Source organism: Chaetodon auriga, chromosome 19 (assembly GCF_051107435.1).
Source record: "Chaetodon auriga isolate fChaAug3 chromosome 19, fChaAug3.hap1, whole genome shotgun sequence".
In the NCBI taxonomy this organism is placed as follows: domain Eukaryota; kingdom Metazoa; phylum Chordata; class Actinopteri; order Chaetodontiformes; family Chaetodontidae; genus Chaetodon; species Chaetodon auriga.
In genome coordinates, this window is record NC_135092.1 from 15,660,894 (window position 1) to 15,927,167 (window position 266,274).

The window sequence follows — 266,274 nt, forward strand, 5'->3', positions numbered from 1 at the left end:
GGCTGTCCTGCAGAGAGTCCTGACCTCTACCCTATTGCAGACTTTTGGAATGACTTGAAATTCCACATTGGCGTCCAACCTGAAGGATGCTCTACTGGCTGGACGGGAGCAAACCTCTGCAGCCAGGTTCCACAGTCTTGTGGAACGTCTTGGAGATTGGAGCACATTAACGTTTTTGAAGGAGATCTTCAGCAATTACGTAATATTTTGGTGTCCCTATACTTCTGGCCATGCTGTGTAGTTGTGGTTCTTCTCATTGTGTATTATTTGTATAGTACCACATGATCAGTCTCTATGTATTTGCAGCCCAGCATCGAGGCAGTTCGTGAAGCAGTCATGAAATTTTTTCGTGACACTCGATGGGGACAAATGTAGTTTAAAGAGGAGTGATGGGTCAAACACAGGAGACACAATTTTGTGGCCATTTCACAAGCTCTTGTGATGCTGTGTTGGTATTTGTAACATCTGTCTTCAATGAAGAGCACATTCCTCACATTTCTCCACACGAGAAGAATCACATCGTCTCTGAATCCTCTGAAGAACCTGCGTGCCTCCTATCACCTCTTTCTCCTCTCCTGAGAGAGAGAGAGCACGACACACAGTGGGAGGGACAGAGAGAGAGCAAGCTTAGTTACATCCTGGTAGGACAACCTCACCCAGAGGGCTGGGGAGAAGACGAAAGGGGAGGGCAGCAGACAGAAAGGAGGAGAGGAAAGCAGAAGAAAGGAGAGATGGGAACACAGCATATTAGGGAATATGAGGAGAGCCAAACAGAGCAGAGTCAAGCTTAGGAGAGGCATCAAGTGACCTCCTCCGTCTCCATTGTTAAAGAACAGAAGAGCGAGGCTGGCTAGAGGCCACCAAAGGGGTAGAATACATTAGAAACCAGCCGAGAGAGAAAAGAAAGAAGAGCGGCGCAGAGGTAGAGAGAGCTCGTGCTTTTCATGTCGTAGTAACGGCAAACATCAACACTCGCTGAACTAATAGTGCTTTTTAAACAGGCATTCAGGACGAGCTGTGGAGCCATTGCACAGGTCAAGTTGAATGTAAACTGGGACAAGTGTGTCTGTGTGTGTGTGTGTGTGTGTGTCTGTGGAAATGTTCAGACATGTGGCGTCTTCAAAGGGAAGAGCTTGCAGGAGGAGGTGATGGATAGTGATGAGAAGCAAGGGCTGGATTTGGAGGGATGATGAGGACAGGAAGAGGAAGTACAACATGGCACAAAGGAAGTGTCTGGAGAGGACGGGGAAACAGGTGGTGGAGATCCGACTCTGAGGAATCCAGCTTTTAGGAAGTGCAGCCAGGAACCAGGAGATGGTAACAATCCAAATAGTTGTGGCTGTTGGATCTTCTTAATCGGTGCTTCTGGTCATTAACCCTTGATCATTGGCGGCTGAACCCTGAATAACTTGAATAACTTAAAGACCATCGTCTGTGTCCTGTCACAGATTTGCATGCACCTTCTTCATCTTTTTATTAGCTGTAACTACAATTTTTCAGTTTCCTAAAACTAATCATGCCCTACTCATAGTTTGTTGGCCATAATAATGATCTTTTCCTAACGTTAACCACACTAGTTGCTGACACTGGACATGAATTTTAATGACTCTCACCGTAACCTTAACCTTCACCAAGTGTTTCAGTTCACCTTTAACAAAACCGGCAGTGGATGTAATCCGGGATTTTGCTGAATTGTCCAATATCAACAGGCTCGTCTGGGGTTGCAGCACTATAACCAAAATCTCCTGCCAAATCAAAAAGATTAAAAAAAAAAGCATGTGGGAGTGTCCAGCATTTTCCTCTCCTGCTCCATTTTTTTTTTTTTTTTTACAAATCAATGATTGAAAACATCCTCAAATCCTCCACCACAATCTGGTTCTAATCTGCTTCCTCCTCCTCCACCAGGACAAGCTCCAGCATGGTGTCTGTGCTGATGAGTGGGTGAATGGCTGTCAGCTGCCCTCCACGAAGGAGGCGCATGATGCCAGGGTGATACACAAAAAAAAAAAAAAAAAAAAAAAAAAAAGGCAGGAAGGATAGCCACCGCGCCTGCACACCCAGGCAACCATCTGCTCCGAAACCCTTCCTGTGGGAGACGGCACCTCCTCTTCACAGTCCCCTATGGAACTGTCTGTACACCTACCACGGTTACTGTGAACATGCTCCTTACTGTACACCGGAGCTTTATTTGTGCAGTCTCACAGAGTCTGCAGTGGCGAAAAGCCGCTGCAGTTTGTTCATGTTCTGCTACACTTAGTTTTGCATTTTTTCCACATATTCCAGTTTTATCAGGTGCTCACAGCTGCACTAAATAGAGAAAGGTGAATGTTTGTTGAGTGGTCCCTCCAGACATGTTTAAACACGTATAAATACACATCGCTGGGAATGATTTCATTGCGTCTGATGTGATTTTTATACAAAAAACTTCAATCGGCCAGTTAAAAATGCTTAAAACTACATCCACATCCATCCACTCTCAGTGTGTGCGCACTGAGGTTTAAAGCTCCACATCGCAGTTGAGCTCTAAACTCGTGCTGTCACAATCATCTGTGCAGATTCAAAGTGGGCACAGGCAGACTTTCCCCCGAACGTGAAAACAGTCTTCACTCTGCACATAGATGATTTTGCACAATGTCGGTCAGACATCCAAGTGAAGTAACAATAAGCAAAATTCTTTTTTGTGTAGACAAGGACTTTCACTATTTGGGTTTTTCATGTCCGATCATTGATTCAGCTGTTCGAGTATATTTTCCACAAGTTTTATTTAAACAGAGAAGCTCTTTCAAGGAATTTTACTGTATATAAACCCAACTACCCTCTGACAAACAATAATAAATCTTTATAATAATCTTTGTTTTCCCTTGAATCAGCACATAGTTCTCACCAGAAAACCTCCACAGACCTCTTAAACAAAGCGCTTGTATTTTATTTCTGAACATAGAGGTCCAACGCTGTTCAAAGCATCGCCATGCACCACGAATAAACTCTGGGTGGAGACTATCGAATACTTTGTTGATGTATTTTGTTCGCCTTAAAATAGGGAAATTCCCAGAAAGAAATACAATGAACATGAGCTCAGCGCTCTCAATGGCAGCTACGGCTGTCACTGTTTTTTATATGTTTTGCATCATTTTGTATGCAGGATGCTGCTGATCGGACGTGTTCCAGTGTGCACCACAGAAGAAGAGAAACAGACAGATGCATGTACAATAAGACAAAGAGAAACAGCATTTTAAAACCGACTTTCACAGCGTCTCAAATTACTATCATTCCCCGGCAATCTCCTCTGAAACGCCGTTCAATTCCCAAAACATAATCTGTCACATCTGTGACATACCGACCATCTTGCCCATCATAGCTCGGCGCTCCCACTGTGTTTTTTCATCACACCAGAGGGAGCCCCTGTCACTGCCCTGCAATGTCCCGTCCCTCTGCACTTTCTAATGCCTCATCCCTTATGATAAATTAATGCTGGATGATGATGACGGATATCACCGTGCCAAGGTAACTGCTATTATGGAGCAGCGGCTGAGGACCGGTCAACCGAGGCTGTTGTTTATACTGTCTCCCTGGTGTAAAGTGCTGGTGTGGAGCCCGTGTGATAACAAGGGTCATTAGCTAGGGGAAGGTCAGCGGTGTTAAGCTTATGCACTCAAACTTGATGAAGACTGATACCAAGCGAAAAAGGTGACTCTTCTGAGCCAGCACACAAAAAAAGCTTTAGCAGAGCTATTACCAATTACATAAAAACTGGAATATGGGAGTACATAAAGACTTCATATATTATTCATAACACACTGTAATGTAGCTGTAAGCAGATATGAGGACAGTTAAGTGAAAGTTGTCATCATATTTAATGATTTTTCATTTTACCCACATGTAAAGATATTTATAGTGCACTATAAAACACTCATTAAGAGTATATGTGCACGGACAAACTGTCTTAAAATCTCATTGAGACATGGTGAATCCTTGAATCCAGCGCGGGAACGGCGGACTCCGCCACAAACAATGAAAACCAGCAAATTGTGAGGTAACTACTAAATGTAGATTCACTGGCTGTTGCAGAAACAAATACAGTCATATATAGTATAAAAACTGGGTTCTATAACTTTAGTCCTGTTACTAAATTTCTTCTGGAGCTTCCAGTCACATGTTGTGACTTTCCTCATCAGCTCAGTTGTCATGAGTGTACTATTTAGTAATTTCTAGATAAAAAAGAATGAATAAATAAATCCTGAATACTGATTTAAATACATTTTAAGACTCTTCAAAATGTCCTGATATCTGTCTACGTCTACAAAAGTTTCTCATAAATCCTCTATTCATCTTTCAGTAGTGCTTATGAATGAACTGAGTTGGCTTTCAGTTCTTCTTTCTTGCTGTGAACTCTGTGGACCTCGTAACCTCTCCAGGAAACGTAGCTCTGGCTCTGTGTTTCATACCTCAAGATTAACTGGAAAGGAAGTGCTGCGAACACGGCAGGAGGCCAACGTGTGAAAACGATATCAATCAAACTTGAGAATGTGTAAGCGTGAGTGTTTTGGAAACAGAAAGCTCGGGGTAAGTGTGTCACCCACACACACACACACACACACACACAGGGTTTGTTCAACCACTATAACATGACTTTGTTATTGCCCTCTACAACGGTGACAAGCAGTAGAACAAGATTTGAGATTTAAGTAATTCATCTGAATTTGACCATCAGCCAAGAGTATTTGTTGACTCCTTGAACCCGAGGCCGTTTTTCCACTCGCTTTATTTGGAGGCTCGTGGTATTGTCACTACATGTTCCAGCCAGGCGTGCCACATGTTATTTTCAGAACAGGTTATACCGCTCAGTGGCATCGGCTGCACGTTGTGAACAGAGCTGGGCCAACATGCATTTCTGAGTGATGTTATACATTGCTAAGTTTTTTCTTTTGTCAGTAAAGGTGTACAGTTGCAAATCCTTCAACCAAAAAGAGGAGAAAGGCGACTCCCAGTACCTCCAAAGGAGTCTCATTTGCATGTAGGTGGCTAAGAAGACATTCAGCAATCATCAGGGTGATTTACAGTGACTCAGTCGTGTAATGTTCCCTGTGAAAACTTCAGGAGGAATAGTCTAAATATTTTTTTTTCTACCTCTTATCCAGCAACAGTTGTATCTTCAAAGGAATTTTTTTTAAATCCCCAGATGTCGTCTGTTTGCCCGGAAAGATAAAGGTTTGCCCGGGGTGAAACCAACATTTACATCCTATACTTTCACAGACTGCGGCGGCCATTGCACTGTCAGATTTAACAGTCTGTCTCAGTGAAGAAGAGCAGAGTCGCAGCACAGTCTGTGGAAATATTGGATTTTAAATGTTGGTTCGCCCCCCAGCGAATGTTTTATCATTCCAGAGAGAAAGCAGACATCAGTGAGATCACGAAGAAACTCTTGAAGACTGAACCTGCTGCTGAAAAACAGGTTAAGCACAAAAGTTTGGAAGGAGTGCTGAGGTCTAAAATGGGGCTAAAAACGGCAGCCTTAAGATAGCACCAAGGCTGGGTGCTGAACCGTAATGCTTTGTTTCGTATTTCTATAAGTCAAAAAAGCAAATACAAAGAGCGTCAACCTGTTACAGCTTCCTGAAACCGAGATAAATCCAGTACAGGTGTCCAAAGTCCCAGTTCTCATCAGCCGTCGACTGACTCCACCAAACTCCCTGCTCATCCAAAAATGGGCAGAGGTGGAGCTGAGGCGGGCAGAATGAAAGCTGGTTGCTGGAACCTAGAGGCGAGCTGTCACTCAAAGCAGCCATGCTCATAATTATGCACTTTAACTTTAAGCCTTAATATGATTTAAAGCAGTGAGTGATATAAAGTTGTCACAAACAGGATAAACCATTTTTTGTACCGGACTGTGACACGTTTATTTCTGGCGAAAAGGCATTTTAATATGGGGGTCTATGGGGATTGAGTCGCATTTGGAGCCGGCCTCAAGTGGCCGTTTGAGGAACTGCAGGTTTCATGTCAGCTCTGAAGGCTGCTGCTTGGCCTACACCAATGAGCATGACTAATTAAATGCACACATTAGCTTGAATATTTCCATTACGACAGAAAGCCGTTCGGTTGCACTCCTTCAGCTCAGTGTCAGCACGGTTCTCTGACGTCCTACTGACTTCACGACAGGAGTCAGCTGCACGGCGCACTGCTAATTCCTCTGTAAATATGGTGGTAAATATTAGCAGCTAAAGCTATTTGAAAGCCTTACTCCTGCTGCAGCTTCAGCCTTTATGCTGCTTTGAGTAATGTGGAGGAGCTGCTGCAGCAGGAAAACAGACCGCCAGCAGACCTGGGACCAGCTGACCACCTGCCTCTTGACAGACTGTGCATGAATGCATGAAATAATAAATAAAAGTAACGTGACGATGGTATCCAAAGGTAGTAAAAGTGATGATTTTTCTCTAAAGATCTACTCAGGTAAGAGTAAGAAATATGGTGAATTAAAACTACTCAAGTAGTCCAAGTACAATTTATTCAAAAAAGTGACTTAGATAAATATAACGGATAAAATGCAACCCACCTCCGCTTAGTGGTGATTAAATCCTCTACAGCTACAAATCATTTTTCCAGTGTTACCTGTGCTGTGACAGCTGAGTAATTACCAATGTAATGTAATTATTTTTTAAGTAACTTTCCTAACACTGTCAGTCTGGTAATTACAAAAAAGGTATTTTGATGCAAACTGCCACACTAAAATTAAACACAATGAAAGAGGCAGAAATGGGATGGAGAGAATTAAAAAAGCAGGTAGTAAAAAGGGAAGTATGGTAAGGAAGTAAAAACCTTCAAGGTGTGAGGTTCAGGGTCGTGTACTGCAACAGTAAACAACTGTTGCGTGATACATTTTCCCTTTCTTTGCTCTTCAATCATTAAGCTCGATATTCAGCTCACAATTCTCAACGCCTCCATCTCTCCATCTCCTTACAGCATTTCTCCTGTCTGTCATTTCCTCCCTTTTGCCTTTGCACCTCGTCGCTCAATTATATTTATTCATGCATGCCTTGGTGTACAGTATGAATATTCTTATGAGATGCTGCTGTTGAGACCCATTTCTTTATGGGGCACTGAATTTATATTCATGACCGTGGATGCGCATTCTGAGGGGTGTAATGATGGAGGAGTCATGTCCTGCCGCACGAGGCTATGGAAGAAATAATATTTGTTATGTTTGCATCAGCTGGAATGAGCCTGTTGCAGACACAGGATGACACCTTGACTCAGATGAAGGGAAAAAAAGAAATATATTGGATCTGTGTGTGACTCACGGTGGGTTTTGATCATCTAGTCTCACAAGTGACGCAGATCTAACGTAGGAGTGTTGTTTGTTGTTCGGTGATGAATATTGGATGCAGAAGGTGCAGCGGTTGAGAGGGAACAAAACCTGTTGCAGCATTTTAAGGATCTTAAAGTTCTGAATACGTTCGTGTCTACATGAATGTCATGTATGAATTCAATTAGGGACACTTGTTAGCTGAGAGGTGGGGTTAATGTGCAAAGAGGGGTAGTGAACTATACAACGATTGTCTTGTTTATGAAAGCCAGGAAATAAATCAGAGAATACTAATAATCCTCTAACGTTACATCATTTTCCACAATTGCTAACACACCAACACCGGTTACATGAACAAAACATCAAAAGCATGATCTCATGTTCAGTCATTCAACATGCGAAACACCAGTCATTACAACGCAACATTAAGTCCTCACACTAAAAGCTTTTTTGTGCAATCGCCAATTTGGGTGTGTAAAAAGAAAAAAAAAAATAGAACGGGTCATGTTTTATAGCAACGAATAGATACCACCAGCAGAGAGAGCACAAATGAGACAATAACACAGCAGTTGTTCTAATTTTGTAGAAATGAGGGGAGAAATAGCTGATGGTGGTAGACTCAAGAGTAAAAAGAAAAAGGCCGTAAACATACATCTGTTCTTTGCGGTGATGTTCACACAGTAGAATTGTAGTAGCTGAAGGCATTTTCTAAGAATGAAGTGCATATTTTAACCATAAATCACAAGTTTTCAAGGAGTGTAAAATCCTCTATTTCAGGCAAACTCAAACAAAACACCAATTAATCGACCAGGTGGTGAAATCCCAACATTTTCTCATGTCCCTCAACCTCTCATACAGACAAACAGACTTCCCTTTAGAAGGGGTGATGCATACGTTGTGGCGGCACCCCTGGCCACACCAAACTATTTAACACTAACCTCAGTGATGGCTGCTTCTCTTTGGTGAGGCGTCCGATGTCAGATGGTAGTGATGATGATGATGATGATGATGATGATGATGATGATGGGGGTTTCCAGGCCCAGGTCAGTCAGTGTGTCCGAGTGGTCTGTGAAAGCTGCTTGTTGGGCCTCCAAACTCCACCGAAGCGTTAACTCCGTCCAGGCGCACTGCTCCTTGTAGCTCGTCCAGTTTAGCATGTTTGTACCTGTAATCGCGCTCAGGATTCGCCTTCTTCATCACTGTCCTCACAAACTAACTTAGACTCACTGGTTTACCTTCTACAACAAAAAATGAATCGTTTCTTCCTCCCCTCGACTTTGGTTTTGTTGACAGACGCCATGTTGAATTGACGTAAAATCAACGCGACGTGAGTGTTGCATTCAGGGACCACTCGGGAAAACGGTCAAAGCTCATATTTTATATTGTTTTCCTTATGGCTGAGACAAAAAAAAAAAAAAGAAAGTAATCGGTTTTTGTATGTATGAATTGGCTGGCCGGCCTTGATTTTTTTTCTCCATATACTACATCACCTTGCTCTGAGCGTCTTACTCCTGCATTACTACCCATGACTAATATATTAACCTTAACATATAATACTGGTGCAGCGCCCCTTTAAGAAATGCAAGCCTATTCCAGAATCATCTGTTGTAGGCTGCATGATGGCCTACTTATTCTGATCTGTTTTGCAGTACTTTACAATAATGTTTTGACAGCAGTAATGTTTTTCTGATGTGTGTTTTTCAAGCAGCAGAGAGCGCGCTGCATCATCGTGGATGTCCTTGGTTGCAGCGGAGACAGTGTCACTCTTTGTCAGCCATCATGGGACGACTGAGCCAGATTGGGCGTATGTACAGTAATGCTAAACATCTGCTTGCATTCCTCAGTTGTCTCTTGGTGCTTTAATCCAGAAGCAGAGGGAGGTAATACTGGCCAGAGGTGTCCTGCCGCAACATCTGGGACAATGTCAGTTTCCAGTGGTCTGTATCAGCTGAAATCCTGAGCTTCCCCAGACTGTTTCCTCAAACCTTTAATTCTTTAATGCCATGATGGAGTTTTCTTCTCCATGAGAGTGGAACGTGTTGGACTGAAATCTATGTAAGTGCAGCTTCTCCAGGCTGTGGAGGAGGCTTGTAGACACAAAGCTTTGGACTCGTGCCAGGGGTATTTCTTTTCTACTGCTGGCTGGCCAACATTGTGTCTGATGTGGACACAAACCTCTGGTGTGACCCAGCCCAGAGGTGGAATGCAGGGAACAAGTAAATGACCTTTTTTTAATCTACTAATTCTCTTCTGTATTTATAGTTTGGGGAAAATGCTGTATCATTCCAGGGAATGTGTAAAAATAACTTGTCTATTTTTCCAATCTGAGACAGAAAGAATGAATAACAGATGGAGGGACAGATGGACAGATGAACAGACATGCAACAAGTCAAAGTAGGTAGACAGACAGATGGATAAACAGAGGAAAGATGGAAAATTTCTGTATTTATCATAAAGAAGAAAAAAAATGAGTGTGCTGTGTGGGAGTAAAAACACAATATTCCTCTTCGGTTGGGAAAACTGGGGGAAAAACAGCTCTTCACTTCCTGAAGAATAGATTGTCATTATGACTACCAGCTGCCGCACAGCGACACCATGGTGACAGGTCTGAGATTGGAAATATGATTGGCTAATCCTGCAGGATGAGATGAAATACTGCGCCTTTCTGAAGACCAAGGTAAACTTTGTTGAGGACGGGGAGTTAATTGAAGTGTCACTCCATCCCCGATTTGAATGACATCTCGGACAAATGAGAATCACTGTTCCCTCCCCCCTCACTCCCCTGCTCTGCATAAATCTCTGTTTGGAGGTCACTGACTCTGAAAACAGCATCCGGTCAGTTAGTTCACACCAATATCTTAGTCACTCTCAGGCATAAAATGGTTGCTCTGCTTTATCTGCTGCCACTGGGCTTGACTGACATGCATATTAGCTCCTTTCTCCCAAGGCTCTGAAAACACATCATATTTTCCACAACTTTCATTTTCTCCATTCAGATTGCGGCCACATTGAGGCTTCTTTGTTGCATACTAATTGCGCGCTGTTCACCTCTGAGAACAAGCCAGACGTCTATGCAAGGCACCAACTATTTTTCACTGTCTCTGTCGCAATAAAAAGTGTCATCCAAGACAGGCTGCCGAATAGCTAAGATTCGGCTTCATCCGTGGAGAACCAGTGCAGATCAAAACACGGACAAAATGTGATTGTTTGGGGACAAAAAGTCTACATGGTAATATAAACATAGGCTTTCTTCATCTGCAAACCCTGCAAACCCACTTTTCCTTCCTCTCGACCTCCTGTGATATCCCGCATTCCCAGCTGCTGTTCCTCCCCTTTCCCAGTCCGAATTCTGCAGCAATCACCTTTGCTTTTGTTTCTCAATTAAATAACAAAAATAAGCCTCTTGCTTTCTCCCCTGAAGGATATCTGACGATTCCTCTGATGCATCTCTCAACCTTCACGCTCCCATTGCTGCGCTGTGAGATATGTTATTTCCTGCCCGGGAGAAAAGATGATCACAAATAATGAAATGCCGGAGTGTCGTGTAAAAACATTACAGTTCTGCGGAGAGAGGCTCGCCCAGGTATCCAGATGTCTCTCTACCACAAGCGTGCTCGGTTTTACCACTTGAATAAAGGGGTTTGGTGGAGGGACATAAATTTGTAATAACTGAGACAAACACCGCATTTGAATGCATGAAACAGATTTTGTTTTATCAATAAGACTTCTGCAGGGTGGGACCTGCTTATTCACCGCATCTCATGTCTCTATTACATCTACAGGCCTTTTCATTATATGTATGCGGAAAATTCTCAAGGAAAATGGGCCTGCTCACGGAAAAGGAAAAAAAGCAATGAAGGGCTTCAGTAACCCTGTGTAGATGCCCATTTCATAGATGGCATGTGTGTGATGAAATACGGTCTAAGCAGGCCTTGTATTTGGGATGAAATGAGTAAGATGTTGTGTGTGTGTGTGTGTGTGTGTGTGGTTTAGGATGGTATGAGTAACATGATGATGTGTGTCAGTGCCAGAGGATGCATGAGTCGCACTGGAGGACAGAGGAAATGGCAGCTGCTGCAGCTCAATCACAGACTTGCATACAGAGAAACCTCAAGAAGTGAAGCACAGGCCAGCGAACAAGCTTTCTCTTTCTCTAACAGAACACCTGCCTCAGTTTTTCTCCTCAGCTCAACATGCTTCTATATTTTTTTTTTTTCATTTCATTTGACTGATGGATTTAAGCTTCTTGCTCAGCCAGTATGGGCTGACAAGACTCTAAACAACAACATCCAAGATGGCCACGTACCAGTCCATAATGTACCATTCCATGAATTTAATCCAATTTACCAGAAAACACTTCGACATTATCGTACCTTCAAATAATAAACCAAAATTCTTTAGCTGGAATTTTTTAATGCGGTCATTGTACATGAGGTGGATCCGCCAAAGACAGAATTAAATAAATGCCTGCTAAGCAGCAGTTTAGTCCATTATTTTGCTTGTGTTTTAATTGAAGGCAGTGCTGAACTTAATGACTGTAATTGGCTGTAATCCATTATTTAAAATCCATTGTAAGGTTTGCCAACACACATGAAATGATCAGCGGGCTTCTAAGTCCATCATATTATGCAGAAATAGACCTTGTGTCAACAGGTTTGAAATACTTTGTTTAATGTATTTTTTCAATAAATAGCTAATGAGGTGTTCTATTCATGAGTGGATTTTCACAGTGACGAGTGTTTCTCCCTTCAGGGTTGAGGCCCAGACCTCAAAGAGATTGCAGTTAGATACTTGTTCACATCAGAATCTCTCTATGAGTTGACTGTCAAGTGACTACAGTGGTGCGAAATGACTACAAAAAGATGCTAAGTGGCCGCAAACTGAAGCAAAACATGCACAAGCGTAACAACGTGTCTATGTCCACTGACTCGTCTCATCATCTGTCCATGGCTGCAGGACATCTGAAGTTAATAAAAGCTATTTATTGCAATAAAACTATTTTCAGTGTACAATTATTTATTGCACAGACCCAGAGCTTTAAATCTTGATGGAACAATAACAGGTAAATGAAAGCAGGTAATGAAAAGATTTGGGTAAATTTGGTGGAACATGGTGACTTGGGGAATGCACTAATACGACGACAGTCCTGAAATGATTTAGGACAGATCGTGAGGCTTGTCTGAGCTTGTGAAATACTCTTGGATTTATTGTCAGCATGTTTTTTCTACTCTATTATATATTTGTGATTGTTATGTACATGTACACAGTATTGTATTTATATTCATAGCATGTAACCTTTCCTACCTGTAGGCTTTACGGAAAGGTTTCATGCTACTGTTGATGTTGTGCAGTTATTGTATGTGTTCAGTGTGAAAATAATATACTAGTAAATGTGAGACTTGACACATTTTTACTCAGTTTGCTCATTTTAGCTTATTTCCAAAGCCGCCCGCCTGTCTCTCAAGAGCTTCAGATGTGTGTTCCGGAGCCATTAAATCAGTCACACATCTAAATTTTCCAGGCAACAGATGGATGCATAGTTAGAATATGATGAAGGTGGGTGAATAAAAAAATGCAACAGCATCAGTAAAACGTTTTAACTTATCTCATTTTAACATAACCTCCTGATCCAAATAAACATTCCTGTTCAAAAGGAGATGAAACCGTGTCCTCATTCTGCAGCACACTTGTGTTTCAGGTAAAGTAACAGGAGAGAAACGGCCATTTTATCTCTGAACCAATGTGCATATGTGCAAAGACACACTGAGACACAGATGTCTGGCAGGTGCAAGAGGGGCCAAGTTGTCAGAGCAGCAGCAGAGTCTGTAAATATGAATATTAATGTACAGTACAGAAGCTACATTGTTATGCTAAAACCTCTCTGTCCTTCTGGCTCAGGCAGATTTACCTCCAAAATGTGATGATGTACATTTCACTGTCAGTTCAAACCATCAACTTAGTTCTTTTAATCACAGAGGAAGACGAGAAAAAGAAAGCAGACATGAGAAAACTGAATATTGGATCACGTTACAGAGCGTTTCAGACATCACATTATCATTTCTTTATGTTCTGGCCTGTTGCACAAAGTCTCCCGCCCCTGCTGGCATCATCTGACACATGGCATATGTGTGTGTTGCGAGAGACAGAAAGTGAGGGTGAGGGGTCTGACAAAGGAATGTCTGAGTGAAATGAATGCCTAAATCTGCCCATCAATAAGCAGCTTGGGCCTGCGCCATGAGGGCCGCATGCCTCCCTGCAGATGCAGCTCCACTTAAAAAAAAAAAAAAGATACATCTGGATCTCAAACTGTGAGTGCGAGTGTGTGAATGTGTGTGTGAATGTGTGTGTGTGAGTGTGTGTGTGCGTGCGTGTGTGTGTGCATGCCACATGCAGTGTGGTGTTCCTTCCAACAAGGATTAAACTCTCAGACATAGACTCATCTAATCACTGGTGGCCCAAATGGAGAGAGAAAATCCAATCCCCTCCCAACAAAGTGTGATCACAAATACACACAGAAGCAAATGTGCACCACAGAGCATGACTGGATGAAGAGCTTCGCCTCTTTCAGGCCAGCAATTTGTGCTATTTAAAGGATCCGCTCAGCCAAATTGCTAAAAAAAATATATATATCATATTTTCTCACTACCTCTACAACGTTGTGGAAGAAGTTTTCATATCATTTACTGAAGAAAAAGCATGTAAAAAATAGCCCATTACAGTAGAAATCCCGCATTGAAGATCCTACTTAGTGCTGAAAAGTGAGGTGAAAGTACTTGTTCTGCATTAAATAGGGGCCTATGTGACTGATATTACATCGTTAGATTGTTACCACTGATGCATCAGTGTGTATGTAGTTGCAGCAGGTTGAGGTGGAGCTAGTTTTAACTGCGTATTACAACTGGATTGATCTTCAACAATTAAACATATTTCAGAAGCTTATATCAGGCTTAATGCGGTGGAGCAAAAAAGGAGCAAAAACCTGAAAATTGTACTTATGTCCACTGTTTCTGTACAACATGCAGTCGTGCAAATAAAATGAGTTCTCAGTCTCCACTTCAATATTATGGATGTGATTGAAATTTTGTTGTTGGTGCTCGAAAACAGGGGCAAATAAAACCAACACTATCATGCACGCATGCATGGCAGTGGAAGTGAGAAAATATGTTTTAACGAACAAACAAAAATAACAATTCAAACTAAATCCTGATAACCTGTCAATCGTTTTGTTACCTGAGAGCAGAAGATATGGAAATGGAGATAAAGGTGCAGCAAAGGGCTCTGACTGTTGAATTCATCAATATACAGCACATGTATAGTAAACACATGTACAAATGGCTCAAAAAAGACAAATGTTTGTTGCTAGATGCTGTGGCAATACAGCTCATCTATCATTCATGCCAATAGAGCACTGTGAATTGAAGTGAAATTAAGAGAAATAGTGATGGGGGAAAGGCAGAGGGAGATGGAGCAGATCTGGCTTGGCTTTGATTGAATTCTGCACAGACAGTGGTCAGATACACCTGGGTTCCTCTGTTCATCTGAATCCGGATATTACCCCTGAATATAAAACATCAGAAGCCTGCAAAGCTGTCTCCAGTGTTTCTGAGATAAGGTGGAGCTCATTCGGACGCAGTTTGTTTTTTGTTTTTTTTCCACAAAGATGCCGCCTTTTGCGAGTTGCAGTGCCCTCCCATGTGATTATGCGCAGAGGAGAGATGAGCGTGAACAGCAACAAGCAAAAGTCAGATACCTGGGGGTTTCGCTCAGTTAAAAACATTTTGAAAACTATCATGCAAAAGAAGTGTTTTCCTCTCTGAAGCTGAAACATGATTGTTAATGCATGTAAAGTGGTTTTGTGCACACTTAGGAAGAATATGTGTCCATCAACGGCAGGAAAATGAATGTTAACAAATGCAGACGCATACTTCCCACTGAGGCGTACCCACCTACACAACTGAAGCCTTTGCTTATTTAAAAGCAGATATGATTACCTCCCGGCTCAAAAACCTCACAGTTCTCCAGAGCTACTCAGAGCTGTCATTGTTGATTTATACAAAACCAACTAGATCATTAAGACGTTGTTCTCATTCCTGCTGCCCTGTGCCTGACATCGCTCACATCCGAATTGCATTCCACTCAACAAAAAGCTAATTACTGTATGCTTCAAATATCATTTTCTATACGCTAACCGTGGACAAAGACACAGCGGTGGGAGAATATTGACTTTCGGGTTTTTAAAGTGCTTATAAGTTTTACTGCAGACATTTTATAAAACAGATCATTAAGGAGAGCCGAAGCTTAAGCCGTTTCCAAGCAGGCCTTTAAAATCAGAAGCACAGCCGCACTGCAACACATATGATCGCACTTTATCTTCATAAAATTGGAAACACACTGTTCACTGTGGCAATGCTCCATGTGTCTGTTAAAAAGTAACTATACTAAAATCAGAATAGCTAGTGCACACTGTGAACTTACTTTTCATGCATGCAGCCATCCAAGATCAAGTGCGTACAACTGTGACATGCAGAAATAATTATCATTTAGCAGCTGATGCATTTATGTGTCTTCTGTTAATCTGGTTTTTTCCTGTAAAGGGAGAAGCAAATATGTGGCCTTTCTAGGTGTATCTCATATAAGCTAGCGTTATCTTTCCCCAAATGCGTGCTCATGTAAACAAACAAAAACAAACAAGGAATGGAAAGGATTTTGATCCTAAATTAGGTGTCTCTGGAGTCATTTTCTATTGAATTAAATGGAAATTAATTCTAATAATGATGCTCTTTGGCCGCTCCATTTATTGCTAGAAAAAATAGATTTCAGAATTGTGTTATTCCTAAAATACACAGAGCATTTCTCTCATGCAAAGGTGAGGCTTTAACATAAAATATGGACTTTTCTTGCAGTCATTCAAAACATTGGTGACCTGCAGTAATCATAAGAGATAAGCACTGCCTTTTGAAGACAAACAATGATAAACATTGATTACTTCTCATGGATTTTGCCCTTGCTATGACCTCCTCTCACAGGAAATGTCACTTCCTCTATAGTATCACTTCCCACAATTACATCTCATTATACACTTCCTGGCTGATCTTTCTTGCTGCAACACTACAGTATAATTTGGATAACTGCAAATACCAAGAAAATTACATCTATCTTTGCTGTGACATTCAGCCCGGCCAGCCCTCAGATCAATAACTTCATAATGACGCCCTGTGAGGATTTTGATAGAACTGGCGAGGATTAGACTTTTGCAGACCTGTGCTTCGGCTCCATCTCACTGATTCAGAAGCCACAGAAAAAACACCGCAGCCATAATCCCGATTCAGGTGCTGCAACATTTCAGCCATTCCCACAGTTTTCCCAGATAAAAATCTCAACCTATATACCTGCTGCAACCCTGCTGTCATTTCCACCGAGTTACATCAGCAGCTCTATGTGTAAAACCTGAAAGAGAGGCTCCTGCCATTTGGTCATGCAAAATTAATGAACGTAAACTTTTTGTAATGGATTGAGCTGGGTGTTTGTTTCTCTGTGTGCACTGTATATAGGCCTGTGTGTGTGTGTGCTGTGAGGGAGGATGTGGATTATAGCTCTGCTACCTCTGGCTAATGAGCAACAAGCTTAATCCACACCTACCAGCTACTAATTCCTAACCTGACTCACCTCACGCTCGCTCACAGGCTAGCGCCGACTATGAGCATGTGGATACCAGCATGACACAGGTTCATGAAGGATGTTCTCACCTTATATTAAGGTCAACCTGAAATTCATTTTTGTGAAGAAATCAGTATATACAGCATGCATACTGTATATATGGTGGTTGTTTTTTAGAGGAAATTTCAATCACATTAATTCACTACATTATTGTTCTTCTGAAGGATTGATTGATGTGATTGGGATTGTGGGTCGCCACTTAAAATAGTAATATCAACAGATGCACAGACAGTTCAGCCAAGGGGCTAACGTTGTTAGCTGTTGCTTGTTATTTCTCCTTGCCTTACTAATGCCAAAGCAATACTGGATTTTTAAGGCAGATAATGATATATTAACATGATATACCATAGGTGATACTGACCAAAATACTGAGCAGGATATTTTACACTTAAAAAAAATCAATTTGTCTAACCAATCAAACATCCATCACTGTTTGAGGTCTGACTGGCACTCATGTAATTGCATCCTCTTCTTCTGCCATTGTTTTAGCAGCACCTGACTGGAGAATTAATGCCACCACTGTCTATACCTGCTCTCTGTACTGAAAATCAAATCTCAGAGGAACATAATGTGCTGTGGTCCTGCTGCTTTGATGGTGGTTGGGTAATGCTAGCTAGAGCCCCCTCCTTTATGATGTCAAGAGAACTCAGCACTGAGCAGGTTTTGAAATATCATGAGTGAAAAAACAGCACATGGCAGTTAGCTAATTTTGCCAAGCTAGGCTAACAATCTTCCACTTTCTAAATGGAGCATCTATTTTCCAAGCTAGTTAGCCTAGCATGCTAGCTTCCATTTTGCAACTGGAATACAAACAGAACAGATCAAAATAAACAGAAAACGCAACATGGGCTTGTTGAAAAAGGCGGGAAAAACATCTTATATCAACATTAGTAAGCTAAGTGTGACGCGCTCCAGTCAGCAGTGCACAGATGTTGATGTGTATCTCTTAGAGCAAACCCAGAGGCTTGCAGCTAAGATGCTGTTTCTAATACGTATATCCAAAAACAGATTGATCATCTTGTGAAAAAATGGAAAAACACGCACAACAGCTACAGTATCATTACAATTTATATTTCTGCATGCACAAACTGAGGAGACTTCAGTTCAACTTCAGGGTGTAACCTAAATAACAAGGGTTATCTTTACGGAGAAATCATAGAAATGGCTGCACGCTATGAGAACAAACCAGCATGCACACACAAAAACACACACACACACACACACACACACACACACACACACACACACACGCACACACACACACAGGAGCGCTACAGGATCCGTCGGCTCATGTGAGAAGCCTATACAAGTTATCATATCATTCAGCCAAAAGGACATCCTCTTTGTAAAACCCTGCTCACAGACACACCATTTTATTTGTCCTTATAATTTCGGCTTACCGCAGCTGACAAGTGTGATGTCCTTTTATACACCGGCTGAGGGGGGAGAAAGTGCTGACATGGACACTTGTCCCATGAATTTCGTGCCAGCGGCGAGAATCTGCTGACGCCGCCAACTGTCTCAGGAAGAAATCTCAACAAAGAAGTGAAATTAAATGCCGACAACTTCTTCTGTACTTCCTGGAGTTACGCCCTGGCTTTAATATTTCATACCTTCATGCCTTCTTTATATCGAGAACTATGACCTCACCAGAACCCGGTTCAAGGAATGAAGGAAAAGCACAACATAAAGTGTCCTTTCATGGACTGTGATTTTGCCACTGCTTACTCCTCATCAGTATAGAGAGCCCTTTACTTATCCTGGAGTTAAAGTGAGTAAATTGGATTATTCAAATATCCACTCAGGCTGTTTACCTCAATTAACACCAGTTAATTGTTACTATAAAGTACATGTTTACAAATTATATTGAAACATTTTTTCCTCTTTTTCTTTTATCAAGGAAACAAATTATATTCTTGGAATGGAATCCTTACTCCACAACTGCTGAGAATAGTAATTCTGTATCTTCTATATAAAAGCTGGCTAGAAAATCTGCATATAAAACAAATTTATATGGGGGGGTCTTTTTTTCTCGGGTCCTGGGAGTTTGAGGGTTCTTCATATTATCTTAGCTGCTCCTTGGACTGTGCTCTCAGATGTTGTTCCTGGAATCTGCCCCCAGTGCACCGATTACCACTGGTACCACTGTTGCCTTTACTCCCCACATCCTCTCTAGCTCCTCTTCCACCCCTTGGTATTTTTTGAGCTTCTCGTGTTCCTTCTCCTTGATGTTGCTCTCACTACTGCCTTCTTCTGCTGTTTGTCTATCAGCATGATGTCTGATTGGTTAGCCACCACCACCTTGTCAGTCTGGATCTGGAGGTCCCACAGGATCTTGGCTCAGTCATTCTCCACCACGTTAGGAGGTGTCTTCCATTTTGACCTTGGGGCTTTCAGTAAGCTATGCCTGTCACTTGGTTATGATGCTTTTCCTGCCAGCATCTTACACCCTGCTACTATGTACTGAGCTGTCTCAGGAGCACCTTTGCACAGCCTGCACCTGGGGTCCTGTCTGGCATGGTGGACCTCTGCCTCTATTGATCTTGTACTGAGGGCCTGTTGTTGTGAAGCCATGATTAGTGCTTCTGTGCTGTCACACACACACACACACACACACACACACACACACACACACACACACATATATACATTATATACACATATATATGTCTTATAATTCAGCACAATTCAACTTGCACTGTGTATTTTATTACTGAAATGTTGTAACAACATGGACAGCAGGGAAAAAAAAGAGCACTACGCAGAACTGGGTGAAGTGAAACAAGCAAGTCGTGTGAGGGAACTAGCCACGCAAAGAAATATGGGTCACTATGATGCCCGGAGTCTTGGATTTGATTCCAGAGATTTGACCTAAAGGAAAAATTCCCCCAAAATGAGATTCACAAATATTGGGGCTGTCACAGGCATACCCATTTCTACGAATGATTCACAGTTTGGAGCTATTAATATAAATGATATACAATCAAAATAATAGGTAAAACAATATTATGATTCATGAAACCTAATGGACAGGTTTTCAAAATCTCCTTTGTGGGATTTCAGAGGACCACAGCGCAGTGTTTGTTGTGGTTTCCCCCTCAGGATGCTGCATGCTTTTCATTTATTTCTCGTGATTGCATGACAGCTTTGGTGGAGAGATGAAGTGTGACCTTGGAGAGACTGTGGCACCTTGTAGTGCAGCGGGTGCGTAACAGATATCCTCTTTACGCTCTCTGTTCCCTCAGTGTTACAACGTCCTGATTTTAAAGTGAAATGTACAATGTTACTCCCATGTACCTTATGTTTACCAAGAGCTCACAAGGCTGTTAGCAAATAGAGCTCGATGAAAGAACTCAGTTCAGATCTCACCCAGACAAAACCCTCACAGATTCACACAGAGCCTGGTGAGGACAGGATTAATCCTGATCAATACGCTGAATATACCTTTCTTGCTTGGATCCTGTGCTGGTAAGATAAATGAGTAGTGGCCACACAACTGGTCAACACAGTAACTGACAAGGAGAAAAATACAGCAGTGGAAATACAAGTCATGGTGCCAAGTGGCACCAACATCAAGAAGAAGGAATATGAGACGCTGAAGGAATACCAGAACCTGACACAGGAACTAGAGAGGAAATGGAAAGACAAAAGTAGACTCACTGACAATGGAAGCATTTGCACTCTGGTAGAAAACCAGAAAAACACCTAGAATTCAAACCAAAAATATAATCTTTTGGGTTTTTTCTATTTGTATGCAGAGGCGGTTGAGCTGAGTTTCACTAGATGTTCATTAAGTGAACAGCAGGAGGCAGGTCAACATTTTCAAGTATGTTCCCAAAGTCAAGCACATCCATTTGAAACCTGGGCTTTAGTTGCCAAAAGCATTTTAGTCAAAATTGTAACTCTGTAATTAGTCAGTGGAGATGTGAATGCTTAGATGCTCTCGGGAAAGTCAGCCCTTAATACACAAGCTTGAATCTCTGAAAGACAAAAATAGCAAGAGAGCGATTTGAGGAGAACTGATCAAGAGAAGCAAAGCGAAAATGTCAAATGTTTCTCAGGTGTGATTGTTAGCTATGCATGTTGCTGTCTTGTTTGTCTCTCTCCTGCACTCTCAACTCTCCCAGTATTAGTCGAGATGCTTTTAAGGGGGGCTGACAGCAAAATGGATTAAATGGGGTTTGCTGACGGAATACATATCAAATCTGCGGGCATGCAATTGTGGGCTGCGGCATTTGCAAAGCTTATGACTTCTGCTGAGGCTGTGGATCCATCATGTCTTGCCTGCTCTCCTCTTCTCCTTGCCTTTCAGACGTGGAGGAGAGAGAAGGAGAAAAGCGAGAGGGAAAAGGAAAGAGCTCTTGATCACCTGCTTTGTCTGAAGTGAGTCACCTTGCAAATATATGAATAGCAAATGCAGGAAAAGTAATCTGGTGGCGCACTGGTACGTCCTCCTATTTGCATACCTGCCATCCCCTGTAGTTAGCTCCTGCATTTCAGGACTTGGCACCTCAAATACGCAACGGTTTGCATATATTTTCTTCCTTTTTTCTATAACTGTGTCTTTTCTTCCTATCTTGCCTCCCTTTGTCTCCTTCTCACTCCTGTCCATCTCTTCCCCTCCTCTATTTGCTTATTCCCCCCCTCCGCCGCCCCACCTCACTCATCCTTTTCCCTCTGTCTCCCTCAGACATCAGGGTGTATTTCCCCCCCGGCAGGATGCATGACAGGGGAGCAGGTGGAACGGAGAGCAAATGACAAATCTCTCTCTCTCTCTCTCTCTGTCCCTCCCTGCATCTCTCCCTCTCTCCATCTCACCCACTGTCCTGCCACAGGCCCTCCTCAGTCTTCTTTCCTCCCTCCTTTCAGCACCTTCCCATCCTATCTGACCACATTGATATTCAAATCTGCTCAGGCTGCATTCCACCTTCTCTCGCTGTGAAGGTCTCACCAAACCACCAAGGGAGAAAGAAGGTGGGCTAATGTCCCCACCCTGATTCTTAATCCACAGCTAGACATATAAAAATGACAGAGCGTGTGCTGTAGGTGGTGCTCTGCAGCACTCACATCCAGCTCACTGGCCTAAAATCTGTGATGAAATAAGCTGAAGGTGGTTCATAAAAGACTGTGAGACTGCTTAGGTAAGAAAATGGTCCACCCTGGGGGTGAATCAACTCATGTCCCAAACTTGTGTGCACATTTATGTGTTCATGTGTCTGCAGCTACTTCTGCAAGATACAATCCCCAAAGAGCAATGGCAGAAGAAAGTGAGAAAAGACTGTTTGTCTGTCTGTCTGTTGTTGTTATTGACATGGTCCCACATGACATGCGAGTGGAGCCAACGGCTCACATCTGGCCATGAGCTATCATTATCTTTGCCTTCTTCTCTCTGATGAATCTGCCCCAGCTCCTTGCTGAGGAGCTGGGCTTTATTTAATGGGCTCTTTCAGCCGTGGTTTGCTAGGCGGAAGCCTCTTACAAACCCATTTAAAGAAGGGTCTATGGATTTCATGGCTCCCCGGGCGCTCTCTCCTTCTTTCAATAAGGTGAAGTCCAAGGCTTTATCCATCCGTCAATGGGCCAGGGGAACAGTGGATGCAGCAGTTTTTAATCCCAGAGATGCCACTGTCCACTGTATGCTTGGCTGTTCCCTGATAGGAGGGCCTCCTTGCACAGCTCTCACCTGGGGACTTTTTAGTTCCTATGGCAGAGCTGATTTATTGTTACATAGATGGGGATAAAGACTGGGCACCTTGGACACCGCCTGCAGACAGAAACATAGATAGAGGGATGAAGGGATGGACAGAGAAAGAGTATGCAAGCAGATTCAGATGGTTCTGATGTAGAAACTATGAGATACAAATTCAAATACATCATCTAGACACGCAGAGCGTCTTTCATGCACAGGATACAGCACAAAGTGCTTCACATAAAACCGAATTTAACAGGAGTAAGAGTCTACAGCCATGCTAGAGGCTTTGTGAGGCTCTACTTATGAACATTAGTGCTTTGAGGCGAATGAAATGCTAATGTCATCATGCTAACATGTTGATGATAATCTTCCTTTTATGTGCTAGCATGCTAACATTTGCTAATTAACACTGAATACAAAGTACAGTTGAGGCTGATGGGAATGTCTTCAGTTATCAAATTTTGACCTGATGGTGCCAGATGAAACATCAGGTGATCGCCAAAGTTATGGCAGTTCATCCTGAGCGGGGCATGAATGTGTGTACCAAATTTCATGCATGTTTGGACCAAAGTGGTGGACCAAAAAACTGACCAACACTGTCACAGAGCCATGACACTTAAACTGGATAAATGGTTGCAAACAATGTTGCCACTTTGTGTGCAAGTGGTAACATAAAGTCACAAAATCATATAATAGAGAAGAAACAATCAAAGAACAAATGCAGTTCTAGAAAGCTTGCATCTTAACATAATCTCCTCTCTCTATTTCACTCAACACAAAATGCTCAGATGATTGTTATGCCCCAATTCTATTGCTGTTTACAGCAATAAACACAGAAAAGACGGCCTTAATGCTTTTAGCATTAGAGTGCCATTAGTTGCTGCCCATTCATTTGACCATCTCTCTCTGCCTCAGCCACTGGCATACAAATGAAAGGCTTAGTAGGTGAGAACCGATCGATGTATGATCCAGTTAGTTAGAAGCAAATAAAATGTGGCCAGTTTTTGCCCTTTGATAAATCAGGAGTGAGAAACAACCACACCTCTCTCAGAAATAAAAGTATTTTCTATTCTCAGTCTCTTGACTGCACCCTGGAGAATTGCAGGGCAGTGGTTAATGGCATTATCAGTGGCAATCACTTCACTGAGGTCAGAGAATGAGGACTTGAAAGCAATAAAATTCCCCACAATGAGAAATTATCCACTAGCACACACACGGTTCACACACATGCGCACATGCAGTAGTATTTTCAATGCAAAAATATATGCCAGAGCACTTTATTATGAATTAAACATATGATGCAGAGAGCAGTGTCATTACATGTTGCCTCACATATATTTTTCAGCTGTAGAAATTCAATACATTAGATAAAAGACATGACTAGTAAGTGCTACTCAGTTTTAGCCCAGTTTGCAGCATGACTCCATTGATGGCAATGTTGGGTCAGTGGGTCAGTCCACCACATTGATTGAGACTGAAACATCTCAACATGTGCACTACTTACTACCATCATTTGATGGATTGCCATCAAATTTGGTACAGGCATTCATGCTTCAAAGATGATTCATCCTAATGAGTTTGGTGATCCCCTGAATTTTCCTCGAGCGCCACCATGAGGTTGACATTTGTGGTTGTGTGTGAAATACCTCAACAGCTATATGTATCAGATCTTTTTAAATGTAATTTGTCGAGTATTTTGGTTTATAAATAACTGCAAAACTAACGACATTCCAATAAGTCTCGACTGCACTTTGTTTTTAGCACTAATTAGCAAATGTTAGCATGCTAACATGCAAGATGGTGAACATTTTAGCATAGTCATTGTGAGCATGTTAGCAATTAGCTCACTGTGCCAAAGTGCAGCCTTACAGAGCTGCTAGTGTTTCTATAGTTGCTTTCCTGGAACACTGTTAGCTCTCCTGTTGCTTACAAAACTCATTGTGACAGATATCAAAGTCACATCAAATGACAAAGTCAAAGTTAGGCCTATTTTAAGGCTAACACATTCCACAATACAACCAGACTAATATGATGTGCCGAAGCAGCTGCTGAATCCTGCCAAATGCACTTGACAGAGTCAAGACAGTGGGGCTTAAAATAGCATATCTTGGACCCTTCATCCTGCCTCTGGGTGAATTGTAAGAAGTTTTGCATCTAGCGCCACCACTGGGTCAAAATTTTTATTTGCCCAATACGATTTGGGTTTGTGATGAAATACCTGCAAAACTAATAAAATTCCCAACAGCCTCATCTGTACTTTGTGTGTAGTGCTGCATTGCAAATGTTAGCATGCTAATACATTAAGATTGTTCACATTACATCTATATAATATTAGTCTACAACCTCGCTGGCAGCTTTTATACAGAGCTAAACATCAACATTTTAGCATTGCCATTGTAGGCATGTTACCATGCTAGCATTAGCATTTAGCTCAATTTTAGGTTCAAATAAATTTTAGCGAATTCCAACATGATGGAGAAGATAATGCCTTAAGTGATTTAATTATAAGATTCAGAGATAGCACAAACATTTGCTATTTGCTATCTTTTATTTGACCCTAAATATGTAATATCAGAGCTGATTTGTTGATGATCTTAGAAAAACACAGATCAGTGCTTCCAGACATATCCATTTATCTGCATACAGTCCAAGTGTAGAGATCACTCGTGCACACCATCAACACCATCAGCTTCACTGCCAGTCAGCCATGAGGGAGGCGATGGATAAACAGGAGTGATAGATCAATCCCTCAGCCTTTTAGAAAGGTGATACATCCAGTGACACCATCTACAGATTAGAATATGATAATCAAATGATCTGCGAAAAGGTTATGCAAATTGCCGGGCAGCCACCTTGCTGGCAGCGTAAAGCCACGCTGACTCTGTCATGTTCAGGCCTTTCCTTTCACATCAGGGAGTTTCTTACAAACTGTATCTGCATGACTGTGTGAAAGGTTTAAATGCTCTAATTTCTTTTAAGTTAACATTTGTTTGGTGCTGATTGATGTAAGTAAAAATACATGTTTTCCCTAGTTCACTTTTATAATGGATTTTCAGCTGAAGGTCAGCGGGAAAGAACTATAACGTCATGAAATGTTTTTTAGTTGTCTTCTGTTAAAACAGCATATAACAATTTTGCTCTTAATAACTAAAGATGCTCTATAAATATGAAGATTAGGAACATTTTGAGTGTTCGTATTTGAACGGGAACAGCACGGTTTTTAAATCCTGAAAGTAAACATGAAACGCTCTCTCTCAGTCCCTTTGGTTTGTCTGCTGTCACAAATTGTTGAGTTCCACAAAATATATAAAGTGCTCTCATTGAAAAGAAAGTTTAGACTGCTGAAAATTGCATTCATATTACACAGCAGGCATATGTATTGTTTGTTGTGGTATTTTTATATGTACTGGAAGTGCACTGTAATGATTGTACTGTCTGTTTTCTCTAGACTGGAGGTTATTTCACTTGAAACTACATGAGGTACAAAAATCAAAGTAAATAAAGGCTTGGAGAAACTTGAATAACTGAATGGATTTTTTCTCGAAACCTCACATCCTGTTCAAAAGACTTGTTAATTTTGTAGAACATGTGGAGCTGGACCCAGCATGCATTGAGAAGACGACAAGGAGACATGCTTTGCAGGTCGCCAGTCTGCAGGGTAAACACAGAAAAACATACACGACTCTGGGCAACTTAGGGCCTCAAATTCACCTGATTTGCATCTTTGAACTGTTGGAAGACAGTTGAACACACAGAGAAGAGCCATGTGAACACAAGGAAAATGTAAGGCAAGTATGCAAATATCACACACAACAGACCAGATCCAAGACTGTCTGCAACCATTTCTGGTAATCCTGAAAACACGAAGGCATTTATGAAACATTTCTGAGTTAAAGGGCTTATCTAAATGAAATAATAATTGAAGCATTAATAATTCATGATCATTTCTCCATTTAGACACATGCCATGACAATTTGCTGGATGGAACGTCTCAGTCTAGAACTCCTCGCAGGCAACAGCGACTGATTTTATTTCCATTTTACACACATTGTTATGCTTTTGTTTTGTAATTCAAGTGATTCCTCATGCAGTAGCTGCAGTGCTTTTTTTTTTTTTTTTGAGAAAAAGCTGCTCTGTAGGAGATGGTGCAGATACTGATCAAAGAAACAATAAAATGCATTGCCATTTATTTCATCATAATCTCATAGAAAAACCCATTTCAATTAAGTTGACATGTCATAATCCATCTTGGAAGAATCCCTTCGTTCTGCTGACTGTCTTACTAGAGACTATAAAATCAGAATTGATCTGGCACATACGGTTCATATGTATGTTTATGGGTTCATTGTGTGCTTATGGGGATGTCTGTGCTTCGTGAGAGAGGAGAGACGACAAAGAGATAAAAACAACAGGCACAATCAGACTCGTAGTTGGAGATACTGTACTTTCAGGGTGACAATCATTTTATCTGCTCTGCAGCCTCTCCTCTGGCACACATTCGACCTCTCATAATGTTTGCTGACCCATACGGGACTCCACTGTGTCTCAATTCCAGTCTTGGGAACTTTTCAAGGAGGTGCATTTGAGTTCTCAGCATCAGGGAGAGTATGCACAATAAGAAGGTCAAACCTTTAATTCACCTGTCAGATTCCACCCATTTAAACATCTTTATTTGCAAAAACCTAAAAAAAATACCTCACTGAAGATGCTTGTTTCTAATTAGCAAATAACATTTTCCTACTGAAATGGTGGCACATTAATATTAATGTAGCCAAAAAATCATTGGCCACCTTCTAAATCTGTACTGCAACACCCCACTCCTCCCGCTCCCCCACTGCTTAGACCATCTGAATCCCTGACGACTGGTCTGTTTTTAGCCGTGCTGGATGGAGGCCTGGCACGGTGTGAGGGGGAGGCCGGACCAGTGGGGATGTCCTGGTGCAGTCTGTCCTCTGCTGTACGCTGGACTCCTGGCCATCCCATATTAATCAGATTTGCCGCAGCAGCCATATGTCCAAGCAGCATGATAAACCCCGGCTGCTACCTGGCACCCACAGGACGCACTGTCAACACAGTGTGTGCGTGTCTGCATGGGTGTGTGTATTTCACACATCGTTCCTCCGGAGACTTCAAAGATCTGTTGAGACGTCAAAAATGTCATTGGCGTGAATATTACAGGTATTTTTTGGTGTGTTTTTAATTTTTTGTAAAGATGCTTGGAGTAAAAAAAAAAAGACATGAATGGACAAAAGGGCATCAGAGGTAACCCTGAAGGAGGAGGAAGTCGTTTTTGGGCCAAGTGATCTTTTGCCACAGCGTTTGGGAAATACATGGGGCTACGTACGTCACTGCAACAGGAGAACTGGCACTATGGACCCACATTTAAAAAAGGCTCATTCCTGTTTCCATCTGCCACCTTATGCTTAACAGCACATTATATATTTCATATTCTCACTTGATTCAGATCCCAAGGTGTCACATATTTTAGACACTGTTTGTATCACACTGTTTAACAGCACTGTGCAGAGTGGAGCCCTGTATTAACACTGGTGACACAGAGAGCAGCTTGGTGATACAAAGACTATCATTTCTTATCTGAAGCTTTCTATTAAATTGCACAAAAAAATGCATCCCACAATCCATAATTCATAACCGAACCCTCGCAAGAGGCAACACCAACACTTGTCAAACATGATTAACTACGTCTGTATCTTACACAAATTTAATTCCTCTCTGTGTCTCTGCCTGTAAATCAGCGAACAATCACGAGCGAGCGAGCTCATGAGATTTGTGGCGGAGGATTCTCAGGTGTTTGAATGTCACAGGCAGGATTATGGAGTGAAAAAGTTTGTGCCATGCAAACAACTTTGCTGTCGAATATGAAAAAAAAAAAAAAAAAAAACCAGTTCACGTGCTTTTGTTCTAATCGGGGCAGATGTTGTTATTGCCATCTACTGTCTGTAAAGGACAGAAGAAAAACACAAAGCAGCTCCCTCACACACACACACACGCACACACACACACACACACACACACACACACAGCACAGTCATTACTATGAGCAGCTACTAAAAATAAACATGTTGTAACTTAGATAAATATCATGTATTTAATACTAATAATAGTTTCCCATAATTCTGCAGGAGGACTAAAATCATCCCTGACCCATGGGTGGATAACTTTCAACATAGATGTAGAAAAAAGTGACTTTTCCTTCATGCAGTGTGTCTTAACGTAAGAACTCTGGGGTCTTCGTTCCTCGTGAGAGTGTCATCGTGTCAAAAATATCTAAATATTCTCAATATATTTCAGCCACCAACACAGTCTTTTCAGCCAAAGCCATCAAGGCAGATTAATGTTCTCACATGACATTATGGAGTCGCTCAATCATGCAAGGTAGACCCCTCTCCTCACTACCCACCCGCCCATGCGTGCCCCTTCTTGCCGCTCAGCCCCCACCAACACCAACCCACCCACCCACCCTTACACTGACATACATCTGAGCAGGACCCTGCACCTTTTGTCTTGGGCTGCCTCTTTGTTAGCAGCTGGTGGACAGAGCAGCAGCCTGCAGCGGCACCATCACGTCTACTTTCCATTAACAGTGTCGTAATGACAACACACAGCAGAACATCAGCCATTGTTTCATTTTATTTTTTTTTCTGAATGAAGGACAGAATGAATTAACACTCTTCATGTTTATTGTTTTGATTTTATTAGAATATGGATGATCAACCTGTGAGGGAGTGGGCATTAGATGGAAGGGGAGATTTTTTTTTTTAAAATAAATATATTTTATTTTTTAATGTATTTTTTATGTACATATTTATTTCAGAAAATTGAGGTGTTTCAACTCTGTATTAACAAATCTATGTATCTCTGTCTGTGTGTAGTCTGGTTGAAGTGTGAAGCAGCATCATCACCACCAAAGTGAACTGCAGATAACCCCATGACGTGGCAGACACAGTATGGAAAGCCTATATAAAATTCACACAGCCCGCATGTGGTGGTGGTCTGAGCCGCTGATAAGGCTTTGCAGGCTTTCTGACTTCAGTCTAGATGAAGGATGAGCTTCTCAGACATAGACGTTGTCCATCCTGCTGATGCTCCCTCGTCTCATCGTAAACTCTTGTGCACCCTCTGGTGCTTGCTAGTCTCCCAAACTTCTTTGTGTAGCCTGCTTTGCAGATTGTCTTCCTTGTCTGTGTGGTTGCTCATTATTCAGAGACAGACGGATCTCAGGTCATCTGCAGCTGCAGCAAAGGAGAAGCAGGAAAGATGGCGATCATCCATTAGACCGACCGGGCGCACGCATGAAATACGAGGACAACTTTTGGGAGGATCGCTTGAGGAGAAGACTGTACCAGTGAGTTTTTTCCCCCCCTCTTGCACTATATTTCCAGTTTCGCCAAGATTTCGGCTGGGCTTTCAAGGTCTGCGAGAACGTCGGTATGGTAGATCATGGGATATAATTTGGAGAGCGCCTCGTGAATGACCTGGAAAGAGCTCACCCCCCCTGCTCCGCTTCTCCTTTTTAGTCCAGGTCCAGCCGACTTGGGAGAGGAAGCCGGGGCGAGATTTTAGTCGGGTGGGCGCTCCGGCTGGCAACCATGCAGCCAAAGTCAAGTGGGTCTTCTCGCTTCCCAGTTAATATCCTAACCAGCCTTCCTCGCTATGTCGCCTGTCGGTTTGTTGTCAAAGTGACACAAGGAAATGGACGCGGCGCCGCACATAAAGCGGGGTCGCCTGCGTGTTCGAGCGGCTCCGGAGCGGAGTGGTTTGTTATTCTGACATGTCTGGTCAGGGGAATCGCTGGCCCCCCGGCCGTGCGTCCCCTCTCCGGCCGTGCGTGTTGTTGCGCGTTAGCTTCGTGGAGAAGCCATTGCACGGATTGCTCTCCTCTCTCCCCAACCAGCCTCCATTAGCGTCACAGAGGAGCTGGCATAGCCGCCGGGTCCAGTCACATACACACTGTGAGAGCCATGTCCAGCGTGAGGAGGCTATATGTGCACCCCCTCCCCTCTCCCCTGATCCTTTTTTTTAATAAGAAACCCTATCTGGTGGCGATTTGGAGTCGGTTCTCCACAGGGTTGGAGCTAGATATCTCTTGATGGTGGTGAAATGAATGTAAGCGCAGTGTGGACTTGATCTGCGTTTATTCTCATGGTTTTGTTTTTCTTCTTTGGTGCTTTTTTTTTTTTTTTTTTGGCTAAACGCTTGTCCCCTGCACTGTTTGGATGCCTTGTTTGCTGTCACTGGTCTCAAGTCAGGTATGTCAGCCACTAGTAGGGCTTCACCATAAAATGGAGGAAAGCAGATGAGTCTCCAAGGAGAGCCCTGGAGTCAGACAGGCAGGATCCCTCACGCCAGAACAAAGGTTGTGTTCAAGAAAATAGTCGGCCACAACCTCCTCCTCCTCCTCCTCCTCCTCCCTCTTCTTCTGCTTCTGCTGCTTCCTCTTCTTCTGCTGCTTTTTCTGCGTTTTCAGCTCGGAAGTTCAGTCAGCCAGAGGAAGCAGAAGAACTCTGCAAAGTGAGGTTAGATCCTTTCGGCGGGGCTTTCAAGGTTAACTCCAGCGTTTTAACTCCATGAACTCGTTGCCTCTTCGTTTGCACCATTAAAACATCACCTGGCTGCTGAGTGTGTGCTGATTTGGGGGTTGGATTTTGTCGTTGTGTTGGGCAGATGTTGCAGGTGACACTGTGTGTTTCTGTGTTTGTGATGGCTGAGGGACACGTGAATGAGAGGAATGTTAATGCTGAATAATGCAGTGGGGTTTTTTTTCTGTTTTTTTTTTTTTTTGGCCATGCAGGTAGTTAATGTTCAACCAAGTGCTCTCAACACACACACACACACACACACACACACACATACACTCTCATCTGTGTGTGTGTGTGGGAGAAAGAGTGAAGTAATGGCTGTTGCAGACAGTTTCTTTAAGGAAGTTCTCAAGATGATTCTCTGCTTCTGTTTTGGACACGTTTGTGTTTCTTACATGCGTCTGTCATCTGCACACTGTGTGATGGCTTCAAGTGCAACATGGTTTGGACCCCCCTTTTTCTCTTTATTTGGCTGCACACGTGCCTGCTGTTGCAACATTGTCCTTATTCATTTCAAGCGTATTAAATGGTTTTAAAAGTTATTTAAGACATTGTGGTGTTGGTCATCTGCTGACTGGCTCTGTGCTGTAATGCACTGAATGTTAGCCGTGCAGCCTGAGGTGACTTTTCACACATTATATCCTAAAGGTGTCTGTTGACCAGCCTGTGAGGAGAGTGAAGGAGGTGTGTTTGCAGGCTGTAGTGTGTTCCCGTGTGTGTGTTCCTGTGTGCGTGTGTGTGTGTGGCTGTGCTACGCTCTGCAGTTCCCCTGGCCACTGTGTGAAATCTTGCTGACAAGGAGACTGTGAGCTTGACACACTGTGCTGCGACAATGCTGGGGCTGAGAAGAGCAATCAAAATGGTGGCGATGCTCCTTCTCCCTGGCGTGGCAGGGCAAACAGGTTCTCGAGGAGGGAGCCGACGGAGGACGGGCCGGGCAGGAATCTGCTGCGGTCGACACATTTGCCTCGCAGGCGGGCGCGGTGGATGTAGTCTGGTGGATGTTCTGCAAATGAGCCCAGTGATTTAACTCTGGAGGCGATTTTGTGGAGGGAGCTCACAGATTGTCTTTGTGCCTCCTGTAGCAACTTTGCTCCTCAGCACATGCAGGAGTGCCTCCTCAATGGTGAAGCTCATTCATGCTACGCTACGAGCTAATCTGTGTGCGCAGGTTTTCACTTCAGCTCAACCCTGAGGTCATGTGGGTCAGGGCTGTTTGCTTTGGCTGTGGCACAGATGACTTTTCCAGTAGTTTGTGTTAGAGTGAAGCATGGCTGGATTACTAACACGGCAAAATGAGCCTTTGCCCCAGGGGCCCCGGGCTCTCGGAGGCCCCCGACGCTCTCGGTGTGGCAATTACTTTGTTGTAATTCAATTAATTAGAATTTTGTCTGGTGATATACGCCACTAAAGTAAATTAAAACCAGAGACGCACAGGGCACCAAGGTGGCTCCTGCGTTTTCACCTGATCTCGGGGCCTTGTCTCATAGAAACTTCTGTTAAATTGTAAAACTGAAGCAATTAGTGAATTCATCAGTTGTTCCAGTGACAGAAAATTACATAAAATTTTGACAATTACTTAGAAGTGTAAGCAAGTGCAGTACAAGTTAAACTTAATTGCTTGCCAAACATTGTCATGGCTCTGGTTTCTCCACTGTGAGGGTTTGCTGCTTTTCCTGTTTTATATGGCTGTAAGCTGATGCAATTATAAACCGTCGCCTCTCTTTGTCACATTGTATGTTAGCCAATCGAATATCTTTGGATTTTAGACTGTTAATCAGACAAAACAAGGCGTATGAAGATGTCGCCTTGGACAGTTCTCTCGTTTTTCACATGTTTTTGAGGCGGAAAGATGAATGTAGAGAATGATCATTGGATTAATTGATGGTGGAGATAATCACTAGCGAAATTGGATTTAATATCTGAAGTTACTCCAGTTGATATTCTGCTTACATGGTGCATATCTTTACACAATTTTGTGTTAAATCAGTTTATCACAAACTAACTGATCTGGGGCACGAGGAGGCATTAGGAGAACATGTGTGAGTGATGGTGGTGATGATGGGCCCACAGCTCATTTTGGCCCCAGAGCCCCTCACTGGCTTTCCTTTAACACATTTCTGAAGTTGCTGCAATTTGTTAAACATACTCCATTTATAATATATTTACACAGCATTGATTTATTAAACAGATAATGCAGGATCCTGCAAAACAAGGCTCGTAGCTTTAATTGTAATTTCGTGGACTGACTAAGTGCTACAAAGACCGTCCGAATCAAGCTGAATTTTCACCTCCGCATGAAATATTTAACACACATTGTTGCTGCAGTTCAGCGCTGAGGTGACAGAACTGAACTATGGTAGATACTTTTAGAAAAAAAAAAAATTACATAACTGGATTTTTGCGAGGTATTTCAGGATTACACTTAAAAAACTCGAAAGAGAGGACAGAGGATTAAACAAGAGAGACTCCTGTGATGGTTTGAATGCTGGAAGGAAGTGGTTGTGAAGCTCATCACTCACTCCGATACTCTCTTGCTGTGTCTCTTGCAGACACACACACACACACACACACACACACACAGAGCAGCCCTCCCTCCCTCTCTCATTCACTCGCTCACATTGGGTGATGCACTCCTCCATTCTTCTCTACCTGGGGCAGTGAAGAAGGCCAGGGAGACGCACAAAAGCAAATTGAAATGCTCCAGTGAGTGCTTTCTTGACATGATGCATGGCTCATGAGACGCAGCTCGGCCCTGCTGCTACGCTTGTAAGTGTGCTGAAACACACACACACACACACACAGGCCCCCAGATCCAAAAACACCTCAGTCATTAAAGTGCAGCAAAAACCCCTCCACTTTCCCTCGCATTTTTACCGACCTTCCTCACTCCATAAACCTGTTTTCTGCCTCGATTTAGGTTTGATTTAAACGCGAAAGCTTTGTCACAGTTGAATAATTCACTGCTGTGTGATGAGGCTGATTTGAAGAACTAAAAAGCAACATCATGTCTGGGTTTAAATGCAACAAGGAAGTGGCTTGCTGGAGGTGTCATTCCAGTTTCTGTTGTCAGTTGCCACGTCACATCTCTGCAAAACTGGTTCCTCCTCTCTGCTTTCCATCGAGCATCAACAGTTCACTTCTCCCCCTCCTGGGACAAGAAAATGCCTGTAACTCAATATAGCTCACAGTTGTATCTTTGACAGTGTTTTCAGCACACATGTTACCCATATGGGGGGGCTAGTTTTCTGGAAAATGAAGACTTCAGGTATAAAGTGGCCGTGCCGATGAGACAGTTTGTCCAGCGAGATAAATGAAGCCATCACGGCACGCTCAGGTTTCCAGCCTAGATTCAGGATTTATGCCCTTCTCTAACAAGACACAGTGAACCAGCTCTGTCAGCCTCGAGCTGCCTGTGGTGGAAAAAATCCTGAATTCTTTGGAGACGCCCGTTCCTTGGGCAGTGTGGTGCCACCGGACAAGGCCTTCATTGAGCAGGAACAGGAGTGGTCTTGTAGAAGGGATCCACACTGGCTCGGCCTACGAAGCAACAGAGCTGTCCAAGGACGATTAAATATTTAAAGGCTTGGAAAGGAGGTCTCAGTGGTAAGTTAATATTGATGGGTCTCTCATCTTTCCCTTCTCAAACTTGTTGCCTCAAGAGGTCGGTTTGGTGAACCTGGAGAGGAACCTCAATCCTCCTCCTCTTAGATAAACTCAGCTTTAAAAAAGATTAAAAAAAAAAAAGTCTTTGCTCCAAAGATTGTGCGAGCGAACCAGACTTGAGTTTGACTTTTCAGCTCTTTTTTAATGCTTCCTGTGCCCTCCGTTGGTCACTCTGAAATACTCCATCCTGACGAGCTTGTAACCTCACCCACTCCCTGTAACTGTAGTAACTGCCATGTCAGGCTTACGAGGAAGTCAGCATTGCAGTGTTTTCTGGCAGTTGTCCACTGAGCACCACTTAGAAGAATCCCTTCAGTGCATCTCGCAGCCTTTTCTTGTCTCTTTCTTTGTTGTTCTTTTTTTTTTTTTTGGTGAATTGGTGGAATTAGATGCTGCTGAAGGCATTTTAATAGATAAAAAGAAAACGGGAATGAAATCAAGGTTGTAGGCTGTTGAATGAGGTAAGAGCCTTCAGTGGAGGATGATGGTGTCCCATCATACGAGTAATACACTTCACTCAGTGACTGGACTGGGGTTTAGCACCTTGAGAGCTGACCTTCGTGTGTGTGTGTGGTTTGTTCCCAGTTGTCCATACATGTTGCCTGAGATAATACAGGATTTATTGGAGACGGCGGCAGATTGATTTACATCAGGAAATGGTTTCCAAGGAGAGATGGACTACAAGGCGGCGTGGAATGTAAGGTTTCCTGGAGTAATTGTCTTTGTGGAAAAACACTTCCTGGTTTCTCTCCAAGATCTGTCCTTGGATATCCTTCACTTGCCCCCGACTCCTCAGCGGTGTTTATTTAGCCCATGAACCCAGTTTTAGGACATCTGAGCACACATGGTTCAGACTTGTGTGTTGTGTGTGTGTTTTTTCCTGTAGCCTACTTGTGTACAGTACTTGATAGAATTCTTCTTCTGAGAATTTCTCTCCTCGAGCTCGAGGGAAGAGACCTCTTGAGAAAACCAAATATATCTACCTATTCCTTCCCATATAAAATTGTAAAAATAATCGCGCCTAAGGCGATTAATTAAATTGTGCACTTAATCATTTTTGGATGGAAATATTTAATCATGTTGCTGAGGGTTGCCCCAAGTTTTATCTTTTATGCTTTTCAGTCTAGAAAATGAATTTACCTCTCTCATTGAAGCACTGAAGCAAGAATCTTTTTGGGTCACCTGTGTTTGATCATATTATCTGCAGAACATTTCACATATCTTCTCACAGCTCTGCATGGCAGGGTGACTGAAAGCTCCATATTTAGAGGCACAGTCCTCAGATCTGTTTTGGATGTCGCCTTCAGCTTGTGAGGAACGGCCGAGCGACGCTCTCGGTGGCCATCTTTGCAAAACCGCACATCTCACTTCTGCTTTTGCTGACTGCCATGACGGTCTGCAGAGGAACAGACAGGAGGGGAAGCTGCTCGCTCAGGTCTGTGCTCTTAAAGTTAAACACTTCCATCTGTGTAACAAGATAGCGAGCAGAGGCAGCTCCACACAGCTGAGCTGAGGACAGTCAAAGACCTTGAGGAGCACAAAATGGTGGATGGCCGTGCCACTGATACTCCAGCATGATTGGCTGTGTCTCCTTGGCCACAGTGGGGCCGGCTGTGTGAAATGGAGTCCTCTGTGTGGAGCGTTGGCCCAGCCTCAGCTCTGATGCAGAAGATAATTCTGTCAGCCCCGTGAGAGAGAGAGAGAGAGAGAGAGAGAGGAGAGAGCAGCCAAGTGAGGTGACTACACCAAGGGGAGGTTGAGCTGTAGACATCCAGAGAATTCAGACTCATGCATGTCTGCGTGCTCCCGACGTCTCCTCCTCACTCAGCTACTTGATTTCCCGGGTTCTGACTCCTGTTATCACCTGCGTTTTTTCCTTTCGCGTTGAGCAGATCAGCTTAGATGAAAAGATTCATTTTTTTGGTCTTGTTAACAGGAGTGAAGAGAGCGACTTTGTGAGGGTATTCATTTTCTAACCTTCACACCCAGCAGGCTTTAGCTGAGGGATTTACCAGCCCCCTGTTTTGTTGCTTTGTGAAATTTCAGGCTTGAAGGTCACATAAATATCTCCCGTGATTAAAGCATAAATGCAGAAGATGTAAAAGACTGTCAGCGCTAACATTTTGAATGGAGTTGTAGTTTATTTTATTTATTTTTTTCGGGGATGGGGGGGTTGAGTTTTCACCATGACAACCTGAAGACAGTAGCCACATGGAAGATGGCCATTAATGCTTGTCTCCTCCTAATCTGCTTGGTCATTATCTTCTGTGCAAAAGAGGTCAAATGTTGCTAGCGAGTGCTCTGTGCTGCAGCCGTCCTCCTTTTCAGAAGGAACAATCTGAGCCCTTTGCTGAGCACAAAGGCTACCCTTGGAGCAAGGTTACTTGTACCACGATGGCCAGATTCTTTCTTTCTTTCTCTCTCTCTTTTTTTGGTGCAGCTTCAGAGAAACATGCAATTAGCAAGTTGGATGTCTTTTGATTGAGAGAAGAAATGTCTTGGTTTGCAAAGAAAGAATATAAATAGGAGAGCGAGTGCAGTGATATTAAGTATTAAAGGCCGTCTGACTGGATGGGTGATGTCAGGTAACCATCTGTCAGAGAGAGACAGGCTGACACAAGCACTGTCTGACCTTGCGGTATGGACGACACACGCGTGAAATAGAAAATGATCTTCTCTTCCCAGGATTAGCGTAGCGTTGCAACTGTGAGCCATGCTAATGGCATTCCTCGCTCCCCCTTTCAGCTTCTCTGTGTCTCTTTTTGATGTGAGGACTTGCTTGAAGGCCTCAGTCAGCAGAATACTTTGAGGTCCAACGATCAAACTCCTTCAGGTCTGCAGACGCCGCTCGTTGTCCTTTAATACCGAGGTGGCACATGTCTATATCGTGTATCGTGCATTAGATTTGATGTCCAAGCAGATGATATCCCAAGCAGGGTATTGATAAGTAAACCAGGTTTAAGGGCAATAATATTGTGTAAACACTCATACTTCATTTCGTTTGATTAAACCTGCATTCAATCACCTTAATTGAACGGTGGTAAGCCTACACGATCTTCTCCCTTACCCAGAATCCTTAAGGGTCGCCTGGGCCTGCAGCCGTGAGGTGTTTCTTTTTAGCGTCCTCTGAATGTGACACCAGTGAAGGTCAGGCTGCAGACAGATCAGCAAAGCTCGCTGGATTGCAGCGTCTGAAAGTCTCTGCACCTGTATTTACCCGTCCTCTGAGACAATGTGGGATTACTGAGCTGGTTTCCTGAATGTTCACCCGAAATCCAGACTTTCCTTTGTCTCATTCATTCAGTTAAAGTTACCACCACAAGAAAGTTAAGCACAAAGGCGACTGTTTGAAGTCCCTCTGTGCTCAGAATATTTAGGTAATGTAAGTATGCTTATACGTCATAAACTCAGGGTTGTTATTGTGTAAAGATACAGTTTTCTGCAACAAAAATCAAGAAGGGAAATAATTTTTCTTAAATTAAGTGACTTCTAATTAGAGCAAATAAAACTAGATTTTGAGCAAATTCCCAAGTGAGATGAGCGGTGACAGCAAGAAGCTCGCATATTCAGATTAGGAAACATCTAAAATCAGATTTAAGACCTGCGGTCCAAAATCAAAACAAACTTGGAGGAATTACGGCTCCATCACGACCTTATCTAGATCAGGTCATCTTTCTGTGATGGATGGTCGTGCAAAGAGGAAGCTCTGAAGAAAAAGCTACCAAGAGGCCAACAGCAAGCTAAAAATAACTGAAGGGCTGTATAGCAGAGTCTACGCACAACATGCACCGAGCGAGAGTTTTATGTGTTCTGAACACTTCTGAGCTGAGGGGCAACAAGATGAAGACTTCTCTCCAAAGAGCACATGTTCATTTTGCAAGCATGTGGTTCATTCCCATGACAGGAAGTGGAACTTGTGATCTAGTGAAACCAAGGTAGAATGTTTTGATCTTAATTCCTAAATATAGAGCTGTGGCACATGGAGTACAGGTCATTACCTTAAGGACAATGCTTACTGTAATGCACAGCCCATAATACTGCACAGCTGTTGTGTTGGCTAGACGGAGAGGTGTTGAAGACTCTTTGAGAATACGTTTCCTCTGCAAAGTTAAAAAGGAGTTTCATATTTTATTGCGGCTGAAAATATCCCACATGCACGTATGCAGAAAAGCCAAAATCTATCAAATGAAAACAAAATATTGAATAAAAAAAAAAAAACTTCTAGCAAGTTAATACCTTTGGGGGGAAAACCACTTCCTGTCTCCAAAAGTGAGTGCAGTCAAACAGAGCAGAGGAACATCACAGGCAGACCGTCCTTAAGCTCCATTTAAAGCCAGCCTGTGTAACCTTTGCTGAACAGCAGAAAATGAGGCAATTAGCGGATGATGGTAAATGCTAAAATGTTGTTTTAACAGTAGCACAAGCAACTCAGTAAATCTGCTATCCTCAGCTAACATTAGCCACCATAAGCCACTGGTCATACCAGAGCAAGTCAGGCTGCAGCAGCAAAGCCTCAGAGTGCACTGAAGCGAGCAAGGCCGTGTTTTGTTCATTATCTATTTTAATTTTTAAAGCGTGTTTTTTCTCTTTGCTTTTTGCTCTACATGTGATATGTCAGATGGACATGTGGCTCAAGATGAAGGCGTGCTAGAAGAATGTTTCTGGTCAAGGCCGAGCAGGCTGGTTAATGGTTGACCTACTTTTTTTGAATGCCATATGCTTCCTGAAACAGATTTGTTGCCAGATTAACGCCAGCGTTTTTAGTCAGGTGGCTGATAATGTCTTATGATAATGTTGATGATCTTGGCCACTCGCACATCGTTGCTGACTTTTTGGTTCATCCACAGTTGGTTGATTCTTATTAACGTGGGATGGTCTCAGCGTTAGGGTCCAGTTTGGTCGCTGCAGCTCAACCTGCTGTATTTATTCAGCATATTGACCTCAGAGAATAAAAACAGAATCTATAAAACGCTCACTAAAGCTTAGATTACAATAATTAAAATCAAAATATTGTACTTTAAAATGTAAGCCAGCATTTTACAGAGAGGTGTGTGATGGTATTACTCTTGTATTTCCAGCTCCGTTCTGTCTTTTTTCTGCTGTTTCATGCCGTTCTCATCCCTTTCATCCCATTCCAGCAGATGTCTGATGAATGTTATGACAAAACGCTCATACCGAACATTATTGATTCCTCACATCTCCTCTGAAAAGGCCTGGTCCATTGATCGGCCAGGTGGGATCGATGTCTCATCTCTGTGTATTCAGACTTCCTCAAATGAGCAGCACCATGTGATCACATCATTTAAGGAAGCTCTCTGCTCTGATCACAGTCAGAGACGAGTGGGGTCACTGTCCAGCTCACTGTTGTTCTTATCACCCGAGAGCTGAGGCGCTGTCGTAATGAGACAGATAGGCTCATCAAGACTACAGTAACAAGATATCTATCTGTCAGATTCAGGTGGTTAGATTGTGGTGCTGTAAATTAATTCCAATGTCAAAGACTATTAGACTAAAGTGAATTATTATTACATGTTTATACACATAGGATAAAATATTTGCAGGCCTAAGTAACACTATTACTAAGTCACGTGGGGATCCAGCCATGTGAATTTGGTGCCATACTTTAATTTTTTGCTTCTACTTTAATTGGAAATCTGGTTTTAAAAACATCATGGTGAAAATGATGATAAAAAAACCTTACAGTCATTTATATATTTGTGAATTTATGTTGCTTTTATATTATTATTATTATTATTATTATTATTATTATTATATGTAACATTTCTGCATTAAAAGCCCTGAAAATGACTAGACTTATGTCATATATGCTAACATGCTGATTTTAGCTTGTATAATGTTAAGCATGTTGTGTATTTGCTAAGTATCACTAAACATGAAGTACAGCTGAGGCTGACGGGAATGTCATTAGTTTGAAGGTAACAGAAGTCATAATTTTCTGCACCAAATTTCACGGCAATCCATCCAACCATTGTTGAGATATTTCTGTCTGGACCAAAGTGTTGGACCACAGCTTAAAATACCAAACATTTACTGGTTCCAGCACTTTAAACATGAGGATTTGCTGCTTTTCTCTGTTTTATGTAGTTGTAAATTCCAATCTTTGGGTTTTGGATTATTTGTCAGTCAAAAAAATGCATTCTGAAGTCATCACATTGGGTTTTTGAAAACTAAGCTTGACACTTATAGAAATAATAAGCAGACTACTCCTGAAACTCTTGGTGGCGGCCCTATTCTTGTCCTAAATCAGCACCTTTTTTGTTCCTCTTCACTCCTCATTGTCTGAGCTGTCCTGTATGCGTGAGGACTGCGTTTACTGTAAACTTTGGTGTCTTCTTCTAGTGGGAAACCCAACACTTTAGGGCGCAAGTGGACACAACAACAGTGTGAAAATCAGTTTAGATTGATCTGCTTTTCATGAAAATTGGTAAAACCAGAACTCAGTAACCATTAATGATACACAGTACTTATCCACTTAACATGCTTACTAATGCAATAATGTTGTGGTTGTATCTGTCAATATGTTATTCTTCTGCAGAGGGATTACTGGCACATGAAGGCCATTCAGGTCGAACCAGCTTTTCTTTTTTGAACCAGTGTTGTTATCTGCCACAGCGCCGACAGATAAAAGCCTAACCATGAGCCAACAAGAGTGTAAGCCTTGTGCAAGCCAAAGAATTGCCACAGACCAGGCGATGCTATTTTGGCCGGCTTGCATTTGAGGGCACCGTTCCTAATCTGGGCCAAAATAACTTCCAAAGTGTGTATTTAGAAATTCTTGGGAGATCCTTTTTAGGGAATAATGCTCTGTGACATATCCTGAACCGACTGGTTTAATACGTGTTTTGAGACCTTCAGGTGAGGCAAAGCTATGAAGAATCCAAAACAAGTTGACACTGGAATTCAGACCTTTGTGTGTGTCTGAGGTGGTGATGGTGCCGAGTAGCTGTGTACAGTATTTATGCTCTTTCATGCATGCCTGGCTAAGAGAGTGTAGGCACATGCACATATGGTTGCATGTTAGCCCACAGTCTAACCGTCCAAACGTTAATTATGCTTCCTGGTTACCCTTTGGCTGTGGATTAAGCGCCTGTAGCAGCCCTGTGTCTGTTCCGCATAAATAATGCAGCAGGAATGTGCCGAAAATTATGACAAGAATGTGTCTGGCCCCGCAACACGGTTAACATTATCATGTTGTTGTTATTGTTGTCTTTTAAACACTTCGGTGCACTCAAAACAAGTTGTGAACATGCTGGCGTATCATCACCTTTTAAACTGATATGGCGATCTTGTTAGCTTAGCAGCTAGCAGCAGCTAAATATTTCTGACCACCTGGTGAATGTAAGTCCAGTATTCACTCTCTTTTAACTCTGTTTTGGTCTCCACTGACTCCTGAGGGAAACTTTCCGCTATGTTGACTTGCTAGTTGCTAACAGTGAAGCTGCCATACAACTAAACAATGAACTGAAACTATACTACAACTATACTATGCAGTGAAACTATATAGCTCTGTAAAGGAGCATTGCTACAACTGACCCCTTTTCACATTGTCATATTGTTTTCACATTTGCCAGTTTAAAAATATTGATTATAGCTAAACAGTCATGAAGTCAACAAACTGACAGTGTGCTAACAGTGGCTAACATTAGCCGCCGTGAGTTACCGGTCACACCAGTCCAAATACCTCTGTGGCAGTGTTTTCTTCTGTTACTGATGGATTCACCTTTTCATTTATATTGAGAAGACTGTTATTTCTTCCTTAAAGTGTAAAGTTTGGGTTAGAGTTATTTGAACTGAGGATTAGCTGTTTTTTAGCCACATATGAAGCTAAACTGTTGATCTTTGGGTTTTGGATCAATGATCAGACAAAACCAAGAATTTTAAGAAGCCACCTCCGGCTCTGGAAAATAACAATAGGCTCCAGATTTGAACATTTTGTCAAAATCAATCATCGTTTTATGCTTTAGCTTCAGTGAGACACTGTCATTTCCACAGATCGAATAGAAACTGTTTTCTATACAGAGCTGGCGACAGAACTGAATGTGCTGTCGTTCAACTTTATTTGTGGTTAAAAAGGATGTGAAGGTTATGTGAGTTCGCTGCAGCTCAAACAGAAATGGTGTGTTAAGATTTCCCACAGATGTGGAAGGAGTGACTCAGTTGTCCTGACCCTGCAGTCAGTGTCTGTGATGCTCTATGTGCAATTCAGGTCAGCTTGGATGGTAGTGGCAGTCACCAAGTCTGTACTGCTTCGGTGCTCCATTCAGCGTAAGCATGTTTTCAGCCTTTTTTTAGGTGTCAGGCCGAGTATTGTTCGCCCCACATGTCCCTCAAGCATGCTGGAATTGTCAGACTTTGCTTGGGGTGTGAAGATTTCACATTTTTTACGTTGAAATGCAAGTTGCACATTGTTTACGTTCCTTTTACAGTCAAAGTGGAAAACTCGCAGTGGAAAGTGATGCTGAGATACACACACAACCACACACACACAAATATCAGTCATCTGGTGTAGAGCTGCAACAACTAGTTCTTTGTCATCTTTGTCATCAATTCGTCTAGCAATTATAATCTCAATTATTTGCTCGGGCAAAGGTCAGGAAATAGTGAAAAATGTCTGTCACGATTTACCAAAGCGGTGTTGTTTGGCTCAACAAGCAGTGTGAAACCCAAAAATATTCGTTTTACCGTCACAAAAGACACGATTGAGAAGCCGAAACTGGAGACTGTTTGCCATATTCGACTCCACTGATTATTCTGTTATCAGAATAGTAAATGCATCTGAGCCAGACAGCCGCTGTCAGTCTACTAACATCATAATGCTGCAACCCTGTTGAGTGTAATACTAAAAATGCAAGTTAAACATTTACGCGAACCAGCGCAGGTGTAGATAATCTCATCAACAGACTCCAATCGTCACTTTAAATCTAACGATGCAGTCGCCAGGTGGAGGATGAGCAACAGAAAAACCTTTGACTTTGAAACTAAAGCTATAACTCAGTGTTTCTGGTTTCAAGGTCCCTCGGTTGGATCTGGTAAAGAGAATGACTAAAGGTTTGATGCCAAAATAAATATTTCTTGCTGCTGCTTGACTTGGCCCATACTTGCATCAGCAGATGTTGGATTTCAGGACGATGACTTGAGCCTTCGGATTTAAAAGGCTTCTGAAAGGCTGCACAGAGATTTGTCGCTCTGTGATAGAAAGGTACTGTTGAAAACCTTTTATGTAAATGCGTTTGAAATGAAAACAAGGTTAAATCAGCGGCTGTGTAAAAAGTTTGACCCATGCTTCATGTCAGCTGACCTTTGGGAACTTCTAACTACCTCTTAAAATATGGTGCATGATCCCAAATGTAATAATACAACTGGTGTGATGGCGGTACTTGTACAAAATTACGAATAGATTAAAAAAGATGTTACTTTATTTAGAAGTTTGCGTCACAGATACCTTTCTACAATCCCATTGTTTTGACTGAATGTTACTTGAAAGGAACGCTGCGGCGGTTCAGAGGTGACGCATTCAGGAAAAGCAGGTTGTGCCGTTGAATTTTTACCAAACTTCAATAGTGTGAGAACAACAGGGTGGGTGGGCAGGCGACAGGCGTGCACACAGCATGAGAAGACAGTGTCCCAGTAGGTGATCTAATGAAAATAAATATGCGGTGACAGTTTGATATGAAGTGATGAACTGACCAGAATTCATCCACAAATTAACACTAGATTGAGTGTCTATGGTTGTTAGTACCACATCTGGTCCAAAGCGAACTTTGCACTGGTTTTACTGTCAAAATGTCTCCCTTGTCTCTTTGCATAAACTAGAATTTAAAGGAGTTCAAAGCATTGAAAGCGATAAGGAAGGGCGAAAACTATACAGTGACATATAAGCATAACTTCACTGCATGCGTCAGTGTAGAGCCGAAAGGACGAGCTGATTAATTGATGACATGATGGACAGAAACTTCCGTGGCAATTAAGTTCATAATTGGTGGTTTTAGTCATTTTACAAGCACGAAAGCCAAACATCTGACAGTCTCACCTTCTCACATGCAAGGAGTTGAAAGTGAGCTGAACATCTTTGAGTTCTGGACAAAACGAGCTAAAACATCTCCTTCAGAGACTTAAAACAGACAAAAAGGTGAATCGATTCAATGAAGAAACGATCCACAGATTAACGGAGAAAGAGACCATTTGCGAGGTGCAGCTCTGCTTCAGTGTGTGTCACGTTCATGCACCTGCTTCAGTTTCACTGCTGCTGGTGTTTCACCTCTTTAAATGAGATCTTTATACAAATGCAGCACTTGATGCTTTAAGCTCTTCAAGAGCTACTTTCTACATGGCATCAATAGTCATACTCAGTATCATTATTAGTGATACACATATATATCCAGCTTTTATTAGACAGCACAGTACAAAGTGAAAGGACACAGCTTTAGTAGGTGGTGCACGCTCTACAGGTGAGCTACCTGGTCGCCCCTGTAATACCTTTTATGATGAAAGTCATGCGTTTAACTGCTCATTGTTAAATTCCCCCGTCTTGACCGGATGTATTACAGCCTTATTGCAGCATCCTGTCACACATTTAATGGCAAAAAGTGCTTCAAAGCGGAACAATGAGCCCAAAGACAGGTGCTTATTATTACTGTGAGGAAACCGTCGGGGTGGGAAATACTGAGAAAAGGGTTTTGGCATTGATGAGATTATCAGAGAATATTGAATGTCAGTTGTGTACACAGAGTCAGAGTGCCAGCATGCAGAAGCTGCTGTTATGAACCCGTTTGCTTTGCGCCACAGTGGCGTGCAGCAGACTCCTTGTCTCCTGTGCCTGTGATAAATTTCTGATAAAATAATAACATGGAAGAGCTGCAGGAGCTGAATTCATGTAAACAAATCTCCCTCGCACCAGCCTTGTAGCAGTGAGGTGCCCTGCGCTCGAGATCCAGTCCTTGATTTTGAAGCCAAGTTTTTAGACATTTGAAGCCAGGTTTTGCTGTTTTGCATATTATGCTGTGATGTTTACGCTTGTAATGAGGTCTGATACATGTTTCTATTGAAGAGAGATGGCGACAGTCTGGCGTGGTGTCCTGCACCGTTCATTCTTGATGAACATGAACGTCACGTGAGCTTAATGTTTACAACGCGGTGTGAAACGTGAGTCTAGTTTCACCATGAATTTGCAGCTTTGTAACACATTTATTTGCGATACTTTTAATATGTTTGAGCTTCACATTCGTCCGCGTAGGGCAGGTGAGCACGAGAACACCTGCACATCCTGGCTTGGCCACAGTTTGTGGTGTGTCGTCTTGTGTTTCAGCATGTTTTGCAGTTTGTTGTTATGAGCAACTGTTAAGCTCACTATCAGATCCGGTGTGTGGAGCTCTCCAGGGCTCAGGACATCGGAGGATGGGAGCAGCCATCTTGATCTCTTTCTCCTGTTTGTGCGAGAGGCCGAATTCTCGCTGGTCCTGCGGACGCCATCAGACCGATCGGCTGCTGTCTTTGTGTTCTCCTCTGAGAAATCCTGGAGCAGACTGTGGACTTCTTTGAAGCAGTTTTCCCCAAAACTAAACATGTATTCATTTTCCTCTGACGTTGTCATCTCTGCAAAGACAAAAATCAATTTCCGAGGCTGTGGTTGCCTGCTGTTGATGCCACGGTACTTTTCCTTTAAAAAGCAGGCTGTCACTTTCAATCGATGGGTCATTAATTATTGAGGCAGGTTGACAAGATGCACGTTCTGTCTTGCTTGCCAGATGAATTGTCTGCAGCTCGCCTTATAATGACAACACATCAGTGGATTTTCCTCTCCTGGACGGCATGAGATGGTAGCACTAACCAACAGTTAAGGACAAAACCTCTGTACTCCTAATCAGCTTAATGCTGGCTTATTCAAAGGCCCTCTTTCAGACAGAGCAGCTGCTGTCAGCCAGTTTGAGTAGAGGGTGTGACTGCTGGCAGAGCTTGCCGATGCAGAGAGACCGGTTGGTGATTAACAAATGTCAGTAGACTTTGGAATCTGGGGAGCCCAGTCTGATGGCTTTGTCCTCTGTTGCTCTCCACTGAAGGTCTTCCAGGTGGCTCCGTCATGCTCTCTCGCCGCCTCCCTTCTCCTCCCACCCTTCCCCTCCAGGGCCCTGCTCTCCCCTTCTGCTTCTCTCTGCCCTCTCCTCGTCTTCTCCTCGGGGCTCAGGGTTTACCGAGCTCTGAGATAAAGAAGTTCAGACATGCCTCACATTTTTAGACCCCCCTTGTGGAAACATAGTTGGCAGCTTCTCCGCAGAGTGTTGGTGCGTGCCGCTCGTGCTGACCTATTCCGTCTTTCTCTGGAACGGGGGTTGTAGCGTTTCTCTCAAAATCTCTCGATGCGAGAGATAATGTCCCTGAGAAATGAAAGGACGAGGCAAAGTCAGCCTAGCGAGAGTGTGAGATGTTTTCTGCTGAGCTGTGTGGGCAGAGGGCCTGGGTACAGCACTGTACATCTGGCAGATAGATTTCTGTCAGCAGCTCTCCAGTGTCAGGCTGCCTGCCTTTGAGGAAGAGGATCAGATCTGTGGGTCCATGTTGTGTGCTGGCTGAACACCTAAGCGCACATAGTCAGCTCCTAAAATGGCTGCCCTTGAAGCTCGGCTCAGAGGAGGATCTGAGCAGCTCAGTCGCTGCCTGTTAGAGCCCCAGCTGACGAGATGAAAGCAGTTACACAATCTCACCCATTAACTTGGTGTGGCGCAGGGACCGAGTGGCTGAAAAGACACAGCCAACTCTAAGGCAGATGGTGGTTGTGTAGGAGGCTTTTTTTCCCCCCTACCCGGGCATTCCTCTCCCCTTCTCTCGCTTGATATCCATGTCAAGGAACCTGGCATTAGGAGGCAACTTTGTTCAAAACAACAGTGGACTGCCAAGAGAGCAGGGTGGGGCCCCGTGGTGAGGCTGTAACCTGACCCCGGACAACAATGGATCCCCTGGTTGCTCAGGGACATACTGGCTGCTTGGCCGGCTCTCCACTGGCCGGCCAGTTGGGTGTGGGAAGCAGGGTGGGATTCCCAACTGTCTCTGGCTTGATCTCACTGGAAATTTCTTGGTTTCTGTATCAAGATCAGTGGGCTGAATTTGATCGTGGTGCTGAAGCTGCGTTTCATTATATCTCGGCTGAAATCAAAGGTGACTTTGTAACATGGTACCCAGTTTCTATTTTTTTCAGTATTACGCAATTTCTTCTTTTTTTTTGGGAAATAAATGACACTGGAGCTGTGAAATGATCACTTTAACATGTTAAAACAAGCATTTGTTGCCTTAAAATTCAACAAAAGGCTGAAATAATCAGTAAATTCATTAGTTAGATCAACTACTGTGCAATATCTTTCCATGAAGTCGTATCAAGTTTCCTTTGCAAATATTACGTGCTAACATCTTCTCTAACTTTTTTTGTCAAACACAGCAGCGTTTCAGCTCCACATGGTGTGTTCAAAGTCTGTTTTTAAGTTGGCACTCTTAAGAAATAAGCCTGCGCCAGCTCAAAAACTGTATTACAAGACACTCTGACTTGTGTGGGCACAGTTATTTCACTGTCTCCTCTCTTGAGCCTGCCCACTATAGGACCAGAATTGAATACATTAAAAGAGTACTGCACCGATTAGCTTTACACTCCTAAAACTATCAGACTAACAGAGGACAAAAAGATCAAAATAGATGCAGCAGAACCTGAGATATCATTTTTTATCCCATGTATTTTTCGTCCTTTTCAAAATCCGGCCCTCTGGATCCACTGTATACAACTTTCTTCCACATATTTCACATATGCAGTCGAGCTCCTCAAGACCTGTAAACAGACTCTAAATTCGGCACAGTTCTATAAAAAATCTAGAGGACCAAAAGAAAGACAAACCAGACACAAAAGGCCTGTTGGTTTTGCTGTGTTTCCTATTAAATCACATCTTTTTGCTCATTTGCATACTTCATGGACCTGCTCACTGACTTGTTTTGTCTGTGTGTGTTAAATGCAACATCAGGCTGAATGAAATAAATGAGTGTTCTCTGTGACGCCTAACGTTCAAGTGAAAAACACATAGTGTTGCTGTGCTGATGCCACTTCTGCTCTGAAGTAGCTTAATGAAGCTGCTTTTGTACGAATGTAACCTAATTAGGACGTTTGTCTTCATATAATTAAGAGGTGTTGATTATGGTAGTGTTTTGGGATGATAGTAGTTATTTACTATTTACCATGGGCTGAGTGAATACTTGATTCTGATTGGCTGCAGAGTGTCCGTTAATTCCTGATAATGGACACCAACAAAGAATCTGACAACTTTAATGACCAGGATGCAGCCGACAAGTCATATCAAAGGTTTGTCCTATTTACTGGAGCAGTGAACGACATTTCCATTGCATAAGAACCTTATTGGATGATAACAGTCGTTCCAGGTATTAGTCAGACCCTCAGGTGTTACCACAGAAACTGAGTTATGGCTTGTGAATTTTGATTTTTGATAGCAGAACGTTTGAAAATATAAATTGATGGTCCTAATTTTCCCGCCGGAGAGGTCAAGTGTTGAAAATATTCTAAAAACAGAGTACACTTAAACTGATAGTGGCCTTTTTTAAGTATCTGACCCCGTCTACAGCAGCAAATCCTCCCTCCTGCTGCTTCTCTCAATCTGAGGCCATGCCCACCACCACTTCCTGTAGGAAATACACTGACCTCATACAAACCTCCTTCAAAAAACCCTAACTGTCCCTTTAAGTTTGGGTATTATTATCACAGCCATTGATAAAACATCCTCATCATCTGGCATTTCAGCAGGAATATAAGGAGAACTGATGGTTCTAATTTTCCATTTTACGAGTGTTTTAGTTGGATTGTGCACATGAGCCAGAGCATGTTGCGATGTCGACTTTTATCATTAAGATCAATGGGTCAACAAAGGGTCGTGTCTGCTTTGTGAGCCTCTAATCCTCTTTGAATACATGCACAACATTTCTGTCTTTGTCTAAAAGAATACACAAATGAATACTTGTTATAAAGAAGTAGTACTTAGAAAAGTGTCTCAGCTTTCAACAACATGTGTGGAACGTAACGTGACGTAATCAGTAGTTTGAGTCGAGCCATGTCATCCCTCTCTGCTCTCTCTACCCCCGTCGAGCTGTACAGTAAAGGTAAAAAATACCAGAAGAGATACCTTAAAATACCAAAAGCTTTATCACATTGTCGGCACACAAAGGCATTTGGCACAAAAGAGAAACACATAAAAGTGTTGTTGCACACTCGGGCCTCTGTCCTGGTCATTTCTAACAAACAGAGCTGACATGCAGTGTACACAGTGTGTCTATGTGTGTGTGTGTGTGTGTGCGCACCTTTGTGTACATACCCCAGTGTGTGCACAACTTTCCATGTGTAAACTGCATTGTTGTTTTAGTCTTGTATTTCAAGTTTTTTTTCCCCTCCATCTGGCATTGATATGAAGGGGAAACACCTGGCTTCATATCAAGGAGTTAATGAGGAGAATGGCCACCTGTGCACTCAAAAGAGCTTCAATCCGTCATGAAACGCTGTCCTAGAAGGCATCGCTGTGCGCAGGTTCACGTGTGCTCAGACCTGGACGGTGTTCATGGAGCTGCTCTTAAGCTCACTCGGTGGTTTGGGGAAGTAATCGTCCTGAAATATGATGAGGAACCAATGCTTGTACCACAGGGTGCACCTGGCCCTGTGACGTGCTCTCATACTGTAAGGCTATTGGCCATTATGCATCTCTGGAGACCTCATGAATCCTGGAACATAGACGCATCCATACCAGTACAGATCCTCTATGTTAGCTGCATCTTTGTGCACAAGCTTTGAATATGAGCAGCTTGGATGTGAATGGGAGCCTTGTTGTGAATATCTTCTTTGTGGACTCACATGTACAGTTCTTGTACAAACTGGGTCAGAGAGGTGCTGATTCATTTCCTGTTCCAGCATCCATTTGCTGACTTTCTTGGGCTAAGTTGCTTTTTGTTTCAGTGCAGTTTGGCTATTTGATCTCTTTGGTTTATGTTTATGTTAGAGTCCTACCACAGTAGTATGATTCACCTTTGTTACTGCGTTAAGGTCCAGGTGATACAGCAGGTGGAGAGTATCTACTTCCTGCTTCCACATTGTGACGTATTTCCGAGTGAAACAGGAATAGACAGGAGAGGAATTTGAGTTGCACCTTGCGCTGAGGCCAGTAACCACAGTATTTTGGGGAAATGGAACAAGATTTGACTTGACAAACACCTGAAGACACACCAACGTACCACGCTGTTGCGAGCTAGCTAAGCAATGAATCTTAACTGTGCTGCTAAAAGTTGAAGATTGATTGATTTCTTTCAATTTAGCACAAATATTCACTTTGACTCAAGGGTGAACAGATTAGATTTTGTTGGTCAAGGTCACTGTGACCAAAGACAACACATTTTTGGCCATAACTCAAGAATTCGTACTCTAATTATGAGCAAATTTGGCACAAATGTCTCATAGGATGAAATAATGAACTGAAATTACATTGTATGACCAAAAGGTCAAAGGTCAACATCTGGCCATTATTCAGTGTCATAACTCAGATACTGAATTGGTGACACTAATCTTGGGTGTCTCACCTTGAAACTGTGCTGATTGTTCAGATCATCTCTCTGCTGCTGTGATGTGTGTGAAGCATCCACAGTTTACAATTTGTGGCTTCTTTGCAGCAACAACCATATTTGAAGCATTGTAGTCCATCAGACGCTCATTGGTTCTGCTGACATTGAGCTTCAGCTGATCGTCGTTGCACCATGTGATCAAGCTCTCTATCAGTCTTCTGTACTCCTCTGGAAAAAAAGTCCCTAAATGAAGACAGCATGTTTCTCACTGGAAATTATTCTCTGGAATCTATATTTCACCAAAAAATACACTTAATATCTTTTATTAAATCCCTTCAAAGTCTTCACTATAAATATTATGCTTCTGGACAGACATGGATGTAAACTGCATCTTGACTGTTAGAGGGATACGACCATGAGGCAGTGATTCTAATTCAGGCACATCTTGTTAAACAGGTGCGCAGTATGACGGGGAAGTGATCTGAAAGAGTTAAAAAGGCGTTTTTCATTTCATCTGACTTAAAAGTTAAACTCGGTTGCCATGTGGCGCAATTTATTGAGAAAGCTCAATAATTTTAAACTTCCTCTAAAACATCTCCAACACAACGTGTTTGATTTTTCCTCCTGAAGAATGGCAGCGTGCACCTCTTGTCTCGAGCAAACATGATGTGTTCACAGACCCAAGTGACTTTGTATTTTTTGGCTTTGATTTTCTCGGTATTGTGTTCAAAAGAAAGCGTGAAAAAAATCGTATTGATTGGGTTTTGATTTGAGAGTCAAGGTTGTAAACTGCGCCCTTTAACTACCTCAGATCTCAGATCCGGTGTGAGCTACAAATCCTGTTTGTGACATTATATGGTTTTCGAGACAAAATGACAGTTGATTAGAAAGCCATGATGAAAGAGCTGTGAAATAATGGCCACATCATCCACATCCATTTTCCTGACCAAGTCCAAACTGCAAAGCAGCCCAAAGACATAAAGCCTTCATCTCTGGGTTGATTCATTCAATCTTATTTCAGAGCAGTTGATACAATCTGATGGAATAGTCTGCTCTAAATACTGAGCTGTGGAGCTGCTCTCCAGCTGTTGCTTATCCCAAGGTAATAAAAATGGGACAAATCAGCCCATAATCCCTCCTCAGTCCCTCCATTGTTCTTGGAATGATGCTATGCTAAAAAATGGGACCTTCTTAGTATTCATCAGTATTCTTCTTAGTAACATCAGCATCTGCTGAATTCTCCTCTTTGTTACGTTTTGTGAGGCTTTCTATCAGTTTGTGGACAGCCGCGGGCGCTTTGGTGATTGAAAATAGTCCCGTTTTTGATTGAATTTGTTGCTCTTTTGTCCATCTGCTTTTGTCTTCATGATGAGAGAAATTTGTTGCAGTTTTACTCAAATGAACAAATGAGTCTTTATTTGATTTTTGAGAATATGACTTTTTGTAGTGAGGAAACTCAGTGATTTAAATTTGCATGGTGTGTTTTCAGTGACGCATTAGATTTAGAGCTGACTTTATAATGGTTTGGATTTATCTTGTCCTAAAAGATTTTGGAAACTTCAGATTTTATTCTACCATCTCATGACTCTGATATTATTAAAAATCAAAGCAGTCATGAAGAAATAAATGCACATTTATGCCGAATCTTGATTTGTACTGATTCAAATTACAGTCACACTGCCAACTTTACATCAGTGTACTTCATTTAGTTGTAAATTATTGTAAATGCAGTTTGCAGAGTCTCTGTAGTGCTAGAAAATGAGGCTCTGCTTCAGAGCGTATGAAAGCATAATGTCTTTTGCTGGTCATTGTCTTGTTATATGGAAAAGGTGTCACATCCTGCACTTGATTATTCTTTGTTCACAGCAGGAATTGCCATTAGTAATCATGCTAGATCACCTCAAAGCTTATTTTTATGGAAGGGCTTGTTCACTGCACTGAAAATGAGGCATTACATGATAATATTAGTCCCGAAGTCTTGAACTGACTTCAGTCTTAAAGCTTTGTAATGGATGTAAATGGAGGCTCCTATGAATCGTTTAACCTGATTCTCATAAATTACTTTTCTTTTCAATCACAACCACTTAATTAGACATTTCTTCTAGCATGTACTCTGTGGAAAATCCTGCATGTCCTCATGATTTTTTTCCCCTCTCTCTTTTCCCTGTAGGTTTCCCTGATTTTCCAGGGAGTGCTCCCTCTTTTCAGTGATGGAGGTATTGCAGTGTGATGGCTGTGACTTCCGTGCCGAGTCATACGATGACTTGAAGACCCACATTCAGGAAGTGCACACTGTTTTCCTACAGCCTGCAGATGCAGATGAGTCTGACTCTCTGAAAGATGAGGATGAAGACGAGGAGGAAGAGGAGGAATATGAGGATAAGGATGACAAGGATGACAAGGATTATACGCCTCCCAAAGCTGGAATGAGTATGCCTACCACATTAATTCAGATGTCACAGTTAATTTGTTGAGGATTAGGAAACACTTCTTTTTCTGTTTCAAAGAACTCTTCTTAGTAGGATGATTGTATATTTTATTAAGGAGCATAAAATTTACTGAGCAGTTACTGCTTTTAATGAAAGTCTAAATGATAACAGCAAAATGTCAGTGATTAACTTTTTTCAGCTGACATCTCACGCACTTCTTTCTCTTTTTTCAGGCCCCAACTCTACTGACAATTCCAACCAAACATCACAAAAACTGACCGCTGAAACCCTTCTGCCATTTTACCAGTGCAAGTTCTGTGTCCGTTACTTCAGATCAAAATCATTCTTAAGAAACCACACCAAAAAAGTGCATAATGTTGTGGAGGAAGATTCAGATGCAAGTATGTCCTCTGAGACAGCTAAGCAGCCCAGCTACACCGTTATAATGCACAATGACCATTCAAAAGTCTATTCCTGTCAGTATTGCACATACAAGTCTCCGCGCAAAGCAAGGATAATGAAACATCAACTGATGTATCATAACAAAGTTTCTTCAGACAGCGCTGGAGATCCTTCTGCTGAGACCGGAGAGGAGTGTGACTCAGCCAGCGCACTCATGAAGGGAACGTTTGCCTGCGAATGGTGCAATTATGAGACTGACCAGAAGGAGAACTGGACGAATCACGTGGTGAAAGAACACAGCGACAAGGTCAAGATAGTCTCCTGCATTGCGGATCTGGAAGAGGAGGCAAGCGCAAGCTCCCCCAAACCAGATTCTCCCTCCGCTTCTCAAAGCCCAACTAGATCAAAGATGAGTATCACTGGAAAGGAAGAGGCAGCAGGAAAAACGGCAGAAGACACATCGGAGAAGTCAGTCCCAGAGATCTCGTCCTTTCAGTATGCACAGATTAGTGCAGCAACACCCAACAGCACAGGTTCCTCCATTTTGTCCAAGAGGTTTGCTTCATCTGATGTCTCCAACAGTGTCATAGAGATGGATGCTAACTTACTCAATGAGGAAGACTCTAGAAGCAGCCTAGAAGATGATGATGAGGAAGAGCTAGGTGATATAGATGATCCTAGCTATACTGGAACCTTGTCAGCAGATGCAAAGCAGCTTTTAACTGATGATGACAATAAATTATTGGAGACTAAAGGAATACCATTTAGAAAATACATGAACCGGTTTCAGTGCCCCTTCTGCTCCTTCCTCACCATGCACAGGCGGAGCATCTCCCGCCACATTGAAAACATTCACCTTTCTGGTAAAACCACAGTGTACAAATGTGATGAATGCCCGTTTATTTGCACCAGCCCTCTGAAACTTGGCACGCACAAACAGAGCCACAATTCCTCAGATTTAGAGACCATGGACCTAACAAGTGACAGCCCAGATCCTCAGAATGACAACGCTGCAGAGCCAGTTAATGGGGGTAATGTAAGTTCCAAAGTCAATGGAAAAAGGATAACCAGCACATCGAACGACCAGCAGAACCCTCATCGCTGCACACTCTGCAGCTTCTCTACCACCACTCTGAAAGGTCTGAGGGTTCACCAGCAGCATAAGCATTCCTACTGTGATGACCTAGATCCCACTGTCTTTGAAAGCCAGCTGACTGACCAGCCGGACTCTGAAGTGGACGCTTCTCCAATCTTTCTTCAAAAAACCCAGACCTCGATTTTAGGACTTGCCACCAAAAAGCCCTTAGTAACAGGGAAAAGAGCCAGGAAGTCCATTAACGACTTACCTTTGGATTTGTCTTCGGTTAAGAAGAGAACAAGAATTGATGAAATTGCCAGTAACCTTCAAAGTAAGATAAGCCAAAGCCAACAGGACATGATCATAAACCTGGATGACATGGATGATGAAGATGCAGGGGAAAATCACGCCAGTGCTGATAAAGAGGATAGAGACCATGACAATAAGAACCCGGTCTTCACTTATAACACACAACAGCTTCATGCAAGAGAACCACTGACCTCTCACGAGGGAGGCAGAATAGGGAAAAGAAAAAGCAACCCTAAGTCAAAACCTAGAAACATTCCTATATCCCTGACTCTCTCAGATGATAGTGAAAACATCTCTGCCGACCCCAGTGAGAGTACTATCCAAGAGAACGCTGATTATTCAGAGGAACCAGGAACTACACGTTTCTACTGTAAACACTGTGATTACCACAACAAATCAGCACGTAGCGTCAGCACCCATTACCAGAGGATGCACCCTTACATCAAGTTCAGCTTCAAGTACATCCTGGACCCTGAGGACCAGAGCGCGGTCTTCCGGTGCTTAGAGTGCTACATTGAATACACAAATTACAATGATCTACACCAACACTATATGGATCACCACCCTGAAGCAAGCAATGTGCTCAACTTCAACCAACCAAATCTGGTATACATGTGCCGCTTTTGCTCGTACACAAGCCCCAACGTCAGGAGCCTGATGCCCCATTACCAAAGAATGCATCCGACAGTGAAAATTAACAATGCTATGATCTTCTCCAGCTATGTAGTGGAGCAGTCCCAAAAGACAGGAGAGTCACAAACCTTGAGGGAAATATTAAACTCTGGCCCCAAGAATTTTAACTCCACCACGTCAACCCCCAGGTCCTCCTCCAGCCCAGTGCTGAAAACCATCTCCAAGACCCCTGAAGCCAGTGCTGAGACAGACCCTCTCAAGGAATCTATGAGTGGCAGTGTTGTTGTCTATGATTGTGATATGTGTTCTTTTGCTAGCCCCAACATGCACTCTGTTTTGGTCCACTATCAGAAGAAACACCCAGAGCAAAAGGCGTCTTATTTCCGTATACAGAAAACCATGAAGGTCATCTCAGTGGATCAATCACAGTCTGCTGCAAACTCGTCGTATAATCTCAGCATGGCCACGCCTCCAAAACAACAAAGCGCAGCACTGTATGGGTCAGATGAAGAAATGTACTACTGTAAACATTGTGTGTACAGCAACAGATCTGTTGTTGGTGTGTTGGTCCATTACCAAAAGAGACACCCAGAAGTAAAAGTGACAGCAAAATATATCAAACATGGCGCCCCCACCCCTGGTTTGATGAAATTAATGGATGAATTGCAAATTGTGGCTCCCAAACAGTTTTTGAAGCAGTTTCAAAACAACGGTCATGATGGAACTAACAACTCAAGCCCTAAACCAGGAAGTGGTGAGAAAGGGGAGGACGAGCTGTTCTTTTGTCAGCACTGTGATTATGGCAATCGCACTGTAAAAGGAGTGCTTATTCACTACCAGAAGAAGCACAAGGAAACCAAGGCCAATGCTGACCTTGTACGTCGTCACACTGCTGTTGTCCGGAGTCAGCGTGAGCGTGCACAGATTGTTCAGTCGAGCAGTGTGTCTTCTGCCATGATCCCAGCCTCCACAGACCCGGAAAATGCTACGTCCCTGCGTTCCCTTAAGTGCAGAAACTGTTCCTACACATCCCCCTATGTGTATGCCCTAAAGAAGCACCTGAAGAAAGAACACCCCACTGTGAAGGCCACAGCTATGACCATTTTACACTGGGCTTACCAAGATGGCATTCTGGAGGCTGGCTACCACTGTGAGTGGTGCATTTACTCCCACGCTGAACCCCAAGGCCTGCTGCTCCATTACCAAAGACGCCATCCTGAGCACAACGTCGACTACACATACATGGCCAGCAAGCTATGGGCTGGTCCAGAGACCACCCAACAAGGGGGCAATATGGAAACTAAACATTACAAATGCAGAGACTGTGCCTTTGAGGCCTGCACAATATGGGACATCACCAGTCACTATCAGGCAGTCCACCCATGGGCCATTAAAGGGGATGAATCTGTGCTTTTGGATATCATCAAAGGAAATGGCTCAATGGAAAAGATCCACCAGCAGGTTGCCAAAGAACACGTGTCTTTCAATTGCCAGTCTGTTGAAGATGATGGAGCACTGGCCATTGCTACCCCACCTCAAGAAAGCAATCCCCATCCACAACACCCACGTCTTTCCATCTCTAACAATCCTTATCAGTGTACTGTATGTTTGTCAGAGTACAACAGTCTGCATGGCCTCCTCACTCACTATGGAAAGAAGCACCCAGGCATGAAAGTAAAAGCTGCAGATTTTGCACAGGAGGCAGACATCAACCCCAGTTCTGTATATAAATGCCGCCACTGTCCGTATGTCAATTCTCGAATCCACGGTGTCCTGACTCACTATCAGAAAAGACACCCGTTAGTGAAAGTCACTGCAGAAGACTTTGCAGATGATATAGAGCAAATCACTGACTTAAATGAGACAGATGACAAGTGCAAAACTCAAAGGCAGGGCTACGGCGCATACAGATGCAAAATGTGCCCGTACACACATGGGACACTGGAAAAGCTCAAAATCCACTATGAGAAATATCACAATCAGTCGGCCTCTGATATGTTCACTCCCTCTATGACAAATTTCACTCCCGGTAAAGACACAGAGCCAGTAGCTGAATGCAGTGCTAGTAATATATCAAGTGCAGCGAAAGTCCAGGAGGTCAGTGAATTGGACCTTGCTCTTTCCCAGTTACCCATCAGTAAGACAGAGAAACATGCTATATTCAAGTGTCAACTCTGCAAATACTTCTGCTCTACCAGGAAAGGCATCGCTCGCCACTACCGTATCAAGCACAACAATGTCCGTGCTCAGCCAGAAGGTAAAAACAATGTCTTCAAATGTGCTCTGTGTTCATACACGAACCCTATACGCAAAGGCCTGGCAGCACACTACCAGAAGCGGCATGATATCGATGCCTATTATACCCATTGTCTGGCTGCTTCCAAGACTATCAGCGAAAAGCCTAACAAAGTGGTGGCACCCGTGCCATCAGAAGGGGACAATTCAGAAATGAGTGAAGACTTGCGTTTGGCTGTGGAGAGACGAAGGTGCTCTCTTTGCACCTTCCAAGCCTTCAGCAGGAAGAGCATTGTCTCACACTATATTAAACGTCACCCAGGTGTCTTCCCCAAGAAGCAGCATGCTAGCAAGCTTGGTCGCTACTTTACCGTTATCTATGCCAAAGAACCAGAGAAGATTGTTGTCAGTGCAATGGCAGAGGAAGACAAGGAAGTGCTGGAGGTTCCGCTTGAACCTGAGCCGGACAGAGAGGTTGAATGGCTGCCCTTCAAGTGTCTAAAATGCTTCCGTTTGTCCTTCAGCTCAGGCGAGTTGCTCTCTATGCACTACAATGACCACCACAGCAATGACTTGAAGAGGGACTTTTTGGTATCGCCAGGTCCTGGGGATGAAGATTCTGAGTTGTACCAGTGTTCTCACTGTGAGCTGAAGTTCCTGGCTCTCCCAATTCTGGCCAAACATCTGCTGAACCACAATGAGGAGTTTCAGAAGAGGGCCATGAGGCAGGAGAGGAGGAGGCAGCTTCTCAGCAAACAGAAGGCCGCCGAACTACCTGAGGCCAAACCTGAGAAGGTGAGCAGAGATGCAAGTCTTATGAATAAAATAATGAAAAATGGCATAATTTAAATCTCTTTTTATTTATTCATATCTTAGAACACACTCTAAATCTTCTGATGCTGTAGTCACAAAGCTGCCACTGGCTTTCATCCAACAGGTTAACTCCTGAAAGTTTTAAAAATCCATGGAAAACAGCTTGTAGAGACATAATGTATCGCCGAGAGTATTGTTAATTTATCATAACATGACTTTATGAATCCACAATCATGGAAGCCAAAGTAGTCCTGTTCTGCCAAACAGAGTTAAAGAGATAATTAGGTGTTTTGAATTGCCACTTCATTGTAACCAGGAATATATAACAGCACATGATAATGAGTTGTGATAATTAGTTTCGGAATAGTTAATTAAAAATCCCATTGATCTCATTTAATGTATATTTGTCTCCAAGTTCAAGGAGAAAAGGTGAATCTCATAAAGAGGAAATAATAGTATTTACTGTCACAAATGCATCAGCTGGTTTAGATTCACAGGTACCCTTGTTGTCCTTAAAAGGTTCAATAATGTAACATGAAATAATTTTAAACCAACCTCTTTTTTTACAAATCATTGTCAAATAAATTAAAACAAAACAACTGAAGCAGGTCCTTTTTGTCATTCTGTGTCTGTTAGCAGGAAAGCCCTGTAAATAACACTCCCATAGGATTCAGGTGTAACTTCTGCAGAGAGGTGCATCCCACCCTCCGAGCCATCTGCAACCACCTTCGGAAGCATGTCCAGTACGGAGAGGTCAAAGAGGGACACGTCAAGGTAAATGGAGTAGGATTTATTCTTTAATTTCTCTAATGCTGTTACAGTGTTTGTCTTATTCACCTGGGGATTTGTTACATCAATAATAATAATAATTAGTTAATAGTTGCCAAGAGTTAGATGACAAGATTGATTTCACTATGATATTTATCCAGTAAATATAAAGCTACAGCCAGCAGATGTTAGCTTAGCTCAGCATAAAGCCTAAAAACTGGGGAAAATGGTTTCCCCCTAAGCTCAGCTAATGTGCTGCTAGCTGTAGCTTCATATTTAGCGTATGGATTTTGGAGTGCTATCAGCCTTTGTATCTCTCAGACAGAAATCAAATAAGTGCATTTCCCAAAACGTCTCCTTTAACAAATTGTGCAGCTAACGTACAGCATCCATTATTTACTCTTATTTTGCTTAAACGACATCAACACTATGATTTCTTAAACAATAGTAGAAAGACCCACTTCGTCTGTCCCCAGTGTTTCTGTCTTGTAATCTAACTCTCATCCTCCTTGCTCTGCAGTGATCTGTTTTACTGAACTTGGGTTCTGTTTCCCATTTTGTTTATTACTGACGGAGGCTTCTGGGTAGACAATCTGTCAGCTTCCCCCAGAGAAAACAAGCAAGGCTGTCCCATTGCAGAGGAGGTGGGGGAGGAGTAGGGGCACAGAGTGGTGAGCCATAACTTTTAGGGCAGTGGCGGGTAACCATTCGAACATTAGTATTCCACTGAGGCTGCCAGTGAGGGGAACAGGCCTTAGGATCCAACGCCTCACCCAGACGGAGGCCTGGTTCTTCCGTCAGACACTCAGTCTGTCGTATTTAAGATGAGATGGTCTGGGGCCACAGAGAGCGATCCGGTGAAGTATTCCCTTTCTACTAAAATAAAGGGAGTATTTCTGTCGCAACTTTGACTTTTAGATATATTCATTATGTGGGCTAAAATGCAAAGTTGTGTAGCTACTGGCACTTACCCTGCCAGGGTTATGGGTTAGCTGCAACCATTCATGGCCTAAAACAGAATGACTGCGATGATGCACAACCATGAGAAGACGTTCTGAGGCGGCTGTGAAATGCCTGCTTCCGTGTAATCAAGACCTGTGGAGAAGCAGAAAGATTCTGTTGAGAGAGAGAGATACCAGACGAAGAGTCCTTTTAGAACTTTTTATCATTATTCTGCTCTATTTTTACCTAGATTTTAATATTTCATTATGTGGTTTTATGCATTGTCTTTATTTTTATTTTCATCCTTATTTCAGTCTTATTTCATGTTTTTATGTCCATTCTGTCTTTTTTAATGTAAAGCACTCACTTGGTGAATGTGATTTCTTTCTTGTAAAGCACTTTGAGCTGCAATTCATATATGAAAAGTGCTAAGGTAAGGTTATTAGAATTATTATTATTATTATTTTTATGAGCTCTACCAGATGGAACATAGTGCATGTTTCACATTTTGAAGAGGGTAAAACATTAAGTCCAACTCTGATTCTCAAAAAGTTGTGATGCTATGTGTATACTCAATTGAAAACACTTTGAAGACAACATATTTAATATTTTACTTCATCAGCTTCATTGATTTTTGTAAATATCTGTTTATTCTGAATTTGATGTCAGCAACATGTTTCAAACAAGTTGGGACAGGAGCAACTAAACACTGGGAAAGTTGTGGAATGCTCTAAAAACACCTGTTTGGATCATTCCACAGGTAAACAGGTTCATTGGTAACAGGTGATAGCATCATGATTGGGTATGAAAGGGGCATCCTGGAAAGGCTCAGTCATTCACAGGCGAGGATGGAGCGAGGTTCACCACTTTGTGAACACATGATTGGATAAAGGAAATTACCACATGGACCCAGTAACACTTTGTAAAAGATTTGTCAGTAAATACAGTTTGTTTGCAAACGATTGCTTTCTGTTTCTGTACATTGTACACAGTGTCCCAACTTGATTGGAATCAGGGTTGCATCATGAATACAGTGTGAGCGGTGGAGCTGCACTGGTCTCTAATACAGTTGGATGAAGAACAGGCTGACAGTGCAGTCGGGGCAGACTGGACGGCAAGGTTGGGTCTGTGGATGCCACATCTTATTTATGGCTGCATGAAGTGCAGGGTCAGGTCCTTCCACAGAAAGAATGAGCTTCCTCGGGGCAATAAAGAAGTCATGGTGATTGTCTGTCCACTTGTGACGACGGAAAGCCTGCAGAAGGAGGAAGGAGGAATGGATGGAGGAGTTCTATTCTGCAGTTGTGTTATTTTTGGTAGATTTGCGAATGTGCGAGGTATTCTGTTTTAGCCCTTCATCTGTTTTGTTGAATGCCTCGTATTGGTATCGTCCCATTTCTTCTCTGGGTGATTGAGCACCAACAGCAGCAGCTAGTAATGAAACGAGAAGAATGAATGCTTGTGGTTTGGTATAAAGATAGGACTTAGTGCAGCTTGTGATTGATCTTGTTAAGAAGAATTTTATTGTATTTGTTTTGCTTCCACGAGCGAGAGATGTATAAAAAAGAGGGAGCAGAATTGGTAATGATATGTTACAAAGCTTCTGGACAGATTGAAGAGGTTGGGCTCAATTTTCATGTCACATTCAATTTAAATGATTATATGGATGATGAAGTCAATACATCAACCACGAGTGGTGATTCAGTAAGTACAGGCCGGAGTTGGCCTAAGGTAACTGTTGAAGCTTGTCTATACTGGTCTGCACTCAGTCATATTTTTCAGTCATTTGTCCTTGGACCCAGGGCTGGAGATAAAAGCCGTCCCGTTGTTTCAGGGGACAATAGAAAATGTGTGTGGGACAAACAGAGATCTTCTCTGAGATGCCTCGTGGACAAAAGGGATTTTTGTATGTATGTATAATCATCCCTGAGCAAAAGACAGACTGAATCGAGTGATAAGGACAACAGAGTGCGCCTCATGCTGTCATTAATGTCACAACACAACAAGTTTTCAGTACTCGGGTATACTGAAGTACTTCAGCTGAGTACAGTTTGGAGGTAAAACTACTTTGAATGCTAATACTTTTAACTAAGAGCTGTAGATGATAAAGAAACAACGTGTACACTCACTTCAAGATGGTTAAAATAGTTTCTTGGGCTGGTTCCCGAACGAGTCCAACTATGGTGAAGGCATGACCCGCCCTAACCAATCATCACTAATAACTAACCCAACCAATGAAGACAAGTACTAGCCAATCAGAGCCAGAGCAGGATTCGTAGTTTAGCTTCTGTGTTGGTGTAAAAAATGAGTGGATTCCTGCCCGGAGCAGAAATATTTTCGTTTTGCCCTCAAGCAGGCCGGCACTGCAACTTTAAGTATTTTGGACAAGTGTTTTGACTGTTATTGACGAGTATGTCAGGACAATAGAAAGGCTCTCAGGTCAATGATATACCCACATGTTGATCTGACAGTACAGCGAGCGGTGAGTGAGAGAGCTGTGACTGAAAATGATTTGAGCAGGCTCAGAAAGCGTACTGAACATCTGAGACTCGTCCTCTTTGTTTTGCAGCAGGAAGTCAGCGAGGTCCCTCTGACGCTGCCGTCAGAGAGCCTCACTAACGGCGACCTGGAGGGGGACGAAGCAGCTGAAGTGGATGACCTCGAGACACCGGCGGCTACAATTATGGGCCCACCTTTGGTTTCCACGGCTTCTGGTGGTGTTGCTGTCATATCGGAGACACTGGAACCAGAAACGGATGCCGTCGAGGGAAGGGCAGCCGCCCTCGTAGCTGCAGCGAGGGCCGTGGTGTCAGAGGACCAACTGAAGCGGCGATTAGCATCAGGGGGGTACCCATGTGCCCAGTGCGACCGAGTCTTCATGTCCATGCAGGGACTGAGGTCCCATGAGAGGAGCCACTCAGCCATGGCGCTGTTCAGCAGAGAAGACAAATACAGCTGCCAGTACTGCCAGTTCGTCTCACCCTTCAGACACAAGTAAGTATGGAGGATACAGCCCCCAGCACATAGGATGGAACTTTATACCATCCTTTTTTGCACAATGGCTAAAAGTTTGCCATTTATAAACAGCCATGAATTAATTGTGTCATTCGACAGATCAGTTGAGCCGCTCCTTCACAACATGTGCAGTATGTAGCTGATATACCTTACCAGTCGTACACCAGCTGTTCTGCAAATCGACTGGATGTTAAACTCATTTTGTACTGCACAGTTTTACACCTTCCTCTGTTTACCCTACACAAGCCCTTTGAATCTTCAATCTTCTCTAAGATTTCCTGCCTCCTAGGAGAGTAAGACAAACATTACAGCGAGACAGACATTTTGGTAGTGTGATTTGTTTTATCCATCACAGAGACACCGAGCGAGAGGGAAAGAGAGAGTCCTCATCTCCTCTGAGCTCCCAGGTGTAATCCCTCTGTACTGTATGTGCCCTGACCCAGAAAGAAGCCGCATTCCCATGCCACCTAGAAGGCTGGCATTAAAAACACAGCCACCGTCCCCACAGGCACTCACGCACTCATTCCCACCAGGGGATTGTGGGTAGATGAGTTCACCCCACGGCTCCTTGTTCTGTAGTCATTGGAAATGTGCGGCTGTTGTTTGTGAGGTAAACAGAATCGAGCGCTTTAGATGCTGCTGAAAAACCCTGCTGTTAAAATCATCAAAGTGGATGCTGTAGAGTAGAGCGCTCTCGCTTTCTTTCCTCCACTCTATTCTTGCCACTTTCTCTCTTTATCTGCTTTCCTTTTGTCCTCATTTCATCTATTTTTTTTTTTTACATCTTTTATCCTCTTATCTCATATCCCCCCGTCTTGTTTTTTTTTTTTTTTTTTTTATTTGTATGCTGTATTTTGTCTCATCTTCCAGCCTGGACAGACATGTGCAGTCTCACCACGGGCACCACAAGCCCTTCAAGTGCAAACTCTGCCCCTTTAAATCTGCCTACGTGAGTCGCTTGAAGAGCCACCTGCATAAGGCACACACAGGTAAAACACACACACACACACACACACACACACACTCACTCAGTACATTAAATCACATCTTACAGCTGAATCCATGACTAACAAGGTATTCCTGGGCCAGAACAGCAGCTTCCTGTTTATCATTTTCCACATAACGATGCAGAGCTTGATTTAGCTTATCCAGCACATTGCAACCTGTAGATTAGCTGGAGGAGCAGCTTCGCCATTAACTGTATATATTAGATGCACCTAATGATACAGCCACAGAGTCATATTTGGATTCAGATTTTGGCACAAATGGCCCAGATGAATGTATTGTTAATATATTATTTGACATGGGGAGACACCCTCAGCGTGCTACAAAGGTGACGGCGTGCAGGTGTGAGACGCCTGTGATCGTTTTCTGTTTTTGAAGGAGCCAGATGGCAGACAAAGGCGGAGACATTGAAGCAAATGCAAAAAAAATATATAAATAAATCAATGAAAGCTCCACCTGAGCGATCAATACATGAGCAAAAGAAACAATCTTAAGACTAGAAAGGCCCATTTTCAAAAGGCTTTCGAGTGCTCTCAGCTGTCTGATTGGAGGGAACAAGAAACAGCGGTAAGAGTTAACAACTGCTGCGGATAATTGACACAAACCAATTTTGATTTGTGATTGCGTTTGGAAAAGCAGCGTTTGGTTGTTTTGTACTTCTTGTGAGCACAATCAGCATTAAATTTCATTGTTCTGGCTCACGCCTTTACCTTTGTGTCCCAGCTCGCAGTCCGACACGACAAAGATACTGTGGATTGATTGTCGTATTATAAACATGCTCCTGTCAGCAACAGTTCAATCAGGAGGTGGCTTCCTTATTAAACCACTGCTGGTAAAAACTATGTAACACTGAGATCAGGTTTGATTGTGATGGCGCCACTCCAAAGGATTGTAGTAGGTGTTTAAGCAAACATATTCAACAGCTACAGGAAGCACGATGCCACCATGGGAACGTTTAAAACTCTACCACAGTGTTTGCCAACACACAGTCGCCAAAACAGCTTCAGCACAGTCATGCTCGACTCACCAGCCTGCAGAAAACTTTGTCTAATGTTGGTTCCTGTGCCAGTCGGAATCAACAGATGTGGACGGCTGAAATCAGCCCGCGCTGGCCAATTTTTGCAATCTGCTCCAATCAGGTTTTCACTGTAAAGCAACAACAAGCAGTCGAGCTAGCTAACAAGCCTCATGCTAAATATGGAAAAAGTTGCTCAATTTGGCTACAAGGAAAGTGTATTATGAGGAGTTTAACTGTGGATCCAACTTAATATGTTATTTCGTGAGCTCATGTTTATATGTGATACCTCAAGACATTTCTGTTTGAATTTTAATGGAACTTTAATCAACGTTGCAGCTCAACATCTTTTCTATCAGAATTATGCTAATTAGTCCAAGGGGAGCGCTAAGTGAGTACAAGATGACATATTTGTTACAGACTGGCTCAGAGGGGAATAGCTTTGTTTGGATGTGTTTATTATCATTATGTTTTTATTTATCAAGAATCTTCGAGTGTTTCCAGCCCTCTGTAAACCCTCATCTGACGCTGCCTCCGCACGGTAAACTTCATTAGATCAGTCAGTTTGCTGACTTGTGATTCTTGATTTCTTGCAGGTGAGCAGCACACGTACAAGTGCTTGTCGTGCCCCTTCTCCTCCATGACCATCAGCCAGCTGAAGGAGCACTCTCTGAGAGACCATGGTGAGGCCCTGACCCTCCACAAACTACGGGCCGCTACCCAGGCTGCTCATGCCGCCCTCAGGCCCTCCCGGCTGGCCAGTAACACAGAGCAGACTCCCTTGACCACGGATGGTAATAATGTCATCTTAACAGATTTAAGATCGTGTGATAGGCTTGTCAGGCCAGATTTGGAAATTCTCAATTGAGCATTAAACCAGAATCTTTTTTTAGATATGAAGAAATCCTTGAAACAGAGTTACTTAGCTTTAGAGAAAAGACCTCATGTGGGGTTTAATTAAAAAAAAAAAAATCTGTATTTTTAGAAATAAGCCTTTTATCATGTCTGTATCATCCATAAAATATGTGTATGTATGACTATATATATATATTTAGATATAATAAGGACTGCCACTGATGATCATTCTCAAAATGTATTAATCTTATGTATATTATAGATATTGTTTTCTCTCAGTCTATAAGATAATGTGATCTATAAAATATCAGAAAAGTGAAAAATGTGCATTATAATCCTCCACAGCCGAGCAGATGTTCTCATAGCTCAAAGAGTTTCACTTAACTGTTATTATAAGACAAAGGAGAGCATCCAAGAGGCCGGGACCAGCCAACGTTTCGGCCTTTTTGCTTGAAAAATGCAGTTTATTCTGGAAAATCTGTTAATTTCCTGTAATTAACTAATTGATTAATCAGCTAATCATTGCAGCTGAAGCATTATGTATAATGCTCAACGAAAATAGTATAGTGTAGGAACATTTTAAACTTGAAAAGCAACATTTGGACTACAAATGTGAAAATTTTCTTGTGGTTTTAGTTTCATACCATTGATGTCACACATTAGATTTATTACAAATATGGAAAATCAGCACTTGGTCTCAATAACTCTGCGTCCTAGCCTTTGGGAAAAGGGCCGTGCGGCCAGATCGAATAAATCCTGTGAGCGTTTAGGAGTTTGACAGGTCTGATTTGACGGCCTTCTGTGCTGAATCTCTTCTATCAAAGGCACCGTCGCTGCAGGTAGGCGCAGCAGCGGGCTCCTTGATGCGAGGCCGTGTTGTAGGTGTTTTGGTGGCTGTGCAGCCGCGGCTTTAGCTTGCAGACTGTTCTTGGCAGCAGCTGTCACCTTGCTGCTGGAGCTGTGGAATCTTCCCCGGAGCTGAAGCAGGGCAGCATTCCTCAGTGCACCAACCACCACTGTCAGCTGTGCCCCACCAAGACAAGTGAAGCATTGAGACAGAGCGGAGCTGACATATTGAATGTCTCTCTGCCGTGCCAAACGAGCTACCTTCAGTTGAATGTCTAAAATTGTGGTGTTTGGAACAGAGGGCTCACATTTGATTGGCTCTAATGTTTACTTGGATTTCTTGGTTTGAATGTAGCGTCTTCTGAAGCAGCTACACCTGCGCAAAGCTGCGGAATGAAGAAAACGCCCGAGCTCTTTGAACTCCAACCACATCCTCCCTTTTTTCATGCTGCTTTAAAGTGTTCTCCTCCTCCCCTTTCTTCTCCAGCTCCTCACAAAAGTATTCCACCTCATTTATGCAACGTAATAGACAGTTCTGACCGGTAATCCATTAAAGAAGACACATCACCACCTTATGACAGCGTTTGCTCTCCACCTGCTATCTCATCTCCATACATCTCCACAATGCAGAGAGGATATTAAAAGCATGAATCAACGGTGGCATTGTTTGATTCGTATGAATTCCTCTGCCTCCTCTGCACAAGTGAGAAATTGGATCTCAAGCATTTTATAAAGTTAAAGTTTAAAAGAAGTTTTTCTTTTTCTTCTTCTTCCATGCTTCCTCACACTGTGAGTGCTGAATGAAGCATTTTTCACATGGATAGATATTCTATTAGTGTCACTGTGGTTTATTTATTGATGTGTTGGAAGCCCAAAGTAGGACGAGAAGATGAGCTTGCTCACTGATATTATAGACTCTGGAGAAAGGGAATGAGGAGGGAGAGAGGTAGCGGACGAATGATGACAGTCACTGTTATACTTCTGTATGGGGAGGGGGGGCACAGCCGAATTCCAGATCGTCTCCTTTAGAGAGGAAGAATCAACTGCAATACTCCACATATTTACAGAATATATGCGTTTTCTCTTTTTGAGAAAAAAATCAGACATCTCTCAGAATAGAAGAGGCAGATGAATCGATCTGGGGAAGATGCATAAAGTGCAACCCCGATTCTTAAAAGTTGTGAGTAAAACGTAAATAAAAACATTTTCCATGTTCCTGAGTCCATGTAGTAATATCCTTTACTACAATCATGTGTTGACAAAGTTGTCCGTCCTCGCTTGTGAGCGACTGAGCTTTCAGAGCAGAGGCGGATGAAGTGCACAGATCCTTTACTAAAGCAAAACTACCAGTACAACAATGTAAAAATATCCCATTACAAATAAAAGTCCTGCATTCAAAATCCTACTCAGAGTGCAGAAATGTATCAGCATGATGTAATTAAAGTATCAAAGTACTCATTCTACAGGGAAATATCCCCTGTGACTGCCATATTATTATCTATGGCATTATTAGATTGTGAGGACAGATGCATTGATGTTGAAGTAGTATTTCATTGTTGCAGCTGATGGAAGTGGAGCTGGTTTAGTACAGTGCTTTTCTCACGGGGGTCGAGCCCCTCCAAAGGGTGACGAGATAAAACTGAGGGGCCGCGAGATGATTCATGGGGAGCAAAACCAAAGCTCTTCTACGCACATGTGCATTCATGTTTTGGACTTTTCTCTAAATAAACAGCAAGTTTCTGTGAATTTCTCTGCCTGCCTCAGACCCATCGTACCTGGAGCCAGCAGATGTTCGTCAGCAGCTTAGTCATTACCAGCTGGCGTCCCGCAGTCAAATGTCTTCCGGCTCAACACCTGGTGGCTCAACAGTGGCTGACAATCGACCGGACGGCGTCCTCACTTGTGAGTTCTGCGAGTTCAGCTCTGGATACATGCAGAGCCTGCGTCGGCACTACAGGGACCGCCACGGAGGGAAGAAGCTCTTCAAGTGCAAAGACTGTTCCTTTTTCACCTGCTACAAGTAAGGAGAGGCGAGAAGCACAGGGAAATTGTTGAAAATGTTGTATAATAAATGCTGGTAATGTGAGTACAGATGCTGCAAGGATTTTTCAGCTGTGCGGACAGGAGACAGACGAGCACAGGATACGCTCCTCAGTCGTTTAACCATCCTTCTCTCTGTCTGTGAATCTGTCTCAGGAATACCTTCACCATGCACGTGGAGGCCGGCCACAACAACAGCGCACCTGACGACATCCCGAAAGACCTGCGCTGCCCTCTCTGCCTCTATCACACCAAACACAAGAGCAATATGATTGACCATATTGTCCTGCACAGAGGTACACAGCATGCTGAAAGGCAGCAGGGACATATCTGACTTCACTTTTGAAGAAATTGTTGAACATTTTGAGAAATGTGCTTGATATTAACCTAAAGCCAAACCAAATGTGATTGCCTTTTTCTTCACCACCGTGTGTGTGTGTGAGAGATAAACGTCATTTCATATCTCGCCCGCTCGTCCACATCTCTTCCCATTCTGTCGTTAGCTCGCTCCCTCTCCTCTGCTCTACCTCTTCTTCCCTCCCCTCTCACCAGCCTAATAATCCACCTCGCTCTCTCCTCTTCTTCCACCAGAGGAGCGCGTGGGTCCGCTGGAGGTCAGCCGCTCCAAGCTGTCGCGCCACCTTCAGGGCCTGGTGTTCCGTTGCCACAAATGCACCTTCACATGCTCCAGCGACCAGGCCTTGCAGCTGCACCTGCAGAAGCACGCTGAGATAAAACCCTACCAGTGCCAGCTCTGTTATTATGACAGCAGTCGGCGGAGCCAGCTAGAGGAGCATCTACGCCTTGAGCACAAGGTCAGTTGGAGTCCACTTTGGATGCACGTGAAGTGTTGCGCAGCTAAATTGAAATTGACATACCTCACGGAGCTGGTTTCTACACTATGATTTAAAATATGGCCATGAACCTCATTTGGCAGATGAGAGACTTTCTGGCTTATCACCGGTGGAGAGTCTTGTTGAAAGTGGTTTATTATAAGAGCAGGTTTTAATAATCAGCCTGCTTAATGGTTGTAACATGAAGTGTTTACAGCTTATGAGCTCTGTAATTTCAGACTGTTCAATTAATTCTATATGGCCTTTGCTGGTTTTATGGAAGGTAATCATGAGGCCTGTGCCAATCATCTGTCTTCATTCCCACAGTTATTATGCCAACAACTCCAGTCCAAAAAACAAAACAAAAACATATCAAATATTCTCCCAAATCCCTGATGCTGATGTCATGTTTTTTTTATTTCTTTTTTTTATCATTTCTTTGTCTGTTGGTGCAAAACCAGAACAGTGGTGACTTTACAGGTATCACGACACGAGGACAGACAGGAACAACAACAGTGTCCAGATAGTAATAATAATAATAAATCAGTTGCTGTGATTTAATTTAGCATAATAAATGAGTGGTTTAGGGGAAACCTGTAAAAATTGTATGTGGGTGATTGTACGTGTATGGAAGAGGAGGAAGAGAGAAAATAATATTGGTAATAATAATATTACAATGTTGTCTTTTTATAGTACACGCCCAATTCCAAACATGCCGGGACGCAGAATGTGATAATTTATGTATTTAATGCTTGACCTCATCAGCTGTTGATTTTTGTAAATATCTGTTTATTCTGAATTTGATGGCATCAACATGTTTCAAACCAGTTTGGACAGAAGCAACTACAGACTGGGAAAAATGTGGAATGCTCTAAAAACACCTGTTTGGAACATTCCACAGGTAAACAGGTTGATTGGTAACAGGTGATAGTATCATGATTGGGTATGAAAGGGGCATCCTGGAACGGCTCAGTCGCTCACAAGCGAGTATGGAGCGAGGTTCACTACTTTGTGAACACATGATTGTATGAAGGATATTACTACATGGGCTCAGAGACACTTTGCGAGGCCGTCAGTAAACACAGTTCCCTGCAGCAGTTTCACATTAAGATCTGCCTTTAATTTCGGCAGGGAGAACCTGTATAATAAGGATTCATTTATTGTGTGTGCTGTCGTGTTTTTGAATAATAATTTTATTTGATGAGAAATTACTTCAAGTGTCCAATTCCAGTTGAACCATAAATTCAGTCAGGATTAGGAAAGTATGTAAGCTGTCGAATATGTTTGGTCCACTACTCCTCCCTGTCTTATTTTTCCAGCCTCCTTTAAAAGTCCTTAAAAGTGAACATCACCGCATGGAGGGGATTTATTAAAACAACAAGATAATATAGCTACACAAACTTATGGAGCCAAAAAGAAACTCTGTACTGCACCTTGACAGATGAGGAGATAAAAATATAAAAATCCAGTGGACTAAGATGACGCAGTATCAGACTGCTGGAGCTTCAGTGTATTCTCCCCACATCCAGGAGGGAACAGGTTCCAGCTCTCGGTCCCTCTTCAGGGGGATAATTCATGAGATAATGTGAGAAAGCACGTCGTATTTTAGAAGTTCAGAGTGCGTTAAACTGGAAAGGGCGCAGGGTTATCATTTCTCATTCTTTGCATGACTAGATGTCTGATTTTACCCAATGCATGCTGGGAGAAGGTCCAGTCCTCCTGTTATGTAAAACAGGAGTAAGTGGGTATAGATAATAAATGAAGAGAGTTTAGCAGCAGACATGAGATGGATTGCAGACACTATATATATGTTTGTGTGTGTGGGTGGAAAGGAGCACCATACAAGTGTTTGGGCACCCCGAGAGATTTGAGCTGTCAGATAACTTTTACCAAGGTCTCAGAGCTTAATTAGCTTGTTAGGGCTGTGGCTTATTCTCAATCATTGTTAGCAAAGGCCAGGAGATGAAAATTTCAAAGCTTTATAAATACTCTGACTCAAACCTGTCCCAACAATCAGCAGCCGTGGGCTCCTCTAAGCAGCTGCCTAGCACTCTGAAAATTAAAATAATTGACGCTCACAAGCAGGAGAAGGCTATAATAAGATAGCAAAGCACTTTCATGTAGCTGTTCCCTCATTTTGTAATGTAATTAAGGAATGGCAGTTAACGGGAGCAGTGGAGGTCAAGCTGAGGTTTGTCTGGAAGACCGAGAAAACTTTTAGAGAGAGCTGCTCGTGGGACAAATCAAACCCTTGTCTTGATGGAAAAGACCTTCAGGTAGATTTAGCAGACACTATATGACCTTCATGGAGGAGTCATCAGAGGAAAACCTTTCTGTGTCCTCACCACAAAATTCATCTGAACGTCTAAACAAGCCTGATGCAAGTCCTGAGCAAAGGTATGTTTTGGAGAATTTCATGCAGTGGCCCTCACAGTCCCCCGACCCAAACATCGTTGAAAATCTGTAGACAGGCCTCAGAAGAGCAGATCATGAAAGACGGCCCAAGAATCTCTCAGAGCCAGAAGAAGTGTGCCTTTAATTTTATGTCTTTTGGACGTCAAATCGTCTTTTACCCGCTTAGCTTTTCACAATGAAAGACGTTTTGACCAGGGGTGCCCAAACTTTTGCATATCTTGAGATTTGCGTGTGTGTGTTCATGTATAAACCATCGTCTGATGTTATCTTCTCTGTTGTATAAAATGTTAGTTCGTAAATTAGTTTCGTCATTTGACCCAGAATTTGAGGTATTTGTATGTTTCCGATCAGATTACATGAGTCTGTGTAGATCATCTTTTCAGATTTGTAAACGACTCTTGTTTACAGTCAGATGAGTTCACTGACCTTAATTTGTATACTGAGAGGTGCTGCTGGCGTCCTCTGGTGGGTTTTTCCCAGCTATGTTTACATAATGGTACCAGTGCTGTTTGTCTTTATGATTTTTATTTGATGGAGGTTTGAGGACCAAAACATGAGAAATAAAGTCACTGGCTGTGTGCGGGAGTTTTTGCTCCTTTCATGTGTTGCTGAAGTTCAAAAAAAGGTCCAGAAAGCAAATAAAAGCAACCCGGAAATATCTCTCAGACTGGATGAATTTTATTTTTGGGTGAGACAGAGAGCGAAAGCGTATTCGTGGTATGAAGAGTGGAAGAGCAGGCGTTGTCACTGAGGTTGCAGGGCTTCGGCTCTGAGTCTCCAGGGAGTATGCGAGGAGGGAAAGGCTCAGAGAGAGCGACATCATTCGTGACAAGATAAATTAGCCATGAGATGATCTGGTTCTGCCATCAAGATCTTCCATCCTCCTTGCTTAAATACCTCCATTTTTGTTGACTTATGATCTTACGCTGCATCGTACAGTAAAGAAAACACACCTCTGGCTCGAGACACGGCAGGTCGTCCCCTTCAAAAGAAAGTCGGATGTTGTATTTTGAGCTAATATAAGTTTCAGTGTAAATAAAAAACAAAGGTAATGCCCGCACACTTACTTTATACCACAAAATATTCATAGTGACAATGTTTTGAGCAAGACATTCAACCCCGTTAAATTTGGAAAAGAGGTATTTAAATGCATTCTGTTTACCGTAATTTGACAAGAAAGGGACGATCTTTGAGCCTTTGTGGTGAATGTCGAGTAAAAAGATGGAAAACAGTCGGCATAAAATTCATGTGTTAACATTTTAGTCTATCAAAAAATTAGAAACGGAGGCGTAAACACACATAAATATAATGCTTTGTGCAAATATAGTTTCTACCTTTTCACACATGTTTTCGAAGAACTCGACTAGCAGAAGAGAAAAAGATAGAAAAAGGAGTTCTGGGAGGCAAAAATTGATTAACACCTCCTGTTTCTGGTCAGGTCATCCGGAACTTTGAGCTGATGGGCCGGGTCAACCTGGACCAGCTGGAGATGATAAAGGAACATGGGAGCAGCGCAGAGGACGAGGACGACGAAGCAGAAATGATGGAGATGGTTGCTGGTGTAAAGGTAGCGGCCGCAGAGGACGAGGAGGAGGACGACGAAGGGATGGAAATGATAGAGAACATGGTGCGGGAGCAGAGGGAGATGGATGAGGAAGAGATGGAGGGCAACATCAAAGAGGAAGAGGAGGAGGAGGAGGAAGACAAAGAGGAAGAGGATGTCAAGGAGGTGGAGGAGGAGAGGCCTGCCCTACAAGGTAAATACAGATGAACACTGATCTTTACTCTGTTGATAGACCGTGTTAGCACAAACATAAAACAGCACGTTACTTTAATGTGTTTTCAAACGGACAGGATGCTCATTATCACATGACAACAAACCAGGAAGTGTCTGAGTGAAGAAGAAACCGTATCAGAAAGTTTGGATCCTCCACGGTGTCAGATAGAACCACTGATGTTTGCTGAAATCACACTTCACACCCAGCCAGTTCAGACCAGAGCGCTCCTGAACCGTATTTGACTGCTGTACAGTCACACAGCAGATTTCTGTCCATGACCTTTTGGGATTACACTATAAATGGGTTTCTGCTCAAAAGCCATTTTCTGTCTTTTTCTATTCTCAGTTATTTCATATCACATTGTGACCTGTGTGAAAAATCTCCCGTGTCTCCTTTTAAGCCAAATAGATGGACCCATAAGTAAGATGTGATGTGTAATGAGCAATGTGCTTTAGCTATCCTTCATGACCAGTGTTTGTCTTCCAAAAGTCTCATTGTAATTCTGAATTGATTTTCTCATTTCGTTCTTCTTGCTCGTAATGCACTGGTATTGGTTGCCCACTGAAGGAGAAAGTAGATCTCAAAGCAGAGTATTACTGATCATCCCTGTACTACAAATGCCCATCATTCATTTCTTACACATTAAGAATTTCTACTCTGTGATTGATGCATAAATATGTATAAAACACTGATTGTCTGATAATTAACTACAGCAATAAATACTTCCATTCTTCTCAGATATGAAACTTGTAAAATCACTGTGAGACTGACCAGTCATTGGAACTCTATTTCCCAGAGGTCCTTGCATCCCCCACCAGCAGCACCAGCAGCAGCTCTGGGCCGAGCGGCGTCGAGAAGCGTCTCCCCTGCGAGTTCTGCGGCCGCTGCTTCACCAACAGTCTCGAGTGGGAACGACACGTCCTGCGTCACGGCATGTTAGTGTGTTTTTCTCTCTTTTATTTTTCTGCTTCACTCTCTCTTTGTGTGTGAGCTTGTGTACTTTCTGTGCACACAAAGTCATCACGGTCCTCTTTACCTGCCTTTCTGGTCTTTGTACAAACAGCGAGGACCTTTAGCTGGGTCTTCATTTGGTAAGGCATTCACACATCAGGGTTGTACGTGCCGAGGAAGCTCTCTGTCTTAATGCTGTCGAACTAGGTAGGAGGTAAAGAGGTAGAAGTCCAAAAGGCAAGCAGGGGTCCAAACAGGCAGGTAGAGAAAAAGCCTGGACCACATGAGGTGGTCTGACTGAGTGTGAGAGGGAATGAACAGGTATATTAACTGCAGAAGTTTGAACAGGTGTGCAGGTGGGCGAGGTCGAGGACAGGTGATATGAATGGTGGGAACACAGGGGTTACTGCAGGGCAGCGGGGAGTGGTAGGATGAGAAATGACAGAGGGGTTAATGTATGGCAGGAGCACAAAGCAGATAGTGAATGTGGCGCAAGGCTGACCTGACACGTAGTCCACAGAGGATGAATCCTATTGATCACCTGGCTTTTCATCGAGCGCCACCATGAGGTCCGTTTGTGGTCTCGACAGCCTTTGGATTGTCCTGAAATTTGATTCAGACATTCATGTTCCCCAGAGGATGAATTCTAATACTTGATTCATGATCAAATACCTGCAAACCCAAAGACATGACCATCAGCCTCAGCTGTGCTTTGTATTAAATGCTAAAAGCAAATGTTAGCATGCTAACAGGCTAAATTGCGATGGTGAAAATAGGAAACACACCTGCTAAACATCGGCTTGTTCACATTGTCATTGTGTGCATGTTAGCATTTAGCTCAAAGCACAGCTGTGTACTAATATGTATTTTCCTAGGATGGCGAAGGCATGACCCTCCAGTTTTAGTCTTTAGTGTTTTATCACTGTATATCTGCATTTTCATAATCATCTCCACTCTATCATTACCTCTATGTTGGTTCATACTGTTCCACATGTTAAAAAAGCTTATTTTTTGTTCCCTCCTTCATCGTTAGGATGGTTAACAACAGCAGAATGGACACCAGCACCTCCTCCGCAATAGAGGCCTCAGCTTCATCTTCCACTGGCTCCTCTGTCCTAATGGACACAGGATTGGACCTGTCCGGCAACAGACAAGAGGAAGCTGATCTAACACTGAGAAGTCAAAGCCAGTATGTGGAAGACAAAGAAATGCTTGACACCAAAAAGGATCAACAGTTTGGTTGAACTGATTGTGGCCTCTTGGGATATTGTGCTAGAAACTGATAACGTTGGGTAGGATCAGCACTGAGTTGGATCTTAAAATAGGACGTCAAAGGAAGAAAAAAGATTGAAACTGAAAAAAAGTGACTTCTTACTAGATTTTAGGCGTTACATATTTAAGTATTAGGTTGTGCTGCATAAATCGGCTGAGCTCTTTAAATGGGCAGTCCCCTAGGACAGATCTTATATATTGGTAACCAATAGTGAACAGAACTCTTTATTGCTGACATTCTGGTCAAATCTACAACGAAAGATCCCACCTAGAGAAAACTAAGCTATTTATAAAGAATGTTGTCCAAAATGATAAACTAAATTTAGCATTTTATTATTTGAAGCACCTTTTACAATCCCCCCCCACCCCCCACCCCCCCCACCCCCGCTCATCCAAAACAGGGTTACTGTAAATTTACCTAAAAGGAACAAACAAGACATGAAAGCATTTACAACAGTAACCCACCGCAGAGCTACCTTCTCCTGTTGAAATCTGAGATTCTTTTTTCATCTCGTGTTAAATGTGTAGAAGTATTCCTTGAGGAAGAGTCGCACCTTATCTATTGTAGTGAAATCACAAATCACGTCTTCGTCATTCGTAGAGATACTGACAATTTACCCAATGTTTGTAGCAAATTGCTATATTTTAGGCCCCTTAATATTATACTACGTATAAGCCTTCAGCCCGTGGCACCCTTCGCAATTTGACTGTACGATTTTATTGTCCAGTATTGTCCACTGATGTGATGAAACCATGGAAGTAATGGGATTAGTTGGAATCTCCCTCCCCTGCGGGATATGATGTTGTTTGTATTCCAGGTTGAACAACATCACAGTTAATGTCCGCAGATCCATGTAACACAGATATGTTTAATGTGTCATGACTGTAACTATATGATATAGGTATCTGTTAAGCTGAGCGTAGCGAGCATTAGCCTGGAATATAACGACGGGTTTTAACAACAGTGGTGTAATGTCATCATCTCATCATGATCGTGACAGAGGTTACATTTGTCTTTTCAGTGCAAAATTTGTAGCTGGATGTGACCGAATGCAGCTCTGTCCTCCTGCCGTAGGCGCATCCACAAATGACTAATAAATAATAGATTAAATGGCATATTACAGATGTGTTGCTGAAGCAGAGCCAGGTCTCCTCTGGGTGTGGGCTGGCTGACACTGTGCACAAACCAAGTGTTGACCACCAAGGCTGAGTGTTGAGGCCCAAGTGCCTTAATGCAGTTCCTCCAACAGCCACTATAAGGTTTTATTTCCTTAAAAAAAACACTCCAACTGGCTTAAAGTAACCACGAAAACACCAAACTCTCAAAATCAAGTTTTTTTCCACAAGAATTTGGCTAATTTCACTTCTTCTAATCAGGTTCAATTAGATTTGACTTCACTGTAATTGCATTTTAAGTACCAGCACAAAGAAATGTGGTTTAGCATATAACCAGCTGTGCAAACAGTCACCAAGGCTTAAAGTGTACGTTCAGGTACATTATAAACCATATACAGTATAATTTGTATATTCTTAGCAACATCTGGTGGTACAGCATCCCGGGTTGTATTTAGCCGTGCAAACAGGTTTGGTTCATCTGCCAAAGTTTAGAGAAATCTGGCTCTGAGATTTGTGCGCATGTGATGGAAGTGAAGGGAATTTCATTTGTTCTTCTCACAGCATTGAAACATTTCAGCGGTTTTTCATCAAACTGTTTTCTCCCAAACAAATAGTCAAAATGAAAACTGCTGATAGTGTGCTCGGCGTGTTGTGAAGATGCTGTTTATGGAAAGAAATGCTGCTAGTGATTTTTATAAGTGTGTTTGTTTAAAGAAAAAAAAACTGTGAGCACCACAAATGAAACTCCATGAAACGGGTATGTTTGGAGCCATGTTTGCTTGATTGACAGATGTCTCTGCCTTTCACAGTCAGCCCTGGTGATTACCTCCACTCCATCCAGGTTCCTCCACATCACCCAGATTCGTATTTCTAGGCTCCAAATGACTGACAGGCAGGCATCAAGGATTAAACCCAAACCTAGTGCTTCACAGAGCCCCTTCAGAAACTCATGGCTGATGCCACAGAAACCGCAAACATGTTATTCTACAGTTTGTGATCCGGTTTTGACGTGATGGGATATGCTGAAAAGACAAGTGTTACCAGGTCAGAAAGCGCTAAAACCATTTGTTTTACACGTACACAGAGTCTATTTGCCACCGGGACTACATGTTGAAGATTGACTTTTTTAAAGGTGTCAAATTCCCCAACTTTAACCCCTTTAAATTCTCACGCTGTGTGCTTCTTTTTAGACAAAGTTGTCACGTTATTGTTGATACTGACAAAAGGCAGAGATTGTATTTGTTGGAAGTTGCTGCTTGAATGCCCTAAAGCCTTATGAGATGATAAATAGCAATTAAGTCAAACTTATGTCCAATTCCACTAAGACCAATAAGCAACGTTATACAGTCCGAAGTGAACTGGCTGATAACGAGAATATCAAATTAGCAGAGGAGCACAATTAATGTTGTGTTCTTGGTACCAAAATATTTCCCAAGCCTGCTGTGTTTGCTGCTGTGATTGTCCTTCCTGAGCATTGAACCATTGATAGAAATGGGAAATCTGGGTTTGGACCATAGAATTTTGGAATTAGAGTTCTATGGGTGGAACCCAGGTGAACTACATGTTCGCAGCCATGTATAGAAAACAAAACTACTCGTTAAGTGTTTGAACTGTGGTGTTTCAGAAAGGATACTTTAACCCTTTTTTCCTTTAGGTGTTCTCATTTAAAAAAAAAAGAAGAAAAAAAAAGAAATCTAAAGATGATAGCTAACCCTTAGGGGCTTTTTGAGTCCCCAATCCAACATTATTACACTGTCGTACAATGTCTGGTTACAATGAAAAATATCTCTTTTTTTTGTACTGTAATGGGAATGAGCAGATAGGAAGAGCAGTGTCGTTGTACAATATTTAAACATGTGAAGGAAAATGATGCAGTTCTCTACTAATTCATGGCCAGGGCTTTTATTGTGAAGGAGAAAAACATGGCAGAGTAAGAGACAAGAAAAAAAAACCTGTTCCTTTGGGGGCATTTACCTAAACTGCTTGGTCCTTTTCTGGGTTTGACCACCATTTGGGTTCCCAGTCAACCTACAGACCCCACAGAGATCTCGATCCACGTCCAATCTGACACTCCAGTATCTTCTATCCACGACCAGTAAGGGCAGCAGCTCACTTGCTCCTAGTAGACCTGCCCGTAGTCTACCAAGTCAACAGTAGGTGGGAATGTAGCAGCCCCACTATGCTCCTCAGTCCTTGTAATACCTGAAAAACCATTTGAGTTGGTGCTGTATCTCAAAGCCCTTTTTCTGGTTTTCAGGACCAGCTTGTAGCTTTTTGAAAGTGAAACTGTTTGAAAACTGTTGTTGTAGAAATAAGCTTTGTACGGCAGCTTGTTGCCCAGCTTGAAAGCCCAGTGTAAAACCGACGAGAAACTGGGACGATCTGGGAAATGAAACTGTCGACCCAAAACTGTTTGTTGGTCTGTGATCATTTTAATAGAAAATGACTATGAATCCCTCACTGTGTGCAGTCACTAGACTGTAATATTCCCAGTTTTCCCAAAGTTACGCCCCTGCTGACAACACACTGGATACTTGTATATATGTTTAGTTTGTTTCCGATGCATTTCTCTTTTTAGACTGTTGTCTCCATAGTTTGACACTAGAATCTCTCCTTCTTGCCTTTCTTCCCATATAAATCTGATTACCTGATGGTGGGTTGTGATGTTGCCTAGAATGATTGTTTACAATTTTATTCCATTTATCTCTGGATATTCTGTAAATATTGTAATTCATTGTCTTTTTTTAACTTGATAATAAAGTTATCAGATAATGGTTAATCCTGTTTATCTCCTCTTTGTTCAGACGTATTAATTCAGTTAAGGTTACAAAATGTGACTTTTCCATGCATAGCACCAAGATATTAATTTAGATATAGAATTGTGGGAACCTGCTGCACTTGCACCTTGTAAAATAGCTTTTTTTAATATATTTTCTCCCAACTTGATACACTTCATATCACACATAATATCACATCCTTATATACAGTATGATATATATATATATATAACATCTGCTGCTCTCTGAATCAGTTAATTATGCATATCAGAACAGATGTCAAAGTATTAAAATTCCCTGAGAAACAAGCTTCCAGAATAGCAAACTGAGAATAAGGCATAAAAGAAACTCAGCGTCACTGTCAAAGGCAAAGTGAAGCCAAAGGAAGGAGTCAAGGATTTGCTTTAGCGCCTTCTTTTATTATCAGATTTGATCAAATTGGGAATATTTTGTGTCATTGCTTGCAGTTTAATGTTGGATGTGATGCTCAAAAGGAGAAGCCACCATTTTTATTTGTATTTATTTGAATACTCAGGCAAATGTCTGTCTCCAGGTGGCAGAGCACTGAAGACGATGTGGCATAGCTGATTCATCTTGATCATAAATTAAAAGAAACAGATAAGACAGGCTGAAGGGCTAAAACTCAGCTACATTTGCATCTGAGAGCTCCTCAAAAGGCCACGAGGAAGTGACCAGTGAGAGGAACAAAAACACAGCTTCCACCACTGGAGCCAATCTTATCTCACTGAAATGACATCCTAAATCTGAAACACCTTAACTACTGATTTAATTGCCATTCATACTGTTAATGATTTTTCCTGATACCTGATGACACAGACAAAAGCATCAGCCACACTTTGTGTTTAGTGCTAACTGGCAAATGTTAGCATGCTAACACGACAAAATAGGATGATGAACATGGTAAAAATTACACCTGCCAAACATCTGCATGAATGTATGTATATACACATATATGTTTGTCATGTATGTCATATCAATCATTTTTCGGATGGTTAACAACAGCTGGATGGACAGCAGCACCACTTCAGCCTGAGTGAAATATTAGTTGGTGACACTGGAAACACTCCAATAATGCAGCAGTTCACACATTTAATTACTCCTCCGCTTAAGTTAATTATGTGCGTTCTAAAATATCTTTCCAGTCCAGCTTTTGTGCAACATGTTTCCCATTTTCAGGGTCACATAGGATTTCCTTTGTAACATGTCCACAGAGCCTTTGGAACGACCAATAATAGTCCCGCCGCTTGTCCACAGGAAATAGCTTCGGGCTGAGAAGGCATCTCAGTGGCCTTCACTTTGTGTTCCACCCTTCCACCCTTCTGTTGCTCTCTCTCTCTCTCTCTCTCTCTCTCTCTCTCTCTCTCTCTCTCTCTCTCTCTCTCTCTCTCTCCTCCACACCCTGCAAGAGCTCTGCTGACCAAAACCGCAAACCCTGCAAATGCCAGTCCCGAGTGTGTGCTGTGTACGTCTTTGTGAGCCATTGCGACGTACGAGCATGAAACGCTGCAGCTCTTGCACCATGAATACCACAAGTCATTGAGATCAGCAAGTTCAATCATCTGCCTTTCCACTGTGTTTTTCTCTGCTGGCCTTTTCATTTTGTCAACATCTCCCCTGCATCACTGAAAAACAGACCGTGGAGTAGTCTGTCTCTGGTGCTTTTCTACTGAAGGTCTCAATTTCACACATGTCCTCAGCATTTCCTCTCCTGCCTATTTTGGAAGGGACCAAGTCTTTATTTCACATGTCTAACATCATCTCTTAAAAATATCTCCAAGTCACCAGGGATCAGGCTGTAATCTCTGCGGCTCACCACTTCAGAGGGGGCCCGATGGCAGACTGACGACCCCTGGAGACAGGAGCAAGAGGCACAGCCACAGTAGGGAGAGGGGAAAGGAGGACACCACTGCTGCTGCCTCTGAGTGGAGCAACATGAGGAATGCCTGATGAGAGCGAGCTCAGGCCGAGGCAGACGAGGGCACTGCTCCTGTCGTGATCGCTGGATGGGGGCAGGATAGAGTAGAGAGAAAGAAGGGAAAGTCGGGATAGAAGAAGAGAAGTGGCGGAAAGACAGTTGAGAGGAGTGGCAGACAAAGATAAACAGGCTCGCACGTACAGTCACAGAAAGAGAGTCGGAGTGATATGAGAGTGAGGGAGAAGTGGCTTGGGGAGGAGACCCCATTGAGCTCTAGCACATTATCTCTTGTCTTTAACAGTCCTCTCAAAGTCAGAGCTGGGCTTCATGGCAGCGTACAAGACACAAGTCAATAAAGCCGCTGAATACTGACTGCTGGATATTGAAACTCCTCCATGCTTGAAGGACTTGGGATTTGTTGAAAGTTGTGATAACGGCATTAAACACTCCCTGATGTTCAGTAAGGGCGGCATTTCTATTCCATCAATGTCAGCCTTGAGAGGAGCTTGATGAAGAAGCTCCAAAAACATTCAACCTATGTGTCCAAAAGTGCAAATAAAGGTTTTATTGCATGTCAGTTATGAGCTGACATCAGATGATAAATCTGTCAAGGATTCCTGAAACAGAAATTCATTAATAATGTATTTGCTAGAGTGATTGAGTTATTGCTCTGGGATAACAGCAGCAGTATGTTCGCTGTTACACCCTCAATCAGCCATGTGAATGTGCATGTGTGTGCCACTTTAATTTATTTTTCTCCTCTTATACTAATATTTTAAATCTCCAGCCATTACATGATGAGAAAACTTATTTTTTTAATGATATGATACTTACATAATGCACACAGTATTTGTAATATTGGAGGTGTTCGTCTTTATTTTTATTTACCTTTAATTTTTATTCCTTTTTTAAGAGGCGGTGTTGTAGAGAAATTATACTGCAGAGTGCATATATTTCAAAATATATATTTCAGAAATATAAAGAGCCTTTCTGCATAATGAATTAATGAATGCAGGACTATTTCCTAGATTAGAGCATTTTTAAATTGAGCTTTTACTTTTATTTAGCAAAGGATGTGATAAATACTTCTTCCACGAGTGAATTAAATGAAATCCAAAATGAGCCATTTCCGCTGCAATTTCAAGGCTGGCAGTAGGGGCGCTGTCGCCTACACGCCGTCCGTAGAAGAAGAAAGGCGAAAAGTCAATGGCGGCTGACAGTTTGTGATGAGCCAACGAAAACAGCCAAGATTCTTGCAAGTTGGACGTACAACGTTTAAACCAGGCTCGGCGATAAAAACTCTGACGACAAAATGCAGATAACTTTGAAAACCTTGCAGCAGCAGACGTTTAAAATCGACATCGACGAAGAGGAAACGGTGAGAATAGAAACCATGCATTTGTGAAGGGGGTGCAGAGGGAGTTCGGTAACGTTATGTCCTGGAACAGAGTACTTTGCGCTTTACCCATTCCGTATTTGACGATCGATAGAGAGGTCTGACGAAACCCGACAGATATATTTTATCTGTGTACCTGTTCTGGTTAAACTGGTTTGGGTTGAGGCGGGACTTGAAACCAGTTAACGTCATTTATCAAATACCGGTCAGGAAAGTGGTTTTTAGTGTCAGCATTTAGCCGTAGCCCGCTTCAGGCTCCAGATGGGAAGTGGGTGACAAGTTAGCACTAACCTTGATTACTGTTTGTAAACATGGACGTTCAATTTCCTAATTCTAATTCTACATTTATTTCTGTGAATGAAATAAAAAATGATTAAGCAGTTAATTAACGTTGTGTAAAATAATGTGAAAGTTAGCGAAAGTAGTAGTAGTAGTTTAACTAAGCTAACGCTAGTTTAAGTTTAAGCTAGTTAGCAAGTATAAATCAACACTAAACAACATTAACTAACTATTTATTTTAATGTTAACCTCCTACATTTTAATAAAAGTGTATGTTCTTTAACCTTTATCTTTCACTTTTTGATAAGCCTGCATATAGCTACATTAGTACATAATACAGCCAACCATAGTTAATGTTAGTTACACTCTATTTAAGCACACATGAAAACAACACTTTATGACCTTAGCTCGGTGTAAACTTGAGCTCCAGTTTTATGATGGTGTTAGCAGTTAGCTGGTTAATACTTTGGACTTTATTTTTTACTGGTGTTATAGGCAGGGCTGGGCGAAGTGGTGGTGGAAGGGCCGATTGATTTTATTTAATTGTGTTCTACAAAGATCAAGAAAAATAAAAATCCTGCTTTTCACAGGTGAAGACATTAAAAGAGAAGATTGAAGAGGAGAAAGGAAAGGACCATTTTTCAGTTTCTGGACTGAAACTGATATATGCTGGTATGTTACTGGCTTTAGTTAACCCTTCATAAATCCTCACATTCATCTTGATAAGAGTTTCTCTTCTCACTTCAACGCAGTCAAAATCTGCACTGCCTTGATTTTTCGCTGTCCCCTGTCACTATCAACATCTCTGACAGCACATTACAGATGCTGACAGTGGCAGGGGAAGGTATGTTAATAATGTACACAAGACTCACTGTGGTCCAGATGGAAGCACCTTGTTTATCCAGTATTTTTATTGTTGAGATGGACGTTTATTCTCACTCTCCTTCACTAGCTGTAACATTGATGAGTGGATGTAGATATGTGTTACCGAGGTGTCTTTGACAGTTTGCCTTCATGCAAGTGATTTCTCCTGATTCATATTGGGATCCATGCTTACCTTGCCTGTATGTTGTTTCCTGTACAGTCACAGGGAGCTAAAATTTGTCATGAAAGCTAATATGGATCATCCAAGTGAGAAGTGGGCCTTCATTGAAATTATTAGAATATTTTAAATGTTCAACAGCTGCGTAGTTCTGTGTAAGGAAGATATCATGTGCATCTGTTATCCTTTTAATGGCTGATGTATACTCTAAGTGGAAAGAGAGGAGAATGACTGTTGAACCATTGTGATTGCAAAAAGTTGAACAATGTTTGATAGCTTCTATCTTCATAGTCCAGCATGAAAATATACTGCCATTCAAATGCTGTTTTCAACCATCAGTACCACTTTAAAGGTGGGGTACACCATCAGAGTATTGTAGAAATCATGGCTAAGGGACTTTTTTTTTTTTAACCCTAGATCAGCTCACACCTCTTGCTGCTGCATGCTGATAAATAATTTAAACTGCTTGATGCTGTTTAGTCCCTCAGTGGTTCAGTCATGGTTACCTTGCTCACACTGCTGTGCAGTGTTTTAATGGAGCAAAGTGTGGCAGCTAGTATACCCTGAGCTGACAAATTATCATATTATAATAATAATAATAAAAATAGATCAGGCATTATAATGACACAAATCCTGCCTGGATCCCCATCAGTCCTCATCCTGCAGGTTGGTTCAGAACATCCCTGTTGATATTGGAAATTTAATTTTCATAGAGTTGTTCTGCTGTGTTGTCTTTATTAACAAAGCTGATGGAAACAAGCCTTAAACAAGCGTGGAAAACATAATTATTAGATTTAGCTTTGGTTGTCATTGTCTATCTCAATTTGTGAGCCATAGCGATGGGCCTTTTCTCTGTCATTCAAATTTTCACATAGACTACTTCCGCATTGAGAAGCCTAAAAGAATTCATTTTGTCCACGTCATTTTAGACTGTCCGTGATAATGTACAGATGGAAGAATGCCATGTTGTCGAGCAGGTTAACACTTGCTAATGTCCTGAAATGTCTTTTTTCTTTAGCAGGTAGAACAGATGCATTAAAGCTACAGTGAGAGCTGGTTTTAATCTCTTGTTACTTATAGCTAGAAACCTGCCAAAGAACACATCTGTCTGTCTCAGACAAGCGAAAGCGTTAGCCAGATAGCTGCAAAGGTTGCAGCTTGGGTAGTCTTGCATGAACCCTATCGCCACACTTCCTTTTTGTGCTGTGCCAGCTCTGAAGTAAGGTCCGGCAGAATCCATTATCGTTATGGCATCAGGGAAAAAGCACTCTGGCTTGTTTGTATTTCTTTAAACCAATCACAATCACATGTCACTAAGCCTAGGATGCAGTGTGGCAATAAGATGGCTGAACCCCTGCGAAAGAAAAGGTAGCTAGCTTATTTACATTTGTACCATTAGCGGCTACGGTACGTTGTTAGCTAGGAGGTTGATGATGTTTCACACAGCAATGAGGACTTTGAAAACGGTAAAACGCAAATAATGGAAAGGAAGGAGAGTGAAAAGGAGACTGAAATAGTGGGCTGGTGGCTTATACCGCCAGCCTACTTACTGTGAGTCAGACTGCACCTTGGGTAAGTGTTTCCCGACATGCCCACCTTAATTTGTTTAAGTAAGCTTTACAGTTCTCGTCTTTTGAGAGATAGATAACATTTTGGGAGAAAAACTGATACTAAATAGGATTTATGTCAGTCTCAAAAACTCCTGTTTACCCTGCTGTACTTTGGGTTTTAAAGCAATTGAATGTGGTATGGCTGTATACGTGTAAGCAATCTAGACGGGTTTTGTGTAATTTGTTTAAAGCAGCTTCTCCAACACATACTGTATACTGTTTAACACAAAAACAGTGCTTTACCGTGTAACAAAAAGAACCAGATGTGGTGAAAAAAGCAGGCGATTTATCAGTGGTGAAACCCTGTATTCACTGATAAACATGATTCCATCTGCTGTTACATCCCTGCATGTTCATGACAGGTGAAGCCAGTAGAGTTGTGACTCATTTTTCTCTGTCTTCCCAGGTAAAATCCTCAACGATGACACGGCCCTCAAAGAATACAAAATCAATGAGAAGAACTTTGTGGTCGTCATGGTGACAAAGGTTTGGGAATTGCAAATGCTTTTAATATTCGGCAAGATTAGTTAGTTCAACAGATTTTATGTTTTTTTTTTTTTTTGTGGAAGGTTGTACCCCTGAAAGTTACAGGTACGAGCTAACAGTCAAACAGCGATTAGGTGTTGCAGCCTTCTCTTTCCACAGCTCATGGCTTTCTGTTGGAGCTGTTGAAGAGGCTCTTTTGGTGCGCTTGAACAACTAGCTCACAGTAGAGGGGGTCAGTGTTGTCAGTGGAATATTGAGTGGAATCTGTATCTGTTGAAGCACATTATTAAAAGACTCAGATTTAGGGCCAGAAAACATGATTTGGGTCCTCTAATTGGGAGAAAACTCAGTTTGCCAGTCACAGTCTGGAAAAGCTCAGTCTAGCTCTATCATAGGAGTTTAAGTCCATGATGGCCTTATTTAGTGTAATTGTCACTATCAAGGGATATCGGAGAAATAAAATGTTTTCATATTTCCAAAATTGTCTCGCAGGCTAAAACAGCCTCAGCAGCCCCGCAGCCTTCACCTGCCGCCTCAGCCCCCAGCACGACAGCCCCCGCCGCAGCAGCTCCTGCCACGTCGTCCGGCTCAGACAACGCCACGGAGCGTGTCTCCACAGACGACAAACCACAGGAGAGACCGTCTCCGACTGCCGAGCCAGCCACCACCCCTGTCGGGTAAAGATGGGTAGATGTTTGTCTTTAACTATCTTTCTGGTTTCGGCGCGTCTCGCTTTGAGAAATGACGTGCAGGTCACGCCTCACCCGAGGTCTGTTTTCTCTTGCAGAAGCTCCGAGGCTTCGACAAACACAAACCTAATTGATGAGGCTGTTTCAACTCTAGGTAAGGCTGCATTTGTAAACATAATTTGTCATCCATTATTTTATGGCATTTGTGCAAATATTACTTTTTGCCTCAATGCCTTCAAGCTGCATCTCATATGCAATACATCTGTGGGCCCACGTCTGAATCGAGGTGCTGTCATTTTGGCTCACCCGGTTTCTTGTGGATGTCCTTAGCATACTGGCTTTGATGTAACTTAATCAATAAGCAGCCAATACTGCAGCTCAGCCAAAACATAATCCCACAGTTCCCCATGGCTACATGCTCTGTGATTTGCAAATATTGCCCTGCTCAGAGCAAATCCTGCAGCTCTTAATTATTAGGATTTGTGTAGCTGTCGATGTGAATTTGCAGCGATGGAGGCAGATGTTTATTTTTATGCGACACAGCAGAGAAACTGAAACTGATCTAAAGTTCTCCTCACCTGTCATGTATTAAAGCTTTGCTCAAATGATACATCATTTGCAGTGCAGCATGTCTTCTGCTTCATTACATTCTAAGTTAATGTACATGTAAAGATTATTAGTTTCCTGATGGTCGAGACAGTTTGAAACCCATGTGAAGTAAACGACTAATGAATCTGACAAAACAGAAGTTGACCCACAGTGAAGCTCCTCAGTCCCACCACTGATTATGCGCTCTGTGTTTCCGTTAGTGACAGGCCCATCGTATGACGCCATGGTCAATGAGATGATGCTCATGGGCTACGACAGGGAGCAGGTGGTGGCAGCCCTGAGAGCGAGCTTCAACAACCCAGACAGAGCCGTGGAGTACCTGCTCACAGTAAGTACAGTCTGATGTCTGTGGCCACGGCGAATGTGTCTCAGAGCTAATCGCTGCATTGGTGCATAACACATGATGGGTTACACCTCAGTGTGGTTTTGGGATATCATAGAGCTTAGTATCGCTGCTTAGTGCAGGATCTTGAATAGGTGTTGTTAATAAGCTGGAATTTGTAGTTTTCTAGCTGTTTCATTTGTGACTTGACAAATTTTCCACCTGTAGCCACTGAAAACTCCCTCACTCCCCAAAGTGACATGATGTAACCCACAAACTGCTGAAGTGGCCTGCAAGTAATCCTCATAGTCAAAGTGAGACACTAGCTTGTTTATTATAGTTTTTTTTTTTTTTTTAAATGGTTGTATATTTCGTGGCTTTTCTTTCAGGGTATTCCGGGCAGAGATCAGAGCCATGCCACAGGACCTGATGCGGTGGCACCTCCAGTGAGTGGAGCTGTCACTCCTGCTGCAGCCGCGAGCGGTATTAGCATCCCCGCCAGCACTGGCTCTTCACCGAGTGCCGGGGGAGGTAAGTGGTCCATACCAGTCTGCATATTCCAGCAGCATCAATGAGCAAATTAACATTTTTTTAAGTTGTTATGTCTCTGCGACTTTCTGACTCACACTTAACCCTTTCAGGCAACCCCTTGAGCTTCCTCCGAAATCAGCCGCAGTTCCAGGTGATGCGACAGCTGATCCAGCAGAACGCCGCCCTGCTTCCTGCCTTACTGCAGGAGATCGGCAGGGAAAACCCCGAGCTGCTGCAGGTGAAGTACTGACAGAGCTCGATGTGTTTCTAAATGAGGAGAATGGTGCAGTAAGCGTGGATGTGTTTGGGGGCCCTCGAAACAGTTTGGATTCTGTTTTAAGTGTAGGATTCAAAGTTCGCCTCAAGGGGCACTCCACTGAATTTACACATGAAGTTTAGGAGGCGTGATGCTCAGCCTTTGAAAACTGTGTAATCCAGTTTTCTTCTCAAGTTTAAAAAATGCAACCTCTGTTTGGACTTGAGACTTTTTAACAAGCCGGTGTTTCAAGCTAGAGGTGTGGGGGTTTGAATGACAAGGGGATTTAAGAGACAGGGTGTCCAATGAAAGACATGTTTGAGGGATGATGGGACTTGTAGGATCCAGTGTTTGCATCCATACTACAGAATAAAAGCCGTGTTCTGACCATTCTCTTCCAAATGTATTGAAAAAAAGAACGCAAGTATTATTTGCCTTAATTGTTCATTTACTGCTGTAGGAGATTAGCAACCACCAAGAGCAGTTCATCCAGATGCTGAATGAACCCAATCCAGAGGCCGTACCAGGAAGTGGAGGCGGAGGTGGAGCCGGTGGAGCCGGAGGAGCCGGAGGGATGGCAGGTGACGCGCCTGGCGGGAGTCACATGAGCTACATCCAGGTCACGCCGCAGGAGAAGGAGGCCATTGAGCGGGTGAGGAGGAGCACAGCTCTGTCGCTAACCTTTTGCCTCAGCCCAAAGTTCACAAGTGCTGGAGTGTGACACACAGCTCTGCTGATGTTGCCCAAATCCTCAGTTTAGTGTTGAACTTTAACTATAGAGAGCGGTAAACATGAAGTACAATGTGTCATTTGCTCATTAAAGTATTGTTTGGCTAATTTGCAACTCTTCTCGCTCTAATTCCAGCTAAAAGCCTTAGGATTTCCAGAGGGACTTGTTATACAAGCCTACTTTGCTTGTGAGAAGAACGAAAACTTGGCCGCCAACTTCCTTTTACAACAGAACTTTGACGATGATTAAAAGAGTCATGTTCGCTTTGACTGTTTTTTTTTTTTTTTCTTATTTCTTCCTCTACTTTTTGATTGCTGATACTGAAATATGTGTACAACAAGCCTTTTTCATTCCTCCTCCACGAAAAAGAAGTTTTATTCACTACTTCCACATTCACCTTTCTTAATAACACTGGATCATTATCAGCTGGTGTGCGGGCTGGAGGACAGGCTGTTAGTTGTGATCAGTTTGAAATGGAGGAACAATTAAAGTACAAAAACTTCGCATCAGAAATCACGTGTGCTATTCTTTTTAAACCTTAGTTCAGATCAGTATGATTTTTTTAAATCAGGGAAATCAGTATGGTTATGGGATTGTGTGTCACATTATAAGTTATGACAGGAATCATGAGCTCATATCGTTCTGTTTTTTAAGGTGGCAGGTTACAGAGATTTAAACAATAAAAGTTGTGCATAATAAAGAAGCAACATGTATGGCACTGGTTCTCTTTCCATTTAACATCCCTCATCTGCATGTAAATCAACAGGATTGTAGGCAGGAACCTGAACTGCAATGCATATACGAAGAACATGTATATAGTTTATATACATGTGGTAGGTTTAGTTGCAATGGCTGTCATTTTTACAAAAAAATAAAGTTTTCAAAATAAAACCAAAGCTGTGCCTATTCTGTGTTTGCATGGAGTGTGACTGCACTGATCTGAATGTAGACTGACTAACATGACACTAAACTTTTTGTGTGTGTGTGTGTGTGTGTGTGTGTGCAAGCAAATTATAATCCTCGTCCTAATTTATTGGTTATTTTTTTTTTGCCTTTTTTCAGAGACAGTAATTCAGTCCAGTCAACCACAAACATAAGAAAAACCTGAAGTTGCCTGACACACCACACCCCTGGAATAAAGGGCAAATATGTATCACAATGAACATGACGCTGTGACCAGGAACAGTTCACAATGTAAGTGACCAGAAATGTAATCAACCAACACAAAAATGAATTTGAAAAATGTGATTTTGAGGTTAAGATGCGAGCTTCAGCAGTGTCTTCTAACCCACTTCTGTATTTTGCAGGTCAGAATGTAGAATTACTGTGTTAAAGGGCTGAAAGGTACTTCCCACAATGCTCCATGGAATCAAAGCTGAATGAGTGAGTCCTGAGTGTGCCCAAAGTAACCTATAGGGGGCAACATAGACCACAACATGTTTCCAAAAGTCACTCAAACACTATTTATCAGCCTAAACGTGTGACAAATACCACAAAATGAGTAAAAATCAGTGATGTGCTTTTATTTTTTATAAACTTGTTTATATTATTAAGCATTTAGAATGTATTGCCTTTACTCAGCAGCTTTAAACACAGCTGAAATACATATTTTAAGGCTTAGTGAGTACAAATGTTTCACTTAAAGTCAAACTCTCTTATTTGTCACAATTAATAGAACCTAAACCCTTGTTTTTGTCGCTTATTTGTACTATTTATAAATTATAAGAGGCGTTTTCATGTTGCCACACTGTGAAGTAGAACTGTACGGATATAAAATGAACATTTAAATGAACAGAGAGCTGATTATTTCGAGGTCATCCACTCAGTTTAAAAGTTTTTCAACTTATTCAACTTAAGATTTCACGTGTGTAATTTTAGTTCTATAATCTCGATATAATAATTCTTTGTGAAAATACCCATACAGCTGCACACATTACACCACAGAGAAGGACGCCTCGTCGTATAGCAGAAGCATATCAGGACACTGTCTCATGGCTTGGATTCACACTGTGCACCTGAGAGCTCCAGCTCAGAGTGGCAGTCAGATTTGGTGTCACCCTTGAATGTCAGCCAGTAACTCGGTTGTCCTCCCCATTCTTCCCAGTGACAGGTGGAAAGAGAACCCCATGGAAACAGGACATTGTAGGAGCATATTTTTTTGGGAAATCTTTTTAACCGTAACATTGTGTTAGCTTGCCTGCGGCGATCGCACTATTATCGGGGGGGATATTGTGTGCGAGCTGACTGTGAGCTATCGCCACCATTTAAATGTGCTTCTCCATTACGCTGCCAGGGAAATCTACAATTACTCTGATGTTCAAGGAAACTCTGCATGTCATTCTTGGATGCGACTAGTGTTGTTTATTTCAAGGTGAAAGCACGTTTTCTTGTTTTCTTCGAAATGAGATGATGATGCAGATGCGGTACAAGAGTATGACGGTCGTTAGGGTTTTCTTACTTCAAATACATTTTATTATACTGTAAAATACAAAACAATAACAAAGCATTTTTATTCACAAATGTACAAAATTCAAGATTATATTACATATTTTGGCTATAAACAAAAAAAATCTTTGTTCAGAGTTCACTCATTCAATACAAAAATATGAATGTCTCATATAAATTATTGCACTTCGCAGCTGCAGTGCATTGAAGATTGCCATCACCGTTTATAAGTGAAGTGTTCACCTGATTTAAGTCCGATTGTGGAAGAGAGGTTTCTAAGAAACACACAAACAACCATATGGCACTTTTTCATAGTTTTCACCCTTTTTTATATTTTCCTTAATCTTTGGTACCTTCTTCGGAGTCACTGAGCACCATTCTGTATAAATTAACATTGTACCTGAAATTAATGGCATTGCAGGTGAAATGTGTATATAAATATAGATGTATTAATACAGTATTTTGAACAGTGTGAAGTTGTTAACAGAGCCTATATTGGCATGTTGCTGGTAGAAGGCCTCTGGAGATGTTTGTCTGTTGCTCCTGGTTTCCCTGACAGAAATACATTTCCAGTTAAAAGCTGTTGGCACCTGGTCCTCCAAGTTTTGTCGGTTAAATAAGACAAATTCCAGTTTGGTCCCTTTCATAAAAGTTTACAACCCTGACTGAGAGGTCTTGTCAAGTCACCTGCACAATGTGCAAAGACGGGATCGGCCTCGAGAGAAATTCTAGGCTCTTGAGGGAGTCGTGCTCTTTTTGCCGTGAATACCACAGCTTGTCTTGTTGCTTGACAACGGCCGGAAGGCAAATTATGGTTTTTAAAAAGTGTAGGTCACAACTTTGTTCAGGGTTCTGCAAACATATCTTTTTCCTGGAGCCTTCATTCCATCCCCAAGTCTCATAAGTGTCTCTTCATGTGGAGAGCAAGGTGGTCTGACCTCGAGAAGGCCCGGTCACATTTCTGACACTGAAATGGTCGGTGGCCTGTGTGTTTCCTGTAGTGGCGTGTGAGCTCGTCCGAACGTGCAAACTTCCAACCACAGCCCTCCCAGTCGCAGTGGTAAGGCTTCTCCCCTTTGATGGAAACACAATACACACATGGAGCAGTTAGTGCCAGCCCGGAGGTTAAACTGGTCCAACCTTCCCCACCTAGACGAGAAAAGAGGTTCGTCCTGTCCTGCAGCTAGTTTATAAAGGCCGAGCTAATCAGCCTGGGGTTTGTATTTGAACAGGGATCAGTATCAACCTGTTTCACTGCACCTGCCGAACAACTCCCCTACCCCACCCCCCAACCCATCTAACCCCCATTCATGACTCGATAATTCAGTGTGTTGGTACATCATGTGCAAGAGACATTTGGATTGTAATTTGCTCTGAACAGTGAACGCAGCATGAAAGACCTGTTAAGCAGCGTTTTATAGCTCCCAAAAACATGCCTCCTGCTACCTGCGAGGACCATCTAAGATACACTTACATACCTGTGTGTGTGCGGTGATGTGCTTTGAGGTGAGAGCTCTTTGTGTACGTTTTCCCACAGCCAACATAGTCACACGTGTGTGTGGCAACTCTCTTCCTCGGCCAGGAGCGCCGACCGCGTTTGGGCTTTGGTTCCTCCGGCAAGCAGTCGCCACTGGAGATCATGAGGGGCTCTGCGGGGTCAAAGGATCGCGGTCATCATCGCATGTACGGAGAAAATATTCAGTGTAGAAATATATCAGATAGGAGCTCTGCTAAGGAGAGCACTTGACCACTTCGAACATGCAGGTCAGTATACAGCAGAGAGCTGCAGAATGTCCCTAATCTTTGAGAAATATGTGCTTTTATGTCATCAACTTCATGATGCAATAGAAAATATCAGCCTTCTTCTTAAAAAAAAAAAGCCAATTTTTCAAAGAACTTCAAAGCACTGTAGTGCAGAAAGCAAAGGGGCACACCACTGAACACTGATCCTATGAAAACAACATAATAACTGCACATTTCATCAAACATCTGGTGGTGCCTTAGATCTATTTTGGCTGGTTAAAGAACTTCATGAAGAAAAGAAGGTTTGCTGTCCAAGGCCATTGGATGTAGGTTTCAGTCCCTTTGAACTGCTGGTTTTGGGGTATAATTAAAGCCCTTAAGGTTGTATAATATGTATTTAAACAGAGTCTTTGTAATCCTGAAGTCCAATCTGTTCCGCGTCAGTCTCTTTATCATGTATGTACACATTTTCTTTGACTAACAGGCAAAATCTCAATAGAAGTTAAATCCAACTTTTTTAAAGTAGCTCTGAATAATGAGGAAAAGAACTGTGTGCTAACCTTGGTACTGCATGGAGGATGGCTGAGGGTAGGAGGTGTAGCCCGGGGAGCTATGGTGGTATCCCTGGGGAGGTAGACTGATCTGAGAGTGGGGATGCCCCAGGACCTGGTGCTCCCGGCTCAGAGGATGGTCTGGGGAGAGGGAGGAGGATGACGATAACCTGCCGCCTGTCATGGATCTCCCTCCGCCAGGGAAGCCATGTAGTTCTAAGTGGCCGGGGCGCTGCTGCTGGCCGCCTCGGCCCTGGGAGTTTACCCCACCCAGGTGTAGGTCGATGGGCTGCGAGATGGTGCAGTTACTGGGGTTCTCCTGCTTTATCCTGTGGCAACCAAAGGATGGTGATGCGCGTGAAGGAGTTGGGTCTGACGCTGCATTAACGCAGGCCTTGCTTACGCTCACGCCTTGGCTGTATTCCCCCATGTCCATCGTTGTCTTGACCACAAACTTGCCTTGGAGGCTGGGTGGGTGGAGGTATGCCGGGTCCAACTCAGGTCTCATGAGCTCTGCCACAAAGCCTCCAGAGGGCGAGACATCACTGATATCTGGGATGGTATAGAGCAGCTCACTGGCGGTGCCCTGAGGGGAGGGGAGAGGGTAAGATGAGGAGAAAGAGCCAGGGGAGGGAGACAGGGCCTGGGCAGAGCTGCATGCCATGGCCTCCTCCTGCTGCTGCTGCTGCTGTTGCTGCTGCTGCAGTATGGAGTTAGACAGAATGAAGTCGTAGTCCAAGTCCGGGTCGGGATCGGTGTGCTTTTTGGACATGCTGGGGCTTGTTGTGCTGGTGGCTATGGGATGGTCTGGGTCAGAGCAGCTGCTTCCGGTCGGCACGCTGGGTCTCTTAAGAAGGGACAACTCCTCCTTCCATCTCTAGAGGAAAGTTACAGAGGCATTAACGACTGCACCCGAACAAGCTGAGTACGTGCTACTGTTCATCGGATACAGACAGTAGCCGAGAAAATCACATGTGAATTTGTCTATTTAGAAATAGTATAATGTAATTTATATAGTATAAGTCAGTGCACGGAGGAGGAAAGGCCCTGGCTCTGTGATGGAAAGTGATTATTATGCCAGCTCAGCTACAGAGCTAAGTCTGGTGTAGCAAGTGTCCTTGGCACAGAGCACTCCCTAGAATACAGATTAGTCTCATTCACAAAGAAAGTGCACCGTGAAGCACTGGTAAGTGATATTTGATCAAATGATCAGGCTCAGACTGCCATCACAGGATTCTTGCAATCAATTTGTAGCCTATTAATGACTAAAAAGAAAAAAAAAACAAAACAATAATCATAATGCTGGGGATCTGGATGTTTTCTGCAGTTTCCCATGCGCTCTCTCACGGTCTCCATGCTTGCTGGAAACCTACTGGAGTAGTCAGTGTAAACTGGTGCACGCCCCGGTGGAGTGTGGTGTCAAACCCTGGCTGAAGCCATAATAACACATCGGAAAACAGCTCCAGTCTAAATAAACTACACAGGCTACATATGTCCCCCCACACACCCGTGGCTATATGGCATGCGCATGCAACAAGAAGTGACCACAGGCTACTCACTAAATTGGCACTTCCTATGGATTTACTCTTGACAGTGGGGCCGCTGGCAAACGTGGAAATTGACGGCAGAAGTGTCCCACCTAAAGCCATCTCGACATCATTTGGAGGCTGCCTGAAATTAAAGAGAAAATATCGTAAATCCCCGTGGAGTGATCCCGGAGCAGCGAGCGCAGCCTGTTATAGTCCAAGACGTTCATCAGTCAGATGTTATTAAAAGTTTCTCAAGGTCCACACCTCATCAGTGAGAAGCTATGCGCGGTCCTCGCGGCCGTTCTTCGGTGTGGCTGCAGCACTGGCTTTTCGTTAAATATCCCCGGGTTGAAAGTTTCTGCTCCGCGTCGCGCGTTATGCTATATTCCAGTACATGCTGCCGCTGATGGGCGCGCCGGGTTGAAGCAGCCACACAGATTGCTTTTCGACGCTAACGCAATTTTGAAGGGGAAGACAGAGAGGCGACATACGGGGAGAATCCCTCGCGCCTGTTGCCATGCAGCAGACCGGCAGGCTGGACTGAGGAACCCGCGTGAGAGGTATCCTTAAATCACTGGAGCTGGACACGCCTTCGTTGCCCCGCAACAAGCGGAAAAACAAGCGCGAGGGAGGGAGCACGTGGGGGGAGGCTGGGGCGAGCGGGGAAGAGAGAGAGGGAGAGAGAGCGAGGTTTGTTTGTATTCATAGCAACGGCACCTATCCTTACTACTGTTATCCCCGTGAAATGTGGGTGAAGAAGCGCGTTTTTTCACACCGGCTAAAATGGGAATAACAGTGAGTATTTTTTATATATGTCTAGATACTCAACTGCCGGCATGGGGGATCAACCGGGTGGTCAAACGCTTACATTAGCCTACTTCGTTAGCTAGCTACTTAAGAAAAACAAACACACCGAGAGGCTAAAGGTTGATGGTGAACATGTTCTTTGCTAAATTTGTCACATAATACACTCATTTCGTGATGTATTTGTAGTTCCTTTGGCAAGTGATAATAGATAGCCCACTAATGACTACATATATCAGTACTAGCTTATAGGTAATTATGGGTATTGTGGGTACACCTTAGGTTTATATTACAAGACTGGAATGCAATTGCTAACCTTGCAATGTAGCATTTAAGTTTTTTCTTATTTGTACATAGAAAGACCATATTATTTTTACTGTATAATTAGTTTTATGCTTAATTTAGCAGGCAGCAGAAGTAGCTCATATCTCAATATTATACATGAATACATGTGGACATACTGTACACACACATGCTTATACTGGTCTCCTGTGTGTCTACATTTTAGAGTTACATTTCTTGACACCAAAGTTGTCAAAAGTATTAATACTCCAATACTTTTTCAATGCCACGTGTTTAAAATGATGTGATTTACATTAACTATACATCCCCTGGTATGGAGAGTGCCAAAGCTATTTAAAAAGAAAAGCTGATCTACAGTCAGATTTCATGGCTGCACAGATGAAAACAGGGAAGAAATAAACTGTGGCTGTTAGAGTATTTTCTCCAGCAACGAAACCCACCACATGAGTGGAGGCAGAGGCACGAGCAGGCAGCCCTACACGAGTGGATGTCAGAACAGCTAGCAATCGGCCTGTCACTGTTATTAAATACGCAAGCTACAGTTAGCTGTTAGTCTGCGCCAGCAATTCTTTTAGGTTGTTAAAAAGAAAAGAAAAAAGAATCCTATTTTGTGTGCCAAAGACTTGTTTTTCTTTTTGCCGAGGTATCGATAGAGGTATTGGGTATAATTTTTTTATACTAATATTGTACCAAGTTTAAAACTCTGGTGTCGTGACAACATTAGTTTAAACATGTGCTTGTTTACTGCAATTTAATATCAAGCAACCAAAAGTAAACATATCTTTAATGGCCTTCTTTGCAAATCACACTCTCTCCCACTGCCAAAGAAAGCCCCAGGAAAAAGACTTTTAACACTGCAGTACAGTTATTAAAATGAAAAATGGAAAAACTTGTCTTACCTGGGAACATTAAAATGCTGAGAACTGCTCAGTGTTGAGTTTGAATTGGGTTCAGGCGGTGTTTGCTCAGAGCTAGCAAGCTAACACAAACCTCTCTGTCCAACATAATTAGACACATTTACTCAAGAGTTCAGTGAAAGAGCAAACAAAGCGCTTGCCGCTGTTCCTGCTGCATCAGGATCTTGTCTGTTAGGCATGTCAACAAACATGCCGTCATTTCAACAGGACACATTCACTGTCACTGTATGTTGGTGTCTTCATTCAAAGTTTTCATTTGCATGAATGCACATTGCTTTGGTTAGCAAACAAAAACTGGTTTGAATAATATAGACTACAAGGCCATGGGAACTTAGCAAATAGAATGTATGTCCCGCTGGGCATCCCATGATTTATTGTTTGATATATTAACAGAAAGACTCTTATTCCAACTATGTCCAAAGAGTAATATTTGTATTCTCTTCCCCCTACTCTCCAGTTGCGTGGTGAGAAGTGATGGCTTCAAACCTACAATGTTTGAATTACATCTGTTGTTCTTGAAGACCTGTTTCCTACAGCAGGTAGGAAGACAATGAGAGCTATGTCATTATAGCCATAGTCTTTATGGTGGGAGATAAAGACTTTGAAAATGATCCTGAAAATAAAAGCTTGACCTTGACAGCTGAGGTGCTTTGCATCGCAATGGTGACAGAGAAAAGAAGGAATAGAGAAAAGAGATAAAGGAAGAGAAAATGACACCATTGTGTGCTTTTCCTGACACAATGAAGTCATGGCGATTTAGTAACTCACACCAAACTCTTGTATGGAAATATTTTAATGCAACACTTACACTGAACATAGTGAGAATATGAAAGTGCAAGCTGTGATACCCTGCCCACAATGAATCATTTCAAGCGTTCCAGATTTTGACATTATGTTAAAGGCAGTGATGACATAACTGCAGAATTGGATGTGGACATATTGAGGTAATGTTATTGTATCAGCGAGGACAACTGTTGAGCACTAACTCAATGCTGAAGAGGTGTCATACTTTCCTCTCATTAACTGCAACAAGTGTCCTGTTAATGTTGTTTCTGTGTGTGCTTATCAGCACAGATCAAGTGTGGACGTCCTGACACCTACTTGAAGAAACACCTTCAAAGTAATTACTGTTTTAAATGTGAGCTCAGGTGCTTTTCTTGGCTGTGTCAAGAGTTTCAACCTCGTAGATATTTAGTATCTTCAAAGCAGCCACAGTACCGCCGACATAGTCCTGTGGCAACGCTATTATTCAAATCGAGATCAAACTGTTGATAATCCAGTCACAGAGTTGTGAACATTGATATTACGTTAACAGAGTGGAAGTAGTCAAATAACTCGACTGCACAACACTTTTTCGGCTTTTTCCCCCCCTTGGCGAGCGTGTGACTGACATGGTTTCCATCGGTGTCCCTCAGTTAAGTTCCCCCTCCTGGAAAGCACCCAAGTGAATATGAGTACCAGCGGATCATAACTCCAGATATTGAGGTTTTCAGTGCTCTCTTCCAGATGCTGTTCGGTAATTAAAAAATAGCTTTCATTCTTTCCTTAATTCTTGAAAGCTGAGTCAAGCTTTTTTGATTCTCAGTGCTGCACTTCCCTCCACTCCACCTCACATTAGCTCTAATACAATTATACATGTAGGAACTTTCTGTTTTGTCACCCATAAGCAAAGCCAAAGAACCTTTGAGCAGCTCCGGCAACAAAGCACCAACTATAGCTCTAATTGTAATAATCATTTCCTTTGGCACTGCAGAGTTTTTTGTTTGTTTTATTCAACAGCACTGTTGGAGTAGTGTAATGTAGAGTCATAATTCTCCATCTCATAATGAATTTGAAGACTGACTACACAAAAGGAGCACTGTTTAAAAAGAATAAAGGTTTCATTTCAGCTGTTTAACTCCTTCTGGGTTGGGGTTTGACACCAACATCTGTTCAAAGATCATAAACTACTTTTCAGGCATGACAAAATCATAAAGAAATCAATAATAATGAACCCCATGCGGCTGATCAGGTATTTAAATCCTAAAGTTATATAAACTACAAGGGCTGAATTTAATGATTAGTTTTTATGTGTCCTAATTGTTTTGGCTACAAAGTATCACAAAATAGAGACAAAATGTCTATTATTCCTCAGAGCCCAAGGGGACAGTTTCCACTGGCCTGCTTTGCCCGAACAACCAAAAAATATGCATTTTAAACAATGAGACGCAGTAAATGTCATATCTGAGAAACTGAAAGGAGTGAATGTTTGGTATTTTTGCTTAAAAGATGACTGAAATGTGTAATTGATTATCCCAGTAGTTGCTGTTTTCTTTTTTTTTTTTAAAGATAATTTTGTTTTGACATTTTTGCGTTACTCTGACAGTGACAGCTGGAGTGAGACAGGAAAGGCAAGAGGGAGAGAAAGGGGATGACATTCAGCAGAGGACTGGAATCGAACCCGGATCGCTGCAGAAAGGACTCAGCCTTGATACACGGTACTCACTTTACTCTACTTCTCTGTCAACCGACTAACTGATTAATTGACTAATTGTTTAAGCTTATCAAACTAAGGACGTTTGTTCCATATAAGCTTTTGTAATGGCTATATCTGTGTACAGGTGGACATTTGCAACTAAAATCAGGTGAACATTCACATTTCAAGTTCTGTGGCTGAACTACCGCATCAAACGTCCGTTTACAGTCGTTATTGTAGGATCTTTAACAATCCTTTTAGACCAGGACTGCTTGACTTTTACATTTCAAATACTCTAAAATGTCCTGTAATCTAAAAACACCTGATGGATCCAGGCCTGGTGTTCAGCTCAACACAGTTTTTAGCTCCTCATACGTCACCACACCTGTTACTGTGGTCCAGACGTTCACCAGCAAGGGAAACCTACTACATAAATCATCACAGTGACAGGGATTAGCTCTGGCCATTTTTATGACAAAAAAGTTCTGTATTTGTTTTCCAAAGGGCCACAATGCTAACAGATGGGGATGGTTGACAGTTCTGCTGTGTGATGGTATGCATATGGATGAGGTCTGAGTCAGTCAGGGCTGTTTGTTTGGACAATTCCAGCCAAGCCTCTATAGCTGGACGGAGATGTGGCCAGGCTGGGATGCAACCAACCAACCCTGAGCTTTCATCACGTCATATAATTTAGTGGTGGGCCTCCACAAGGGTAGGAAAATGTCGTTGAGGTATGGGTTGGTGGTCGTGGCTATGTTGCAGGGCTTGTGTAAAGTGAAATGGGTTTAGAAGAGGAAGCAGAGAGAGGGAGAAGTCGGCGAGAAAGAGACTGAGAGGGAGGAGAGAGCTCCTGCCGGGCGGCAGGCTGTCCAGCCTTTGCCTGCCCTGGGATTCCTCGGCAGCCTTAAATATGCCAGTTATTTTTAACCAGCGACGTAACAGAGCCCAGCGCCGGCCCCCTCTGTTACAATATTTCCTTTCTGTCAGGAGGGGAAATGGAGGGGAGCCACACTTCCTGGTCACGTGATGCAGCTCAGGCAGCCGAACGAGAGACGTACACGACGGGAAGTGGGGAAGAACGAATGAGGGGAGGAGAGGGAGCTTGGTTGGCTGCCTCATACCCACACCAGCCCACATAGTCACTCAGCACCTCCTTTCTCCAAAGCTTAACCCCCTCAAGCTGGCCAGATGAGGCAGTCTGTTTTAATCAGATGCTCAGACGTCAGAAGCCAAAGGGACCAGAGCAGAGATTGGCGTTCGTGAGCTGCGGAGGAAATGAGAGTGCGGCTACAGCACATACAGACAGAGGGGTGGGGGGAGGGCCCTGTGACGTCAGACCAGGGACCCGCCAGGATTAGAAGCCTCTAAAAAGAAAAGGCCTGGGACTGAGCTGCCAGAGCTGGAGAAAATGTGTTTCTCTGTCTGTCTGACATGGGAGACTCAGGGACTTCCCATGAGCTCACCTTGTTGACATACAGAGAACTTGGACTGGTTCATGTCTCAATCTGCGCTAACCTCACTACCAGCAAAATTAGTACCAGCCACAGATCATGGACTGAAATGTTTGACTGATTTGTATTGTTTCACAACCACAGCGGACACATGTCAGTTAAATGGATGAGCATGCACAATACGTCAGGCTTAATTTAGTTGAAGTACACATAAAATGATTGGATGCTTGTCTAATATACACACTTAAAATCACTGGGTAGAAATACTTTTAAGATCTACTCCAGCTCATTTTAAACATACAGGCCAATACTTCCTCAACAGTTTTGAATATCGTATATACATTGTTTTGTACAACTCAGAATATAATTGTGACAGTCTTAACATAAAACTTGGGTTTAAACTTGCGTTTATGTAGCATTGGGTCAAAATAACTATATGTCAGTTTTGGTGAATAACCCAACAGTAATATAAAAATAGCACTAACACCGGGCCAAAGTAACCCATTGTCTTGGGTTTGCTTGGTTTACTACCCATGGGTACTAAATTTAAACTTTTACTTTAAAGGTTCAGTAGGTAACTTTTATAAAACTAGATTTTTGTCATTTCTGATGAAGCTGTCACTATATCCCGACAGAAGTACACGAGGCAGATGATATGTGAAAACGTCAGGTTCCTCTGGCTTCTTGTAGTGCTCCTAATGGCATTTGCAGGAATACTGACGCTTTGGGTCCGGTGGCCAACCCAAAGCGTCAGTATTGGACAGCCTGGGAATGAGACTCAATGATCAACCAATGAATCAGTGAGAAACAGCATTTCAGAATCGGTGGAATGTCAAACAGTCATATGATGCATTTGTGAAACTCTTACTAAAAACCAAATGACTTTCGGGTAGGGTTAAAGAATGGAAGTAATCCAAAGATTGTAAATTCTATTGATTGGTAATCTTAGACTTAAATGAGCTGCGCATTAAGTTACTGAGCCCCTCAACCTGTTTCTTCATGCTTTCTATTTATTGTCATGTTTAAATATGACTCACTGTCGAAAGGGTTAAGTCGTCTGCAGAAACAAAGCAGTGTCCTTAATAGAACAGATATTGTGTGCACTATCTATCCAAACGGTTTGACAACATAACGTAAACATGGAAGGAAACTTAATTCCTTCGGTACTTTAATCATATTTACAAATGTTCAGACGCGGGTCATCTAAGGTTGAATACAGACAGCAGCATCTGTCAGCTATAAAAGCGATCTGGCAATCAACTCTTTGATATGAGTTTTCAAAGTTTCGACACAATAGGAGACAATTAACTGAGCTCCAAGGAGGCCAAGTCATCTGTGCTGAAAGAGCAGGTGCAAGAAAAGAATGTGGAGTAGGAACGATCTCGGAAATCATGATAACATGTGGTAAACACAGACGAAGCGCAGCTGAAAACAGATATCGCGTTCACAAGCTAAAGCCAACCGACGGAGATACAATACAGTATGTTAGAAATTCAAAACACATTGTTCTATATAGCTCAGCTAATTCAGCAAGAAGAATCAGCCATGTTAGCATTGAAAGCGATTTATCTTAAAATGTTCCCATTATTTTGTCCACCCTTGTATCTATGGCTTTTAATGTATACTCCAGAGCAGCATGAGCTAAAGAACAATCTAATGTAACACAAACCGTTTCAGTCAAGCCTGTACCATTAAAGCTAAGTGTACAGGCTGTCAGTAAACCAAGGCCACATCTTTACAGCATTAGAGAGGTTCCTATAGAAACATAAGTGCATTTAAGTTTTTTATTTCTCTGTATGAGTCTGTATCAGACTCCTGCTGCACAGCAATTATGGCAATCACCAGCATTCTTAAACCTTCAAGAGCGCCCTGGCGTTGATTCAGAGGCAGCTAATAGGTCGTCTACGCTCTCGATGCACCGCTGCTAAACCATGGCTGTCACATTTTCACAACACTTGATTAAATCTTTATGTTCGTGGAATTTGAGATGCAATGTGATAAAGGCTCGGCGGTTCAGAGACACAGACGTGTAGCCTGGAGTGGGTGATTTACAGAGCTTTGAGCCTGCGTATCATTGCACTTGGAATTTTAAGCATTTAAGCAAGTACATTTTGAACTCCAACAGATTTATTGAAGCATAAATACTTTAAATGGATAATTTGTACAGTTAAAACTACCAAATAGCCTGCATCATCTGCTGATGGTCTCCAGACTGGCTGAACACTACTGAGTGGAGGTCTGTAGATAAAGTGTTTGGCATTATAATATGCAGAAATTCATGTAGTAATTGTTGTCAGATTTTCAGGGTAGTAGGCCTCTGCGTTCCTGAGAGGTGTGGACTCTCCTGTTTTCCCACTGGGAGTGGTTGGGAATGTGTGACCTTTTCCACGGATCGCCGTTTTTCAGGTCCTGGATTAGCTCTCTGGAAACATGCCTGCAATTGGTGCAGCCATTCAGAGACATAAAATGACAATAATAACTGTGAATATCAGCACGTAGGCGCTGCAGGATGATCCATGGTTTGTAGGAGAGAGGAGACAGTCTTGTTGGGAAACTCCCGTCGCTAAACGCAGGGAACCCCTAATAAATTCGCTGTGCAATAAGAGAGGAGAAACATAAATGTCACTGCTGTTTCTCCAAACCTCCCTATGGTTTGAACTTTAATATTCAAGCATAAATCTGGGAGCTAGATGGCAAAACTTTGGAAGACTTGAACAAAAGAGGAATGTTTTGAAGGACTTAGAGGAGAGACATGGAAAACTGTAGTCAGAAAAATACTTTAAAGTTCAAAGTAGAAACTCATTTCTTGCGTTTTTTTCTCACTCCATGCCATTAGTTTTCTTTCCTCTGTGCATTTTCCTGTGTATGTACAGTACATATATCCCCAGGGAAACAACTTTTATGGCAACATTTTCAAGCCAAGAGTCCAAATCAAATCAGAAATGGCACATTGTGGTAACCTTAATCAAACTACAAATCATTTCAGACCGATCGTACCCGCTGGAATGCTGAGGAAAGAACAATACTTGACAGGCCCAATTTAAGTGATAGCTTCTCCAGTCTGACGTTTTATTGACATCATGCTGAGTCTAATTGAGGAGGGGGGTTTCAGTAACTCAAACCAGATGGGCCACCAGCTCATGAACCAACAGCCCCCTTTCTCTCTACTCTTTCTCACTCACTGTCTCCCTCTCTTTCTCTCTTGCACTCAGAGCTGTTTTGGCTCAATGAAATGCTTAACTTTGAAATAAAATGTCATACAATTGACGTGTTTAGTCAAATTTATATTGATTGTAAGAATCTGATACCATGCCATTCATTATAAAGAGACAAGACTTGGAGCTGGCAGGGGAAAGTAAGGGGTGAAAGCATTTTCTTTGCATGTCGAACTCCATGGATTTTATTTCAGATTTTCTTTTTGGGATCGAGTGATGAATCCTCCTGAGGGAATAGTTAGGAAAGAGTATGGAAATACGCTCATTTGGTTTCTTGGATGAGAGTTGGATGAGATGACTGCAATACTGTATCACGGCAGTGTGCTGAAGTCACAGAATTTAATGTATAGGATTTGTGTACATGAACAGGATTTTTTTTTCATGACGCTTACACACTGATGTATTTCAAGTGGAGGCATTGTTCATGCCTGCAGCATGGCTGCTGCTGTTCTCTGTCCCTGGTCAAGTTAGCTATAATAAATATGCAATATCAGGTTACACTTACAGGAAAATAAAGCTTGCTGAGAAACACTTCAGGTGGTACAGTTTGGTCAGGGTTAGGCACCAAAAGTACTTGGTTAGGTGTAGTAAAAGATTATGATTTGGGTTAAAATAACTAAACAATCACAGCTGTTTATTGGTTTCACATGGGAGCCAAACCCCAGTCTCCTGTGTGAAGTTCTGTAATTGGGCCATCCATCATCCCATCCACCTTCCTATGCAGACTTTCTGTCTCTTTATCCTACATTCATCCCTATTAGTTTTAAAGTTGTGCTGAGTGTCATGAAAAAAATGGAACATTCATGTTCATGCACACAAATCTGTAAATTAAATTTTGCAACTATCTCAGGAACGGCCATGATACTGGGCTGAAGATTCAGACCACTCACAAGTAAAGATGTAGCTTGGGCCAACAGCCAGTTAGCTTAGCTACTAATTGGCTAGAAAAGATTGCAAACAAGTGGGAACAGCTAGCCTGAATCTGTATGGCAACAAAATCCACCCACCAGAACCTCTAAAGCTCACTAATTAACATGTTATATCTTGTTTTGTTCAATCTGTACAAAAGCAAAAGTGTAAAAACACAGTTTTGCACACGGTTATGTGCTGGACCGTTTCATGGCCGGGAACAGTTGCCAGGCAAAGAAAGTATGACTTGTTAATTAGTGAGCTTTAGAGGTGCTGGTAGGCGGGTTTTGGTACTTTTGAACAGAGCCAGGCTAGCTGTTTCCCCTTCAAGTCTTTATGTTAAGCTGAGCTAACCAGCTGCTGGCTTCAGCTACATACTGAGCATACAGACATGAGAGTGGTATCAATTTTCTCTGCAAGAAAGCAAATAAGCATATTTCCCAAAATGTCAAACTATTCCTTTGAAGCCTAAGTAAAGTTCCAATCCAGAGCGTTAACATGACACACACACGTGTACACACATCATACAGAGAGAGAGAGAGAGAGAGAGAGAGAGAGAGAGAGAGAGAGAGAGAGAGAGAGAGCGCTACTACACGGCTGTTCATTAGACACATGGATTTAATGAGTCTGAAGAGAACTGGCTGTTAGAAGTGAACTAAATTAGTAGGTTCACATTCTTTTGAGCCAAAATGGGAAATTTGCCACATCAGCAAAACACTCTTCATTTGCGGGCATTTTTGAAAAGACATCAGAGACTTTCTGATTTCATACCCACTGCGATCAATAGCGAAGGCATTAAAGTAATTTCACCGACTGTTAATGACATTCATGATGCAGCTTGTAGGCTATGGTACTGTAATCAAACAGGCTTGTTGAGAAAATAAAGGCATCAAGAAGTTCTTAAGAATTGAATTAGGATTACCCTGGCAAAAACCTCCACATAAATGCCCATAAACATGACAAAAAAGCATGGTAATCATTAAAGCTTGGCCATCAGTGGAAATACATGTAAGTCTGTTTTAGCACTCTGAATAGTGTGTTCTTGCCCACAGATTTTATTGATCTCTGGTGGGAAACTGGGTAAATTGTGTAAAGATGGCCCAGAAGGGAAGAATTGGAAACATTGCAAAAAGCAGTCAGACCACTGGAACTGATGTAAGATTAACACTTGATTGGTTGTCTCATTTTTCCGCTACTGGCACAGGAACACTGTTGTATGGACATGATACTGGTGGAGACAGAGCTTTAGTGCTTTGGCTAACAGTGAGCATTCACTACAGCAGAAAAAGAAATATTAAAAGCTTGATATTATAACATATCAAGTACATCCTTTGAGACATGTACAAGTAAATTAATAAACCTCAAAATTATTTGACGTGACTTAAGCTAGTTTTATTTCCCTCTCTGCTTTATAATTTGCATGCATGTACATCCATTATTTGCCAGTGGAAGAGATTGTGAGCTGTAATGGTATCGTGGAGCGGTGCTCATTCAGCTGTTACTCTTTTCAGTAGAATAGACGCCAGCCCAAAGCTCTTTAAATCTGGAAGTGGTGCCCAAAAACCTGCATGAAAAGGCAGGCAATCAAACATCATTGTTGATATATATCAGTTGAGCGAGCATGGTGAAATGGTGAATGAGACAGTGTGATTTTTTTTTTTGTTTTTTTTACATGTTTTGCTGGTCATTGCCTCCACAAGCTGCAGTGTTTAAAGCATAATTTGCTGCAAAGTTGCCATTTTGCCTGCGTGAACACGCCAAATTGGAACTTGAGGAGTTGCCAGTTTTGTTGGAGGAATCCACTGCTTCCACAATTGTTTTTAAATGAATGTTTTTAGCAGTTGTACGATTCGAAATATTGTGGATAATTATCTTGAAACATATCTAACTTTTTCTCACTGTGTGCTTTTCCAAAAATACCTCAAGCCTTTTGACTTTTTAAGAGAACTGTGTGACTCTCGTAGCAGTGGTTGTGTTTCTAACTATGTGACCTCGTTGCCCTGCGTTGGTTTCAAGACTTTACAGCCAGAGTGGATGCTCTCCAGCTTGTTGACTGTGTGAGAATGTGTGTGTGTTTGTGTGCGTGTGTGTGTGTGTGTGTGGACTTGTTCCACTACCCCACAATGTCAAGCTACAGTATGTATGCCTGCTCACATACATGGCAGACATGAGCTACATCTGTACCAGGGAAAATGTGATGCGGGATACTGTGTTGTGGTGAGATGTTGCCATATTATGGAGCTTGACAAAAAGCCAGTAAGACGTGGGCATGCAAACACCATGTTAGCATATGCGCACACACACACTCATACACACCTCGACTCTGAACGCTGAGGGAAAAATACAACTTTTTGTTTGTCTTGGAGGCTTCAGCACCAGTGTCACCACATTCGCACGCACCAAGAAAGTCATTTTGCTATTTAAAGCACACCCATGTTAACAATAAAGGGCTTATTCAGCTGACCTTGTATTTGTATTTTCTTGTTAAATAAGTGAGGGGCTCGTTCCTGCGTAGAGCAAACAAGTGACTCTGAAGAGAAGAACAATCAACAGTGTACCTGTTCTGGCTGTGCTGTCATTAGGAATAAACGGTTGTGCTCCTATGCTCACACATACCCAGGAGCTATGAGTATCCTCATTTCCTCTCCATGCATGTGCTTGTGTGTGTCTGAAAGAGACACGTGACTAGAGGAGCGGCGTATTGTATACGTGAGAAGATTATAGTTTAGTTTACTTTCTCTCCTCTGTCACAGAGCTGGGAACCACCGCAGGGAGGACATGAAGTTATTTTTGGTGCAACACACCTCTGTTTCCCCACTGGGTTCGAGACTGCCCCAGAGGATTGTGAACATTGCCACGCTAACGAAGATATTTTTACAGTGTGTTACAACTGTCTTAGCTTTGGCCAACTCCAAACACACAGCATCTTTAACAAGAGTTTACAGCCATGCTATCAGCACTGTGAGACTGTTCTAATGCTAAATGCTAACATCAACATGCTAACATGCCCACAATAGACAACGCTATATGTTGACCTTAAGCAGGAATGCTTGTCTTGTTCTCAGTTGAACATGTAAGCAAGCTGAAATTTACTACTTAAAGCTGCAGTAGGTAAGATCGAGAAGAGAGCAGACTTAGCCTGAAAATTTGAAACAACACAAGCTCCACGTCACTCCCCGTCCCTCTCCGCTGCACTCATGCCCTGCCTCCAAGCCCCTCCTCCCTGCGGCATCTGCGGCTGCAGTGACAACCAGTAATGTTAGCCTTAGCATCGGAAACAAGCTAACTCTGCCCAGCCACTACATCACAGTCGCTAACATACCGTACGTGCTGTGGAGTGTTACTGTAACAATCACCATATACTAGCTTTATGGTTATTTGTTGTCTTAGCCATATATGCTTGTGTTGGCAGAGGCAGTATGGGCAGTTTCTCCTTTGCTGGTGGCTGTTGCTTCGCCATAGCTTTCACTAGCCTCCTGACGCAGCTCACAGAGCTGTTCAATTGAGCGGCAGCCGGCAGCATGAGCGGAGGAAGGGGGCGGTTCGCAGCATGTGTGAGAAGTGATTGACAGATGTCAGACACTCCCTCAGACGTTCCTCTGGCTCTGATTGGTTGTTTTGTGTTGGGCGCGGTGGATTTTGCAAATCGCAGTAGGAGCAGTAGGTGGAACCAGTGGAGCCATTTTTTTTCACAGATTACATGTTTCATGTACTGCTGTCTGGGCATAGGGACAGTTTTAGCAAATATGACAAAAAAATTTCTTTTCTACAAGTTACCTACTGCAGCTTTAACATGAGACACAAAGTACAGCTGAAGCTGATGGGAATGTCATTTGCTCATAAACCAAAGTGTTAAAAACAATTGCACTTGGCTACTGTAGATGAAAAGTCAGGTGATCACCGAAGAGATTACTGGTCGCCCTCTGGGGACCATGGATGCCTGTATTAATGTCATGGCAATCCATCAAATAGTTGGTGAGATATTTCAGTCTGCACTAAAGTGTTTGAACGACCATCGACTAACTGCTGCTAGCCACGCAGCTTGCATGACTAAACAGAAGTTAAATGGATAAGAAAGTCCTTGGTTTTGCATAATGGTTTGAACGAACCCCCATGTTAGCAAAAGTCCTTTGGAAGAGAAAATCCAGGCCAACTATGAAATTATGCCCCCAACTGTCAATTGTTAATATGCAAAACAGTTAAGAGGCCAACTTCCTGCTTCAACTGACCGACCCTACAACACAGTAAGTTACTCAGCAGTAGTCGTTTGTGCCCTGACTGATTCTTAGCAACATTTGCAGCATGCTCACTTACTTTTACCTCCAAATAAAATGGTTTAGATGATCTAGTTCAGCTTGTCCACAGCCTGTCTGATCCTCTAACCATGTCTTACCCCATCTGAATTCATCAGATCTCAGTGATTGCTTTGGTTAGTACATTGTCATAATAACTGATAGATGCTGGTCTGAACCATGGAAATAAGGCCCACCATAAATATCCTTTAAAGCAAAATACACAGCAAACTCATTTCATGGAGGCTGGATTAGATTAAAATAACATCTCTTCCAAATACCATATTGATTTTTTTCCTCTTTCAACTCTCTCTTCATCTCCTGCTGGTTTAATTTTTCTTCATAGATACAGCACAGCAATGCGCACGCATACACTTCATCAACAAATCCACCACGACTTACCCTGCGTTCCATAACAAAGAATCCAGATTGTGTAACTGTCTGTCAAACCAGTTTTTTTCTCCTCACTATGTTAATACCTAACCACAAAGTTGCAGAGGGAGGGAGGACCCTCCCCTCCCTGTGACTCATTCTTATATGTGCGTAAGCAGTCGCTACAGACCTGAGAGTAGTATTCCATTACTCTTACCATTATTATTGTCTTCATGTTCATCATCATCACTGTTGTATTGTTAGCTCCTGGTACCAGGCTGGTGTAAATGACAGCCATACTCAAAAGCAGAGCTCACCGTGGCAGCCAGGCTTAGATCATAATGTAGATAATGCATCTCCATGGAAATGTTCAGCTGTTTAGTTTCTTTCTTACAGTGTAGTGTTTATTTTTTCACAGTAAGAAAGCAAAGCAAGGAGCCTGAAACCGAAGTGGTAAAACAACTGCAGAGTAAGAAAAGAAATAGGAAAGGGGGGGAAATACAGCAGATGTGAAATTGCAAGAACAGGGGCAGCAGAAAAGCAAATTTATGTAGAGAAAAGAGGCGTGTGGAGGGAAGAAAAAGGGGGACGATGGAAGTGCGGAGAAAGAGTTGAGGAGTGTGAAAAAAGCAGGTGTTGGGGATAGTAACTCTGGGTCAAAGAAGGATCACTGTCGAGGGGGTTTTCCATCGAGCTGAGGGTCTCTGTAGTATTATGTCACTCTTATAGCCCCATTAAGCCATAATGAGGGTGTTACCTAAATTATAATGTCACAGCTGACACTGCCAGCAATACTATTACACTTGGCTTCACAAAGTATCAAAGCAGTCACTGCATCAGCTTGTCCATATGACATATATACAACCTAGCTCTGGTAATGTTCTGAAATTGAGAAAAACCCAACAGGAATGTGAAACTTCAGCTCAGATCAAAAGTGTGGCACAGTCGGGACATGTTAAGTGAGCACGGAGGCCCAGAAACCACGTCAGATGCCATCGTGAGAGAGAAGCTATAGGGCACCGGGCCAAAGAGTAAATATTCACTTGACGATAATGTGCGTGCTGATCTGGTGTACACACCCTCTGCCCACAGATAGGAGCAGCCTTTTATCTTAAACTGTACACACACTGGCTCAGTAACAGTGACAGGACAGAAAAATAGCAGCACTGAGCAGAGAGAAAATGCTGAAGGGGCATCTTCAGTGACCATGGAAAATATCAAGAATTAATGACATAGTAAAGATGCAATATATGACTTATGTTCCCTAAATCATTGCGTATTTGAGCTCGGACTATTGCATGTGATATACTGTGCCAACATTTTCCAACTATAGTAGAAAGACAGCGGGGCTTCTCTCCTCTCATTTCAGTTGAAGTTTACAGTGATTTTAGCTGCTCACACTGCTGACTTATTTTTCTGAGGTACTTCATTTTTAGGATCCCTGTAAAAACTCATTTATGAGTATGAAAATATGGCAAAGGAAAGGAGCCAAGCGAAAGTAATGAAAACCCTCCCCTAACACATTAAACTTGTATATTAAGATAGATGGTAAATGGTTTGACCACTTGTCACTCCTTGCCTAAATGCTGTGATAGCTTTTTTTCTGTTGCCGACTCCATGACGTGTCTTATTCAGCTCCTTTTCAAAAGGGGTCCTATTGCTGAGGACCGTGGCCAGAGTCGTAAAGTGTGACAAACAGAGACAGTTTTTGTCGGTGACGGGAGTAATTTGATGCTTATCACCATTTCTGTGCGCCACTGGGTCTCCACTGCATGATGTGACCAACTGCAGCACAAAATGTTTTCGTTTTTCCAGTAGGAAATGTTGAAGTGGACCACAAAATGCTAGCTGCATCTCATAGTCCATCAGATAAGCAGACCGCAGTGACAAAAAGCACCTGAGGAGCTTCTCAATGAGACCTTTTGTGGCTTTGTGCCCCTCGCTGTTTGAAAAGCTAATAACTGTGCTCAGAGCTAAGGTCCATTTCTGAAATACACACAAGCATGTAATTATTGGCAGCTAATTTGCTAGTACAGCGTTACGGTACAAGTACAGCGTGGTCATTAAAACAACATTTCCTGTTTGAGTTCACTGATGCTTTGATTGATAAGCACAAAGACACAGTTTTATATCGTTAGAGATAGCAGGCAACAATCCAAAAGCAGAGAAGTTTCATGGTTAAGGGCGAGTTGCAGGGATTTTTGATTATCTTGGGCCTAAGAGAGAGAAGTATGCTTCCTGTGTCAGAAAGTTCTGTTCAGTATGCTTGAAATGAACTAGACTGTATCAAGTGTCATCTGAGAACGTTTCAAGGCAGAAGTGTGTATCGTCATCCCAAACGGGCACGCTTGAAGGTGTGGCGAAAAGCCTGCCGTCATAGCCTCTTCCTGGCTGCATCACACTACCTCACTAATCTCTCTCCAGGAACTCCGTATCTTTTGTGTGTCTTTGTTGTCTCAACACAAAGAATTGTACAAACGTGGATAATGGCACACACTTTCAGCAGGCTCTCCTGGAAGGCATTCCTGTTGCTGTGCTTGGCTGAACACACACAAAAAGTGACGGAAGTAGAAAAAAAAAAAAAACTAAGAGTGTGTAGCCATGCTACGTGCTTCGTGAGGTTGTACTTAAGCACAGTAATGCTTTAAGGTAAATGTAGATGTCAGCATGCTAATGTGCTCATAATGGCATTACAATGCTAATATTTAACAGGTAGAATTATAATAATATATTATAATAAAAAGAATAACATTTCCATTTTAATTTTTTTGTATGCTAACATTTGCAAAACAGAGTGAAAGCTGATGGGAATATCATTCCCATTATGTCAATGTATTGCAGGTATTGGGTGGTAAACCAAAGTATGGGACAAACTGAAATTTTGACCTGATAACGATGCTGAAGAAAAGTTCAGGGATCATAAAAATTATTACAGTTTATCCTGAGAGGGACACAAATTTCATGGCAATCTATCATCATCCAGATGTGAAAAAAGTCACCCTTATTGACGGCACCAGAGAAAAGTCAAGGAATCAGGAAATCAATTAGGACATATTTTCTGGTTCAAGGGATATATTTACCAAATTCCATGTAGTAGATGCAAAGATGTTTCTCGGGATAAGTGAAAACAGAAGAGAAAAAGTCAGTCACCAAAACAATAAGGATTCATCTCTCAGCACCGTGAATATCTGTACCAAATTTCCTCGCAGTCAGTGTGGCCCACAGAGGTGGATGTTACTAGCATGGCTAAAATGTGTGAAAAAAAGAGAGCTCAAGAGGGAAGTTTAAATCTTGCCATTTTTCTTACCTTTGCACACCTGGATGAACGCTGCATGACGTGGCCGTGCTTGTCAGATTGTTGGTTTCAAAAAGATGAAAATCAGCAATCAATGGCAGCCACCAAGGTATGGTGGTAGGATCTTTAATAAATGCTAACTTTGCTATGCCAGCCTTTATTTTCCATCTTTATTGAGACGATGCCAGAAGGTCAACTTTATGGTACGTGTAGTTGCGTTGAATTCTGATAGAATAACAGCCTCAACGTTTCCACCCCCTCTATGTGCACCACTATAATGGGACCATGACTTAACCTCAGACCCAGACCTACTTTCACTACATCACAGGATGCACTCAGGAAGGGTGGAACGGGCTGGAGCTTGAGCTCGGCTGGAGAGGAGTCGGCAGGCATAATGTCGGTCACAGGACGATGACCTCACAAGATCGTGCCTCCAACCTGTAGTTACGCAACAGTCCCTGCGCCACCCGTGTTGGCGAGGCCTGGGAGGAAGCGCTGAGGACAGACAGACCCCTCTCCCTCTCGGGGGGCCGGGTGGAGAGACAGGCCAGAGCTCAGATCTGATTTCGCAGGAAGGAAAGGAGAAGGGAGGGGAGCGTCGGATAAGAACGCTGCCGTTGCTTTATTTTATCCTTTCTCCCTCTTAACTGTGACCCAGGCCTGTGTTATGAATGCCACAGAGGTGGGGTTATTACACACACAAAGCCGAGCCAGGTCTAATCTTGTTACTATTCTGTTCAGTAACAATACAGGGCTCCTGTTACAGGGGCCACGATTGAGATAAGTGTAGTTCAAGAGAAACAAAATGGAGCGAAACTTATGTAAGGTCTTGAGGGGCTGCTGCCACTACAGGCTGATTTAAGTGTTTTGCTGATTGGCCTCCTGACATTTTAACATTCCTTAAATCCACCTTGAAGCACTTAGACCTGTATTTTCTCTTTCACTTTCCTCTGCTGTCATTTAGTGAGCTTCTTCTTCACTGAATAGCTGGTGATTTTGAAGTGCTTGCCTGTCTGTCTGCCCCGGGCCAAGGGGCGCCTCAGTCTGGCTATAAAAAGACAATTACTACAACAGGAAGCTCCTGTCAGCTGGAGGGATACACACAAGAAGGGCCAAGCCATGATCAAGGAATGCACACACACCCATATGCCTGTGCACACAAATACAAGCACAAGTACCTTCATCCGTGCTGGATGTCTGTCTGTACATCCATTAATGCTTACAAACGCACCTCAAACAACATCTGTGCCCACTCCAAGTCTCTTACGCCCGCCCTCATTCATCTGCCATGACAGGGCACTTATAAGACAACATCTCTCCACCCACCAGAGGACTTGGAGCCCTGTGTCAGAGTTCTGACATGGCGTTGGCAGAGGAAGTAAACCCACACCCTGCTAGCCATGGATCAACCACAGCAGACCTCATTACCTGTCTGCCTCGCCTGTCACTGTAACAGCCAGTCATTCACCCCTTCACCCCCCAGTCATGCAGCATATGTATGGGTAGTATGTTAAAATCTTATCATATCTTAATTTTTAGGAATTTATGGGGTTCTTATCTCTTGGCAAGAAAGTGAATAGTTGTATTTCCCAAAATGTCAAACTTTTCCTCTCAGTGTCACAGATACTGTGCATGTTCTCAGACTTTCAACTTATATGTAATGATTGTTGAGGAGAGCGATTAGCATGTGCCTTTTGTATTTGACTTGTGCTTCAACTACAAAGTTCATGTAGTCATCTTCAAAAATACAAAAATTAAACACGGTAACCCAACACATAAAACATGCTAAACATGGCAAGCACAGTCAAAGACTTATGCGCTCTCCATGCTCCATGGTTTCACCTAAATTACCCAAAATGTTAACCAATCAGAAGCAGGAGCTGACTGAGGTTGTTATTGCTCCATATTAAGCATCCCACACTGAAACTACTGAACTGTGATCCATAGCAAATTAAATATTACAACATATTGATTACTTATATTTCTTCATTGCATAAAAGTCTCTAACAGTATTAATTTAGTTGTGTTTAATGATTGTGGTGGAGAATGCCGTCTTATATGTAGATCAAAATCTCCCATAGTTGGGTAGTCCCTCAGTTGGGTTGTACAGTGAAGTCTGTAAGTATTTGGACAGTAATTTTGGCTCAGTGCTCCAGCACATTAGATTTGAAATGAAATAATAACTATGAGGTTAAAGTGCTGACTTTCAGCTTTAATTTGAGGGCTGGTTTACATCCACATCAGATAAACTGTGCTGAAATTGTAGCCTTTTTGTTGATACGATCCCCCTAAAGGGGTGTATGTAAATACACCTACAGTGTTCATTGAATATGAATGTGAGCACCTTTTACACCCTTAACACTGAAATTTTGCACTTTAACCTTTCAGTCATTGTTTCATTTCATATCCCATGGAGTTGAGCCAAAACAATTAAAGTCATATCACTATCCAAATACTTGCAAACTGCACTGTATCAGTAAGTCTTTATGTTTACCCCAGTGTGTCAGTTTCTGTGTTAACTAATACCATACATCTAATTTAGAGAATAAATTCAGAAAGGTTTTTAAAGTGCGAAGACACACATTTATCACTTTGCTGAGGAGCGTTGCTCAAGTGGACCATGCAAACATTGGCAAAGTTAGTTTTCTTTCTTCATCTTCGACTCCCAACTACTAAAGCTGGGCTTATAAAAGTAAATTACATGTCTATAAACTAACCTCCTTGGTTTGTGGGGGCATATTTGAAGTTGCGTCATAGCAGCAAAACAAACCCTGAATTATGTAAGGCACAGTCATGGTACTCTCAGCTCAGCAGCTGTAGGTTTTAAGATATAAAATATATTTATATCGTTTCACTGCAAAAATCTCACACTGCTTCATGATTTTTGTTTGGCTTGTTTGATCCCTTTTTGGTTAGTTTGACAAAAGCCCCACATTCTTCTAAAGTACATGTCAGCTGACACACAAACAAACACACACGTATGTCTATAATCAAACTATAAAGCCTTTGCTTCAGACTTCATCTTTTCAGTTATTGCTGTAATCTGTTTTTGTCATTTACTCCATATTTTGCAACTTGTTAAGCCTCAAAATAAAGCTGTTTTCAGTTTTTAACGACCTCTTTTCCCACTTAAAGACCGTCAATAAAAACATTGCTTAAACTATATATGTATTAAAAAAGAAATATATCATCACTGTTTTCAAGAATAAATAAAATCAAGTAAAATTATTGCACAGCTTGGCAGCTAGTTTCAGCTCTGCCAAGTGAAAACAGGTCTACCATAGTCAAGTTTTGTCTATACATCAAATACCAGACCAGACCATTGATAAATAAATGTCTCCTGGACTAACTGGTCTTACAACATGCTCTTATCTTACATCCTCTGCATGTGTTCCTGATTTCTGCTATTTGTAGATGCTATTTGTACGTGAAAGCTCACACAGCTACGCACACGTATCTATACGTAGTCTGCAATGTACAAATACAAGGGTGAGGTTGTGGTCTGTGGCTGAACTCCATAGTTACATCCCACACCTGAATACCTGTGTCTCATTCTCAGACTGGCCTACTTTCACCCACACATGACTCATCGCCAGCCTGCTATCTGATAAAGACTCATTGTCCTTCCTTCTATTTTGAGGAAACAAGTTTGTCTACCTGGTTGTCTACTGTTACTATTTCCCTGGATCCTACCTGTAGCAATATATTTAACTACATATGGCGTCAGTGTATAACCGTGTGTCTCTTCCACTGTTGTGACAACATCAGATTCTGAACAACACAACTGCTGATATGCTCTTATCGCTTGTGGACTGCGTGGGAGGTTTGTGGTGCAATTTACTGCCACAAGGAGGCCAGCCAAAGTCCAAGAAATGAAACTGGGTTTACCTTTAGCGAAAGGAAAAAAACAAGCTTGAGGGAAAACCTCCCATCCTCTGGGGTCCACGAAGGGAGACACGGGAGATAAGAGAGCTTGTTCAAAGGTTTCCTGTGACCTTCATACAGACACACATTTCACGTACATTATACCTGCACTCAACTTCGCTAACTGTAACAGAGGGACTTCTGTTTCCAGTTGTATTTCATGCTCTATTATATTTCCATTTTTAGCCACGCTTACAGCTTTAGTTTGGTCTGAAAATTGGTCAGTCCTGTCTGAAACAAAGTGAAATATCTCAACAACTCGTATGGATTTCCATGAAATTTGTTACATACATTAATGGTCCAAAGAGGATGAGTCCTTTTGTGACCTTCTGGCTTTTATTGTACCGGTGTGTCTCAGTGCTTACAGGATGGATTGGACCAAATTTGGTACAGACATTCATGGTCGTCAGGGGTTGAAACCTAATGACTTGAGATCCTCTGACCTTTCCTGTAATGCCACCACGAAGTTGGCATCTGTGGTTTTGAGTGAAATGTCTCCACTAAACTCCTGGATGCATTGCCATGAAATTTGTGATGCACATCTATGTTCACCTCAGGTTGAATTGCAATAACTTTGGTGATCACTTTACTTTCCATATAGCACCATCATAAGATCAAAATTGTAATCTTCCAATACCTGCAAAACTAAGCCCCCCTGTTGTACTTCCTATATTATGCCAATTAGCAAATGTTTGTATTCTTATATGCCTAACATGTTGGACACAGTAAATCTGCTAAACATCGGCATGTTAGTATTGTCACTGTGGACATGTTAGCATCCTGACTGTAGCATTTAGCTCAAAGGCTGTTCCTCTTCTTGTTTCTTATATTTCTCTCCCTCTTTCATCATTTCCACCTTTTCATCACTTTACTTGCTTTTCTTCTTTCTTCTTCTTCCCCCCCTGCTCTTCCTCCTCCTCCTCTACTTCTCTTCCTCAATCTTTTCCTCCTCCAGTACAAAAACGCAATAGTGAGTGTCCATCCAAAACTCTGACTGACTGCAGAGAACCCCAGAGGACACTGCATACTTTCACCCTGCCCTAACATGTGCGCACACACACACACACACACACACACACATAATACACATAACCCTTCTCAGCTGCCTGTCCAATCACCACACCCGTCTGCATGACATCAGCCTGTGATGTCATCATGGGACCAATGTTGGCATGCTGTCCAGTGCAACTTCATCATCAGCATCATCATCCCTTGGCAGTGGTGGACGAGCCTGGGATGGGAGGCAGCTGGATTGTAACAATTCCTTCAGCCTTTGCAAATGTCAGTATGTGTGTGTGTGTGTGTGTGTGTATGTGTATGTATGTGTGTGTGCAGAGGGAGCAGAGGGGAGGCTAAAAGACGCAATTGCTCTAATTCAAACAATCTGAGCCAGACGGAGCTTGGGTTTCTTTGGCTACTTCGTCCTGTTTATAAAGTGCTTTCTGGGCAGATTCGCATCGTGTTTGTCAATATTTCAACCGCAAGGTCAATATTACAGTGACAGCGTTTATTTAAGAGGAAAAGGAGAGAGGAATGCGAGGCAAGGGAGAGACGGGGAAGACAAACACGTTGGAGGCAATAATCTGAGCAAAGGAATAAGATGGCATGGAAGGGATTGGAGGATTGGACAGGACAGGATGGGGTGGTATGACAGGGAAATGCGAGGTGTGACAAGACAGGATGGGATGGGATGGGACAGGACAGGGAGTGGTACAGTAGGGTGAGGCAACACATGGTGAGGCAAGACAGGAAAAGTGGAGCAAAAATATGATGACAGGTGCAAAAAGGGGACTGGATAGGTGAATTTAGGAAAATGAGAGTGCAAAAAGGGAGGAAATGAAAGGCGAGTCTTTTTGGAGATATTGGTATTTATCTTTTAGGATATCTTATGACAAATATGGTATTTTTCAGTGGCGACAACAGGGCTTTCTTAAAATGACAAAGATAGGGTACATTTACCAAGAAGAAGGAACATATGAAAAAGACGTCAAGTTGCAGTCCTTAAGATTTCAGTCATAGTTGACTGACGATACGTGTGGTAACTGGTGGTACTGCAGGTCAAAACACTCCTCAAAGAGCTACTTTGAAACTACGGCGTAAGAGGAACTGGTGTATTTGTTTACAGTGCAGCCAACTGAAGTCAGACAATAATTGGCCTTTTTCCATCATTCTGTCATGTGATTTTCGGCTGCACATGACGTGAGTCGGACAGTGAAAAGTGCGAGAAAGTTGGAGGTGTGCAGCCAGTTGTTTGCAGCTCTTCATCTAACGGCTCACTGTGTCTGGTGATGATCAGCTGATTGGCAAAAAATGGCAAAAATGACAGTTGACAAAAACAGTGCATTTCATGTGAGGCCAGTTAAATGCTTTTCATGTGAAGCTGCAGCAGTCAGAGAGGTTCAGTTTGCTTTAGCAGTAACTTAATGCAGGATTTGATCCAGGAATGTCACCACAGACACTCAATTTGTAATACTGCAAATACATAAATACTGCAGTTCTTTCATCAGTGGGAAACCCCTCTCACCTCGTCACATGTGGACATTTGGTCAAAACCCCTTGTGGTCACTTTTTCAGGCCCTGGGCAGCAGTGTAGAAGCTAGTGTAGAAGTGAGTGACATGTTCAATAACCATAACATGCTTCAGTGCAGTATTTACCCTGACATAAAGTGGAAGATTACTGAGCTGCAAAAACAGTTTTGGTGAAGTTTTAAAATAATCCTCCCCTAGTCTTAGAACATATATGTCAAGTTGCAGAAAATTGCATCATTATTTAATCTTTTCTGGGGGAGGAGCCCCATGTCCTCCGCTCCTACTGTGTCCCCCAGGATTTTGTTTTGCATGACGCCCCTGGTCACGTTCATTGTAAAGAAGGACGATGTGACCCAGTGCAGTGGTGTGGCTCAAGTGTGTGTTTTTAGTGTTTTTTGAACAACAATGGAGATGGCAGAGAGGAATAAACTTTAACAGGCCACACAGACTGTTTATTAGGAGCATGTCTGTTTTATCTTCAGTCTCTGCGACTTGTATCTGTATTTTCCTAAGTTTTTGGACTTTGTGAAGAACCGTTTGGAACATCAGTTCAAATGTGCATACTTGTGTGCCTCATTTGATGTCATCAGACTACAACATGAGGATGATGAGGGTGCTTGGGCTTTATCATTATATGTTTAAATCTGACCAAAGTGTGGAGAACCCCCATTTCTCCATATTTGATTTTCCAGTCGTCTGGAACTTTAACAATCTGTCATGAGTGCGGTGATCTTCTCAAAAGTTAAAGCTTTTCTCTGCTAATGAGAGCGCTGCTGGATCACATCATGTAACTGTCATTCAGTGACCGGAATTTGAAAGAAGAGTTCAATCGTTCACCGCCTATTTCACACGGCTGGACTCAGTCAAACTGATGAGCTCGGCATGAGTCTGAATAGCTCTGCCCAAAGCTGCCTTAATGACATTTGACTAAGACTGTGTTACTGCGTGACTTTGTCACTGGCTCATCCAAACCAACTGTTCATGAAAACTTCTCGTGAGGAACCGCGGCACTCTGGCGCCTGTGCAGTGAGTGTATACCCTGGAAACAACCACAGAGTTACAACACACCTGGAGCCCATCCCAGGGACACAGAGACAGAGAATGAGAGACAGACGGACAGACAGAGACGGATGGATGAGCCTTAACCTCAAAGCTTCTGACAGCATCCCAGCTCTCTACCCCTGGATTAATTGCTTCATTTGGAGCAGCCCATGCTGCTTTTAGGGACCGTCTTTCAATCGTGCTAGCCGTCAGGCATTAGTGCTAACATCATGCTGCCATTCAGCATCGATCGCCTCCAGATGTTGTCATGTATAGTTCATTTTCACAAAAGCAAAGCAGTCTTAGCCAGGCACGTAATGTGAGACATAAACAGTTTTGTATTCACTATGTTTGTCTTTTTGCTTACCTGACTGACAGAAATCTAATAAAACTGTTACTTCTGGAGACGTTGCATATCTTATAGCATTCACAGCACCAAGCTCTTAGCCGGTGTCCTTTAACCCACTTAAGGGTGTAAAGGACAAAAGAATGTAAATCTGATCATCTCAAATATTCTGTTTTTGCGAGAGAACCCTGAGGCTGCCAAAGGGAAAATACTGCATATACTGTACAGTATCCAGCTGAGTTGGACAGCAGAAATCATCGGTGGTGAATGTTTTACATTAGGGTAATAAAGTGGACTGGAAGAATCCACACTGGATCAATAGCGCAGGGCAGCTTGCCAAACCATGTCATTAACCGCATATTAATTCTGGCATCGGCCGGAGAGCCACATTCTGATCGGGGTGGTTTCTAGAGGAGTGTTTACCAAAACAAGACTTCCAGCTCTGCTTAAGTGGTTTCACAGAGCTATCCAGTGACGTAGGAAACCTCGACATATTACCGACTTTATGTACGCATGTAGAAATGTGAGGTCATGTCAGTCTTGTAAGTGTACTTTCTCACCAGAATGTGCTATGCTCTGGACTGTTTCCCAAAGAAAATGAAAGCCTGGTCCTGCACTGGATCAAAAGCACAGTTGTTCTGACATAACTTTGCTCCAAACAATGAGAGTGTGAAAAGCTGTTGACTGAGAAACTTGCATGCATTAAACACTGTTTTTATTCCAGCAATAGAAACGGCGCTAAAAGTCAGGCTGTTCACGAAAGCAGTGCAATCAAAGCGGAGATATATTTCAGTTTGAATGTGACACTACGTTTTACCACAAACTTAAATGCACCTTATGGACTCTTTAATATCAGCGGCGTGCTGAATACCATCTATATAACCTCCACCATCTCGCACAGCTGATATCTCATTCTTCTCACTCCAAATATAAGACATGTGTCAAAATGTTCCTCCCCTAATTGACCCCTAATCACATTTGCTGAACACACAGATGTCTGGGGGGTCTGTCGGGCTTATGTCTCCTGAGGGTGTCATGTTTGCTCGGTCCTTTCACAAGTGCATCACATGTATTTTCTGTGAGCCTCTATTTTTGACCTCTTCACAGAAATCCAGCTAAGGAACAAATGAATTCTTCTTTTTTGATATTTCCGTAGCCTCACATGCAAAACTTTAATGTCGATACAGTGGAAGACTATACACAAGGAGCGAACTTAACAGTTAAAGGGATGTATTTGGACCAGCAAAGTAAAGGAAACAGATGTAAGGCAAAAGGATGATGGTGCAAATGTGAAAATGAACTTCAGTGGAGCACAATTTAATGAGACTGGCTTTTGAGAGCCAGTCCCTGCGTTCAGAGCGACAGGCTGAAGATGATGAAGGTGAGAGTTCATGCTGATACTTGTTATTAGCTGATTAAGATGTACGATGACCCCTGACCTCTCCATAATGTAAACCACGTGTGGCCAAAAGACGACACTCGGTTAATACAATCCTGTTTTTGCACGAAGGCTAATCACTTTAAGTTGGATATCTTTCTCTATCAGTTTTCTCTCGCTCTGATCTTTCAGTATTTATGTCACCGGGCTCAGAGAAGCTTCAATCTCAAGATCTTTCTGTCCTAAGTGTGAAATATCATTATAAACAAACCATAAAACCATATTTAAAGATGCTGATAAAGTGGGCAGTGTAGAAATACTGTATTTAAATTGAAGGAACACATTGTAAAAGTCTTGGCGAGTCCACTATGTAAACCAGCGAGTTGCATGTAATTGTTTCAAGCTGATTGATTCCAGTTGGGCTGAAAGTGTTTAAACACTAAAAGGCTGAATGTTAATTGGATTTTTATTAAGTTTCTGGTCAAAACGATGAATCTAAATGAGTGAGTGGCTATTTAGATCTACACTGACTTTTTAAACTCCATGCAAAGTCCAGCAGACTGACAAAAGCAAATAAGGAATAAGAGTTAAAGCCATATTATCCTGTTAACTTTTTCATAGTCTAACTAAACTGAATCATTGGCTTCAACTTTCACCTCCGCTGTATCTCTGACATCAGCGCTCAGTAAACCATTGAGAAGAATGTGGCAGCTCATATCTGGCTCTAATTAGGAACTCTGTCAGCACTGTTGGAAGAGAGAGACACAGAGAAAAGTTGGGAAAGGGGGTTTAATTTTGCAATCAGAGCTCGTCTTGAGTCGAATCGAAAAGTTTTCAACACTAATAAATGTCTTCACGTATGCAGCTTCATTTGAACATCTCATATCCATCAATGCTCTCCCAAAATGTTCAGGAAAAGTTTTAAAACACAAATATAGTCATGAAAAGTGAGACACTTTTCCCACCACATGAGGATTAGGTGAAGGACACAGCCTGTGGTTTTCACATTGAACTAACGCGGTGGAAAGTGGAGGGTGTTGTGGTCTTGCTGGTGGATGGATGGATACAGCCTTAAACTCAGCTGACCTGGGTTTAATTCCCAGCTCATATCGAGGAGTTTTCTACTGTGCATGAAGTTTCACTCTTAAGGAAACACATTTCTTTCTTTAAAATAAAAAAAAAAAACATATCCTCACTTACGTTTCTCAGTTTCAACCATAATCAAGAACCAAACTGTTGTACATGCCAAACCATAATCCTTTTCTTAAGCATAACACTATATCTAGTTTTTGGAAAGTAATCTTCGCATGATTTATGTCGACAACATGCAGACTGAATTTAAGAGTTGTGCTCATTTCACTTTGTTGGACCATGTGCATATCATTACTGCAGTTCATCCACTAGTTAGGATGGAGCAAACAGCCAAATCTGGGTCCGACGACAACATATTGAACCGAAAATGTGTTTTTCTTTTTTATTGTATTGTGCTATACAGCTGGAAATGATAATACGCTATCTGATTATTAATGACCTTGAATCCAAACAAACATAATTAACACTTTCCACTAAAACTATATCCAGCTCTGTCACAAACATGTTTAGTTTTATAGTACCATCATCAGGTCAAAGTTTCCAGTATTCTGTTTTATGACCAAATATCTGGAAAGCTTCAGGCTTAGCTGTAGTTTGTGTTAAGTGCCAATTAACAAATTTTAGACATACTAAACTAAGATGGTGAACATGGTATATACAAGCTAGTAACACAGGATGTTTGCATCACTGTTGTTAGCATTTAGCTCAAAGCACAGCTGTGCAAAAGTACAGCTTTAGTATGACTTTAGACTCTTGCTCATTCAATTGCACTAAAAAAAAACTGGACTCTGGAGGAGTAGAAGCTGTAATCTCGTCTTCATGTTCACATTCAGTGAGCTGGAAAACTTTAACACTGACACAGGAGACTGAATTCACCCAACTACTAAAATTAAAATTGGCAATGTACACACCTTAACTGAATATGGCTAACATGCACATTTTTATACTTAATAAGACTTTAAGTCCATTTTTGTGGAAAATAAACACAGAAAAACTAGTGTCAATGGTTCAATGGCAGCAAGAAAACTGCTTGCTTGGCAGCTGCATAAAAACATCTCAACACATTGTTGTTCTGTTGACAATAAATGGTGCTGTGACTGATGATGTGCTGCAACAGTTAAACACTATCTAAAACCCCAGAATGGTATCAAGTCGAAGATGATTCGATGGATTCGGGCCAGGGAGGAAAAGCAGCTCGATGCTTGAGTAAACACACATTTCACATACTGATGGCAGAGGCTCACAATGAGATCAGGACTTCATTACAGTTAAACAAGCTATAAACTACACGCGCGCACACACACACACACGCGCGCACGCACACACACACACACACACACACAAACACAACTACATATGCATTCATAAACATAATTGATTTGAACATAATCATATGTACAAATCAAGACTATTATGCAAGTTGACATTGTTGTGTCCAGATTTACTTGTGTAACTGACATTTACATATATTGGACGACACGTCGATGTTCTGCCAGATATAACAGTAATTAGAATAGAATTAATAATAGCAGAACATTATAGATTGAGTAATACTTTAGCCAGCATTATCTCACATTATGTTTAAGATTGCTATTGAAAAGACTTTTATAGGATCACTGAGTTTACCCACAAACACTGCCTAAGTGAAGTTATGATTACTATAATGATATAATGTGCTAACCACCTCCAATTTTTCCCCCTCGACACAGAAAGATTGATGGTGGCCAGTCAGACCGTTCCCTGAGGAATCCTTTGAAACTGTGCAACAATGTTGATATAACAAAGATTCATTGTGACTTTTCTAAAATAAGTTGTCCAGTAAGATTGTGAAAATGATTTATTGCCTTTCGAGGGGAACATTCCTGATTCCTAATAAGTTGCAATAATTTCAGAGCAATCCGCTTCATCTAAGCCAGTTATACTACAACAGACGTAATGTCTTTTACTTGCTAAATGAATTAGCCTTTGCAAACAACTGATTTCCTCTGGGGGGTTTTACCACAGGAATTTGACAAACTCTTGCTATTAATCCTGGTTAAATACCGAACTCCAGACAGCACAAATATAATGGTAAGCCAAAATAAAGTCTCAGATGGGTTCGCAGTTGCATTGTTTTAACGTTGCATTATCTTAATGTGCAGTGTCACTATATTGCTCAACCCTCCATCGTCTGTGTGCTTTAAAGATTAAAGCTGATTTAGTTTCCGAAGTAGCAGTCTTTTCATTGGATTTCTCAGGAGTCGTGTCAGACCAACGTCAGCATTTCAACAGGAAACCGAATTCCAGAGATCATATCCTGCTCTATGTAAGATTTACAGTGTAAAATGCAGTGATTCAATGCAAAAAACATGATCAAAAGCCGAAATTGCACAACTAATCATCGGCGGAATCAATCATTCTGTGATCATATGCCACTGTTGCCTGATCCAAGTGTTGAGCTAACTCATCGCGAGCTTTTAAATCAGCTCTCAGATCTACTAATTATTCACTGTTACTTTTGCTGTGGTTCACTGGCCTTCTTAAAAATGGATCGAGTCTCTCCTACTGAGTGAAACATGGTTTCAATAACACCACTGCAACGATTTGACAATCATCACGGTTGCCATTCGCCACATCTGAAATCAGCACATTCTTGGCTCCGTGCGTCACCTTGAGGCAGCTCAGAGGAGCCATACCTCTTGTGAAATGAATGCATGCTCCTCTTATGATATTTCTCGCCAAGGTCAAAGGTTAAAATGTCTCATCTGACAAATAATACTTATACTGACCTGAGGCAATCACTTGAGATACTGTTGTGAGTGAAAAGGAGCTTGAATTGTCATTTGGCCAATGAAATGAGCTCATCAGTACCACATGAGGCAACATCTGGGGTGTAATGAGCAACTGCAAAAGTCCGGATTGAGAAAGTCCTTTCACCTCCATCAAACAACCCGCCAACTTTCATCAGATTTTGATTCAAATTTGCTGAATCCTGATTGGCCGTGTTATTGCGTTTTTCCTGCTGAGTCCTGCCAGCTTTAAACCAGTGTGGAGAGCACAGTCAAAACAACACAGATAGAGATCTCTCATCTGAAATAACCAAAACTGTTCAATCTCTGGCAGAAAAATGTAGGAGTCGTATTAAGAAGCTGATTGAGAGAGTAGGGTTTTTTTTAGGGGCCTTTAAAGCCCCTGAAAACTTGGTTTCAACTTATTTGTAACTTAAATGACTAAAAATACAACATTTAAAGTTAAAATTCAGACAAAAAGCATCCTTGGGTGTTATTAATCAATACTTTTACATTCATAAACTCGCTTTTGACGTGAGTGTTCTGGAGACCTTATTTCCATCTCGTCGAAGGAGTCTTAAATCAGACTAATCTAGCAACATCGACAACACTCTGTGCACTGTTGAACAGTCAGTTAGGGTCATGTATTCTCCTAAAAAACACTGTCCGTGTGGTCCAGAAAAAACCCTGCAGTTACAATAATGCAAAATTGGGAAGATCATGACATTCTCATGAACACTGGAACTACAATACGGCATCGCCCCTGTTTGTTTTCTTGGCTCAAATACCAAAACTTAACAAAACACTGACAAGAAAACTGTGTTGCATTAACACCTTGAAGAATGTATGTGTAGGTGCAAATGTTGTTGGAGTTATTTACCTGAAAGAAAGGCGACATAAAAAGAAGCAACAGACAGTTTTACAAGGTGCCATGAAGAGAGGAAAACAAACATAACATATGTTCCTAAGCTGTAATATGCTTTTCATTACATCCTGGTGCTAAAAAAAATATATATTCCCTTTTATTCCCCTGCCAGGTAATAAAACCTTAATTGATTATTGTGATAAAATTAAATAAACCTTTAGCTGGATTTTATGACTCCAAACTTCCTGCAGAGTTTGGTAAGCAAACTAAGGGTGACTGTCAGGGCAATGCACTCAGGGAATGACCTCACACCAAATATAACACAGGGGGTGACTTTAGTGTTGCCTTTTTTTTATGACCATGGTTATTTCATTAAGCATAAAAGTGAGATATTTCGGATTGAAAGGAAAATTGGATAAATACTGCTTTCTGTCAGGATTATCAGTAACATTTTAATGCCTGCAGGTCTGACTGAGTGATACCTCCAGGATGTGTTTGCAGAGCTTGGCACAACAACTGGAAACAGTGGGAAACAGCTGACTTCATCAACCGCTCCAGCTGTCTTATTGACATATTATCTAATATATTCTCATGTAATGTCTTGTTTATTTATATGGCTTTAGAGGCACTTATGATGACGGATTTATTAAGTAATAATTTATGAATCCATCTAGCACCTCTGCACAGTATCTCCAGCTGCAGCAGGTGTTGCAGTTGCATGTCCATTTTGGAAGCAAGGTGATATCTTACAAGAGATATCCTGAAACAGGAAGCTGCTTTATGAGAGATGACTTGCACAGGCAATACAACACCGAAAATTTGATCTAGAATGATTTTCGATATCTCCTCGAGAAAGTTAATCTGCAAACTACACTTCAAGACCTCTCACTGACACAGTAACTGTCACCATAAATTAAATATTCATGCACTCAAAGCACATGGTTTCATTAAACTGATAAGCCTCACAGGATTTCTGCAGTTTGACAGTGATTCGATTCAAGCCAGAAAAGGGTGCAAACTGAGTCAAGGATATCCTCGCTGCACCCCGCCTCAGCAGGCGAGCTGCCTGCTGCCTCATGCGCAATGCTATGCTCACTATTTTCCATCGTTCACGCTCGTTCCAGCTCTAATTTCAGAAAAAAAACATGTTTACTTAAAACATGCGGCCCCTCTCACACCTCTTTCTCTCTCCTTGCCTCTACGGATTTTTCTTTTTCTCACTTTTTCCTCCACCCCCCCCTTTGCTTTCTCTTTGTTTGTCCTATCCTGCATGTGTCCTGTCCTGTGGTCTTTCTGTAGTGTCCATATGCTCTTAGAATTAAAAGGGAGGGGAGGGAGAGAGGAGGTGGGCAGCTCAACCCTCCTCCTGAGGGAGCATCTGCTTCTCTCTCTCCTCTTGTCCACAATCATCCCCACCTCCCTCCCTCTCTCTCTCTCTCTCTCTCTCTCTCTCTCTCTCTCTCTCTCTCTCTTCCTCTGCGGACTAACAAACAGCTCTGACCTCAGACACTTGGATGCATTACAGAGCAGCAACATGATACAAAACATAAAATATGCAGCCAAATGACAAATCAGGTTAGGGATGTGGCCGAACTCCAGTACACCACAAACATTTGCACATCATTGAAATACCTATTACCTTCATACTGTATGTTGTAATGTTACAAAAACACCTTTTCAGCTCTGATCTCCTCTGATATTGTGTTTAACATTTGGATAAAATTAAAGGTCATGTTCCTCAGATGCTCTTCATTACACCTTCCCAAATATTTAAGTTCACCTGCTATATTATCTACGGTATGTTACAGCTTTAGAGCGGATAACTGAAACATCATGCTGTCAGTGATGACGGTTTCTACAAGGACAATTTAAGCAAGACTAAATGTCTAACTAATAGTAAACCTTTTGCAAAATATGTTTTTTTCCTTTAGAATAACAAAATTCAGAGCCATTCAGTTGGTGTGCTTTAGTGCTTTTGTCGGTTATAAGACATGTTGCCTTTTACTGCTGTTGTTGTTTAAGGTTGAGCTCAGTTTAAGTACTTTATACACTGTTGGTTAGTTTAATCTACAGTAATGCATCATATTTTATAAGATCATCATATGTTTGTGGTGTCACTGTTCTGTGAGAACCATGTGTCTCTAAAAAGTCAACTTTTCATGAGCTCAGAAAAACAGCCTGTTTTCAGCTTTGTGACTATGCATTATCCAGCTAATCCGGGACGGTTTAAAATAGTCTATACAGATTAAGAGGTAGGAGAATTTTCTCAACCTGTGAAAGTCACATAATCCTTCAGTTTTTCACAAAAATTCAAACTCAGAATCACCAAGATGGAGATATATCTTTTTTTAGTAGACATGACGGGCATGAAAAATTGGAAATTTTGAAAAATTTTGAAAAAAAGATCGATACAACTCCGACATCTCCAACAGTTAGCTAGACTGGGCTAACCGCTAGCCTGCCTCTAAACGTCTTCGCTGGGTGCAGTAACTTCCTACTGTGAGGTTGCAAGGCAAACAATGGAGACTACAGGAAGTCCACTCTACTAGGTACTAATAAGCAAATATTATAATATTTAATACATGTACATTCATGCAATTTTAGATTACTTACACAAGATTTTTATGAGAAGTTTCAGAAATATAAGCTGAAATGTTTTAATAAGAACAAGGTTTATATGTCATTACTTGTGTATTTGGGCTAATCTCACATTGTAAAATAGGAAATGATGAATTTGACTCTATGGCTGCTTACAGCTTGTCGAAGTGTCTTTTTTTTTTCAATTTATGTGCAGATAATTTCAGATGCTCACTGTGTAGACACACCGCTTCACTGATCGACTCTACAGTTTCCACACATTCGTCAATAAACACAGGGAGCAGCTGAAGTGTTATCCACTCAATATGTCCATAAATTACAAATGAACCCAATAGCACACCCTGAGAAGTCATTTTCCACCAGCAGTTCCAGAATATGACTGATATAAAATTTCATATCTCCAAATGATGCTTTGAAACATCCCATGAAATACATCAGCCTTGCGTTGCCCACGAGAGCCTGAGCAGCTGTTTAAAGTGAGCCGAGTAACAAATTTGGAGCCCTAAAACACAGGCGACATGTAATGCGTGTCTCAGCGGGCGCAATAAATACTGCAATAAAATTATGATAGTGTCAATGTTTCCAACCTCCACGAAGGGAGAGAAATGAAGTGAGGTCCAAGCACTTATGTCAGAGACAAGGTCTTTTGTTAGGTGACATAAATTTGAATGGGTCCTACTTATATGTGATATTTAACCAGGAGTATTTAATCAAATTCAGCTCTGTTAATGTCTGTTCTGGGTGAAGCTTTCGATCTCTGATGCACAAGTTTGGGGAGTAATGAGTTAAATGTAAAGGTGTTGTGTCATTCAATCACAAAATAAAAGTAATGAGAAACATTTAAGTGATTGATCAAAATGTGGGTGATGACAAAGGGGTTACATCTGGATATATTCTTTTCTGTAAAAATCCTTTATGGAGAATGTAACATTCATTCTGTTGCTTTGCATCTTTTCAACTGCAGGAATGTCTTCTGGCAGATTTCCAGACAGCGTGGGTCAGCAAAGCCGCTGGGACACCATCAAGGTTAGGATGGCTCACAAGGTGCCGTCTCTACATCTAGACAAACTCCATTCATAAGGCAGTATGGGCTCAGATATTGAATGCTGCTTTTGATTGGTTGGCTTGTATGAATTTGCACCGCCTCACATCCACCAGTCAAAACAATCCGCATTGGTCTAGTCCACGTCCACGGGTGGCCAGAATGCCTTTCAGTGGTGGAAATTTAACAGTGAGGAGTGAGGAAACATCTGGGAGGAAACAGGTAAGGTAAGTTAATAAATCCTCAATCAGTCACATAAAATAGAGTACCTCCTGCCTTATCAAGCTTTATTTTCCAGTTAAAAGAATCTGCTAGAAAAGTAATCAAATGTAATAAGTTACATTGCTTCATTGAATTGTTACATTACTTGTTACATTTTTAACAGACTAACACTTGTAACTTATTAGATTTCAAAACTAACCTTCCCAAAGCTGCTGATACATAAAACCCTCCTATTAAATATAAAACAATGGATTCTATTTCACTTGATGTCAGATTTTTACCTGTAAATAATCTGGAAGTGATGATTTCATATTTTTGCTCAGCATGACAAAGCGAAGCAGACTATTTACATTTTTAGTAATATGGAAGACTGTTTAAGTCACTTCTGTTGTGTTGTAGTACAATAGAACTGAACCCCATGCTTTTCTGTGATTATGTAATTACCTCTTAAATACCTTTTCACATACTATGTCATTAAAGTTGCCTAAACCATAGCTCAGTTCTTGTGTTTCTTGTGTATTCAATTTTGTCTCCAACCCCCCTTCCATGTCTGCTCTGCCCCGCTCACACAAACATGGTCTAAATCTGCAGGGCACCATCCCCGCTCTGCTGACTCAGACCAGATCAAGGCGTGGGGAGTCTTCTTTTTGGCACCGACGCAGGAGCAAGGATCTGGAATTACTGGGCATCACGCCATGTGACGATGGTGTCACACTTGTTTGGTGCGTGTAGATGCATAGCTGCGTGCTATACATCAATAGAACTACACAAAGGGCTTTCCTCACCGGGTAGGAAAGGGTGTGTAAAGGGAGCACACTTCTGTATTGGTGATGATTCATGTGCACTTTTAAAGGATGAGTCCTTTTTCAGGTTTGAGTGCAACAAGTCCACGCTTGATCTTAATGTGCAAACTCGAGGTGAAGGCTTTGGTCCGTTTCTTGAAACCATAAAGCTTCAACTGCATTAAGCTGCAAGCATGATGCAGTTGCATCATTGGGGAACAGATGTTTGTGACATTCTGTATCCAAACTCTCTCCCTCTTGTGCTTTCTGCTTCTCCTGTGTACTTCACCCACAAATATACTCTTTCTTTGATGTCACTGCACCTTCTGGGACATTTACAAGTATTTCCCATGAGGTTCACTGAACGCATAGCGATGATGCATTTACTTAAGCAAGTTTAGATGACACATAAACAAAGCAGCATATCACAGCAACCAGGCTTTCAGTGTGCCATAAAGTGAGGGGGAAAAAAAGGAGAAGGGGAAAACAAGGATAAGGAATAATGACAAAATCATGCTGTTCGTTTGGCAGCAAACACCGAGGAGCACTTCAGAGGGAATCCAGGGAAACTGAGTAAGCATATTTGCTTTTACTCTCTGGAGTGTCTTCAGCATGTATTGCAGTGGACTGAAGATAGGCCTGCTATGTATTATCAAGGTTTCGGTTCAAACTTGCGTATGACAAGCCATCCGTCTGGTTTAGGCTTTTCATGTTCCACTCCGCTTCTCCTTCTTCTTCACATGCAAGGTATGGTTCATTAGGAGTGTGAGAAATGAGAGCTGATTTCTCTTTTCTGTGTTTTGTAGTGAGGACTCTACCAGATTCCGACTAATTACAGGCCAGAGGGGGTACAAGCTGAACCAAACAGCTTAGCACACATCAGAGACAAGAATGTTTCTGCCCTTCAAAGCCTCATGAACGTATGTGTCCTCAAACCACAAGCTGCTAATATACTGTAAAGGGAGCTATATTAAGTGAAATATGAGCTGAATAATGACTGGCAGGCAACTGCTGCAGTATACAGGCTTCCACATGTTTATGTTTTATCCGCCTTACGCTCTGTGTGTCTTAGAGATATACCTGAATGCCTTTTAAATAGCTGAGACAAGCACCCATACACCCCTAAAATCCATATTTCTCCTTTTGTTTCCCCTTCAATGAGTAGTTTGACATTTTTTGGAAATACGCTTTTTTGCTCTCTTGCCAGGGGAATACCACGCTCATATCTGTTTGTTAAATATCGAGCTAAGCCAGGAGACAGTTATCTTAGATAGTGAGATTAGCTCCATCCAGGCTTTGACTGCTCGTGGCCTACTTTTGCTCAGCCAAGAAATAGTGCTGCTCCTAATTAAAACACAACCTGTTGTTTTTCCACTTTGGTTTTTGTATGAATTTGACAAATGAGATGTAACGTGTAAAGTAGTGAGCTTTAGACGTGCTTGTAGCCTGCACAGATTTACTCTACCTTTTGGACAGAGCCAGGCTACCTGCTTCCCCCTGTTTCCAGTCTTTATGCTAAGCTACGATAACTGTCTCCTTGCTGTAGCTCCATACCACAACACATCACTCGTTACATGAGAGTTGTATTGATCTTCTCGTCAAAATTGATGCAACAGAGCCAGAGATACATTCTGTTTTTATTACACACATCCTTCATCCTATGCAAAACCTGCTGCCTACATTTCCCACAATGCCGTTTGGTTGGAGATTCAGGTGTGTTATGCTAGTAGCAGCTAATGTAGCCTTGAGTTGATAGCCTGAAGCAGAGATGAGGAGCAGCCTACAGAGGTCCCATACGCTCACTTCATTTTTAAACTTGTAGTCTTCAGCCCCAACAGACGCTGACTCAAGTGACATCACCTGAGGCAGTTTATCAAACATCATGCAGCTCCCTCTGAGTTGCCCTTTAAGTGAAATATTCAAACCCAAGACTCCATGTTTTTTATAGCTACACCATTCCATCAAATTAGATTCCAGATGTCAATGGCCCAAAATTCGACCTGACATGTCTGCTATCTTTGGAAACTTCAGGATCTCTGCTAGAATTTAATATAAAGTTCTGCAGGTTTGAACAGTGTTTAGCTGCACAGCATGAATTTGTAAGGAGCTGACACCCCAGCTCTCTGGATTTGCATATGAAATGTTACTTCTCAGGAAGTTAACCTTAAGGAGGTATAATACCTCTGCGTGCTTCTCACTCCATATCCCCATCCAGCAACCTCTACCTCCCCCCATTTTCTTTTTCCTCCTCTCTTTCACTCTCTCTCACACATACAATATCAATGCACACACAGGTCAAATAGACGGTTGGAAATCTAAGCTATTGATGGCCACCATGGGAAATGCCGGAGTTTGGGCCGAATAGACTGAGCCATTTCTTCCCACACCTGCTGCTTTGTGTCACTTTATCCCAGAACATCCTCTCTGGCCACCTTATCCCGGCCTTCCCAGAGACAAGTATAGGATGACGAGCAGGGTGATTGCCAAGTGCTCCAAAATAGCAGCCATCTCATAAAAAATGACAATAAAGCTGCAGTTTTTATGTTGATATAGTTTCTATTTGCTTGTAAAAGTAAATATAGTGACTCACAACATATGTAAACTTGTTGCAGGTTGCTATGAATTTTCAATTTTATGCATGAAATATGTCAATTTTATTGTAGGACAGTTTATGTTCAAAAAGCCTCTCTTTCACTCTCTCTCAGCTTTCCCCCAGTAGGATACACAGGTAACCAGAGCAGCCAATGGATCCAGTGACATCAGACACCACCAAGGAGAATTGACTCTTTTCTCCAAGCCACGGGAAACCCAGGATGCAATCTAGGCCTCTCACAGTCAGCACGTTACCCAGCAACACAGGCCCAAAGCTTGGGTTACCACCCTACCCTCTTCTCTTTGTGCATGCCTCCATTCAGCAGAGAGAAAGATAACTAGAGCTGTTTTAGGCCCTGAGGTGGGATTAATGAGTTTTCGGCACCAAAGTGGCTTGTTGTCGTGGCTCGGACTTTAAAGGTTTCGACTGTCAACTTAAATATTCAGAAATACTACAATGAAAACACTTTATAAAGTCAGTTGGCAGTTATTTCCCATGTGACATCCTCTGTACTCACATGTGGGAGACACCAGAGGTCTATTTAAGCCAGTGTGCATGCTCATAAGTGTGGAGTGGGGGAGGCTGTGCACGGGCCTGGGAAACAGACTTAATCTGAATGATCCACTTTCTCAGAACATAAATTTCTGGCATAATTAAACACTTCACAGTACATGACCAAAGAGGGGACTGATGGCAGGAGTGTGTTTCATCTGTCCCAACCGGAACTGTAATGTTTGGCCAAATAAATAGAGGGAATCAGCTTTCCCGCAAGCCCAGTAATTAAACGAGAAGGCTTTTTTTAGCGCTGCACTGCTTTGAATCGTATCGGTATCGGCTAGATAAGGCTACATCTTAATTTGTATAGCATGACGAAAACACAGAACTCAAGCAAAACAGTTGCGAAATTAAGGAAAACGCCTGAAATGCCTGCTCTTTGAAATTTAATCAGATTTGTCTCCAGTAAAAATATGTGCCTAATCAATCATTTCCCTGAAAGAGAAAGACAAACAATCATCACACCATGGATCATTAAGCTAAATGGACACACGCCTCAGTATGCCTGTGCTCAGCAGGCCAGCTAAGTTTAGTACTGCCAACAGTTTTGATCAGCATTAACAGCTACAATGGTACATGCAAAACGGTGCTGTTTACCACAGTGAAAAAGAGCTCTCATTAACAGAACATAATAACTGTAGGCACCAAAATACAGTCTGGGAGACAATGGCTTCAGGCCGAGTTTATACAAAACAGTGATTGGCTTCTGATTAAAATATTGGCAAAATAAAAAGGCGTCAGTATGTCACTAAAAGTCAATTTGGCATCTAGTAATTGCAGCATTGTTAAAACCAGTGTCAGTAAAATAGCAGGGCTGGGAAAAGGCATAATACAGTGTTATACAGAGGAAATATGGTGGAGCGAAGGAGGGCAGAGCAGGAATGAAGGTCAGGTAGCACCTGTTTAACATCAGCAACTAACAGCAGGACTATGAATCAAACCATCTGGGTACAGCTCTGCCCATCAGATTACTGCTTGGCATGCAGCTGTGTATGCATGTGTGTGTGTGTGTGCGTGGACAAGTCTTACTCATGTTGTGGGGACATAAATGGGTTTACATAGTCACACTGTGGGGAATCGTCTTCCTTATGGGGACAAAATGGAAGTCCCCATAACATAAATCATTACATTTTAGGGTGAAGACTTGGGTTAAGCTTAGTTTAAGGTTAAGGTTAGCATTAGGAATCTAATGGTTGTGCTTAAGGTTAGGGTAAGTCTCCAGGAAATGAATGTAAGTCTATGTAATGTCCCCAAAAGGTATGATAATTGTGGTTTTGTGTGTGTGCGTGTGTGTGAGAGAGAAAGAGACGTAGATAGACTGATATATGAGAGCATGAGAGGAGAAAGAGACAAAAATGAAAAGCAGATCATACTCTCTGTAAGTGGAAGCGCTTGAGGAGGTCAACAGTAATCATGTCTCTCTATCAGGGCTCTTTGAGTTTAACCTTATAAGATATCATTTACTTTATTTCATTCACTTATCTGTCGGGGACAGCACACGCTGATTCACATCAATGTAAAGTAAATGATTGATGACATATTCACGGCACGTCCATTTCTTCTGTTTCAGGTTTTATTCATGTGCATGTTACGCCAGTCAATTGTCTCTCATTTAAGACACTTGACATTGATATAACTACTGTTTCTGATTAGGACTAAAGGACTTCTGACCACCACTTTTCAAACTTTGTTCCTTCTCTCTTAGCAGGTTCTCCAGGTTCCCCAGATCTGGTCCAGAGCTCTACCTCCTATGCAAGCAGCTGGCTAAGGGCAAAGACAGGCTAACGATCAAAGTAGGTGGCTGTAAATATCTGCAAATTGTACACAATATATCATCTTGTGTTTTCATTTGTAATATCATAGCAGGACATTGACATAATCTAGCTGACTGAATTACATACAGTAAGTTGTGTCACAATGCAGCAAGCCAAAAAAAAGTCATTTTGTGAATGAGAAAGTAATAATCAGAATTAAAATACGCCTGTCAAACCTACTGAAACCTGGAAAAAGCTCACTCTCTGTAGGATCTAACCACCAAAGGTCATATGTTAATGTAACATGGGTCTGTGGCTGTGGTCAGTGAACGCCTCGTTTTTAATGGCTCGGCTGGCTGAGCGTGCATAATGCAAATGTTTCTAAGTGCTTTACAGACATAATGCAAATGTATCCACTTGGATGAGAGGTTAAACCGTGCAGCCCTGGTAGAGGACGCTATCATCTCAAGGGTGAAGTCTAGATCCATGGAGTTAATAGGAAACATTCTGACTTTCAGTCGCTGTCGGTGCATTTCCATTCACCTGTTTTTATGCACATTTTCAACTTGTGCATAAAAACAGCTGGTTGGATAGGCAGGAAACAAAAATAAACTCAATATATCACAGAAGTGTTTTTATCTGCGCCGAGGGGAAAAGTTGGCGTAAACCTACCAATAAAGGCAAAATGCATAAATCATGATGTGAATGAAATATCTGCTTGACTGAACTGAAGTTTTTTACTTCAGCTAAAAATTGTGAAAGGCAAAAACATCAGATCAGAGGAAGCCGTGATCTGCCTCAAATACAAACAATGAGAGAACATAAATACAGTATTTCTATCATGTTTTCTGGATTGTTGTCTGAAATGTGGCTGGCGCTCTTTTAATTACCTCATCTTGTTGCACCAATAGACTGTTTGGTTAAAGTTTGCAGTACATTTGGATGGAAACCTGACTGATGTCCACTTTCAGTCCCCCTTGAGAATTGAGGTCTTATAGATCGTGTTTGTAAGCTAATGCTTCCCAGCAGTACGCTCAACATGATGATGAGATACCGTATGTGTTTACTGCAGCCTTGCGGCCCACCTGAGTAAAAGACTTACTGGACGGTCACGCGTGCGCTGACAGGAACAACAGTGTGCACGGGCTTCACCTCCTAGAGGAAGGGCACGAATAAATGAACAGACAAGACATGTAAAAGTAAACACAAGTGGCCTGTGTGTGTGCTAGAGGGTCAGCGCGGCATTGCTACCATCCCAAACAATGCAAGTTTCTTGTTGTGTCACCCAATCTACTGTATGCTATTTTAGCTAATCCCTTCTTAGATTATCCCCCCAGGCATCCCATATGCAACACCTGTTGTTTATCTCTCAGTCCTCAGGAACACAAACAGTCGTTCCGCGGGGAATCTCGAGGAAGCACATGCAGGGTAACATCTTCTTTCCCCACCTCTGCCCTTCCTCCCCCCACGTCCATCTCTTGCCTTTGGACACCACCACCGACAGCTGTGGAGTGGAGAGTGAGCTGATGACGTCCTCAGGGGTAATTGTGCTCAAGGGGTAAAGAGCTGTAAGCCAGGAACCAAGGGTAATAAAGAGAGGGAGAGAGCAAGAAAGAGAAAGAGAGAGGGGAGGGTGAGGGGTGTAGCCTGACACCAACCACCACCTCTATTATAAGGAGCATCACCAGCACCACATCTGGCCTATATATAGCTTGTGGGCTGCTTTCAGTTTCAGTCTTCCCTCTCTTTCTTTGTATCTGTGTGACTCTCACTCTTCTTTTCTGCACAGCTTCCACCCTCCAGCAACCTTTTTTCCCCTCTCACCTCCCGAATGCCTGTCAGTCACAGCGTAGTGGCAATATATGGATTCAGAGGTACTGACATTCAAGTATGAGCTCATCAGTCAAGGTTTCATGCACATTGGAAATTATTGAAAACATGTCTGGGAGAAATTTGAAAGGATGGTCCTTTCCCACAGAATTCAGCTGCATTTTTCTTTGGAGAGGCACCCGTTTCAGTGCAGGTTAGCAAGAAAAGCCCTTCTGCTTTATGGTGCGCCGTGTCAGTAGTTCACACATTATAAGAAGTATTTCAACTCCAGATTTTGGAAGCTTACACTGAGCAACAGCAACCTCAATTCATTAAAAACATTAAATCAAGTTCTTCCATACACTTTGCTGTTAGAGCAAAAATCGGCTCCATTTACTCCTCTATCCCCAGAGGGGAATGACATTAGCTACAGTGGGGAAGGAAAGGTGCTGCTAATAGCAGGTTTTAATTCTCCGGAAGATGCATTTTCATATATAAGACATCAACTGAATTATGTGAGGAAATGCACACAGTCATGGGCGAAAATTGTCAGCATGCAGCCAAAACTGAGATTAAATATGTTTCCAGGAACCCTGACTGCTTTGTTCAGACTGTCTATAGCCATGCTAGTGGCTTTGTGAAGCTGTGGTGCTCTGAGCTAAATACTAATGTCAGCATGCTAACATGCTCACAATGACAGTGCTAACATGCTAATGTTTGGTAGGTGTAAACTTTCCCACGTTCACCAACTTAGTTTTGCGTGCTAGCGTGCTAACATTTACTAATTAGCATGGTACACAAAGTGCCGCTGAGGCTGATGGAGCTGTCACTATTTTTGTGGGCATTTGGGCAAAATTAGAATGTTGACCTCACGGTGCCCCTAGGAGCATGAATTTGTGTATTATATTTCATAGCAATCCATATCTTTTTTGAGAGTTTTCAGCCTGGACATTGTGGTAAGCCAACACATTGACCAGCTAACCGAAAGGTTGACATTGCCATACATAGAGCCACTAGCATGGCTGAAAACATGAACCTTCGTGGTTTAACAGCAGAGCAGCATTACATACAGTCCACAGTGCATAGGAGCAGAAAAGTAAGTGGTTTGGTGAACCAGAGCCCAGGCTCTCTCCTTTTAATTCTCACTGGGGACTCTAAGTCGCCAATAAATTCCAATGGTTGAACATAAAGTTGCAAACTATTCTTCTTTCATTTCATTTCTTTTGCCAAATACTTTTAGGAGGAAACATAACTGCTGCATTGACTATGTGTTAGCCCTGTGATGGACTGGTTTCCCTGGCTTTGCCCGTTGAATGCTGGGATAGGCTCCAGTCCCCCATAATCCTGCACAGAAATGGACAATGTCAGGCAAATAGACGTGGAAAAATCTCGACTAACCAATGTTTTCAGTGCCTACGTTATTGCACACGTTTTTGCAGGCCAGAGCAACAACATATCTGCAATGAAGGTTAAGTAAAATCTCCATTGTGTGGAGCCTCATGTTTTAAGTGTTTGCACTGTATGACACTGCACTGTCATATCAGCTGGTCAACATCTTGGCTGTGGAGTTTCCTCTCAGTGTGTCTGATGCAGCAGCACTCTTCTTTTTTCTATTTCAGTGTGACGCTCGGGGAGACATGCAGACGGTTCCTGGTTCCTTGTGGTTCTTCTGAATCTGAGTGGGTGGCTGACTGACTGCTTGACTGGCATTCCCCCAGAGACACAAGGAATGACAAAAACTTAGAAAAACAAAGGCACACCAAAACCCCAATTGACTTGCACAATAAAATTCTAATTAGCTACTGGCGATAATGATAATAAAAATATAGTCTAGACATGCTGTATTGAATAAAAAGTGGGGATTTTACGAGAGCGTAATGCACAGTTAAAAAAAACTCCACAATGTTGTCTGCAGTGCCAGTGACAGTTTATATTATCTTGTTTTATGAATAATAAAAAGCTTTGCAGTTTTCGTGTTTGCTGATGTAAGGGGAAAGTATGCTGGTGGGTGTGAGTGAAGTCTGGGTCAGACTCGCACGCTGGAAACAGCTCAGTGTTTCATTAGGTGGCCTACTGTTGCTTTATTGTTATTGAAGTGGCTGCTAATTTAGGCTAACTATAATGTAGAGCCAGTGGAGTCGGGGATCATGGCTTCAGCAGTCATTCTTGCTGAGTGCCCGTGTGCTGCAGTATTTGTTTAAATGCTCCATTTTGTTTTTGCTTTTGTGGCACACATCCTAGATCAACATTTTGGAAAATGTGCTTTTCTCCTGTCTTTTTTTTGAAGAGAGTCATATGAGAAGATTGATACCACTCTGACATCTGCACAGTAAATGTGTAGCTCAAGCTAGCAGCCGATTAGCTTGAGTTAGCAAGACAGCTCAAAGCAAAGGGAAACAGCTCAGACAGAAAACGTTGAACTATTCCTTTAATAGCAATAAACGTGTCCTGTACCTGTATCTGAAAGTGTAATTCAACCCCTTCATTTACAATCTTGGCTCCTTAACTGAAAAATTACTCCCTCTTTTAAAGACTTCCCACAAAGTGCTTTTGTTACACTCGTAAAGCGTTCTGGCCTTTAAAATGTAAGAGGCGAGTTCAAAGTTAAAAGCAGACCGCGGGAGTGAAGAATGACATTTTCCTCCCAATGTGCAGAGTTAGATATTGAGAGAAATATAAGTATTTTTGATTAATTGGCTCATTACGATGGATCGACGTGAACACACATACTGTATATACACTATTTGAAGGGTCAAACGGCACCCAGGTGTGCAGATGCCCACCTGCACGAGCTACATGAACATATGTAATTTGGTAAATGCACGTTTGTAACAATGAAAGTGACTTGAAGCTCTGTTGAGTAACTTACTGCCTCTGTGTTTCATTGTGCAGAGACAGTGTGGCGATGCTGATTGTTGCCACAGCGGACACCCATAAAACAAGTCATTCTCTAATTTTGTTTGTCATTTACCGCATGTAACAAATGTGGCAACATCTCTTGCGCTCCGTCTTAGTCATTGTATGTGATGTAGAGCAGTGTGATGATCCACTGATGGTAATGTGCACTGATTTTTGAGCACGGTGGAAATGTAAGAAAGCATCTATTTTTATGAACCTCTGGTGAGGAGCTTTTCCTGATGTCTGCACTGTGCGGGTTGCCTTCCACTCTCTTTGATCTTTTTCTGGAATCAAATGTAATGATTGTGGCTAACTTTGAAATCTGGAAACACACTTGCTATGTCTCGTTGCGGAGCTGCTTTGCACGGTTTTCACTGGCACATTCAAGATGCTGCTTGCTGCTGTTTTTATTTAGTTGAACCAGATTATTTAAGGAATATTCTGACATTTGGAGAAATACACTTTTTTTTTGTTCATATGGAGCTGGAACCAGAAGGTGGCTAACTTAGCTTAGCATAAAGACTGGAAACAAGGGGAAACAGCTAGCCTGGCTCTCTCTGAAATTTGAAAATGTGCCTACCAACACCTCTAAAGCTCAACTGTTTCTTAAAGAGCAGTTGCCAAGCATCGCAACTAGAGTCATTTAAGGGACGAAAAGTCGTAAAAGTTGACTTTTACTGCAAAGCGGTTACAGGAAATGTAATGTGTTATCAGTGAGCTTTGCACTTACCGCCGTTGAGCACCAAAAATGCAGCTCGAAAACAAGACTACCGTCATTTTCGGCGTTTTTTGACAGCGGATCAGACTGACATATAGCAGAGAGGAATGGAACAAGAGGAAGCCACAGTCAGCTGTTAGATGAAGAGCTGCAGGCGACCGGCTGCACACCTCCAACTTCACAGCAGCTGACTCATGACGTGCAGCCTAAAATCAGATCACAGTCACTCACAGAATGATTTTTTACCCAATGTCGTTACTATAACGACAACAGTTTGTTTTGCTGCCTCCAGAATTCACTGTTGCATTAAACTGCAGTTGCTGTTAACGCCAGTAACCACAGGTGTCGCCAAATCCACCAGGACTGAAATCTTAAGGATTACAACTTTAAGTAACTGTCTGCAAGACCTCAAATAAGCACATTTCCCAACATCAACAACATTATCGCATAGCTTCATGGCTTCTCATTCAGCAGAGCAGGGTTATATAAAATTGGGTGTTGCCTCACAGCTAATATTGCTGCCCTCAAAGGTCAACGCTGTCAGTGCAACTGCAACTGGCCAACAGCGTGAATTCTCATGCCAGAGTTCACTGGAATTCATCTGTCGTGATTGGGTGTAATGAAACCTGCACACTCTCAGCCCTCTGCTGAATTAGAGCATTAATGTGCCACAGTGTAAGCAGTGTTGAATTACAAATTCCTGGAAACCCCATTTACTTTCAGTGTCCACTAATGTTATACAGTTTGATTTGATTGCTGTTGCATGAGTAATGCGTATTGATTGAATCTGTTGGGTGGATGTTAATTGCAACCTCACTTTATATCCACTCTAATCTATTTTCATCTTCTGCTGGGGTGCACAATTAGCACTTGATAATCACATTATCGCCTGGAAATGGAACAATTCTTTTATTTATTCAGCCCATTTCACCAAATAATGTCACATTTGCACACCTTCAGTTACCTAGTTGGGGTTCTTCTACTTCATTGTGTTTTTCCTACTTATCAAACACCAGTGTGTGGTGTAAAGCTGGGAGTTAAGGCATGTTAGGCTATAATGGTAAAGGGAATTAGAGCAGAGCATGTCTTTCATGTGGTAAAAGGCCTATTTGTTGGAGTTGGGGGACCATGCCTTCATGTGACTTAAATGGCTTTATTGGACTATATTTCTATATATAAAAAAGATCTTTTTACCACAAGCACCATGGAGAGTTTTTTTTAATATGCACTTCGTAGAGAAGATATATAGTTCTTGGTTTCTCTGCTGACCTGCTACAGTATCATTTAAGAGTGAGTTCACTATATAACATATATACACTAGCAGCATGACTATGTGGATAGCAGTGTCTGTGTCTCCACCACCTTGGTCCAGACTGAAAAATATCTTATCAACTGTTAGATGGATTACCATGAAATTGGGTACAGACATTCATGGTCTCCAGAGGAGACTTTTCCTCCAGCAGGTCAGACTTTTCAGTTAACCTGATAAACATCTGCCTGATAGTTTGGCGCAAGATTTTGTAGAGACATTCATGGTTCCCAGAGGATAAATGCTAATCACCATGAGGTGTTATGATATTTGTGGCTTTGATAAATGAAACTATGGATTGTCATGACATTCACGTCCACCTTAGGATGACTTCGGTAATTCCTTAACTTCTCATCTAGTGCCATCATAAGGACATGTTTTCAGTTGCTCCATCTTGTGTAAAAATCATCCCCATCATCCTCAGCTGGAAATGTTAAATGCTAATAAGAAAATGTTACCGTGCTGCATACAAAGTTAACATGTTAGCATTGTCATATTGACAATGTTAGCATGCTGATGTTGGCATTTAGCTCAGCGTACTGCTGTCCTGAAGTACAGCCTCATGTAGCTCCTAGTCTTGTTTATTAATTTAAAAAAATGAGCAGCGTTCAGTCACTTACCAGCAGGTGCTTCCTGTCTGCGTGATTCAGAATATTTAAGGCAGACAAGTGATGTCAGTTCTGTTTTCAGAGAATGTCTCAGCTCTGCCTGCTCATGCTCATGTATCTAAACTCCGATTTCCCCACCCTCATTATCCTATGTAATGAGTTCAGGGCACGTTAGGTTAGGAAGCTCGCGAGAGTCATCAATCTGTCACTGCATGTGGTTAGACTACCTCGCGTCACCTTGTTGAAGAGTAATTTGGCAGCACAGTTAAAGTTTTGTAAATTGATGTCCTCACTTGCCCTTTCTCTTTTGGCTCTGAGTCTTTGCTGTCCTTATTTGTTATTTTTAGGCGACCTTAGAAATTAGTTTGTGACTGTCTTAACAGAGGTGAAACCCTTAGGTACCAAGCATTTATCATGATGACGCACAAGGCACCGGTTGACACATGCATACAAAAATACGAGTTTATAATTTCAGCTGAACAAGGAGTCTGTTGTGGCCCATTCTGGGGCAGAGAGAAGACGCTGACTGCTGATATTTCTGTTTGTTTAAACTTTTTACTCACAGTCAAACAACGTTAATTTTGGTTTGCGGGATGTTGGCGGTCGGGGACTGTAGAGCGGTGTGAAGAACAGATGGCCTGAGTGAAAAACCTGTTCGAAAACACACAACCAGTTATGACGCTGCAGCTTTTCTCTCTCCTCGTAATTGTGAAATTCACCGTTCTTATTTTATCACTCAAGTGACAGATCATTGTTGTGGCAAGACGACAGATATTTGTTTTAAGCTTTTGTTTGAGTTTCTGTATATTCAATGCAATACAGTAATCATAGAAGAGAGCACGCCAAAGACACCATACTTGTTTAGCAATCAGTGAACACAAGAGAAAAAGAGAGAGCCCCATTCCCAGCCATAGCACACACATGGGAGTCTGTTCCCACTAGTGTCTTAAAATAGTCAACGAGGGCTTTTCAATTATACAGGCCACGCTGTAAGAAGGGGCCCAATCATAAAACCAGAGTGTTTACCTCCTCTCTAAATCTTACTCTGCTTTGATTAAGGGGGCAGAAGGCGGCTGGGAAGCCGGGATGGAAAGGACAAGGCCGGGGGGGAGATACTGTACAAAAAGTGTAGGAAACACAATGAGAGCTGTAATTGTCAGCCATCTGTGACCTGAGGCCAGCAGAGCATCCGCCATAATGCTAGTCAGCCCTGTAACAGTAGAAGCACAGAGAGAGAGAGACAACATGGGGGGGGGGGGGGGGGGGGGGGTCATTAGAGAGATGAAGTTGGGTCAAGGTGTGTGAGTTCAGCTCAGTCTGTGTTAAAGGGGCAGGCGTCCTTTTTGTGTGGTGTCTTCTGTTAAGTCTAAAATTGTCCCTTTGGTCTTGGTGACTGCAAGCTTTAAACCCAAAGCTTACAAAGCGGGCGGCTAAAGGTGGGTGTTTACCGGACGGGGAGGGTTTAACTAAAGATGCTACCCAGGTGCATTGTGGGAAGTGTAGGATCCAGTGTTTTGCGCAGTGCATTGATTTTGTTTAATTTATACAGTTTTTATTCATATTTATTTGATCTTATTCACTTCATTTTATTGTCTTTATTTCCTCTGTCCTCGGTCTTTTTATCATTTTATCTGCCTTATCTGGTTTTATTCTCTTTAACATTGTTAAGAAAAGTTCTATATAAATAAAGTTTATTATTAATATTAAGGATATCAGGATATCTCTCCTCTCTTGCTTCATTTTTTCCTTTTCTTTTTTTTAAGTCTGTCTCTTGAAAGGCCCCCCTCTTTATCACTAAATCACTGGAGTGCTCTCTTAAATGAATAGTTAGACATTTTGACTCTCATGTATGTCTGTTAAGTATAGAGTCCCACTCATTTTTCCCACTGACGATGTTACACTGGAGCAGTTCTCCAGCTTGCATGAACTTGAAACTCCTAAACCTGAATGCGTTGTTTTTACAAATGAAAGTCGAAGGCACAAACTTTGGGAGATGTGAACTACAACTCCAAGGGTGCATGTCATGCATTTCAACAAAACACATCCAGTCCCAGGGCTTGAAATTCTGTTGCGTGCATCATGAATGGTGGGTGGAAGCTAAAGATTACAGTGTTGAGTAACTGATTTTGCCTCCTGCAGCTTAAATCAGTTCATTTTTGGATTCTGGGCCAATTTTGGCGCTGGGCTTTATTGACAAATCCAAAAACCAAAAAGTGTTTAAATTTGCTAAGGCTCTGGTTTATACCTCTGATTGGCCTTTGCCTCCATGGCAAGAGCCAGGCCTCATGGGTATTGTAGTATTTAGATTCTTGTGTTTCCATGTAAGATAGAAGACTCTTTGCTCCTGCTTTACAACTCTGTTTAGTTAGAGCCAGGAGACAATTAGCTAGCCTGCTCTGTCCAAAGTTTAAAAATCCACCTAACAGTCCTAAAGCTGAGAAATCCACATGACTCGCCGTCATCATGGAAAATGGAGCATGCACACACACTCACACACACGCATGTGAAATTGCCAGTGTGTTACTTTATGTGTCTTTATAGAAACAACGGCTGCACACAAGGGTGTGGAAGCGGTATTAGAAAAGGATTTACGCCGGTGTTCCCAGGTTTCATTGTCCCTTGCTGCTTTGAGGAACCAGCCAGACCTGTTTGGACAGAGTTCCCTCTCAGTAAATCACAACAAAAAGGACATCTTTTATAGCACACCTTGCCATTCATGTTGCGCTGCAGGCGAGATCACTGTGGTGCTTCTCCGTCTGCTAAACAAGCAGGAAAATAATGTTGGAGAGATTCTGATCCAGGGAGCAAACTGTCTGCTGCTTCCATCAAAGAGTCGGTGTGGAGGCGTGTTTTTATCAGCACACGTCTTCAAAAAAAATCTATTTCTTCTTTTCTTCTGTCTTTGTTCACTTCCCCAACCTGAAAATGATCTTGATCATTTAGTTTTTGTCAGCTGTAGAAAAGCAATGTTACCAATACATCTGGTGAGTCTTTGGGTTTACAGCAACAATGAAAAAAGAACATTTTCAGTCACGGTCACCTCTGAGAGATGCCAGGGTCCATTTAGAAATAAATGTATTAAATAAATCCTTGTTTTTAAATGTGGGATTTATACATAAATCATTGATGCTCATTTAAGGGTAAACTTGATTTTTGTTGATCTTTAATTCAGCAGGTCAACCTCAGCATAAACACCCCCGTCTGATCTCTTTCTGCTGGCTGGATGCTCAGGGGATTATGTTTTTTAACGAGCTTCTCCTCATAGGAGGTAGATCATCCCTAATCAATATTTCAACGCATATATTAACATTATCCAAATTGATTAAGTGCCTTTGCATACTTAAATGTTGTTTATCAAAGGAAAGGTCACTTGATGTATTTGGCTGTCCAACAGAGGTATCTTCCTGAGGGCTCCATAGGAAGACATGGTGTAATATTGATCAATGGTTTAGCTTAGCTTAGGTTTATCATCGCTAATGATTCATAAGTAAATGTTTACACATCCCTTCAGGGAAACAATACAGAGCACAGCAGTGTGTGCGTGTTCTCAAATAAGAAAATTTAGTCCAGTCGGAAAAGCAAAATAAATCAAGGAAGACAATTAAATCATCCCAAGTGCTGCATCCAAATCAGAGATCACATCGGTGAAAGACCATGAAATTTATGTTCGGAGATAGATGACTCATCGTTCATACTCTGCAAAATATCTCACCCCTGCAGCTGTGATAAGCCACCGCTCTGTGTGTGTTGGTGTGCTGTTCTGCTGGGTTTCAGGGCTTAAGGCAGTGCAGTAAAACGAGGTTCAGCCTTCTGCCTCCAGTCTGCTCCCCACCGACATCACACAGATCAAAAGTTTTCTTTCAGAAAGTCACTAAAACTGATAAATCTCGCACAGATATTAGTTTAATAATCGCTGTTTTTGGAATCTTTCTGGGAGTTTTCATTTTATTTTTGTTGCTGCTTCTTTGTGATAATGATGCTTTTGTTCTCCTTGTAAATAATAAAGAATGAAATGTTGAGAAGAGCCCCAAGAAACATGACATGAAAGCTCCTCCAGCATGAGCCCGTAACTAAACGTCTGGCTTTTAAACATCTCGTCAGTCACCGAAAAGGCTTCGTCCGATCAAGTGGGAGTTTATTTTCGATGCACTGATAGAAGAAATATGCTAGTTTTGGTAATGAAAACAGCAGTTGTATAACCAAATAATGAAATCAAGTACTTCTCGTCCTCTGGTCTTCTTTTATTGTAAGACTGCAGGCTGATGTAAGTTCACTCACCGAGTCTGACAGAGTCCAGCTGATATAACATTTGATTCGATTTGAGAACAGAGCATTAAATTATTAAACCTGGCAGCGGTAGTGTTTTTTAATGAACACATAGTGGTGTATGATGCCTGTCTAATGCTCCATTTGGCACGTAGGAGGAAGTAAGATGATGTTACAGAGTGAAACACAAGCATTAAAGATTTTTTTTTATTATTTTCTAAGACGACGGAGAACAGAGGAGTCGTTCAGAGCTTATCAGCACACTCCTCGGTCGTACCGCCTCTGTGTCAACAACGGATCTGTGGGCAAAAAGGGAGACAGATTTCAGTAAAGGAAGAGCATGATTTCTCTGGGAGAAAAACAACTCAAAAGATTGTTTTGGGTTTAATTATATGAGCATGAATCAGCATGCTGAAGTGCAAAGTTTTCTTGCTAATCTGAGGCATAACAATGCTGCTTTGGCCCCATTATCCTCAGATCAAAAATGTGGCCTTGGTGCACGCTTGTCTGGAAATTCCCATCGTGAAATTTCTCAGATGTAGAAGAAAAGCCAAATGAATAAGCTCGTTTTTTGAGAATTCCCACACGCTGCGCAGGATTGCTCTTAATGCGAAGACAAACCTTCATGTTTGTGATCCGTCGAGCCAAGATGGTCAACGGAGGACTCAGACGCCTGTGATCGCTTTTGAAAGGACTGAGCGGAGCGCCATCAAAGCACTGACTCAATCATGCACCATCTGTGCAGGTTGTGTCAGCTGGCATGTGAGAATAAAGACATTTCGCGTATTCTGACATCTAGACGCTTTTAATTCTCTCATCACCTTCTGTTCTCAGTATGATGGAAATACAGCCTACATCTCGCAGCACAGAGGCCTTTTATATCTGCTAAAACATGTTATTTTACCACTGTGGCAGCAGGCAAAGAATACTGTACCTACAGATTAAACAGTGCCATTTCTATACATCCATTCATGTCACATCATGTGCATTCATGTACCTTTGTATAAGCAGATGTACAAAGCAGTTTTGCTGTATCAAAAAGATTTATCCCTGATTTCCCAGTATTTGACAGCATTCTAGATTACTCTGAGATGCATTTCTTGGAAGCCTATAAAGGCTGAAACTCATCTCTCTGCACCATAAACCAAATCTCCGTTTTAAAACCGAGGTCAGCTGTGAAGTTATCAACAGATCCACAAAGCGCTAAACAACGCTTGCAACACCACGCAGAGAAAACAGTGTCGCAATCACATTCCTCAATCCGAGCGGGGTTTTAAAATCCGACCCTGCCTTCCTTTCACAAACATAAACAAGCCTTCGGTTTGCAGCTCATTCATGAATCCACGTCTTTGGAGTTCCTGCTAGAAAGTGTAAGTCTACCAGTTCTGACTGAAAGCCAAGGGACGCCCTTTTTCTCCTTCTCCGTGTCAGCTTTGCAGCCATTCATGCCCTGTGGAGCGCTCGCTCCACCCAAACAGCATCTCCATGGTGACACACTGTATGCAGACCAACGTTTAAGGTGTGCATCTGCCTCTTTTTCTCGTCTCTACCTTGGCGGCCTTTGAACCGTGACAACTGTTGAATGACAACGTCAGCAGATAAGGGGTTTCCCCCTTCACGGCCTCCGGTCGCCCAGGCAACATTCCTGAGTGGATAAACATTGGCCCAGACTTGAGCCGGCATACCAGAGGATCTCCCAGGAAGTCCAAAAGGCTTTCCTGCCGTGTTGTTATTGTTGTTGCTATAGTAGTGGCTGCCAGCCAGCAAATGTGTACAGGTGAAAACAGGTACACCTACTGCACCCACCTCTACCTGTTCCATTGAAACCTTTGTCGAGTACAGTCGTTAAATATATGACAAGGACACACCTAAAGGCCGTCACTGGTGTAACTTTACAGTCTGGCATGTTTGTGCTGTAGATATAAACAACGCACCAACACGGTACCTGCAGTCAATTGATGGTTAACGAGGAAAAGAAACTGAAATGATCCTTTTAAACAAAGTCGTCGGCCTCGTCACCTAAAGCGTAAAGATGACCTCAGGTCTGGAAAGGAATAATTCGCAGAATCACAACAGCACATTGGTGCTTTGGAAAACTTCAGATTGTTTTCTGACCCGACCCTTGAAAAGTCAGTGCACGTGGTCCTGAGCGTGTGTGTGTGTGTGTGTGTGTGTGTGTGTGTGTGTGTGCGCGCGCACATGGTTTGTCATGGTCACCAGGGAGGCAAGAGGCTTGCAGCCGTTCAGTGCAAACACAAACCAGGGCCATCTGCATGCCTGGATCCCCTCCAACAGCAACACGAGCACACACACACACAAACACATCCGCACACACTTTACATGATATCATGAATTGGGTGTCAGCGGCTGTAGCACCTCATCTTTCGACGTAAATGTATACAGTCTGGGGCCAGGGCAGATGTTCCGCATATTGTGATAACCTAAAGGAGTTTTTGGCAGCAGTTTGTGCTCAAATCTCCGAGATGCTGAACAATTAATACAGTAAATTAGATTATTACGGCTAAAATGAAGCTCCCGCGGTGTTTGTAATGGTTTTACATCACACAGATTGCGAGTTAGATACGTCTTGCCTTCGGTCCTGGTTTCGCTGTTGCTGGGATATGTTGAGAAAACAAGTGAAGCATGTTGTTATGAAACAGTGACTGATGCTGTAGAGCAGCAGGCCAAAGTGAAAATGCCTCTTTCCCTGCCAGAGATTTGTATTGGAAACCACAAATCCATGGCATAGAACCATGTAGGCTTTCCTCTAGCACTACCCAGATCCAGTTCCACAGGAAAAAGTGTGTATGTGTGTGTTTGTGTGTGTGTGTGTGCGGTGATAGGCCCGACGTGCTTATGGGCTTAAAAAGGTTTCATTTGGTTTCAATTGTAACTGAAACCGAGTGTCTTGTCGATTTCACAGATAAACGACCTGCAGCAGGTTGCCACGGTGGTTAATGAACATCTGGTGAATGCGCTGTCCTGTTCAAGTTTGTGAGTGAGCCTCGTGAAGCGTTTGGCAGCCAAACAAAACTCCAGGTGAGGGTAATTCATTTGGTCAACCCAGGAAAAAGCTGATTTTTCCCTCCTCGCATACCGAGAGTTGATGGAATCTTCACATGCTTTTGGATTTCAGGAAATTTCTAAATGTTTTCGAGGACTTTTATCCAAACATTAACTTGAACTTGAACTCTCCTTCATTTATCCTCTTTTTCTTGGTGTTCTCTCATCTTTAATGGAAATGTTTTGAAGAAGACATCCTTTACTAATTAAGTCTTCGAGGTTGTCCTCTTGATCCACGTTGCTGAGCTCCACCAAACAACAACATTGCGATTCTAGCTGTATATACTGTACAGTCAACCATCCATCAAGCTGCTCTCCTTCCCTCTGAAACGCCACGACTTCCCTTTGAACCTATCATTGTGGACTGAGAGAAGAAAAACACATTTGATAGTCAGAGTGTGCGAGTGAATTATCATCATGAATCAAGACAGTCTGCTGTGTCCTCTTATCAGCCGTGCAGACAGCTGAAACATATGGATTATTAGTCACTGAGCATCCAGATTGTGTTGGAGCCTCTCGAGCGGCCGCACACACACACACACACACACACACACACACACACACACACACACACACTCATTTAGTGGAGAACTTTAGGTACTAAAGGCTTAATGTATTTGAGAAAAAGTTAGGTTTATTCTTCATTCGATTTAAGTAAGTTAATGGCACACGCAAACCCAGAAACACTTGTTGCTGAAGGAGAAGCGTAACACTGACGTATTAGCTATGGCCTCGTGAAGTCAGAATGGCTAACATGTTAGCAAACACTTGCTTATTTGCACATCCAACACCCATTCATTTGAAGTTGTGTGTCTGGCTACCTTGCAAATATTTGTTTCTCCTTCTAGCTCTGATTTTGGTCTCCACCACCTCCTGAGGGGAAACATCTGGCTCTTTAGCTGCTTCACACTCCTTAAAACCGTTTTGATTGATTTTTGTGGCCACATGCCTAAACACAACATCAACATGTAGCCTAGGCCATGTAGGCTACACACGTTTTAGCTTGTAGTTGTCAATTTGCACATCCAGCAGACACACAGGTAATAATTCTCTGTGAGGTCGTCACTATGAGCCACCTGATTAACGTTACACGTCATTTGATTTGTTCATATAACAAAATGCAGAGTCTGCAGCCATGCTAGTGTTTCTGTTAGGTTGTGCTTTGAGCTAAATGCTAACATCAGCATGTAATTCTAACAATGACAGTGTTAATATGCTTTGGCTTTTTAGCACAAAACACAAAGTGCAGCTGCTGGAATGCCGTTGGTTTTGCAGGAATTTTGTCATAAACAAAACAAAATTTTGGTCTCATTGTGGCGCTGAAGGAAGGTCAGATGACCATGAACGTCTGTTTTGACAATCCATGCACTGTATGTTAAGATATTTCAGGGTAAATGAGAACTGTTTCCCTCTGGTGGCACTAGAGGAAAGGTCAGGAGATCACCAAAGTCAGCGTCTTACATCGTGTATGTCTGTACATTCCTGTACAAAACATCATAGCAGTTCATCTAACAGACTAGTTGCTGAGATATTTCGGTCTGGAACTAAGCGATGGATGACCGTGATGATGGCAGTGATGAGCGCAGCTTTAACACAGATGCAATATCTCAGCAGTGAAAAACTAGCATCACACAGCATTTCGTGCTTTCATTTTTGGAATGACAGAACGCATCAGATTAGACTAAACGCAATCCTGAGCCGAAGCTATCGCGTCAATCTGACCTTCAGCAGTTTTTCCAGGTGAGTGTTCAGATGAGTCACCCAGAGGTTTTGCAGGTTCTTCTAGTTTGTGTTTGGATTTCAACAGATGCACTAAATTGCTACCAGCATGTGCCACGCACCTGATGCGACCTCTCAAAGAGTCTTATCAGATGTCGACGCTCCTCGCTGAAGGAGGACTAAACACAGTGACGTGACAAAGCTTTATCGTACATCCCATCGCACTCTCACTTCTCATCAAGGAGTTCCCTGGACACAAAGATGTTTTCATGTTGCCAGCCGTCATGACACTGCTGATGCTTTCACTAAATGTACTGTTATGTAATCATTTTGAGAAAACTGGATAACGCCCTCAGTGGTAAACAAGAATATTTAAAATGATCATTAAACAGAATGTTAATTTCCCAAATGTGGAGTAATTTAGAGAAAAAAGCCTGATCGCTGATTTGTTTTTCTTCCTTTTGTTTTTGTGGTTTCGACCAAGGTAATAGTTTATTAATATTATTTTACGTATGTTACCAGTGCCACTAATTTGAACAGAAGGAAGAACTGAGGTCACAGTGTGTTGACGTCAGTGAATGCTGCTGACCGTACGTCATGGCTTTCTGCAAAAAGGATAAAATCTCCCTGTTCACTTAATCATAAGGCCCTCTGTGTTTTCCTCACACATATGATTGCCTACTTAAGAGCCTCAGTCGTGAACCAGCAGATTTTCACCTCCGCTGATCTGAGGTCTGAGGTCTAGATGATGGAGATTTCTGCGTTCATCATATAGCTTCTCCTCCGCTGTGACTCAAGTCTCCCCCTTTTCTCTCTCTGCCAAGTCTCATTCCTTTCATCGCATATCTATTATATTTGCTTTTCTCAATTGCTCGTGTTGAGATGTGGACATTAATCATTTCTAGTTAAATGCCTGCCAGATACGACTCAGTGACCACACCACCTGCCCTGACTGCTAACAATCTCAGGGTGATTGTGGACAACAATCAGTTGTGTCAACATCACAGCTGCAGAATTCACTCATCTCTCCCAAGATCTCTTAAAGAAATATTCCACTTTTACTACACCATCTCCTGCTTTCATATAGTTTCATATTTCATATATATTTTTATATATATGTGCATTTTCCTTCTTTATTTGTGCCGTCTGCATCGGCATTTTGCAATCAGAATGTAACATTTTTCTGCTGTTACATGCATCATTATGAACTGCTCTCAATAATAATGTCAGTTAAAGTCATCAAATGTAAGCACAAGTCAAACAATAGTCACAAATGTTTGCCGGATCCCTGCGAAGTCTACATGTGCAGTGGGACACTACAGATATGTGACACTGTCTGCTGTTTTAGTGTCTTATGGTGCCATCTAGTGACTGTTTCTCCATGCAGGCGGAAAGTTTGGTCAAAGTTTTCTGCATTTTATGTAAGACTTTCAATCTAACAGATTTCAGTTTCACCTCAAAAGAGAAAGTGGGTCAAAGCCATAAAACGCAGGCATCCTACACCTTACAGTGTACAGAGCCAGCAAAGACTGTGAGGCTGTGAGAAGGTCCAGGTGGGAAACGTCAAGGGCTTTTCCTGGGAATGGTAACAGTAAAACTGGTAAAGCGATACCATCTGGATCAGAGAGTAAATGCATGGAGATTTTCACTCGTAAAACCAGAATGTCTGAAACCATTGTTAGCTGGGAGGGGGAATAACTGATTGGAAGAGGTGCTGTGTGAAAAGGGTTGATCTGCGAGGTATCACCCCACCAGTGTAATTAACTTAGTCACTGGAGTCACTCCCTAAAAACGATCCTATAGTCGTGGAAAGTTAGGAAACCAAATGATTGAATCCTGCATGACTCAGGAAACCTATTAAGAAATTACATTTAGAATAGCAAGTCAAGACATTTTTAACTACAGCATGGAGCTCAAAATTAGAACAATATCTCATATCCTCACTCTTGATTCAGATAAGGAAAGACTGCAGGCTTCAGAAAACAGCCTGTGTTTTATAGTGTGGTGGTTGTGGGAGTCAGCTACCTATAAAATACTTACTGGTTCCTATTGGTTTATTCCTATTTCAGAAGGAATGAGAAATACATTATATTCTAAGCATTTTTAAGATTAAAGTTTAGGGAAAATGGAGTTCATAACTTTGTTTTTAGTTTGTGCTTAAAGACTTTTATTCAAAGTGTGAAAATATTTGCTGTCAAACGTCTGAGAAAAGGCACTTTCAGGCAGTAGAGTTAATAAATGCAAAATGAGGCACAAAGCTGTATTTAAATGCAACAGAGGGCAACAAAGACACGGCTGAATTTGTCAAAACCTGAAATCAGCAAAGCCCCCCTTTTCATGGTGATCATAAGTACATACTCTGGGGTGTATTTAGGCGCCTTTGACTTCAACAAAAGCACAGAGGCAATCCAGATGATCATCTTCTCACCTCTCGCTGCTGCACCCACTTTCAAATTGGAACATCTACCAACGCCCAAAGAGTGACTAACAAACCAGTGAACTCTCCTCCGAAGTCTGCCAACCGTCTGATGATTCAAAGCATGGATGATGTCCAGGCAAAGGCAGAGAGAGGGAGAGTCTGTGAGACATTACTGGGACGGACGGGTCACCGGATAGATAAAACTGAAGGAAAAAAGCCTGAAATGTTTCATCTTAAACAAACAGAACCACCAGATGAGGGAAGATGCTATTTAGTTTTGACAATAGGAGCTAAGTAGCAGCAGATTAAACAAAGTGACAGTTCACATAGAGTTGAATGAAGAAGAGACTTAATTATAGAGGAAAATGCAAACGTAGCAGAGTGTTTATGTGTAAGCGCTTCCTTAATTTCAGAGTTTAATCTGAAATGACATGACGTTTTTGTTTCACAGCAGCTCAGGATTCACCTGAGCTCTAAATATGAAGCCAGAGAAAATATTTGCTGAGCAGCTGTTGATTTTTTCTTCCTCTTCTTCTTCTTCTTGGCAGTCTAAAATCCTTGAGAATTCATCACAAAAAGATAACAAATATTTGAAGGATTCATCACCCCGATGTTCCTTGTGTTGATTCATCTACAGGGCCACTGCTCGAAGCTCCAGAGAAAACAGAGTGATACAGGAATGACAAGCATGTTCAGCGAATTCATCGATTTCTAAAAGACTTGAGAAAGCTCCGGACTTGTCTGAAATGTACTCTCGAGGCTCCCTTTACCTCTCCGAGGCCGTCATAAATCAGCCAACAGTGTGACTTCTCAGGCAATTCAAATGCAGCCAGAGTTACATCTTTCTGTACCTGAGTGATTAATGGCTTTTAATATCATAGTTTTTTCTCTCAGCCAGGTCAGTGGGTTCAGACGGCTATAGCATACATCCTGCAGTAGGTGGCACTGCACCACATGAAATAAATACACAGGAAACACTTTTCCACACCTGACGGTGCAATAAAGCCTAAGGTAAGTGCTAATACATGCCTGAAATTTTGTCATTATTTTTGTTTTTATCATTAGTAGCAGTAGATAGTAGTATCATTTCTCTTATTTTAATAAACTAGTTTTATCTTTTGTTTTAATGTATTATCAGAATAGTTTTCAGATCCGAGTCCCTCAGTCTCTTTGGAACTTTAGATCTCAGTCAGTCCATCTTTAATGAGACCAGACTCGATGTATAATCGCAGTTTCAATGCGAAGATCTTTGCTTTTATTTCATCAGCACCAGTCCAGTTTGGATCTCCATGCACAATCCCACACACCTAAACCCATATACACACACAGTCACATTATCATCACCTTTGGGGGCATTACATAGACTTACATTCATTTCCTGGAGACTTATCCAAACCATAACTATAACCACACAATGCCCTGACCTTAACCTTCACCATAAAATGTAATGATTTACATTATAGGGACTTGTTTTGTCCCCATAAGGAAAGCAATATGACTGTGTAAACGTGTCAGCACACCAAGTTTAATACACATTAACACACACACACACACACACAGTCATGTTTCCATCCTAATTTATTCATTACTTTGCTGGTTTATTTATAGTCATCAGCAACAGCCGATAACTAACTATGACTTTCCTGATACGGGCCTGAAACCTTTACGCGTTGCATCAAACGTATGCACTGCTGCACTGCCTTCAACACGTTGAAATGTTCTTCATTTTATGGATTCTACGGACTCTATTTTTTTAACTTTATCTTGCTGTCATTCAGTGGGTTTTATTTTACATCTCATGCATTCTTTTTATCCTGTTTTTATCCTAATTCTATTATCAAGTGGGTTTTATTCTCCATCTTATTTTATATTATGATTTTTTTTTATGTTCATTCATTGTCTTTTTTAATATGAAGCACTTGGTGGGTGATTTCTTTGTTGTAAAGCACTTTGAGCTGCTTTTCTTGTATGAAAGGTGCCCTACAAATAAAGTTTATTATCTTTATAAAGTTTGCTTTTTAGGACGTAACCATAACCATAGCCACGACTTGCCTAACCCTAAACCTAATCCTAATCTTAACCCAAGTCTTCACCCTAAAATGTAATAATTTACCTTACAGGGATTTGGTTTGTCCCCATAAAGAAGGCGAGTCACCAGAATGTGACAATGTAAACAGATTTTTGTCTGCACTATGTGAGTAAAACACAAAGAAAAAGGGAAAACTGATAGATACAGACACACCAATTACTGTGTGACCACTGGTGACAGAGCTGCACAGTCTTACTGAGGTTTTGATGTGTCTTTATCCATATAAGCCTCTTTATGCCTCGCTGGTTACAGTGCAGCACCAGGCTGTTTTCCTCTCCTCGCGCACACACTGCACTGTCCTGATAGCTGCTGTGTTCAGCTGTCACACGAGAAACAGAAGATCTCAAAACCCAAATCTGCAAACAGTATTGTAGACGCACAAAGGACAAAAAAGCCTGTTGCTTCAAGTCATTCTGAATTTTCCATAAAAACTGAATTTCTATGACTCATCTGCCTCAGTGATGATTCATGTGGGTGGCCATTGAGAGAGATTTAAGTACAAAGAGGAAAATAAATGAATGTCACTCTCTGCCACTTACAATCATTTTGTCTTTTGAATGAAACTGAAGTAGGACTTTCCAACAATTCAAACTTTCTGCTGATTTTTGAAGTGAGCTCATTGTGGCTACAACCAGCAGCGTGTTTTTATGGGCAGCTTATTATTGATTGACATCGCTGATGAAAGAAACTCTCAGCTGGCCACTGAATGTGATCTACTGCTTCCGTCTATCTTCGACCACTGTTCAATGATTCTAGTAAGAAAAACAATTATTTTTGTCATCAAAATGATTTATGGTCTTGGAGCATGTTGGAGAAAATGAGCCTACTCTAACAAGCTGTACTCGAGTCCAGCTGACAGTGAAATAAATTACATGGCCTTACTGGCACTCCTGCCCCCTCTGACCTAAAAATGGAAAAAGAACATCCCATTATTTTAAGTAATGCCACTGATCAAAGCAAAATGTAAAAACTAACATGTATGATCCATAGAGGGCTTTCTTAAATACAGTTAAATGCATCATTAAGTGCTTAAAATCATTAGCAAAATAGTAAATGGTTTAAAAAGCAGTGATTGAAATGGTAAAATTGTTAGAATAGGCCTAATGGATAAATGGTTAAAATCAGTAGCTAAATGTAATCAGAAATGGCTGAAATCATTCAATCAGCTAAAATTAGGCTGATGATTAAGCCTTTATGTTATCTTAAAGTAATATATTAATGGTTAAAATCATTGGCAAAAAAGTAAATAGCTGAAAAAGTAATAGCTAAATTGCTAGCTAGGTTATAATAGGCCTAAAGGATGGATGGCTAATAGTTAGCTAAAAGTGTTTTAAAAACATTAGCTAAAAGTAAAATAGATAAAATTCTAAGTTAAGTAATGGATTAATGGTTGAAATCATTTGCTAAAAGTAACTGATATATGGTTAAAGTCATTAGGCCTAGCTAAATGTAAATGGTTAAAACTGTTAGCTAAAAGTGGGCTAATGAATACCTAATTAAAATGTTAGCTTACAGTAATATATGAATGATTAAAATAATTAGCTAAAAGTACAATAGACAAAATTCTAAGTTATGTAATGAATAAATGGTCAAAAACAGTAGCTAACAGTAAAACTGTTGAAATTGTTATTTAAAAGTAATGAATAAACATTTATAATCACCAGCTTAAAGTAGCCAATAAATGGCTGCTATTATTAGCTAATAGATAAATGATTAAAATTGTTAGCTAAAACCTTAATGTTTATTATTGTTAGTTAAAAGTAATGGATAAATCAGTAAAATAAACAAAAAAAAAATAAAAGCTTGAAATGTGAAACCGACTGTTATTGTAGAATCTACTAGGCTATCCATCTATCCATTGTGTGTGTGTGTGTGTGTGTGTGTGTGTGTGTGTGTGTGTGATGGTCATTTTAAATCTATACTCCACAGCAATCCTTTAATTACTAAAGTGGAACTCTATATCTGATTTTAAAGATATCTGACCTTTTTCAAGCCATTTCCAGATGCTATTTGTCCATCTCTTCCCGTCTCCTCTCCGTCCTCTTGTCTGCATGGACAAATTAAAGACTGAAAGACAAAAGAAATCATTTTGACAAAGTAACACGGAAACATTCAATAATTTATGGTTTCATTTCATGCTGCCTCACAAGATTTAATCAATAAAAATCAAATAAACAGAGTGAACCCTCTCCCCCATTACCACCAGTAGAAACAACATGAGCGCAAATACACAGAAATGACCAGAATAAATTGTCCTGCATGTGTGAGTTGAACACCAGACCAAGAGAGGATTACAGGATTTCTACACACATTAGTATGAATAAAACTCTATGTTACATTGCCGTTGGTGTGCAATCCATCAGGTCCTTTAATTGAGCCTGTGTGCTGCTGTGCTGCCTCTGCATCGCACTGAGCCGGGGGCTCACCAGCACAGACAGTAATGAGCCTGGCTTGTCCCCTGTAGCTAGTGATAAATGACATGGGGCCATAATGGCTCTGCTCTCTAGCATGTGATTGACAGCACAGTGAAGCAGGACTCATCTCTGTGATACATAACATGTATTTTCATGCAAGTCGCTTAAACAGCAGGGTGAGAAATGTATGTAGGTTATGTTTTAACATAGGGATTAGTTAATCTGCCTGTTTAATTGATTAATGATTTTCTGTCAGATAATCAGATAATGACTCCGCTTACTGTTTGGCCCAGGTTTCATTGTTAAGGCACATTATATTGGTATTATATTATATATTATATTTTGAACATATCAGCAACAGTGCAACATACCAAGCTACAAGAAAATCAATAAATGCTTTGCATACTTAAAATAGGCCTACTTATAAAGAGCATCACAGTGCATGTCCAGTACATCTATGATCTAGTCATTTTTCCATAGTTTCACCAAAGTTAACTGTGTTCAAGCTCATAATATGATAAATATGTTAATCTTACTGTCTAATCCAAAACAATTTAAGATTAGTGAGCATGTTGTCGTGTTAAAAGTACAATCACTGACACTGTAACCACTGCTGTCTTCCTAGAAATTAATATTTGCCTGCAGTTTTGTACCTCAACATGAATTTTCTTGCATGGTGCCACCTACACTGCACACCCTGTCAATAGTCTTCGCATTACTTTCATATACCTCTCGTTACTGCATGTATTGATCCCCAAAAGAGCAATGTCACTCAGTCAGTCAGGGTTTACCTGTTCGTCCCACCAAAATCTTGGCAACTACTGTCCAGATTGCCAAAAATTGCTGAGGATATTCGTGCCGGATGATGATTCACAGGCAGAAAACATAGCAACAGACTTTGGCAGGGACTGGGGCTCTGAGTGGGGAGAGGAGATTACTAGAAACTTACAGAACGGTAGTGGAAGGAAAGTGTTGGGGCCATCTGGTTTCTCAAGAAGGAGATGCCAGTTTCAGCGCTGAGTTCAACGGGTAACATCCTGGAAGCCTGTAGTTCTGTAAGTTATAGACTCTCCACTAAACTCCCATATAAAATCTTATCTGCTCAGTGGACAGCATCTATTGTTGCCACCTCTTTCAAACAAACTGAATAGGCTTTGTGGTATCTGACACATAATAGCACCCCAAGAAAGCCACATGAACAAACCACTTAGCGTTAACCAGGGGAATTGCTGCAAATATTTTGTTGTTAAAAGGCCCTGTTAGCCTTATGGTGAAGGTATATGCCACATTCCTGCAAAAGCCTCTCCATTATCATCCATCCAATTAAGGAAAATGGCCGAACAAAGGGAATAGAGAGTGAAATACCACAGGAATTCACTTAAACTGAAAATAACAGGAATTCTCTATCAGACAGGACAGATTATTTAAGCTACAGTGGGCTATTGATTTGGAAAGATAATTGAATGTCATTTAAAGAGTTTACAGCCATGCTAGTGTAAGGCTGTTGTAAAGTATATCAAACTGATGGTTCATCAGAGCCATTGGGATTCCTCTGGGCACCATGAATGTGTGTGGAAAACCATCCATTCAATAGTTGTGATATTTCAGGACCGGACAACCAGCTGACACTGTCATCCCTAAAGCTACGCTGCCAGAGTGGCCAAAAGCTTTGATACAGAGCTGCATGAAGGTTTCTCTGCCACAGTCAGTCAGCCGCCTGTCAGATTTCCTCTGTTTCCAGCCTGATGTGATTCTGTTTTCCTGAACAGCAGGTCTATCTGGAAAGAATCTGACAAGCTGACAACACCCTTTTCAAAACGTGCACATTCCTTATGTCCATTTCAACGCCTGTTGGAGTAAACCCATGATTTTTCTCTACTATTAAAGACTAGAAATGCTTCAAAATGATGAAATAAGGTGCTTCCAAATTGACACAAATGCAGCACTTTTCTGTTCAAACTGTGAACCGATGCAAGGATGAAACTGGAACCTCTGGCACCACCCAGAACTTGAAAGGAGTGACACATCACCCGAGAAGCTCGCACTGTGAACACAGTTCTTCCAGTCCTGTATCCTGGGAGTCATGTTCGTTTTGGGTAATTCCACACTGAACAATTTACAGTTACAGTTCAAACATGTGTAGCTGAATTACTCCACATTGTCACTTGCCATTGTGTAGCACACAGCAGCTCTTAAAACAAACAACAAGCAGGAGGTTTGCGTGTTTGATGAGCAAACTTCAAGGTGAGCACAAGCTGGGCTGGGTTGAGATACAGGCAGGGACTATTTGCATTGTCATCCTTGCATGGGAAATGAAAGCAAAGGTGCAGAGTTATGTCTAAGCCATTTTAAAGCAGGTTGGCAAAAGCATCAAAACATAGATCAGTTTTATTGTCATGTACAGATCTTGTGTAAAGTGAGAAACTTTGGCAGTGGATGTAAGAAAACTTGATCCTATGACATTGTTGTCTGGCAACAGGGTTGGATATATAGTAGAATTTACAATATGTGGAAAATGACTGAATAGAGAAAAGCACCGCAGGATCTGAACAAAGCATATTTGTCTCTCGCTCTCATAACAAACTCATGGCAGTCCGTTCAAGTGCTGTCGCCATCCTTGGCGGTGGTGAGTCCAAGGCTCTTCTCTTGCATGAACTCAACCCTTTTATGCTGTTTGTGTGGTATTTAGTATTTGGCATGTTCAACCAGTGTGATCATGAGGCTTGTGTCCATGTTATCAGTGAGCTTTCTTCTTGTTTTCTATGTAAACAGCCTTCACATCATGTTCAGATTCAGATTCAGGTGATCTGGGCAGCTTAAAGTGGGTGTGCAGAAGCAGAGAAATACCAGACAGCTTTCTTATATCTTATTTTTACTGAGTACGTGAAAATACAATGCTTAGTGTAGATTGACTGATATTTATCCTAGAAAATGAATGATACTGTATGTAAGTGCACTGATAGAGGTTATTAATTTGAAGGGAAGTATAACGTGTCATGGTGTAAGAAGAAGAAGAGGAAGAATGATATTTATTTGTTTGTTTCATCCTGTTTCTGGCTGTTATGTGTGTCTTATACAAATGCTGAACAGGAGTCTCATTTGTCTGAAGACACATTGTAAAGCACGCGGCTGTGTTATTGTTTCTGTGTTTTCAATGTGTTACACAAAGCACTTTGAATTTTGTTGGACAGATTAACTTGCCTTTCCCATTCTTCCACCACCACGGATGATGAATTTCAGTAAAAGCCTGCTTAGTTACTCTCCGCTTTCCACATACAGTGTGGATCATTAAAGCTGTGTTACACATCAGTGTCAACCAAATTACCTCATATCGACTGTTGAACACAGGAGGACGGACATTATGAAAACAAGACATGGCAAGAACACGACTTCAAGAGGACATGGAGAGAAAGGCAGCTGGGATGAGGAGAGGTGGGTCACGTCTAAGCTTGACTCATGTATCACCCAGTGATGGTACAAATAATGATGGGTACCACCTTCTAACAAGGCATCTTTTATGAAAGGCTAGTGAGTTGTAGCTATGGTGTTATTAATGTTGATAAATTATTCAATAATGCTTTACAGGTTAGATATAAGCCATTAGTAAGAACAAATTAGAGGTTTCCAGGATGTGAACAATCCCAACAGCTATGGGCTTGATTTGTGTGTGATTTCTAATGCTTAAAGGTGCATGGTGGAGTTTTCCTATAAGTAAAGACAGACAGACAGACAGACAGACAGACAGATAGATAGATAGAAGTGGTGACTTAAAGGGACTTTCCACAACCTGGCAACCCAAAACCTGCTCTCATTAAGTGATCTATACAGCACTACTAGTCAATGTGCCATTATTAAAGCCATTAGTCACGGCTCATAATCCCTTCATAAAATGTGCATTGTGCCTCAAATATGACACGGCCAGATGAGAAAAGTGGAGGATTTTTTAATCAAAAAGTTGATCAGCATTAACGTAAAAGCAGTCTGATGGATTGCAAGCCAAAACCCAACCTGGCGCTTACATTCACAATGAAAGGAAAATCAGGCTGGACCTGCTGTGCAGCTGTAGTTAAGGTCTTACTCACATGTGGGAACGCCGATCAGGTCGGTAGTGTTATCTTGCATAATTAAACTGCCTCTAATTGGCAGTTTGGCCGCAGATGCATTCAGCCGGCTGATGGTTTTAAAGAGCTGCTGCACCTACACGCTGTGGGCAACCCACGTACGGATAGAGCTACGTAATCTGTGTGTGTGTGTGTGTGTGTGTGTGTGTGTGTGTGTGTGTGTGTGTGTCCTGACGTGCGCGCGCGTTACAAACAGACAGACAGCGGAGCATCTCTTCTCTCGCATCAGCATCACGGGGCTTTAATCCCTCTTCTTCTCCATCACCGAGGCGTAGGAGGCGTCTGTCCAACCTGTGGAGCGTCTCTCTGTCTGTCTCCTTCTGTCTGTGTCCGTCTGTCCGTCTGCAAGACACCGCACACGTCGTCTTCAGAGTAGTTGCAGTTGGGAAACAATAAACCGGTTCTGCTGCTTTTCAGGGGAACCTCCGCTGTCATCCCGGAAGACTCACTACATTGTCGCCTTGGAGGAAGTTGAACAGGTGCGTGAACACACAGCTCTTTCATTTCTACTTCTTCTTTCTCCTAAATATACAAAGAAATCCTCTGTTTTAGTCAATCAGACACTTCATTATTTGATTTCCTGCTATTGCTGTGCAACATTTGGTCTGTTTGCTCTCTTATTCTAACGAATAGTCAACCCATTCATGGTTTCTCAGTTGGGCTGTAACCAAATCCTACAGGTGGGATTTTCAGCAGCCTCGAAGCACAAATCTCAGACGGTGATTGTGTCTTAACAAACCTGTCAGAGAGGAAGCAGGGCGGTGGCATCGCTTTTTTTTTTTTTTTTTTTTTTTTGTTGTTTGTGTGGCTCTTGTCACACGTTTTAATACCGTGCGCTTCAATCCGGGGAGTGCCCTCTCATTGCGCCTGTTTTGACATCCTCGCAGCTGTGTGTGCGTGTAATTTGGGAGCCAATCAAGCAGCCATGGACACGATAATGAAGGGGCTCTGTAAAGCCAAGGAGGGGGTCGCGGCAGCGGCGGAGAAAACCAAGCAGGGAGTGACTGGAGCGGCCGAGATGACGAAAGATGGGGTTATGTTTGTCGGTGGGTGCTGGGAATTAATTTCACTGATGATCAAGTTACTATAAAAATGAAGCAGATAGATTTAAAACGTTGTTGGTTCATTATTATCATTATTTTACACGACTGATTATTCAACATGTGAGTGTGAATGAGCATTTCGATCATTTATAGGCTTCTGAAGTCTATTGTGTTCATATTTGGACTAATTGAGCTTCACCTGCCTTTGCTTTCAGGTACCAAAACAAAGGATGGAGTCACAACAGGTAACGCCTTATATTAACTCAGGCTTAGATCTAAAAAAAATAAAATAAAAAAATAATGTGTAGATTTCCAGCCCATGTCAGTAACATCAGAGCAACGTTTTTTACTCGGGTAGATCTTCGACACAAAGCTCTACCTGTCCTGTAACTCTGCAGGTGAGTAAGTGTCATGTTTCACCGCCTTACTCAGCGGAGCCTGCCTAACTCCCCCTGGGCAAGGTCTTGCCATTTCTCATACATAACAAGTAGAGAAGCCAAGAAACGCTTGCTGCTATAGGCATCCAGGGACACGACTGTACTGTTGCAAAGGGGAATTGGTGTGTTGGAAGCCGGGATTATAAGAGAAATATACGATGGCAGACGGTCTTATTAAAGTCAGTGAATGAGGGACGATGTCTTTTTCTCATTGGGGTCAAGCAGCTTACATTAGACCTATGATCTGATAATCTGCTTTCAGGAGGTCCACATAGGCAGAGCTGATGTCCTGCAGCAAAGTGCATTTCATTTATCATTATGTTTAACAGTCTTGGACTCAGTCACATGCGAAGCAGACCCGCAGATGCATTAATTATATACCTTGAATGTCTATGTTGACTGACATGGTTGGACTTAAGTAGGTGCCCTCGCTGAATTTAAAAATCTTATTTACAACATACCTCTTCAGAACGGTTACATAATGAGTTTCCATAAAAGAAAGACATCTAAAATCAGATGTGCAAATTACACAACAATGCATTGTTCAGGCAGCGAAGGGCTGGGTGACCTGGGTGCAGGCCATCAGGGTTATGAAAGGAAAATGCATCAGCTGTTTCTGAGGTTCCAGTTGAAATAATTCTGTATAGGGCGCTCCCGGTCTTTAAAAGCTCTTTTACCCAACAGACCTCAGGTACAGTAATGCAAACAGTAGCTTCCACCACATTTGACAACACGATTGCACAAGCAGGAAGTAGTCGGGCAAAATAACAATGAAGATCACAATCCTTCTCTTACAAATGAATTTATGAGAACTAAAACATACCTTTGTTCAATTCACTACATCCAGTACAAACATGTGACAATCCTCACCTTCATGCACCTGTTTGCTTGTTTGTTTGTTTGTGACCACCACATGTTGAAACCTAATTCTTGGATTTTGGTGACCTTATTCTTGCTCCTTTAGCGCCTCCATCAGGTTGAAGCTAGTAAAGATCTGTCACCAGTGTAGTAGTAATAGTAATTTCGTATTTCCTGTCACTCGCAACTGGAGACAAGTCACTAAAGGGCAGCGCCACTCAAATTACATTTCCTTCTGATCACTATGGAAGCTTGAAATCCAGTATCGTGAGATCTGTGTCATGGCCTATGTGTTTTTCCACATGCTAATCCTCAAAGGTACAGAGGCTCTTTAGAGAAACACACCCATCTCAAACACTCTCCTCCTCCTCTCTTCTTCCTTCGTCCCTACAGTTGCAGGTAAAACTGTGACTCAAGTGTCTCAAGTGGGTGAAGCTGTGGTTACTGGAGTTACCGCTGTGGCCCAGAAAACTGTGGAGGGTGCAGGCAGTATTGCCGCTGCCACTGGATTGGTCAAGAAGGATCCAGCCAAACAAGTAAGAAAAATACTTGTGTTTTGTTTAAAGAAATCAGTATATATGTCATTGGTGTTTGTTTTAATACGGCCAAAATGATGTAAGCTTCATTTTTTTTTTGCCAATGATAGCGCCCCCTACAGTGTCTTGCAGTGGTTGCATTTCAGCCATTTCCAGAGCAAACCGCTGTTTTCGCTTCGGTTTAGGCAACAAACTACTGGCTTAGGTTTAGAAAAGGATGTTGGATTGTCACAGGACATGAACCCCAGTCTTCTACGTCAAAGTCGTGTCTTTGACCCATCCATCCGCCCCAATTTCCCCCCTGTGTGGACTCTTTTGTTCTATATACTGCGTCACCTTGATCTGAGCGTCTAACATTGACGCAAATGGGTTACGTTGGAATTTTAAGCCCAATGTGTCTCATACAGACGCTGAAGGGTCAGTGTTTGACAATTTCAAAGCAGCAGCTAGCGTGCTGAAGCTAGCTGCGTTACTCCATGCCATGATTCGAATCACAGGTGAAGAGACAGCTAGCCAAATGTTGGATGTTGTGAGGAGACAGACATGTTACATTTTTAATGCTACATGGGCTTGTTGACATCTCAACATCTTCACATCAATAGCACTCTATAGCGCAACACGCTGGTTGACATGCTAGCAATGCTGTTCCTCAAACGTTAGGCAACCGCTGCCATTGGAAACACTTCCTAAAAAATAATTGGTTTATCGTCTTTTGAATTTTTTTTTAAAATATGGACAACAACTGGAATATCATTGTTGTGGGAAGTGAGAAGAATTCAGGTTTGAGTTGAGTCAGTTGGGAATGCATTGACCACACTGATGTCCTGTCAAACACACCTGTAGAAGTGGTGTTTTGCAGCAGCAGATCCCTCCATTTCATGACAGCGGCTGCCAGCTATAACTCTTCCCTCTGTCAAAATGGCCTCCTGACCTTGAGTCATTTGTCATCACTTCTCATGTCTGCTGTGTGTCTTTCTTCTCTGAAATGAAAGCCGTTACACATTGTTAGCTTTCCTGCGTTGTTCATCAGTCAGTCTGGCCGTCGTTTGTCCACAGGAGGAGGAGGAGGAGGCAGTTTACTGTAGAAAACAATTTACTGCCGCTTCTCAAGTCAAATATGATGAAAAGCGATTTTCCTTTCCCCTTTCTGTGTTTTTGTTATTCTATTTTTTGCTGTTTGTGTCTTTGTGTTTTACCTCCACCTTCTCTCCAGGAAGGATTTTGACAGCTGTTCATGGAGGATTTCGCAGATACAGTCATTTAGACACTGAGGTCACGTCTTAAGTCATTTTTTATGTGAATGTGGGACTCCAGCAACATTTTCACTTTTGCTTTCACCATTTTCACAAAGAAAATGTTCTTTCAAACAAGACAAACTTTACAGGACGGCCCTCATATTCCTGCTCTACTCTCTTACACTGAAAACAATGCTATCGCTGTTCTTTCATTGTCAGTTAGACTTCCCTGTGGTTAATATCAGGATTAATAAGGTGTTAAAATTGGATATAATTCTGAAGGGAGGGCTAAATTTGCCCTTTATTACCTCCCTTTCTCATAACATCGCTGTGAGTAGCAGGAAATGATAAGCCAATCAAATATTTCCCTGGGCAGCGCAGAACACTTTGTTGAATATTTGTTGATGTGATGCTTGATCTCCTGTCCCTTAATTAGCGATGAAACACGGGGGAATCCAAAACAACACTTCTGACACCAACAGCACGCACACACATCCACACACATTCAGCTCGGCTTTAATTGGCTGTGATCAGTGCAAAGTTTCCCATAAAAAGATACCACAGAAATCTTCCTCCCAGTGGCAGCAGCTGACACCTGAACAAAATGCCTGTCAGCAGTTCTTTTCTGAAGGAAATCTAAATTTTAAAGTCCACTCCTTTCATCCCGTGCATTTGATGTCATTATCTAAAGACGCTTCCCACAAACCCCCAGTTGAATCCTTTCATCTTCTTTAGCAGTTGTGTTATTAAGGCAGCTAGCTCGCTAATTCACCCTGAGGGATAAAACACCGATGGAGCTCCACCTGGAATGCGATCAGCCTCATTATGACGAACACTGACAAGCCAAACTGGCAGGCAGAACAGACGGACAGATGGACAGACAGACGCAGAGTGGACTGACTGACTGCATAAACACACAGATAGATCGATAAATAAATAAATCCTGATATTCCCAGCGAGAGATTGACATGCAGACAGCAGCAGATTGTCCTCATTTACCCATCATTCCCAGGCGGCACTGCCATTAAACGTCATTAATATTGATTTCATTTAAAAATTGATGCCAGGTTGAGAGAGCCCATCAAAGATTGTCTCCTGGGTCTGACACACACGCACACACACACACACCACCAGCAAACAGAGGATGGTGGGATGAGTCTGATTAATCTCCTCATCTGGTTCTTTCACCAATTCATCAGCTGCTGGTGACTCATATGAGGCGACACACAAAGGTGGAGGAAGAGGAAAATGACAATGAGACAGTGGAAGGTAGAGTGGTGGGAGCTGAGGAGGATGCATGACAGGAAATAGAAATTGGTCTCAACAAACACGTCTTATTGCTCAGATCTTTGCAGCGATGAGCAATAAAAGAGGCTGCTGTATTTCAGGTCCCTAGGAAGCGATTTCTGCTTGAAAATTGCTTCGAAATAATGCAGAGATTGTCGGTGAAGCATTGCTTTGATTCTGCTTCTGAAGATTACGGTTCACAAAGATATTTCAGGTTTGATTTGTCCTGAAAAAGTGAACAAATCTCTAACTTTTGGCCAAAGTTTAATCTGTAAAAGGACAAAGCGGTGTTTTTTGGCGTAATGAAGTTCAAGTATGTGTGTGTGTGTGTGTGTGTGTGTGTGTGTGTGTGCTGGTTGAACAGATGGAGGCTTGATGGGTGGTGTCAAATGCAACAGCAGGAGGAGAAGGTGCAATAACTGGTTTAAGGTTATGTCAGCCGCCGGCGAGAGCGTCACACACGCGCACATCCACGCACACACATCGGCGCACTGTGACCGCTCCCCATTAGGGAAGGTCATTTCAATGGCACGGAGTAATCAAGGCCCCCTTTCAGCCAGACAGGAGAGATGTCACACCCCCCTCCCCCTTCTTAATTAGCACTTCATGCCTCGTTTAAAAGACAAAATGCATCATTTGTTACTGCCTCTCAGAGCGACGCGTAGAGGTGCGTCAGCGCCTTCTCCAGATCTTACACGGCTATGGCTAAGCTTTGGTTCGGACACAGAAACGACTTTGTCAGGGTTAAAACTGTAACCTCCCAAAAGTGGTTTCTAATAACAAACACGTGGTAAAGGTCAGAGAAGGATCGCGGTCACGATGGAAGGAACCCAACGTTGACTGGAAACAGAAGGCGAACGATCGATTCTCATGACAAAGTTTGACGCTTTGTGGCTTTATAATAACGACATATTCTTTTTCTAAACTCTTTTTATGCCACTAGAGGGCTTCGTCCCTTGAATGTTAACAAAATGTTGTTCTTGGACATTTGCCGACAAGCAAATGATGGACAATCAAGATGGGAGACGAAAGCCGAATAATTGTCATGTAGTGAAACTTCATGTTCTAGTGTGCAGTAGTTCCTCCTCTTCTTTGAACGTCTTTTTTTTATTTGATGTCAACGTTGTGCTCCCACACGAGGCTGGTGACACGAGGCTGAGTCCTCTATATGCAAGGATGCAGAGATAATAATAGGGGACGTGTTAAAGTAAGATTAGTTTGAAACTGAGAATAAAATCTAATACAACTACACTAAAATCACCATTTCGTCAAGAATTGACCATTTATAACATCTTGATTGGCAGAAATTATATTTCTCATCTTACAGTGATCAGTATTAATATTATAATGAAAGAACATTTCCCTCTTTGTATCCTGCCACATGTTCATCTGAGCGGCGCCATGATGTTGTCTGAGCTCATTTCAGATGAGAGGAGCTTCACTCACATTCAAAGGAAATTGCAGCGTGCTTGTTGTATAGACTCAGGATGGTGGATCGCAGTGGCTCTGTTGTTTTGGGGGGTCTGATACTTATTAAGCAGCGAGCAGTCATTTTGTCTTGGGGGATTAGCGCTCTGAGCAGAGTCCTGGATTCACTGAAAGCTTCCTCAAACAGCAGAGTCTTTTCCAGCAGATATAACTGTGTAATCATATAAATGATCAGCGCCTCCATGCAAGTGTCTCTAAACGAATCAGACATGAGCATTAATTCTAGTGTGTTGTGGAGTTATAGTGGCTGGACAGAACAGCTTAATATGATTGGACATCACTAGTCAGCTGGTAACCTGATCGTGAATCAGGAATGAATAATACTATATGAAAACTGTAATTCAAGTGAAATGCAAGTATAAGTGATATTTAAATGTACAGTATATGCTGCCGTAAGTGCATACTGTAGTACAACATGGTTTAATATGTGGTATTGCACAGCCCTATATAATATTGCATAATAATATATACTAAAGAATTTTCTGTAGTCCAAGGTGACATTGTTCAGTTCAAAACCCCCAAATATTTAGTTCACTATCATGCACGACAAAGAAAAGCATTAACAGCTGAAACGGAGAAGCTGGAACCAGCAAATAAAAAAAAAATCACCAAAATGATTTGATTATTTAAATATTTGTCGATTCATTTTCTTTGGATCAGCTCAGCCGAAATGACTCATCGTTCCAGCTCTATGTGAGTCTATTTTCTCTGTCCACCAAAAAAAAAAAAACACAGCGGACAAAGGCTTCCCAAACGGGTCAGTGATATCACAAAGAGGAAAGAAGCAGAGCGAGATGAATTTAATATGTTCAATATGTGCACAAACACAGACACGTAAGACCACCACAGCATCTGCCCGTCCGCGCCCTCTTCGTCCCACTAAGCACCTGCGTTTGTGCACACATTGAGCACATCACAGCAAATTCTTTCACTCTCTTTTCACATTAAAGCATGCAGCAACTCCCACGACATCATGCAATTATCAAATTAAATCAAAGTAAAGTAACACGGCTTCCTTCTCGTCGTTCTCCAGGGTGATGACGCCTCAGCAGTACAGAACATGGCAGAGTCACCGGTTGACACTGACCCTGCTGATGCTACAGAGGTGAGACCCTACAGTCAATGACATGAAGCTGCATTTCAAAGCTGATGTCACTACGCTGACAGTAAATCCTCCTCTTTCTCCCGCAGGACGACACCGACGACTAAACAGACGGAGAGCCTCACAATCAAAGATCAATGACCGAAAAACATTCCATGTCGCTCTGCCAAGTCCCGTCGTGCCTCGTTTTTGGTCCTTTTACGGAGTCTGTGCCCAACGTATGTGTGCGTGTCTGTGTGTGCGTGCGTGTTTGTGTTGTTACATGTGTCTGTACAGCAGTATATGTGTAAATGTTGTAGAGAAAAGAGAGATGTTGTATGTTTTAGTGTGTGTATGTAGTGTGTATCAGGTGTGGAAGGAGCCTCAGGTGTGTGTTGTCGGTGACCAGCCACCATTTACAATGAGTCCCTACCACTGAGAGTGCCACCTGGTCACTGTGTGTGTGTGTGTGTGTGTGTGTGTGTACATTGTCTGTCTAACTGTGTGGCTATGTCAATAACTCAAATATGGAAATATACCACGATCCACCACTTCAAACACCTAAGTGTCTCTATATAAATGAACAATTTACAGTGATCTGTTTGAAATGGAAGCATAATGATATATTTTTGTCTGTATGCTGTCACTGTTTCCTGCGGTGGACTATAAAGTGCTGAGCTATTTGTGCATTCATATTGTATTTTTTAAGTTATCTCTGCTATAATGAATATGTCTCATATTGAATGGAGTTTTGAGAACCAAGAACATGTCAAACTACTCAGCTTAACCGCTGTGATATAAATTTATTTGGAGTTCAGTGTTGAATAAAATATGCAAAAAGTGAGCGTTTTGTTCATTTATTTGCATGTTCTGCTCCACATTAACCTAATTTAAAGGTCTGCTAGAAAATATTTACACGCTTTAATGTTAACATTATTTTTCTCAAACTGGTCATTGCTGCAGCACCTCTCTTCACCCTCCGTCTGAAACGCTCCATTTTAGCGCCTGTCTCTTTAAGAGCCCCCCTCTCGAACAGCCTAGTCTGCTCTGATTGGTCAGCTCTCACAGGCCAGAGCAGCAGTTCTCAGTGGATTGAGCATTTTGATACTTTCACAGTATTTATGTAGCATGTAGACCTGCTTTATGTTCAAAAAAAGATCTGGAAATCTCACTTTGTGCAACATGGGACATTTAACATGTGGCAGTCCATATGGAAAAAAGTCCCTGTGAAGAATTATTAAAACTAGAAATAGGCAAACATGCACTTTTCTAGTGACTATATGACACTCTATCTAATCAGTACAAGTAAAAATATAAGTGCTTATTAGGGTGACACCATGCTCAGTGACTGGGATGTAATGTCAATGTTTTTCTTATCTACTGGTAGTAATAATAATAATATAATAAAAATATAATAATTATTACAAATCGGACTATTTATGATGAATGTTTTGCATCTTCACCTGTTGCTAATGAATGTTGTCCTTGTTAGATTATGTCTCATCAAGTATTTACCTCTCTTGTATTGTTTATTTTACACCCTGACTGTATTGTTAATGTTATTAATATTTTAGGATGTCGCTGTGACACTGCACGCACAGAGAGCTGCAGACCACCAACTTTCCTCAGAGGAAAATATGTCTTCAGCCTTTGGTTTAAAGGGAGTAATAGTCCAGGCTGTAACGCCGGTATGTTATTATGATAAAGTATGTTGGCCTTGGCTATGTGCTGTACCCAGCTGTCCAGCAGCAGGCTCTACAGTGTGTGTTAAGAACGAAAGAGGAGACAGACATGCACTTACAAAGGTGCGTCCTTGCAGACAACTCCCCCAGCATCTTTCCTCTGAGAGACAGTTCTGCTCCATTAACGCCAAGACCACCGAATGCATCAACAGACTTTTCGCTGAACGATGTCCCATTTCCATTCGGCCAGCATCTTACCACCTGTGCTGTGGTATGTTGCTCTCTGCGCATCCATCTACAGCCGCAGCGCAGGTCTCATGTGTACACAAAAAGAAATAAACTGCCTTTACTCGGGTTAAACAATCCCTTCGTCCAGAAACAGGTTTACAGCTACCTTTCTTACGCGTGTAAACATGGACTCTGTGACACTTGAATCACAGTTTACAGAAAGATGAGTACTCCCAAGAAAACAGAGTGAGTCATTTAATTCGCCACTCTTCACCTCCGTTTCTTACTAATGAATCCTGCAGAGAGGCCTTGGACTTCCTCTCTTGTTATTGTCCATATACCTGTCAACTGCTGGTTCCTCGCAGACTCAAAGCGGTCGCTGACTCCTTGTTGTTGTTGTCCATCACGGACAATACCCCCGGGCACACCCTGTGCAGGAACAGGCGCTGCAACAACAACACAATGTTAGGGTTTTTTTTTTTTAATTTTTGCTTATTTCATTATTCATAATTTGCAAGTATGTAAAAAACCATGTAACAAACCTGCAGAATCACAATGACGTCCAAGAGCGTGCAACAAAGCAGCAGCTGGAGGACATGAGAACGGCCCACGTGGACAAGGTGGGCACGTGCGGGACCACCAGGACCTGCTGCACATCAGGCTGAAGCTGGGTGCAGAGAGTGCCACCTACAGGGAACCTCAGGAGGGGGAGGAGAAGACGCGCCGCGGAGGCTGAACAGGTGAGACGGTTTTAAGATACTAACGGGCAAAAAGCTAAATATTAGCAGTGAGTGCAGTCCAGGCCGACATGAGTTGAACAGCAGCCCTCAAACCATCTTGTTCTATTGCAGGTGTCTAAATGGCTCCAGGCTGCAGACAGCTGTCAGTCTAAAGTGCTGCTATTTTAGTTGTGAGTGAAGCTTTGGGATCGGTGTTGTGCAATAAGACATCAACAGAATTTAGAGCTGTTTGTGTGTCTCTGCTGCAGCAGCAGCAGCAGCAGCCACGGGAAACCACAGACACAGAGGGATTAACCCGAAACCAGAACCTGAATATTTAAAGAGTTTGTCTTATGATAACCACATTAAAGGATGATTATGGTGATGATGACCAAAACAATGAATTAATTCTACTAACAAGTGTTGTTAGTAGTAACCAAAGCCCGACGCAGCTCATCCCAAAAATGATCCAAAACACATCAATGAGCCACACTGTTTGCACTGGCTCAATATGGAAATGTGCATGTGGTTTATTTGTGCTACACTCACGAGCATGCACAGCACTGATCTGATCTAATAATCCCAGTAATTTATATGCATTTAAATGTATTTTGTATTATCACACCGTGGCCTCTTTAACGAATTCATTCTGACGTCCATCTTGGATTTTCAGATTACACTGTAAAAAAATATTTTCTACCCTCCGTATGAAATTAGACTTTTAATGTGGTAATTGTTTTGCTCCACAGCGATGCATGTGGAGTGTTTAATCACATGATTGGTATCTCACATACAGGCGAGCCAGCAGAGGCAGACGGGGAATATCATTTCCCTCAGGCAGAAAACGCTTAAATAACTATTTAAATATTTTGGTTTTTAGCGTTTTAGGGTTTTCATTTTAGATTTTTGACCCTCTTTCCTTTCACCTGAGTAACTTTTGATTTAAAACAACCGTGTCCATCTGCTATAGGAACCAGCTTGGCCTCATTCATTTGTGATGCGTCTTTAGTAGAAACAGACGTAACTGAGGGTGTGGAAGGTCTTTTCATGGGAACTGATGACAATAAGAAAAATATATAACAATGCCAGACAAAACTTACGCCCATCACCATCTTTCCTGCTATCGTTCAACACCCCGGTGTGGCTGTGGGTTCAGTGCCACTGAAGACGCCCACTGAGCAGTCCATAAGCTTTATGTAATAGAACTGACCGTCATACATGTATGTAAAAGGCCTCTTTAATAAAGCATTTGACTTTTAAATCATTTCACATATTCACGACGGTGGGAATATGCCTGACCTTATGCTACTGATATTTAGTGTAAAACACACATGCACTGTTGATGGAAAATAAGAGAACACTGTCATTTAATTTCCTGTATTTAAGGCCATAACAGTGATGGAGGAAAAAAGGTAAACCAAATATTCACGGCAGCGTTGACTGACACTTCCAACAACAGCGTCCGATCGTCGAACGCCTACACGAGAACATCTGACAACTCGGTGTCCACTCCTGACAGCTATTTCTCCAACAATATAAAATATGTGTTGCAACAAGGAAGCTGACTTTATCCTCATGAATAAAAAACGATGCACGGAGTTCACAGTTCCACAGATTTCAACCTCCGCCGCTGGAGCTGTCCGTTTGACGGGGAACAGGTGGTGAGAGGCGATGAAGGCTGAGGTTCACTTCCTCTTCCTCCTCTTCAGGGCCTTCCACTCTCCCTCCTGAGTGGCCAAACTGCCAAAGAGCTCCTTCACCTTCCTCTTCCTCTCGGCATCTCTGAAAACACAGAAGGAGCAAAAAGTTGGCGGCTTTTGCTGAGAACGGTTTCACGGAAACGCTTTGCTCTGACGCTGTGTGCCACCCCCACCTGTTCATGACCTCGTTGAGCTTCTCTCTGGCCAGGAAGCGCGAGTCCTTCCTGATCTCCCTCAGAGCGCCCTTGAACTCCTTCTTGTACTTGTGCTTCAGTCGCTCCTTCTCCTTCTCCTCTCTGGTGCTGCCGCGCTTCTTTCCATAGTCCAACCTGACAAACAGTAAAGACGCCAAAGACAGTTCAAACAAGTGCCAGAGCAGCACATTTCTCTCAGACTCTGGATGGAATTCATTTTACTTACACTTCAACGATCTTTGGTGTGAGCAGCTTCAGAGGAATAGGCTTCTTCTTCTCTAAAACCAGCCGACTGTGAGCGACGGGAGCGCTGCTGATGGTCTCCAGGATCTCACTGTGAAGCTCCTGCAACAAAACAACAGGCATCATCGTTACGGAGAAGCTGAAAACACCCTGACAGAGAGAGACCTCGCTGTCTGGCACCGACCTGTAAAAGCTCTGGTAGCGTTTGGGCTGACAGGTGTTTGGAAAGCAGCGTTCTGATTGGCTGGAAGATGCATGTGAAGGAAATGAGGTCTCTGTAGAGCAGGCAGCACCTCTTCACCAGGTCCAGGCAAGTCGACAGACACATCAACCTGCAGAGAAATGCACAAACATGGACGAACATCTTTGGATTAGAACAGCAGTATTTTTAATTTTAGCCTTTAACGAGCGGTGACTTCCTGAAACTGCTGCACTTCTTTGAAAACGTGGTATTTTGCTTAATTTTATGTACATTTCATATTCAGTGGCTTTATTTCATGCACCGTATGTATACATTATGCATTATTATTATTATTCATGTCTTTACTTTCATCTTTATTCTATCTTATTTTACTATTATCGAAAACTTTGCCACGATTGACTGAAGTCATTAGGATTCATCCTCTGGGGATCATGAATGTCTGTAACAGGACAACAGTCCATCTAATACTTGGACCGAAGTGGTGGCCTGATTAACGTCCCTACAGCCATGATGCCAGCATGGCTAAAAACATCCAGATGACAAAGGGAACAGTGAGTTTTGATGAGCGAGTCTTGCGTCAGCGGCCTGCACAGTCACACATATCAACCTGATCGGACGTAGTTCACAGCGAGACTGTCCAGTTTGCCACGTTCATTTTGCTGCACATGCATCCTTCATGCAGAATCCATGACAAGATCGTGTTGCTCTGAAGGCCAGAACATCATGAGATGGGTACAAATGGTTGAGACTTTAAAAGTGGAAACTGAGGCTCCTTCTCCTGTACCTGCATCAACAGTCTGCATGCATGTGTTCGTCTTTACACATTACCTGTGCTTCATCATGGTGGAGGTAATTAAACAGTGACGATTAGACCTTTCGTGCACAGCTGCTGGTGGCCACGTGTCACTGTGAGGCCCGAAGATATGCATAAACTTGACTACGACGGAGTGCTCAGGTGTGCGCTGCTGTTCCAGGAGACTGGACCGGATCAGACCTCCAGGCAAAGTCTTCCAAACATTATTTACTGATGAGGTTTTTGGGGTCCGTAACTATCTATATCAACTGAAATGAATCTGTTTTATCTTGTAATTCTTCAGCTTTAAAAATCTCCAGGATACAACGGATAAATGAATGTATGTGGTTCATGATTAAAGACAAAAAAATGCGGACTCATTTTTAATTTCTAATCTTCATAAACAATATTTAATAAATGCATGATTAAATTGGGGACGTTACGTTTATTCTTCGTGACTCACAGGTTTACTTCTCCCCTCTTTTACAAACATGACCACTAATGAAATTTCCAACATAACCGCGTTTGAGTCTGAGTCAGAGCGGCTTATGGCACGTTGTGAGCATTAATTTTAGTCGAGTACAAATAAAAATGTATATTCTCACAAACTGTGCGCACTCATGGTCGGCCGAAGCCTGTTTGCAAGCTTTGCAGCGTGCCCACACACCAGCTGCTGTGTGAAACCACGCTGGCGACTCATCAGAATCACACAAGCGGATGCATCAGCTCGGAGCCTCGCAGTCTGCACAGGTAAACACAGAATGACGGCTCGTCTTCGTCGTTCATACGCGCACGGCGGCGGTCATCGATGCGCGCCATCGTCACATGTTCGTTCTTTATGACAGTTTTTATGAAAAAGCCACTGTTCAAAGGAGAGCTCTCCGTTCCTCTGCTTTCGTTTTGTCTTCACAGTAAACGAGCTCGTCTCTCCTCTACATCTATAAACGTGGTTAATGAGTCTCACTTCATCTCTTCCCGTCTTGCCGTTTCATTTTTTGGTCATATTCTGGTCCAAGCTGAACATGAGGAGCCGTGTGAAGACAAAAGTGTTTCTCGCTCTTTATCTCCCTCCCTCTCTTCCCGCTGGGCCTATAATTGTCACCAGGCAAGTGTTCACTGCTGGTATTATCACATGCTGGTGTTACAGACTCAGTTCTAAAGGGCCAATTAAGCTATTGAGAGATCTGCTGCTTCTGAACGCCACGTCTCTGGCGGTCAGCTGTAAATACAGAGCTGTGCAGTACTTCTGGGGTCACCAGGTTTGGCTTAAATTCTGAAATCATCTTGGAAGAGTGAGACGGTAATAAAGAAATAACAGCGATGCTCCCGTCATCAAATCCTTCTGACAAGCCTGGATAGGTTCGCATATTTTAAGCCTTTCTCAAACCATTACTCACATCCCCACATTACATTCAAGGAGGCATTAGTCTAATCTTACCTCATGTCCATACAGGCTGTGAGGACATCGCTTCCTCACGTTTCTCAAGTGGAAGAGACGCAGGATGAAATCTACAGTCCTCATTCTGCTTCTCAAAGCATTTCTTTTTCGGTTCCCTGGACAGTGTCTGCTTGCTGAGCTGAAGTCGAGTTAAACTATCATTTACATTTTGAGTTATGACAGACTTGTGACCCTCTGAACACCAAGCAGGTTTTAGTCTTGTCACATTTCCACTCCAATATACGAGTCCTGCAAGTCTGTGGAAACAGCAGAATCATGGCTAAAAGCAGGGAGGGCTAAGCTAAACTAAGCTAAACTAAGCTAAGCATCTCCTGGCTTTAGCCTCCCTTCTAACGTAAAGATATTAGAGTGGTGTTGAGCTTCTGAATGAACGAGTGAATGAGCATCCATGTGAATCTCCTCCTACCTGTGGTGATCTCTGTCCAGGTCATTTTTGAGGTCCAGGTGTTGTGTTGATGACAGTGGAAGGCTTTTCTTGCTCCAGCTCTTGCAGGACTCAGAGTCCGACAGCACCAGCAGATCGCTCAGCTTCCCTGACGCCCTAAAGGGCGGCACCACAGTGTAGCCTGCAACACAAAGCCAAACTCTATCAGCTGGCACAAAAACAGGCAGGACAGACTTGTGGAAATCAGCTGTGAAACGTGAGCGTGCAGCTACCTAAAGACGTCTTGTCCTGCACGGCCAGGTGCAGCGTTCCAGACAGGAAGTTGACGAGCTCAGGCAGGAAGCGCTTTGAAAAAGAGACGTACTCCACTGCCAGACAGCACAGCACTAAGCCTGACGTCACGTCCTGTAACGACCTCACTGGACACTAAGGACGCACAAATCAAGGACAAAAACACACACAGGTGTAACTACGGCATCAGTGTTGAATTCATTCGTCCAGATAACCGTCACGTAAACACAGAGCGCTTCAGCTGCAGCTCTGGAAAGAAAACAACAGTGCAGCTTCATAAAGCTGTTGAGATCTGAACAACTTCTGATGTATAATTGAAAAACTGTTTGAGGTGCACACATGGAAAGAAAACACGCACAAAGACGAGATGACTAACGAGAGGATGAGCGCCGCATTCAAACAGAATGAGCGATGGTGAAAGCCCATCACAGGTCCCACAAACACACAAACCTGGCAGGCAAGAACAGTGGAAACCCCTCTAACAACACAGAGCATAACAAGCACGCCGCTGTGTGTACCTTGGAGAGAGCTTGGCTGATGTAAAGCAGCGCCGGAGTGGTAACAGGGTGTCTGAAGTCCGAGGTAGGAAACAGCAGTGCCGTCACCTTCAGGTAGACGAGCTTGAAACACAAACACAAACACACCGCAGTTGAATTTATGATTTAGAGAAGAAAGAACGAGCAACAATAATCTCATTTCATACCAAGATCAAGGGCATATTTTGTTTCTGGCAAAATGATCTCATACCATGTCTAGTGCAGGGAAAGCAACGTGCCCTTTGATCTCCAGCGCCTCCTCCACGCTATGACCAGCATCTCCCAGGATGCCCTGCATGGCCGTACAGGCTGCTTCCGGAAACATCTGGCACAAAGCGTACAACTCTCTGCAGAGACGAACAGAGCAGGAGTGAACAGACCACTTTCCAGGACTGAACGTTTGAATCGGGAGGCAAACGTGAGAGAGAAAGCTACTTTTTGAACTCACGGTATGAGTTTATCTACGGTGGTGAGTTCAGGCGGACTCCTGGTGGCCAGTTCTCCAACGTACTCCAACAGGAAGCCAAACAGTTTCTGAGACAAACACAGATCACATTCTCAGTTCACTGCATGCAACCTCAAACTGTCTGCAGAGACTGAAGTACCACAATGAACTACAGAGACTACTCCATGTTCGTACCTGCAGCTTCAGCTTGTTGCCTACAGCCAAACTGGGATGGTTGCATTTCTGGGTCCTGGCCACAATGAGGCGCTGGTTGTCGGGGGTGTGGCCCTGGAGCAAAGCTCTCAGGTCGCTGTAGCTCTCTGGAGCTGCGAGAGGGAGAAACACAGAATGTAAGTAAAACAGGCAACCATTAACTGATCAGCTGTTAAATGAATAATCACATATTTTGATAATTGATTAATCGGTTTTATTGATTCTAGGATTCCAGCTTCTTAAATGTGAATATTTTCTGGTTCTTCACTCCTCATTTTATAGATCAAACAGCTAATGACAATAATCGTCAGCTGCGGCCCTAAAAACAGATTACAGGTCAAAGTATCTTTCATTTTAAGGTCAGATTAAGGTCACGTGTTTCTGGTGTCGTTACCGGTGAATGTGTACGGGAGCTCTGCTTTCGCTGCCTCCTGCTGAGCCTTCATCTCTTCTTTAGTCAGAGTCTTTTTCGCTTTGTCACTGCTCTCTTCATCCTCCTGTTTTCTCTCCTCATCCTCACTTTCCTGCTCAGACTCCAGGTCTGAGTGACCATCTTCTTCTTCCTCTTCACTGCTGCCCTCCTGCTCTTCTTCTTCCTCTTCCTCCTCCTCCTCCTCCTCCTTATCATCCTCTTCCTCCTCCTCCTCTTCTTCTTCATCTTCACCCTCATCTTCCTCAGACTCCTCTCCAATGTTCCATTTTCCGTCCTGGACACACAAAAGAAATGCGAGTTAAACACATTCTGTATGAACACATAAATCAACAAAAATAATGAAGAATATTCCAGAAATGAACTCGTCTCTCTTACCTGGTAAGACAGAGTCTTCTTGTCCTCCTTGTCCAGGATGAAGCCATCATTGAGGTCATCAGCAGACATGTGGACCTGACTCTGTCCACTGTCCCCAGCTTCATCTCCCATCATCCTCCTCAGACGGTCAGCCTGGAGAGAGCACAATCAATCAGCTACCACACAGAGCATTAAGAAAAGTTATTTTTTTTAATAAAAACAAGAAGCTGTTTGTATTTGAGATAAAAACGTTCACTGTGAACATGCTGTACCTCGAGTTTCTGCAGCTTCTCCTTCGCCTCCCGGGCGAGCTCCTCCTGGGTTTTCATCTTCTCTGAGGGCTGAGCCTTCATCTCGAAGCCCAGCTCTCTGACCATCATGTCATACTCCTCCACCTGGAACGCACAGAGGAAGCAGAGGGAGAACAAAGAAACATCAGGCTCTGCCACCGACCAATGAAAGCACACGCTGGGCTGATCGTTGGTGCGACCTTACCTTGGGCTTCTCCTCCGGCGTGTTGTCACGTTCAGCTTTGGGCGTCTTCTTCACCATCAGAGCCTGGATGTTCTTCCACTCTTGATCCAGCTTCTCGGTCAGCTCCTGCGCCTCCTCCTTCTGCACCTGGCGCTCCCGCTGAAGACACACTAAGGAGTTAATCATCAAGCGGCTGGTAATATTTAGCTTTTCTATTATGACATTTTTTATTATAACAAATCCCACAAAAGGACCAAAACCAAAAATATGTGTCTGCACTTTACGACTTCCCCTGCCGGTCAGCAGAAAGAGGCCCATATGTTTCCACAGAGGACATAAATCTCAGACAAGCTATTGTTGTCGACTATTTTCAGCTGTGGATTTGGTGCACTGGTGAGTATTTACGGCTGCAGGACGTACTATGTGGTATTGCCTCAAAATAAACTACAATAGCCGTGTTAATAGCAATGAAGGAACATGTAATCCAGAGTGAGAGTGTGGCTCACTGGTGCGTTTGAATGGTTCTTTGGATGATGATCGAGCTCTGTTGCATTGAGGAATAAGCTACATCAGGCTTCAGCTACCTTGTCCTTTAACGACTAAACATAATTCCACATTTCGAGGCGACGGTTCACTTCAATCGAAAGGATCGTGTTGCTGGCTCACCTTCTCCTGCTTGGACTTCTGGATGAGCTCTTCAATGAGCTCCTGCCTGGATTTTGCCCTCTGGCTTCCGTCTTCCTCCTGCTGATCCCCTGAGGTTTTCTTTTTGAGGAGGCCCCCTCCTCCTCCTCCGAAGTGGGCGGCGGTCAGCTCAGCTGGATGAGAGAGAGCAGTGTCACTATTACGCACCAGCTCTGTCATCTGTAACGTGACTGATGAGGGCTGGGAATGATAAACCCCACCTAAAAAGCACGGGCACTGTGCTTCGATAATTTGAAGTTTATAACTTTTTCATTTCTTTTTTAGTTTTGTCATCTCGTAATTATTAATTACTGGAACACACACACAAAAAGAACAGCTGGTACTCAATATTTCTAACATAATTCACAAGCATTCAAAGATCGGGCAATGACAATAAAGGAGGAAGGAAAAAACTAACCGACTGACCGAGTTTCATGAGGCAACGAGGAAACCGGCTCAAGGTGCCACATCAGTTTAAAACAGACTACCTTTCTGTTCATTTGGTGTTTGGACACAAGTGATACTCACCTGATAAAAGCCCCTTTTCTTCTGATTCATCATCACTATTCACGATGTCATTGAACTTCTCCATCTCAGCCAGCGATTGGCCGTAATGGGTCAGCTCCTCCTCCTCGTTCAGGTTGTACACATCCTTCTTTTCGTGGACGCGCTAAGAGAGAAAGCAAAGTTTGTATCTTGCATGTCAGGGCCTGACGTCCGGTGTGTCCTTTCATTTAATACAAACATTACATCACTGACCTGTCTCTCCATCGCGAACCTCTGCAGGATTTTGTCTTCTGGTGCCATGTTGGTGTCATACTCTCCAAAGCGTCGGTCAATTAGTTTGTTGGACTTGTTCTTCAGTTTGTATTCCTTCAGCAGGGTTTCTTTTCTCTAGAGATCAACAACCAAGAAATTTGTATTTGTTTTCTGTTCACTCCCACTCACACACCCACTCACACACCCACACACACCCACACACACACACACACACACACACAGCGAAAAAACTCCAACACACTACAAAAACATTGATTCATTATTATTAGAGCAACAAATTTGTTCCCTTTGAGTTTAAGTCGAAGCTGCATCAGTGATCAGTGAATCTGATAAGCAGCAAAAATCTCACACGTATAAATATATACAGACAAAATAATAAATTACAAGTAAACCTAAAGCAGTAAACTATTCTGCTGTCATCCTCAGTCTGTCCTTACAAAGCTCTCAGTGTCTCCTGCAGAGCCTGTGAGCACCAGGCTTCACAGCACAGACAGTGTTACATGGATGAAGAGCTGTGACCCGTGGCTGCCAGATACAGTGTGACAGGAGGACAGTTTATCTATCTACGGCAAAATCTTTTACTCAGTGTCTGCCTTCCTTTGCTTTATTTTGACTGAACTGAAAAGATTTTTCACACGTTGACATTTTACACATCCAGTTGCAACTTGATTGTGTTCACAATCTCTTGAACAATCAAATATTTCACGCTGCTTCATGTATGAACTCTGGAAGTTGAAATAAAACTATGAAATATGTTACAAGTTCATCTAATCTCATGTGCTCCCGTGTATTAATAAGCTCTTTTTTTCACACTCACTGATACAGATCAGTCATCTGTCAAATAATCAGTGTTGACACACTGAGTAAGTTCATTCATGAAACACGACCTCATCCATAGAAACAGGGTCAATGTGGGACAGGCCAACATCAATAAACTGTCAAGAGTGATTTATACTAAAAACCTAAAACTGTGAATTTATTATATTATATAGCACTGAACAGCAGCTAAGATTTAAAGTGTCCATTAAGCTCGCAAAGTAAAAGTAAATCAAAACGAGGGTTTAAATTCAGTTACCTGTGGGACCCTTCATTTGTATGAAAAGCTCTCAACGCAGATAAAAGTTGTTGGTCCATTTAAGGATTTTGTAAATTGAAGGCAGCAGAATTGTTCTGGCTGTGTGCGTGAAGTTAGGATGGCGAAGGTCGAGCGTAACAGCGTGAAATGTTCTCTTACCTTATTAATGGCTTTGGATCGAGACACTCCAGGCAGACCCACATCATGCTTGGTTTTTCTCCCCAGAACATCAAATTTCTTCCTGTTGATTTTCACCTCAAAAGGGTTGTTTTTGATCTCAGTAGAGGTCTTGGTTTTGCGGACCTTGTCAGCAAGGCTCCTCTTCTTAGGTGCCTTCCCCATCTGTGACAGAGTAGTGGGATGATGAGCTACCATCACTGACTCTATTCATCAGGCATTTTAACACACCAAATGAATTACATGCGCACTGAATACGTTCTCTTTTTACTATATTACCTGGTGATTGGTTGGGTTTTGACTTTTTGTTGCTATAATGTTGCAAATATCCCACCTGGATCAGCTAAGTTGCGTCTCAGGTACTCTGGCTAACATAAGCTAACATTAGCTAACAGTTAGCTTCTAGAGTATTTTCAGGTCAACACTCATAATTATGTGTGACTGTAATGTACTCATCAAAGCAAACGTATGTAATGTAATGAAAACTACGATTACATGACAATAACTTTTAAAACTAGCTACTTTAAAGCCTGCTAGCTTCACTACGAGTCGTCAAGAGTTTGTAAACAAACTAACATTATCGCTGCGGCGGAGTTTACCTTTTAGTCGCGTTTAAGAGCCACAAGTTATTGATTCCAGGCTGAAGAAAGCATGAAAGAATAACGCTTTGTTAACGCTGATTCAATAAATAATACTTTAATCTTATACTATCCACGTTGTTTCACTGAGTTTCCATGTCCAGCGTGCAGCAGTCTGGGGTCAGAGTTCAAAACAAGAAGCAGACAAGAGCTACTTCCGGTGCGACTCTCCTCTACAGCGCCTCTAGCGGATGGACGCATTATGAAAAATTATTAAAAGCTTGACGTAATGCAGCACTTTTAAACAAAGTGCCTTACATGGCTGAACTTTTCACGAAGAATGCAAGTAAAATAAGACACTTAAAATATTACAAAACGAAAAGGAATAACATGCTATTTTTCTCTAACATGCTATAATCATGTTATTTATTATAAACCAAAACTACAACACATATAATTGTGAAATGAACCATTTTGTATAATGAGTACTTTTACTTTTGGTAGTTTAAGTATATTTTAATACTGATACTTCTGTGCTTAATTTAAGTAAGTATTGAATACAGGACCTTTACTTGGCAGCATAGTATTTCTACACTGTGATATTGCTACTTTTATTCAAGTTAAAGAGTATTTCCTCCACCTACTGGCATATTCATGTCAGTCCTGTGCATCTGCAGAAGGTCTCATCTTGGCTGGCATGTATATACAGTATGTACACTCCTTATAAATAAATGACCACAATCACACAGTACTGACTTTCATGGTAGTGTTTTTTTATTCATGGTTGTAAAAGAGGCAGAACCATGAGAAAAGATAGGTGGAAGTATTAAGTCTGTAGATGTATAATGATGAGATACATTTAAATTGAAAGGAGATCAGACAGAGAATATAAACCAGCAGAGCTGTGAGATTAAAAAAAAAAAAAAAAAAAAATCTATGATTGAGTCATATGAAAACCTCGACTACAAGGACTCTAGTATCGTTATCGGCACACTAAAGCTAAAATAAACTAGAATTCAAATAAAAGGGGGTAGTTACAGTCAGTTAAAGGGCAGTACACACTCTAAGCACTCTACACATGCAGTCCTTCATGAGTTAGACATTCTGTGCTTGTATTTAAAGATGAACAAAGGCCAAAAGTTTATCAAGCATCTCAGATTAGGTGAAGCTTCCTGCTCGTTTTGCCTTTCAGTTCACCGTGATTCCACAGACTGATGACTAACCCTCCACCAAAACAGGATGAATAAACACAAGTCAGGAAGCAATGCGTGGAGATGGCCCTGGTATTAATGCCCCCCCTCAACCTTAAACACAGCTCATTTGCCATCACACAATTGATTCCACATCAGTGACATAAAAAATAGAATAGCTTCTCCAGTGTACATTGTCTTTACTGCAACTGGAAACACACACTTGTTCGACGGCAAAGTCTGTCTGCTCAGAGTTTTACACAGGAAGGTCTGAGGGCTCTGAAATATGATTGATCATGCAGCTTCGTAACAGTGACGTTGTCGTTTCCATGTTCTGTAACAACTGTTTCTATATGTACGATTCAAACCTAAATGCATTGTGTGGTACGAGTTCCCAGACAGTGGTTTGTAAAAGAGGAGGTTCACAGTGCTCTCTCACAGCAAGCAATCATGGCTCAATCTACGTTGTGAGAAAAAGCTCAAAATAAAAAGAAAGAAGAAATTTAAGAACAAAATGAAATACGTAAACTCACACAATATGTAGCTTTCCTGCCTGTTTATGACTTTCACAGAGACAGAGAGAAATCAAGGGGCAAATGCAAAACAAAGCCAGGCTCAAATAACTCCAATAAATGGAAAAACGTGAACTGAGAATTTGCTTTTACACATTCCTTCATAATAAAGTCTTGCAGCCAAGAGCAGAAACATTACCAACCCATGGAATAATCAGCAAGCACAGCGCTTGCTGATTCTTCCCGGGATGACTCACTCAACCAAGCTCAACATCACCAGGTTCAATCAGCATCGTCTGCAGGTTTGCAGCACTGCGGATGAACTAAACGTCCACATCATATGAAGACGTGAAGCACTACACACCTGGAGGTTAAGGCTGTGACAAATGCTTGAGTTGAGAAAAAAAAAAGAGTCAACAAACACCCAGATGTGATTCAGCCTGTATGTGGTTGATTTAATCAAAAAATTGGATTATGGAGACATTAACATGGACTTTGTGTGCATTTTCCGACTGTAGTTCTCCTGGCTGGCTAACATGTCGTTACATCAGTGCACAGCTTCAGAGGTAAAATTAGCACTATGCAATTTGTATTTCTCACTGTCAGAATTTACCACCAGCGAAATGAGAGGGTACAAGCTTCTCTTCCTGCATTCGCTGCTTTTAAAAGACACTTTGACATATTTTTTGATACAATCCCAATACATTCTAGTGGTTACAACAGTTTAGTAATACTCTTTTTTTAAAAAATGAGGGCGATAAACCCTTAAAAGCTCACATCAAGTGTGTGGGCCTGCAGTAATAGACATGCATTAAAAGGCCAGATGGAGTGGACAAGACAGAATGCATCACTCACTCACAACCGAAAGCCTCTAATAATTAAAAACCCTTATGCAATCAATCATTTTTACACTGTATACAAAATTGGCACACGCTAACGAGGAAAAATAGGTTAATAAGCCAGCGACAAATGATATCGAAACAACAAAAAGCGTAACTGTGTGTAACTGTGGCTTGCTCGAAGGGTGCAATGAAAGCAGACAAAAAGCGGAAATGAAAAGAGGCAGAGGCGAGCCGCGAGGACCGATCCGACGTTCTCCAGTCTAGGACTCTGTCTTTTTTTTGTTTTTCTTTAGGAAGGAAGGAGTGCGGAACTTCTTTTTCTTTTTGGAGGGCGATTTGCTGGGAGACTCTTCGCCCTCCTGGTCGCCAGCGTCAGCGGGTTCCTCCACCTCAGCTGCGTCTGCGTCTGCGTCGGCGGCGGCAGGGGCAGAGGCGGGGTCCTCGGCAGGAAGTGCTGGGGCGTCGGAGGGGTCGTCGGGTGTTAAATCTGGAAGGGTCTGTCTCAGGGTGGCCGCGTCGCTCTCGTCCTTAAAGGTCTGTTCAGGCAAGGACTCTGGAGGGAGGAGGACGGGGAGAGTTATTGATCACAGAGGACAAACTGATGGATCTGCGCCGCTGAGCTTCCAACCACTGAGGCTACAACAAATCGACCACTGGACGAGCCGTTACATCAACACGATTTTCTGTTTAAAAAAAGCGTCCACTTGCATTTAGTTCATGGCATCTAAGAGACTGATGCATTTAAATCAGTTCACTCTCAGCAATATGAAAAATACACACGCTCTTCAGTTTAATAGAGCCTTAAAGCACAAAGTTTAACACCTCCACAGGAAACATTCCCACTAAAAGCCAAAAGAGCACAGAACAAACACCCGAATGAAACAATACACCTGACACCAAAACCAAAAGCCAAACAAAGATGCAGTGAAAACAGCAGAAAAAAGCAGAAAAGCATCTCTTCAGGACTCACAGCCTTTACTTCTAACCTTTAAGAATTAGCAACTAAAAATAAGACTTTGCTCTCTGAATCCTTTAGTTTTTTTTTATTTCTACAGGCCCAAGCTGGTACACAGCATTTGTCTTTTACCTTCATTTAAACAGGGAAATCTTAATGAACGTAGTTCCCTGGCTCATTTGCACCCTGTGTACAAACAAAGAAAAAAAGTCTGCAACACAAAAAATACTGCAAGGCTTTCAAAGATTTTAATAACATAACCACACAAGTGAGGTTACATAACAGGTCAGGGGACGGGGTAAAGCTGAATTAATTCAAAACTGGTGCAGCTCTCGAGGATAAATACGTTAAAATTAGGCCTTGAATGACCAACGAGAGTTAGAAAGTCTTAACCAGTGAGTATTACATTTGATTGCTGTTTAATCCTTTTGCTGGGAGTTATAAAAACTACCTCCAGACGTCCCATCTGGTCTAAAATCACCAGAGTTATCATCAACACGCTAACAGTGATTTGTTTTGTCCTTATTATTCATAGAAGCACTCAGTACATTTGTCAAATTTAGTCCCTTTTTGGATAACTTGCCAGTGTGTTTATGTGATCAAAGGTAAGATACAAACGTTAGCACACCTGGCTAATTCACATATTAGCTACATTAGTAACCAAGGCTAAGAGTTAGCATATCATTAGCTAACTAACGCTACACTATTTTGTGGGTTGATGTTAGCATCTCTGCTCTGCTAATCATTGGATTGGGGGAGATTTAACATTACTTCAGCAGACTTACCCCAGATAGTGTTGGCTAAGTTTGTCAAACACATCGTTAGGCCTCAATCTCGAAGCCTTCTGTAGAGATGTACAGACTTTTACACATTTTTCTTATAATACTGTACTGTAATACTATTCAGTTAGGCTTTTCTATGAACTATCTGGTGACTGAAGTGCCATCCTTTAAAAAGACTCCCAGCAAAAAGAGTTAAAAAGCAACAAGTGCTGGATCCAGAGGGTCCGCTTCAGTACACCTCCATGGATTAGTGGCCCAAACAGCATCCAAACCTCTGCGCTTCAAGCTCAGGTAGAAGCTCACACAGTGCGGTCAGGTGCGAAACGACTCCAGCTTTGCTCGTTTTGAATACTGCTCACATGCGACAGAAACCCTTTGCCAAGGCCTGAGAAAAACACCACACACCAGTCTTCATTTTCCATCTGTCACGTCTGTCAGAGCAGAGGTGAGGCCAAACACACAGACGAATAAAATGGAGACTAAACAACACCACACAGCCAAGCACTGGACCTCAACCACCCCTCGAGCTAAACCAACAGCGAGTCTCAGCAAAGCCAACAGCAGCAGGTTTGGTTCCAAAGCAACACTCAAATAAAGCACTGATGTACCTGGTAAAGGACTCATCTGCAAGACAAACAACATTCAGAAACATTACCTGATTTTTCCATGAAACACAAGAAATACACAGTGTCATAACATTGATAGGATGTGCACATGTGCAAGAGAGGTTTAGTCGATTTGATAGTGGATCGTTGGCAGGAAGAAAAGAGAGGTTATCTAACGGAAAAGGTGAGCTGTGAGGTCTACTTCAGGGACATCCTCCATTTTTGTTAAGACCAGGTCACTGTCGTTTAGGTCGATGGGACTTTACTGCGTATTATAGATGTAAGGATCACACCTGAAATAACACTGTAAGGAAAACGCATAATTTCTTCTAATTTCTCGGCATGATTAATTCATTTTTAGACTTCTTGAAACAGGAACTGGAAACAGTGAATCGCAGCTGATTACAGGAAATGGAGGAGCTCTGAAATAACCCCCATCAACGCCAAGAAAGAGATTCAGAGAACCAAGTTAAACCCGACTGAACGGTCTCAAACCCCGGGAGAACGGGTTAGTTCAGACCACAGAACAGCTCTGCTAGTGAAGCCATGCACAGAAGAAGGGTAAATGATGAAACACAGGCATGGAGGGTGGGGGGGTGGGTGGGAGGGGTTAGGAGGGTGGTGAGGAGGTGGAACAGTACGTACTTACTATGGCAACAGGTACTCTTTTGTATTTCCATCTCCTGATTGTAATCGCAGGCACAAAGAAGAAAAAGCACAAGTAGAAACAAATGTCTATGCAGATCAAACCACAGGCACCGTGTTAAATTAAAAAGAAATTAAAATGTGAGAAGAAGAAAAAAAAAAAAAGAAAAGAAACACCAGAATAAAACCTTTAAAAGAATGGCTGGAACCATTCTTAGTCACCCCAAAAAGATGGAGGATGGAAGTGAAGAGGTAAAGGAGATACTGTACATAGAGACATATGTTATATAACAACATTTCATGTTTATTAGATTACACCTGTGGTCAAAGCTGCGTCCTGCCTCACACTGACTACAACTGTTTGTCCACTATGAGAAGAAATAACTGGAGGGATAATCATTGGAATAATGCAGGTTTTTGTTTAACTAGATTATAGCTTCCTGGTACGTTTAGGGTCAGTTCTGGTATCATCATGGATGATACTGTTCACATAGGTGTAATCCAATAGTAATAAAGACCAAGAGGGAGAAAAATAAAAGAACAAAAATAGACGTCTGCTCTGGGATCCATCTCTATAGTTTTCAAATATTTCCTGACATAGAGACTGTGTACTCAAGCCTTATCTGCACTTTTAATTTCCCATCTCCAATAGCATAAACCTGATTAAATAATCAAAACCTCTTGGCCTGTTATTACAGAGAACACAGCACAGCACCCATAGTAGTATTATTAAAGACCACAACATGAACAGACAGGCAGGTGGACGGCCGGGAGCCTCTGCATTCCCCCTGTGGACCCAAGAAAAGTCCAAAAACTCAGCCAGAGGACTGGAGAAACCCATGCTGAGCCAGGCAAGCCGGGTGTGCCGCGTGTGTCAGGCCAACCTACCTTCCTCTGCTCTGACCGGGGTGCTGGGGGGCGTGGTGGTGGGTTTCTGGCCTTTGGGCTCCTCCTCGGGCTCTACAAGCTCCTCCGGGTCTGAGTGAAAATCAGCAGAGATGAAACAGTAAGAAACTGTTGACCAAAAATACGGAATACAAATCAAGAAATCACTGCAAAGATAAGCAATGAAATGATTTACAGGCCGGAATTTTGATTGAATCGCACAATTTGTCTCAGAGAATCTGAAGAGGTCGACACCGACAACGTCGCAACACAAAGAAAAGAGGACAACACAAAAAACCAAACCGGGGAGGAAGCCTTGATCAGGTGACACTGCAAAAGCTTTCAAATCAACCCCACTGAAATCAACCTTAAAACATCCCCAACAAACCGAAACTACCATTAGTTTCATTGGAAATCAGTCAGAGGCACAAGAGGGAGAGTGGACACCAACAGAGACATCCAGGACAGGTTAGCAGGAAGAGGAGGAGGACACCGTTATTCATGTCCACGCACGGGAGGCTCTGATTGGATGACTGAGCTCGGACACAGCTTCCTCAAAGGTTAGCACAGCACTCCACTGCAAAAGCACTTTCAGACTGGAGGAGAGAGCGCCCTCACAGAGCTTGCTTTCACTCCTCACATCCTCTCTGCTCAGCTCCTCGTCCAATCAAACTGCAGAAAGATTTCTGATCTGCCACAACTCTGATGCCTTTGCACAAGACATCAGAGAGACGGGTGGGTGGGTAAGGGGAGGGGGGACAATCAAGCAAAGGCTTCGAAGATTGAACTGTGGGTAGGGAGGATGCTCGTGTCTGATAAAACAACGGCAGCAGACTCCGAACCCCCAGAAGAAGGAGAGGACACAGCAGGCAGGGATTCCAACAACTCCCATTCAGCGTTACGTAGTGAGACGGGCCAAGGCTGAGCAGGGGAGGAGGGAAGCGGGAGGCCGGATTTTAGGCAGGTCTCCGCTTCTTCTGGTGTACCTGCAGCCCGATCTGCCTTAGCCGCCTCTCCCATTGACGACTCCTTGCTGAGGGCTCGCAGCACGGCGCAGTGGAACTCCTTATGCGGTGAATCTGGACCCGAAAGAACCTCATCTTCGGCCGAAAAGACTTCATCTAGAACCGCGCCCGCAGAGTCAGCGCCGCCCCGCGCCAGCTCAGCCCCGCTGGAGACGCCGAGGGAAGGAGGGCGCTGCTCAGAGGCGGGCGTGGCAGCTGAAGGCGGGGCTTTGTCTAAGCTGGCTGCGTCAGCTACAGACTGCGGAGGTGTGGAGACCCCGGCTTGACCCCTCGGTACAGATTCAGGCTCTGGACGGGGTACACTGGAGGCGGATCCCTCCCTACTACGGTCTCCTCCCTGCACTGTGAATTCATGCGTGTGTGCGTGTGTGTGTGGAGAGAGACATCAGTTTGGCCGGTCTGAAGTTCACTTGGATTTTGCACGATTCTGCAGGAAGGTTTTCTCCCCCTTTATTACAAGCATCTTAAAAAATATTATATTACTTTATTACGAGTACATTTAAAATATCTGCACATAAACATAAACACTGATGTTCACTTTATTTTGATGTTCGTTGCTTGCCGTGTGGACTCATCTAAGCCACATTACTGTTTCTCTCAGTGTGAGCTCTCACCTGCATTGATATAAACGCTGCCTACACAAGTCGTCATGTACATCTATCATTATCAAATCAGAGTGGAAAATAACCCCAACCTGTGGCCATGTGGACTGATCACTGTGGTTAAGCCTCAGAGAAATGGCTGCACAGAGGTTGAGGTGTACAGTATTTCTTTTCACATTGAGACTCAGTTCATCTTCTCCTCTCGACACCTTTACCTTCAGGCCCTTTCTGTTTCTGCTCCACCTCCTTGCGGTACTCCTCAAGCTCCTGGTCGGTCAGTTTGGTGAAGGGGTTTGGACCCTGCTTGCTGACGATAACCTTGGGCTGGTACTCCTTTTCGATGATGGCCTTGGACGCGGTCACTAGCTCCCCCTTCAGGACACACAGAGGAAAGGCAGAGAGAGACAGGGAGGATTTAATAAACTGAAAGCGAGCAGAAAATCTCATGTAGTTTAAAACAAGATTATCAGATTAGAGGCAGTTTACACACGTAACTATTATGCAGCATGAGCAGAAGTACCAGCCATTAATGAAAACATGAATATCTTCAGAGCACAAGTTAAAGCTAAAAGGCCATTTAAAAAATTCAGGAAGCACAACTTATGAAGGTTACTTAATAATATCAGGAAAGAGGAGGATTTTTTTCTGATTTCATTTAACACAGTAACACTGCTACACAAAAGCAAAGCACTGACAGATGTGAGAAAGCCAACAGTACAACCCTGATGAGGTCAAACATTAAATATGTTGTCTTTGTGCTGTTTTCAGTTGAGTATATGTCAGAAAGGATTAAAAAAATTATCACATTCTGCTTTGTTTATATCTTACACAGCACTTTAGAATAGAGGTTGCACATCACCAGGAACACAGGAAGTGGTCACGGTGAAGCTAACGAACAGTAATAGATGTGCTCATTCTTTCTTAACAGTCTGAACTTCCCTTAAATTTTACATCAGTATGACACATGCAGCAAACACCACCATCACTGGATCTGATACCTGCCCTCTTTACTGCCCACCTCAACATGCAACAATACAGACAAACTTATCAACCCTTCACCTCAATGATTATAGCTGGCACAAAAAAAAAGTCTCAGGCTCCTAATCCTGTAGAAAAACACTACTGCAGGTCACATGACCACACTGACATAAGACAGAAAATGGCCTCATTCTCGCACTATTATTGACTTAATCTAAAGAGGCCCAGACATGGTGCCTATCTGCAGGCTCGGAGGAATGACTGGAGGATGATGTGAAGTACAGGTGAACAGTATTTGTGACTGGAGCAGTAAGTACCTTTCTAATTGATTTAGCAGGACTATAGGACCCCTCGGACACATCGAGGCCATCAATAGTGTCTGTACAGTCAGACAGAGGGGCGTCCTGCAATAGTAAACCCAGTGAGGGGGGGAGGCACAACCCAGCTCTTAAAACACCAGCACATTCAAATCAGCAGTCTGTCAGGAGGGCATGAATGTGTGCAGACATTCAGGAACACACCACCTTTCACACACACAAAGGTGGAAAGAGTACTGCAATATCTTATTCAAGTACAATTACTATTATCCACGTAATACTCAAGCAGATGTGCTTGTAATTTCAAGAGATTGCCCTTCAGAAGAGAGGCTCAAAGTGCTGATTATAAAATAAAAAAAACACAACTGCAGGCTCAACTGTAGAAAGTTATTTCTCTTATTGTGAAGCTGTGTGAGATCTTGGTAAAAGCAGGGTTAATTTTGTTTGTCTTACTTTCCACCTCTGCATACACTCACACCACACAGACATACACAAACATTGGAATCGCATGCAAGGAGAGGTGGTTCAGGAGGGATGAGGGGCTGCGAAAAGCATTGCAGTGACGGAACAAATGGCCACGGTCATGCACTGTAGAGACAAACTGTCCACAGGGGGGTGCTGTGCAGCATGTGGTTCATACAGTCTGAGGCTCAACAAAATAAAAGCACATCAACGACTCCTCTCGTCTTACTACTAACATGCTCAGTCAAGTTTCAGGTACTCCTAAAACTTGATTAAAAACAATAAGCAGCTCTGTTTCAATTCGCTGACGTCCTGCTCTTTGTAGTTTGAGAGGGAAAACCATGCAAACTGCAATTTTCCCTTTTTACTTCCCTGACGAGGATGAAGAGGGCATGCACTGAAACATGAGTAGAGCAGACTATAATGTGGATTTTATTAAACGTTGACCAAAATGACCAGCCTGCAAGTGCTGAGACAGATGAAAGCCTCAACTCTGAGCTACCGAAAAACAGAAGGCAAAGTAAATAAAAACCACGAAGGAAAACAAAACGATGTATGACGATGGACACAACCTGAGCTGGCAGGTTTGGAGAGCAGAGTGAGGTTACCTCTCCCAAACACTACTCACCTGCCAGATTGACAATCTCTGTGGTCAAAGAATAATGTGACAGTTATAAAGTCACCCCAGAGCTCTGGGACACAACATGGAGGACATGTTTCGCTCTCTGTTGTTATTAGTGCTGAAGTTACTCCTTCAGATGTCAGATCAGATTACAGTGAACGGGTTCTGATTGCGACCAATTTCTTTCATTACAGTTTAGTGTCCAGGACAACTTCACGCACAATATTCACACGTCGCAGCATCGCAGCATTTTGGTTAAAGGGGAGACTCCAGACCTGGAGAGAATATGTTATGAGATGTTTTAAATTTTAGAGGTTTTAAAGCGACACAAACTCTCCAGTTTTTAATCAGTATGACACATAAATTCATCTCCAGGTCAGGAGAGCAGTGGCAGCGAGGGTTTTATATATTCACACACTGACCTGGTTAAAGGACCGCTCCACCACGGTGCTGGCACACAGAACCTGAGACTGGGGCCCTGCTGTTTTTATGTCCTGCAGGTTCTGCTCCCGGATCTGCAAACAACAACGTTTCAAGTCATCAAAGAAGGATAAACAACACCTGAGTCACAAGGGGGAGTAAAAGGAGAAAAGTGTGATACCTTATTCCTCATTTCCAGAACTTCTTTTGGGTTTGTGTTCATTGGGATGAACTGATTGGCTACGGCAGCCTGGCGGAGTCCGTCCTCCTTTGTCCACTGTAAACACCACGTGAAGTGTTAAAAAAACACAAGTAAAACCAGGTACACCGAATGACATGAAAACCCAAAATAGATTTGGACAAAATACTACGCAGGCTTCACAATACAAGAGTCATGCTGAACTGAAAAGGACAAAGTTGGATGGCTGTAAAAAGGTCTGAATGTAAAAAGTGAACCAATGATGATGAGGCACATTCAGGAAAATATGTGCAAGATCCTTTTATGTTTGTAAAAATTTAGTTGGGGGCTGTTCTACATCATAACCTCTCTGATGATTACTCATCAACCCACGATATCAGATTTACCCAGAAATGTGGGATAATATCATCTAACTCAGTCTGAGTTTTTTCCTTATCTGGACAAAGTGTTCAGACTCAGATCACATTCTAATATCAGGTGTAAACGAGGTCACAGGTTATGGAACAATTTTGTACAAAACAGCTAAATACCTTCATCTACGTTCATCTATAATAGCCAATGATAAAACTGCTAAAGCACAAGAAGCTCTGGTATAAACCTGCACAAGGCTGCTGAACGTTCACAGATGTTTAAAACGTGTGCTTTAATATGCCGTCTGACTTCTCTTCTTTTATTTTTTTTTTGTACAAAAGGAGCTGCAAAATGTTTCATGAGCACGCTGGATATGAGAAGGAGTTCATGATTTTTTAAGCTGCTGGGAAGTAAAGCTTGCATGACAGGTTTTAGGAGAGGAAACCCTGTTTTAAAATCCTTCACATGGTTATAAATCCTTCTAATGCTTCTGAGGTGATCTGTGTTTGCGATGCTCAGCTGAAACTGACTAAGGGACCTTGTGCATGACGACGGCTTGAGATGCAGCGACTTAAGCCTAACATCTGCATTACTGAAATCCATCTGTCATCATCATTGATGGACTATTATAACCAAAAAGAAACAGAGGGAGCACACTGAAGATCAACCGAAAACATCACAGAATGAGGAAAAAAGGTGACGGGGAAGGGAGGGAGAGGTGAGGAGTGGGTGGTGGCAAGAGGTGAGGGAGAGTGAGGGATGGCTGGCCGGGTGGGTGACTGAGATGATGAGTCTGGCTTACGAAGCGAGAGTGGCAGTGAGGGGTGAGCTGGCATCACCAAAGTCATTTCCCAGGCTGATACACAACAACAAGGACGACAGAGATAAGAGAGAAACACACCCGAGGACACTCGCCCACGTCGGGACAAAAAAACAGCCATTTTCACAACAAGAGTGTATTTTTCCTGCGAAGGGTGAAACCTTTTATTGTTTTGTTGACTGCTATTTTGATCTTAATGTGATAGAAAATACCCCCATTTACTTTTCAGTGTTTTTGTAAACCTGGTAATGCCCAGCATGATTGAAGGAAAAAAAGGTCCGTTCCCATTTCTTGCACTTGAATGAGCAGCGGGTGAAATATACAAACCAAATCTTCAGCTGGTCATGCAAAATATTCTGTTTAACCGTAAACTGGGCATGTAATTCGCAGTGGAAAGCGTAAGCTCATGACTTCATTCCTTGCTGTTTTTTCTTTAAGCTTGGCTGGTTAGCTGCCAAACCAGGGGCTAGATGAGGAGGGGTTTTCTGGATGGAAGTAGCTGGGTTGGGTTGGTTGAGTATGAGATGAACATGTAAACACGATATACTCACTGAGAAAGAGTCTCACAACACAACATTTCCTACTTTCCCAACAGGAGATAATTGATTTAAGAGACAGGTCAAATTCCATCAATTTTTTTTTTTCCTCTGTTGTTTTTTTTCCCCCCCAAACAAATCCACTCATGCAGGCCTTGAGGTGTTCAGAGTAAACTGAAACCAGAAACTAGAGAGAATACAAATAATAGAGGAAACAGAAGCATGTAACTAGGAGCAGTTGAAAGTGTTTGAGAAAAATAAGAATTAGAAAAGCAGGCTGCATAACTCTCTTGCCAAGGAAATTTTGACTTATCAAATGTTTGTAACATATCTGGAATAATTCTGGATTCTCAGTCAGAGACATGCCACCTCCCTCATTTATGCAGGCAACGTAAATCTGATAAATCTGCTTTGTGAGCAGCCAACAAAGCAAACTCACACTTACAACATTTTGGCTGATTTACCCTCAAATCTGCACTTTCTTTATTCTCCGCCCTGAATCATGTTTGAGCAGCTAAGCTAAAAATCAAGATGCAAAGACAGAACTAAGAGCGTGAGCTACCGGGCGGCGAGCGATAGCGTGGTTAGCAGCAACGTCGCCGTGTCTCGCCACATTCACCTGCCCACTTGAGGACTCATGCCACACCCCTGCTGCTCGCTCCTCTGGGAAAAACATCAACACCAACAATGCATTTCACTACTACACATGCAGTGGGGCATGCTGTGGGCAGCTGGCCTGGCATCGTGAAGCATTAGGAGGCCAGAAGGGAGAAAAGAGCAAAGGAGGGTCAACAAATAATCACAGCTGTGCTACAGAGTAATTATCAGAGCAGAGTTAACTGCACTTGAAAGGTGGGTTAATAGGACATCTGAAATTACAGCGAGTGAGCCTAAAAAAGCCTAAAAGTAGTGAGAAGCAGGACAATACCGACTTCAGTTACATAAAACAGAACAGAGCTCTGTAGTGTACTTTCACTCCTCACTGTCCCCAGAACCTCAGGATGCCGACCACCTACCCGTTTCCACCAACAAGGTAGCTGTAAAATCTATACTATGAACAATAAGGTAGGCACAGACCAAGCAGTTGGTTATACAGCTTGGCACGCAGACACCAGACGAGAGAGACTGCAGCAAGGGTTTGACGTGATCGTGTGTTATGTTCGTCCACACCTTAGGCTTCGACTTGGGGCTGCTGCCGTCGGGCCCGTCCTCGTAGGGCTCGTCGGGCCGGCCGCCGGCATTAAGCCAGCGGGTCTTGTCGCGCTGGCCGCGCTGGAAGCTGTGCTTCAGCGGGGAGCGAGCGCCTGAGTCACTGTCCTCGCCGTATGAGTAACCACCGTGGGCAGAGGAAGCGATCTCCACGTCGCTGTACTTTTTAGCTTTGTCTCGCAATGCCGGGCAGCGGTAAGGGTAGCCCGTCCTGTAGCCCTGGAAAACAGGAAGACAACAGCAACAACAGGGGTTAGCTAACGGTTATTTAAAGCCGGACTACATGCTATGGCTCAGTTTTATTATGTCTGTGGATTACCGCGCCCTTTTCTTTGCACTCACCAAGTTGTCGAGCATTCTCATGAGAGCCTCAAACTCCTGCTCCCCGACTTGCCACTTGGGGTGTGTAGAGGGCCCATCGCCGGCTGGCTCCGGGACCCGTGGGCGCGCCTTGTATTTCCCCGGGTCCAGCATCACGAGGTTATCAGGCCCTCCAGCGCTGGCCAGTGTTCGCACCTGAAAGAAAGTGGGGTGGGGGGAGGGTACAGACAGACAGACAAACCACAGACAGGATCCAGAATAGAGACGGAAAATAAAATGTGGACAAACACACAGACACACAGACATCAACATGGAGGAAGATGAACATATAGAAAAGTGTGGAGAGACAGGGGACAAGACAATTGTTATGAAAAATGCAGACAAACATATGGTGCCAAATACAACAGCCCAAATGAAAACACATGGTTTTATACATCTTATCACCATGATAGCAAAGAGCTAATCCTTAAGATTATCTGACATGAATAAACATCTGTGTGCTAGCGTCTACTGCACAGTGAATGTCCTGCACAGAGCTCAGTGTGCATCTTACCTGGATCTCACAGGCAGTGACCAGGTTGTGGATGTAATAGAAAGCTTCCTCCACCGTTTCGCCTACAGACACCAGACCATGGTTCCTCAGGATCAACACCTGGATGGAGGACGAAGGAAAACTTAGCAAAGAACAACCACATAAAAAAGTACATTCTCATATAATTAGAACGAATCTCTGTCGTTACCTTGCTGGTGGGCCCGAGGTTCTTCTGAATGAGAGCACATTCTTCCTGATCCACCAGTATGCCGTGGTAGTCATGATAGGTCACCTCACCCAGGGACAGTGCCTCAGGTGAGATGGGCAACAGGCCACATTTCATGGCTGACACCTGAAAACAAACAAGGCCACACATGTAAGAAATAACACTATAATATGTCCATGTCTATGTTTGTATTGACTAGTATTTTAAATGCACTGTCACTTACCGCAGCACCTGCCGCTGTGTGTACGTGTACGATACACTTGACATCGGGCCGTGAGGCGTAGATGGCAGAGTGGAGGGTGAAGCCGGCCTGGTTGACCCCGAGATTGGTGCTGCCCCGGTCCACTACCTCACCCTGAAGGTTTATCTTCACCTGGAGAGCAGAGCAGACAAGAAGGGGTTACTCAAAGCAATGAGTTTAATGACTTCAGCTTCAAATCTGATGCAGACAACAAGAAGTTCATCAAATACAGACCTGTTCAAACATATTTTATCACATGAGAAGTGAACAAAGAAAAGACATGCAGTTCAAATAGAGATCAGCACAGACTCTCACCAGACTGGATGCAGTGACTTCACTGAACAGGAGCCCAAAAGGGACAAGTAGGAAGCGTTCGTGGTCTGAGTTCACCCTGACCTGAAAGACAAGAGGACAGTCACGTTAGATGACCGTGTTACATGGCAGCTGGCTCGAACTGAGGTGAACCAACAGATTAATAAAAGCCTGTCGGTTTTCTTAAAGCCAATAAAGAATCAATCAGGAAATCATGAAATGAAAATTGGATTTACTAAAAGCTTCACTGAACCGCTGAAAGACAAATTCAGTCAACATGGTCTCCAGTATGTTGAGGAATGAAGGCCATCTTACTGTGAGGTGGTTGTAGATGAGCTCCGACCAGCCGAACAAATCAGCCAGCCGATAAAAGGCAGCCAGCTTGCAGCGAAGCAGCTTCTCGCCTTTGTCGTAGGAAATAGAGTCTGAGCCACGCAGATCGTTCACTGGAGTCACCATACCCAAACCTGAGAGAGAGAGGGGGGGTCAGACAGGGTTCAACATGAGAGAGGTTGGAAAAAAAAATGGAAAAATGGAAAAATCCAGCTCACTGTTCAGATTCTGATTCTTTGCCAACAGTCTCACTTACAGACAATAACAATTAGACAGAGTCTGCCTACTGAAACTGAACTGGACTCTTGGTGGAGAAATTAACTTTGGCTCACGCTGCATTGCTCATTGTCAGCGCCGACATAGCAGAGCTGGGGTCAAAAAGTCAAACACATTCATTCTCTTCTCTTACTCATGTTGAGCGCCGCCATGCCTCCTTGTGGTGCAGCGGGATACATGGAAGGCATGCTGGTGGTCATGAAGTCTGCGATCTGCTGCAGAGCCAACAGGCTAGTGGGCGTCTTCCCCTTCTTCAGCTGATCCTGGATCATTGTCTCCAGCTCATCGCAGAATGCCTGTCGGTCATTAACACAGAAACACAAAGAAATGTAAGGGCAAGAAACAAAGAGATAAGAACGCAAAGAGCCAAAAACGAAGCAGAAAAGGTTTGGGCAGATCAGATCTAAACCTGACAAGAATGGTGTTTGCACCAAAGTATGCTTAGGTTACATTAAGTTGAACATTAAGCGTACTGTTGAACAACACACAAGTACACACATTAGCCAGACGTGCGCTCAGCCACCACTTCATGAAGTACACCTCGGCAAAACTAAGGCAGTCTAACACAACAGCCCTGCTGTTGAACTGTTGTGTTATGCTGACAGGTGTTTCTATTATTTTGTGCACCCCTTTCCATCAATGAGGGCAGGCTAAAGAACAGAAACAACAACAGTACTGTTGTATTAGGCTGCATTACTTTTAGCTAGGTGTACCTAATAAACTGGCAGCTGAGTGTAATTGAATACTAGATAAGGCTGAGACACAGAAAAGTCATAAAAAGGCAAAAGCTCGTGAACCTGAACTCAAAGTAAGTACCTCACACAACCACTCCAGGCCTTTTTTTCAGGACTGGAATACGTCAGAGCTTTTCATACATACAATAGGCCTTTAAAAAGTGCTGTTCTCTGGCATTCGGCTGGTCACAGGCGCACTGTTGATCGGGAATAAACTGGACACAACATGTGATGTTGGGAAGGCTGCTGCCTTTACACTACAAGGCTCTATTCTTATTTCAAAATGCTGGTCGAGGCAGCGTGCATTTATCCACCGTGACCACAGTATTTGGTCAGTTAATGTGCAGGAAATGTCAGGTTTGCTTGTGAATCTGAGTAAATGAATGTGTGAATGTGTCTGTCCCACTGACCGGGCTCTGGAGTATCATGGAGACCCTCTTCCTCTGCTCCATCATGTTGAAGTCCTGCCGCAGGTCGGGTGCCATGTTTCTCTCCCTCTGGTACTCCGGGCTGCTCTCATCCACCCGGTCGAAGTACCGCTCCTTGTGGGGGGCTGTGGTGGGAGGGGGGGCCGTCACCACCCCGGCACCTGACTCGCCGTTCATCCTGGGCCTGCCTCCTGTGGAGGGTGTGACAGAGATAACTTTTGAACTGTTTCTATGAGATAAAAATGAACAGGCGTCACTTCCTCGTTCACCTGCTCCTAAAGCAAAACATCCTTTCATCCATCATTCACTCTTTCATTATTTGCAATGCACTTGCAAAGAAACGCTCAGCTGGTTAAACGTGGCCAGCTTCTGCTGCAGGAAACGAAAGCCAGCTCAGCCTATTAGATGAGCGTGACCTCCGCAACTTCTGTGCTGCAAATTTTCCTCTGAAAGGATGCTCTGAGTGCTTAGCGACTTAGCTAGATGCTCGTTTTATGTGAGCTTTTGTGGTGTGCTGTAGCGTACATCTCCACCCTCAAGAGAAATATGATGGGTTACATCAGCACAAAAACATTATGCAATATGAAGTACTGAAAATATAAATGATATAAAATATGATGTTCATATGTCACAGACTGATGTTACATAATGTAAGGGTTAGCACTCCCCGTGTTCTGGCAGATTTCAGTGTCCTGGTCAAAAGGGAGAAATTCTGGTCAAACATTATTTGTGTATGGACTCTATTTTCCCATGTTTTTCTATCTAAGTGACTGATGGAAACAACAATTGTTGAAATTGGCTCGGTACTGAGCGAGAGTGCTGCAGCCATGATAAGGCCTGCAATACAATCCCTTCAGGAGTTTGTGCACCATCAACACTGTGTGTGTGCGTCCACACAAAGTGATTGTTTTTGGCTCAGGTTGTTATTCTAAGTGTGTGACAACAGAAATGGAAAGAAGCCCTTTTTGTTAAAGAGTAAGATCCTTTTCGTTTAACCAGAAATAGCCGCTATGTCGCCAATGCCAAAGCCACCAGACTCCATTTAAAGAAACAGTCATTTTAGAATCGTAAAATGCACCTAATTCAACCTCGACTTAAATATGTCCGACCTCACCAGATTTTTCCAGTTTAAAAAAACATTAACTACTAGCCAACAGAAACCCTGCATCTGTAATTGAACTTTGCATACTGTCTGCTTTAAGCTTTTTATATAAAATCATAAATGGCTGAGGAAGCTCATATATATATTTCATAAATTATTTAAAAGTATGAGACAACAAGATGCTGACAGATGCACGTAAAAGTTCTAAATGAGGGAACGAGTTAGACCAGAAAGCCAATCACACAGACAACACTCTCCCCTACTTCCTGTCAAGACCACATGACCACTCTTCCCAGCTGCGAGGGGTTTTCATTGATCTCCACATCATCACTCTGGAATATCTAATGCATGTTGTGGATATAGGTATAAGTGTACTGAATGCTTGGGGATCAATAACCATCAACTTGCTCAAGCGTAATCTATACGTGTCCCCTTCGATTGACAACAACAGGGGAGGAATGGAGACATAAATAGAATATTGAGACAGATTTCTGATAGATCCATGTCCGTCCAGCTGGCTGGGTGTGTCTGAGGATAAATAGTCTCCACCTGTCTGTCACAGCAGACTACTCAAGCTCTGACTCTGAAGGACACAGGCAGACTTATGAGCGTAGGGAAATGTGTGTGCAAGCATGCATGTCTAATGGGGGGGTTGCTCTGGCAGAAAGTGATGCAGCCCATTAGTCCGCATCAATACAAATGTTCAGCCAAAACGACCATGACAACTGCAGCCCAAACCCAAAGCATCCAGTATCACACTGAGAGCTGACAGAGCCTCTCTCTGTTTCTGCCCACTTTTATTGCTCTTCTGAGCTTTTCCACCACATCAAAGCAGCATTTTCACAAAGTCTCAGGTCACCTGCTCCAATCAAGGTTTTTTTGTGTTTTCATGCCGCTTGGCAAATACTAGTCAAACACGGTTTTGTCCATTTTCACCTCATAAACACATTAAATGAAGGGAAATTAAATAATGACAACATTTTAGAGAAAGGAGCAGATGAGAAAAAAAACCACATGTAAGACCAATAAAGTCATTAAAAATGGAGATATGAAGGAAAAACACAGTATAATTAATAATTTCCTTTACATCTATATAATTAATTTACAATTTCATACCTTTAATGATGTGGTTTAAAAGAAAACATTAACCAACTCGTGAACTCCAGTCAAAAGCTGAGACGGCAATTATTGCTACTTTGGCTAAGCTAGGCTAGTTATCGATTAGCTTGACAGGTTCGGCTGTTTTTATTCACTATATCTGGTTTAAAGGACTATCTTGTTTGTGTGGAATAACAAACTAAACTGCTAAGATCATTGTCATTGATATATTTCAAATAAAGGAAACAGCTAGAGAGAAAAGTAGGTAAATTTAGCTTTAGTAAAGACTAGCCGTGGCTATCTCAGCTAGCTAGCTAGCTTTAACTGGATTTGGCTCTATTGACAGTTTGGTTTGGTTATTCGCTGTGTTTTGGGAGCGTAACAACACATTCAACATGCTGTTTTCTTTGAAATGATATAAATCTGCAGCATTAATTTACTCATTTTAAAACAAATGTCAGCAAGTCGGCTTTCTTAACTAAATAGAAGTCCTTCAATGTGTAGTAGCGTCTGTAATTTGCATATTCTATCAAAAGGTTATTCTGGATTTAATTATTAACACCTCCAACATTATTTATTGAGACAAAAATTAAAATAAACGACTCTTACGCCGTCCTTGTGTGAAGAAACTCCAAACTCTGCCCAGAGAGGAGGCGGGTTGGGGTGATACCCATGACTTTGTAACGGCATTCATCCGTGATTTCCTGAAACTGAATCCTCTAACATTCCTCTCTTTGGTCTGTCCTCGCTGCTGTTTTCCTTTAATCATAAATACCGCCTTAAACTGCAGCTATGAAAGAGCGAACGTGAGAAACGCAAGCTGCCTACTGTCTCTGCAAACATCCAGCGAGGAAAACTCTGCCCTGCCTCACTGGTGTGATGAGGACATCAGTTATTGACAGAAGAATAAGGACATCAGCAATTAGCGCCGGTGCCAAATACTCTCATTAGTGAGAAAGAGCGTGTCCATGGCCTGCTATTAATGCAAATGCGCCTCCATGTGCTGCAAAAATCAGCTTTTGATTGGTTGAGTTTGCATCAACAGTGTGATAAAAACACTTGAAAATATCTTTAAAAGTCACACTGAACTGGTTTATACTGAGAGTATACGAGGCTGGTACACGTCAAAGTAAAATAAGTGACAACACTAAAGTCCCTGCAGCCCCTCTGAGACCGGCCCGTATCAGCCTGGTTTACAGAAGCTGGTCTTAATGCTTCTAGACTGCCGGTCTGATCTCATTCCCTTTGGTCTGACTTGTTTGCGCTGCCTTCGCTGTCTGCTGTTCATGTTGGTGTTTACTGCTCGCGGCAAAAAGACAAATGAAACACGTCTGCTGACAGCGGGACAGCGGACATAAAGTGACAAAACCCAACAGGATTAAACATTCATGATGTCCTTCAGACCGACCTTTCTTGTTTACAGCGGAGAATATACTCGTTCAGAAGTCAATCTGACACCGTGTTTACGCCAAAATTAGCACAAATATGCAGTTTTTTTTTTAAACCTGGGTAAATCTGCTAAAAATAGACGACTGACTCTAATATCATTTACGAGACGACGATGCAACACTAATGTAACAAATATACTAATGTTTCACTGATGTATCCAACTCTGTTAGAATAAACACCAAAAGGCCACATGGCCCTTTAACTGTGGACAGAAAAAAAAAACAGTCATGAACAAAAAAAATCCAATGTTTGATAAAGATGGTATTTTATATACAGGCTCTATATTAATGCTAAACTTGCTCCCAACGACCCAAAGCACTGCTGTAATATGACCCTTTTGAGCGTCTCGAGGCTGCCATCAGTCCAGATGGAGTCCGGCACTGCAGCGCACGCTACCAAGAAATCTAACACCTGCAAACACAGGGTGAAAGAACCATAAGTATCTGTGAAAGCTGCAGCACGGAGAAAGATAAGAGCAAAAGCAAGGAGGAGGATGTTAAATGATATGCAGAGAGTGGTGCAGCGATTTCTGCTCTGTGCCAGCTTCATCACCTTAATGTCAGGGTAAACAAAAGGGAATACATTAACAAATATTAGTAATGGAGTTAAATCAAGCCACTTTCATCTCAAGGACGATTTGTTTGACTAAACTCATTTCCTGTTGCCCTGCCATGAATGTTAACTGAATCACTCCAGCTGTGCAATTAGACGCCGCTCCAGCACGAACGTCTCAAGAGCATCTTTTTTAAACTACGCAAACAACAAACGTCCACATGCCGAAGTTGTTTATTTCTGCTGGACAGTGCAGCAATAACAATGGCGGTCGATACAGGAAGCTCTCTCTGTCTATACACAATGTTGTCATCTCACAACCACAGGCGCCCCCGCCTCGCCAGACCCCCTGCCTCTCCCCTCTCCTCGGATATGGAGGTGCAGGGGCTCAGCTAGCCTCCGCTCCGCTGCTACGAGTGCAATTGCTATGGAAACCAAATACATTACCATGGAAACACGGCCTTTAAAGATTGCTGTTATGTAAGAACAGCTGTAGGCCAACATCACGCTGCAGGCCGGTGTGTGTCACAAGGCGCACACCTTCAAACTCGTGTTACGCGTTTCACATTCAGAAGCGTACGTGCAGTTCCCGAAGCTGCAAACAGTCGGACAGGATTACACGATCCGGTTATGATCGTAACACATGGGATGATGTGCAGGGAAACTAAGGTGTTTTAAAGAGACGCCACTCTGTTTGGAAATGTCACCGTGCATCAGAAACACCTGTCATCCAGCATCAGTGAAGGGTGGAGTTGGAACACGTCGTGACAACCAGAAAGCGCTCATCTCTTCCACCTGAACCTTCGTTAGGAGTGACAGAATGAGACCGGACGTTTAAACATGCAATACTGGTACAAGAGGAACATCTTATGATGGCTTGTCTCCCTAAAGGCAGGTTCGCACTCACTTCCTCAACCGCACCCACCCAATAATCTGTATTGGAAAGCACCCTGTCCTCTGAGTGAAGCCGTGCCTGAAGCTGCAGCTCGTGCACCGCCCTGCAAATGTTGGGGAATTTATAGCACAACTGACTGTCGGCATGCGGTCCTGGCACTGTATTATCTGGTCTGCCTGCCACTCAGAGCCCTGCAGGTGTAGAGAAAAGAGGGCATAAGAGGGTTAAGCTTCTCCAAAGCAGCGAAAGAATAAAATATGCTTAAAAATCTCCTATTTCAACATGCTGGCTGTGGGGTGAAGGTGCAAAGAGAGTTGCATATTGCAATCAGAGATTACCTAACTTCCTAAATTTGCATACAGGAGATACGATGACTGAGTGAATGCAGCCTGCCTGGTCATAAGTTATCTTCTCTTATGTACTGAGAGCCACCGATAGACAGAACCTTCAGCAGCTTCTGAGCACCAAAAGCTGCTGTTTCTGCCTCCATTTCGCAGTGGATGTGGAAAACCCTTTGACTGTATGCATTCAAGGGTTTTCTGGTCTCCAAGCAACAGTGAAAATGTTGTGATGATGAATCAAGCATCACACTCATACAGTACAGTATATCCCACCTGCTTCTGAGGAGAAATGAGGAGACATTTTGATTTGTCGCTGCAACAATCGGGCATTTCAGACTTGCTAACGTTGCTAAAGTCAGCGAAGGAAACAGCAGCCTAAGGATAGAAACACTGGGGCCGCTCTAATACCTCCCAGAGGAAACTACAAATCACAGCTGTACAGAAAGTTAAATCTCTTTATTTAGACCAAAGGTTGCATTTACAAGAAACTTCTGTCTTAACTGAAAAGGCCTGCAGCAGCCTGACAGAGAACATCCTTCATGTCAATTTCAATCAGCTGATTATGAGCATCCCCATTTCGTACACTTGTATTACTTATTAATCTGCAAACCAGCGATTTAGATACTTGTTTTAACCATCAATTGTAACCTATACACTGGTGATAATGTAACGCGATGCACTCACGCCTCCAATAACTCTGGCTCGATACTGCCACCTACTAAATCACTTCGTCGCTGTTTTGCTTCAGGTCCCCATTCGAGGTGGAGGCAGGGTGGAGTTGTGTGGTTTCGCTGACAGTTTGAGGCTCCAGTGGAATTATGAGATGTTGTTATGAGCTATTTTTAATATTTTCATTGTTTAAATATTTGTAAAACCCACACAGAGACACGAAGGCTCACCAACAGCATTAATTTAGAGGTTTGGCCCGACAGCAGCAACACAGCATTTTCTGGTAAATCAATAAAGACGCCATTTATGGATAAAAACAAGACTAAAGCGGCTGGTATACATCGTCAAAAGTGCTCATAAAAATCTAATATTTCCATAGAGCCATCCTGCTATCTGATTAGCAAGAGTGCCCACGATGGCCCAAAGCACCCAGAGACATTAAGGGACGGTTACCTCAGCGCTAACAGCATGGCAAAATATCTGACAGCAGATCATTTTACAGTTTGTACCATCATACTGCTCAGATGGTAGAAAAGCTCCTCTTAGCCTGAACCCAAAGCCTTCTGTGCTTGGATGATGTACATCTGTACTCGCAAAGGAAAATGAACAGGACGCTGTTGCGTTAAACAACCTATCGAATTTCCTCGAGGTGACGGACTCAGACTGATGTTTTGAACTTGCTATGACACCACTCAGTGCAGATGTTTCCATTCTCCACAGAGGATGCTATGAGCCGGTGATGGGAAGAGAAAAAACACACAGATAGGACATGAAGAGGAGCACCAGGCCCTCTGCTCTCCCACGGCGGCCGGCTCTTTGTTAGCTTTAGAGCGCTGGACGTACATTGTACATATTTCAATCTTTATCATAACTCTCTTTAGAGAGACGGAAGCTGGCACTGAAAACATCTTTTCAGCATGACTAAGCTCTCTGAGAAAGGAAAGCCATCTGGAAAAAAGATCCATTTAGTTTGTTCCAAAAAGATGCCAATCAAGCAACCGGCAGTGAAAAAAAATCATTATGGTGTTAATAAAAAAAAAGATGGCATCAAAATCTCTTTCTGTAACAGTTTCGATGTGTGAGCGTGTGTGTGTGTGTGTGTGTGTGTGTGTGTGTGTGTGTGTGTGTGTACAGTGTGCATTTCAAGCAGTTTTCAGACATTTGACAGAAGCACTCAGACATGGCTCTTTATATCTCTGAGCTGGATGCCTGTCATTACTGGTGACAAAGAATCCACTAGCAACTGCTCTTTAGTGTGTGCATGTGTGTGCGTGCGTGTGTGTGTGTCTGTGTGTGTGTGTGTGTGTGTGTGTGTTACAGACCCTAACTACTATGACCTGTAGGAATGCACTGGGTGTCATTTTAGCACTCCCCCATGTGAGCCTGTAGCCAACCAAAGAGGATCTTGGTTGACTGAAGTTCAACCTACTCGTCAACCAATCGACTGCTCGATGGAGAAAAAAGTGCACGTTATCGGTAGATTGACTAAAAATGTGCTACTTTGGCTCTGATGCAGCCACCTCTCTCACACATGCACGGCAATCCTACACTTATTTAGACACTACCCGGAGGAGCTTTATGTGAGTATGCAAATGCACAAATCAGCTGGACCAGACGTCAACAAATACAGCATTTCCATTGTCTGGAGCTCATATGAGAAAACGATACATGCCGGCAGTCTCACTCAGTATTGGGCCTGTAGCATATCAACGCTGAACACGTGCAGACTGGAGCTGCTCAGATGAGCGAGGAGCACTTTCCTCCTTATGACAGCAATTCAAGCAATTGTTCAACCAATGTGAATTAGGTGGGACAACAGCGAATCGACCAGCCGAACGACCAGCTGACCAGAAGGTGTCAGCCCCGGCCTCATGTGCACTCTTCTGCTTCCACCTCATTGTTCTGAGTATGAACATCAAACCATGCTGCATCCAAAAAAAGTACTTAAACACACATTTTGGCACATACTATATCCAACGAGCAGCACTTATTCAGCAAGCATGGTAAGGCTGCGACAAAGGTAGCTGATAAATCATTTGAAGGACAAAACATATATGTCTTAAAGTGCTCATCTTGTCCAACTAACAATCCCAAAACCCAAAGATATTCAGTTTACAATCAGGTGGTTTAATATGTTAATGAGTCACTGTGGCCATGTTTGGATGCTGGGAGGACATCGCTTTATCACCCACTCACTCTCTACATTATATTACATTACATTAAGTCTTTATCCATTTTCCACTTTGTAATCATATCACACGGTGCAGCTTCGGGGTATTTGTGCTGAGTCAATTGATGCAAACCCTGAGTTAGAGGCACAAAGCAAAAGAGAAAACTTAAGGAAATGTAACTTATATTCCTGCAATTACCATTTTTCAAACTACCACGTAAAAACAATGTGAAAGGGATTGATCGTAGAGACGAATCTCGTGAGAATTATTGGCTAAATTTGCAGCTGCTCTGCAAAAATCCCCCACTGTACTCTGGCTGCTCGGGACGAATCAGCAGATACAAGGCTAGTAGCTAGGTGGTAAACACAGCGGAGCATTTAGCAGCTAAAGGGCCACGAATGTCCATCAGGAAATGGTAGAGAGCAAAAACAGAGCTAAAAGGAAGCCAACATGGGATTTAAATTTACCAGGTGACCAGAAACACGACTCCAAATGAGAGACAATGAGTGAAAAGGTGATGCTTCGTCAATGTTGCGTTCACAGTTTGTTTCTGAAGCCCCTGAGTGGGGTCACTGCAATGACAAGTAATGTCACTTTTTCCAAAACATTCAAACCTTTCCCACCCTCAAATTAAATGATCGTCAGGTCAATTAGAGCCAAGAGACGCGTCCAAGTTTTATCTGAGGGAGAAGAAAAACGCCTCATCGGGCGAAGCCTTCGGTGGGACGACAGGCATGGGAGGGGTATTATCTGCAGCTGGCTGCCAAGGCCTGACCTGACGCTGTGTTGTGTTAGCATGTGAGCAGTGGCTCTGGCTTTATCTGGCTGTCGCATGTCATATGGGACAGAGCGGTGGAAGATCGCTCTCTGAAACAGCACACACACACACACCCCTCCCTGCGCCGCTGGCTTCACTATCATGTGTGCATCTGTGTGGCACTCTGCTGGGTAAATATTCGACCCACACACGATCCGGAGTGACCTCTGTGGTGTGAATTTAAGTTCAAGAACGGCCGTTTTTCATGTGTCTAAATGGAAAAAAAAAAAGGTCTCTTGAAACCCTGCTAAGTGATCACACATGGGGAGGAAGGAAGGAAGGAGTGAAACAGAGAGAATGGACTTGAAATGAGGAACACATTTTCAGCTGCAGTGCAGTGAAGGGTGTGGGCGTGGGGAGTGGGAGTAAGACAAACACTCAGTATCTCCAGTGAGTGTGCGTGTAGTAGTGTAGCATGTGTGTGTGTGTGTGTGTGTGTGTGTGTGTGTGTGGAGGGTGGCAACACAGAGCCAGACTGACAGAGCTAAACTCCCTCCTTTGGGAATTTCACTCATTCTAACAGAATGACCAAATCCAGGGAGTTACCATCCCTTAACACACACTCACACACACTCACAGACAATTTATCTTGGCAGGTTGGCTTTGCTAATCCTCATCCAGGACGAGGGGGAAGGGACTTTACGGAGGACTTTAGAAAGAAGGCAGACACAGCAAATACAGTTTGGGCCTGAAAAATCAAACTCTAAATCCTGCAGACACTCTTACTGAAGCTGCTATGGCTGCAGCTAACGGTCATTATCAATAAATCTGTCGATTATTTCATCATTTTACTGAAGTTTAAGTCTATAAAGTGTCAGAAAATAGAGGAAAACGACCATTACAAGTTCCTAGAGTGGAAGGTTTCTTTGTCAAATTGTTTTGATTGACCAAAATCTTAAAACTTGAGGATAATAAATTTATAATTCCTCATATCTGAGAAGCCTGAAGCAGCAACTCGTTGGATCTTTTTCCTTCATGTATGATGATGAATTGTGCATATAAAGATTGATTTTGTGCCAAATTGCTGATCAATTAAATTGGCACAACTAAATACCATGATACAGCATTAGTACGATTATTACGATGCACTCATTGTGATTTTGTGCTGTAGATTTGGAGTTAAGAGGGTGGTTCAAATCTTAAATCCATTACAGTTTTTGGTTTATTTGTGCTGCAACAACAGTTTCCCATCGGGATTAATCGAGTACTCAATCTGATCCAGTGTGGAAAGGTGTTTCCTCTCACACTGTTTAAAGGTAGGATGAAAGGTGTTGTGCTTCCAGTGAAGAATAATGAACATGCACGGTTCTTATCATGCAGGACATTGTGCCATCTGACCGACAGGAAGCTGCTCCATCACCACACAACTGCACACAGCTCCATTTCCTCTGCTTCAAAACACGACCAGACAATAAACACAGCGACCCGGTGCAGAAACGCTGCGATACATGAGGAAACACGGTGGTCCTGAGCGGCACAGGAGTCCATATTAAACACCAACAGGAACTGCGCGCGTGTGAGACGCAAAATAACACAAGCTCAGGCCTGCTGACGAGCCAGGCTAGCGACACTCCAGGCAAACCCCAGCGGACACGGAGTGTGTGGCCCTGGGCTGCGGTTCAACACAGGACACCGTCTGAGTGGAAGCGAGCGGGTTTTAATCACACTGAAACACAACAATAGTCGTTTTACGGCGTGGAAACGCGCACCGCCACCGCTCCGCAGACTCCTCCGAGCAACATATTAGCAAAACACAGCGAAACATGGAGCAAACATTGCAAAAAACACATGGCTCGCCGAACACACGCTGCCCCTCAGCTGCAAAATATGTCGATAATTTCGGTGCTTACCCTCTTTGATGAAGTGGTGCAACAAAAACAGCTGTCGGTGAAAGCGGGACGGCGGGTTTCACTTATTTTGTCCCCGACCCTGGTGCTTTCAGAGCGGGTTTATCTCTCTGCGTTTGTCGTCCCTGCGTCGCTCCGCCCATCCACCATCATCCCCACTTGGGTGCGGCAAACTGTTTAATCTCCGGCTTCCTATTGGCCATCAGGAGGCACGTGACTGCGCCGGGGAGCTATGATTGGAGCACGAGTTCTTCGCCCGCCCGGCAGACAGGGGGCTTTGGTTATAATTCATGCATGGTTATGACTTTACAGCTAAAGCTAAAGCCACAAAGCTGATAAGAGAGATCCTTTACGTAAGTAAAATGACTAACGCTGCAAAAGTACTCTGTTACAAGTAATAGTACTGCAATTAAAATGCCACTTAAATTAAAGTATGTCAGTATAATCAAGAATATGTAGTTAAAGTAAAAAGTAAAAGTACCCCATACAAAAAAAAAAACAACACATTTACAGTGTTTGTGTCTCCCACCGAACAGTCCAAACCTCAATATTATTAAAAATAAATTAGAGATATTAAAATGCTAAAGCAGCAAATCCTCACAATTGTGAAACTGGAGCCATGAAATGTTTTTGCATGAAAAATGGCTTAAATGATCAAAACAGTTGCTGTTTAATTGACTAATTAACTAGTCACTTTACGTTTGGACACGTGAGCCGGCTGCAGAGGTGATGTGCTGCTCAAAGACACCACTGTGTCCCTGCTACTGTTGACCTGGACCTAACTTTATTATCTTTATTGCATTAATGTACTGAAACCACCATTATGACAACATTTCACTTATTCTTAACTGATTTTGAAGTTAGTTACTGTTGTTATGTTGTGATTTTACTCCATAACTTAAAACTGGTATGTTTGTCCAGTCTTTGGAAAGACAGACAAAATAACAAAACATGTTAATATAAGGACTCAGATTCACAGATTCATTCAGATGTGTTTATTTATTTAGATAATGCACACCACTTTTAACTTATTTCAGCCAAATCAAATGAGTACAATGCATTAATCTTTACCTCTTTGTCCCTGTGCGTCATATTAACAGATTTATTTACACACGTTTGTTACCAAACATAGCGTCTCTACTTGCAGCCATAATCTGTGTACAGTTGTGTTTCAGCAGAATTCCTCATGTTGATTTTATAGTGCAGGTCAGGTAGGCTATTTTAAACCACTCCGATGGCACTGGAGGTCGATAACATCACACTGATGGTGGTCCCACAGCAGCGTGCAGAATACTGTGAGCAGCTGTAAAGATCAAGCTGCAGCCGCCCGCCAGGGGGCGCCATTCATTGATTTGCCGGAGATGTGAGGCGGGACTTCCAGTGAAAACAAACCAATAACCCAGTTTCACAAATATAATCCCTCAATTTAAAGACATGCTGCAGAAGCACAGACATTATAAATGAAGTAGGGCCACTTGTAGCTTCTGTGCACGCGCAGGATACAGCCGTGTGCGCGCGGAAGCAACGGTTCATTACTCATGCGGATGACATGTTCGGCATTTCACCACTAGATGGTGCTGCTTTGCCACACTGGTGTTAGTCAAACTGCAATATTTTACTGCAGCACACGATGGGAAAAGCTGAGCAGAGTTAAGACACAGCACCATTATTGGTTTAGGAAAAAACGTTGGCTAATAATCACCCTTAAGTATAAAAATATGTCATGCATGCCACTGCATTTACTCAACAAGGAAAGTGGGAGAGGACGCTTCAGAGAGGAGAAGCAAGACAAGAAATATGCAAGCAGTAGCAGAAGAACTACTATGACCTTAAAGTTAAAGTAGCATTACCACAATGTACAGATACTCGGTTATACTTTACTTTTACTTCAGTAAGTATTGGCATCGTAATATACTTAAACTGTCAAAAATAAGAGTACTCATTATGCAGAATGGCCCATTTCAGATTAATACACATCATGTTATTTGTAGTATAAATACTGACGCATTAATATGTACATTAATGTTGCAGCTGGTAAAGGTGGAGCTAAGTTTAACCGCTTTACTGCAGCGTAGCTTAATTCATACGAACACATCATTATTCATTAGCTGATTAGTTTTGTATTAATCTGGATCTGCCTCTGTAAGACCTCACACCTTCAGAAATATACATTAAAAGTATTTCTCTTAATCATCAGCTATTAAAGTCGCTTTGTTAAAACTTAACAGACTCTTGAAAGAGGAGGTGATTTTGCATTTAAAACCTCTGAGTTAGAAACTTGTGATATGAGTGGCCCTGACCTCTGAGTCCCGTGGTGTCCCGTACATGTCGACACACTCTCCTCTTGACTGATCTCAGACCAGCGCTGGCCCTTCTGGTGTTTTTGGATGATTGTGGTCTGCCTTGTAGCATGGATACACCAGCTAGGGACTCTAAATATATCCAACTGGTGTGTCTGAAGAGCTCAGGCATGAAGATCATATACTTACCCTGGAAATCTACACCTAACTCTATTACTTTCTTGTCTATTGTGTGTGTGTGTGTTCCTGTCTCTCTGTCATATCATGTGGGACATATTTTTATCTTGAGTGGCATTCAAATGCGCTTCACTGTGTGTCTTTGTGTCCCTGTACCAGCCTGTTTTCTTCTTTTAACATCTAGAATTTAAGCATTATAATGTCATTCTCATGCAGAGCGACGGTAAATGAACCACCAACAAGTGGACAGACAAGAGAGGCCAACAGAGACATTTATCACACAGAAAGGATAGAAGTGCATTAAATATGCCTTTAAAAATGCAGATCTGCCTAAGTGGCGACAAATCATTTGAGCTCCAGTATTACGTTTGGGTTTCAGCACGCATTCCTCGGTCACCTGTTTTCTCTTAGCAGCACATGTCACAGAGTGAGTGAAGATAAACCCAGCTGCTTTTCGTATTCATTTCAGGCAGCACTTACCGTCCCCTTTTAACTCCAGCCAGCCTTCAGCTCTAAGCTCTCAAATCACCAGGGGCTGATATGAAAATAAACAATTTGTAGTACAGCTGATGATGCCGAGGAGTATTGGCATATTTAAGGATACGGCCTAATTCTTCCTTGCTGGAGTTAAAGGACGTTATAGACTTACTGCAGCTCAACGCGGGCAGGTAAATGGCTCAACATTTGTTGTTCAGTGAGCCCACAAAGCAGCCACAGAGGTAGACTGCGACGCTGTTCTGTCGTCCACCAGAAGCAATCTGTCTTGTACTCAAAGATGGTATTGTATTCAGCCTGCAGTGCCATGGAAAGCCCCTCTCCCTCCTCCTCTGGCCTGCACAATGAGACAAGGGTCAGCCTGTCTTTCCTCCACTGTGTTTTTGATTCACTCCTCCTTTAGGAAAATGTTGTATAAACTTTGACCTCCAGCAGTGACCTTTTAAACCCACTGGCCCAACCTCCAGAGTCCCCTCAGCTAAAGGTTTAAGGTAACTGACTCTTCGCTGGAGCTGTAGCTCGCTGCCACAGAGGACTCTGAGGTCATGTCCTCTGACATGCTTCTGGAAATCTGTAGGATTTAATGACACAACAAGAAGTTAACATTATATGACTGCACGTGTTGTTTGAGGCTGATTTGATATTCTGTTAAACTAGAACTACATAAAATGTGACGGCTTTTGACAAACAAAAGTATATTACATAAAATATATTCAATTTTCTTCCCCAGATCCTGAGCAGTTATATGAAAAGTAAAATGAGAAATATTTGTGTCTTTTTTAAATATGCGGAAAACAAAACTAGTCAACAATTTGGGGGATTTCTTTTTCTAATCCTGGCCACAGCCCTATGTGACATGCAAAGGAAAGTCACTGAGAACAAGACAAATAAAACACCACATTGCATTATAGTGTGTGTGTGTATCGCAGTTACTCTTTAGCAGTGGTCTGTCATGGCTTCAGCAGCGGTGGAAGAAGTATTTGGGGCCTTTATTGGGGTAAAAGTGGCAAAACCACAATATAGAAATACTACATTACAGATGAAAGTCATGCATTCAAACTTTGAAATGGTAAAAGCATAGCAGAATGGCCATTTCTAGAGTGTTATATTCATAGATATAGTATTATTATATCATTCCCAAAGGTGCATTAATGCTCTTAAATGTTGTAGCTGGAGGAGATAAAGCTAATTTTAACTACTTCAAAAACTTAAATAATAATAATGATGCATTATGTTTCATAGTGTGACCACGTTTTGTATGAGTAAAACAAACTTTAAACACTTATCCATCTTAACCAGCAGCAGCACTGAAGTGATGAACACGTGAATGCATTTAGAATCTAATCTAATAAATTAACACATTAATCTGACATTGCAGTATTTTCACTTTTGGTACTTAAACTTCGTTTTGATACTTCTCCTTTTAGACTTCAGTGAAATTCTGAATGCAGGACTTTTACCTGTAACAGAGTATTTCTACTGCAGGAAAAGTTCTGAGTACTTCTTCCACCTCTAGGTCTCTCACCACCACCACCACCTCCTCCTCCTCCTCCTCCTCCTCCTCCCCCTGCACCCTGCACCCTCCCCCCTGTCTGTTGATATCACAGCCCGGAGAGGTTTGAATGCAGTCGGCCGCCATGCTGCGCTGAGAGGGAGCGACACGCCAAACTTTGTCACGCTGCTGCTGCTGCACCGACGCTCATCTCCGAGCACACCGGGACAAAGAGGAAAACTTCTCCACGGTGAGTTGCGCCATCCGGCTTCCCGTCGGCGCAGAGCTGAAGCCGCTGAAAGTTCCGTCTGGACTTTATTTCTACTTCAAATTCACTCATTTCAGCCTGTGCCCTGCTGGTCATATTCATGCGTGCTGTCGCGGACTTCGGGCTCAGCTGCACTTGTTGCTCTGCAGCCCGATGAAACCTCCACTGAGGCGCGAAATAAGGCAGAAATACGGCGTTAATATTCCCTTTTTTGCGCTCTTTCGCCTGTTGACTGCGCGTAAAAGTTCTAAATTACTTCACCGCGACGTTTCAAAGCCGAACTTGCGCAAAAAAACATGAATAAATAAGATGTTAGCGGGCGACTTGTCGCACAGAAGAGTCCACGCAGTCGCTGTCAGCTGTCCTTGAAGCGCAAAATAACTCGTAAATATAAGATTACGCGTCCGCCAGCCGTGCTCACACAAATCTTTTTAAAGATTAAACTCCCCTTGCACTTTCAAAATGCCATTCTGGCACCCAGAGGTCACTCGGGGGGTCTCTACCGTTGGCATGCATAAATCAAGGGTGCTCTTTCACCGCAATAACAAAAGACTTTTATTGACAGCACTGGGACGCACATCCACGTAACCACAGTTTATATGAAGACTGGTTGGAGCATCCGGCTGCCAGCGTGCACTGTTCTGTCTCACAAGGTGTTTTTTTGGAGCTCTTGCGCCTAAAAAAGGAGGACAGTCCGCTGCAGCTGGGCCTCATCAGCGGATGCTCGTAAACCTTTCACCTGCATGCACGTCTCATCTGCGTCGTCGTCTTATCTGCTGGGAAGATGTGCGGACCGAAGGGAGTAATAAGAAGTTATGGAGCTGCTGTCTCGTCTCAGCGTTTGCCCTCTGGCCTGGCTGACTGAAGTCTGTGTGGGACTCCTCTTGGCTCTTTGCAGTATAATTCAAAGGACACCATCATCACTGTGCGCCTTCCCTTGGCCGCCTCAAACCCTCAAATCAAGCTCAGGCTTTTGAGCTGCTGAGGGAGAGACAGGGGCCCTCAGGAGCCCCAGTTCTTCCGTGTATGGCTTCAGATCAGAGCTGAAACGATTCATTGATCAGTTGATTGAGGGAAAATGAATCTGCACCTATTTTGAAGCAGTGAATGTCAGCTGTGGAGTGATTCCAGCGTGTCAGCTGTCTTCTATCATAGTAAACTGAATATTTTGGGGTTTTGGACTGTGGGTCAGCTGCTTGGAATATAACCATTAAAGTAAACTGGACTGGGTTTGCAGCTAGCTGTTATTTTCATCATTGATCTATCTGCCAATTTGGTCCATAAAATGTTAGAAAAAGGAGAAAATTGGTCGTCATAATTTTGCAAATGGCTTCATGTTGTTTATTTTTGTCCAAACAACAGTTCAGAGCCCAAAGATATTCAATATGCAATCATAGAAGACCAGGAAATATTTACATTTAAGCTCGATTCAGTGCATTTTTGCACACAAAAAAATCCTTTAATTGGCTAATTGTTTCAGCTCCACAACCATTAATTGTTTAAGTGATTTTTCATGCAAAATTCCACAAGTTTGTAAGACTGCAGCTAATGATTATTTCTGTTATCTGCTAGTCCAAATTGACAACTTCAAATGTTCATCCAAAGTCCAAAACCATCATCCAAGAAGCTGAAACCATCGGTTTTCTTTGGAAAATGACTCAGTGATTAAATAATCTTTCAACTCTGTAATGATTAATTGTTAAAGTAATTTTTCAAGGTAAAATGCCAAATGGTTTATGGTTTCAGCCTCTCGTGTGAGGACTTGCAGCTTTTCCTTGTCCTCCACTGTAGTAAACTGAATTTTTTGGGGTTTTAAGTTGAATTTATGTGAAGACGATTGCAGAGTTTTCTTTCCCACATGCTCTTTATGTCATATAGGCTCATAGGAAATGCATGCATGAATGAATGCCCTTCACCTAAGAGCAAAGCAACGCCCCTCACATAATATACAGGCTTACTTTACATTGCATAAGCACTGTGGAATTTTGGACCATGCCAGCTTTTTAGTTTGTCCCTAAATGCAGCTGTTGTGTTTTCTAAATCTGTTTTCCGCAGCTTCGTTAGCGACATTAACCACCCCCGCCTCTCCTTCCTCTTTGCTCAGCGTTTCACCAAACTGCATTGGCTGTGACATCCCTTCCCTCGCGGCCTCAATAAGTAATTCTTCTGCCTCATCGAGTTTGATTCCACAGGTCCTCGGTTGGGTCATATCAGGCATGAGGGCAGTCGCCCGGATCTTGTCAATATGATAGGCTGGCTGGCGCTTCAGTGGCACCCGGGCAAGCCAGAAACATGTCAGCCAGACCCTCAGGGGGGCCCGGAGAACTAGCCAGAACAGGATATTGCTGTGCGATCATTCACCAGCACCAGACAAATCATTAAACCAGTGGCTGCGTGCTGCTGAGCTGCTCAGGCATTTTCTGTCAGTCAGTCTGACTTTCCCTCAGGTCACAGGTTCTGTTTATGTTGTAAGCTTGTTATTGCCTCTTGCAGGTTTTGTCAGGAGTTGCCATCAGACAGAAGGTTAAATATGGGAGATTTGTTATTTTGCTGTATCTGCTTTTTATGGGAGGAAGTCTTTGCACACATGTAATTTTCCTATTTTAAGAAAGCCAATTAGTCTATTTTTAACATGTGTGTGTGTGTACGTGTCTGATTTGTTTGAAATGTGTTGGTATAGAGGCTGAACTGTCTTTAAGTTGCTCTTTTTTCCCACATTCATTGGAAGCACAGGATTCGCATGTGCTAAATGAAATTACACAGGACGCTCTTGCTTGTGAATGATAACGACACATAAACACACAAGCCCGTCTTTCGATTCCAGTTTTTTTTTTTTTTTTTTTTACAATAATCAATTTAAAATGGGTGGGAAGGGAGAATTCAGTCAGGACCTGCGTGGCTGAAAGAGAGCTTTGTTTTAAACTTGAACTTTGTGCAGAAATGGCACTTGTTTTGGATGACAGGGGTTATTTACTTGGATGCCTTGTTTGGGTTTCAGCACCGGCCCTGGCCGCTTGTCAAATCTCTCTCTTGTAAAAGGTTGGAAATTGGTTCTTGCTGGAGCGTATCCAGAGTTGCGTCTAGGAGCTCACATTAAGCACACACGCTGTGTTTGTGTGTCGCTCCTCAAATCCAAATGCAGTCGTTCGACCACCTCAAAGGAGACCCCGCTTTAAGAGACGTCACGTTTCCTCACATGCCTGCAGCGAGCGGCTGTCAGGTGATTGAATGAACTGTTAATGGGTTTGAGGGTGACCATTCATGAGACTTCAGGGGCTTTCTACCCCTCCCCTCTGCTGGGTTTGGGCGTCAGCCAGCTCCTGTGGTAGGAAAGGCTGCAATACCTGCAAATGGATGTGGGCTGAAGGACTCCACCTCCTGCTGTGGAGGTCACTGTAAAAGGTGCTACGTCTTTGACACAGACACATACTGCTCCCTCCTGCTCATTAGCAATCTAATTATCAGGAATCTTCTGGCAGCTGAGTCAGCAAACAAGACCCTCCTACTTTAAAATCATACGCGCTGCATGCTGAGAGATGAGACATGACAACGATGGCGACCTTTTCGTACGAGCCTATTGGATGTCACAGTTTTAGGAAACAAGGTCGGCGAGTTTGATGTACGACTTGCAGCGGCTTCATTGTTTTGGTCCTGCAGGAGTTAAAGGGCAGGGGTCAGGGGCCAGTCTGCGGGGCTCTGATGTTGAGGTGTGCTGTGCTGGCTCTGTGCAGCAGACATCTGGGGCAACCCCCACCTCCTTTTGAAATGCACAAACACAAACCTCCCCAGCCACACCCAAGTACCCCAGCACCCCTCGGGCTGGAATAATTTCCTATTGGCAAAGCGAGAAGCATCTGGCTCCATATCAGCGGCAGACAGTGGCATGTGCAGGCACTTTATGTGTGTGCTGGTGTGTTACCAGCCATGCATAATGCATCGCTGCATTCCAGAGACGTCTCGGCAAAATTGTCTCGTGATTGAACGGTGGTTTTGAATCCGTAAACACTGGACGCTAAGCTTGGTTTCCTGCTTTTTGTTGTTTGGCATGTTAGATAAGAATGAAGGTGAAGAACAGTCCGCACCCTTCAAGGCTAAGTTGTTTTAGCGCTTTTCATCGGCCAAAAGTTTTTCTAGTGTTAGCATCCGCAGCAAAGCAGCCATTTGTTTGTTTGAAAGCACTGGCAGTAATTGCATTCATAAAAACTGTACAGGAAATCTGTGAAGATTTCCCAAGATGCTACACCCACAGCTATGAGTGATTTTTGCTGAGAGTGCAGGAAGCTTACTGATGCATTGCTGCAGTGCTATTGACAGCTTACGTGATGTTTTGAAAAGGTTCCCAGCGTTGTGTTGCTGAGAGCAGGGAGCTGGAAGGGAATGGAGCGGGGAGCTCGCCTACATACAGTACATTCTGTTACTGTGGAGGATATCACTGTGTGACACAGCTGAACGGAGGGAGAGCTCTCTGTCTTTGTGCAACTTTCATCTGCAGTGAAGCGGTTCAGCGGCTAAATGCTCGGCAGAATTTGTTTTAATCGGTGAAAGTTTTGCATTCGGAAGATGTCGCATGACAAAGTTCATTTGCTCTCAGCAGATTTTAATCAGTCTGTCAGCTTGTTGCCGCTCACTTTGTTTGGTGTTTGCATAGCGAGAAATAGTCCCAACATCAGCGATCTGTTGCCTGAGGCTACAAACTGTCTTTACAGGTAGCCTGCGTGTCTGTGTGTGTGTGTTGCCAGTTTATTAGGTACAGCGAGGTAAAACTAATGCAGCAGTCCTGCAATGAACCATCGAGGTTGTAACACTCAGTTTTCTTGAAGCTGTTTTTGAGAAGTGTTGTTTCAGTGTTTACAGAGAGGCGTTTCGATTATTTTCTGTGCCCTCGCTGATATAAATGGGTTGGAACATGATAATTTGAAACATCTCTCAGTATGATGCAACATAATTTAACAGCACCACAAACTACAGGCTCCAAAATAACCAGCAGTTATTTATACACCCCTGTAAAATGGCTTCAACAAAAGCTAAACATTATAAACTTCATGATGGGACGATTTATTGCCGGACTGCTGCATTAGGGTGCATTAGTTTTAGCTAGGCGTACCTAATAAAGTGGCTACTGAGTGTCCATCGCACAGGGCTAAATACAGTGCTGAGAGAGGGCAGCAGCTGGACCTGCAGACCCCATTCACTCCTTAAAGGAGAGGAAAAAAAAACGTCCCCACAACAATAGACACACTCCCACAGACACACATACACACTATCCTAACCTCAACCCCCTCCCCCTGCTTCCCTCCCCTCACCCGCCACCCCAACTTCCCCCTCCCCCTCCTCAGCAATTGTGTGCATTGATGCTTTCCAGAGGCGCGATCTCTGCGCTGTCGCTCTCCGCTGGCGTGCAGCGTTTGACGGGGGAAAGGCAACGCCGGGCGTTTCGTTAGACCCTCAGATGGAGACAGTCCGTCACTGACATGCGTTAAAGTGAAACAGACCTTTAAGAGAAGCACCGTCTCTCCACCCTTTGCAGCCTCTTGTGCTTTTTCTTTTTCTTTTTTTTTTTAGAAGTGTTTATCGTGCAAGATAGAGGGAGAGAGAGAGAGGCAGAGGGAGACCAAAGGAGGGAGTGTGAGAGAGAAGGAGCATGACTGGGGAGCAGGGAAGGGAGGAGGTGACTGACTAGCCGTGCTGGATGATCAGTTTTTTTTTATTCTATTTTGCATCTGTCTTGTAAATCAGTGGTGACTTCCCCAGTAATAACAGTGTGACTGAGCCAGGCTGGAGGAGCCTCTCTGTCAGCGCTCTTCTCTCTCAACCTGCAGGATCTTCCCACTCAGATTATGGTAAGATTCACGTCGCACACGGCTCGCGTGAAGTGTGTTGACTGCTGCCGTCTCACAATGTCAATACCTTCTCCCTCTGTCGTGGCAAGCAGATATGTGTTTATGTTTACCTTGTGCAGTGCAGCCACTGGTACGGTGCATGCTATTTTTACCCAAACCTCATCTGGGAGGTGAATAATTCAGTGTTTTAATGATGCAGTGAGTGGGACTCTGCTGTGCCTTTGAGGAAATACCCACACAGTTCACTGGGATTAGGCTGTTTGGGCTAAGATTTGAAATGTGTAAAGGAGGGCAAGATTTTTAGGATTTTCATTTTTGTTTACAGTGAAGCTGGCAGTCAATTTACAGATTTGGCCAATTCGCTCTGACTCATTGTAGAGCTGAATTTCGGCCAGACTGGTCGTGGTTTGAAGTGATGGTCGACAGATACAGGTTTGTCAATGACCGATGCCCATATTTGGAGAACAGGGCGGATAATGGCTGATATTTGGTGCTGATATCATGTCGTAGTTTTTTTTTTTTTTTTTTTTTTGCATCTGATAAAATATAAAAACTTAGTAAAAATAACAGGTGAGACACAATTGTTGTACTTAAGTATTTATTTAACACTAATGTTATCTGCATTGTCACTGTTTGCTTAAGTAGATCGTTTTAGTAGATTGTTTTAAATAAAAAAAATGTGTCAGCTAAATGAATGTCCACAGGTAATCACACAAACACGTGAATGTCAGATAAAGTTTTAGTGCCTTTAGCAGCAGCATTTATCTGCAGACAGCAGCATCTTCTTCCTGAAAGAGAATGAGAATTCCTATACTTGCATATATAAATAAGAGATAGACAGTGTTGGTGCATCCAGCAGCATCTCTTTGTTTTTGGGCCACAATAACTTTATTTCACAGTAATGTATTATTCACTCGAACACAGAAAAATATTTGAAAATAAAAAATGTGCGTTGTCTCTGAGGTGTCTGCAGATATTTTTTGCTAAATCGTCCTCATGAGCGCAGACACTGAACGATGCCGATTAGCTCAAAATGCCAGATATTGGAGCGATTAATCGGTCTGTCACTAGTTTGAAGTACAGTTCGAGAAGGATCATGACGTTTGAGTGATTGTCTCAAAGCTTGCACACCATCAAATAGATTTCAGTACTGGATATTGTACTGGTATTTTGGTCAGTTGTCGTGCAGGTTCAGCAGTTGCGCAGTCCGATTTCTCTCATGGCTGCCGTGAGCGGATCAGTTCTAACCTGTTTTAATATTCCTGCAGTGGAACTTCACATATTGTGGCTTAAACTGTAGTCTTGAGACTGAACTTCGCTTCAGAACAGAGCGGCGAGTGTGACTGTGCAGAAAGGCCGATTAAAACAAATACAAGACCAATACCAACGCACTGTGTCTGCCCCGGGAGAGCGTTTGTCTTCAGGTGGCTGGCTGTTGTCAGGAGTCTGTGAAGAACGTGTGGCATTGCCCTCCCAGCTTGGACAGCTTCCTTCATCATGCCACACATTGCTCTCCTTAACTGGGCATTGAAACACTTGGGAAAAGATGCTTGGTTTGATTGTTTGTGAGTGCTGGGCTCAGGTAGATCAAAGCTAGCTGACATGTCTTTTCAAGTGCTATCGCTCCACTTCAAAGAGCACTGTTCATCCGGCTCTGAGTAGGTCTCTATCTCCGCTGTGCACCGGTGCAAACCACCATCTGCTATCATTCACGTGACCTTTTGGAAACCACCAGCTGCTAATTTCTTGCAGCACAGTTCGACTGCTCCTTCTCCTTCACTGCATTCAGTAGTGTGTCGAACGCCAGCGTCCAGGCGCTGTATCATTGTCTGCGTGAGAAGGCAGGAGTTTAATTTGGGGTTTCGGGTAAGGAACTCCTGGCTCTGCAGGAAAACTACATACATCATCTCAACAGCGAGCATGGGACGTTTTTCACATGAAGCTCTCATACCACATTGTGCAAAAGCATAGACTCTTGCATATTTCAAGAATGCAGCAAGGAAACGTCATTTGGAAATATACACGTTGTGCTTCTGGAGAGCGAGGCTGTGACATTTGATCCATTGCGTTCTGGTGTACAGTGGCCCCTTTTGAAATTGAGAAATTGGCAGATAACCCTGCGCCATCACCCTCACTCATTCACTCAAATTTGGAGTTTTTCTCCTTTCGAAAATATTTTCCAGAAACAAAGTCGCTGAGAGACCAGAGGAAATGGCACTAAAGTGATTACAGGAGATCACTTGGGTGTATACGGCTAATGCTTGTTTCTGCGCCGCAGACAGACAGTCGGACTGAAGTCCAGTGAGCTGCTTTTAGACGGGAAAATGAAAGAGACAGACTGACTGGTAAACAAATGCACTTGCTCATCAGGTCGAGTTTGGGGGTGATGGGCTCTGGGAAAGGTGAAAGAAAAGCAGGGAAAAGGAGGCACATCAGCCTGCTGAGCCGTGGTCCCCTCGCTGCTGCTGGCTGGCTCCGAGGCTGCTGCTGCATATCTGGGTTTAGGGCTGATAGGATTGGGTGGGGTTGAGAGTCCCTACCTCCACTCCTCTGTCTCCCTCCAGCTGTAGCTGACAAGGATAAAACCATTAAGTCCTCTTTGGGTAATCAGTGTTGGATTATTAACTGGAGTAGACATGTATTTGAGGTAAAACATATGATTTTAAAAGCTTTCCTTTTCTGCTTCAGGTCTATTATGTGTACTTTACTGTCTGTGAATTTGTATCTAACATTTATCTGCTTATAGAACCTAAATCCCTCTCTGGCAGGCCACAATCTGTGTTATTCCACTGTGTTAACACATAAGGGGGTATAATCTATGAATCTAATGTGCTGCTATCGTAATCTTTTAAATGCAGATAAGCTGAAGAGCTAATGCCAGGTTTTGGAGGTTGCTCATCAGGCAGCGGGGACACGAGATGCGCCTCGTCTCGTCGCCTCATTAAAGTTTAAAAATCAGAATGCTGCCGGTGAACATCTGCTGATTTATGTGCAAATTCCCAAATATGAGAGGTTTGTTTTTATGGAAAAGTCACGCCATCTTTGTAATTTGGATTTTTTTTTATCTTTTGTATGCAAATGTGACGCTGAGCGACAATCGGCTGCACTGATCCAAAATTGTCATCATTGCTCTTCAGTCACACAATGCATTCCTCGTCTGTGACTGGATTCATACTGTCTGATACCAGGAGGATTCCTCGGTGCCTCTATTTATGCTAGCTGGCTGGCTGGTTGGCTGCCTGGGTAACTATGGTAACAGTATCCCCCAGAAAGTTGGAGAGACCGGGCGTTTGCCAGGCTAATTGTGAGATAGTGAAGCATGTCTGCAAAGTTAGCTGTGCAGTCCCAGCCTGGGCGACGACCTGTTGGGTGGATTTCTTTGTCCTCGCTGATTGACGTGGTGCAGGAGCCGCCACGATAGAAGCGATCTGCTCAGACCTTTGTCATCAGTGAGCGTTGAATCGTCGAGCTAATTGGCCTACATGCGCGTCGTGGAAGAAAATAATGTACACGATTAATGATAAATCACCATTACAAAGACTGTTATATGTATGTTAATAATATGCGACTCACAGTATGTTGTGCTCTTAATTATCAGTGTTTATCAGCCTGCCTTGATGTTTCTGTGTGGGAGTGTTTGGAACTGTAATTACACATTTCAGTAATTCTTTTAGCCATTTCTCAAACATTTCCTGGTTCTTGCGCCTCAGATGTGAAGATTTGATGTTTTTTCTTTGTCATTTATGGTAGTAAATGGAATATCTTTGCATTTTAGACAAATAAAACAAGCTTTTTGAACACATTGGCTTGTGCTGTGACAATTTCGGACATTTTATAGACAAAACAATTGATAATGAAAATCAGTCGCAGCCTTGTTAAAGTCCAGGAGCCATTAAAATTACCTTGTCGACCTTCCGTAGGTGTGAACGAATGATCCGCATGAAACTAACGCTGCTTTCCCCCCCCCTCCCTCGCAGACTGGTGTTGTGACAGTAGCCCTCAGGCCTCTCCCTCAACCATTTCCAACTGTGTGAAGACAAGTGAAAAGAAGTTTTAATGAATCAGTATTCGCTCGCCGACGCCATGACAGACAAGTAAGTGGTTTCTCTCTCCAAAGTGTGTTTGTGTGTGTTTGTGTGAAGAGCCTACTGTACTCTGGCCTTTGTTTACTGTGAAGTAAGAAGATGATGTTGTCTCTTGTGATGGCACTTCTCTCCTGGAAGTGTGTGTGTGAGTGTGTTTCAGTGCAGGACTGGAGGAGAGTCTGGGGGGTTCTGATAGCACAGAGAGAAGCGTGTTGTGTTGGTGGGGGGGTGGTGGGGGGGGCGCGTTGGGATAAAGACAGTCTGTTTTGCCCCTGAAGACGTGTAACATTTGCATCAGGGCTGATTTGCATCCTCGTTCACTGTGCTGGTATGTTGCTGCTGCTGCTGTTAGTTGGTCTTTATTTCCCTGACAAAACACGTTTAAAGGATTTGAGCCTTTGCTGCACTACCTCTTCCTTTCGCTCCTTGTTTGTATTCTTCCCCTTTTTTCTTTTTTTTTGTGGCTCCTTCTTCATCTTTTCCCTTCCCCCTTTTGGTTTTGGACCTGTCCTCTCTGCTCCCTATCTCTTTTCTCTTTTTGTCTCTTTTGTCAACTTTGCCTTTGTCTCTCGGTCCGCCGTTTGTTGGATTTTTATCTATAGAGGTTGGAGAATTTGGGTGCAGTAAGCAAAATAATCTGCTGTCAGCATTCATAATAAGCGGAATAAGTGGTGCAGGCCAGTCAGCTGAAAGGGATAGGCGCAAAACACGGTGAAGGCCAAACAAGGCCAGGCCTATTATGTGCTTGAGTTACAGAAAATGAAAGGGGCAGTTTAAAAAAACAAAAAAAAACGAAGTGTGACCTGCAATGAAATTGTTTTTAGAATGATGAATCATTGTGATCATGGATGCTTGTGCAGGCAGAGGTTTATATGCATGCATGCAGAAAGCACCCAGGGTGGTGTTGGTAGATGAAATGAGGCTGATGTGATTCAGTGTACTTATTGCTAATGCACCTGTTGACCCTTTTGAGAGCAAGAGAGAGAGAAGGGGGGAGGTCTCATGAGTCACTCAGTCTTTCTATGAACCAGGCCTCAGGGTAGCTCCCCTGGCTAACGCCAGCATGCTTTAATGTCACCATAAAATATCATGCATCAAGCTGGTTGGTAGCGCTGGATAATGCTATATTTCCCCAAAGGGGAATATATCTTGCAAATTAGAAGGTTGCTCCATTTCAACTGTTCCCATAAGGATGCATTGCAATTTTTTGCAGAGCCAGACATGCAGGCTTGGAGTGTTTAAGTGTTTTGGATGCAACATGAAGGAAAAACATGAAAAATAAGTTCTTGGAAACCTTTATTTTGAAAACAAGATGCAGCAGTATTTTTTTTTTTTTTTTTATAAGGCTCTGCTGGACCAGATGAAAGCCAAGTCAAGTGAAGGTTGGGAGTTTCTAAGTAAGTGATGATGTTGTTGACAAGCTGTCCCATTGGATGAAAGGTATCCCAGCAACCAGAAAGGGGCAAAAGGGGGGAGGGTGGTAACTTTATTGTGCGCTAGATGCTAGTCCGTGTTGTCGGATGATTGTTCGTCGGGGAAGAATGATAAATGTTAACGCCGAAAGGAAGTGAGGGGAGAAGTTGGAGGACGTGCCCCCCGACAGTGACGGCGAACAAAGCCCCCCTCAACATGGGACTACTTAAGATTCATACAAAGGCAGAAGAAGACGGCCACTTATTTTCTCTCCAGCACACACAAACACACACAAAAACCCTCCTTTTTTTTCCTCCGTGAGCAAACATTTACACATAGCGGGACATCAGTGGACATTCCTTCAGATATGTGCATTCCAGTTGGTATTCCCAGATACACGCTAGCCTGCAGACACATCATTTTCCAGCAAAGTGCATCTAATCCTCAAGTTCACAATCTTTGCATGCGTGTAGTACAAGATCTTTGCGTCTGTGTTTTCCATGCAGATGTTGCAGCAAATGCGCTCTCGCCTCCTCAAAAATGAACATGTTTCAATTGCAGGATTTTAAGTTCAGCCTCCTGTTATTGTACCAGGATGCTCTGGGATGAGGAAAGTTTCTAAAGCCAGATTTGCACCGTAGTGCTTGTAGACGGGGATTCTTTCTGTTGAAATTCAAGCCTGCATAATCCTCTTCAACACACTGCTTTTTGTGTGTGTGTGTGTGTGTGTGTGTGTGTGTGTGTGTGTGTGTGTGTGTGCGCGTGCGCGCGCGCGTGCGTGCGTGCGTGCGTGAGTGTGTGTGCAAAAGTACAGAGTCCATGCGCCCTCCAACCAGGATTTGAATGAACAGGAATTTCACCTAGTTTTCGCTTTCGAAATGATTTGCAGCAGGGTTCGCTGTATTGCATCATATCTGAAAATAGGACACGAAGACAATGCCCTGAACGCAGAGAGAATGTGTCACCTGACAATAAAAAAAAAAAAGTGTTATTTTGAGTCTGTAAGTGTAAAACTCTCAGCTGTGAATTGCACCTTCAAATGGGCGCGTCCGTTCTTTTAGGGAAAAACACAAAAGCAAGATGGAAGAATGTTTTGTTCCTGAAGCCCTCAAACCAAACGTTCATGTTTCTTTAAGCATGCTTCCATCCTCCTCCTACTCATATCTCCTCGTTCTTCTTTGTCTTCTCTCCTCTACCGCTGTATGCATTTGCATGCTCGAATATCCTCTCTCATAGCAAACCCGGTTTTCTTTCTCTTCCTCTGTCTCTCTCGTCTTCCCTCCCTCCCCCACCTGTGGTTGGTGCACGCTGACAGCCCTGTCAGAGACTTGGGATGTTTATAGATGGACAGTAAGGGTGACTGCACAGATGAGAATGAGCTTGTGTGTGTGTGTTTGTGTGGTGGGGGCTTTTACTGGAATGACCACCCTGTCATATAGATGAGAGGCCTTTCCCAGCCTGCTGTGTATCTGTTTGCTTTGTGTATCTGTATCAGTCAAAGTCCCACATGCGTGTGTATTCATGTCAGCCTCAGGGGAAACAAGACCAGAAGCTTGTTAAGAGCTTTTCTAACTGTCACTTACTCAAAGCTGAGACGTGTACGCTCGTCAGAAACCTGCTTAAGTCCCAAATGTTTGATCAGAAGTTGCACCTTGAATACAAGAATTGGTTGTGAGCACGTGTTTAACAGACGCGCTCTTTTCTTGTCCAATCTGCAGTTTGTAGATTGATTATTGCATTTTTCCAGCTCTCCAACGAGCACCTGAATGCAACTGTTTTCTAAGTGGCCTTTGCTCTGAGCTGCATCACCATGCGATAATAATACTGACATGCTGAAACATGGTAAACATTACACCTGCTCAGCGTCAGCATGTTAGCATTGTCACTGTGGAAATGCTAGCTTGCTGGTGGCAGCAGTTTAGCTCAAAGCACTGCTGAGTCTTCAATGAATGGACACCTACGGTCCAAAAGGGGCTCTTGGACATTCACCCCATTTATGAGGCGAGACTAAACTTCTAAGAAAATAAAAAGCCAAAAGCCGACAGTTCCTGGACCTGTGGCTAAATAAAGACTGACTGATGGATTAGGTTGCAACTGACATTTCATCGGGAGGCTTCCTGATACAGAAAAATAGATTCACCAGCACTGTAAGACAGAGGGTACAAAGAGAATTGGAGTTGTGGTGGTCATGAGATTCTGACCAAAGCTCCGGCTGGGACTTTTTATCAGCCCGGGGGAAACTCAGATGTCACATTGGAGTGAGCTCAATAGCCCATCCTGTCAGTATGTTTGCAATAGGCCGGGTTTCTGAAGTAGAGCCTATTAATAAATTTGTTCTGGCTTGAAGAGTCTTTAAAAGGTCAGTCCTCATTCAAGTCCACTCATCAATTAAAAAACTCAGACCCGTGACATCTCCACTTCCTCTCTGCGCCCTCTCCGGACCACTGTGTCACCGAGGGCGTGGTTTGGGGCACCGTGGGTCCGCACCCAGACTCGACACCCTCTCGGGACGCAGTGAATGGAGACATTAAGACGTGGTGTCATTTGGATTCGTGGGCGCATGGTAAAAAGTCTGTATCAGCTGTCACAGGGTTTTGTGGGAGCCGAGGGAAGCCAAGTCAAAGTGCTTCCTAAGGATGTCGAGGGGGATGCACCCTTTGGCCTACGGCTCATCAATCTTGCCCAACTGTCATCTTCTCCCAGCGCTCCATTGATGCTGTCAGAGGAGGGCGAGAGGCAGGGACTCGTCGCGTCGTGTATTTGTGCCTGCTTGCGTACGTGTTTTTTTTTTTTTTTGAAGAACTGACAGAAGAGTGAGAATCTGGAGGAAGATGGAAAAACACAGGATAATACATTGCGCATATTGAAGGACTGCGCTGTCTTAAAGTAATCAGATTGAAGATTATCATTTGAATAAATGTCCGTTAAGTCGCAATCTGTCACAGAATGAGATAACACAATGCTGATTGAGTCTGTGGCCCGCTGATGAAAGCATATGAAAACTCTTGCATTTGCAGCGTTGTGGGCGTCTGTGGCGACGTTCCCAGAAAAAAATGCAGTATCAAGTTACTGCCAATGCAAACTGATCATTTCCTACTGCTGCAGCTTCACATTAAAAGCATTTAACACAAAATTGACATTTAATATAAGGTAGTCAGAGGAAATGTAATGTTTGTCAGTGAGATTAGCACGACAGCGGTCATTCATCAAAAATATGTCTATAAAGGAGACGACGGTCGTTTTTGGCCTTTTTTTTTGACAGTGGATTAGTTTGAAATATTGCAGGGAGTAATGGAACAAGGAGCCACAATGAGCTGCTGGATGAAGAGCTTGCGGGCAACAGGCTGCACACCTCCAACTTCTCAGCTCCTGTCACTGTTCCCTGCTGTCTGGACACTCATGACATGTGCAGCATAACATCAGATCACAGATGTTGCAGCCACAGTTTGTTTTACCGCCCCCAGATTTATGTGACCTGTCATATTAAAGAGCGTTTGCCATTTCCACCAGTAACCACAGGTGCTGTCAAACCAACCAGGACTAAAACCTTAAAGATTACATCTTTAAAGTGGCTGCACACTGCTGTCAGGCATGGCTCGTGACCTTGATCAAAGCCAATTACCGTCCTCTGCGGCTCTGGGAAACTGATGGCAACCTTGAAACTGATCTGAAATTAAATGCCATTATTCACGGTCAGCCAAAACTTGAATACTTGAAGACAGAAATGCAGCAAATCTTAATATGGATAAGCACACAACCTATTCATTACAGGCTGCTGTGGTCACAGTTTATTGATGTGAAATCTGAGTAAAGACAGTAACATACAGTTAATGTTCATGCACATCCAAAGCTTTTTTTTTTTTTTTTTTCCTTAATATGATCCGTTGTAAGTGAACTGCCCACAGTTGTAGTCTGGTGTGTATCATCTCTGCTTAACATAATCTGATTATTCTTTTATACAGGGGAGCAGGGGGCCTGCATTACAGTGGCTTACCCCACCAAGCAAATGCTAATGAATCTGCATATTTGGGTTGATTTGGGTGACCTGAATTCAGTTGTCTGGAAGATTTGTCTCCTTGTTCTGGGACACCATTTGTTGCTTTGCCCGCAACATCCACTCTGACATTTTCAGTCTGTTATCGTGGGATTTTACTGACTTTTTGTTCTTCTTTATTTAGTCAAAGATAAGCTGAAGTAGGAAGTAGAGATAATTTTGCATTGATTCTATGTTAAAAAGTGCTGGTAGAGGTTACAAGCTTAACTACAGTCAAGGCAAAGTAAATATGTAAGTCCATGTTTTCCTCTCAGAGTTAGATTGTCGGGGACTGTGGGAATAAAGCTGGTGTACTTGTGCAGGGAGAATGTATTCAGCCTTGTTGTAAAGGTTTTCACTTTGTTCAGGGAAGCAGTCTAAAGGAACAGACTGGAAAGTTGTGTGAATGGAGGCCCAACCATCTGGCACAATGGCAATAAGACGATTTCTACTTTCCCTCCCTTTTGACTTATGAAATCTTGTTTTCATGCACTGGAAACAAAAGCAAAAGAATTTTTCCAGCTGACTGTTCTGTTTCTGCTGATGCAGATTATTCCTTAAAGTCTTTGTTCTCAGTTTGATTCATTAGTGATGCGCGACTCCAAAGCCCTGAAAACCTATTTCCCCAATCGGCCTCTTTCTGTGGAAGATGTGGTCCTACATGAGGAGTTTTGGTTGTTTTCAGCTGAGAGTTTTCTGTTTTTGTGCTGTTTGTGTGTTCTCCTCAGTGGTTTAAAGTGAGCGGGTTTGAGCTACTTCTAAGCACCAGTTAGGATTTAGCTTTGTTTGAATCAAAAGCTGATGATCTTCTGTCAGTCAGATGTAATCAAACCACACCGACACCATCCTGATGAAGCAGATTAGCTGAACTTTTAGTGTTAAACTCTTAATAAAGAATAACTAAGGATGTTTTAAACCATGCTGGTTGGAAGAGTTGGAAGATAAAGATCCTTTATTGATCCCCCAGTGGGGAAATGTGGGTCACCCAGCAGACAGAAATAAGTACAGATGAATAGAGAATTTAAAAATGAATAAAATAAGAGGAGAATAAAATCTGTAGTGATGGCAGGGTCAGACGGTCGGTGACATTTCATCAAGCACTACCAACAGATTAAAGTCTTCATTTATCCAGTGGAATATCTCCACATTTATCACATGAACTGGCACAACATTTGGTTCAACACGTGACCCCGTGGGGTGAACATTTGTGGTTTTGGGCGAAATGTCTGCACGGGTAATTGGTTCACACCTTCATGTTTCCCTCAGGATGGGTTTGTAATCACTTTGATGTTATGTCGGGCCCCGTCAGCTCAAGCTTGTTGAAGCTGCAAAGAAAGAAGTCGATCACCAGAAAGTTTGAATGATTTTGATAATTGAATAATTGTTTTTAATCATATTTCAGTACAAAAATGACATTTACAGGAGGGTTTAAAGGCAGAGAGGTGTAAAGGACACGTGGTTTGACCCCACCTGCAATGGAGAAAAAGACACTGAACATTTTTAGGAGAAAAGTATTAAAACACAGTATTCCACTGTGAAATTGATAATCTTGTTATGTAATAAAAGTTATGTGCAGGTTTTTTCTGTGTCTTGGACTTTTATTCTCTTCTGCCGTGGTTGAAAGAGGTATCAAGGATTTTTTTAATGCTTGCGTTGTATCAAAGGTTGCAATTTTGGGATTATAACAACATTAATCCGCAGACAAGGCTGCCAACAGCTTTGCATGTAAGCTCACATATCTCAGACAGGCCACAGCGAACAGCCAGGCGTCTGTAACAGACAAAGAAGTGGAAGAGGAAATAGATGCAGCAGTCGCAGACCTCAGGTTCCTCTGATGGTATTCACACAAGACAAACTTCTCACCATTCATTCGTCCTTGGTTATAAAAAGTTAGTGCACGATCCTGACAGACATCATATGATATCAGCAGCTTAGTGGCCAGAGGATATTTAAGTCACTGTGTAATTGTTTTGTCCTCCCTGGAATGCTTACCTACCTCGTGTGTGTGTGTGTGTGTGTGTGTGTGTGGGGATGACTGGATAAATGGGTGATATTCCTGTGTGTTTTATTGTACAACATGTGTTTTCATTGATTCATCATCATATATGTCTAACCATGGTCTAGACGACTAACCACACATACACACACTCAACATGCACACAAACCAACTCCGTCCTCCTTCCTGTCAGCACACACACGCCACATAAACTGTCTTGTCTGATCTTTCTGTCTTCTCCCCCCCTCCCTAGCTTGAGGATTTTATAATTCTCTCCGGAGGAAGAGCGTCGCATCTTGTAAGGAGCCACAGGTCAGAAACTCTACTCCTCTCCCTCCCCCTCTTTTTTTTTTTTTGTATCTGTGCAGACCGACATGGAGCTGCTCATGGGCCCGCATGCTTCAACACGAATGCTGCATGCTTCTCCAACCCCTCCTCCTCCTCCTCCCGTAACCGCCTCAGGGCTTTGCTCCTTTTCCCCCCGCATGTCCACACCTGGGCGCTCCGGCTCTGATTTGATCCCGCTTGGCTTTGGTGCTTGTGGTGAAAGTCTTTTCCAATGATACTTTTCCTTTTGTACCCGATCATTTTGTCATTTGCCTTCACCTTGTGATTTGGTTTTCCTTTCCTCCTTTAAGTTGTGACTCTTGTTTTACATCTGCTTGGAAGCAAGCTGCCAGTCTTTGTTCACATAATGATGCTTGTAGTGACATATGTGGTGCACACACAGGCGCACACACACACACACACACACACACACACACACACACACACACACACAGCTGCTTGGTTCCAGTGGTCTATTGGCAAATGCTGTGTGAATGAGGCTTTTCAAAAACCAAAAACACAGGAGCAGAAGTGTAAGTAATGGGTTAAGCTGTGTGTCCACAGTGCTAGCATTTCAGGCTAATTAGCATACGACCCACAGTGGTAGCCTAGCAAGTGCTTCCAACACCAGTGAGTTAATATTTAGCTTCCCAAGTTATTATCTGGGGTCAAAGATAATGTTTCAAAATGAGCTGTCATGAGGGAAACATTCATAACATGACAGTCAAGATGCCAAAATATCAAAGCTAACCTAACGTTAGCAGCTCTTTATGCAGTTTGGCGAAGTTTTCACTTGTGAAACTAAATAACTTGCTACCCAAAATAGCATCATGTTCCTGAAAACGAACCCAAATTGGACCCTCAGAGGCTTTTCTCTTGTAAAAGTGGATCTTAAAGCATAAACCTAGCCTCTGTGTTGCCGTCCAAGTGTGTTTTTCAAACAGTAAGCATCCAAACAGTGTTACATTAGAACAGAATAAAGTTTTAATTGTGTTGTATTTAGAATATTTTTCTGTAATATTACACCTAAATAGCTCTGCACTGCAGTGTGCATAAACACCCTTTTACATGGTTCTCATTTTAAAACAAACCTGTTTTCAACCAACTCACAGGAGTTAATGGTCATTAAGCGACATTCATCAATTCAGCCAACAAAATCAACCCCAATCAGCCCGAAACAAGAGTGCGCTTTTGTTTACATCCGTGTGAAATTGACCATTGCTTCAAACAGTTGGAATGAATTTCGAGTGCGTCTGCCTCTGTTGTTGCAGCCTGCAGAGTGTTTGACAAGCATAGAGAGGCGGAGCTTAGCGAAGGGTCAGCTGATGCCAACATCTGTTTCCCAGGGACCAAAGCTTTAATAAGTGCTGCCCATGCATTTTTTTCTTCAGTTAGTTTTATGGTGGATTTCATTTTCAAGTTATTTTGCTTATTCAGCTGCTTGAATTTGATCTAATTTTCTCAAATGCCTTCAATTATTGTCATTACCGCGATGGCAGAAGGTTGCCCTAAATCGACCCAACCAAATGTACGCGCTAAGTGTTTGAAGGTTCAGGTTTGGCTTTGTGTTGTTTATCCCTCTCTGCGCTGTGAGGGAAACGGTGAAATTAGTGTTTTATCTCCGGTATGCCAAGTTCAGGAGGACACACTGTTAGTGTTGTGGCAGCCTGTGGGTGATGGGGCGAGTTTTCACACAGCGCTCCAAAGGAGGTTTTTGTCTCGGCCGTCCAAAATTACCACCATGAAATCGGTGCCTGCTGAAGACTGTGCTGAGAGAAAAGCAGGAGAGAAAGGAGTCCTTCTTAAAGGTAGAAAGGAGAGGAGGAAATATAGCAGGGTTTTCAGTGATGTTTACAGCCCCTTCAAATGTCCCCTGACTGGTGGGAAAGTCCAGTAACTGTACTTTGAAAGACCTATTCTTCCACCAGTGCGCCAAAAAATCAGTAAAATGTTTGCAATGTAACTAAGGGTGGATATTTTTGTTCCCTGTCAGTTGATTCAGAGCGCAGATTGAGAGATTTAGGCCACTCCGGCAGCTGAAGTCACCTGCCCTTGGATATTGCCGTTTAAAAAGCTGCTACCAATGCGACTACCATTCATCAACTCGGGACCGCAAGGCCTTTCAGCTGGGGACCACAAGGCCTTCAGCTGGGCTTTCGCAGCTTCCCAAAATAGTCCCACATTATACGCCCCAAGGCCTGGCTGACATCACAGTAGCCTCAAGGAAACTGCACCGAGTGAAAGGTTTATGACTTAACTGTGAGTGCTGGCTTGCAGGTGACCTCAGGAAGTGGCAAAAGTTTTTTGCAGCTTTGCTAAGGCTGCATTTGAAGAGCAGCGTCACCTATAAGCTCTCATCACAGCAGCTCAGCTTAGTTTGAGTCCTCCAGGAAATGGAGCATTATACATGCCGTAATATGTGTGCATTATTAGTAATATCATATATATTGGTGTAGGGAGAAGGCTGTCTGTCCAGGAGCAGTGTCTTGATTGGCTTCAGGAAGCAGCTCACACTGCTGTCTGAAAGCTGTCTACTCATCTGCATGACGCCATAAAAAGACCGTTTTCAAACGTGTAAATGTATAAGTAGGGTTATTTTTTCTTGATGATCCTCAAAAGTTCCTTTATTGTTATTTTTGCCACTGCAGATGTCACCAGTAAAACTCCTCCACTTATTTTGTCCTTTTTAATTAAAAGAGAGAGCGCATGGTGATTATGTTTTCATGTTGGACTACAGAGGCACACTCGGTCCTTGGATGGGGAACACCACACAGCAGTCCTTGTTCCTCTAGTTAGCTTACTTCACTTGCCTGTATGTTTATAGGGAAGTTTTTCAGATCTTTCAGAACCATGTGACTCAGGGAAAGGGCGTGTTGTTTTTAAAAAGCTTGCCATCGGCAGACTAAATATACCCTTTACTGGACCTGACCCCTCATTTGCCTTTGCTGTGGCCACTTTAGGTTGACATGCTAGCTCAGCAGGGGCCCTACAACTAGTAATTATATAGGAGGGTTTCCATTTAACATCCCCTCTATAGTGTTGCCTTCACACAAGCTCTTTTCCTCAATTTAGACATCTGGGTTGTCATTGATGGTTTACCTACAGTTTAATTCCACCTACTTCATTTTCTGTACCGGTTTCCAGTTACACATCAGAAATTAGCATCATGTGCTCCTTGTCATCACGCAGCCGTAAAGGCAGATGTGAATTCATGTTGTGGAAGTTGCAGATCATGCTGTTAATCCTGGATCTGGCTTTTTAAAGTTGAACTTTTCCTCCCATCTGTCATCTGCTGAGCTCTCCATGGATAATGTGCGATGACTGCTACATCATCTGTTGCAGTTTTTAGATGATTTTCTCCATATGACCAAAAGGCAGCTGTGCAGTGGAGGTCCCACAGCTGTTCACTGGCTTTCAGATGACTTTATGTTAACATGACACGGTGGCTTTGCACTTCACAAGAGAAGGCTGATGCCTGTCTTCGATTCTACATGGTTTGGACATGGAAGAGAGCTAAAGGTTCAACTGCTATGTGTTGATTTATCCGGATAATTTGAGAAATTCGCCGACTGTTCTTGAAAGTGAGGGAAACTCCTTTGACTTTTCACATCAAAGTTAGCTTATCGGTCTTACCAGGACTGCGTATGTGGAAAAAGTTGTGTAAAGACTTTGGTGGCTCCAGAAAGAAATGCATGAAGTCTGATAAATTGCCTCAAGTGATGTGACTTGAGTCAACGTCGGTTGGGTCTGAAGGCCACAATTTGATAATAAAAACGGAGTTAAGGAGTGAGTTCGAAAGACCTCTGTAGCCCACTCCTCCTCTCTGCTTGAGGCTACATTAGCTGCTGCTAGCACAACACACCCAGATCTGACTGAAGTGTCCATGCTCAAGTTGCATTGTGGGTAATGTAGGCCCCAAGTTTGACAAGGAAGAAAACCTGTGGAGGGAAATAAAAGACAATGGGCCCATCTGAAATTCCAAACTATGCACTATATACTCAATATGTGTACATCATTCAACATGCTTTTATGTAAAGAAATAGTTGTATGTACACTTAAAGCACCAGAGCTGGAGCTGGCTCGGTCGTTGTCCGTCATTGTTGTTGCCGTCAATGACGCATTGCATTATGGGATATTTGTGCTGCCATAGTGTCCAGTTTTATGCATAGTGAAATATTCACTAAAAACAGTTTGAACCTCACGTACTGTTAAGTTTATACTGCTGTTTCGGACATGCTAAAAAAGCTCACTTACTGATCTAGCATACACAGTAGTATGTCAGTATGGAAATTTGGACGGGCCCAAAGTCTCTGTTTCTGCATCAATTTTTATTTTTTTATTTTTATTTATTTTTTAATCTGTCCATCTTGACTCTTGTATAATCAGAGTGCTCTTTTAAGATGTTGCTCATGAGACTGTAGCCTTGGTCATCAGTCAGCTGAAGTTGTCATACCAATAGTGTAGCTCATACTGAGAGACAGTAAAGCCCTGGTTGTCTACACTCGAAATGTCAAAAACAGTTCATCCGCCTGCGGTGAAACGCAACCCAAAACTCTGATGCAGCTGGCAGTATGTTAAGATGGGCTCTTGGTCCCTGTCTGGTCTTATAAGAGGGATTTGATGCCCACAGTTGGCATTATCGTCTACACATGTGAGCGTGCTCGAGTCTCTGCCACATCTATAGCCAGACTCCATTAATCTGCAAATGACATTGGAGCAGACATCTGTCCCCATCAGTGTGTCATCCTCTGTGGTCCCAGTATTTTGTTTCAAGCGAAGGCTCTTCGCCTCACTCACTTTCCCAAATAACCCACAACACCCCCAGAGAACTTAAGAGGAAGCCCCAGTGCTGTTGTAGAAAGAAGCACCAACTGTACTTGAAGTCCTACGTAGACCGAAGCTCTTTCCTGCTATTGCACAACAAATGATGGATTTTCTAAAGAAAGTTTGTTCATTTGATTGCTGACAAACCGTGCAATCTAATCACTGACCTAAATGTCAAGCTGCAAAACTGCATTACATTTAAATGTGTTGATCCCCAAAACACATTTGCATATTTGTATTTGCTGGAGACATTTCTCTTTAAACTACAAAGATACAGATTATTTTACCAGTAGATTTATCATTCGGTCTGTAAAATATCAGCGAATAAGAACAAAATGCCCCTTGAAGTTTTTAAACTGTTGTTTTATTTGGCAACAAACAACAGTGCAAAAGTGCTTTCGTCCAGCTCTTGATTAATTATGCAGCAGTAGTGACCGACAGTCATGTGATCATCACATTATTACTAGTTATGTAGTCAAATTATATAACATGTTTATTAGAAAACCTTCAACAAAGCACCCTGATTAGCATAAACTGTCAGAGCTGCGTTATCATCCTTCCCACAGCTGGGTGGGTACTGTGCAGATGGTCCGGTGGATTAAGTCAGCAGTCACACAGCTAAGAAAATGTGCCGTATGAACTCAGTTTTCAGTATATAAGGTACAATCAGCTAAAACTAATGCAGTCTAATCCCGTCCGTCCTCCCTTCGTGAAGGTTATAATGTTCAGCTTTTGCTGAAACAGTCAGAAAGGTGTTGATCCCACTGTACTGTGATTTTGGAGGATGTGGTTTGAGGTGCTGCTGAACTGTATTGTGTTACACAGAAAGATGTTTTTCATATTTACTCACTGGTTTAAATGGCTTGGACGAAATCATAGAAACATCTGTTAGTAAAACCCAATACAGGCACCACAGACTGCAGCCTCCCAAACAGTCATACAGTTGAATCAAAACCTCTAAACCAGTTTCAACAAAAACTTAACATTATAATCATCATGAAGGTGGGAGGGATGGATTAGACTGCATTAAGATAACCGAGTGCAGTTTTGCATTGCTTGTCTCAGTGAGGCCTGTAGGGAGGTGTCAGCCTGCCACGACTTGATAAATTGTGATACATGATGCAGATGAATGAATCACATGAACAACAATGTGCAACGTAAGAGAAGGACAGAGGAAACGAAACACAAATAGAGACAACATAGACTTTACATGGAGGTATGAAGCAGCAGCTTGACAGCAGCAGAAGTTATTTTCCATAAGAGGAAGGTGAACGACTTGTGAGCTTGCAGCACAGCATGGAAACGTCATTCTGAACTGCCAGAAGAGACATTCTTTCCATTAAATGAACAATTTAAAGCACATTTCCCATTACAGTGTGTGTGTGTGTGTGTGTGTGTGTGTGTGTGCGCGGTCGGGCTCGTTGGTATTACAGCAACAGACGAAGCAGGAAAGAAAAAATGAGGAGCAGCCTCTTGGCGTGCTGCGGCAAAAGGAAGAAGAGCATCTCTGTGCATTGATGCTGACGACGAGTGAGGGCATGGAAAAAAAAAGAGCCAGTGAGGGGTTGGAGTTGTTGGCAGGCACTGAATGTCCAACTCCCTCACATCACCCTCCATCACACTCTGTGTATCCTCGCATACTCTCTGCTCACAGGATGTGAAGCTTCTTTCCTCTCTGCATTGGAAATGAAGTGGCCACCATGTGGTCATCCCACCATTTCATCAGGGAATTAGACTCTCTTTGACTCAGATGAGGGCGGTTTAGTTAATACAGCTGCAGCCCACTTAAACTTTGTACCTTATAAATACTTTAACAGGTGACAATCGCCACAAACAAAATCAAATGGCTTTGAGGTCACGTTCAGGCCGACTTCGACGCAGCAGAACAACGCAGGGTCGTCAGAAAGAACCCTGAGCAGAGGCCCAGTCACCACATGTTACATGTGTGAAGCGTAAATGAAGCTTTATTACCAAGAATGCAGCACTGGTGTCAGACTGGGACTCAGATATCCATTTTAGAGTCCCTACAAGATGAGAGAGGTAGAGGCAAAGGGCTTAATCAGTCACAATCAGGTGGGAAAGTAGGTGCAGCAAGCAGAGACCGTCCACTAACCACTTTCTGAGTGCTACAGAACACACTTGTACTGATTATTGTAACATTTTCAGTATCTTTTCCACCAGGGCCTCCCCCGTTTACAGTAATGAACATGAAGTCGTGTGTTTATATAACAAGGATAACAGGAAACTGTCATCTTGTTCTCCCTCTCAACACCTGCTTTGACTGTGAAGTTTTTGCTGTGGTGCACATAAACCGGTTTTGTCCTCACCACAGTCGCTGCTTACTGGCAGGAGTCCGGATCTTGCATTGTAGCCTTGCAGCCTCTAAATTCGATGCACCAGAGGGAAGTGGTTTTTCTTCAGGCTTTCCCCGTTTATTAAAATTCCGTGGTTCCATCTCGTGCACCTGTTGGCCTTTAAACAAAGATTGTTTGCTGTGAAGGTGCCTCTCTGTGTGCTCTGCCTTGAGTAAGAGGAGCAAACAAACTTTCTTCTTTTGCATTAAAACTTGCCAATTAGAGTTTAGCAGCAGTTATGTGGTCATGCTTAATTAGCTAACAGCGTGTGCCAAAGGGAAAAACAGTAATCAAAAAAAAATATGTATATAGCTGCAGACTAAATCTAGTTAAATGGTGATTTATTATGATGACCGGCTTCCGTCAAAATGAAATGGTTGGCACACCCCTAATGATCGGTTTGTGTTGCATAAGGACATAAAGCAGATTTAATTTTTCTCTTTCATACTCACTAACACCCTCAAAGTGCTTGTGCACAGATAGGCAGAGCTCCAGTTTCCCCCCTCGCTGTCCCCTGTCCTCAGTGGGCAGCCTGCCAATGTCTATGCCCAGTTAACAGCACAGTGCTGGGAACCCCAAGGCCCCAAGCAGGTGTCAACCTCCCTGCCCAGCCAAAGGAGCTGAGAGGGGAACACAAAGGGCTCAAAGAGACCTGCCAGCATGGTAACCGTCTTAAATATCCCAGGCCAGTGTGGCCACTCCTCTAAATCTCTCAGCAGCATAGGGTAGCTGCCAGCGTGCTCTTTCTGCTACTGTAACACTGACTCAAAGGGCTTTGAAGCTTTTTTTAAAGCTTTGCCCTAAATGGGGTTCAGAGTGGTAAGATTGATAGAGGGCGTCAGGAGTGCACAGATGGAGGGATGAGCCTAGTTTGAGGCTTTTATTTATGCAGTGTGTCGATAGAGGATTTTTCCAAAGGCCAAAAAACCGAGAGAAATTTCTTCCATCTGGGATTTTCATCATGGATTCAGTGTTATCTCATCCATTCACATGGTGCCTGCGTCACTCCCTTTCTTTCTCTCTCTCTCTCTGTTAACAGTAACAGTTTCTGCTGTCGTCATCGGACAGTTTGTGGAGCGTCTTTTACGGGATGCGCCCAGATCCAGATCTCACGGGCTTGTGTGATCTTTGAAAGCACTGGCTGGGCTCAGGTTTAAGCTGTCCTGGCATTTAAATTGGCAAGACTGTAAAAGAAGTGGATGAGAGGGAGAAGTGATGCCTTTCTCTCTGTCCTCTCTCCTCTCTCTCTCTCTGTTCATTGTTGGATACTCGGCAGTGATGATGTGGATGTGTTGGGGGTGGAGTGGAGTGGAGGCTACCCTCATCTTCAGTAAACAATAGGTCCTTGTGTATTTGACCCCCTCTTTAGCAGAGTGGAGTCCATGGCTAGGGCTGAAGCCGGGATGGAATTCCATCTTCGCCAGATTTAGTCTGTGGAAACCCTCACAAACCCCACCCCTCCCAGTAATCCCAGTATTAGGAGGGTCATACCTCTGGGGCCATTTGTTCTTACTTACAAACACATCAATAATCAATTATCATCCTCTCCCGTTTGCTCCAGCTGTGGTGGCCCTCATCGATTGTTTATACGTGCCTCACCGCATGATATATCTCCCCCTCGGCTGGGTAACTGATTACTAACCTATATTTGAGCCACAATGGTGCTACTAGGTCATTAAAAAGTGGTTGACAATGATTTATTTGTCCCATGACCTGATCAGTTGTTCTGTAATTTTGCTTTCAAAATCTTGAATGAGGACAAATGACCTACTAAAGTAGTGAAAACACATATATGTCATTTATTTTCACTAAATCTTCCTTTTCAGTAGCTTGAATGCTAGTTAATGGGTAATTCTGGTATTTTTAAACCTGGGCCCTGTTTTACATGTTTTTGTGGTCTAAATGCTAAAAGGTTTTTGACATAATTATGGAAAGGACCCCTTTTAGACCTTTTTGTTTAAGCAGAAACAGCCGTTACTTCAGGCTCTCCAAAGCCACCAGACTCCTTTGACAAAAACACAAATTTTACCTCTGATTGCTGTTCTATCACAGCCTCAATCTGTCAGTTTGTTTGTGTTATTGTGTGAATTTCCAAACTCACCCTTTTAAAACTACGAAGTCACAAAGTCTGAGCTGACCCTGGACCAGTTCCGAAACTCTTTCTACCTAAACCGACACGGTGAAACTAATTGTTGGTTCCTGTGAGAGAAAGGTTTTGTTATCTCAATCCTCGTTTTACAAGACATCCGATAACCTTTTATCCCCGCTTTGCGTGACTGGCTCGCCCATTTTGTGGCGGTGTGCTGCGGGTACTTCAGCTTCTTTCGAGCATGTTGTGAAGAACCAGAATAACCTGCTTTGTGCCAGATCACTTTACTGGCATGCAGTCACCTGACCTGCCTGACCCACCTGCCTTCTGACTACTACAACACCACCTTCAGTGAATCCGGAGTCATCTCCAATATTGTAAAAGCTAGATTAATGTGAGAGAAAAGCCAGGCTACAAAGCTGGAGATGCGTCCCGCACTGCTCCTTTCACATGATTGGATCAAGAGAAAGGAAGCACTTTAGCCTCACAATTGAATTTTGTCAGCTAATCACTTCCTGAGTGAACATTTCACTGTTAATAATATTTACAGAGCAAAATAAGGTGATCAGTCCATGTCAGCATGAATTTGTTTGACAGTCATTAAAAATTGACCTCAAGATTATTTTGCATGTGCTCCGCATTGCAGTGAATTTGGCAAACATCGCATGTATTACAAGCAGGATTGAGAACAGATTTAGAGATTTATTTTAATATTTAACTTAAGCTTTAAAGCATGAGCTCCTGCCCCCCCACCCCCACCCCACCCCCCAGCTTTTCTGCTGACCTAAAACAGGCGACTTGAAATGCATTTTGTTCAACCAGCAGATTTTATCTTTTTAGACGAAAACGGCTGAACAATCTGAAACAAAATGAACGAAAGCTCAAAAATCTTATTATTATGATGGAATCTTCTATATTTGAGACACATTGCGTCCGAGCTAAAATAAGGCAGCGTTTCAACGTAAAGCCATGTCCTCAAATCGGTGACCAGGATTACCCTTCACCATTTACTGTACCACTTCTCAGCGTTTTAATAATTTATTGACTTCACCTGGAACAACAAGAAGAAAACGTGCATTAAATCTGACGACCAAAGTTTTCCTCCTGAGGTGGGTGTGGAGACGTTAAACACTTACATCAATGACACAGAGCAGCCTAATGGAGCCCTTATCAGGCACACGCTGAAGTGAGTGTACCGGGTAAAAGGCAAATTGGCAAATGGAAAACAACACCGGCATCTGATTAGAGCTGATAGGTAGCAGGAGCGCTGCCATCATCACTGTCGTCATCGTCGTCTGAGGCACACTCATGCGCCTATTCCTGTACCCCAGCAATAAAGTGCAGAATAATAAGTTTTCAATAAAAGGGGGATTTTCTTAAGCCTGAGGTGTTGAATTGTTGCACCAACAAGTGGCACAGTGGTCATGAGACACACCGCATTAACGTCACTGTTCATAGACTTCAAACACGCACACTCATTTGCATAAGCGTCAAGTGTTTATGTGTGTAGTTTTTGTGCATATTTCAAAGGAGAGCGGGTGTTTTTGTTTTTTTTTTTTCTGCCACTGGTAATCATGTTAGCTCAGGTCCCCATCATGTGCTCCACCCCTCCCTGTCTTTCCTCCTCACCCACCCCTCTGGGAGTCCTCAAGCAGATGGAGCTGCACATCCATCTGTTTTCCTGCTTTATTTAACAGCACATTTCTGAAATGCTTCCAGGTTAAAAAAAGCAACGAGGTTGTCCAAAAGCATCGATACTTTGATCGATACCACGTGTTCAGAATGATGTTATCTGTTACTTATACATTCAATTGGTTCTAAAGTACTTGACCTTTAAAACAAACAGATCAGATGTTCAATCCAAGGCTGCACAGATGCAAACAACAGGGAGGAAAATCAACAGGTCGTCAGCTCGTCGCTGTTAGCGTGTTGGTATGTGGTCAGACTTTGTCTTTACCAGCACTGTGTGCGCGTTGTGGATGCTGTGGTGTCGAGTACACTTTTTTCATGCTAGCACTGGGGTGGTCTGCTATCATGACAACAATAGTCAATTACAAGAAATTATGAATTTTGCAAATGGCAGAGTTACGTGTGAACACTAGCGAGAGTTTACTTCCTTTGTTTTAAACAAAATGACTGATTCGTGAACACGAAGGGGAATGAGCATTGAGCATTGGTTCCTGATTTATAAGTGACTGTCGCAGAGCCCAGCTGACCGCTGTCTACACCATTTGCTTCAAAATAAAGCAGTTAAATCATTGTTAATAATTTATATTTGTCTGTATTGGATTTATTAAGAAGAAGCAGTTCCATAGTTTTCAATGCAGTGTGCTTAATTGGATCGGTAATGACTATCAGCCCTTGCTTCTGATTGGTTAAAATGTATAACATGCTTGCTTGTGCTTCACTGTTCCTGCAGTGCTTACTGTGCTTATCGTACTTGTGTGTGCTTATTTTGTTTTTCAAAAGAGGAACACACACTACAGAGTGTTTGTTGAAGCATGTGTGAACTATATGCATGCACTCAAAAGCTTAAGTGGGCATCTTCAGGAAATAGACGGAGCCACAGTATCAGTATTTACTATTGATTAATGTGCAGATTGCTCTCAGTAGTGAGACATGCCCATCACAGATGTCTAAATCACTTCATCCATCAGCTCAAAACCCAAAGATATTTCACTGACTGTGACAGATACCAAAGAAAAGCTGGACTCAGCAAATGTTGAAAAATAACGATTCTTGTGTTCTTTTACATGTATTCCCTGGAGACATATCTGTCTTTACTCTTTTTTTACTCATTTCTATCCAAAATACCTTCTTTCGCTGATTTTATTCAAATGCATGTGACGCACTGTACCAACCTCCAGAGCGATACAAAAGAGGATGAATCAGTCCTGCCAGCTTTCAGTATGAGGGAAGTGGCTTTGATGTCTGTCCCCTCTTAGCGTCGTGCTGCACGATAAGATCAGCCTGCGAGGAACTCATTCAGTTCTACATCCTCGTTCAATATTTTTCTGTTTCATCAGGTTTTAGTGTTTGCTCTACTTCTACCTTGCAGAGGAAACTTCACAGTTCCGAAGTTATCAGAGTCTAATATGGGATTTGGCGTGCTGGGAGTGTTTCTGGGGCTGCTCCTGGAGGTCTCCACCCATGGACCCCACGCTGTGCCTCGAACGTCCTGGAGACACCAAGGTAAGACCGAATATTAAGAAATCATGTAAATAAAGTGCTTGATAAGTAATCATTACTTTAAAAGGTATAAAGTAAGTCTTACTATTACGAATATTAATATATAAAACACATTACAATAAAGAAATACATCTTTGCTCTGGTGTGTTTGCTCAGTTATTTTTCAGTCAATTTGTAAATGTATGAACTAATCAAATGTTTAATATGTTAGAATCAACTTTATTGGTCAAGATTGTTGTCAATTCTACGAACAGTTTACAGGAAGATGAATCGAAATAGACAAACAGCTTAAAACAAAGAAGCTGAACGAAGATTGTGAAACATTTTTACTAAGATTAAAATATATATGAATATGTAGAAAAAGCAACAAAGAACAACAACGTCCTTCTATTTCTGTGTCCATTTTACAGTAAATCCCATCCTCGTGAAATCTAAACCATTTCATGTAAATGTCCTTTTGAAGCCATCTGCTGATTTAAACTGAAACTGAGGCTGAACGCACTCAATCTGAGAAGTCATGCTTGTTAGTCTTAGTTGGTATTTATGAGCTTACTCAGCCTCCAGTTCACACATTCAGTTGCTCCTTTGGCAAAGTATGGAGATCTGAGACTTCAAATATAAACTCTTTCAGCTCCAGGTTCACAGTAGATAGATGAGTGACACCTGTTTTCTTTAAATTTGTCTCAAGGGATCACCCGCTGTCTCACCACAGGCGCTCAAATTGGAGCATTTACTGTCAGGCGGAAGTTCTGTTTGCATGCTGCAGTACTACATAAATAGCTGCAGTAACCCAGCCGCTCTGTCAGAACCAGCACGGCTCACCCTTTAACAAAGTCAAGTTTCTCCACTCGCTGTGTGACACACTGTTTCAGTCAATCAGTGAGGGGATTTGCTTTCATCATTGTGGTGTTTATGTCCAGGCACCTGCAACCCGAAGCCACTTGCACCTGGCACAACCAAAGCCAGTCAGACACGAACTGTCCCCTCGGTTTGGCGTCAATCACAGCACAGAGCATAGCGAGAGATACGCTCAACATAATGTGTCTCACTCAGAGACGCACAAATGTGTCTCAGACATCTATTCAGCCTTTGCTGTAGTCAAAGTGGTCTTTTGGTGGCCTTATCGACAGGCTCCATCCGTCGCCTGTTGACAGTGAAATGTACCCGTTTACTCCTGCTGAAGGTGCAACTTAAACCTTCTTTAACTGATTTTTTGGCCACTTGGGGGCAGCAGAAACGAGCTGTAAGCAAAATACTGACATATTATCATGTCATGATGTTTACTACTGCTACTTTTGGATGCTTGAGGAATGTGGTTTTGTGCTCAGATTTAGATCTGATGGAGTTTTCGGAGCCTGACATCTTCAACTACTCCACGTTGCTGCTGAGCGAGAAAAAGGACGCGCTGTACGTGGGAGCCAGGGAGGCCATCTTTGAGCTCAGCAAGAAGAACGTGACAGTCAAAAACAACAAGGTAACAGCAGGCGAATGAGTGACAATGGGAGAGAAAAAATGCAATAAAAATACTTTCAGATTAATTACGATTTTCTGTTTGTAAAACCATTTTCAGGTTCAGTGGACAGTTGCAGAAAACCCCATGATGATGTGCACGCTTAAAGGAAAATCAAAAGAGGTTAGTTAATAATTCAGATGTTAATGTTTTATGTGACTTGACCGACATGTTGGCAAAATGACTCACAGTCAACAATAAAATGTCATTAATTATTGTTTGAATGTTGTTTCCAGAGGGATTGTCTAAACTACATTCGAGTACTTCAGGTGGTGGACGACGAGCGGCTGTATGTCTGCGGCACGCACGCCTTTCAGCCGCAGTGTGACTACTTGGTAGGTTAATGCTCAATCCCTCCTTAACTTGTAACACCGCTCTGTACAAATTAACATGTGCTCGGGCTCTTCACAGCGACGTTTAGCTGAAATTTGATCTTGAACTCTCCTTCAGAACCTCGCAGACTTCTCGCTGGACGGCCAACCCGAAGATGGCAGAGGAAAGTGCTCGTTTGACCCCTCGCAAAGCTTTACGACGGTCATGGTTGGTGAGTTGTGGCCGGTTTAATGTCATTTCACAAAGAGCTCTTTTGGTTGTCAGCCCTGTAGTGAAATGCGTAATAATCCTCAATAATCTCTTTTTTTTTGGGAGGCAAAAGCTGGACAATAAACTGTTTTTTTATTTTATTCCCTGCTTTTCTATCAGATGGAGAGCTGTACTCAGGGACAGCTTATAACTTCTTAGGCAGTGAACCGATTATTTCCAGATACTCTCCATCCCAGTCCCTGCTGAGAACAGAGTACTCCACATCATGGCTCAATGGTGAGTTAGGACATGTAATCGAACATTAAAGACTGGTACGTGGTGAGGAGAGGCTGTTGCCATACTCCCTTTTAACAACGCCCTCCTCCCTCCCCTGTCTGCTTTCCTTGCAGAGCCCAGTTTTGTTTTTGCCGACGTCATCAGGGAAGGGACAAACAGAGTCGATGGCGAAGACGATAAAATCTACTACTTCTTCACTGAGGTGTCAGTGGAGTACGAATTCTTTGGCAAGCTGCTCATCCCCAGGGTGGCACGCGTCTGTAAGGTCAGTCCACGTCATATACCATCTGCACATACCAGCAGCACTCCTCATTAGCCCTTCTGTCCCTCTTGTCTGTGTGTGCCATCTTTCTCCACCTAGATCCCTCATGCTCCCTCAGCCATTATCTTATATCTCTTTTCTTGATCTAACCTGAGGTCATGTCATGGTACAAATCAAGTGCAGTTATCTTAGTCTTGTGTATGCCTCTATGTAGCCGGGAGGTGAAATTCAGGGCACGCGAGGTCTTACACCACCCGCAGCACTTAAAGCTTATATCTTTGAGCAAATGATAATCATAGAAGTTGGCTCAGACAAGTGTATCGGCCATTTTTGTCAACAATTTGACAAAGAAAATCAATCTGAAACAATACATCTCCCCCCTCTCTTTTCAAAATGGACACCCTTGCACACACTCATACGCCTGCCACTTCCTCTCCCCCTTCTCATTTCTTCTACCTCCCACCACCGTCCTCTGCGTGTCCCCACGCCGCCTAACGTGCTGATAAACCCGTCCTTCGCAGGGTGACCTCGGGGGGCAGCGCACTCTGCAGAAGAAGTGGACGTCCTTCCTGAAAGCCAAGCTGGTCTGCTCCATGCCTGAGCTTAACTTTGTCTTCAACGTGGTGCATGATGTCTTCATCCTGAAGGGGACGGACTGGAGGGACACGGTCATCTACGGGGTCTTCACCTCCCAGTGGTCAGTGGGTTTGAAGATCTTAAGTCGGGGATCAGTAGGGGTCAGAAAAGGGAAGAAATGTATATTGTTTACATACTGCAGGTCCTTAAATTCCCTTCTCTTCCCTCCCCCACTTCTCTCCTGACTCCATCACCATCCTCGTCTCTCAGGGGTAATGTGGGCTTGTCAGCAGTGTGCTCTTACAACATGACAGCTGTGGAAGAGGTCTTCTCCAAGGGCAAGTACATGCAGAAGGCCACAGTGGAGCAGTCCCACACCAAGTGGGTCCGGTACAACGGCATCACTCCTTCTCCACGTCCTGGAGCTGTAAGCACCTTTCAACACTGCTCCAATAATTAAGACTCAGTTCTGTGAGGATGTGAACATACTTTCCTCTAAAATATTTAATGCTTCTTCTCCGTCCTTTTCCTCCACCAGTGCATTAACAACCTGATGCGACAGCAGAACATCAGCAGCTCTCTCCACCTGCCGGACAAGACCCTGCAGTTCGTTAAGGACCACCCGCTGCTGGAGGATCCCGTCCTGCCCATCGGCAACGGGCCTCGCCTCATCACCAAAGACGTCAACTACACTCAGATCGTGGTAGAGAGGGTCCGAGCGCTCGATAGGAACATTTACGACGTCATCTTCACTGGAACGGGTGAGAACATCAGCTCATATAACAAACTGTTCTAAATGAGGGTGTCTTTATTAAGCTTATTAGCCCCTGATGCTAATCTGAGTCATTGAATTTTAAGTATGTATGTGCTGATATAGTGCTTCAAGCTAATTATTTATCCACTATTTATTGACATATACAGTTGTTATTGCTGTAAGCTTTAAATGAGGCTAATTTCTGTCTCCTTCTTTGGCTGAATGATTGACATTTGACCATTTTCCTCTGTAGATAAAGGAGTCCTGCACAAGTCGGTGGTGTATGAAGGAGAAGTGCATATTGTGGAGGAGATCCAGCTTCTGAAGAACTCTGAGTCCATCAAGAACCTTCTGTTGTCCTCTGAGGTCAGTGACTTTACTGCAACAAAGAGATAAATGCAGGATTTAGAAAGGAGAAGAAGAATTAGAAAATGTGTGTCAAGCTCAGAAGATGAAGGAGACAGGCAGGTATTCTGCACTCAGTGGCCAGTTTATACAGCTGTGTGCACCGAATGAGCTTGCAAGCGTGTGTGGTAGCATGTTTTTCTAATGTGCGTACACTTCTGTGAAAAACCTCACGGCATGAAGTCGGCAAGACGGTGGACGACAGTTAACAGTAAAACCTACAGTTCTCTAAATCAGATGAAGCTGCATGTTTGTCTTTGCTGTAGAGTGGGTTTGTGGTTGTTTGCACTCGACTTTTTGGTGACGGAAGTGTTGCTGATTTTATTTTAGACTTGTGTGGTTATGGGTTCATCTTGGTGACGTTTCAACCTGATAACTATTTTCATGTGAAAGTTTGCGCGCTCTCTCTTTAGCATGTGTATGTGAACAAGCTTGTGCTTCCACAGACACGATCCCTGTACGCTGGTTCAGACTCGGGCGTAGTCCAGTCACCCACAGCGTTCTGTGGCAGGTATCTGTCCTGCGATGACTGCGTCCTGGCTCGAGACCCATACTGCGCCTGGGACCCTCAAACTGCTGCCTGCGTCAATATCTTTGATGCTCCCAGCCAACGCCATAGGTGACTCACCGTCAAGCTAGATTGCCATCATTCACTCTCTATCTGACTCACTCTAATCTGTCTTTCTACATACCGATACTCCACTCATGCATTGGTTAACAAGAGTGAAGCCACCATGGAGAGGCACCTTTACTGATACTTCATCCAGTCTGACCTGCTTTACCGTCTCAGATTGTACATTTTTTTCATTTCAGACTGTGCATATTTTCATGCATCATGAATATAATACTTGTTTGTTTTCTCAGGAGGTTAATCCAGAGCCTGAACGGTGATGCAGACAAGTGTCCTTCAGGTAGGGTGCAACGTGCTCATACATGGCTAAATAAAAAAGCTTAATAGCATGGACAGTGTTCACTCCGTTCCAGAACAAAATGCTACACTGTGATAAATATCAGCATCATAACATAGCTTGAATGCTGTTTTCATCCTTTCAAGGCTAAATTTAACTTTTTTTTGTCAGTGTTGCCCTGTCCTAGATGTAAGTCATGTTGTATGTCCTACATTGCTCATTCTTTTCTCTCTTTTTTGCCTCGTAGTGTCAGGTCGCTCTCTGAAGGACCACCAGAGTGTGACAGTGAAGCCGGGGAGCTCCGCTGAGCTGCCGTGCCTGGTGCACTCCAACCTGGCCCAGGTGATGTGGAAATCCAACGGCTCGGTCCTCACTGAGGCCTCTCGCTTCCACCTCATAGGCGAAAATGGTCTCCTTATTTACAGCGTGGCTCCCGAGGATCAAGGTCACTATGAGTGCTGGTCTGTGGAATGGGCCCCTGCCGCTGGGAAGAACTTCACCCGCCTCCTGGCTGCATACATCCTGACTCTGGATCTCCCTTCGCACCAGGCAGGCCACGTGGCCGTCACCACCCTCGGCAGCCAGGAGACATCTAGCAAGCACGAGGCTGAAGGTAATGGTAAGACAGACAGAGACCCACTAACTCCGGCCCTCGCCCCTCCCAGCTTTACAGCCGCAGTCCAATTCACGTCCCCACCCCGAACTGACTCATCACTAACCCCACCCCCCAGCAGCACAATCAAGTTCCAGCCAAAGCAGCATCTTCCCCCGAGCTCCAACGCTCCCCGCCCAGACAGCCGGGACCCGGCGGCCGAGTACTTGCAGCACAACAACAGCACCGCCCTCCTCTTCCTCTTCCTCCTGTTTTTCCTGCTCTTCCTGGCCGCGCTGGCGTACAACTGCTACATGCAGTATCTTCCAGCCCCCTGCCTCCGTCTGCGAGCCGCTCTGCTGGGCAGCCACAAGAGCGCCCATCAGCCCGAGTACCGGGCCTGTGAAGCAGGTCTCATGGAAGCATCTACGACTGACAAAATTAACATGACGGAGCAACCCACGCAGAACGGCAGCCAAGCCACTCAAAACCTCCGGGCGCTCCGTGATACTGGGTATGAGACCGAGCCGGAGTGCGGCAACGGTCGGATCCCCTCTCACAGCTTTGGAGACGACAGCCCCTCCCAGGAGAAACCCTTTGATGTGGACTGTGAATCTCAGCCCATCCAGTTTGCAGACGCAGACGAACCATACTGCTAGCCAGAAGCCTGTCGGGCTTTTGCTCCTCTTAGCATAGAGACTGCTTCACGGGGGGTCATGCTCTTGCCGCATCTTTCCATGAATTACAAGTCTTAAGTGTTTTCCTCCATTTGAAAGTATGTGTAGTGTACAGCGTCACTTGAAGTTTAATCATGATGAGGCTTAAGTCAGATGTCCCACTTGCCTGTAGAGATTTAACTCCTGCTGTCTGATTTAGGACTTACAAAGACGATAAAGCAAAACTGTGTCCACGGAAGCTGCAGCCTCTCAGCTTAGTCCAGCAAGAAAAGCTATTTCTTAAATTCCAAATTGGAAACATTGTTTACCAAATTGGTAAGTTACCTTGATGTTTTCCAAATTGGAGTCGTGTTTTTTTTGTACAGCCTGGATGAGAAGTAATCTCTTGAAGCTTTTGCATTTTTTTTTTTCCTCTCTTGAAGCGACGTGTAGACTATTGGACTCGGCTAAAGGCTTCAGCGTTACAGTAATTTCTCAGGGAAGATTTGCTCAGTACATCATGGCCTGGCTTTGTTGTACAGCGTTGCCATCTGCAGCACCTGGTATGTGGGCCTTAATCTCACCCAGTGAGGTGGCAGTGTGGAGTTTGAAGGTCAGAAAAAGAGAAAAATGAGTGGACGAGCGACGGCTTGCATATTAGAAAAATGCTGGAATGAATCAAACCACTGTCTTGTGTAGAATCATCTCGAGCGTTGAGTTTCTCTGTATTTTATTTTTGAGTTTGTGAAGTCGACGTTCCTCCGTGGATACACCTCTAACGGCCCTGTGTATTAACCTCTACTAGTCATCTTCCCTGATGTACTCTGTTTATAACAAATGTGTTGAGTATGACGTGATGCTTGATGAGATCAATCATCACTTGTTCTTTTTTTTTTTTTTTTTTTGAAACAGCCCTGGAAACAATCTGAATTATTATTTTTTGTAATTATTTTTAATTCAGCCTTCAGTTTTAGAACATTTTCAGAGAATTATTATTTAAGATGAGTCACATCTGTGGTATTTTTTTGTCTATTGTGTAAGTAGCTGTGATCTTCCTCGTTTCTTCTTATTTATTGCAGCTGATTTTGGTTTTTAGACCCTAGTCTTCACTCATTAGACTCCCTTTTGTCTCTTCTGCATGTCATCCCCTCGTTTAGATTTCCCATTTTCCTCAATGCTCTCTTTCTCCATCACTCCCTCCTTCACAGCCTCCTCTCCTGTCGACTCTTCATCTCCCCTGTCCTCCTCTGGAAGTAGCACTCCCTCTGCCTTCCCTTCCTCCTCCTCTTCCTCCTCTTCTCCTTCCACCTCCTCCTCCACCAAGCCCCACAGTGTGGAGGCCCGGGAGGCAGAGGTTAGACTGTTGCCTCCCCTGTTGAAGGACCAGGCCTGGGGGGTTCATGCCCAGGAGGCCTTCCTGCTCTTCTGCCTGGCCTTGGGTGAGTGGTGCCTGTGACATTGACTCGAACCCAACATCTCCTGTTGCTCGGTTTGGAAATCTTACTCCCCCTGTTTTTTTTGTTTTTTTTTAACACTCCCCATTGTTTTTCACTCATTCTCTTTTTTCTGCACCTTGCATGTTACCATTTCCCAGACGTAAACTAACCAGGAGTGTGTGTTTCTTCATTTGTTGAAAACAAGCCTGCCCTTTGCTTTACGGTGTCTGACTCGATACCTGCAGAATGAGTGAATGTTTCAAAAAGACAAAGCTTGGATTCGGTATTAAACTGTCAACCTCTCAGCGATCTGGTTCTCTCACAGTTCTCCACTCCTTGTCAATGAAAGGTACAGTTTTGTGTATATTAATGTCACAACAGTTTTGATGTGAACGAGTAAGATTTCAAAGTGGATCCTTTTTATCCAGGATGCTGAGAGAATCTCCTCAGAACAAAGTATAGTATGCTCAAATGTCATCCCAAGACTGTATCTGGATCTTTTTCTTTTGTGCCTGTAAACAAGTGTAAATATATTTGTATATATGGAAAAATACCTTTGAAGATGTACATAAATCTAGGGGACGTTTTGGGACTATTGTTCTTGGTAGGGAGGCTAAATAAATCTTGTGAAATGTTTTCAACACGGGTTTGTTTTCTTAAATGTTTTGAGTTTGAATGTGGACTCAACACTGAGGAAAATGTTAGAAAGTACTACAGTAGACAACTGGATGTGGATGTAAAGTATAACCGCAAAATAGTTGAAATTACTAGTAATCTTACTAGTGACGAATCGGCCTTCAAATTATATAAAATCTCTGTAGACTACACACATGCAGCTCAGTAAATCTGGCTTCATCCAAGACTCCAACTGTTTGAGATGCACTGAAAATCAGAGCTGCGATCAGGATTCGTGCGTACTTACACACTGCATGCATACTCAGTCAAACCTCTAGGAACTGAACGTCACAAACAGACCTACTGAAGGCAAGTATTCCCATTTCGTGTGCAGTATGTCCGTGTGGCGTGTCAGTGTCTCGGCCGTCTGGGGTCAAACATGAGGTCCGATTCTATCCCTCAGGTCCCAGCGATGTCCACATTCACTGGCTAATGAATGGGCACAGTCTGGACACCCCCATTATGGAGTACCGCCGGCCACTGGGTCAGAAGGAGGTACTGGTGAGCAGCTGGCTCCGAGAGGGGCCGCTGATCAAGGACGCCCGTTACCACTGTATCGCTGAGGCCAGCACGGGGAATGACATGTCTGAGGTGGACCTCCACCTCACTATTGGAGGTATCTGGACCTGGTGTTGTGTGGCTGGCTATGGAGTGCCTGGGACTGCCGTCACTTCATTAGTGCAGACGTGGGCATTTGTAATAGTTCCTATCAATAAAAGCTGTTGTTATTTGACAGATGAGGAGAGCATTCCATCCAGGGATTTGAACCAATGGAGAGGTGCGCTCACAGAGCATGAGCAACTGCTAAAAAGATGGGAAAAGGCCTGGGTAGGTCTCTGTTCTTGCATGTGAATGTGTTTTCTCCCATAAAAGTTTCTGTGCGGACGCCCAGGTTGACTCACATCATGTGCACCAGTTTTAACCTGCCCTGCATGTTTGGCTTCGGGCAGTTGGTTTGAACTCTGCCAGTTTGAGTTTTTCTTCTCAGCAACACTGGAGAAGTGCAAAGTCCACATTTACTGGGGCAGTGGCAAATAATTAAGACACAAATCTAACGCCAGCTGATTGATATTCCATGAAATAAACTGTTCTGAAATTGTTTTTCCACAGTCTTTGTGTGCTAATTTTAGCCATCATATTTAACTAAATTACACTCAGTTAACTGTGGTGTAGATGTGTAAACACTTAGGTTCCTTTAAAAGGATTACTAAAGGATTTTTAATTGGGAGCAAGCCATTAAATCTATCAACATACAGTAGATTTAAGTTCAAAGTTCTTTCTCCCTCTTCTGCTTTCAGATGTGGTTTCTATAATGGCCTTTTTTTCCCAGCTGTGCCTTTAGTTACTAAGTTTTGACCTAGTTTGACCAGAAAAACATGCATCCTCCCTCATATCAAAGCAGTTTCCAATGGTAAACTACCTAAACTTTAGCCTGATTCAGACTGAATTACCATTTTGTTCCATTATTTGAATTACTGAGAAATGTGGAGATGTGGGCAGTGATTCAGAGGTCTATAACTGGGCTAGTTTAACTTTAAAAACATTTGTTTGCGACATTAAAGAGACTTTCCCTGACTATCCTCCTCTACTTGCACAGTACAACTCTGTTTTTTCCCTCCACAGGAAAGCTGTGACGGCCACTGAGCTCTGTGAAGATGTCATGAGCTTCACTTGTGTTGGCTGAATCTGGTTGTGAACATGGTCCTCGGCCCAGGTGGACCACACCTTTGGCACTGAAAGTATCATAAACAGATGGAATACGATGTCCGAGTGTTCACGTCTTACACAGGAGTCTGATGGACCGTGCAGCAAAGAATTCACAACACCTGCCTTCTGCAGGGGCTCACCTGGTTGTGATGATGGTGTTGGGACTCCTTCCAAACCTGACGAGGAGATGAAGCTTATTTCATTTTTATTAGCTTGTTTCTGTTTTTACCGATGAAAATGAACATCCTGAAAGCAGTGCTTTAATGGAACAGTAAAACTGCTGGCATATGAGGGGCACTCATCTGTATTAGTGACGCAGCACTTGTGACAGTTCAGACCTGTTTATAGTTTATTTTACAAATGCCTCTGATGTTTGCACTTCCACTGCCTTCAAAAGCCTCAGTGCGATCCTTCAAATCTGCTTTACAGTTTGACATTTTCACTTGAGTTTATACAGTCCTTAATATTTATTTTTAACTCTCATGGAGTCAAAGCCCAAGCTTATTCAATGGTTAGGTTACTGTGGGAAGTAGGATTCTTTTCAACCACAGTCTACCGCTTATGTTTGACATTAAGCAAGATTACATCACCAAAAGTGAAACTGAAATAAAAGCCTCAGCATCACCAAAATGCCAAGGATGGCACAGGTTGAATAATAGAGTCTGTGCCTCACTGCTTTCTGCCTGCAGTCAGTTTTTGTTCACACAAAATTTGCCTTTGTAGCAGAAATAAATGGAGTTTGTTTAATCTGTTGCTTACAGATCAGTGCATCACTATTGTTTTGGCATGTTTGAATTAAGCACATTTATCACTTCTGCTTTCTGATGGTACACCCTTTTATAAACAGGTTATTACTCCTGCAGGATCAAACCAGAGTGCCACGTGAGCCTTTTCCACAGAACACTTTCTACCATCTGAATTATTAACTGACCTCCACCATGCATTTCTCCTCCTTTCGAGGATACAGGAACATCCTTGACTGAACACTTGTGTTCTTCATAGATGTAGGTTGTAGATCAAGTGCTGAGAAAGCTTATATCTCACAGATTTATAGATGGATGGGCATTTAATAACAATATAACTAGGAATAATTGGGAAAAAGTTAGACCTTAAATGCTATGTTCAGCAGAAGACATACAATGTATAATAAAAATGCAAGTGCAAAAGAGGAAAATCCTAAATATGTTTAAGTCTCTGTGGCTCAGCATGACACTGTCATGCCACTTTGGTGCATGGTGCATCTGCCACAACTGGAGACCCAGCGCCCTCTTGTGGCCATATAAAGGAGTACATGCAAAGAAAGGAAAAAAAACAAACAAAACATGGTAGATCATTGCTTAGTGTCACAGCGGCAAAGTTATCTAATCTCTAGACTCACAGTAACAATAACACAAGCCGTGAAGATTTTCATTGACCACAAAAAAGCGCCATCAGTTTCAATTTTGGCACAATGAGGTTGCTGTTTCAAGCACGTTGTTTTAGAACAAATGAGCAGATCTCTGCATTTTGAGGGCAAGTGAGCAGCATCATGGTGTTTGTGGGAGTCATTACATACTTTACCTGGTTCGTGTATCATGTAGTGGATCCATCCTTCAGGCTGCTGCACTCCCAGGTGTCTCCACTTGTTTTCAGATGCGATCGTGGAACATATCTAGGCTTAACAAAAAAAAAAAAAAATAATTGTGAGCTACGGGGTTTAATACATGAGAATGCAGCCTTCACAAAAATGATTAGTTTTATCAATTGTGACTAGATAAATATGCATATAAACATTCATGTCTTCAGTCAGTATTCATGCCATACTTTGAATATTATAATATGGTACTTCACTGAGTGATGGTGTTGTATTGCATAATTGTTATCATGATATTTTTATTTTATTTACGCTATACATAATGTGCCAACATTAGAAACGTCTTCTTCACCTACTTGTGGTGCTTTAAGCCGCATTCAGCTCACTGCTGCCCCCTGCTGTCGAAGAGCGGGAAACACCCACTGGTGCTCCACTGTTGGTGACAACTTCAGTTACGGTGTTTTTCCCTCCCAACAACCGCAAGGGACAACAACGAGACCGTTAAACACAAGAAAACAAACTTCGACAGGCCCCATACGGTGAGATTTACGCTTTATTGCAAGTGTTTTCAAAAAGTATTTTTCTGTTTTACTACAGAAAAGGCATCAGGTGAAAAGTGAAACTACGGACAAACGTTAGCTACATAGGCTGACAGCTAGCTAGCTAGCTTACGTGTTTGCAGTCACTTAATATAATCACATTAGATACTGCGCACCTGTACGCATGGTGGTCATTTTTATACCTGTCCGAATAGTATGAGATATGTTTTTCAGATACAGTCTGATTATTTTTATAACAAACTAACATTTCAAACTGAAAACTCATGTTTTGCTCAACGCTTCAAATTCCACAAACGCTCTGGTTGGATAATTTTGGTCATGTGAGCAAATCTTGATCTTCAGGTCAAAGGTGAGCTTTTATCTATCTATCTATCTATAGAGAGAGAGAGAGAGCGAGAGAAAACCTCAATAAATAAATATTTATCTTAGTATTGCACAGGTCTTGTGTACTGCACTTGAACTACATTGATAATACTATTAGCTAAATAATCTACAAGAAACAATAAGCTTTTGAGACGTGCTGTATCTGCTAAAGAGATTCAATTAAAAATGACAATTTCTGATTTGTTGAATTAAATTTTCTATCACCAGCATTTGGTTAGTTGGTTTACGTAAATGGCTTGGATGGTGTATACAGTTCAAGGTTACTGTGTCTATAGGGCTGCACACACATACATTCGTGCATATATGATCTTCTCATGCTTCTGATGCTTCTGCCGTTTTTTTAATGAATCATTCACAGAAAGCTCAAATGATGCCCCAGACATGATTATGAAAATGTGCTCTCAAGGCTGTGGATGTTATTGTCCGCACAGGAAATTCTTACATCACTCTGCTCTCCAACATTGTTCCCCTCTGCTATTCATTTTATTGTATTTCATTGAGCTTTTAAGAAACACGGTACGCAATTGTATAACCACAGGAAATAATGCCATTGAAATATGGTCACAAACAGGCTCCTATTAGGTCATAGATGTAGGGCAAGAAAATTACACTTGAAATTCCATTCAGTGTGAACATAATGGTGTTGTGTAACTTTTATTTATATTTTCATCAAACATAGACATCTGTCTGGTCCATAGGATTTATATAAACATATGTGTATATGTAGGTCAACCATTTTTGCCACCATTCCATAATTTGCATCAAAAGCGGCAGTGGGGTGAAAGATAGCAGGAGAGGTGAGGCAAGGGGTATTCACTTGTTTGCAATCTGCAACTTCACGGCCAGATGCCCCTGAATCCCTCACACTGGTCCTTTTAAGGACATTTTTTCTTTTCATATTTTAGTCTGATTGGAGCAACGTCATCATTTCACACGCAGCATGTTAAATCATAAATTGTCAAAAACATTGTTTTGCTGCACAAGAGCCATTCGATCATTTGTGTTGTTATTATTATTATTGTTATAGTAATTTCTTCCTGTGGCAGTTCCCTTGCTGCTCCTTCGATGGAGTTTGCAGGGTCGCCTCAGTGTGACTGTGTGTTGCAGAGAAAAAAAACAACTTGTTTGAAAAGTTCTCTGCCTTAAATGGTTTTGCATGCTCATGCTACTGGGATACCTGTGCAGGTGTCAGAGTGTTTGTCTTTTGTCTTACAGTAACATTCTGCACTGGATGCTTCAGTGAAGAGAGAGGATGTCAACTGACAGATGTCCTGGTAGCAGTTTCTGTTCAGAGTAAGTTAAACTTTGGCTACCTGGATTAAAAAAAAAAATGTTTTTGACCCAAACCTTGTGAAAGCAGGTATCCAGCCACAGTAAACTGTGCCTGACGTGGTTTATAGCTTTCATGTCAGTAATCCAGTGAAATATGCTAATTATCTGGGAAGATGAAATACTGTGCTGAAGACTAGCGCCCAGCGGTCTTCCAGTTATCGGTTAGCACTGGTGATTTTAACCTTTGGGTGGAAAAAAAAGGCTGCTACATTTTTAAAGTGAAATCTGGGATATGGAAAAAAAAATGGCCAGACTCTGGTTAATGAATATCACAGCTTATTTAAATATATTTGACAGGAAAAATAAATGAAATGCTGCCATGTAATTTGCCTTAACTTAAGTCTCCTCAAACTTTACGAACCTAAACCAACTCCTGAGCTTTTGGTGCTGTTGATGAATAATTCATTTCTTTAACAATAACAAAAAACAGTCACATTTTACCAGTTGCCTGTGTCTGCTCTTCCTGTAACGTTGGTTATTTTGCTTCGAGCTCGTCTGAAAATAACTCTTGCTTTTTTGAATGTTTTTGGTAACCTGGCAACAGTAGTCAAATGGAGAAGTGTCTGCTGCCTTCCTCGCCAATGGATGCTCTTTTCCTTTGTCTCTCCTTCCTCAGTCACTCTTAATGTATGTCTGACAAATGAGATAGAACACTGATATTGAATCACACGTTTAGTTGCACTGGAACATGTGTGCTTACTTCCTACAAGTAACTATTGATCTGTTAAATCCTTTGACCTTTGGGTCATTATCTGGATGACTTAAATGTATATTTTATGTATGTTGTTAGTAAATACACATAATTCATGAAATTAGCGAAAGGCCATTTATGTTTATGTTGTCAGTGTGCTCTTATTTTGAAAGACAAAAAGACCCCAAGTTAGTTTTCCAGATTGTCTCAGATCAGATCCCGTTTATGTTTGAGTTCGTCAGCATCTTCACAGCACCAGTCAAAACGCAGGAAACGCCCCCAGTGAGCAGCCATCATTTATTCCACCAGCAGCAGATAGTCCAGATATTCCCGCCTTTTCTTCTCAACTCAGCCCCCCTGTGTTTGTCTCTGCAGGGAAACCAAGTGTGGGCCTTCAGTGAATCAGGATCTCTGCCATACTGGACACCTGCTTACAAAACACCAC

The 266,274-nt window shown here is 42.7% G+C and overlaps 7 protein-coding genes and 1 long non-coding RNA gene across 38 annotated transcripts; 5 read left to right on the plus strand and 3 right to left on the minus strand.

The window, feature by feature from the left end:
• Nucleotides 1-29,375: 29,375 nt before the first annotated feature.
• On the plus strand, nucleotides 29,376-79,259 carry znf462 (zinc finger protein 462). Of its 6 annotated transcripts, none has more exons than XM_076758560.1 (13): nucleotides 29,376-35,672; nucleotides 53,751-54,010; nucleotides 54,243-59,461; nucleotides 60,116-60,253; nucleotides 63,762-64,183; nucleotides 65,075-65,193; nucleotides 66,821-67,018; nucleotides 69,690-69,945; nucleotides 70,122-70,261; nucleotides 70,557-70,780; nucleotides 74,652-74,970; nucleotides 75,788-75,926; nucleotides 76,976-79,259. In XM_076758560.1, the coding sequence occupies exons 2-13, from the start codon at nucleotides 53,791-53,793 to the stop codon at nucleotides 77,184-77,186; spliced, it is 7,605 nt and encodes a 2,534-aa protein (XP_076614675.1). In that variant the 5' UTR covers nucleotides 29,376-35,672; nucleotides 53,751-53,790; the 3' UTR covers nucleotides 77,187-79,259. The 6 variants fall into 6 exon arrangements, with proteins under 6 accessions (XP_076614675.1, XP_076614670.1, XP_076614674.1 ...); XM_076758555.1 differs by having other exon boundaries at nucleotides 29,377-35,672; nucleotides 63,759-64,183; XM_076758559.1 differs by having other exon boundaries at nucleotides 29,377-35,672; nucleotides 60,119-60,253; nucleotides 63,759-64,183.
• Nucleotides 79,260-84,206: 4,947 nt separating this feature from the next.
• On the plus strand, nucleotides 84,207-91,889 carry rad23b (RAD23 homolog B, nucleotide excision repair protein). Its single transcript, XM_076757885.1, has 10 exons — nucleotides 84,207-84,421; nucleotides 85,309-85,390; nucleotides 87,777-87,856; nucleotides 88,349-88,533; nucleotides 88,644-88,699; nucleotides 89,355-89,482; nucleotides 89,866-90,007; nucleotides 90,118-90,245; nucleotides 90,724-90,915; nucleotides 91,129-91,889. The coding sequence occupies exons 1-10, from the start codon at nucleotides 84,356-84,358 to the stop codon at nucleotides 91,240-91,242; spliced, it is 1,173 nt and encodes a 390-aa protein (XP_076614000.1). The 5' UTR covers nucleotides 84,207-84,355; the 3' UTR covers nucleotides 91,243-91,889.
• A 1,597-nt stretch (nucleotides 91,890-93,486) lies between these two features.
• klf4 (Kruppel like factor 4) lies at nucleotides 93,487-115,462 on the minus strand. Of its 3 annotated transcripts, none has more exons than XM_076758452.1 (5): nucleotides 115,287-115,462; nucleotides 97,292-97,403; nucleotides 95,742-96,609; nucleotides 94,917-95,087; nucleotides 93,487-94,512 (listed from the first exon to the last, which is right to left on the minus strand). In XM_076758452.1, exons 2-5 carry the CDS (start codon nucleotides 97,379-97,381, stop codon nucleotides 94,337-94,339), a joined length of 1,305 nt encoding a protein of 434 aa, XP_076614567.1. In that variant the 5' UTR covers nucleotides 97,382-97,403; nucleotides 115,287-115,462; the 3' UTR covers nucleotides 93,487-94,336. The 3 variants fall into 3 exon arrangements, with proteins under 3 accessions (XP_076614567.1, XP_076614568.1, XP_076614566.1); XM_076758453.1 differs by lacking the exon at nucleotides 115,287-115,462 and adding an exon at nucleotides 97,526-97,813 and having other exon boundaries at nucleotides 97,292-97,399; XM_076758451.1 differs by lacking the exon at nucleotides 115,287-115,462 and adding an exon at nucleotides 97,526-97,813.
• On the plus strand, nucleotides 97,723-134,782 carry LOC143338216 (uncharacterized). Of its 2 annotated transcripts, XR_013079231.1 has the most exons (7): nucleotides 97,723-98,056; nucleotides 99,743-99,824; nucleotides 101,651-101,762; nucleotides 132,780-132,841; nucleotides 132,974-133,084; nucleotides 133,671-133,801; nucleotides 134,668-134,782. It is a non-coding gene; the product is annotated as an uncharacterized LOC143338216 (long non-coding RNA). The 2 variants fall into 2 exon arrangements; XR_013079230.1 differs by having other exon boundaries at nucleotides 132,780-133,084.
• Nucleotides 134,783-166,248: 31,466 nt separating this feature from the next.
• LOC143338055 (uncharacterized) lies at nucleotides 166,249-175,005 on the plus strand. The gene is made up of 6 exons (XM_076758186.1): nucleotides 166,249-166,675; nucleotides 167,084-167,242; nucleotides 167,455-167,484; nucleotides 168,928-169,070; nucleotides 174,114-174,185; nucleotides 174,272-175,005. Exons 2-6 carry the CDS (start codon nucleotides 167,122-167,124, stop codon nucleotides 174,287-174,289), a joined length of 384 nt encoding a protein of 127 aa, XP_076614301.1. The 5' UTR covers nucleotides 166,249-166,675; nucleotides 167,084-167,121; the 3' UTR covers nucleotides 174,290-175,005.
• Nucleotides 175,006-178,009: 3,004 nt separating this feature from the next.
• nop14 (NOP14 nucleolar protein homolog (yeast)) lies at nucleotides 178,010-188,001 on the minus strand. Its single transcript, XM_076758993.1, has 19 exons — nucleotides 187,828-188,001; nucleotides 187,211-187,393; nucleotides 185,956-186,090; nucleotides 185,725-185,866; nucleotides 185,179-185,330; nucleotides 184,534-184,671; nucleotides 184,311-184,433; nucleotides 184,060-184,191; nucleotides 183,646-183,958; nucleotides 183,234-183,364; nucleotides 183,042-183,127; nucleotides 182,805-182,940; nucleotides 182,576-182,677; nucleotides 182,039-182,192; nucleotides 181,788-181,947; nucleotides 179,112-179,259; nucleotides 178,911-179,029; nucleotides 178,664-178,819; nucleotides 178,010-178,572 (listed from the first exon to the last, which is right to left on the minus strand). The coding sequence occupies exons 2-19, from the start codon at nucleotides 187,391-187,393 to the stop codon at nucleotides 178,476-178,478; spliced, it is 2,607 nt and encodes an 868-aa protein (XP_076615108.1). The 5' UTR covers nucleotides 187,828-188,001; the 3' UTR covers nucleotides 178,010-178,475.
• A 557-nt stretch (nucleotides 188,002-188,558) lies between these two features.
• Nucleotides 188,559-216,282, minus strand: add1 (adducin 1 (alpha)). Of its 16 annotated transcripts, none has more exons than XM_076758859.1 (19): nucleotides 216,111-216,277; nucleotides 205,149-205,357; nucleotides 204,138-204,300; nucleotides 203,711-203,862; nucleotides 203,399-203,479; nucleotides 203,066-203,215; nucleotides 202,825-202,968; nucleotides 202,638-202,736; nucleotides 202,106-202,279; nucleotides 201,632-201,982; nucleotides 198,830-198,925; nucleotides 198,651-198,743; nucleotides 198,235-198,252; nucleotides 197,145-197,231; nucleotides 196,065-196,221; nucleotides 195,209-195,589; nucleotides 194,226-194,315; nucleotides 193,342-193,375; nucleotides 188,559-190,903 (listed from the first exon to the last, which is right to left on the minus strand). In XM_076758859.1, coding segments are annotated over exons 2-19 (2,466 nt in total). In that variant the 5' UTR covers nucleotides 205,344-205,357; nucleotides 216,111-216,277; the 3' UTR covers nucleotides 188,559-190,902. The 16 variants fall into 16 exon arrangements, with proteins under 16 accessions (XP_076614974.1, XP_076614980.1, XP_076614971.1 ...); XM_076758860.1 differs by having other exon boundaries at nucleotides 190,764-190,903; nucleotides 193,338-193,375; XM_076758865.1 differs by lacking the exon at nucleotides 195,209-195,589 and having other exon boundaries at nucleotides 193,338-193,375.
• A 4,421-nt stretch (nucleotides 216,283-220,703) lies between these two features.
• On the plus strand, nucleotides 220,704-262,058 carry sema4d (sema domain, immunoglobulin domain (Ig), transmembrane domain (TM) and short cytoplasmic domain, (semaphorin) 4D). 8 transcript variants are annotated; one of them, XM_076757743.1, is made up of 20 exons: nucleotides 226,536-226,679; nucleotides 230,657-230,773; nucleotides 250,859-250,992; nucleotides 252,318-252,463; nucleotides 252,560-252,622; nucleotides 252,736-252,834; nucleotides 252,950-253,043; nucleotides 253,202-253,318; nucleotides 253,432-253,583; nucleotides 254,102-254,277; nucleotides 254,427-254,583; nucleotides 254,695-254,917; nucleotides 255,164-255,276; nucleotides 255,762-255,934; nucleotides 256,180-256,226; nucleotides 256,471-256,836; nucleotides 258,680-258,910; nucleotides 259,986-260,198; nucleotides 260,319-260,410; nucleotides 261,206-262,058. In XM_076757743.1, the coding sequence occupies exons 2-20, from the start codon at nucleotides 230,736-230,738 to the stop codon at nucleotides 261,224-261,226; spliced, it is 2,655 nt and encodes an 884-aa protein (XP_076613858.1). In that variant the 5' UTR covers nucleotides 226,536-226,679; nucleotides 230,657-230,735; the 3' UTR covers nucleotides 261,227-262,058. The 8 variants fall into 8 exon arrangements, with proteins under 8 accessions (XP_076613855.1, XP_076613853.1, XP_076613854.1 ...); XM_076757742.1 differs by lacking the exon at nucleotides 261,206-262,058 and having other exon boundaries at nucleotides 260,319-260,540; XM_076757745.1 differs by lacking the exons at nucleotides 259,986-260,198; nucleotides 260,319-260,410 and having other exon boundaries at nucleotides 261,206-261,340.
• Nucleotides 262,059-266,274: the final 4,216 nt, after the last annotated feature.

What these genes read in the sequence shown, in the direction of transcription:
- nop14 (XM_076758993.1), bottom strand. Translation starts at nt 187,393, where the DNA reads ATGGGGAAGGCACCTAAGAAGAGGAGCCTTGCTGACAAGGTCCGCAAA. An exon ending in GATCCAAAGCCATTAATAAG is followed by an intron (nt 186,091 to 187,210) that starts GTAAGAGAACAT and finishes GTTGATCTCTAG; the next exon opens with AGAAAAGAAACCCTGCTGAA. An exon ending in AGAAGCTGCAGAAACTCGAG is followed by an intron (nt 184,192 to 184,310) that starts GTACAGCATGTT and finishes TGCTCTCTCCAG; the next exon opens with GCTGACCGTCTGAGGAGGAT.
- klf4 (XM_076758451.1), bottom strand. An exon ending in CCATAGGAAGTGCCAATTTA is followed by an intron (nt 96,610 to 97,291) that starts GTGAGTAGCCTG and finishes ACTTTCCTCTAG; the next exon opens with AGATGGAAGGAGGAGTTGTC. An exon ending in ATCCTCCATGCAGTACCAAG is followed by an intron (nt 95,088 to 95,741) that starts GTTAGCACACAG and finishes TTGACCCCGCAG; the next exon opens with AGCCCCTCATGATCTCCAGT.
- rad23b (XM_076757885.1), top strand. Translation starts at nt 84,356, where the DNA reads ATGCAGATAACTTTGAAAACCTTGCAGCAGCAGACGTTTAAAATCGAC. An exon ending in TGGTCGTCATGGTGACAAAG is followed by an intron (nt 87,857 to 88,348) that starts GTTTGGGAATTG and finishes ATTGTCTCGCAG; the next exon opens with GCTAAAACAGCCTCAGCAGC. An exon ending in CCAGCCACCACCCCTGTCGG is followed by an intron (nt 88,534 to 88,643) that starts GTAAAGATGGGT and finishes TTTCTCTTGCAG; the next exon opens with AAGCTCCGAGGCTTCGACAA.
- sema4d (XM_076757738.1), top strand. Translation starts at nt 230,736, where the DNA reads ATGAATCAGTATTCGCTCGCCGACGCCATGACAGACAA. An exon ending in AGCCGCAGTGTGACTACTTG is followed by an intron (nt 252,835 to 252,949) that starts GTAGGTTAATGC and finishes ACTCTCCTTCAG; the next exon opens with AACCTCGCAGACTTCTCGCT. An exon ending in ACCTTCTGTTGTCCTCTGAG is followed by an intron (nt 255,277 to 255,761) that starts GTCAGTGACTTT and finishes GTGCTTCCACAG; the next exon opens with ACACGATCCCTGTACGCTGG.
- add1 (XM_076758856.1), bottom strand. Translation starts at nt 205,343, where the DNA reads ATGAACGGCGAGTCAGGTGCCGGGGTGGTGACGGCCCCCCCTCCCACC. An exon ending in ACCTCGGGCCCACCAGCAAG is followed by an intron (nt 202,737 to 202,824) that starts GTAACGACAGAG and finishes TCCTCCATCCAG; the next exon opens with GTGTTGATCCTGAGGAACCA. An exon ending in TGAGAATGCTCGACAACTTG is followed by an intron (nt 201,983 to 202,105) that starts GTGAGTGCAAAG and finishes CCTGTTTTCCAG; the next exon opens with GGCTACAGGACGGGCTACCC.
- LOC143338055 (XM_076758186.1), top strand. Translation starts at nt 167,122, where the DNA reads ATGGACACGATAATGAAGGGGCTCTGTAAAGCCAAGGAGGGGGTCGCG. An exon ending in AAAGGATGGAGTCACAACAG is followed by an intron (nt 167,485 to 168,927) that starts GTAACGCCTTAT and finishes TCGTCCCTACAG; the next exon opens with TTGCAGGTAAAACTGTGACT. An exon ending in AGAAGGATCCAGCCAAACAA is followed by an intron (nt 169,071 to 174,113) that starts GTAAGAAAAATA and finishes GTCGTTCTCCAG; the next exon opens with GGTGATGACGCCTCAGCAGT.
- znf462 (XM_076758555.1), top strand. Translation starts at nt 53,791, where the DNA reads ATGGAGGTATTGCAGTGTGATGGCTGTGACTTCCGTGCCGAGTCATAC. An exon ending in GTCTCACCCTTCAGACACAA is followed by an intron (nt 64,184 to 65,074) that starts GTAAGTATGGAG and finishes CTCATCTTCCAG; the next exon opens with CCTGGACAGACATGTGCAGT. An exon ending in CCTGCATAAGGCACACACAG is followed by an intron (nt 65,194 to 66,820) that starts GTAAAACACACA and finishes GATTTCTTGCAG; the next exon opens with GTGAGCAGCACACGTACAAG.